This window comes from Rhea pennata, chromosome 13 (assembly GCF_028389875.1).
Source record: "Rhea pennata isolate bPtePen1 chromosome 13, bPtePen1.pri, whole genome shotgun sequence".
In the NCBI taxonomy this organism is placed as follows: Eukaryota; Metazoa; Chordata; class Aves; order Rheiformes; family Rheidae; genus Rhea; species Rhea pennata.
In genome coordinates, this window is record NC_084675.1 from 10,415,383 (window position 1) to 10,703,740 (window position 288,358).

The 288,358-nt window shown below is 40.9% G+C and overlaps 2 protein-coding genes and 1 long non-coding RNA gene across 3 annotated transcripts; 2 read left to right on the top strand and 1 right to left on the bottom strand.

The window, feature by feature from the left end:
• Positions 1-30,047: 30,047 nt before the first annotated feature.
• LOC134146368 (cytochrome b-c1 complex subunit Rieske, mitochondrial) lies at positions 30,048-32,965 on the bottom strand. The gene is made up of 2 exons (XM_062586761.1): positions 32,694-32,965; positions 30,048-30,841 (listed from the first exon to the last, which is right to left on the bottom strand). The coding sequence occupies exons 1-2, from the start codon at positions 32,902-32,904 to the stop codon at positions 30,231-30,233; spliced, it is 822 nt and encodes a 273-aa protein (XP_062442745.1). The 5' UTR covers positions 32,905-32,965; the 3' UTR covers positions 30,048-30,230.
• Positions 32,966-38,913: 5,948 nt separating this feature from the next.
• LOC134146125 (uncharacterized) lies at positions 38,914-173,833 on the top strand. Its single transcript, XR_009959782.1, has 3 exons — positions 38,914-38,999; positions 79,278-79,479; positions 173,602-173,833. It is a non-coding gene; the product is annotated as an uncharacterized LOC134146125 (long non-coding RNA).
• A 68,301-nt stretch (positions 173,834-242,134) lies between these two features.
• On the top strand, positions 242,135-287,729 carry VSTM2B (V-set and transmembrane domain containing 2B). Its single transcript, XM_062586766.1, has 6 exons — positions 242,135-242,208; positions 266,123-266,619; positions 267,479-267,663; positions 269,229-269,258; positions 270,518-270,911; positions 287,243-287,729. Exons 2-6 carry the CDS (start codon positions 266,547-266,549, stop codon positions 287,329-287,331), a joined length of 771 nt encoding a protein of 256 aa, XP_062442750.1. The 5' UTR covers positions 242,135-242,208; positions 266,123-266,546; the 3' UTR covers positions 287,332-287,729.
• Positions 287,730-288,358: the final 629 nt, after the last annotated feature.

Here is a 288,358-nt window from a genome sequence, read left to right on the forward strand (position 1 = left end):
AATTCACTCTGTAAAGACAGAAAACCTATTTGTGATTAAATTCTCAAGTATGTAGATCATTATACCTAGCTCTCTGTACAGAACTGTACTTCAGCGTGTGTTGTAATTTTGACTCATATTTGTCATTTGCTTAGCTTTAATCTATCTGTGTTTTACTTTTGAATTTAGTGACTGATTCCTAAACATAAGGTATTTTGTTCTCTCTATATGATTTTCACCATTCTAGGAAATTCCAGGCAGTATTCTGGGAGGACTTCCTGCATTTCTCAAAATCTCATTATAAAACTTTCTGATTTGGGCAATGCTTTCTTATATTACCCAGGCCAGTATGTGTTTTGGATCTAACAACATCCAGTAGCATAGTTACTCTATATTTCCCTACTATGATCTTATCAACTTGGTATATTCCCTAGGACCTAGCATGGAATAGCTTCCAGTCAGCTTTAGATCTTACAGCACTTATATATACATTTGTGTGTGTATGTATAGAAAGGAAATACAAATATGAGTGTAGATATTGCAAACACGCATGTGCAAAATTCCATGCAGCTTCAGTATGTTCACTGGGATTAATTATATGCAGCCCTAGGGCTCCATACCTGATCACATAGTGTTTATGCCCATAAAGCACATTGCTCCTGCCAGTCGTCTCATTTGCTTCATTGATGCTAAATCATCCCAGGTTAGCTATTAGAAAAACAAGAGTTTATTCTTGTTTTCCCTACACACAAAAAAACCTTTGTAGAAATGGCTTTTTCCTTTACTTTTAGAGGGAAAGCAGAACTTGCCTCATAAAGCTGGGCACACACTAGATAATCTTAGCCTGATAGTTTTTTCAGTGGGTTAGAGTTGGAAACAATAGCTGTTGCAGTAAAGAACAATCCCCCGCTTCGTTCAGTTTGAGGTGATATTCAGCTCCATAAAAGCTATGGCATTGGTCACACCTAGTTGTTTAATAGCAAAGTGTCTTGCAAATCACTGCTGTTCTGCTTCCAAACTCCAGTGCTGTATTGCAGCAGTTCCCTCTGCAGCATCCTCTCTGCCGTAACCAGTGGCAAACAGCGGGTGATGCTGGGGATGGTGCTGCGTTGTAGTTACTTTCGTAGTCAGTGGCGATTTGCTGGCATTGCCAAATAGTCTCAGCAGGTTAGATTGCACAGTGAGGGGGCATCTCAGAGATGAAAGTCTGAGGGAAAACTTGAAACTGTCAGGTCATATCCCGCTGGGGTATGTTGAAAAATTTATCTGGTTTATCTAGGATTAACCTGAATAAATCATTTTTCTCATTTTGTTTTACCACAGAGATTTTGCCTGTTATTTCACGTACATTATGATATGCTCTTGCACAGCCTTGTGTTTAATTCATTAGCATAGTTTGAGTATAACTGCTGGCTATATCCTAAAATATCTGTCGATCACTGAAAACTTGATGGATGTGATGATCAGAAGTGTTTACGTGTGCCCTGAGTTGTGCCCTACACCACAAATACAGAACTTTGGTCTCCTCTTTAGAAATAGAAACAATCCTCCTCTTGGCAACTGTGTTGTGATTTATTATTCAGTTATGGAAGCAAGTAATAGATTCCAGTTAAACCTAGCTTACTTTAAACAACAAACAAAATTACATTGAAAAGCCTGTTTCACACAAAAGGACTACCTCTGTCAGGGCTTCCAGAGGTCTTTCTATACTGAGAAATTCTGATCTGATTTATTCCCAGACAAATGTACATGAAACTTGGAGAGTTAGATGACTTAAGTCTATCACTTCAGCTCAAAACTTGAAAATTCTGATTTCTTCCCCTCTTTTTGACTTTGAGCAAATTAAAATGAAATTGTGAAACTGCTCCTGAATTTTAACTTTCTTCATCCAGCCACGTCATTTATGGTTCCTGCATCAGAGCAGCCACAATTCCTACTTGTTGTATTGTAATACAAAACACAAAGAACTTAAATGGAAACAATTGCAGGTGGTTTTATTAGTTTAATCAACTAAAGCAAAATTTGAGATTATGATGCCGTAGTAAGGAGTGAGAGGGTGAGACGCAGCATTACAGCCAGCAGGAAAATGCCTGGCACTGTCGTCTCGCCTCCTGGCTTGCTACCTACAGAGGCAAAGATGTACATATTTTTAAACTGAATTACTAGGTCAGTAGAATTAGGAACTGCTGTTTTAAAGAATAAGATAAAAATAAAATTTAAAAGTGAAAGAAATATGACATTTTGAAAATGTGAAAATAAACATCCTACAGGCTCCAGATATGAAGTTGTCAAGAGCAGTTTAGGAAAGCAGCTTTGTCACTGAAAAAGTAAAGCTTAATAATTTTTAATAGGCCTGTAAATCTCTCTTATGATATGCAGCTGCTGTAAATGCTTCTTCTGTGTTTTTCCAAGTATTTATGCCGTGCTGCTAAGTGTTATTAAAGAGACATGATTTCCACTGAAAATTCTTTCCCTCTGCAGGAGTTGCCAGCTTACCAGGGTGGCTGCAGGGAGCAGAGTGCAGACAGGGCAGAGAAGGAAAAATAAACAGCCAAAGGCATGTAGCCTCTGGAGATTTTCATGAAATCTATAGGTAGTCCCTCAGGCACGTGTGCTAGTTGATGCCTCCATGGGCAAAGCTGGGAACATGCGGGCAGCAGGAGCAGATGCTGCCAGCAGCTGCTTGCCAGAGAGGTTCTGGAGCCAGCGGGTCTGCGAGCAGGTCTGGCCGGACCTGCCAAAGGGTCCAGTAGAGCTAAGCAGACAAGAACTAGATGTAGGTGGAAAAGCTCAGTTCCATGGGCCAGGGGCCCATGAGTAAAAGGTAAAGGTTTCTGGGAAAAGAAAATGGTTCTGCTAGTACCCCTCCAAAAGGAGAGGCGTGCTGACGATGGAGAGCTGCCTTCGGTCCCGGCAAGACCATAACATTCTTCCCATGCAAGAGTGAAGGAAAAAGAGAAGGTCCTATGGCGTTAGGGTTAACCGGCCTCACGCGAATTCAGAGGCAGGGCTCACCTACAAAGATGCAAATCGAGGCGGTGCCTAGATTAAAAGGATTGGTATGCCCAGACTTGGCTTTATTACTTATGCTGATAAAGATCCATCTGCTAAATAAGAAAAATATATCTGGGAATTAACGTAACAGAATTGGAAGAGGACCCAAACATACAAAAATTATTAGAGATGGGACAATGCCAGTCTCTGCTGCATTTTGTGATGGAAAATGATTCAAAATTACATTTTAAATGTAAGCTTATGAAAAATAATTTGCCCAGGATGCCATATTGCTTTGTATACAACATACATAAAGGAGTTTCTTCAACTATTGTTGAAATATAGCTGTTCCTTTTGTGAAGTACAAAAGCAAGATAGAAAATTGGCCTACAAATATAATGTGGTTGGAGATGGGTTTTGAAAGAACTGCATTAAGCAATGATAGACATCTGAGATTGCATATTGATGTACTATCTTGGGAAAAGGGCTTGATGCAAGTACGCGGACTTGGTACCATTTTGGACGTGAGAGTTTCAGCTCAGATCCTCAGCATCAGGCTGGATTTCATTCTCGAGTTCAGGGGCATTGGGATGCTGGGATTATTTGTAGAACAGCCATTATTTTAATGCTCATCTGAAAGACGGTCTGGACAGAAAACTAGGAGTATATATCGTTGTCTGAATATCTGTAAGCAGTCTCATGATTTATATTAAGATAAAGTTATAGACTAGCACTGCAGTGTACGGTGTGTGTTTCTTTCTGGTAGCGTGCTTGCCAAACCTGTTAATCAGATCTACTGGACAAGACCCAGCTGTGAAAGGTGAAGATTTGCTTTGTTCTCTCCAAGTGTGGTTTGTTTTCCTTGCCAGCTGCATGTTGTAGGGAGAACTGTGAACTGATCATACAATAGAATCAGTAAGGTTGGAGGGGACCTCTGGAGATCATCTAGTCCAACCCCCCTGCTCAGCAGGGAAACAACTGGCCCATATGGGGATTGAACCCACGACCTTGGCATTATTAGCACCATGCTCTAACCAACTGAGCTAAACTGTTAACTGATGGTGATGACGGTGTTGTCCAACATGCTGGTAAGAGCTGTAGAGTCACACTGGAGAAAAATAACATAAACTATACAAAAATTATTTTACATGCTTTCCAACCAACACATAATACTGGTGGTCTTGGAACAGTACACAAGTAATGCAAAGTGGGTCCTAGGTACCTGAAATGTTAACAAATCGTAGATAAAGCCTTGGATGTATTATTGTTGTTATTATATAGAATATATATTATATATTTCATATACACACGCTACCTACTGTGTGTGTGCTTTGCTGAAGCCTTTGGTTGGAGACCTGCCTGCTTCGGCTCTTGTCCAATTCTCCTGGGACTTGAGAAAACAGTTATGGATTGGGAATACCTGCTTTCTCCCTCAAAAATGGTTGAAGGTTGTGCTGTTCTATAGTGTCAAGTAGCTAATGCTTGCCATGCTCAGCCTAAACGCTGGCACCCGTCCCCTTTCAGACAAAGGCGCTGGTAAAGTACGTGTGGAGCGTGAGGATTTCACTGGCTTTTACTCGGTTGAGGTGTGCTGGAGAAGAAGGTGAGGAGGAGCAGCGGGAGGCTGGGCAAGCACAGGCAGAGCCCACCTGAGGGACTGTGCTGGGCTGGGCACCAGTGGGCTGCAGAGCCGGGGCAGGGCAGCTATCTGCTTGATGGATAAACGGGATTCAATTATAGAAGCATTTGGCAGCATCACAGTTCCTCTTCCAAATGGAAACAATACCTGAGTTTCTTTTTCTTCGGTGGCCCAGAAGGCACAACACAAGTAAAACCTGCTTCAGGCACTTAGGCTAAGATCATGATTGCCAGACTTCTGCATTATAATAATTTATGCTGAAATTTAATTCCTAAAGTAATGAAAATAATAATTCAGACAGTGGCAGACGTAATTACAGTCACTGTAGAGGACTTTGAGCCATATCATTCTTCCCTTCTATTGCAGCAGGGAGCTATTTTTGATGAGATAAAGTTAAAATGAGCTAGTGAGAGCGACGAGGGCTGAGCACCCTGCATATCTCCCAGGATGCTCAGATGCACAGAGCTAACTGAGAAAACAGCAAGCATTTCTATTATGTTGTAGCCTTGAATTTGCCAATTTAAAGAACAGCATGGGGCAGCTAAGTATAAAATTCCACATTAGGGAACTGTCTGATCTACATCTTGGTGGTGTTAACCTCTAGACCAGTGCTGAACCTAGCTACGAAGGAGTATTTAGTGGAAAGGTGAGTTGGCAAGTGCGACAGACTCCAAACAAACCACAATTGGCATCTTATCCAAAGTTAAAATAGAGTTACCAGGACATACCAACTCTAGATTTTCTTATGAAATTCCTGTTTGTCCCGTGTAAACCAGGAACTTAAGCACTCATGTGAACACTTTCAGTCCACTGTGGTGGACTTGTTGCTTTATTTTACTCCAAAATTCTTTTCAGCCACGAGTAAACTGATAAAACAGATGACAAATAATGGCATTAATTCAAGAAAGCTCTAGGGCTATGTAGCAAGTGTAAAAACAAAGGCATGCGAATCTCTTCCTATAGTAGAGTGGATGATCTAATTATTGTCAGCCTTTTTGAGGCATCTGTTTACTTAGAGCTGCTAGGTGTGGTGTCTTCTTGTGGGAAAGATGCGCTTTTATTGACTTTTTAAACTGAGACTTGTAACATAGCACAGAAAGTGTGTTATGTAAGAAAATACACCTTTAATAGTAGGAATCACTTTAAGCTGATGGAAATACTGAATAAAAGAGGTGTTTTCAGGCCTTTGAAAATGTATACTTTGATATTATCTGAGAGTAAACAATAACTTAGTGAAATAAGAATGTCCAGTGTGAATCTTTGCTCAATTCATGATAAAGATGTTCTCATATCAAAACCCATTCTGCTTGCTAGGTTAGTCAACTGAGATCAAATTAATTTTAAAGAAATTGGGAGGAATAATTAACAGGACCTTTTCATCCCTGCATTTTCCCTTCTTTAGGAAGTGTTTCAATATACACTTTGAACAGGAATCTGGAAGAGCAGAATGTCTTGTGGTGCTGTGTATCCATCAAAGACATTAGTTGTCACCACCCTCAATGTCTTCTTCATGAGCCCCACAGGAAAGATTTTGTCCATCCCTCTGCTATCAGGCATGTGATAGTTGTTAATAATTGCAAAGATAACAGACAGATGTAAAGAAATAATGTCCCTCAATCTTCAAAGATAATCAGTGGGATCATCCTCTGCCTCTCTTGCCCTCTCATGTATTTGTAAGTCCAACTACATGCAGTACAGATTATATCTTCGTGCCCTTTGCAAAGTTATCATGTTTTCCTCAGGTGTTATAACCTGTATTATAATAGAGAGGTAAGTGTAGCTATGTAAGGCTTTTTTTTATAATTTAGAAAGGATATAAAGTAGTTCTAGGTAACTTTTAGCTCACTGATATGCAGACAGGCCAGATTCTTTCTCAAGCTGACATCAAAGCTAACACTAGATCAAAAATATTTAATAAAATACTCATGGATAAGCTATTAAAAATGCAATAAAGTGGTCAGTAAGTGTCTGGCAAAGTTGAAAGATAGATAACATTCATATGCTAATGTGAAGCTGTTTACTTGAGGAAACACAAACCTATCAAATTGTCTGAAGTTGCTATTAAAGTTCTTTTTTTTTTTTTTTTTTTAAGATGAGAAATACTTCTATTTGAATGTAGATAAATATGCATGAGAGGACTTCATTTGGGAAGAAAAATTTGCCATTAATAGCATTATATCTCTTCAAGCTATAACAGTATCTTCCAGTAAAGGTACTTTTCATCATGCAAGGAAGTGAATATTTATAGCTGTCTTTAAAGATTATATTTTTATGGTACATTTTCCATAACACCTAAATAGAGATATATCTCTTTCTTTCTTTTTCTTTTTTCTTTAATCACAGGTGTGCCACAGTTGTTCTTTTGTCTCCTTTGAGCTAAGAGCAAAAGTATTTCATTTTTTTCTCCTATCTGAATGGATTTCATATCTGTTTCTTGACAGTGAAGGAAAGTTATAGCTACACAAAGATACATTTATCTAATATCTCAAGGCTTATGGAGAAGAATTCTGGAAAAGGAAAAATGTGTTGAAAGTTTATGTCCAGAATAAGTCAATAATATTTCATGTGAGAAGGGAGTATAGCAGCAAGAAAAAAAAAAAGAGAGAACACATGAACATATGAATCTGGCAAAAATTTCTGGTTGCTTGATCTTAATTTTCAATGTCTTTTACATACTGCAAAAAATTCTGACAACTGGAAGACTGTGGGAGGATACTGTGTGGGGATTCAAAAAGCACAGGAGAGAAGATTTGAATAAAATCATTAGTCTGAAATCAATCCCAACAAGATTGTGGAAACAAGCTATATGGAATTCTATATGGAATTTTATTTGGTTGACAAAGGTAACTGTATAGCTATTTAACTGTACAATAGACATCTACTAGCTTAGCACTGCCCAGTAGTGTAGTGGTTTTCAGCGGTGTTCAGTCAAGCCAGTGCAACCTGCCTTCCTAGGAATTTGTGTCTTGAGCTTGATCCCTTGTGTGAGTTCTCCAATGGTTATTAGAGTTGGGTTCATCCTGAACCATGTTCTTCCTTAGAAGTGCTTGCTTATTTTCATGAAATTGTAGGTTCTTAATACATTTCTAGTCTATAACACTGTAAAATTTCTGTGAAATTGGTCAATAGCTGCTGAAGGGATTGGCTGACAGATGCCAGACAGTGATGGCTTAAGCTTTGTTTTCTTAGGAGAATGTAGCACTGTGGAGCATTGTTAAAATATGAATCAGTGCTTTAGGAACTGCCAGACCATTAGATCGTGACAGATATTTGTCAATGATGAATCAATGAGTGGGTGTTTTAGTGAGTTAGGTATGGAAACTAATGCCATTCAGCATTTTTGAAGATAATCTAGAGTAAATATAAAATCATTGATGATAAAATTTGCAGATAACCCAAGATCAATACATGTAATGAGGAGGGTACGGTACTTACTGACACAGATTGCTGGCTAGGATACTTCCATTTGGCTTTAACAAAGCTGACTTCAGAATTACATATATAGGAACAAGTGCAGGTTGTATCTGCAAAGTAACGATCATATTCTGGAAAGCTATAGCTCTGAAATAGCGTCTGGGTGTCTCCAAGAGTCACCTTAGCTCCAAGAGTCTGTAACATGTTCAGCTTTTGCGGAGGGGATGTAGGTGACTTGGACTTGGGACAGCTGAAGTTCTGCATGGCTGAACTTGGCTCTCCTCTTTGTGAGGAGAGAGTGAGATGGCTCGGGGGCAGCCGGCGTGCCCAAAGGGAGGATCTGATCCAAGCCCGAGCCAGCAGGCTTACAGGCTTCTCCTTGGCGAGATGCCTCATACCCAAGGATTGTGTTACTCAAAGGGTTTCTAATCAGTTCCTGGATAAATCAAAGTATGGGGAGCACCTGGTTGCTTTCTCAGGTAGGATCTAGTCCCAAGTTTTTATCACGGATGCATAGTCATATATTATGACTGTACCAGTACTATTTCCAAAGAATTAAAAGAAATAAAATCGTACATACCGCAGAAGCAGATAAAAGAGTACTTGTGAGTAGAATTGATTGATCTCCTCTGATCAGATGGAGCAGAAAGCTAGAGTACTGCTCTTGCAGCTGAAAGCAGTTGAATATTGTGCACAGATTTTGTTGGATTTACCCCAGTTTTTTTGATGAGACTGTACCATAGCAACAAACACTGGGATTGCATCCTGAAAGGAGCAATGCAACAGAGTTCACATTTGATGGTTCTGTAACAAATTGACAAACCTCTGGCCACCGATGAGTTAAACGTATTATCTCATTTTCAGAGCCAAAAAACTGGGTGGATGTTACAGATGGTGGTATGTGTGCTTTTGGAAAGCTGATGGATGCTTTCAGCCTTCAGCAAATGGCTTTCTAATTAATTATTGTACAGTGAGTTCTGGGTTATGAAACAGTGGAAATTTACAGAATTAGCTTTGGTGAATGTTTTTATTTCAGAAACAAGGGCTTCAGTGTTCAGTATTTATTCACCGAGGGAAACTCCCCTCTGCCTACACAGCAAGCACAGAGTCTGTGCACCATGTAAGCTGCCATCAAAGCGGCAGGTAAATACTGAGGAGAGACGTAGTAGGCGATGTGATCTTCCGATGGGCTGTTCTGAAATTCACTCTGAAATTCTTGGCTGTCCTTGTGCGTGTGGCTGCAAAACTGCCAGCTGGGCAGGCTGGGCACCAGGCCGCGGGGCTGCACTGGAGACAGCGAAGGAGTGACACTGTTCCGTGGGCCGGAGAAGTAGCCAGAGAGAAAGAGGTCAGAGGAATTGTTTAGGTTCCTTCTTGCTTAACGATATATATACTTAAAAATAAAATAAAATAAAACTTACAACCAAATCATAGGCCCAGGCCGCAAGGTTAGAGTACAAGCTGAGTCAGTATTAACCATGGTTAATGCAAATTAATTATTTGCAAATATGCAAATGCATATTGCTGAATGGTGCTAGAGCAAGGAAACAGAAGATGCCCAGGTTTCTGAAATACCAGCTCTGCTTCCTCCTGAGGAAGAGTTTCTGATTTTTGTGTATCCCTACCGGCACTTGAGGGCTGATTTGCATTTGCTGGAAGTATATTTTATTAATCTGTTTGGTTTTCTTAATAGAAACAAATATTTTGAGGTGATTAATTTACAAGAATAAACATTATTCAGCAGGTTCCTAAACTCCCTGAGGTAAATAATATGGACATAGTGAAGGCCAGCCTTGCTGCATTAATAATGGATGTTTGGCTTCCTCCAAGCTCAACTGTAATCTGCTCATTGTGCTTTGGTAAAAGTCTAATTAGAGCTGAATTATAGTAATCAATAGAGCAGCAGCATTTAGAACCAGAGAACATAAGCAGAGGAAAATTATGCACATAGGAAGTTTTTTGAGGCATATCACATAAAATGACTTAATTGGTTGGAATTTTAAGTGATTGCAGTGGGGATTAAAATATAATTGATCTGAATGTTTTCAGAGATTCTCTTTTAACCAAAACCAGGACCTAACAATTTGACTGGATTTTTTTTCTCTTCTTTTTGCTTCTATCATGTCTCCCAGTGAGCCCATCTATTACTAATATGACTGGGAAAATGCAGCTTTCTTGTGTTTGTGCAAACACCGGCCCTGTCTGTGTGTAGGTGAAAGCGCTGGAGGGGTTGTGTGGGATGCACCTCGTTCACTGGTGAGACGAAGCGGCAGATATGTGAGGCTCTGAAAATGCGCAGGGTTACTGGAAAGAAGAACGCTTGCTTGTGCTGTTGTGTCCCAGCGAAAGCAAATGCAGAGTCTGATAGGAAAGCAGAAAGGTTCTGTAAGAAACTTTTGGTTATACCACCCCAAACAGAGAGAACGTTACAGAGACGACTCGATAGCGTCCAGATTTTGGTGTAGAAAGAAGCAATAGAGAAGGAAAGGTCTTGCAAGCACTGAGTTCCAGATAGTGAAAATAAAGAAGTTACTGCACTGAGATGAAGTCCTGTAAGCCGGTAGTGCTGTCCTGTGCGGTGCGGTGCTTGTGTACATGTTAAAGCCCACCCTGAAATATTTCTTGGAGCATCTCTATGTCTTAGGTGAATGAAGGACTCCCTGGAGCTGATGCATGGCCCAGTTGCGGGGCCTTGCCAAAATCCAGCCTGGGCTGGCGGGACTGAGAGACCTCAGCTCCAGCGGCCCCGGAGAGCCACGCTCCGGCCGCCAGCAAGGACCGAGCTGCGGGACGCGGGGAGCTCGGGCCAGGGCTGCCGGAGCCCCTGGGGGGCTGTCGCCGCTGAAGCACAGCGCCGGCTCACGGATCGCTGGTATTGGTGACCGTCATTGTCATCGCTTTCTCTAGAGCACCGTGAGGTTCAAGGTGAAATTAAGTGCTTTCAGTCTTCTAAGAAGGGTATAATGGCTGAATAATGTATTCCCTTTCATGTCTTTTGGACTTTATGCAATAGCAATAAAAGAATAAAATGTGTTTAATTAAAGGAAGAGGCTGATTTTATTGAACAAGTGTAACAAATGAAAGTAGGAACACTAGCACTTTCATCTGACTTTCCAAGCAAATTTTTCATTTTATTATAGCTGCTTTGTTTTTAAATGTCTTTTCTACTAAATAATGTGATTAATTTTTATTTTCATAGTGGCAATAGAGTATTAATTTGGAGTTACCAGATGAACTAGATAGAGGAAATGTGTTATTTAAACTGATATAGAAGAGGATGCTTTCTTGGCTAGAGCTTTGCACACTTTAACAGGGAAATTAATTAAAGCTCTGTTAAAAATAATATATTTGCCCAGGAAGCATTAGCTGGTCACTGTGTAATGTATGCACCCCTCTGCATGTATGTTTTGCTTTAATAAAGCCCCCAACTTCCTTGTAATATATATTGACTTTTAATGCTGCTCATTCTACTAAGCCTATCTTGATGATTGTCATGAAATACTGATTGCTTTTGGTGAGCAGCATATGCTGTAACTATTTCCCTTTCCTATCGTGGTATAATGTACCCCAGATTCTTCTGCACGTAGCAATGCACCTTCATATAGTGTTTTAATGTAGATTGATTTTTTTATTTTAAATTGGCATAATGAAATGATCCCCTTTCACATCACAGAGTAGCATAATGCTTATTGATTATTACTATGGCTATTTACATTAGCTTATCGGAAAGGTGCTTCCAATGCATTAGCAACCCCTGAGGTGCTTCTGATAATAGCCAAAATTAGCCCTGGTAGCTCTAAATATAGAAAAGAAGGTTTACAGTTTTTTAAAAACTTAAATACCGCAGAAAATTCTGCTTATCCTAAAAACGTAGCCTGCTCAGCCGGGCTGTCTTAGAGCTGCCCGTGCGGCCAGGACGTGGTGCGTGAGCCGGTGCCCGCTGCTGGGCCCCGCGGCCCTGGCCGGGGTTCCTGGAGGCCGGCAGCACCCTCGTCCCCTCGCTGCCCTGCACTCGACCCCTGCGCTTCGGCTGATGGGAGGAGGCAGAAGTTGGCGGAAATTAACCCAGCCCTTCAAAAGGAGAATTAGACCGTAAGCTGAGGCTCAGCGTAAGGACTTTTCCAGAGGCTACGTTACGGTAGGATTAGGAAACGGTCAGTGGCATAGCCCTCCTCCGTGCGTGCGCTGCCGGGGGAGGCAAGGCAGCGTCGCAGCACAGCAGCACGCAGCGGCTCGGAGTAAATCTCTCCGGCCTGAGCCCAGCGCAGTGTGCTGCGGGAGAATGAAGAAACGGATGATAACAACAGAGGCTGTGATGGGCAATAGCAGCAAACAGGCCTTATCCTGCACTACGAAATAGAAACTCGTGGCCAAACAAATCAGTCTAGATTTGCAGCGAGAGTGTTTTCAGCGATTTATGGGCAATGACCCTCAAAATTGTGTATTCAAAAAAAGATTTTTTTTTCAAAAGTGCAGTCTGGGCCCTTAGTGCAGCTCAGAATAAGGTATTTGTGTTGCTCAATTGCACATGCAACCTATCATCAGATTTTCAGCCCTTTGAGAAACGTGGGTGCTCGCAACTGGATGCAGCTCTGGACCTGTTTCCTTCTGAGCATATATACTTCCTTGATCTTCCTTTGACTATCTGCTCTTCCTTCTTCTTCTTTGTTCACATAAATAATGACCTTTTATAATCAAAAGGAGACAATTGTAAACCTCTGAAAATGAATCTTAGTGAAGGGGTGGCCTAAATCCCCTTTAGGGTTTATGCGACTAAACCATACTCCCATAGGTGTACTCAACCATCTGCTTCAGTACGTGGAGGATGGAGAACAAGCTAGTTTTGCAAACCTTATTAGGAGTGCACACATCTTGCTACTAGAAAGAAATATAATTTGGCAAGTACTTGTGTATCTGTGCACAAGTACAGCTATCTGTGTAAAAAACAAAGGTGTCGTCAGTTGGGAGCTCCCCGTATGCATTAATTTAGGCTGAGTCAATGAGGCACTTAAGCAGGTTCTTCATTTTCAGCAATGTTTAGCTTATACTGAGTTGTTCGTTATTGACTGTTTGAATTTGGTCAGCTCTAGTACTCTTGGATTTAGTGAGGCTTAAGTCCATACTTAAAATTAAGCACGTTTTGATTCATTTCTCATGGAGGACTGCAGTCTATTGTAATGCTAACTATATTTGTTCCTGAAAGAGCTTCATAGCTTTTGTGTGCCTATCCTATTAAGAAGTGTAAGATGTCTTTGCTCTGCTCTGTTCCTCTCCTTTAACAAAGTTCACTGAACTTTCACTGATGCAATTTACGTGGAGCAATAATGCAGCTTTGTTATGTTAATGTAGAGCAATTAGTCATGAAACTCATGGCTATTTTTAATACAGCTGAAAATGCCCAGATCTCAGCAGATTGGCGTGTGATGTGGGGGGGCATCTATCCAGTAGGGGTTCCCTGCAGGCGTTAGTGAGATGAGCATCCATGCAGCACCATGAATGTCACCCAGAAAAGCAAAGTGAAATGAACAATTTTAGTAATATATCAGCTATTAAGAGGCCATTAGACTATGGGAGAACAAAGAATAAATAAATAAAGAACAAGAGAATAAATAAATTAAAAAAGAAAGGAAAAATAAATAAAGAATAAATAAGTCCTCAGAGGATCTGATTCAGGCTCCCCTTCCTCCTTATGCTGCTGGTGATATGCTGGCATCCTCCTATCCCCAGCCAGGCTGAAGCTGGTGGGACTGGCAGACTAGACTCTGGTAGGCTCAGCTGCAGGAGGACAGATAGGAGAGGAAGGGGAGCTTTCCTACACCCTCTATCTACTAAGACCCAATCTAGCATTTTGTTCCAGAGCCAGAAAAATAATTCCACAAGTATAGGCAAATATCACTCTTGCTTTCTGTAGAGATGTCACTGGAAACATTTCAGCTACAACCCTATGAAATAATTCATTTTTAGTTGAAAACATGACTATCCACATCAGAGTTCAGCTTAGATTTTCCTTCCCCAGTTTGTACTACATGCTGAAAAACTGAAGAAATAATTTATTCTAGTCTAGTAGGACTCTGTTTTGTTTTTTTTTTTTTTTTTGAAGAAGATATATATAAAAAAAAAAGATTGAAGTAAGCCCCAAGAATGTTTTACAACCTTATCAGAAGAATACATCAAAGAGCACTAATTCCAACATTACCCTTGCATAAATTGGCATGAAATATTAGTCCTTTAATGCATTTTTGTATCCTTTAAATATAATATCAAATATTATTACCAAGGAATGAAGAAAAACTTGCATCCAACCATCTTGTTACAGTAATAATAACAATTTGTGATGGCTGTCAGAGGTACTTGGTGGTTCTCAAATCTCAAGTCAAATCTTTCTTCTCGCAAAGAGCCTTAGTAAGTAACCAGTGCTGAACCGTCAGCTTATTTTGAACAAATGAAGCCCATTGAAATTTCCCTGTTATTAAAGCTGCTGCTGCGTTAGTTGCTGTTTCTAACTGCAGATCAGGTGAGGGTTGCTTCTGTTTACCCGTGGGCCACCCCGAAAGGAGGAGGTGTGCGGTCCGCGGGGAGCGACTTGGAGCGCTCGGGACGGGGAAGTGGCAGTGGCAATACGCTTTGATTTGAGTTCGTGCACTTACAGCTGACCGTTTTCTGAAACTCAGGCTGAGAAGTTAGTTGAGCTGTTTTCCATCCTCCTGTATTTTAGGTGAGGCAGTTTCGGAGCAGCCTATACGTTTAATTAAGTGGGAGGAGGGGAGGAGGAAATCGGGGTTCTGCTCTGGCTGGTGCTGGCTGTTCTGCTCTTGCGCAGTGGCATTTTGTGCCTTTAGTTCCCATTTGTGAAAACTGATGATTATCCTTCCGTTTTTCCCATTAATTTGTTTAGAACTGACTTCTAAGAAGAGGATGCAAACATACAAACTAATGAGCAGCATGAAGAGAAAGTTGTTTCTGATGTGATACGGAGGTATTGATGTATAAATTGTATCCGTTGTGTGTTCATGCTAAATATATAGAAATGTACCTCTCTGGAGACGCACAGAAATATTCAGAGACTTAAAATGTAAAGCTACGTGATGAAATTAAGCAGTGCATATTTATCACAAAAGAGTTCTGTATCTTGGTTTGTTTATTTCAAAATTAACTTGATACATTAATTTAACATGAAAAGGGTGATTTAATGAAATCTTCAGAGAATTACTATCCGCCCTTTGAATATGTTATCTAAAATGCCATTTATTATGCAAAGCTATGTAAAATAAATTGCATTCAAGCAGTGGTTCAGAAAGCAGCTTATCATAATCTGATATTCACAAAGAAATAACGTAAAAGATCTGAGGATCAGTGCTTTGCTTTCAAGATGGGGAAAATTAAGCAACAACGGTCTTTCATTTGAAAATAGCTAATCTGACATGGAGATAATTATCTTGGTGCTTTGAAATGTGATTAACTCTAATTATAGCCCCCCCCCAAAAGCTACAAGAAACGATAAAAACAAAATCTAAGTGTGGAAGTGTGAGTGCAGACGGTCACGTGTGCAATTCCGTGACAGAGCTGCTCTGAGTTTTCAAGAGATTAGAAATCCTCCTGTAGAAATACACAACCATATCCACAAATTAAGACAGCGGATAAGATTTGTAAGATTTGTACCTAGGATTTGTATCCATATTTATACAGCCATGCTTGTGTTTAGTGACTCCGCTAACTATAGGTATGTGTGTGCATGAACACACGCAGACATAATAACTGTATGTAATTAGGCACCCAGCTTAATGGAAACCCAAGATTTTCACGTGTCGACTGTAAATGACGGCGGCGTACTTCTGGCGAGGTCGGGGTGCCGGTAAGGGGTGCAGTAAGGCTGCCTGAGCAGCTGCGTCCTGCAGTAGGAAATGTTAAAGTTACTTGGGGGAATTTTTTTCTTTTACCAAGTAAAGAAAAACACTGTTCTCCCAAATTCATTTGGTAATTGTTTGATCCCTGAAATATGGTGATTGATAGTGTTAAATATCTAAGATGATTCTACACAGGTAGACGTTTTATTCAGTGTTTAACTTCCTTTTATCTAAACTTAATAAACTGCTGCCTTCACTACTATTTTCTGACAGTAAAATCCATATTGCATTGTATTATTTTGCTTTTGTTTAATTTTTTTAAGCATTTCACGCTATTTGCCATAAATCATAGATTTAAACTAGGGATCGTTCTCTCCAGATGCAGTGACAGACGCAAAACGACGTGCAGAGAAGGGAAAGCAGTATGGATTATTTAGTTGTGTTCACATCGAAGGCAGCTCCCCAGCACGGGCAATATGGCGCAATAAATGAATTATTAGTCTTTTGTGTTACTGCCGTTTTGCATTCCCGCCGGACCGGCGTGGGGGCTTCCCGGTGCGCGTTCAGCCCACGGTCCTAGACTGCACACCGAGGCTGGCAGTGCTGGATAACTGCGTTCTTTAAGTTACTCTTTCCGATTTTTAGAAGTGGAGTTGGTTATTGCTCGCTTTTGGTGTTTCGTTCTCACACCTATCTCCTGGTCGACATGTTTGCACGCGAGGATGCAGCGCACGGCTTCGGGCCCCGGGCGGCTTTGCCGGTGGCGGTTTCGGCTCTCGGCCCCGTGCAACCAGCGGGAGCTGGCGTGCCGGCGCCGGGCTGCCGCGGGGCCGGCGGGAGCAGCCCGCGGGGCGCAGGGCCCCCCCGCCCGCGGCGCCCGTGCCGGCCGGCTGCGCCCCGACTGCTTTGCGTTCTCCTCGGCAGGGCTCGTATTTGCGGAAATGTTCAATTAGTGATAAATCTGTTTTAATTCCGCTGGGTTTCTTTGTAACGGTGTTAATCACAACGAATTCCTTGCGTTTAAAAAGATCAATTGTCAATTAGCTTTTATGTGGAATTATACATTGTGGTTAGTTCTCAGCTGGGCGTTACGGCTTTAATTGACAACTGCATTATTAAAATGTACAAACTTTGCTTTTATTCTAATCTATCCAAAAGCCAACACAAATTTCAAAAATATGAGTTTTGGATTTATGATTAGAGCATATTTTATTACGAATTGCTTCGGAATGCAGCATTACTGTTCTAAATTAATTATTTTGGGTGAAGAAAATTTAATTAATATATTATTTACAGGAACCAGATAACTTACCTATTTTTTTTCACGATTGCTTGAAGAATAATAGCTGTATTCACAAGATTTAAATAAATAGCTAATCATTCTAAGGTAAATAGCCTTGATTAAATAACAAATGGCTTAAAAAAAACATTTTACTTCCAAACAGTGGGCCAATCCCTGCAAATCTCTATTATCAGATGTAATCTTGCTCCCACTGAGTCTGGAGGTTGGTGCTGTTTGCAGGATTGGCCCAAAACTTATTCAGTGGTTTTCATAAGCAAAGTATAATACGTTGACCTAGCTGAGCTGGCTCTGTAGCGAAATGGTCCCTCAGGAGGTACCATAAGCAAGAAGCAGCGTTGCACCAACACGCGCAATATTGTCCGGGCCCTTTGATCGCAGGGCGGGTGATGGCTGTGGCTGGGCCAGCCGCTTTTTGAAAAGAAACAGTTTGAAGTGGTGGAACTAAGGTACGATGGCTACGAACTGATCTCGTTACTGCAGAGTAGTAATTTAGAAAATCCCAGGGAAGTTTTGGTATCTTTGATACTGTTAGTGCTGGTACTTGGGGTGAAAGAGGTCAAAAGGTTACCCAGGGAGCACAGTAAAAATGAGAAAAACGATGCAAACGTGAACAGTATCCTGTGCTGTGCTGCGTTCCTTCTAGCTGGTGGGAATGTGGGAGATCGCCCTTCTCTTGCGCAGAGATATTTGTTGACCACAGCTTTCGTTACAGAGCAGGCAGGTACCAATAACCTGACACACGCAGCAGGTGTAGAAGCCTCTGTTCAAGTCCAAAACCGTTTTGCTCGTGAGCATGTTCTCATGGGCCTTTTCCTGTCTCCTTCGGGAGACGAAGGCAGCCAGGTATTTGCAGCGCAGCGGGCTCCGCTCTGCGGGGCCCGTCAGAGTCGCTGTTCAAACCTTGGATCCAGCGTCTCTGATTCCTGCAGTCTGCTGCTCAGCGGAGTATGTTCGTGTAGGTGGTGCAATGGGAGATCTCTCTGTGTAAACCTTGGCTGTATTAAGGCAGGCTCTTTTTTATTTATTTTATTGAATACTTTTACGCTGAAATTTCCGTGGCAATAGTAACAACAGTAGCCTCACTGGTAACTGTTACCCAGTACGTACAGGGTCCTTAATTCAAAGAGCCCTACGTAAATCTGTAGAAGTCTGTTGCTTCATCACAGATCTCATAAAACGAAAGGCAGAAACAGCGACTAGAGTCATCTTTCCTGTGAGTTTCCCCTCCTGGCTTCTCGCACTCATCTAGCTTCAGGCTCAGCCCGGAGCACTGGGTCCCAGAGGCCCTGGGGCACCTTCCCCTACGAATTTCCTAATCCCCTGTTAAGCTGCCTGTATTCCCCTGGCTTGCACGCGTTCCAAAGCAATGATACCTTGTGTAAACAAGCATTTCCTTACTTTCGTTTTAAATTTGTTGTTTGATAAGTTGTTTGTTGTTAATTTTGGAGGTAATCCAAATGGTGCACTTGGAAAGGGAAGTACCCTAGTGTCAGCATCACAGATTTGGCAGGCAGCTGAGCAGAGCCTGTGTTACAGCAGGCTTTATCCTGAATCTGGCAAGTTGTCCTCTGCTCCTTCAAATGAGTCTCTAAAAGAGCAATAATGCTTTGAGCAGAGTTGGTAAGTTTGTGTGCGTCCCCAGCCCGGTAAAGCACCTCCCGAGCGTCTCCGCTGGCGCTGCTCCTCGGGGTTCATCCGAACGGCGTTCACCAGCTGGGAGAGCCGAGGGGCTAAATCCTGCACGAGCAGATCACATAGCCTGCTTCTAACAAATGCCCTTTAGGTTTCTGTTCATTACTTTTCTTGCTATGCTGTTCTAATCTGATTTCTACTGCATGATACATCAGTTAAAAATAATTTGAATTCTGGTCGGTCACTGATCAAATGTGTTGGTGCAGTTAGAGGGAGGTGCGAGTCTGTAAGAGACTATGAACGTGTATGTTGTACTGTCTGGTACTGGGTTACATGACCTTAATCACTTCAGTTTTTCAAGTTATCCATGCTGTTCTGCAAGTAATTGCATTATGCATATTGCTGTTCCTTCTTCAGACAGTGTCGCCATGCTGAGGTTAAAATGGTCACGGGGGAAAGGACAGTATCTCCTCTACAGTGAAAAAATCTTAGTAGACGTGTCGTACCTAAACTATCTCTTACAGCAGAAAGAAAATGTGTATTTTAACCAGCACAGCTGGAAAATATCATGTACAAGTGTAAGAATGAGTTGGATATGTTTGCAATGAAGTAAATATCAAAAGATTTGTATATAAATGAAGCAGAAAAAAAGTTATGCTGTTTGTGGGGGAGTTTCCGTAGTCAAACTGAAGGACATTAGCAGGGGAGTCAGAAGTGGAGATGAGCGAGTGACAAGCTCATCTTGCCCTAAATAAAATATGAACCAAGAATAATAGAAACACAGAGACTTGTGCTCTCCCAGAGTGACTTAGAAGAGTTTTAGCAAAACAACAATTATTTGTCAAAAACATCCCTAAGCCATGACTTTGTGGTGCAGTTTCCTGACTTCAAAGCAGTCTGTCATTCAGGATATACACTGCTGTGCATCTGGGATGCAGCTTAGGAGATAACAGTTATAGCAGTGTTTAAGATCCTTAGATGAAAGTATTTTATAAACATTAGTTAAAACATCAGTTAATTGCATTGCTAAAGATAATTCTAGGCAAGGACTTTGGTCTTATTTAGCTGTTGTAATTTATTTCAAAATAGCAACATGAACGGATAAATGAGGATATTTCCAAAAGCTACAGAGGAAACCAGAATGGCTTTGCAACGAGGTCTAAAGATTATAATATAGAGACCAAATATTTGCAATGTTTGGCTATCTTTTTCTCAAAAAGATCAAACTGATACCGATGAAACAAATTATAGAAGAAAACGGAGAAAACTGTTTTGTATTGGCCAAACAAAACACAAATCAGCTAAAAAAAGATTCCCTTAAAGCTCCTTCAGGTAAAGACAGCAAAAAAGCAGCACATAAAAAGTTGCCAAAATTATTAATAGATTGTATCTTGCCTGGGAGAGACACACGGAAGATAGATTGCTGATGAGTGAATGACAGCTGAAAACCACAGTACGAAGCGGTTTTTGTTGTGGCAGAGCTTTGTGGAAGGTAGATGGAAGGGAAATGGCTCAAGTACCGTGAACACGAGGGGAAGAAGTGCAGTCCCGGATTCAAGAGACTTTCCTTTGTAGATTGCTAAATCCTTCCTAGCGAAGGAGCTGAGGCTGCGATTCTGGTCGTGCTGTCCTCAGATAGGATTTTGGCACTGATAAAACTGCCGTTCATTAATGCTCATGACACGTTCATTTTGCCAGTTAGGGTTGAAGCACCGTAGAAGCACGACTTCAACCCTAGAGTTGAAGTGAGCTTGATTTAGGCCACCCTTGTAGCTGAGGGATACACACCTGTACCTGAAGGATGACACATCTGCTCCTGTGCTGTATGCTTTGATTGTAAGAGTCTGTTTCATACTGATTTATGTGTCTTTGATACTATTATACTTCTGTTATAGAAAAATATTGGATTAAGACAATATTTTATTTATTGACTGATGGGTTTGGGATGTAAAGCCTGTCTCACTGTGTAATGGGAACATTTAAAATGGCTATGGAAGAGGACACACTAAAGCAGCAATGTACTGTCTTTCTGTAGGATCTTAGGCTGAATTAAATCTATTTACAGGCAAACAGCTAAAACAAAGACAGTTGAAAGACAGTCAGACTTTGAGAATCACACTTTTCTGATCTTTTGTAGGATTACTCTTTCCTTATCACTAGGTAGCTTCACTATTTTAACTTTTACTCATGTCATATCTCTGCTGACCTCATTACTACTTACAAAGCCTTTAACTTGTCCTAAGTGAAGAGAGGTGATTGCTTTTGCTTGTATCAGCTGAGGCTGTTTATGCTTCCTGTCAATGTTTACTAGGTTGTAAGATCTCATTTTCTTCAATCCCGCTCCCTTGCTCACCGTTTCTAGAACTTGACTGACTCTTGTCATCCCCTCCTGGAGTCCCTACATGATACTATGTCTTCCCTGAAATATATTGCTCCATCTGAGACTCACGGGCACTAATATGGAAGGATTGTCTGGCAGAAATCGGAATTTGATATTCCTATTTTTGCATCCCAGTTGGACATTTGCCTTTTTTACAGCCATATGACATTGTTGATCTGGTTTTAGTTTGTGAACAGCTACAATCCCAAGATCCTTTTCCAAGGAATTACGCTACACACACAGTTGTTTCTCATCTGCATTTGCACAGTAGCTTTTTCTAACGAGAACTTTGCACATGTTCTTACCAAATTTCATCCGATGTTTTTGAATCACCATTTTTTCTAAATCATTGAGAATGTTTTGAGTTTTAAGCCTGTCTTTTAAGATGTTGGTGTCCTTTGCTAGTTCGATTACATCTTCATATCTAGGAAGCCTGATTTTGATTCTGCTACTCAAGTCACTGTTGAATGTACTGAATATTAACATAGCCCAGACTTGTAACTCCCACGTGCTTCTTTCTAGCATCCTGTGAAGGTTGTTTATGGCTAGCAGTAATCACTAACTACCCTTTAAGGGCAGTCTTTCAGTGAGCTCACCATGCTTCATCTGGGCTTTGTTTTCCTGACTTGCTGATGAGAAGTCCATAGCGTCAAAATTTTCACTAAAACTAAATAAAACCTTCTTTATTACTTCCCCTAACCCATAACCATGAGTTACTTCCTTGCAAACAAAAAACTGGACCATGACTCCATGATGTTACCACTCATCTTCCGTACATTGCAGTCTTCTCTGCTGCTCAATCCGTATGGTTTGCACTGGGATTTGGAGAACAACCGAAGTGAAGGGCATGCAGTTGGTTAGTGCCATCGCAAAGCACAACCTGGGGGGGCATTCCTGGCCACACGAAAGTCTAATGGACTTGGTTATGGATATGGAACAAATAACCTGCTGGAATAAGAAGAAGGATGTTTGCCTGGGGAAAACAAAAAAGGAACCGAAAAGGTGGAGGGGAGAACAAACTTGGAAGATAAATAACGCTGGCAGTGGCAACCTTTACTGACCTCAGTGGAGCAGTCTAGTTATTGCAAGAAATTCAGGCAGAGACAGGTTGATGATTTATAGACTGTGTCAGAATTGCCCAAATCTATTGATATGAGTTATAAGTAAGGACAGATAATCTGTCAAAAGATGAATGTGTCTTCAAAAACAATTGTTACTAAAATATGATTGACACAAGGTGAGATCTTTGTCAAATGAAATTAAATAAGCAAGAATAACTCTTCCGGTAGGTGAAATAAGAGAAGTGAGCAGGACAAGTGCTAGGAGTGGCACTGCGATTGCAGTTTAAAAAAATGGCAGAGGACAAATGTCCAGTTTACTAAACGCTGCTATGGAAAATACCCTAGGAAAGATAAAATGAGTGCGTTTTATGTCTGACATATACATAGTTTTGTGTATATGTGTATATGAGTAGATATTTTTCTTTTCTGAATACCATAATGCAGGCATTTGTCTACTGTCAAATACACAGTGTTGATGTGCTTTAAGAACTAATAGCTATGTTTTATTTAATCTAAAGTAACATGAATGTGGTCAAGTATAGTTGTTAAGAGAGAGATGGCTTTATTTTGTACTGCCATTTGAATAAGATGTATTAAAGGAGTTGGAGAGAACAGTAAATAGTGATTTCTGTTCCTCAAAACATTAACCTCAAATAAAAACATGTAAATCTAAGCATCTTACGAGTGTATAGAGAAAATCATATCGATATATATATGCAGACCTTTCATCAGGCAGTCAGAATAGATGTCATTGTAGAAAAAGAACAGTAGCAATGCATGATAGTACCAGGTACTTCAGTGGAAAATACACGAGACAAATCTTGTTGTGTTCTTTTAATCTAATTTAAACAAACCCCAGTTGGCATTAGACTTTTAGGATACTTTTAGTTCTATGCAAACTTCAAGAAAAGCTACTGAAACTGCTGATATGTTAGTATTTATTTCAAAATCACAGCTTTTGTGCGTTGGAAATGAAAATAGAAGGAAAGCTGCCTGTGGCTTCCCCAGCTGAGAGGTGGTGCTGCGCCTAGGGGTGGTGGGTTCTGCAGGTGGGACGGCAAACTGGCCGTGTCGTGCCGCTTTGCAGCCAGACGGAGAGCTCCGTTTCTTCAAATACCAAAGCTGCCTAAACGGCGCTGTTGTCCGTGCTCTGCTCTATGTGGGGTACGCGCAGCGGCCGCGGCTGCAAGGTTAACAGCCGTGCTGTTTGCTCTGCCCCGTCTCCCGCTCCAGCCACGACGGACTCACCAAAAGCCCCAGCGCCCCTTAGCCCGCGAGATTACACTGATCTCATTTAGCTGCCTCTTGCCATCCTTTAATCCCTGCAAACGTGGGCATGGGAGGATGACTGCTGTGTGCACAAAGCCTCTCCACTCACCTGAAGGCACAGTGTGCTCTACAGTGTGCTTTCGAGTGCCTGTTTGAACCGTAGAATCTGCGTAAGTGTATAAACAAACTGCCTGCGCCTGTAAAGGAAATTGTGCATTTATCAGTGGCTCTGTTGATTATCCTAGAAGCATGGCCCGGCACATCAGTAGATCGCTGCAGGAAGCTGGCTTTTTTTTTTTTTTTTTTTTTTTTTTTTTTTTTTTTTGTGCTAGAAATTAGAGGCTGGCATATACTGCACTTATTTGCAAATGATGTGACAGCTCCCAGAGGACTCTTCTGAGTTGTGTTAGCCTCTGACGCAGTGGGAGTCAACCACTTCTTGCCGACATATAGCTCTTACAGTGCTTGCAGGAGCTTATCTGCCAGGCCTCGGTGTCGTCGTCCCTCCATCAACAAATCAGTGCAATACAGCTGGAAAGCGTGAGAATGAGCAAACTGCACCTGTTTGCCCCATTTCTACACCAACCAAGGGTCTGATAACGTGCACCTCAGGGCAGCGGGGTTACCAGGGGATTGAGGCCCGCAGGATGAAGTTGACCAAACTAACTTTTGAAACCACATTGCTTTTCATGTCACTTGTGTGATTTTCTTTCTCATTAAGAAAACTGCCAGTGTTTCTGACTTTCTGTATTACAGCTGATTGCTTTGATAAACTGATAGATACGTGGAAAGTAAAATTCTCCTCCCTTTAAATTACAAATATTTAAGGTTGAGTTATGTTAAAAATAGCTGCTGGTTAACATTTCTCAGTTATGTCCCTAAATTTTCATAGCATGGTCTTTCCTGGAACCCACCACAGAAACTCTCAGCATCTTTTTGTGATGCTGGGGCAGAGTGAGGGAGCGAAGCTGATGGCATTGCTGCACGATCAGCTTTGGGAATCTGCCCGAACCCCACCCCCAGGCAGGTCCCCCCTGGCTTCCTCTCTAGGCAGTGAAAAACTCCTCTTGTGGGTGCTTTAAAGTATCCAGGTCAGGTTCAAAATCTCAGTGTCTTTTTGTAGGATTAGACTTTTACTTCATTTGGCAGAATTAGGTGCCTGGCTACACTGGGCAGTATAAGCCTGCCAAGGTGCTGAGCCTGAGGTAAAACAGGCAACACAGCAGGTTTTCTGCTTGCCCGCTTGCTTCGACTACAGGCTGTGTTGTCTGTGTCCGTTTGAAAAGGAGAGGGAGGAAGCAATCGGATAGCTCTCCAGGCCTGTGTGCAGGAGGTGGGCGTAGCGGGTTTGGGTCTTCTCTGGCCGCCGTTCCAGCAGCACAGCGCTGCGTGGAGGTTTAGCACTGAGTCATACTTCAACACGCGGGAGTTTGGGTCTTCTGGAGTTTCTAGTCCTGGAGGCGACTGGATATTATTCCTTGCAAAATGTGGAGTGGTTTGGGAGATCAGAGCCTGTTAACGCTTTACCTTACTACTCAAATTCTGGTAAATCCTGATCGTTGTGTAAAGCGCACGTGGCGCGTGATGAGTGACGTTTTGCCATCGTAAAGAAAACAAAGCCTTTAACTGCGGAGAGGACGGAGACTCTCGCACGTGCGCTGCCGAGGGGCCGCTGCTTACACCGCTGCCTGCCACCGGGCTGGTGGAAAAGGTACCGCTGGCATCTCGTGCTTATGGCAAAAGCTGCTGGTTTGTTCACGTGTGTGTTCGGCGTCGTGGTGCTGTGTTAGTTCTAGATTGAGAAGATTTTGTCGTTAAGTCAATTTGATGTAATTTAAGCTGCAGCTTATTAGCATCTAGACTACTGTTTGTTGGTTCTAGTGAGTTAGAAATCAGGACATACAAGCTAATTCTTTTTCCTTGAAAACTATCCCAAAAACTTTTGCAAAATCATGTATTGCCTAAGCCTTGATATCCCAAGAACAAAATGGATGTAAAGCAAGTGTCATTTAAGTTACATATTAGGAACATTAGCTAATGCAAGGCCTTACAGTAAACAATTGATATTATATACCAGGAAAAAATGTGCTTTTAAATTAGAAAAAGATATAAGAAAAACATATAACTATATAAAAACCTTGTATTTTTCTACTTCGTTTGATAAATTTCAAGTGTTTTGAAATTTACTGAAATATTTTTATTTATAAATCTACTATATTATCTGAAATTTGAGAAGACTGAATCACATTCACCTTTTCATTTTATTCTTTCAAAGAAAGGAGAAGCAAATGACATCCTGATTTAGAGAAATGTTCTTAATAGAACAGTTCTTTTTTCATTTATGTGTTTAATTCTTACATTGACTTATTGTAGGAAAAGTGTATGCTACAGCACAGCAGCGCCTGTCTCCATTAGCAAGATTGGCAGATGAAGAATATCTTTGCTGTGTAACAGGGAACTGAAATATCAAAATATAAGCATTAATGTAGTAAGCCAGTAAAATTAACATTGGGATTAATGGGCTTAAATCACAACATTGGTAAAAAACCTGCTATCAGTGGTATCCATGGCTTGCGGCAATGGCGATTGAGAAGAGTTTTCTTTCTGTGTTAGAAAACTTAGGCTATGTGTGAGAATATTACTTTGGGATTTTTTGCAGTTCTGGTGCAGTATGTACTGCAATAGCTGTTTTCAAAGAGCAATAACTGTAGTTCACGGCATAATTGGAAAATGGGGGAACGCACCTGAACAGCAAGGAGAGAAGGGATGCTCTGCTCCTCACTTAGTATGGGCAGTGGCTTTGGGTTCAGAGGCGGCATCTCCGCAGGACATGGGATCGTCCTGTTGGCCAATACATACACAGGGTCCTAGCAGGATTTTTCTCTCTTCGTGCAGATTTCTGCTTGTACCCTTCTTCTATACCTCCTCTTTCCCCCGCGCTGGTTAAAGGCCGTTATTACTGGCAACTTTATGCACTACAATTGCAAACCCTTGTCCTGCTGCTTCCTCCCTCCCCCCGTAAGACGTGTGAATGTGTCCTAGCACGTGGGCTAATCGCAGTTTGCCTGGCACTGGCACGTGGCCCGGGTTTGTAAGAAAGACAGCCCGTTTTTCACGCCACGAGCTTGTCCGCTCTGCAGCTGCTGTCCTTCTGGGGGTTGTGGTGCAAGAGCAAGTGGAAGGCTTGGCCTTCCTACCTGTGTGGTCAGCAACTGGAACATTACTTTTAGGAAATTTTACTTTCCTTTATTATTGCATTTCTTTACAGTTTCTTCTGACCTTTGACTTTAACTGGAAGTTGTATATTGAGCCCTTTAATACTATAAAATTCATGGTGAAGGTGCCACAGAGCTTGTAGAAGGACAGCTACACTCACATTGTTAATTCTGTGGTACTGTAGAGTTCAATCCTTAAATCTTCCTGAATTTCAACACTTGGAAAAATAAAATAGACAAATCTTTGAATTACTTTATAATAAAATTTTTTGCTTTACTTGAAAGAGAAGTAATTGTTAGTAGCTTTGATTCATTTGTGTCTGCAACATCTGGGCAGTAAAACAAGATTCTGTGTCAGTTAAACAACTGCTGAAACTCATGGTGTAAAGAACGGTATTACGGTGACTCCAGCAGCGGGGATCTGCTGGCTGTGCTTTCTCAGGCTGTCCAGGCCCTCAGCCCTATCTCTAGGCGAAGGGCTTGCATTAGCAATTAACTGAGTGAGCTCCTCGGCAGCACCAGTGAGTCTCACCTGGCGCATGCCCAGGTCTTGCTCTACAGCTCACAGTTAGTTTTGTGCGCTGGAATGACTTGATGCAGATGCATTTATTTTTGTTGTAGGTTTATTGCCTCAAAATGTATGTTTTCAGCATGGAAAGGCAGATTCTGTTGTTCAGTGTAATATTAAAATTCTGGACTCACTAGCTTTTGAGTGTCCCTTGACATTTTAGGCCCACTTTTGCAAGGACACAGGCACGAATGAACACATGCATGCCCCTTTTTTAGGATCGGGGCTTCGATTCAATTTTATTCTTACAGGGATGCTGAAAACAAATCTAACTGTTTAGGACACTTTTTATAAACAGATACAGTCCATGTGAGTACCTCAAAGTACAATGGTATAGATACTGAAATAGAAAGTAACATTAAGTATGTTTACAATGGTGACTTTCAGAGTTTTGATTCACCGGAATATTTTAAGGTGTTTGCAAATGATTACAATTTCAAACTGATTACAATTGTTTTTAACTAAAAAAATAAATAAAAAAGGATCAAACTTTGACCAGACATTTCTGAGCCAAACTACCACGATGTCAGCCCTTAACTAAGTACTTGTTAAATATGAGAATATTCACTGCTTGTAGTAGATCCCCTTTCTTGACATCAAACTTAAAAGGGAGAAAACTGGAGGGTTCTATCTGGGAGAACTGTGGATCTCTTGAACCTATTCTCAGAAATTGATTTCCAGACACCTGGCAAATAGATGTAACTTACAGCATCTTAACAAACTGTGGTAGGGACAGCAAAAATGGCTTAAAATTTCCATTAGTATCATGGTGATTTTTATCAGACCCATTTATACTTTTTTGAAATGGCTTATATTGAGTGACAGCCGTAGCACATCAGTGCAATTACCAGTGCAGCACAGGTACAAGAAATGCACTTTTGCATCTCTATTTAGAAAGCAATGCAGCCCCTGTTCAATCCATGGACTCTTAAGTGATTGTCAAAGATGTCAGGAAGCATCCAAAACTAAACCTGGTTGTGATTTAGTCCAGCAGTGGTCTGTAAACGAAGGATGTGGTATCTCCTTGCACACAATGGGCCACTTCCATCTTTTCAGCTGCGTGCTTTGTGCGCTAAGGAGTAGTATTATGTTGTTTGTACAGATCCTTAGGATTGTGTTAAAAATCTGAGCACTGAGCCTCAAGGTTGTTATTTTGCCTACGTGGCTTTTTTCTGCAGCATCCTCTGCAACTAGTCCTATGCATGTAACTAGGGCCTCTGAAGGCCAGATGGGGCATAACTATTCTGGATTTCGTTGTGTTCACTTCTGAACTCAGAAACTTAGCTGGCCCCTCCTTGCTTTACAGGAGGCTTATTTACTGTCAGAGCAATTACTTAGTGATAATGTAAGCAGAGGTTTTAAGTAATGACCTGTGAGCTAACAAGACATTTTTAGGATGAGGTAAGACTAGCCATATGAGAGCTAAAGAGCAACAAATGATTTCTATTTAAGGGGCTAGTAGGCTTCTTTGGTTGAAATGCAGAATTTGAGGACAGATTCATCCTCTACATGAATACCAGGTATGTGTTTGGGAACTTCTCCTTCAGTACCAGTTTAGCATGATGCATTGTACACTCCCTCACCTCCAAGAATGTTTTTGTGGATGTAGTGGACTAAAGTAAAGGCTGAATTTATGAGATGTGAGATGGATACCTAAGAACTTCTGTGATAGCCATTTATGATCTTTTTTCTACCACTTGAATTGGCTGACAATAGGAAAGCAAGTCATCAATATTCTGCTTAATCTAATTTAAACTTCAGCTTTAACCTAGCTGTCATCACAGCTTTATACTGGGTATAAGGCAAAACATCCCAGCCCCAGGTAATTCTGAAGATCATGTTTTCTGTTTTGCAACTGACAGAGTACATCATGCAATAGAAGAGCAGTAAAAGACAGGTGAACAAGAACAGAGTAAGTTTGAGGATTTTTTTTCTGAAAACAACAAATCTTATTTCTCATGTTCTGCAGGTGGTTAACTGCTAGCTTTGCTTTGTACTGTCAGGACAAATGCTGGTTAAAGACTTACTGGTTTCAGGCTGCGTTTGTCCTCCTTGCCTTCAGACAGCATCAAGATAAAATAGGTTTCAAAGTTTCAGCCTTTATTGAGCTTCGTCTATAGGCAACATGAAAGAATCATTTTCACACAAGTGGTTTGATTCTTAAAATCCTAAGCATCTTAACCTTTGCTATGTTTAACATTACAGATTAGTTCAGACTGAGCGTATTTTTCTACAGTGAAAACCTAGACTTTATTTTTTTATTTCCTTCTTAGCCTATTTCTTCTGGAAAAGCATCACAACTTTTCCATGGTATCCTAAGAACCTAATGTAATGATTAGATAGGTATAAAAGATCAAGCCTTACCTAGAATTACAAAATAATTCTTTTGGTTCTAACATGACACATTTATTCTTTGTCCACATCATTGTAAAATTACATTGCCAACCTGGCAGCTAAACAATTATAAGCTACCTTTAAACAATGTAAAAGAAAGTTCTTTTCCCAGTAGCTTTTCCTTTACAACTCTCTTCCCCATGTTTTTGGAAATACAAAAAGACTGGAAGAAAAATGATTACATCTACTAGGACTCTAGGTTGAAACTGACTGACTCCAACCACTGCTAGAAGCTCTCAGCAACATCTTTTAAAAGATGTTTCTTCCCATAGTGCAGTAAGCATTAAAAATAATGAAAAGATATGGTACAAAAGAAACTATGGTTCTTCACTTCTTCATAAGTCAGGAACAAGTGTTCACTCACTTGAAGTTTTTATTAAAATTGAACACAAACAAATATTTAAACATACTTTTGGTTGAGAATCCAGACACCTAACACAGTTTTAGAATTATCTGGTTTTACAGCATTCCAGAATCTCAGTCACCCCATTGCCGTGTACATTCACTGGAACACAAAAGTGAACAAGCATCTTGTTATTCAGCCAACAACCACTAAATCATCACTGACAAACTCGTAAGTCGGAACCTCAAGGTTGTATGGAGCAGGGCCTTTCCTGATTCTGCCAGATGCATCATAATGTGACCCATGGCAAGGGCAGTAATAACCACCAAAATCTCCAGAATTAGCAATGGGAACACAACCAAGATGAGTGCAGACACCTACTAATATAACCCATTCTGGTTTCTTTACTCTGTCTAAATCATGCTGTGGATCCCTCAGTTTAGACAAATCAACTTCAGCTTCCTGATTAATCTCTGCCTGGGTTCTGTGACGCACAAAAAGGGGTTTCCCTCTCCACTTGAAAGCCATGTTCTTGCCTTCTGGAATGTCAGATAACTTGATCTCAATCTTTGACAATGCTAGCACATCAGCAGAAGCACTGAGGCTGGAAATAAACTCAGTGACAGCATTCTTAGCAGCATATGCAGAAGCTACACATGTTGTTGCAGTCAGCAGGTAGGAAAACCCTTTTCTAGCTTCACTGCTGCTTTGAGAAGACTTGGTGGCATCTAAAACATCTTGACGACGATAGGCAGAGAAGTCAGGTACTACGACATCATTATGGATGCAACGAACACTGGCAGGTGCTGCAAGAAAAAATATGAAATGAAAACACTTCCAGTTAAAATACATAATAAGGTATTTTGTTACAATTACTAATTCCATTTTTAGGATAATAGGAAAGTTTATTCCAAAGTTTTAGTAGCATTTCTCTAATTCCATTTCAAATTTACGTTGTACAAAAAAATAGTTTCAGGATGGTATTTTTTGTAGCTGAACAGATGATCTGCGAATGGTTTCACCTTTCCTTTGAAAATTGTATGAGGCCTGATAAGAGTGCAGAAGTATTTGTAAGAAGTTCTGGGTTTAAAGTTCTTCCTGTAAAGCAGGAAGAACTGCTGCAGAATATTGTGCTAGCTGAGAATAGAAATCTACTAGCTGAGAATAGACAAACATGTTTTCTCTTCAAAAGTTTCCCTGGCAAATTGCAACAAAGAAATTTAGTAAGTTTGAAGATCCACAGCGTAACACTAATTTTGTGCTTTATTTCTGACTGAAGTAACTTGTATGTTTTCATAATCTTAAGTGTGTGGTTAAGCATTTTAAATTTAAAAATGGAAGATCAGATATCTCCCTCTGTAGGGGATAAAACTGTTTTCAAAGTTGATTGTCCTGGTAAATAATTTTTAAACCTCTCAAACTCTACATTCTCTTATTTGCTAGGCTCACTTCACATAAAAGGATTTAAGTTTTCATTATTTTGTTAATTGAGTAAATGGTACCATTTTAAAATTTATATTAACAGGCACAAAAGATTCTTAATTTTGGGCAGTCAAGTAGTCCTCATGAAGTATTTCTAGTATCTCATACTAAGTCTGTTGCAAACTGCAGATCCCTTGTTCCTCCAAGAAGAGGGGTTTTTTGGCCTAGTATGTATCATCTTGCTCAGGCTGAGTGGTTCAGATTTGACATTCTATTATACAGTTTGGGTTTTGGAAGACTGAAAGACTTTTCATTTACAAGGGCAAGGTTATATCCCTTAACAAGGTACAAACAGCGTTAGGCACAATCTTGAGGTCTTGTATTAACTGGTAACTGTTAAATACATCTCGAGGCAGCATAGACAAGGGCTTGGGCTTATCCCATTCATTGGTAAGTACTTGTTACATGGTCCACCTCCATTTTACATGAGCAAGTGAAAAGATGCAATTCCAAGTGACAAAAAGCCATACATAGGAAACAACACATCTAACAGCACAGTAAGAGTAAGGGCTAAAGCGTATCTGTGCTTCATGGAGACCAACTGCCCTTCCTTGGCTGGAAATTAGGTTCTGTAAATGCAAGAACAAACATCAACAAGAACAAGTAACTTCACCTGGCTTATGCATTTCAGAACATTGCATGAACCAGAGCGAAAAAAATACAGAAACTGCAGAACAGCAATGCTTTTAACATAAAGTCACAATGAAGAACTACTTTTCCTGTGCCAATCTATCACCCCATTGCTTTTCACTGCAAACCTTCGATTTGCATCAGTGAAATCAACCTTCGATTAACCTTCAATGAATTAATCCTAAATTAACCACTTAAGCTAGCCTTACTGAACTATATGGTGCCTTCTTGTGCCTTCCCTTCCCTGACTGCAAGGCAGCGCTCCCCCCAAGAGCGGTTAAAAAGCAGCAGGCTCCCCAGCGCGCTCAGCTCCCCGGGCGTCAAAGCGCGCTGCCGTAAAGGTGACAGCCGGGAGCCGGAGCGCGCAGCACCGCGGCGGCGGCACAGCCTCTCCCTCCGGTCAGCCGCGCCCCCGGCCTCCCGCGCCGCCGCCGAGCCAGGCCCGGCTCCTCTCCGCCCCGCCGCCGCTCGCCCCGCGGAGCCCCCTCCCGGCCCGGGCCGCGCTCGGGCCTCCCCCCGCCCCCGGGCCACGGGCCCGGCCCGCACCGTTGAGGCTGGCGCTGGCGACGAGGCCCCCCCGGGCCGACCGGCCGCTCAAGGACTCCCGGCACAGCACAGGCCGCTTCGGGTCCAGCGACACCCTCTGGGCCTGCAGCGCCACGGCCGGCGCCAGCGGCTTGAGCGGGCCGGGCACGGCGTGCGCCGCGGCCGACAGGTAGGGCGCGAAGGGCCCGGAGCGCGCGGCGACCGACAACATGGCGGCGGCGGCGGCAGCGGCTCCCGCTCCTCGCCGGTCACCGCGGCGACCTTCCCGGCGGTGCAGGGGCGGCGCTGCGGCTGCGCGTGACGCGGCGCGGCGCGCGGCGACGTCACGGCGCGCGCCGGCCGCCGTGTCGTCACGTGGGGGCGCGGGGAAGGGGGCGCGCGTGGGGGAGGGGCGCGGCGCCGCGCCTCAGCGGCGGTTCCAGGGTGCCGTGTGCGAGCGCAGCGTTTTCGTTCCCCTCCCGGCTACACCGAGTCTATCGTGTCGTATACGTATCGTCTATACGTATACGTATACGTATCGTGTCTATACGTATCGTGTGTGCATTCGCTCAGAGGGGCAGTTTTGTTCACAACGCCTTTGTTTCCCCGTTTTCTGCGAGCAGAGGCCTGTCGGCGGTGTGGCAGGCGCAGAGCGCCGTGGCTCGGCTCACAGCCGAGGCCCGGCGGCCGTTACCGGCCCGGGGGCAGCTGCGGCGCGGGCTGCCCTGTGCCGCCGCCGGGCTGCGCGGGCCGGGCGGAGCCCCCTCCCAGCCCTCGGGGAGCCTCGCCGCATGCGGCCTTCCCACTTCCCTGCGAGCAGGAAAACGGCAGGATCCTCAGGACAGCATCGAGCCGTCGGCGAGCTCCTGCCGAGCCATCGCTTGGCTGTTCGGACAGGCGGGAAACGCCTGAGAGCAGGAGGCTGACACGAGCGCTGCTCAGCCGCTCCGCTCGCGGGAGGGATGTGATCCCAAAGTAGAGATTAAGAAAGAAGGGGAAAAAAAATTGGAGCCCGGTTAACTGACAACGATTGTGGAAATCGTGGAGTTTAATGTCAGAATGGATAGTTCTGATAAAGTTTGTGGAAAATGGGGTAGAACAGCATAGGTAGACCTAGCCACAAGTATCAAGCTCTTTATGGCTTTCACATGCTGAGGTGGCAAGATACGAAAAGTTGAAAAAAACAGTTACAGCCTTTTCCTCTTGACAAGGTACTATTTATTGCCTATCACTATGTTAGGAACTGGGAGAGTTGGCTTTCCTAGCTCTGTTCTTGATCTTTGATCTGATCCCAAACATGGGCTTTTGAGATCTCAGCATACCTCTGTTTTTTTTCTCCAAGAGCTTAGCTATATTACGTGTTTTATTATTAGAGCATGAAGAGGACTTTCAGTAACTGTGCAATCTCAGCTACAAATCGGCCTGGATGTTTGCAGAGTTCTAGGCATTGTCAGAAAATAAATTATATGACGCAGGTATTTATCACCTACGAGGTATGCTGGCAGTATACTAGATGTAAATGTTGTATTGCTTATATATTTAATTTATTTGGGTAATATGTGTGATCTCACCATTTTGAGTGTACTGAAAAATAATTCAAAATAATGCTGCTGTTAGCCCCTTTGTCCTTGCCACAAGCAGCAAGTGACATCCTCCAGACAAAACCAAATCTACTTCCAAAGGCTGTTTTGGAACTGGTAGTTCAGTTTCTAAAACTAATCTTGGCAGGTACAAGGCAGCACTGTTTAGAGATGAAAAGGAAGAAGGAAGAATGCCACACCGTTTCTTCGTACTTTCACAACAGGGAAGCTGTTACTCGGCTGCCTCCAAAGAGCCTTGACTCATAGACAGGCTCATGGCCAGGCAGCTGCGTTGTAAACCAGTATGAGTGGCTCGGACTTTGTGGAAGCACTAACTTAACTCTAATGAATGCTTTCCTCAAGGCAAGGTTCCAGTGTTTAGTAACCACTTTATAATTCTCACCCAAAACTTGATTTGGGTTAGTTGCAAAGGTAGGAAGGGAATAGATATATCACATGTAAAATTCAGGGCTAAAGGAAAGATCCATTATTCCACTAATAATGGGGGAAAGTAAGTAAATACTTGAAATTTAATTTTTATTTATTTTAGTTTATTGCATCACTTTCATATTTGTTACAGCTTCTAATGGTAACGTTTAGTTCAGAATACTAAGTGGATACACTTATGAGTGCAATCTCCATTCCTGTCAAGCCTCCTCACTACTTCAGGCTTCTAAAAATTTCCCCAAATGCAAGGTAAACTTTGCACAGTTATACTATGAACACATTTGAGCTAAAATGCTTTCTAAAACTCTTGGCTACATTTTCTCAGCTAGTCAACCCATCCATTCATTCATGCAAGGCAGTGAACATTTGGTGCTTCATATTGACTATGTCAGGAACTATTGTTTTGAAATTCAGCTGTTGCTAATGTTGCTGCTGCTGTATTATTTTATGATTGTGCATTGAAAAAAACTGCCTCTGTAGAGTGGTAGTGTAGGGACTGATTCTGTTAAGATTTATTTAAGAAGTTGACTTTTTTTTATAAGTAGTTCAGTGAGCCTTTCAGTCGTCGTCTGAAACGTACTGAAATGTAAATGGTATGGATTATTCCAATTTTAGTAGTATTGATCTGTAATTTATTTATTTCCTGGCAAGTTTATTTGTCACATCTAAACTTGGGTAGATAATGATTTACCCAGTTAAGCTCACTGGACTATTGGTAACTGTAATTAGTAGTGATGTAGTAAGTATAGGACACCATAGTCTTATTCTAGAGGGAGGATAATTCATAGAAACTGCTGGGGCTATGAATCAACATACAGATTGAAACAATATTCAAATAGGGAAAACACTAGAAGGACCCATATGTCTGTAGTTTCGATAGCACAAGTTTTACAAACAGATTGTTTCACTTTAAAGAGCAACAGGAACCTGATCTTATTTTGCTGTTCTCTAACAGATTACAGAATTATTGCGATCTTGGTGAAGATTCAATTGGAACAAAACAAGTTAAAACAGGGCAAGAGGAAGTTCTGTTAAGGCCACCAGATAGCATTTCACCGTGAACTGAGGATCTGAGCTAGGACTTGTAGTAGGATTTGTTCTTTTTTTTTTCCCCCTAATAGATTTTAAGTTGTGATAGTGACGTAAGTTTTGAATTCAAAAATCTAGCTCAGTTACTTGGTATGGGGCAGAGGTGGCTTTACAATATACTTACCTGATTCTAGAGTTTCCTGGGAATGATGCTGAATATTTTTATGAGTTTCTGACTGCTGATGTGATACTGCTCTGTGCAACTCCCAGAAATTTTTGGCAAAATGAAGTGACTGTGATTTATTTGGAAAATATGGTTTTATATGGCTTAGAGACATAAGACTGATTTTAAAATAACTATGGTTCAGAAGCTGATTAAAATGTTTAAGTATTTTATCAAAAGGCACTCTCTTCTATTGAAGTCTAAAAGAGTAATCTTAATTTTAAAATGACTGAGCAGATTCCAGTATGCAGGTCTTTCTTTGAAAAGTAATCTTAAGCGTATGTGATAGTTCCTAAACATCAATATAGAGCAAACATTTTCCAGCCAAATGTGAAAATTAAATGCCAATATGATATTGTGTAAAACACCTAACCAGACCTCTGTGATTTGCTTCTGTGCATTCCTGAGGAGCGTTAGCATTATGAAAATTTATACTGCTGAATGTCTCTGTCATTTTAAAGTAAGTTTAAAGTTAAGTAAGTTAAGTTCAACATTAATGGAAATGCTGCGAGATGTCAAGACTGCAGCATAAAATAGCTGCAGTGGATTGTCGTAATGAGTTGGGCACGTGCAGAGGTGCTTTGGTATACAGCTTTATACACTATTTTATTCTTACACTTATGTTTTTTCAAATAGTAGCTGCAGAACTTGTTTGGCTTTCTGCTAAAATATTGGTAACCCTAGGCTGATGTTATCAGAAGGCTGTGTTTCCTTGAGTTCCTGCCATCTTGCATTATTTTTATGCTCTGAAAAGTCGGTGCTACTGAGCTTGAGACTGCAGGGTTTACATTTGCTTTTCTTTTTTGCATTGATGCTCTTTGTGTTTTTCTCTGAATAAGTTTACCCAGAAAAAAACTAAGTTCACTTGTGAATCTCTAGTAAAGCAGTGGGTATGTCCTGCTTCGTCACACAGGAAGATGTACTGAGGCAGGGGAAAGGGTGATTGCGAACAAGTGCTGTGTGACCAAGGTGACTTTTTTCCCTCTCGTGTCATCTTACAGACGTGAGATCCTGTAAGATGGAGAGTTTAGGTGCTGTAGCACAGTCTGGCTCTATCCAGGAACATTCAAACATTCATGCCAATGTGCTCATTACTGTGAGGGAAAACTGCTTGCTTAGAAGCTTTTAGACATTCTTGTGCGAGACGTTGTCCAAACATTGCTGTCCTGCCCTGTAGAGAGGTGCTCCTGGCAGCACCCGCCTCAGGGCCCTGTGTGGGGTAGTTACTGATCCTGCGTGTGAGAACTTGGGAGTACGTTAAGCAAGGAGAATAGTTTCTGGAAGCTGTGATGGAAGTTACCTGCTTTTTGTCCAGTGTATAACCTTTTCCTTAAAAGCTATTTCTAACAAGAGTACTTCAAACAGTTTTTTTTTTAAAAATTCCAGTAATCTTTCTTTGAATAACTGTGTTTTAATTCTCCTGTGTAAACAGTTTGAAACAGGCTACGTTTTTAATGTGTATGTTGGGGTTTTCAGCCTTTAGGCATTTGATGTAGCTCTCCCACTCATTCACTGCTTAAATATGAGCACCTACTGCTAGAGTGTCTCCAAATACCTGCAGTTAATTCATTTACAGAATTAACATTCATTATAATGAATTATGCTTTGTGTTGTGGAACTAAGGAAGCTGTTAAATAAATCTGAAGATAAATTTGTGTACAACTGTATGCAATAGTTCATTTAAAGGTAAACTCCTAGAGACCGTTTGATATTTAAATATGATTGTTTTTGAGGTGTAGCAGCATTTGGCCTATCACTTTGAAAAGCTGTAAGATGTGCCCAAAAAGAAAAGTGTGTGAAAAGTGAGGATTAAAAATGGACAGTAATGCGAGAAAATTGCCAGCATTCAGCTGTTCAGGCATTCCTTCTCCCTACACTGCTCAAATTAGTTGAAATGATGACACCTCCCTGCTACAACCAAAATGTGAATTCAGGTTTTTCCTAATCAAGGGAAAAATAAATAAGTTAAAGCATCAAGAGCAAAGAAGAAGCCTGATGACAGCTTTTTAGCACTCTTTCTATTAATGTAGGAGTAACAGGCAGGAGTATGCAGCTTTAGCTCTTGTCTTATTTAAAATCTCTTACATCCCTGTTTGATAAGGCCAAGATATTTTGTCTTGAGAGAAAGGTCATGGAATATCAGTCTCTGGCAGAGATGCATTAGTATTTTTGAGTATAAAGCAAAATAAATAGAAAGACAGCATATTCTGCCCCCCCCCAAAAAAGAAAAAGAACAGAAAAATCGAAGTAGATGAGGCATTCTACAAGAAGAAAGGGATTTTATGATTCTGTTATAGAGAACATTTTGTATACAAAATATACAGATGCATTATGTATTTGTGGTTAAATGTGTCTGAGAGGGTTAAATTAACAGGACAGCTCCTAGGACAATAAAGGTTGAGATGATCATCTTGTTTATCACACGTTTCTGTGGACTACTTTGTTCAGTTACACAATCTGCTAATCACCGTCAAGAACAAATACATGATTTCGGTTACTGAAATAAATAACCTCTTAAATATAACAAAGGATGTTAATGTGAATAAAAATGTAGATTCTGACTGAAAACTCATTCAAAGGAATTGGAAAATTCTGAAAACGCTTTTTTCTTGTTTTCTAGCTAGGGATATAAATTAGTTTAAAGATGTCAGGTCTGAGGACGTCTATGAAGAGAGGTGAAAAAGTGGGAAGTTTTCAGAGTTTACTTAAATGCATATATATATAGTTTTATCCTGTTGTATCAAAGTCTGCATTATTGTCACTGGTAACACTGTGTGTGTCTTACTGAGATATGCATTGTAAAAATTAAAAACTAATTGTACTAACGAGACCAGAGAGGCCTAGTACTGACTTTCTATACATGTCAGTTCTCTTTTCTTTATAATTCTGTAATAATTCTATTTTTCTCTCTTTTGAAATAGATTTAGATATTCTACTTACTCTGAACAGTGGAAAATTGTGTCATGGCATTGTGATGAGGACAAATGCTTTGAGGAGACAAGAAATCTGAAATTTTCCTTTGTGTACTGAACTCTGAAGATACAAAAGGTAACACATTAAGTGGATGTAGTATCCTAAAGTGGACCTCGTGTCGTGAAGTGTTCCTCACTGAGAGATATCGCTAATTCTGTGTTACGGCCTTACCCAGCAAAATATTTCTAGCTTTTTAAAAATAAGACAATGCACCTTGAAGCTGATTCGCTGAGTAAAATGGATAATATAGTCTACGAGAAATGCTAGTAATTGATCATGAACCTATTTTTCATGAGCTTTATATAAGGTAAGGAGAGGAGCTTCCTACTGTTGCGAGGATCTTTCAAAAAGCAAATGGAACAAGCTGAGGCATTTCCAATAATACTGCCTATCCTGAAAATTAGGATTATTAAGAGGTGCTGAAGGAGCAGGCAAAATGTTGGCAGACAGTTTACAGTCAAGAGTGAAATCAGTGTACTGTTAAAGCTATAAATTCTGCTAATCCCAAATGTATAGGTCGCTTTTGCCATTATTAATTTATGTGGGGCACCTTCATCCCAAATCTCATATAAAATATTCAAAAATAATAGCACTCTTTTAATATCAGAAGTAGGATGAAAATACAGCGTGCGCATCATGTAACAGGAGTAGCAATAATTGTTTTCTTATCTAAATTTAAAACTACAATACTTTTGAACATAAAAATCTTCTTGTATTATATGTAGGCTCACTTTCGTATTTAGATACTGGTTCATATTCAGCAATTTGGTTTGTACAGCAGTGAAGGTTCATGAGAGATGTTCTTTAAGGAGGTGATTCCACTATTAATACACAGACAGCAGCAGAGAAAGGCTGGATCTGGCAGCAGTTAAAACAGGCAAAAATAAAGTCTGAGGGGGGCCAGAGAAAGGAAATACAGAGAAAATTACTGATTGCACTGTTAAAATGAGTTATCCTGATTTCATTACTAGATTGTGGTGGGTTTTAAAAAATAGATGAGAACTGGCAAATCATAAGATCCTGGGATCCAATGTGAAGTGTATCTTACACAAATGGAAATCACTGGAAAGCATTGATGTTCAATAGCATATCCCAGGACTGTATGTGAGGCTATATTAGATTTAATGTTGTACTTCAAAGTGAAAGATGCCATGTATCCAGAAAAGCTTCAGCATTGTTTGCACATGCTTTTCTGGGGCATCGCAGCATCTGCTCTCAGGGACAGGCTGTTAGATTGACTCTTAGCCTGGTCTGAAGCCGTCTGACTATTCCAGGGTGCATGGCTGTGCACACAGAGCTGGGAACGTGATTTTGTTGCAAGCACCAAATGGGGGACTCCTTGCAGGATCCACACATGGGGCCATGGCCACTGTTACCTGCTAAGAGTCTGCTGATGTTACTCAGCATGTCTGGTTTTGAAAATTTGTCAGGCAAAGTTAGAATGGAGACTGTTAAGAGAGTTTGCTTTCCAATTAAGATTTATTTTACTGTTTTTTTCTTCTATCTTTGTAGAAATGAGTGAACTCTTATCTGTACACTGACTTCATTCTCAGTTAGTAAGTTCCACAGTATTGTGATAGTTACATTATTACATCTGAATTTTCTTTCACAAGTACAGAAAAAAAGATAAAAGTAATATTATTAGAGTTAAAAGCTAGTTTTATACTTTACATAAAACACAGCAAATGCAGGATCACTGAATTGCATTTGCAAAGCATTTCTGTGCTGGCTTTTTTTCAATACACTGCTTCATAGTAGAAGAGACTATAAATCGGTTTATGGATGTTTACGAGCTCTTTGCTATGATCCATGTAATGAATATATAGGATTGAGAAGCTTCTTTCAGGGTTTTCATATCTACATATCTACTTTTTTCTTATTGTTTAAATAGAACTGTGGGAAATAAGAAAGCATATATTTACCTTAAGCTATACATTTCATCTGCTGCAGTCTGTATATGATACTGTGTGTTTTACTGAATTCTGAATCCCATACTTTTGTGAATAGACTGAGTAATGCACTTTGATGGACAGCTAGATTTGGAGTATCTGGCATTTAATATTTGGAAGATCTGGCTGTGGTCTCTATTTTCATGTAGACCTTTCTGAGTGAAGTCAGTTGGTTCTTCACTTCTTTGTTATATTTATTCAGGTGAGTTTTTTTCTTGAAATCAAAATAAAGGACCTCAGTGTCTTTAAAGACTTAAGCCTCCATGTTAACTTTGGGTTACTGCTGATTAATAATTGATCTCTCTGTCTACTGTGGCTTCCTTTTCCAGAAGAAAAAAAAAAGATTTGCTGTACTACTTTTTTAAAAAAGCTTAAATTAGTCAACACAGTAAACATAGGCATACTGGTGAGCAGCATCCTGGCCTAAAGAAGCAATTAAAAATAAATCACCCATCTCCAAGAAAGATAAAAATAATATTCAGCAAGAATTGTTTCCGCAGCTTGAAAAAGAGAATAAATAAAGAAAAATGAACATTACAAGCACTCATCGTTGTGGAAGGAAGAAAGAGGAGCCTAAAAATACTCCAAGCACTAAAAAAATAAGAGTGAAAAGGCTGAAATAGCATAATCTTTTCCTCTTCAAAAAATAGAAACAGGAAGGAATAGGGTAGGGAAACAGACATTTAAATGTTGAAATTAGTATTATCTTGAAAGAATTACTCTGAAACAGGACATTGATAGTATTAATGCTTGCAGAAGAGCTTAAAATGAAAATTTTCTGAATAAATCATGGAGGTCGCTACTCCACACAGAGCTCTCATCAGATTTACACAGAAGTCCATGAAGAGTAGTGTGGTTGTCCTCATACCCTTCAGGATAGTCACCTACCCTAACTCACATGAGTCTGAGTTGAAATCCATATTCCCTCCATACAATAACCACCGTGTGATTGTGCTGCATGATTTTACAGCTACCACTGAAGACTGCTTTTTCTTCTAATGACAAGTGAATTTAGGCCAACTATTGCTCCTTGTGTTTTCTGTCAAAAAACGTATCCATTTCAGTGACTAGTGATATCATTTGAGTTTGTCAAATGATTTGGCACTGTAGTGGAGCCTGTAAATACTAGATTGAATTGCCTTGGCAAAAGGAGAAATGATTTCTTTTTATCCCTGAAAGAATGGGGTCAGCCTCAGGACTATAGCTTGCTTCGAAATGAAGTGGCACCTGAGCTGGTCAGGGAGAAGAGAACAACTGCTTATTTGAAGTGCTATAGGATGGAATTCAGGGCAGCAGGTCAGGACTGAAATACTGGCGCTATTGAGCTCATCAGGCTTTATATTAACTTAATTGGAGGCAGAATTTCACTTGAGGTTTTCCTGAATAAGGGAAATCCTGCGAACAGTTGACATGTCCTCTCCCTCTTGTCATCTTTTTGTCATTCTTTCCGCTTTCATTTCAAGATTAGAAGTTACTGGATAATTAATTAGATCTTTCTGAGGCATGAGAACTTGGTAGAGTGAAAAATAGGAAGTGGTTCATTCTGTGATAATTTCAGATCTAATGCTACTCCTTAATTTTGAGTAAAGATGATTTTCTTTCAACTACTTACCGGAAGTGTATGTTTCCATGTGACTGTCAGGGCTTCGTGGATGTGATAAGCAGACTAGAAGCCCTTGTAGAAAAGAATATCATCACTGCAAGTTGTACAGTTGTGCAGGGGAATTTGGTGTTTTCTTTATTCAGATCTTTTACAAGAACTTGGTAATTTTGTTTGCCTGATTGCAAGGCCATCTGTGAAAGTATGGACTCTGAGGAAAGTTATTTCTTGATCTAACAGGCCACATTCATTGTGATAGCAAAAAGAAATTTTACAAGTAGTGAAGAATAATGTATGACTTGGAGTAATTATTTTCATTTTCCAGTGCACATAGCTTGAACTGTTAGAGAGTTGTAGACTGGAGTTTAGGCAAAGGCAACTGTCAGTTACATTTCCTCAATAGTCATATTGAGGTTTTTATTTTAAGAGGTTCACAAAATGTTCTTTACATTTTAAAATTGCTTCATGAGATGGATCAATCACCAAAATACATAGCAATAAGGAGTTCCTTTTGATAAGAAAGAATTTACTAATTGTCATGCTGATTGTATGAAACAAGTTTTTATCTAACAGAAAGGCTCCTGCAGGCAGTGTCCTTCCACCTGCTGGGGGTTGGTAATTTTAATTAAAATAGTAAAAAAAATTTTTTTTAAATCTGTTTTGAAACCTGGAAAAAAAATGTTCATTAACTTTCTATGAGTAACATAATCTGAAATAGCAGAGATGCTTCTACAGTACTTTGAAGAGACTATCACCACCATAATTTAAGAAGTAGCTTACCACGAACATTGTCAAGTTTCCCAGACCTGAGGTTTAATGAGGGACCTACCAGTTTGCCATTGATTTCATTTTGGCCAGGCTGTATTTCATGATTTCCTTCACTGCATCAGGACCTGTTTGGCAGCAGGATGTTGGCTGCCATGTGGCCTATGACCAGCATGGACTCCCTGCTTTTCCTTTATGTCGGTGAGTGCTTGAGAACTTCTGTCACCTGAGGTCACTTAGCAGAAGGTCCCTGCACCCTCATGAAAGATGAGTGTTCTTCGAGGTGGTGTTAACTATGCTAAAATGAAACTTAAAATGAACATTTGAAAAACAGACTGGGTCCTCAGCTACTGGAAAGTCAGTGGATGGCCAATTGGTTGTGGTATTAGGTCAGCTTTTGAGAAGCCCGTTGTGTTGCAGGCAGCTTGTAAGTGTGAGCAAATTTCTAGGCCTCTTTGTGCGTTTGTGTCTGTGAATATTAAAAAGGGCTAATGTATGAAAAATTATGAGGTGCTTAGAGGCTGGGTTTAAACAGGATAATTATGTAGACTTTGGACAGAAAGAAGCAAAGGAAGGGAGGAATAATTTTCCTTATCTTTGTTTGTTAATCCTTATTTTTCAAAAGAAAAATAAGTTCTAGGAGACGCATAAACCTCATTCCTCATACGTATTAGCAGGAATAAAGAGGAGGAAGTAGAGCATCCCATGGGATTACTGACTAATCTAGACCCAGTGGGTCTATGCTATTCCTGGCACCAGTGCAACCTTAATACTTCCTGAAGTAACTAATTGCTGTTGGATGTTATTTCTGTGACTAGCATGCAGATTAGATTGTTGATACTATAGAAATAGCAGTTGTAAAAAAGCTCATTTTCACCATTTATTTAACTGACTAAAGAGTTTCTAATGCAGTTTGACCTTTATTTATTACACTGTGGTAAGCTGGGAAAGGTCCATAATACATAGTTCAGAAACTGTAAAGTGATGCTAAATAAGGACTGATGCAAATTCCTATTTTATCTAGAATAATAGGAGATGACAATGTTATTGAATGCTCTGTGTCTCATTTTGTGTGTATATGTGTGCTCAGTATTGCTTCTTGGGTAGCTTTGTTTATCAGAAATCCAAATTCTAACTCATGTTTCAAGCAGAGTCCTAAGATATACTTTCTTGCTCCTGAAAATGCCAAGTTAATAATGGAGACATATTTGTGAAGCAATATAGACCAGTTTTTATACAGTTGTTGGTTTTATTTGTTCTATAACTAAAGAAAGAAGTTCCATTTTCAGTGCTAGAAAACCAGTATTTTTCATAAATACTGCAATTCTTTAAAAGAGATACCTGTGTCTTTCTTTTCTCTGCAAGAAATAATTACCTCCTCTGTTTTAATACTGTAAGTGAAAATATCTTAATATTTAGTAATTAAAGAAAAAAATAAGAATATGGATTTTTATCTTAGTGAGATAAAATTGCTTATTTGAATATCAGACACAGAATATTAATTTCCTTTGTACAGAGGGGAATAGTAAGAATAGAGTACATTATATTTAGTTTATTCTTCCTGCAGGTATTAATTTAATTCATTTTCATTGGCTGAATGAATGTGTTTAAGCTAAAATATTATGCTTAAAGGCATCAGCAAGAGATATAATAGAACTGCACCTGTGGTTCAGAATGAAAAGATAAAAGAGAAAAGAAACTGTTACCCCTGACAAGACTTAAAAAGGAGGGGAGGAAAGCCCTTTTTAATAATGATTTGTTTTTTTCCCTTTTTAGTACAGAGCAATAAAAGAAGATAAATTCATGTTCTAAGCTGCAGACATAGTATAGGGTCATTTATGAGGATGTGATCTTCAGGAAGGAGGAAAAGTTTGTCAGAAGTTGTTAATGTTGAAATTATGGAAAGTGGGTTAAAATTTCACAAGGGAAAACCTATTGTCAAGATGACAGAATAAACCTGTATACCTGTTTTCTAATTTTCATCTCAACATGAAACCACAGCATGATACTAAGTTTCAGTGAAAAGAAACAGAATATATTGGTCAGAAGCATGGTACTCCTAGAAATCAGATCCAGGTACTCCTGGAATCAGGTTTTCGTAAAGCAGATACTGAGTTTGATAAAACCGAAATACATTGCTAAATTAGCAGTCATGTTTTCTCTTGCAGAAACTGTTCTTAGACAATGTCTAATTTTTATTCAGGCCAGTATATGTAAAAGTTTTCGCAAATATGTAAAAGTTTTGGCAAATACAAAAATTTGTATTTGAAATACAAATATATTTCAGGTAAGTTTTAAGAAAGACCATTATGCTGTTTCTGTTAGGAAAGTAGCTTATTTATCTATAGGGGCCAGATAGCAGCAAATGAAAAGTGGATGGCTGTATAAACAGTAAAAAAAGAAACACATTTTCCAGTTTACAGTATAACTTGAAGAGCAGGGTATGAAAGAAGTTTAACAGGTTCCATTGCATTTTATATACATGGAAGCAATGAAAATGATGAGATACCAGCAGAGTAAGGAGAGCATGATTTGAAGAAGACCAGATGTAAACAAAGTTCAGATTTTATGTGCAGAATGAATGCTACTGATCCAGATATGTGGGCATATTGGCAAGGATGACAGTGAGGTAATACACCTATAGGTACCTGTCTTTATTTTGAAAGAGAACACTTTACTTGAAGAAATGAAGAGGAAAAAGGTGGAATCTCATGATTTAGAAGTGCTTGCAGGAACAAAATGGCATTTTAAAAGAAGTACATTTCTCAAGAGTGTCATATAAATTTGAATCTGAATCTTCAGCTCCAGATGATACTTTAATTATCCCTCTGAGTTAAGGAGACCTCTCCCTTTCAGATGTTACTAAAAAGTGATACACTTTTTCAGCATGATCTTTCTTCTGTTGCTCTCATCTAGCACTGACTGTAGGTATTTTGCCATTTGACTTGTGCATCATTTCACTGTTCAGTTAGCAAACAATTACAGTCGCTTTCTCCACCAAGTGGAGGAGTGTCTTAAACATCAGTCCAGTTTCCCAAGTATTGCCTTGAGCTCTATAAGCCCTGACTCCTAAGTCAGTGCCAGTTCTGGAAATTGTCTGGTGAATAGCATGAAGCTTTAAGGCATACTTAAAGCAACTCCCCTCTCCCCACAAAGCTCAACTCTTGCTTTTACTGATAAAGCTTTACACCTACAACATAAGAATTTCATTATCATGGACAAATTTATACCATTTCTTACCATATCATTATTGTCTGGATAACTGTACATTTTTCCATTTGACTTTCGGAATATACTTCTCGGCAAGTCTGTCCGAAATCATGGCATGGTACTTCAGTTACATGATGATATAAATCTGTCCAAATCTCTGAAGCTGTCTTGGCTTGAAGCATGACTTTTTCCTACTTGTTGCAGGTTCGTGTTCCATTTGATTTGCTTTCTTTGCCTTCCCTCACTGCTTATAAGCCGTTTGCCTCTTTCATTCAGGAAATACATGAGAAATGTAAAATTTAGGATAAAAGAATATTATTGGGTGCATAAGACAGTTTAAATGGATTTGAATTACTGTTTTTTTTATCTTTTGTCACTAGTAGTGCTTAATACCAAAATCCCCAGAGCCATATGATTAATACTGTTTTCATTCCTATGAGAAAAAAGTATTTTCCTCTACAGATCTTTCTTTTTCATTTGCATAATTGTCTGCCTTCAGTGTAACTATAAGAGAAAAACCTGCTGAAGGCATCATCCTTCCATTCATGCATGGCCCTTACTGCCTATATTCAGCATCGTTAGGAATTTCTTTGCATTTGCAGCAATTTTTTGTAAGATTTTTTTTTGATGAAATATATATTAGTCTGGTAAAATAATAAAAATATTAGTGTGGTAAAATAATAAAAATAAATACGTCTCCCATTTTCAGCTCCCTCTCTCTTTTTCTTTTTCTTTTTTTTTTTGGTATCTGATTCATTTCTTTTACTACATTCATTTATTTACTACACTACATTACTTGGCTTTGGTATCTTTAGGGATGAAAAGAGTTGGTTAAATAGTGATATATTTTGTCTGTGTAAATTTTGTTAATTGTTCTGTATTGGCAAGTCAAGCAATTCATTTCAAAATACTTTTTATAAAGGGCTTATTTTACACTTTCTTTTCTCCATAGAGCATCTATGCAAGGTTCTTATGGGTTCTCCTGAGCTAACAGACATCCTTAGGGAAGGAGTTGGGATCTCCTTGATGGAGGAGGGAGGCAGCACTGGCCAAACCCACCATCATCTAGCCTTCTGACTCAGGAATTCTCCTGTCTGTTCCCTTGGTCAAAGACGACCAGAGTAAAAACTTCTCAGAAACACGTTCTGGATAGTGTGAAGAAAGCTAGAGTCTAATGGGATGCTTTGTGACATGCTTTGGTAGGTAGTATTTCTATGTGTGGAGGTGCTTTGGATTTTATAGTAAGTTTTAATTGTATTGTTAATGGCTGTTGTAGTCTAGAATGCGTAGGCTAAAAGTGTGTTTGCTTGTCTTCAAGTAAATAACAAAATAACATTTTTTGTCTGTCCTAAGAACTATATATAGAATGCATCATTCTTCTCCTTTCAAGAATTCAGGAATTGCTTTAAGCAAAAAAATATTGGGAAGAAATAAAACATCATAGTTCCACTAGCTTGAAAACCATGGATATGTATTTATTTTAATTGGGTTTCCTGGTTTCCTCCTGTGCTCATTGGCATTGATGGGAGCTTTATAGTATATACTTCAGTCAGCTTTATTTCAGTTTTAATGATGGTACTTGGCATGTAGCTGCTATGCTAATGAGGTAGTTTTTGAGGTACATTGAAAGACTTTAGTGAATCAGACTAGCTGTTTTAGTTCTGTATTTCAGTTTCAGAATGTTTTTCTCTGTGGTTCCCTTGAGGAATGTCCTCATAGTTGTATGGTGGAAACTTTCTATTGCTTGTGAAAAATGCCAGGTTTTTGTTGTGCTTTATAATAATTTTCTGTTTGTTTGTGATAGCACAAATGTCTGCAAAGACCCACTTTGACAGATAATAACTGATTTAAATAGCGAACATCAAATACAAAAGGTTTATGAATACTAAGCAAAACAAATCTTGACAAAAGGTGAGCAGAGTTTACTTGTGTGAGATAGTCTGCATGTTTCAATGTCTCTTTCAGTGGAATCACATCTTTACTTTCAATTTCCTCTTTAATGTAACATACATTCTGTAAATATTGTTGCTACTGACAAGAACATCAATTCATGTTATTCATAAAGAGACTTTCAGTATTCGAGCAATGAATAGCAAGCAGGAGGAACAATTGCCTGCATTTTTTATTTCTTAACATACATCCCTCTCTTACAAAATGGAAGCAGAGTCAATTTATGTTTATCAAACACAATGCTTTTGGGAAAATGACTGATTTTTTGAAGAAAAACCGTATGCAAGTGAACAGAGATAATTTACTGAAGTATATTTATTTCCATTTTGTATTATAAGTGATTTACCAAATAAAAAATGATTGGAGGAATGAAATATTTTTGCAAGAGTTTTAAAAGCAGTGGTTGTGAGGGAGTCATTCTGAATTTTAACAGACACTGTATGGAATAGTTTTGTTTAGAGTAATTGCTCTGATAGTTGTGGATGTGGACATTCTGGTGGTCCAAAAACTAGTATATCACAGTAAGTAAAGCAGCAATAAGTAAGGTTGTGTAGTACTATCCAGTAACAGTACTTCGTGTTCAGTCTTAGTCCTTGTTCCACTTGTTCCATATGCTTGACTTCACTGAAGTCAGTTGAACCATGTGCATATGTCAAATCAAGCGGGTGCACAAGTGTTTGCTGAATCGCAGTCTTATTCAACATAGCCATCAATGTCAGTAAATAGCAATTTAAATGAAATTTGCAGGCTGTTGTGGAGGGGTATTGAAACTATTATTAATAAAGAACAGCAAATCCAAAAAGAAGGGTTTGGAATGGGGATAGAAAATAGAATGGCATCTTCTTGGTGTATGCTTAATTTGTGTGGGAGGAGCCCTATGGAAAGAAAATGCAGAGTACAAATGCATGTTTCCAATTTCCAAATCCATTGTTCCCCTGCCTTTTTGTGCTGTTTGCTCAGGCCCAGCCAGACGATAACAATAGGAAATCTGCAGGTCACCTGCATCTCTCTACAATGGAAAACACTTTGTTAAAAGGCTGATGCATGAAAGCTAAGGAAAGGCTATTAAAGCCTTTAGAATATGAGCAAGTTATTAACTCAGGGCTGGAATGTGAGAGCTACTGATTACCTCCCATTTTCTAATAGTTAAGAATTGCAGGTGCTTGTCATGTCTGAAGATTTAAGTTAAAATCAGGAAAAAATTTTGAGGCATTCTGACAGTGCAAATTGCTGAGGACATCTAGGTAAGAGTTACAGTTGCCTTAAACAGCTTAGTGTTGTCTTGTCTTTTGCCTTTTCCAGTTGGAGCAGTTGCTTTGCCATGGCAAAGCAGAGACCACCAGAGGAGGAAGTCTTTAGGAGTTGTGTGTATACGCCAAGAGACACTGGAGGGGAGACGGATGGGTTGTGAGGAGAACTCTGCTGCTACCGTGGTAGCTCTGGAATATGCAGAAATACAGCCTCTATGTATTTTGTCTTTTACTTGGGTGGGTTTTTTGTGGTGGTGGTGTTGTTTGGAGGTTTTTTTGGTTTTCTTCTGTTCCCTTCAAGTGCCCAGTGTGCCTTAATGCCTTCCGTGAAAGGGATAAAATTTGCATTCATTTCTGTATCTGCCTCTGTGTGTGTGTGTATTTACACACATGCACATGTAGTTTTCATGAGTAAAATTGAAGTAAAAAGTGGTATTCTACATCAAGTTCAGTGTAACTACAGAGCATATCTATACGGACAGTTATAAGAAGTAAATCATGCTTTTGAAAAGTGTTCCAGAGGCTACATAGCCATCCAACCAATTAGGTGAATATGAGTCTATAAATAGCAACATTTGGAATATCAAAAATGGCCAGAAGGCACAGTTTAAGTACATTTGGTACATGTTATTTGATGAATAATAGCTACTAGTATTGACAGCAATACGTAAATACTCTGTGGCATAACTGCAGCAGTGACATTGTATTTTTGTTATTCCCTATTGTGGCTTTAAAAGACTAGTAGTAGAGATACAATGGGAGTGGGTCCCTTGTTCTTATAAAATATTCTCTACCAACCAGTACTGCTGTTGTAATATGTGTGCAAATCCCTAATGATTAGTTTACTCTGATGTTTGTCTTTTAAATAACAACAAACATTTAATAATATATTTATGCTATTCAGAATAGATTTTCTAGTTGTTTGGACTATGCATCATGAATCACAGGATTGAATATCTGAGGAGATGCTTACAATTCATCAGTTTCTTGACTGATACTTGGATTTATTCTGCTTATCAGAGAGATAATTGAAATGTGATTAGATCTGCTCATTAGCAGAATAAAAATGATATTCTGGCACTCCCACTACAATATGCCTCTAACTGTGACTTTTCTGAAATGCATAGTGATACAGTTAAACAAGATGCAGAAGGGAAAACAAATATATCCTTCTTGGTAAACAAACATTCCTGAATGTAAGTATTGTTTCTTTTTTTTTTTTAAGATGAGATGCTATGGATTGGAGGGGACAAATGATATTTAAACATTTTCCTTTTTACTTTCCACTCAACTCCATGGTAAAAATATATTTTCCAGCATTACGGATGTTTATGGGTGAAAAGGCCTGTCTAAAGTAAGTATAGATGACTGAAGCTTTATCAGGGGGTCTGTGTCACTGACGAGAAAAGTTGTTCTCTCTCTCTTATTTTTGTGTGAGTGTATAAGGTACTGGTGCTGGTCAGCTTTAAGTCTTTCTAAATATGCATTTCCTTTAATTCATTAAAACTCCCTCATGTTCCAACATATCCATTACAATGACAAACTGACACTGTAAAATTAAAAAGCCTGCAATTACTCACTTAGCTTGTATTTTAATCAAAGCTATTGTAATATGGCTCTGGGGAGCCATACATGGGAAAACAGGACTTGGGATTTATGTGGGACCTCTGTATATAGAATGTCTAAGTGGAAGGAACTGGGGAAGAATGAAAATGCTGGATTTCTTCCTTGGATAAAGAGGTAATAGTTTCAAGGACCCAACACCAAACAAAAAAGAGTTAGGTTTTTGAACTCTCCAACCCAGTCCTCCTCAACCAAGGGAAAGTTTTCCATTCTACAGACTTTCTCTCTTGTCTCCAGGCTCTGGGAGTCCAGAGGAGCGGTCCTAGCAGGAAAGATTGAAGCAAAGAAGGCATTCTGTAACTCTGCCTTGGCTATGTCCTGGGGTGCATTAGGAAAAGTGTGGTCAGCAAGTTGAGGGAGGTGAAGCTGCCCCTCTACTCAGCCCTGGTGATGCCTCATCTGGAGTACTGTGTCCAGTTCTGGGCTCCCCAGTACAAGAGAGACATGGAGCTACTGGAGAGAGTCCAGCTCAGGGCTACAAAGACGATTAGAGGACTGGCTGAGGAAAGGCTGCATGAACTGAGCCTGTTTAATCTGGAGAAGAGCAGATTGAGAGGGGATTTTACCAATTTCTACAAATACCTGAAGGGAGGGTGTCAAGAGAATGAGGCCAGACTCTTTCCAGTAGTGCCCAGTGATAGAACAAGAGGCAACGGACACAAACTAAAACACAGGGAGTTCCTTCTGAACGCAATAAAAACTTCCTTTACTGTGAGAGTGATGGAGCAGTGGGACAGGTTGCCCAGAGAGGTTGTGGAATCTCCTTCTGTGGAGATATTCAAAACCCACTGAATGCAATCCTGGGCAATGTGCTCTAGGTGACCATGCTTGAGCGGGGAGGTTGGACTAGATGATCTCCAGAGATCCCTTCCAATCTCAACCATTCTGTGATTCTGTGAATAGAGAATTTTAAAGTAAGAGCTACTCCAGGAAGGTTGGCTTCATTTCATGGAGTTAGTGTCTACATCTGATTGAGATGCACCCATGCTCACCTGTGTGAGCACAGTAACAAATCCTTTGAAGGATTTGTACATGCTGCTCAAAGTTTGGAAAACACATCTGGTATAGAGATTCACTTTAGAATGTAACAAGTGCAACGTTCACAGCTATTAACTTTCTTTTTTGTTCTTCTCAGCTTTGACTGCCCCTGTCAATATTTGAAGTATCATGAGAGAACGGGCTTCTTAGATCTGTGAGCAATCATAGCTGCTTCTCAAAAAGCTGTGGCAAGGAAAAAGTTTACCAAAGCCCAAGAACCAGTCTGTACGTATTAGGAATTGTTGCAAGTATTTTGCTGATTATTATTTGTTAACTGATCTTAGCTTTTATTCATTCAGACAAATCAGGGTTTGCTCATATTTGGAGCATTTTCTATTTGTCAGCACAAAGCTTTTCTCGGTTGTGTTACCAAGGGAAGAACAAGTGACTATGATGGAGAAAGATAGCCCAGTGTGTAATCTAGATGCTTAAAAATGGTAAAGATGTGAAGCTGATGCTCAGAACTACAATTCACCCAAATGCAAGAGTGGAAGTATTTTCTACTTGCCTTCTAAGCCCACTCTGCTCACTGCAAACGCGAAGCAGGGTGGCTTCTCTAGCTCCCCGGGCTCCAGTGAGGAAGCCCTCCCATCCCCTGAACTGGCAATGGTGGCTGTGCCCACAGCAGATACCATCTGTGGTGGTCCTCCTTCAGAAGCGTCATCTGCACTAGATGGCAGTATAATAACACTTGTTACATCACCCTATCTATTAAAAAATAAAATAGCGGACTTACTATGGGGTGCAATAAAGCTAGTGTTTTTATTTGTATGTTCCTTTTAAATACTGCAGCTTTACTAACATTAAGAAAATCCTGTTACATATATGCATACAGTGTTACTAAGTTGCCTGCTGCTGCTGCCCAGGTCAGTTCATCTAGAAGCGTTCTGAACATGCGATCGTATTGCTGGTGTGTGTGCTCTGATGGGCTTGCAGATTACTCTTTCGGTCATCATTTGGTAATTCAGAGCTTTTATTAAGTTCTTTAATTTCATCACTTCTATTGTAATTGCTAGCTGACAATGTTGATAGAGCTTCAGTGTTTAAATATTTTTCATTGTATAAAACATTCTCTGCTGGAATCTCTTCCTGCCTTAATTTATATATTCTTATAGTCAGCAGAGCACATCCATGGCATCTGAATATCCTTTAAACTACTCAGCTCAAGTCCATTTTGCAGAACTTTCTTCTTGCCACTTGAGCCAAAAAAAATCTTGACACTCTTAGGTTAAAAGTCTTATAATAAAACTTTTCAATTTTGTCTGCTTTCTCTGCCACACCTTCTCATTTCTAAATGAGTTTTACATCTCTCTGGCATTAGCAGCTGTTTTTGGTCTGATTAAGTCTTGCATTGCTGTGATGATTCTCGTCCAGATGTATCCCTTAGTGCTTTATAAACTTTATTAACAGGTGCAACATGTTGCACATGCCCTTGATTAATAAACCCTTAGAGTGAAAGACAGTAAATTATATTGCAGAAGGTGGCAATGGAAAGGATGTGGAATCCTGTGCAAGCCACTGCAGGCTTCAGGGTTCCTCCAACTGAATGGAGCAAGAGAAATACCTTATCAGTGTTATATCAGTGTCTTATCAGTGCTGCAGCAGCATCAAAATGATTGTCTGAACTAATTCAGGTTCTGTGTCTTTTTTTTAAGCTCTAAAGCAGAGATCATGCAGCCTCCTAAAAGAGCACATCAGCTGGAAGGAAGCTGCCCTAGACCTTATTTGCTATGAACAGTGATACTGTATTTTTGGCTTTTTGCCACAAAGAGATACAGCCTCCAAAATACCCTCTATGAATGCTTACCAAGGAGTACAGTCTAGCAAGAATGGTGTGGGAGCTTAACAGTCATTTATTTAGAGGCTTTGACTGAAATATTGTAAATGCATGCATATTCAGTATAACTGTTCATCAGCGTCCCTGAATGAAGCAATTACAGAAGTAATACTGGACACTCCTGGTATGGGAAGTGGCATGTGGAGAGATGAAGTTATCCTTCACTCACAACTATGATAGGACACTTATAAGGAGGTTCGTGCTTTCAGAGTCCCAGATTTTTTCAGAGCTCTTAATGAGCAGGAACTACAATTGCATGTGAAAGAAAACAGCAAAATATTTACCTGTACAAACCTTGGGCACTACTGCACAATGCAAGGGAGATTTGCCAACTGCTCAAGTGTAGTTTTTACTTACTGTGTCATCTAGGTGTTTTGTGTAATGAAGCTGTAGCTACAGTCAAACCATAAAACTTTTCTCAGTAGATGGTTTTTCATTGACTTTATTGGGGATAGTAGATTAAGGTACTCTTATGCATTAATTTAATAAGCTTCATTGCATGTAGTTTGCAAAATGTAACCAAATTTTTCATTGTAGTCACTGTTGTGGAGTATTTTAATTTTGGGATCTCAAAAAATGGCAGAGTTGCAAAAGCATTTTATGTTCAATAAAAAACATTTATTCTGCCTTTGGCCCCAAATCTGCCACACTGTGGTAGTTATATGTTGTTATCCATGGGCATTTTGCATTAAACTCCATAGTAGGATATGGGTTTTTATCTCTTTCAATTTGTCTCTTTTTAGCTTTTCTTAAATGCTTTCCAGCAGTGTGTTTTGTTGTAATACATCCTATATAATTCAGAGATATTGCAATAAGCATTTCCCTTACTCTTGTTTGTAAGGTTTAGTTGTCTTTAGCACAGTGCTGACCCAATGAATTGCTGATTTCAGTGCAGATGAAATCCAGCTTTCATTTAGGCGATAAAAATTCTGTTTTCATTTGAGTAATAAAATCAAATTACTTCATTTCTCTTGCTGTTGCATGCAATGCCCTGATAAGATGAGAGAAAATCAGAACAATGGTTCTTTGCTTGCAGTATCCTCTCTGCGACAGCGACAAGCACCAGCTACTTCCCAAAGCGCACGAGACGCATAGTGACAGACAACAGGAGTGACTTGACAGTGCAGATTTTTTGTTTTTAAGTTTCACTCTGGCAGCTGGATGGTTTATACCATAATACAAACCACTGGGGAAGTGTGCTTATCTATTCTTGTTTCTCACCCAATGTAACAAGGAAATTCTTATTAAAAGCATCAATATTTAATCTTTCTAATCTAAATCCTGATCTGATAGATAAAAGAAGAAGCAAGGTTGTATCCCCTAAACAGATTATGTTGTATTTGAGGTATAAGATTCCATGTTGTTTAAAATTCTATTTTTAGCATGGCTGGTGAAAAGGCAGATTTGGTTATTGCGGTGATGTTTTCATTTTAAAAAAAGTAACATAGCTATATAATGGGCAAGTGAATTTGAGTGAGAGAAATGTGATCCTCAGTCAGAGCTAGATGTGGGCTTGGAAGATTGCTATTCTCTGATATTGTAGGTATTACAAGTCACAGATGATGATGTATCTCTAGTTTAAAACTGAAATTCTGAATTTTGTTGTTTGTGTGGCACAACAAGTTTGATTTGGAATGTTAGCAAGAGCATTATTTCTTCACTGCTTCTCAGATTGATTTGTAAGCCATAATTTAAAATCTAATAACATTATTTTGTTGAATTGCTAAGCAGATTTAAATCATGGCATGTTTTAAAAATAAACAAGAAAACTGTTTATATTCCATAGGAGTGTAAACAGCATTTGATTTATGACTATTCTGTTCTTCTTATTATTTAATCCTATTCCGTTTGCTTTATTTGTTCAAGTTGAGATTGGCTATCTGTACATCTTGGTTTGCAATGTAAACCAGAGCCATGTTCAAATATAAGTGAAGAACATGACATTAAGTAATGCAGTAATTCATTCTATATGGGATGTATTCAACTTGAATCAATAATTAGTAAAAATAATTAAATTATTTTGTGCATGTGGCAAATTCAGCAAATATTGCTGTCAATTTTCATCAACTGTGCACTGTCTAGTTTATTTTTCCTGTGAAATGAATCACTAAGTCTAGAATATGTATAACAAAAAATGTAGCATTTAAGGACTTGGAAAGCTCTTAAACCTATCAATATACTATCTGAATTTACTTGAAAAGTTATGCTATGTTTTCTGACATTTTAAAAATATATTGATCTTAAATGTTATTTCCTATCAAGAGGAATAAACATTATGTATTTAACCATAACATATTCTAGTGTTTAACACTCTCACTGAGCTACCGTTTCAATGTATTTTAATCATTTTTGTTTGCAAGGATTAGGAAGATTTAATCTATAATAATTACATGGACTTCCAGAAACCCCACTGATAGAAGTATTAATGCATGATTTTATGGGCCTGCAGTGTACAGTCTACAGCATAATGGCAAACAAGTGATTTAGATCTGAACAGTGGACACTGAAGGACCCAAGCTAATTAATAGGCTTGTGAATAAAGCTAAGAACTGATGGGCCACCTTATAGCTTTACTCATAGCATAGTGATCATATATTGAGCTGCTCTGTAAATCAATTAAATGTTCTGGCTAGCACCACATTATTAACTTAATGTGGTCTGACTATTTTCTTTTAGTTTAGTATCCATCCTGTTGACAGTTCTATGTAACTTAAAAGTCACATTCTTTTAAAAATGCATGGACTGGCCTTGAAATAAGCATGGGTCAAGCAGTTCCAATAGAACTTTACAAAAAGTTGAATTTGAGTCTACTAGAACATCTTATCAAGATGTATTAGACAAATATTAACTGTCCTGAATCAAAATATTCAGGGCAGCTCTGGACTTCAGAGACATCCAAAACCAAACTTCACATCCGGAACTGTTCTAGTCTAGGGACACATCATGGGGAGGTGGAGGAGTGGAAGATTAAGTGAAGATGATTCAGTTGTGGATACAATTTCGTTGTATCAGCTATCACACCCACAACCCAACAGCCATCCAGGAAGAGCTGTGAGAGTGTCCCTGATAAACCAACCCCCCATATGTTTCTGTTAGAAATCATTGTATTAAATAAGGAGAAGAAATTGAGGCTGAAGGCAGTTTTGCCACCCCAGTAACACCAAAGAATACTAACTGCATGACATTCACACATTTAGGCATTTTCCTGGTGACTATCTACTTTGGGGTTCAGTGACCTTAGAGCAGCTCAGGAGGAAAATTCTGTTGTGCACAACTTTCCTTGGGAGCCTGGTACAAATTTGGATTTTTTTTGCAACCTCCCATTCCACCTATTTTCCTGTGGTAATTATGCTATATAACTACCTTCTCTATCTTCAGATCCTCCTAGTAACCATTCTACTCTCTCTGGACTCCAAATTCCTAATAATAGTCTATGTAGATGGGAACTTTATCATTCCCCATGCAGTTCTATGTAGATTTAAGGTATTTCCTGTGTCAGTGCTGCGTATAGGCCAGTATGCTTATTATTATTATGCCTTTATTCATTTCATTATCACTTCTTTTCTTGTATGATTTTTTAAAATTTCATCTTATATCTATACCCCTTCATCCAATTTTTTCCTTGAAGTGAAATATATTCGTGTTTGACAGCTTGAGTTTAATTTTAATGTAGTAGATTTATGAATTTATTCAATAAGGTGGATTGGTTTCTTTCTTCTTTGTCTTCCATACAGTTAAATGGTAATGAATACTACTAGTAATGAGAAATCTATAACAACATTGCAAAATTCTTAATGTATTTGGAACTATCTTTTGCATGAAAGAAAAATCAGCGAATATTTCATCTGTGGTAATGATGCATAATATCAATTGTCATCTTTAATGAAAAAATAAAGTTACTGTATGCACAGTAAAATGGTGCCATAAAATGTAAAAGATATGAATAATAGTGTATAACTAAGTCTTAGGTATAGTTTACTAAATATTATATCAACCAATAAGCAAATGAAAGTAAAAGATTACTTTCTGAGTGTTTGCATCCATCTGACTAGCACCCAAGCAGTTCAGAGCTGTGCAATAATTCTGGCTCAGTAAATCTGCTGAAAATGTTTGATTAGCTGAATTATTTATTTAGTAGTGGTAGCAGGCACTAAAACAGAATTATTGAATCTGGATTCTGCCATTTTTGCTTAATGCAGGGCTGTGATTTATGGTGTAATACAGTACTCAGTGTGCTTAAGAGTGATAAAATTTGGTTGGAATTTGGTTGGATACACTGCTTTTTCTTTCCCTAGGCATATATTGTTAGTTATTAAATTGTTTGGTGGGGATTGTAAATTAAGATATGCTCATTTGTTTGCTTCTTAGATGGGTTATTTTTAAAAAGATGTGAAAATTGAATTGAAGAATGTGAAAATCTGGGGAACTTACCATACGAGATACAAGTTAGAAGCATTAATAGTGATGCAATTTGCTGTCTGTGTTCCAGATTTCATGTTTAAGTCTTGGTGGTTGCTGATGATGTACTCAAGAGTGAGGTGTCTTATTAAACGTTTTGGAATCAACCTATGATAATGTGTTTCAGCTAGGATGGCAAGAGAGCTTTTATTGTAAAATGAGATGGTCTTTTGGTCTTTCTCTTGCTGATAAATTCATATACATATTGGGAAGGAAAACGCAGTGTAATCTGCTGGAAGTCATGGCAGCTTCATGTCCCTTTCTGCTGCATGACTCTTTCTGCTGGTCTTCCAGGAAAGATGCAAGGGATTTATTTTGTACAAATAGCTTGGTGAATATTGGAAAGAACACAGTCTGCCTTCAAACCTTAGCCGACTGTTCTGTGTGGATTATATTGCGATGCTGGTGTGGGCTCCTGCTGCCATAGACGTCTTATGGGAGGGAGCCCATAAGGGGCTCCTCGGCATCAGGTGGGGCATGAGCTTTGGCAGAGAGCTTCCTCTGGGAGGGGGACAGTCCTTCTGCTGGATGATTCTTTGGCTCTGTGATGTTTTCACTTCTGTGGAATCAGCAGTGATACTTTTCTGTTTTCTTCATCTGTTTATTTCTACAAAAATTGAAGGTGCTTACTATTTCTTTAGTCTCCCCTGAAACTACTTAAATTTTGGGTTAAGTGAGCCAGCAGTTGCTGCAAGGTGGGAAAGATAGTAGAGTACAGGAGACAGATGGCAGGATTAAATAAGCCCTGTTACCTTAGGAAAGCAGGTTCAAAAAGAAAGTTGAAGGATATTTAAGTATTTTTAAAATATTTAAAAGTGTTTTAAATAGTTTAATGAAATGTATTTGAAAACGTGGTTTCTCCATTCCGGCTTCTTCATTTGACTTATCATGTGGACACGAGGAGAAAGTCTGAAAAAATATGGTGGGCAGCTATAAATAAATTTTATGAAAAGTGGTTGTTGCAGATCCTTGAAAATCAGGCAAAGGAAGGGGAGAGTATTATCTGCTGTTTAGCCACTTATTCTGCAAGTTTGATTAGTTTGTTTGATTGAAGTTAGTTTGATTATACTGAAATCATTTCACCACCCTGAATCATTAATAATTTTTTGCATTGACTTTTGGTTCAATGCAAGCATTTTGCAGTAAGCAAAAATAAATTTTATTTACTTTTTCATTACAATAGAAGTCCAGCACATTTGCAGTGATGAAAATCCGTCCATCAGTCCCTTCCACTTTTTTTTGGCAGTAGTGTTGCTTCAGGTTGCAGCTTTCCCTGCCGGTGGACTTTCTGCCTTGTGATTCTTTGGCCTGGTTTTGAGCCTGTAAAAGTCAGTGTAAGCCTGAGTTAGATCAGGACCTATTTTGTGAATTTACATAGTGCTAAAATACAGTATTCACCAAGTCAGCATTGAGTTGCTGCACTGGTTTGATGTGCCTTGAATTTCTAAACTGATCTCCTGTTGTATACAGCTGTCGTTATGAAGGAGATGCTTTTTACAGGGAAATATGGACAGGTGAAGAAGTGCTTGGGGAGATGCCACAAATGACATGCTTGCCTCAGGCAAAAGTCATTCTCCTGTCAGTGTTTATAGAGATTTTTCCCGAAGATTGCTCTGCGTTAACCTACTTTAGTTACTCCCTGTACCCAGATATAGATGGAAAAGGCCTTATCTCAATCTCAGAAATGGACTATGCTTTTTGATGTAGTAAACTGGAGCTGCCAGTGTTCTTGCTGATGGGAGGAAGGGAGAAAGGTGCTGGCTTGGTAGCATGTTTGCAAGGTCTTTGTTTATAACTCCAGCTCACCAGGTTATAGAATTTACAAGACTTCTGTAGCTTAATTTTCAGGGGAAGCCGTTTTCTGTAGCCTGGTGCTAGTATGAGATACGGTTTGCCCATGTAACCCTGGACATATCACTTGAATCTCCTCTTCTGTAAAACTGGGTTGTTGGCAGTTCCCTGCAGTGCAGGTAAGTCACATAAACAGTCAATTGTACCTTAGTTTTGTGAAACAATTATATTAGTAGTGAAGGACACTTTAGTATCATAGAATTGTTATAACTTATTATAGAATGCGTTATAGTGAATTTAATGCAAGTATATGTGGTTTTTAGTTTGCAAGATGCTTTTTTTTTAATGAGATATTATTGCCTGATAACAGTAGCACAGGCAAAACCCTTAAGAGTGGATTTTTCCTGGTTGCCTGGAGGTAGGGCAGTGTGTATGTAATGTGTGTGGTTTTTGGAAAGCAAGTGGAAAGCTTCCCTCCATTCAGCAGGTTTTTCTGTTATCACAGTGCCTAAATACATCTGTGGTGGTTTTAGCTAATTGACAGCATCTGTAGAGAGAAGAATGGGTAAATGCACAGACCAGTGGAAAAAGAACTGTAGAAAATAGTGCAGGGATCTCATTTTCCCTTTTGCAGGCAATGATTAACTAACACACCTGGACTTTCAAGGGATCCCAGGTTGTGGTAGGTGTGTGAAACAATAAATTTGGACTAGCTGTAGCAGAGTTGGCCATGTGTGAACACCAATTAGTGTGGTACAAGGCAACATACTTAGGCGAATCAAGCTGAAATTAAGAAAAAGTGAAGCGTAAGCGGAAAATCAGGTACTTAGTTAGTATCTGGGACTTTAAAAACTAAACTGAAGAAGCAGTGGATAAAGGCTGTGTAGGAAGCTATTTTATTCTGAAATGGCCTGGGCTGGCTCATTTTTATCTGCAAATTCTAGGGTTTGTGCCCAATGAGGCATTCTGCAGATATCCAGCTCACACCAGCTGTCAGTGGCTATGTTGACTTCCCTTGTAATGATCCAAAACAAACAAAATAAATATTGGTTATTGTGTCCTGCCCCACAGAAGCTGTCTGTGCTTCTCGTCGGCAGCAGCAAGAAAGGTTGCCTGTGTCCAGTGTGTGCTGTGGCCTGGTGATATCCCAGCCTCTCACCTCATTCTTGCCCAGTACCAGCCAGATTCATACAGATTACGTTGGTATCCACAGACAAGAACATGAGTCTTCAAAATTCTTACGTGCGGAGTGTAATGATGCTTCATTTACTGAGTAACATGTAACTGGCAAGCCATGAACTTAAAGCAGACAATAGTCTGTATTTTTCCTCCCTCATTCCCCTCTGACCCTGCCTAGTAATACTATAATATTAGTGAAGGAGGAAAGAGATGTCAGGATAGCGTGTTATTGCAGAGAGAGAAGGAATGTATATGCCCCACATAAGCCATGTGATGTGGCAGGCCTGGTTGCAATGCATTCTTGTAAGCTATGAAATCCTTTTTCCAGCTGATTTGCTTTTGCAAAGGGTTTAAGTCTCGAAGAATTGGGGGCCAGTGATGAAATGGCAAAAATACGAGCTTTCAAAATCAAAGTTGTATGTTGAATTTTGCGAAACAACTTTAATGCAAGCAGAATTCTCTTCCAGGTAAAACTCTAATGCACAGAAATAACTTTAGCCTATTATGAATAGAGAGACCACTTGTGTATATAGGAACTCGGGGATATGTACAAATCTCTTGATTTCCAGATCAAATAAATGCAAGCTATCACACTTTATATTCTACCCAAGTACTAGTTTCAAACTGTCTGAATTTTTGTTACCAGGAATTAGGACATAGAAATACTTGCCAGTGCTTAATTGCTGCCCCTAGACAATACATCAGTACATTCTTGTAATAAAATTCACAACTCCCTTTACATCACTCTTAATCTCAGTGATGCACAACTTCAACAGCATTTGGAGCCAACACAAGAAAAATGTTTCTTAGATTGGCAGGGCAGAAGGTTTCTATAAGAAATTTTTTTAAAAAAATGCTGATTTGGAAATCACTGAAAATGAAACTAGTGTTTTGAATCTTTTAAACTACATTTTCATTTTAAAGTTCTGTCATGTCTACCTCCTGAAGGTATTAGATACCTGAGTACAATTAAAGTAATTATAAAAATAGCAGAATTACCATTATTGGTCAAATTATCCTCATTTGGACTCGAGTGATTCTACAAAATCTCTCTAAGTATTGTTATTATAGCTGAATAGTTTTTGCTAAAAGTGTAAATTATATCTTTTATAGCCGAAATCTGTCATAGCTTATATCCAGTAGGCTCATCAGAATGCTATGCAATGAGGAGGGTTTATGTCCTACCTTAATACGCTTGTCTGAAGAAGAGTGTCATTAGCTGTGATTTGGGTGTTTTACCTCTTGTTCTATAATTTAATTAGCTGTGCATGTTGTGTCTTAGGCATTTGAATTCCTTTGTGACTGCGGCATCACAAATGGGCTTCTTCTTGCAGATTTTCAAGTCACTGTGAATATAACAAGTGGTCAAATGAAAATGCCAACCATATGAAATTTTTGGTTTACATATAAGCAGTTCTACTATACTTCTACTGTTGGTATCTTTGGGAAAAAAAAAGAGGGTATAGTCAGTAGAAAGACATTCTAACAAGTTATGAAGCATGAACAAGGAATGACAGATTAGTAATATATCTATTTAATATCTCTGTTTGAATAGATGAGCCAAGACCCCTTTGATCCATTGTACTTTCAAGGCAGCAAGAGAGTTATGCAAAGGCAAAGTCATTCCCTTCTTGTCACACAGAATATACTTCATATTCGCATTGGTGAAAGGGTAGCAGGAGATGTTATACAGATGAATCCAACCATGATGTGCAGTCCTGGGATGCTGTTTTGGAACCCATTGAAATGTTCACAAAGATATCAGTTACTCACAGTAATAACATTAATGATGATGCTTGGCTGCTATATCTAAGAACACCATCTTATAGAGGTGGGTGGGAGCTATCTCCTTCCTCTCTTCCTCTCTTCCTCTTTTTTTTTGAATCAGCAGAAGCGGTCTTCTATCAAAGAATTTTAATAATGGTTTTGAAAACAATCTGTAAGGGGAAAAAATCTTACTTGAGGAAATCAAAATGTCTCATTTTGGTAATTTTGAAACAATATAATCCTTCATAAAAACAAATATATTGTAAATGAACTTATATCTCAAAATGTAAATTGCTTTTGCTGAATGCTAGAGATGTAACTTTTCTTCTCTGTGACTACAGCTAGAGTTTTCCTCCAAGCAGCTGAGAAGAGACAGGGAACTGTGTGAACCCACTTCAGAATCTTTCTGCTGAGATTTTATGGTAAAACAGATACCATTACTTAGTGGCATATGTGAGTCTGGAGAGGTATTGATGTAGTACTCAATAAATAATTGTCAGCGGACAGGTGGAATTGGAAGGGACGCAGATAACACAGCGAGCTTCTCGCCCTCAGTGATAGCCCTGGCTGGTGTGGGATGCACCGAAGGGCAGCCTGAGGAAGGCTGCAATGCTACAGCCACTCTCTTAGGAACCTGAATTTCAGAGATTAAATTGTCCCACCACAGGACTTGCAGCACTTTGATTATTATCCATGTGGTGTGGTGGGGAGTAGAAAGGCCTTGAGACCTGAAGTGAGTTAACAAGAGAGAGGTGAAAAGCCCCAGTAAAGAAATTGAGCCTTGAATTGTAACAGAAGAGGAAGACACCAACAGATCTCTATAAAATTGTAACTTCATTTTTCTGGCCAATATTGCACTTTCTTTCTGATCTTTCCTTCATTGCATAATCGGTTGATATTTCTGTTACAATGTCAGTATTTTTTCTGACAGTGCTATAAACTTCAGGCTTCTCCTGATAGTGAGTTCTGCAGTGCAAAGACAAACCCACTTGAATATGAAAGTCAGCAAAATTAACCTTCCCGTCCTAATGTCCAAATTTACTACAGCACATTCTTTGATACCATGATTGCTTAAAGCAAATTTCCAGCATCTTCAACTATAACTACATAGGAATTGCATAGAGTGTTTCTGTATTAAGTATTAGTTGAAAGCAATGGTGGTATTAAGATGTCAGGGATTATTTTTGCTCCTCAGTTAGTAACAATCAACACATTGTCACAGATGTCAATAAATTACCAGCGATGCTTTTTTCAGGTTTATTACTATGTTGTTGGAAGTGATTTCAGACTGCAGATTTTCAGAGGAGAAGACTAGCATATTATGGGGGATAAGGAAATAAGGGCTTTTTTTGATTGATGAAGTTTAGCTTGCCGTGCCTATACAACTAGAAAGCAGGAAGTTGTTACTGACATGAAATAATGTATTTGTCCTTAAGTCTTATTGTGCAGTGACTTGTACATTGAAAGTTATCTCAAGGTTTATCTTGAGATCTTAATCAAATACAAGTCTTATCCAAATAAATGAACTTCTGGATGAGTAAGGAAGTTCCATATTATTTAATTAGACCTTTTTTACATTAGATAGGTTCCTCCATCAGGGTTTGACAGCTCATATTGGACTTTCCGTTGTGTTCATGTATTTTGTCATTGTTGTGCTGGCATAATTGAGGTTTGAAGTGGTGTTAACTCCAGCAAGGATCACACTGAAACTGGTGAGTGTCCTGTCATGGGCCTGACAGCACAGCACTATTTCTGCTCTATGGCAGGAACTGCTTGATTAGGATGTAAGTACTCTTAAAAGTAAGTTGATTAACAGTTTACAGTATTTGCTAGTGATGTCCACTGGAAACTGCCCTAATACATCCAACTTCTGAAGTTAGTATTTGCTCTGAATGAGTAACAAATGCAACACACAACCCACTACAGTACCAGTACAGTCTTTGGCAATGCCTGGGCCCTTGTTCTGAGGACCTTACAAAAGGCAGGTAAGGAGGGAGACAGATAATTATAAAATTGAATTATTCACTATGGCCAAATAAGTAAGAAGCTATTACACAAACGAGGATTGTTATTCTGAAAATCATTTATTTCTGTTGGGGAACACAGCAGCAGAGACATCATGAATAGTTTTCTTGAGGGACTAAAGTCTGAGAATATGCAAGTGAGGAATGAGTAGATCAGAGAATGACAGAATGGTCGAGGTTGGAAGGGATCTCTGGAGATCATCTAATCCAAGCCCCCTGCTCAAGCACGGTCACCTAGAGCACATTGCACAGGATCGTGTCCAGGCAGGTTTTGAATATCTCCAGAGAAGGAGACTCTACAGCCTCTTTGGGCAACCTGTTCCACTGCTTCGTCACCCTCACAGTAAAGAAGTTTTTCCTCATGTTCAGATGGAGCTCCCTGTGTTTCAGTTTGTGCCCACTGCCTCTAGTCCTATTACTGGGCACCACTGAGAAGAGTCTAACCTCATCCTCGTATGGCCAGAGGGATCTAAGAGCAGAGCTCCAGCTTGCCAAGGGACGAGGGGATGTGCTCTTTGCTGTGACCTTGGTTAGTGTTGGTTAAGACCAGGCATCTGCACTGGAAAGGAAGATGGAAATTCTGTAGCGCATAAAATACTTGGTATGTATTTGCTCTCTTCTTTTCTGTAGAACCTCTTTAAGAATACTTTTCTAGCTGATATCTCCTGGAGGAAGATATAAATAGGGAAATAAAATGTAAATCGATAGGAGATTGCATCACTAAGCAAAGAGAGGTTTTTACTGTTGTCTCTTGCTACATCCTTACCTACTTGCCTTCTATGCTGATGATGAACAACCCACTTGGGTAGGACTTTTCTTCCTCTTGAAGAATGGAATGCCATTTTTAATATGTCCTTGATACTTGACCTTTTTTAAAAAAAGTTTGTGCTTCACAAATATATTGGTTTGTCTGGTGCTCAGCCTACAAAACTATGTTTGTAAAGGAATAGTACAAATTAAGTACCTTTTCACTAACTGTTTAATATATAGAAATATACTAACCCTCCTAAGAAAGTTTTCTGGTTTTGCGATAAATGCCTTGTTTATAATGGTGTGACATAAACTAAAAAGATAGCTATATATAATTTTTATATGTAAAGACATTATGAAGGTACATAAACCAAACATTACTCTAAAAGATGCCTGTACTGTATTAAATTATACAGTAGGCCTTTCACATCTATAAAAGATAGTTATCTTTTGTGAGTATCACCTTTTGCTATAATGCTCTGTTTCATGGAAATAAAAACAGTGCTACTCCATTTGAGTATCTTTCCTATTAATATATTCATCAGTCTTTTAAAGTTACTTAACAGCTTTAGTAATTTTGCAAGCATCTTGGTCTTTCAGGATATTTTTGAGTGTGAACTTTTCTTAACTTCAGTTGAGGATCCAGCTGTATTTTTGCTGGCAGAATAGTTTGAAATAGTATTAAGATTTCTCTGTTTGCCATTTTCTCTGGGGTACATATATTGTCAAAATCTCTCAGACTGGATCTAGGTTGATCCACGTTTGTTGCATCACATCCAGGGATCTGGGGGCCTGGTTGCATTAACAGCACATACGTTAGTCTTGTCCTAATACAGTGTCAAGGGGCACATACAGCAACTTGGGATCTTGAAGCCCTCTAGGGTACACCCTTATGGGAAGGATCTAAAATTTATTTTAGTTAATACAAAATCTCCTATGTAATCCTTAAGAAATTCTGCTTTACCTGGTTGGTCGAATTTTCAGAAATGTCAACTATTTGCCACTTTTTTTTTTTTTTTTTTTTTTTTTTGCTTTTTTAATTGGTATTGTATATTGAGGAGATCTGTGTTTTTTTCTTCCATGATTACAGATTCTAAAAAGACCTGAAATTACCTAAATTGAGTCCACTTTTCCCGTGCATGGTACAACTCTGTTAGCATGGGTTTTCACTACATAACTGCTTTCACTATTCACTTTTCTGAGTTCTGCTTGAGGATTTTTACGATTTGTTACTGCTAAAGAAGTTAGTTTTGTGTTTAACTGCCATTGGCACCTTCATTTAACACTTGAATGATTGCTCCATTTCTGAGATAAGTGATAGTTTTAGAAGATAAAGAAAATTCTATAACAATGTTTTTTCACCACACTATTGAAAGCTCATTCCTATCTTTTGTTTTTACTATCTCTTAATCTATTTTTACTCCCGGTAGAGTCTCTTTTCAAGTTCTGGCTACCTGCTTTCCATACGCTACACCTAGTAGTATTATCTTACCTAGACCTTTGTTTCCTTGGAGGTTTTTCTTCGGAGTAAATCAAAGGCATGAACGTATTGATGGCAGTTAGCTAGTATAGATAATAGAAGTGATAAAAATGGGATAACAAAGGGTCAAGTACAGATGAAGCAGCAAAATGTGTGCCCAGCTTTTCCACAGCCTGGTATAAGTCTTGGGGGATCAATTCCCCCTTTGTATGTCTTCACTACTACTTTTACCTGAAGTGATTAGCTGAGGCTAATCAACTGACTTCTCCAGCAGATGCAACGTCGTCGCGTATCGGTGGCTCTGCAGATGTGCTCTAAACGATGTGTAGTCTTTGTTAGCTGAAGAAAATCTACTGAGGAAAGTTACATACTAAACATCTGTATAATCAAGACTGAGGCAAAGAAACCATTTAATTCTCCACAGGCTACTCATTTTCTATCGTTGCTCTTTGTCATTGATACTCTCTCAGTCTGTAACTTGAGAGATTTCACAGAAATAATAAATCAACCAAGTAATTCTTTCTGTTATTTTAGATACATCAAATATTTGTATTACGATAATGTTACTAAATCCTGGAGCAAAACTGAGCAGGATTAAACTCATCAGTTTCTTGGCTGCCATTGCATATGAAGATTCAATTGTCTTCAGATTCAGAAAGAGATTTGGACTTGATGACTTGATTTTTTTTTTTTTTTTTTTTTTTTTTTTTTTTTGTCCTACCTGGAACAAGCATCTAAAGTGCCGTTAATAGTGTCAGGAAGGTGTAACATTGTTGCTGGATTTTGTAGGACTAAAGAAGACTTACTGCTGAGTGCAGAAACATGGCATCCTCAACCAGCAATTCATGTAAATTCTTAATTCTTCTTTGAAGCCTAGAATTTGCTTTAGAAATTGTATAAAAAGTTCCTATAGCAAAGCAAGCTTGAATTGGGTTCTCATTACATCTGCATGATCAAGATAGTCCATTAGACTTTAATCTTTGTCTGTGACTAATAGTGAACCAACAAATACTAAATTTTTTATTTTATATTCAGTTTGATGTATAGCTTCATATCAGTAGAAAGACTGATATGACATTCTTTTTTATCAACGATACTGGTACAGCATGGCAATGCAGGAATAGCTTGAAGCTGTTAAAACCCTTTATTTTCCAAGTTTTCTAGATCTCTGTCTGATATTACCTCATGAATTTTATGCTACCTGTGAAGCATGACAGATGAATACTAAGCTGTCATTTAGACAACTGCAGCACCTGGTGAGCTGAATGCTTAAATTTTTATATATATATATATAATTCCATTAACAGTTTCATCCAAAGGAGGAGTAAGTGTAAGAATTATAAAACCTTCAAGACCTCATTATGAGTGTCACTTAACTGCCGTCTTTCAGCCTAGCTACAGTCCCTATGCTGGACACTTACATAAAAAGGATGTTTTAAAATCTATGCACGAGGCCATGTAGCTGAAGAAATGGCTTAGATTTATTACAGAATGTAAAATCTGAATTGACACTTGAAAATGCAAAACTTAAGGCTTCATAGATGAACAATGATGTTTTATAATTTAAAAACATATCCCTCACTTTTCAATAGCAGTGTTCAGTTTGATCCCTGTTGTATCGTCCTGTATGTCATGAAATAATAACCTTTTTAAATTCTTCTGTTAACTGGACAGATGGCTCAATTATCTTTGTCTTTTGAATACGTGATGTATATAGCTCTGAGTTTTTCTTACAGGCCAGTTCCAGTAATGGCAGTAAATACTTTACATAGTATCATTGTAAAGGATGCCCATCTTGACTTGACAAACTTGTTTTGAATTTAGTTATATATGACAAGAGGCCGATGATTGCTCTTGCTTCAGAATTGGTGGCTCTGGCTAGAATGGGACTTCCAGAATTTGACACTTACTTGTCCTTCCCTGTTACCTTAAAAAAAGTGAGTTTCTATTTTAGCCTTGCTTCTGAATACACAAATATACATATTGAAAAACTGTTTTGCTGGTTATGTAAAGCATGCACTCATTATTAATCTTTCTTTTGCAGAGAAGGAGGAGCCGTACATTCTAAAAGTTGTTCTAACTCTTGCCAGATGCCAGTGTGTCATGCAGTAACATATTAGTAAAGCAGTTCACCATTGCGGGGATACTGTCAGATCCATACCATGACCCCATAAGCAGGCAGGAATGAGGACTGGGACTTAGCCTTAGAAAGTTATTCTAAAAAACAGCTATTTATTCTGCTTTACCAACAAGAACTTTGTCAAAGTAGCACTGAGATCGGCTCAGGACCAAGAAACAGTTGGTTTTTTTGAGGACTGGCTACTGCTATGGTCTGTTCCCTCTGACTTAGGTTATACACACACAAGATTGATTCAAAGAGCAGTCCAGGGCTCTTGTCTGTCTGCTCATTGCACTGCTTTCAGCAGTTTCATTGACTGTGTGCCTAGAGGGAAGTTTCTGGTATCTTGGTACTCAATGGTGCAATTTTTAATTTGCTGTTCACTGAGAGTCAAACGGATAAATGGCAAAAGGCTTGTAAGTATAGAGGCACTAGTTCAATATAAAAGAGCTGGTGGCAGCACTAAGTATGCCATTAATATGAATATGATCATCCCTTATGCTCTCTGTGGCATGATTTAAAAGGTGGGACTCAATGACTCCGCAAAGAAATATGATCTAAAAATATTGCTAGGGCTGTGACCTCCTTCTCTTGAGCCGTGCTGGGTGGGACCGTGCAGCTTAGCTCAGCAAAGTCCTGAGGAGCAAGTTGCAAACCTCCCTTGGGGGACAAACACTTTCAGCACTCACTTTCTGCTGTCAGTCATGATGTTCATGGCAGTCACCTTGTCATTCACCAGCTATCAGATGCCCAGTTCTTACGCGCAGTTACCAGGTACAGGGCTTGAACGTTTTAATGGGCTGTGCCATTGTTAGAGGGCAAGCCACTTGCTTGTCTTTTCTCTGGTATCCTGCCCTATATCTGTTTTTGCGTGCTATGTCATCTTTTTTGCCTAGAGTGGGACTCAGTGGTTCGCCTGTCAGTGTCCCAATGGGCAGTTTTCCTTTTTTTTTTTTTTTTTTTTTTTTTTTTGGTAGTGGCTTTCACTCACTTTTAAGGTGTCTAGCTGGAGTATAAATGCAGCTATTGAGTTTGTGCCCTCTGTGACTCTTTGCAGATAGTATTACCCCTCAGGCCTGAATGGACCAACTAATGAGTGAAAGTGTTTGAAAACAGTTCGAAACTGTTTTCAGCCCTCTCACTATAGGCCCTGATTTGATGTGTGTGGAAACACTCCTCCTATGGGGCTTCACTCACACCTATCTTAGCTCAGGTAGCAAGTAGCAGTACAAACGCAAATATCCTCCAGAGCCCAAGGTTATCTAACTGTGACTCGCACAGGGAACAGCTGAAGGTGATTGCAACTAGCAGACTTTTCTTTGTCAATATATTTTCTTCATCAGTGTTTTAGGTGCTAGTTTTTTCTGCGTATGTGTTCCATCATGTATTTCATGTGTATTTGTCCACCTCTCCTTATGAGACCATTACGAAAAAAATCCCGCTAGAGGAAGGGCAGGCGGGTTAAGTGGCTGCTGCCTGCTGCCCTGGTGACTTCGTAACACACTTCCTGGTGCGCAGTCCCATGCCATGGCAGGGGTCAAGTCCGGTCATGTGCAGCATGTTTGTGTGCAGACTCTGCATGCAAGTTCTGCCTCACTCAGTTGCTTGTTATCACGTACCTCTGACTGGATACCTGCTATTCTGCTCTTTAGAAGTCTGAGGCCAGCAGGAGTTAGTGATGAAGAGCCTACTTTGGAAGTTTGGGGACTTCTTTTTCAGAATTACAATCTGACAGATTGTGCAGGCAGGGGCTAAAAATAATTGTAGTTCTTAGCAACAAGATTACTACTAATAATTACAATAAGATTACTTAAAATTGCTAACTATATCAAAGCCCCTACTTGGATGTGTTTATTGAAATCAAAGAGAAAAAGTTTATACTGTTTCATTTCAAAACAGCAAGGAATCAATAGCTCTGAGTGATTTTGTTCTGCATTTTAATAGGAAAAGTAAGGAAAGTTTAATAAGAAATTCTTTACTAAGTTTGATTTAATTTTATTATAAAGGAAAAACAGATAAAATATGTTGTTTGGGGTTAGAAGAGGAGAAAAAATTAATTGTTCTTTGTGCACATAAGCTTTTAGTGGTTAGAAGCAGTGAGTGCAGGCAATACATTTTATTCTTGTCACTTGGAAGCAAAAAGCAAACACTGAATTACTGAGATTTTTCATCAGCTCTGGTAGGGAAACTGAATATCATAGATGCAGCTGCTGCCTCACTCTGTTGTGATAAACTCAGTGTAGCATAAATGGAAAAAATCAGTATCCACATGAATGAGGTAGAAGTTGCTTCTTGGTTGTGCAGTCCATTTTAATGAATGCTGTACTTTCCATTTGCTCCCCTTTTGCACTTGCAACATTTGCATTTGCATTTGCAAACAATGGAATGCCCCTGGAGCACCTGCAAAGTAGTAAATACTCTCCTTCCACAAATAACAGAGTTCACCTGTAGTCTGGAACATTTCTGTCAATAAATTCACAAAGATTTGCATGAAGAATATCACAAGTTAGGCAAATGGTTGTGGGGAGGGGAGAATGAAGGAAAGAGGGTGGTTGGGGTTTAATAGAGGGAGATACTTGCTCTCAAAACTTAATGACCCAAAGCGCTGGAATATGAAAGTTTCTATCAGAACAAGTGCAGGCGTATATAACACAGCTTTCTACATGTTTATGCAGATTAATGTTCATAACCTTCATAGACAAATGAGCGATCTTTTCTTCAAATACAAAATAGTTAACCCTGTACTGTATCTAAGAGCTCAAGCTTCTACTTTTTTGGGGAAAGTTACACTATATTGATCTCCAAAACAAACTTCTTCAAGTGGGTATTTGGAAAGAAATCCATTTATTTATAAAATCGGTCTCTCCTATCAGATATAAATATGGGAATTACTTGAATGCATAAAATGGCTAAAAGATACAACTTGCCAATATTTTTTAGTAATAATATTAAATATTGATTATTTTACGGCATGATTGCCAAAATGAGTATTTTCATACTGGCACACACTTGTAGCAGCTACTAAATTACATTTATGCTGAAGCTTTTTTTACGTATAGGGTTTCATATTTCAGCATTTGTCAATAGCAAATCAGTTCAGTCCTTGGCAGATTGTAGACACTGTGACTCTCAGTAAAAGAATAGAGGAGAAAAGACTAGTAGATTTTTTAGAGCTAGAATAAAATTTCAGACCCACATGCAGTATTTTACACTACTAGCTAGAACATGCAAGGGATTTGAAAACTGATATTTTCAATTAGTAAATGTAATAATCTAAGGTGTTTAGTAGATGAAAAAATAATAAGACCAACTGGAATAATACTGAATATGGGCAGAGGCTCTGGAAGAGTTTACCCGAATGCACCTTCTTGCTGTGCTGGTGGAGGGCAGCAGTCGGAGACTGCAGATGCCCTGTGCACTGTCATCCTTTATGTAGTGCTGTTAAATGTCCACTAGGGCTAGATGGAGACAAGCCAATTACCTTCACTTAAGATTTAGTTGTGTTTTAAAGTAGGCTTGCAGAAGTGTTTGGCTAGGACTAAATTCCACTTACAAACCTCTCTTTCTTTCCTTGTCATTAGGATAAAACCATATGGCAGCAGTTTGGAGTATACCTGTGTGCTCTTACATACTTTATCACAGGAACACCTTGTACTCTTAGCTCCTTGTGCAATGTATCTTGGAGGTTTCTATGAGAATAAAACAAAAGCACTTTCACAAATGATGCAGAAATCGGGGGTCGTCTCAAGGGTTGTTAAGTGGTCAAACTAGGTTTAGATTCAGACCTGGATTAGGGGGATCCTTGGGCTTGCAGAAGCTGTTTCTGTCATGCCTGCCAGACAAAGCTGATTTTGCCAGATAACCTCACAATAGGTTTTTTTCTGTTATAATGTGAAATCTAAGAGAAGTGATAATTGTTACCAGAAAAGGCTATATTTCAGTTTCTAAATGATGTAGAGTCCAAACTTCATAGAATGATCTAGGATGGAGAATTTAAGTCTACATGCATTCTCAGCTTCTGCAAATCAAAGATACTAGTTCAGGCTTCTAGTTTGTACTCATGGTGTTCAGGAATATAACCAGTCAAGTGCCAGCTTATAATAGTGCTTAGTGTTTACCTGCAGTGACACGAGTGCTTGATAGCTCTTCCTCCCTCTGGTGATTAGCAGCGCTGAGCTGTGAGTCTGCTACAGGGTTTGAGTAACAAGATCTGGATAATTGAGCTCAATTCTTGTGTTCAGTCCTTGCTGCCATCAAGTTCCTCCAGAAACAATGTTCTTTCCATATGCATTATGTGTGCTTAGAAATATCTTCCGGTCATAAAGCTGACCTGGCTTACCAGTAGCACAGCTGTATCCAGCAGCTTTTGCCCAAGTTTATCATCTCATGCAGTGGATGAATGCCAGTGAAATGGTTAGAAAATTTCACTCCTTGTTGGCGTGGCCACTGCTGTTCCCTTGCTGGACCTGCGCACTCGTCCAGCTCCGGCTTTTTGGCTGTGACGTGCAAGGCGGATGGAAGAGGTTCAAGGGTTTCAGGCATCTGCTGTCCCCTGCCTGCTTTATGAATTTGTTACGCCGTCTGAAACTGATTTTTGCCCCTGTCATTGCCTCATATCACAGTGCACAAGAGGTTAAGGCACTGAATAATTCTTCCTTGTCCCAGTGCAGATGGCATGTAATTCTGTGGACCTGTTCCCTGCTTACGGTTAATCATGCCAATGTAACATGGAGGAAATCCTGAGAGAGAGAGAGATTGATAGCATAAAGAATTAAATCTAAGGTCTTTCAGGATTAGGAGTTTCACTGACCATAATTATGTCTCAGATTTCAGCAGATAACTGTCTTGGCAGAATGATTGTTCTCATGGCTTGCTACGAATCCAAAATATTTCAGGGCTGTGAAGCATTTGCATGGTCATAATTAGAAGGGTTGACAGCAATTCTTTCTTAGTAATATCCTCTCCCTTTTATTAATGATTCACAAGCAATTCTTTTCCTTGTCAAATGCTGATTTTTCTTGGAAGTATTTTCTTGATTGCAGTTATTATCTGAAGAAAATATTAGAGGAAATAATTCTGTGTATTCTATGTGTAGTTCTGTATTAGTCTTTAGATAAGTACTTGTAAAGCTTGTTGCACAAACAAAGATTTTAAAGTAGCCAAGCGGTTAGCAGATGAACATAAAAATACACTGCATTTCAAATCCTGTGCCTCCTCGTAGTCTTGGCAGACCTAGTAAACAGAGTAAATTGAAATTCTGAGCAATTACTTATGAACTGCCTTTGATGGTAAGCTGGATTTAAATAGTGCCTGAACGAGATTTATGCTTGGATGAAGGCTGGCTGAGCGAGGGAGCTGACGGAATGCTAGTAGCAGCTCGACTAAATGGCAGTGAGGGTTTGCAGTCTCCTGAGTGGAGAAAACCTGCCAGAGACCAGCAAGCTATGAGTGGCCTCATTCAGTGCTCAAGGGGTGGCTGCAGAATGTGTCCATTTTCCTCCATTTGGTATTGCTTGTAAGACCTTTGAGTGTGGGATGTAGAGGTTGCTGCAGTGTTCCAGGTCAGGGGGCTGAACTGCTGCAGTATGCTCCACAGGGGACTGTGCCTACAGCCAAAACCACAGGAGAAGTCAGCTAGGGCAGCCGTGATAACCTTTTTATTAGGCAGCAGGTCTTGCAAGAAATCTGCTTTATGCCTGCTTCGTGACTTGAATTTCTATTTCCTCCCGTTATTTCCCAGGCACAACATAAAGTGTTTGGTTTTGATTAATTTTTTAATTGCTATGGATTTTGGTCCTAGTTACTTTTTTCTTTTTTGAGAGGCCTTTTCTTCACTATATACGACAGTGGGTATGACATGATTGATTAGGCGTGCTCTTGACTTACATTGGTGTTCCTATTACAGAGGGCAGATGGTTAGTTTTTTTCAGTGAAAGAATGCTGATGTGTCTTCATGCTGATGGGACAACCAAGTCTGGTAGCAGGTAGGTTATATTTGTTAGCTTTGGAGTTGGTTTGCAAGGCTATTTTTTTGAGGCAATCGATACAAGATGCATCTGGGGAAGAAGTGGATCAGAAGGGAGGTTTTTGTCCTTGATTTTGTTTGGGGATTTTCTGAGGGCTGCTTTGAATTGTGTTTGAGGTTGGTGTAATAGAATGGTGTAATGGGCAATAAACAGTAGACAGTAGGGGTGAAAGTAGCTCTTGAAGTGTAATAGAAAAGAAGTCTTTATTTTCCTGAAGCTTTTTGAACAGTTTGTTTAACTAATTAAAGAGAAGACTCCCATGCCACCACTTGGCTTTTGCCTTTCTGTTTTCCTTCTGAGAGCCATTGCAAGTGCTTTCTTGCAAGTAACTTTCTGCCTCATACTTCTGCAGCAAGCACTGTAGTACACCAGTATTTGCTGCTTGCACTGGCCTGGGAGAAACCCAGAGGTGCAGCTGTCTGCAAAGGTGCAGCTGACTGCAAAGTTTTCTGTATTAAGTTGTGGGATTTGAAGTTCTGCTCAGTGAAATTGCTGGTTTGGGGCTGGATCAAACTGAATGCCCCTTTCCCTAATTTCACATGTGAGGTGCAAGGAAGACTACAAGCCTCCACTGCAGCTGCTCATGAGAGCGCTGCCCACACTTCCCACAGATATCTCCTCCAGAGGCACAGTTAGTCTGAGCAGGTGAGGTTGGAAGGTGGTATAGATGGTCAAGTGCTCTCCTTCTGGTTTGGAATAGTGGGGTCCCATATGCTTCTAGGTGTCTTCAGTCCTCCACAATGTGTGTGGGCCTTCAAAAGTCAATGTAAAATGGCTTTATCCTCTGTAATCCCCTTTGGCTATACAAAGATGTGTCACAAAGCCACAGGTGAAATCTTGCCTGGCATTGATATCAAATGGTTTTCTGGGATAGCAACAGTTTTTGCTTTATTGCTCTGTCTGCAAGAGCACAAATCACGTGCCTGCCAGCCGTACCAGCCCTCTGAGCCTGCCTCACTGGGCTGCGTGCTGTGCGGTCAATACCACAGCTACCCAGCGCAGCAGCTGGCGTTGCTAAGCCGAGTGAGCTCCGTAGGCTCCTGAGAACAGGAGAAGAAAGCACCTGGACTTTGCTTTTCCCTGCTGGGCTGTCCCCTCCAGCTTGCATGCTGCGCTGTATCTTTACCCTGCACTCTAAATGCTATCTGTACCTCAGGAAATGCGAAGTTTCCTAAGGATGTTTGCGGGGATGTTATTTATTACCTTCCTCCCCAGCTAGTTAAACAAATATATGATACTTTTACTTACAGTGCAGATGTTTTCAGGAGAAAACTGCCAATTCTTCCAAAATCTTTCGTGATGTAACTGCTTTCTCTAATGCACATACACACATTCCTTACACTAATAAAAAGGGCTTTTCAGACATACATCTCTGGAACAACAGTCACATCCAGTTGCTAATTAGGTAAGTGACAGATGGTTGTTCCCTTCTCATCTTCTATAAAACGCACATCTCATTGCTTTTTCCTTTGCATATACCCATTCTTGGAATTCATACAGAGCAGGAATTCTAACAAAGAAGCACAAACAGTTTCCTGTGCTGATCTGTGTGCTTCGTGCTCTCACTAGAGTGTCAGACTCATCCTGTGCAAGAAGACAGAATGACACTTTTAATTACAACCTGCAGGAAGGGCCACAAACTTAGCTCTCGTGCATTCTTGCCGACGTTGAAGGTTAGTGGTCTAGTGTGGCCCTGCAGAGATACCTCAGTGCTTGGAACCAAAACGTTCCTACCTCTACTACTGTCACGCAAGACAGAGTTTTGTTAGAGCTAGTGGGCCTGGACCCAGGGGAGATGGCAAGGCAGTGGCAGGGGCAAAGACTAGGTGAAATTGTCAGTCCATCCTCTTAAATGTCAACAGGGTGTGTAAGGGGAAGAAAACATACAGTACTTGCAGTCATCCCAGACATGAACAGTACTCCTTGGAGTCTAGATTCTTCCTGAGCTGCATCTCAGGCTCTTGGCCTTTCAATAGGAAAGAGGTTTACACAAGGGAGCAAAGGTTCATAAATACAGGGTTGATTGATACAAACTGTTGTGCATATTCTTTGCTTATCTGTTTTGCGTATTCTTTGCTTATTTGGCTGTTTGCATATTTAGTAGCACAATCTGCCTATGCAGTTGGAGTAATTTTTTTGCATAAATGGATGAAAAGTGGAATGGATGTTTTTTCTACATGCATCTGTGTGCCGAAAGCATTTAGAGGCTGACTCTTAGCAAGGCATCATTGCACCCAGATTTAACTTCCTATTGAGATGAATAGGGTAACTGACATATCTAAGATACTAAAGCAGTAGCTCAGCCAGGAGCAACATCTCTTGTGTTCAGAAAGTTTATTCTAGCAGGTATCAAGATTGAAAATTAACTGCTCTGTTTTTTAAAGACAAAGTATTATTGTTCAGAATTGGCCTTGGTGAAGAAAGGAAAAAGTGTATCAAATGAGTATAGTCTAATGACTCTCCTTTGGCTCTCTTCCATATCCAAAGTTAAGTTAGGAAGCAAAACAATATGATGAAATTGCTTCTTATTTCTATTTGCTGCGGCAAAATTTTAAGCAGTATATTTTTTATTGTTCATTATTAGCATTAAATAATTCTGGTGTTTTCCAGCTTCCCTGCCACATCATTATAGGCAAATGACTCAACAAAAGTCAGTATATATAAGTGCCGTCATAGGCGCTCTGTTGTCGTGACCATAGATTTTTGTACAGTGGAAGGCTTAAGCTATTTATTTACACCCACACTCAGAAAGTCAGGTGTAATGATAGCCAACAGCTCCATTAGCATTCTTTAGCTAGAGCAATCTTTATCTTTGCGATAGCAGCACGGCCGTGCCCTCCGGGAGATGCAGCCACAGCCCTTGGCTCCTTCCCTCTGCGCTGGCCTCTCCGAGGGATGCTGCTGCCGTATGTGCGTAGCGGTGCTGTGTGCACTGTTTCGCCATTGGCAGGCAGAAGCTGGATTCTGGCGTGCCTGCAGAGCAGGGGAAGGACCCTAGTTGGTGGTGGTTTGGCATCTCCTCTTTGTAGACGCAGCTGATTTTGGAGGGATTAAGCCAAGAGGGAGAATCATACCTGCTGCTGGGTTTGTTTATTCTTTGCTGTAGTTGTTTCCACCTGCCATCATAAACTTCTTTCTCTGTGAAAGCATGTGGCTTGTTAGCAGATATTAGCAGTTGGCTTTGAGAATTTAGCTCTTTTTCTACTTTTTTAATACTTTGGGGGATCTCATAGCAAATTAACAGGCGGTGAAGGGAGGAAAGGCAGGGCAAGTTTTCACTGGGCTAAAACGTACTGTGTTGTATATCTTTTCGCTCCATTAATGGTGAATTCCTTCGATGTCAGGTGGGTCAGACTGCCTGGCTACCTGGGGAAGTGCCTACCACCTCATGGGCATTTTCCCTGTGGGCATCAGTAATCCCTGTAGTTACAGTCATGCTCACTGTGGTCGTTTGACTGAAACCTTGCTGTATGGGAGTTGGGCTTTTCTTTCACTTATACTCATTGGGTGTTTTTTTTCTTTTCCATTCTATTGTAGCCATCAAATTGGAAGTGTTTTTCTCTGTGGTTTTCCACATGGAGAGCAACTGTCGCACTTATTTTGAGGCTGACTTGGATGCAGATGAAGCAGCATGAGGGAGTACTGATCAGAGCCAATTACAACTTGACTGACCAGCTTTGGCAATCAGACCGGTCTGGCAACTTCAAATACCTAGCAGAACTCGCTCTGTCCTCGCAAGGTATGATTTTTGCTTAAGTGCACATACTTGAATTGTAAGCCCACTCTTTTATGGATCTGCATCTCCTGTGATAAATTGGATGTAATTAACAGCAGGGGATTGCCTAGATTAATTCTTTTACTACAACCAAATTATACTGTGTCAGATTTTCTGCTTTAGGGAATGTTTAAGTCTTCTATGTAGTAGGCCAAAGAAAGTTGGCACATCCTGTGCTTAGATATAAATATGTGCAGATTATGCAGATTCATGCAGATTCATGCAGATTCAATACCTGTTGTATTGTGTTTAAACTTATGGCTCATTTATCCTATGATAAGTTACTCCAGTGTGACTGTATTTTCTCACCTTGATTCCAAATGTGTGGTCCTACAGAACAGCAATATTTCACACTTACCTAATACCAAGTTTTACTTTGACTGTAACCCAATACATAAGGGGCTTTTCAGTGTGGCTAATTCTGGAATGAAATACAAGAACCAGCTAGAAATACAGTTAGGTTACATTGTCCTGTGAAATGGGATGCAGAGTGCTGTCCAGTGAGGGAGCAGTGGAGAGAATGTCTGGCAATCAAAACATAATTAACCAGAACAAAATTTGGTCCTGATATGATAACACTACATGCCAAGTACTGCAGAAGGAGTAACACCCATGCTCGGTTTCTCATCCAAAGGTTATCAATTCTGTGTGCTGCTGAAGAGTGTTCTGCTACTGGAAACACTTAATTTAGACAGAGCTCTTACAAACACAAAAGCTGGAGAATGTGCCTGGTATAGTTAGTATGCTCCACTTGATGATTAAAATAAGTTCAAATGTGTTCACCCTTATGTCTCACAGGGGCAAAAATGAAATCGTGAAACCGCCAGTATCTGAGCAGTGTGCTTCTGATGCAAACTGTTCTTCCAAGGTCTTCCAAAAGTGCAAACTTTACCACATGCTGCTGACTTGCCATATCTAACAGGATTGTAGCACACAATAAATTGGCTGTAACTTAAGGTGGCATTTAGTTCTTATATTTTATTACATTTGTATTATAATTCATCACATCAAGAAACTCATTGGGAACCCCAAGCTGGTGTTTTTGAAGATCTACGATGAGATTCTGTTTTATTTGTGTACTGAAGTGCATTTACAATAACAAGTTCAGCATTGAGAGCCCCTTCTATTACCAAGTGTTGGCACAATGGCTTAGGCTAAAGCTCGAGCATCTGAAATGCCAAGACCTAATGAAAGCTTGTAGTGTAATGATGATTGGCAGAATAAATCACTCCAATTCTGCAGAAAGAATCAAATTCTAGCATCACTCAAAGTAATGGTGAAGATTTTGACAGTAGTTTGCGTTCCAAATCACCACTTGTACGTTCTTGTGCAAATGAACATTTTCTTATTTAGTCACAAGAAAAAAAAAAGTAGGAGTGTTAAGAAACTAAGCTGAATTAAGTTGAATTGTAGAAATTTTAAGTTTTATTTAAAATATGTACATAAAGCGTATGCCTGTGTGAGTCTGTAAAGATGTGTATGTATATCTATGTGCACACATGCTGATAAATTTTTTCAGTCTTTCTTAAGAATAACCAATTTCTCTTTTTTTTTTTCCCTTGATGAGATTGATTATATAGGTAACACACTCCAAGACTTTTCTAGACTGATAGTCTGCTCTAGAAGGTGCTTTTTGTAAGGCTGTATCTCAAAAGGTCACCACCCCGGTATACGGGAGAAAAATAATACAGAACGATTGCAAAGTCAGAGAGAAATAGTTTTCTGCCTTCGTATATGTCTCTAAAAGTATACTGCAGCAAGGAAATCCATTTACAGTTTTTCTTTTACACAACAGTTGCAATGCCCTTAAAAGCTCTCAATTGTTTCGATATTCTCTTCTCCAGTGGTACTACCGTACAGCTGCAATGAAAAGCTTGTTTACTGAGAACGGGTACTGTTCTGTGAAGTGCTTCTCAGCAAGCGTTACAGGTCAAGAGCCTGTGTTTTGACAGCTTTGGAAGTGTTCTTAAGTAATAACATGGAGGTTCCCACTTCTTTTGTTACAAGAGTTCTTTACCTAAGAGCAGGTACATTTTACAATGTTGTCTTTTATCAGTCCTATTGTAAACATACTTAGGAAGGCAAAAAGCAAATGAGAGTGGCTGGCCTAATCATTGCCATAGGCTTGCTTCTGCCTAGGCTTGCTCCTGTCTTGGGTGGCTGTTTCCACCTGTGTAAAACTTCCTCAATGCTTTAGAGGGAAAAATTCTGGTTGACACTGCCTATACCCTCTGCAGAGGTATAATTGGATATTGGGCTGTTTTCCTGTGTATTTGCTCAGTTCCCAGTGCTCCTTCACCTTTGATTCCTCTTTCTCTTCTACCTACATATCCAACTATGCAGTTTTTTGCTTAAACCAAGAATCTCACTTCCTCTGCTGTGATTAGGAGGACTTACCTATGTTCAATTCTGACATTTTTCTTGTCAAAATCTTGCCCTTTTTGGTCAGTTCTGTAAATACAGTCCCCACTGTTTAGCTGGATTGAGGAACTCTATAAGTCTTTTCCATTATTCTGCTTCCTCCATACATCAAAGAAAAGCTTGTTTAATATCCTCTGCATCTTGATCTGTGTCCTCCTAACACCTGTGCTCATGCAGCTTATCAGACGCCCTTGTCTCCTCCATCCTGCTAATGTTGCTACCTTCATCAGCTGTTTGCTTCTTTCTAAGCATCTTCAGGTGTTGTTCTCTCCACTGACATTTTATTGGATCACCTTCCCCAAGTGGAACCATAAAAGCTATGAAATTGGTAACTGGTGACTTACTTTGCTTAGACCAAGCATCTCACTTCCTTTCCTGTAGTTAGGAGGACTTACCTGTGTTCAGTTCTGAACTTTTTAGTTCAGTTCTGACATTTTTATTCAATTCTGACGTGAAATGATCAGTCACTGGTAATTTTATCTATACCGTTGTAGTAACTTCAAACCAATATATCCTTGTCATTATAGTCCTCAGCCTTCACTTGATATTTTCCTGGTTTGTATTGGTTTTAGGATTGGGGAGAAGACATCACTCTGCACTGTTCTAGTGCAGCACTTAGCACAAGGAGCCAGTGCCCTGCCAGGAGGAACAGTGGTTTTCCCCCCCCATCCTTCACTGCAATACTAAAGCAACAGCCAAACTTGTAAAGAAAATCTTGACTGTCTTAGTCCAGCTGTTCAACAATACATAGATATTTTTTCCTTGATTTGTCCATATAGCTTTAAAAGTTTGGAAATACATAGTTAAGAGCTTAAAACAATGTTACATAAAAATATGTCTATACATTAAATTAATTTCAGTTTTGACATAGAAAAGAATAAAATATATTCACTATATTCCTAATATCAGCTGCTGCACAGAATAAATATATTTAAAGGTTAATTCTTTCTCTAATGATTACTGACACCAGTGCTATTCCCCATGTTGCATTTAGTGGAAAACCTCTGAAGTTTCTTTTCTTTTTGAGAGAGGAATAAATTTAGGATGTGCACTCTCTCTCTCTCCTGGTATCCGAGTATAGCATTTTTGCTAAACTCTGTCAATAGGGGATCTGCTGTGTGAGGAACAGCAATGAACAATTTACCTCAGTTTTTCTTTTGCAGTAGATCTGTTAAATGAATATAGCATAGTATAGTTGCTTTGCTATCCCATTTTTAAAGAACAGATGAAAGAATAAAACTTGATTGGATGTGTTATCACAAGCACTGTATCCCAACCCGTCCGTGTGTAATTCACAGGGCTACATAATAACGAAAAGTTTGCAGTCATAGTGCAAGAGCCTTTTCGAAGGTGTGATGCAGGGATGGCAAAGCAATACTCAGTTTTCCGCTTGTCCCTTAGAATGGCCTGTGGATCCATGCTCTGGAGTCAGAAACAGAAAATTTCTGTTTAGAGCTTTGTCATTAACCAAGTGTGCTTTGTCTTTAGCCATATGGTTGGTAATGAGAATAACAGATGAAGTACAATAAATGTGTTCCTATTGAAATGGACCAGTTTGTAGCTCTTGTGCAGGTAAAATTACTCCCGTAGTTCAGCACTTAAGTAAACAATCTCTTAATTATGTTTGGGCTAACACTGTCAGCAGTCTCACTTTGATAGCTATGCAGAGTTCTGTAGGTTATTCCAGTTAGTTAGGAAAAAAATTATGGTGAAGTTGGTCATCACTAGTAACATCTGTGAATTTATAATGCCCAAGAGAAGGAATTACACACAATTTCACAATACTGAAAGACACAAATGGGAAAAATATGAAAGGAAAAAACAGAAATGAGAAGAATTTCAGAAAATGCAGCCTTTGAGGAAAGCTTGAGGAAATTACATTCTTTTGAGCTAGAAATATGAAGGCCAAAGCAGACCAAGCAAAGGAGCTGCGACAATGTCTTAAGCCAACAACAGTGAAAGTATATTATGTCATTGAAAGTGAACCTAATTAATATCTACATGATAGCATACATCTGTGGCTTGGGTGTGCTTAATCGTCTCTTTTGTTATCCATACAGAGACCTTTTTTTTACGCAAAAGAATTCTGTTTAACTAGACTGTGAGAAGTGGGTAGTTTGGGAGTTGACCGTAGCCATGCAGCTCTCCATGCAGATTAGCAGTCTTTTAACATTTTTAAACAGTAAAAGAGATTTAAACTGGAAGGTTCTTTGGCAGCAGATATAAAATGAGGGTAGAAGTTCAGTCAGGCTCTTCAAAAGCAGAAGAGGGTATCCTGCTTGGCAGCCTTTACATAAGACGCGAGAGTGAAGAGGAGGCTAACGGAGACCCCGGGAGCCAAAGTAACCTCTGATGAGATCATAGAATCATAGAATCAGTAAGGTTGGCAGGGACTTCTGGAGATCATCTAGTCCAACCTCCCTGCTCAGCAGGGTCACCTACTGCATGGTAGACAGGGTTGCATCCAGGCAGGCCTTGAAGATCTCCAGAGAAGGAGACTCCACCACCTCTCTGGGCAACCCAGTCCAGTGCTCAGTCACTCTCACAGGGAAGAAATTCCCCCTCGCGTTCAGGCAGAACTTCCTGTGGTTCAGTTTCTGCCCTTTCCCTCTTGTCCTGTCACATGGGACAATTGAAAAGAGTTTAGCCCCCATCCCCCTGACACCCTCCCTTCAGGTACTTACACACATTGATAAGATCCCCCCTCAGTCTTCTCTTCCCCAGGCTGAAGAGGCCCAGCTCTTGCAGCCGTTCCTCAGAGGGCAGGTGCTCCAGCCCTCTGATCATCTTTGTAGCCCTATGCTGGACTCTCTCCAGTAGCTCCATGTCTCTCTTGTCCTGAGGAGCCCAGAACTGGACGCAGTACTCGAGATGAGGCCTCACCAGGGCTGAGTAGAGGGCCAGGATCACCTCCCTCGACCTGCTGGCAACGCTGTTCCTAAGGCACCCCAGGATGCCATTGGCCTTCTTGGCCACAAGGCCACATTGCTGGCTCATGGTCAGCTTGTCACCCACCAGCACTCCCAGGTCCTTCTCTGCAGAGCTGCTCTCCAGCAGGTCAGCCCCCAGCTTGTACTGGTGCCTGGGGTTATTTTTCCCTAGTGCAGGACTCTGCACTTGCCTTTGTTGAACCTCAGGAGGTTCCTCTCTGCCCACCACTCCAGCCTGTCCAGGTGTCTCTGAATGGCAGCAGAGCCCTCAGGTGCGTCAACCACTCCTCCCAGCTGGGTATCACCAGCAAACTTGCTGAGGATGCACTCTGTCCCCTCACCCAGGTCATTGATGAAGAAGTTGAACAGGATGGGACCCAGTACTGAGCCCTGGGAGACACCACTAGCCACAGGCCTCCAACTAGACTCCATGCCACTGATGACGACCCTGTGAGCTCTGCCTTTCAGCCAGTTCTCAATCCACCTCACTGCCCACTCGTCTAACCCACACTTCCTGAGCTTATCTAGGAGGATGTTATGGGAGACAGTGTCAAAAGCCTTGCTGAAGTCAAGGTACACAACATCCACTGCTCTCCCCTCATCTACCCAGCCACTCATTTCATCGTAGAAGGCTATCAGATTGGTTAAGCAGGATTTTCCCTTGGTGAATCCATGCTGGCTACTCCTGATCACCTTCTTTTCATCCATATGTCTGGAGATGACATCCAGAATGAGCTGTTCCATAACCTTTCCGGGGGTGGAGGTGAGGCTGACCAGCCTATAGTTGCCTGGGTCCTCCTTCTTGCCCTTCTTGAAGACTGGAGTGACACTGGCTTTCTTCCAGTCCTCAGGCACCTCTCCAGTTCTCCATGACTTTTCAAAGATGATGGAGAGTGGCCTGGCAACAACATCCACCAGCTCCCTCAATACATGTGGGTGCATCCCATCTGGGCCCGTGGATTTGTGGATGTCTAGTTCCTGTGCATTCCTTTTGCAGATAAACAGGATCCAGGTTCAGGGGGTGTCAGTCCAGTGCTTTCAGTGGCTTAAATTAACTTTAAAAATGTGTTTGGGTTTCAAAGGGCAATATACTGTGCTGCACAGAAACCAGAGGTCATTCTAGTGTAAACGAGGGGAGAATAACCAGTCTGTAAATTGTTAAGTTTGGTGATATGTGCTTTTTTAAAAATTCACACTATGCTAACAAAACTGCTTGGAATAGCTATACAGAGTAGGCCAGTCTTTGCCCTTACACTTGTAACTCCCACAGGAATCAGTACATTTCAGAAGAGGTTGTTTGTTTTTGTAGCAGCAGTTCTCCTGAGTGGCTACAAAATTAGTGAAAAGAAAAGAGCACCAACATGAAACCAATCAAGACGAATTCTGAGGTTAAGTTTAATTTTTACGTGTTTTGGAAGTGGGGAGTAGAAGAGTTTCCTGGCTGTTAAGAAGAGCAGGTCCATGGCAGACTTTCAGGTGGCCCCCATCACGGCTCTGAGGACTTTTGCAATTTGCATCACCTGTGTGTCTGCTCCTGCTGCTCTAAGCAAGAAAAAGCAGCAGCTGAGTAGTCAGTTCCTCTGATAACTAGTGGACTTAGCTTCTTACTCAACAGGCAGAATTAAGGATTTTCTATGTAAGGGGGAAGGGAAAGTATAGCAAAATTTTTGGTGTTGCTCCTCAGTTGTTCAAAGTCTCTCAGGCTTATCTCTGTCAGAGTCTCCTGAGCTTTGCCTTGCTGTTATGTTACTTCAGTGTACACTTTGTTGATAGAGCTGAATAGCCATAAAAATAGAGGGTCATAGTGGGCTGGGATGGGATGCTGTCTCTCAGAGATTTTGGAAGCTAAAATCAAAGTTCAAAGTGATCTCAAAATGGAGAAGCGGGCTCAAGCATCAAACATAGGTAAGTGCAAAGAAAGAAGGTAACCCACAAATAATTAATAGAGAATATTTGGCCTGGCAGCTGGTCAGCAAGACCAGATCTAGTGGTTGTAGCATACCATAAATGAATATGTGGAATATGTGGCAGCAGTACAATGCTGTTATGAAAAAAGAAAAGGAAAAAAAAAGAAAAGAAAAGCTAATTTCAATTTGGAATGTCTTTTTTTTCCTCTCTCTCTCTCTCTCTTCTTGGGATTGTTGATACATCAGCTAGAATGTGGGTGAAGTCCTGAGATTAAGGGGGAGTTACTCAGTGATAGAAATACGAAAGGAAAAGCAGTAGAAATTAGAATAAGTTCAGAAAATGCGACCTCTGAGGGAAGCTTGAGGAAATTAAATTCTTTTGCTTTAGAAAAAATAAGGCTACAGGAGACCACAATAACAAATACCTAATCTTTAAAGTATGTTATGAAAACAATTGTGGTTTTGGGGTTTTTTTTTCTATATCTCCTAAGGGTAGGATAAGAAGTAATCAGCTTTAATTGTAGGAAGGAAGATTTAATGAAAACTTTTAAAATACGTGTTTTCCACTGTAGAAATAGTGGAACGGTAGAAGCTACAGCTAGGTATATGGTAAAAGGTCCTTAAGAGAGTCTTTTCTTGGGGGGAGTTTAAATAAGTATCTGTCAGGAGTTGCCTATTTATTCTTGAACTCCCCTTTCCCCCGTTGCACTGGCGATGGAGTAGATGACTTACTGAGAAGTCATCTTCAGAAGGTTTTTATGTTTCCTATCATAGACTATAGCCACATGCTTTTACTGTATTTTAATTGTTATGATAAAATATTAAAATAGTGACAGATCTATTCTTAGGGCTATAATAAGATATCACCATGAAAACTGTGGTGGATATTACAGGAAATTCTGGTTATGTGCTGTCAAGCACATGTAGTAACAGAGCAAGGTGTTCCTTGAAACGATGGAGTTAAGAGTTAGTAAGTTCTCAGGCAGTGGCCTTTGCGAGACTTGCTAGCTTGTCGGACTGCTGCTTCTGTAGGGCGCATCACCCAGGCTACGGGGCAGCTGCTCTGCAGGCTGATGCTATGCTGCCGTTTGACGAGCTGGCCTGAATATACCTCTGTACTTGCAAGGTAGGCGTGCTTGTGCTGCTTCGGCTTACTCTGTCTGCTCCGCAAAGAGAGAAGCAGAACAGACAAACCAGAGATTCACCTCAAATCATCTTTACATAAGAAAACTTGGCATTTTTAGCTTTATTTATTTATTTATTAAGGTCAAAAGGGCCATCTGGTCTGACCTTGACTTGCTTTGATTTATTAACAATGTCAATGCTAGTGATAAAATAGGTTCTGATGATGGCATAGAAACAGTCATGTTCTACAGCTACTACAGCTATGCGTGCTATCTGAAACTAGTATGTACAAACACGTTATTGGCACATTCACTTGCATTGGTGAAATATCGAGCCTTCTATATCATTAACAATAAATTAATTCTGTTTGCACAATTCTCTCATCCTTTCTGAGAATGTTTTGACTATTTAGAGGAGTGCTGGTTTCTGGCAGGCAAACCTTCCAGATTGTGTTAAGAGATGTATGGTTGATTTTTACAAATATTGCAGTCCCATAATTGTTGTAGTGTAGGTTGTCGTGTTGTTTTCTTTTGTTTAATTAAATAAAAAACCTTGGCTTAGATTTTTGCCTTAAAATATCTTTTCATACGATTTTAACTTTAGGAATCTAGAACTCCTATATGCAGTTCATATTTAACATTTATTTCACTTGTGCATAAATAATAATTTTAGTCCTGTTGATGATGTATTTCTAATTAATCATCTGATTGATTAATCAGACTGTTTTAAGATGAGACAAGTGCTTATTAAACTCTTTATTTTCTTGCACTTCCTTTTTTTTATCATTTGTTGTTTCTCTTACTGTATTTGGGAACTGGGAGTACCTACCTTTTTGTTCTGCCAATGTGTAAGCATAGTGGCACAGTGCATCCTGCCTGAGACTCCTGGATGACTTCTACTGTAAGTAAGAATCATTCCTAGTCGTTCTGAGTTAGCAGGGTACTTAAGCACGTGCTTATCTTAAGTATCGTAATTTTAAGTACTTTCTAACTTTTAAACCAAATTTAGGTGCTGAGCATAGTGGAACAGGGGCAAATTCTTCAGGTGGGCTTAGGTGCATGGTTTTTTTGTTGTTCTTGTTGCTAACCTAATGTGCATCAGTCCAAAGGCATTTCTCCTGGAAGTTCCTAATTCGTGTTCTGTTCACTGTCAAAATACTTGGAACAGAGGTTCCAGTCCCGAGTCTCACTGTGGAAATTGCCTGGATTTCATTGTAGGCTGTCAGCCTAAATCATGGCACTGTTACAGAGCAAAGAAGCGTGTTAGTTTTTCTCAGCTCTTTGGTTGTTTTCAAAGATTAAAAGTGTTTGATTTGTTACAGAGAAAATAGATGAGACCATAGGTGCGTTGCAGGAATTCTGCCTTTACTCCGTGAGCCGTTCTAGCACATGTAACGTTTTTCAGAATTTGTGTGTTATGTTATAATGTTTTATGCTTTAATGTTTATTACATATATAACCATAATGTACCTTACTGTTAGGACTGGAACATTTGGAGCAGAGAGCTCTTAAGGAGGCTTGAAGTGACGTGCTGTATGAGCAGAGGTTGATCAGAAAGGCACGTGGTAGTGAAATCCACCTAGCAACGAACTGTGGGTCACACTATTATAATCAAGAGAACCAGAATTAGTATAGCCTAGAAGAAAAATGAGTGTGCTGTATGACAATAGCCTGGGGCATATTTGAGGGGAAATAGTAAAATTAGATTATTTGCAGTAGACAATATAGACCCAATAAACCATAATGGGCTAAACCAGAAGAATAGAAACAGGTGTAAAGAGCAGGAAGCATTCTGTAAAAATGCCAGTTAGGCACTTTAATAACTGCTTTTCATCACACATGACATCCATGCTGAGTTCCCATGGCATGATTAGGCAAAAAAAATTAACAGAGATTCTGTGAAGATGAGTGAACACCATCCTAAGCCCTACAGACAGTCTCTATCGTTCTTTGCTGCTGTGTGGAGCAGGTGATGAGATGGTCTCAGTCTTTCAGAGTAAGGTTATTTTGACTAGTAAAAACCGAAACAAAAAGGATAGTTGTTTGTCTTTTTGAGCTTTAGAGTTAAAACACAGTGGTACGTGATGGTGTTGAGCCAAGTCCAAGGGCAGGACTGCTCAGTGAAGAGGGGCCCGTTACTGTGTTGCATCACTCAGTGCGGTGCTCTTGCCACGCACAGGCTGCCCCGATAGGGGCGGGGGCACCCCCAGACCACTCGCGTGAGATCGCACTGCAAGAACGCTCTTGTTGCTGTTTGGGGGAACTTGCACGCCCGTATGACTGTGTGCCCTCCGCGACGGCCGCCTCTGCCTCCTCGCTCGCGTCTGAGCCAAGGTCCATCCGGGCGGAGTTCGCTCCGTCTCGCAGAGCTGCGGCTTTCTGCAGTGGAGAAGATGCAGCAGCGTGTATCTCGTTATACCTGCTACTCATTGTTGCCAGCTCAAGTGTTTCTCTGCTGATAAACTTTCAACTTGGAAGTGATGGCTGCCTAAGGCACACTTTATACTGTTGTTATGGGAATAGGAAGAAAAGCTGTTTGCGTGAAGGATCCAAGAGATTTTAAAGGTTGAAGTAGAAAGATGAAAGAGGAGAGCAGTTACATTTGCTGCTGCTAATCTGTAGAGAATTGGAGGAAGGAAATCTTCCTTTTTTTTTTTTAAAAAAAAAAAAAAAAAAGGGACAGGTTTGACCACCTTCCTGAAAATTCCTTTATATTGTTTTTGTATGTATCTCATTGAGTTCAGTAGAAATTTCATACAAATAGAAATGTATTTATGTGGCAAGAACGGCATATTCTCTACCAGAACAACTCTGCTCACATTACTCTTACAGCATTACTTTACTTAAATTACTTTGCCTTCGGGTCTATAAGTTTTCTAGCAGAGTTAAAAATCCTCTGTAGTCATTGCACTTTGGTTTCCATTGTTGCAGATGTGGTGTTCCAAGTTCAGCATGTTGTAAACTCAGTCATTTCAAGGACTTGTTAGACACTATAGGTAGGAACAGTTTAAGTTTGAAGTTTGTGTATTTGAGTTAGTCATTCTCAAAGCAAATTCAGATTTTTCTATTGGCTTATTTTTGAACTGAGTAGGACCTGATATTTTCCCTTAGTTACCTATTCAAATTTATTTCAGCATTTTTTTCTAGTAGTGTTACTTCTAGCTTTATTTGGATAAAGAATGTTTTTAATATTTTTCATTTTAATTATTTAATATTTTTAATTTTAGTATTTTAATATTTCTTGCATCTCAATAGGAATTCTGGGAAAAAAAGTGACTGTTTCTGTAGTTCTTCCTGTTTCTGCCTTAGCTTGACTGTAGGGCAGTTCCATATTCTGTTGCTTTTGTAATTCAGAAGAGAAACCCAGCACTGGGAATTAGTTATACCCAAGGAGAAGATTGTTCGGGCCGCTTGCCCAGGTCGGAGTGGTGATGCGTGTGTTAAATGAGTGTGTGAGGATGCCGATGCTCAGGGACACTTGGTGGTAGTGGTCTGTGGTGCTGATGTGAGAAGAAACTTGTCAAGTGCATTGGCAAACTTCTTAGCGTGAGAAGGGGACTGCTGGAAACTTTGCAGGATTTAGTCCTTTTCCATTTGGGGCAGTTCCCAAATTCGCACCCTTCAGTGCATTCACTGACTTTTCTTTAATACTGAGCTCTGTTCCTCTTGCTTTCCACAAAATGTAGAGAGGTCTTTGGATGCTTTCCACAATAAACTTAAGCAACTGCCAAAGAGAAAAGACCTTCATAATTTTCTAGTTCATGCACCACTCTGTTACTATACACGCCATGAGTTGTTATGCAGAGGTAAGCTTTGGTATGGTGGCTAACTCCAAGTACTATCACCATCTAACAAGTGACTCGTTTACATCATATGGCATCGTATCTAGCACTTAAAGCTTTTCCCTAAAGCTTCTTCTAGCTCTTGTTATATCTTTGCTTTTCTGTTCTTAATGTGGAAATAAGATGTGGCTTATGAGTATGTGCTTTATTTCTCGTTTTCTGGTGCTCTTTACTTGGGAAGCTCTTTAAGATAACTGGACATCACTGCAGGTAGCATGTGCAATGATTTCTCCAGCCCTGAGTTTCTTTCATTCAAACTTTTTGTCCATGTGCATCCTAATTTTACTGGGCTAAAATTGTTTAACAATCAGTCCAAATCAGAGAGAGAGATGATTTAGTTATTTTAAAGCCAGTAAACGTGATTAACGGATAATGATAACCCAGAACTTTTATCTGCAGTCACTACTACTGAATTATTCTACCCTTCTAGCCAAAGCTTTTCGAGATGGAGCAGAAGAGCAGAGTATAATTTATATGTTGTCCTGAGGTAAGATTTGATGCTTCTGTCAATTCTTGCTCCTCAGATTTTACAAGGTCTGTAAATTAAGTGCTATAGATGCTGTTGTTGCCTGCCTGCCTGCTTTTGACAAGGAAGTCAGAGTTGATGGACATTGATTTGCCACTGGGAACCAAAACCATTAATTCAAGCTGTGGTGACTAATCCATTACTTTGCCCCGCTTCATGGATCCTGGCTTCACAGTTGTGCTACAATCAAAAATTGATTCATGTAAATTCACCTATTGTGATCAAAGTAATCAATTTTTTTCTAGTTTGTAGTCTACAGGTTCAGGATTATAGAAACCTGTGCACATATCATTGAACTGCCAATACAAGCTGATTGCCTGTGTGTGTGGATATGACAACATGACACCAAAGCAAAACATGAGCATAAAGTATTGTTAATGCTACCAGCACGAATAGTGGTGTGAAACAAGACACTTCTATAGATCTTTGAAATGAATATGTAGGGTTTTGTATTTTTTTTTCCTTCGTCCCTTGGATTTATCTAGTTTATAATCACTGTAAACTAAGTGTACAAGAGGCTGCAGTGCAAATAGAAGAATGCTCTATTGAGAGGTTTTGTCCTTGCAAACTTGGGCTCTGGAAATTTCATCTGAGTTTTTTCCATCTATAACCTTACCTAGTGATGGAGAAAAAGAAAGTATTTACTCAGAGAAGTTTTTAGAAGAGGCTTTTATGTGAATCTAATTCATATAAAATATATTGAAACATTAATAATAGAAGCCTTGTGAGTATATGTACCTCTATTGGCTAATAATTGGATGATGTGAGCATCCTGAGAGTAAACTGCTTTATCACTGGTGATAGTGCTTGCATTAATGTAAAATCATAAGCAAATACATGGTTAGGTCTACAGAGGCCTAACTGGGATTAGCCAATAGCCTTTTCCCATCTCTGTAGTTTTGGTGTGTGAACAAATATACAACTCTGATGCTATGTTGACTGGCAAAAACATGAGATTCCTTAGGTTTTGTTGCTGCCTTTTCTTAGTTTCAGTCTCCTGGTGTATCTTGAAGGCTTGTTTTGCTTTGGGATTTTGGAAGCTGTGGGTTTTTGATGACTTTAAGATCCTTATGTGTCATTTTTTTTAAAACACAAAGGTTAAATATTAAGAGGATTTTATTTAGGGAGGCAGAATGACGGGTGTGCTTTGATATATTTTATATTTTTTTAAAAAGAAAAGATTTTGTCTAGAGGAAAAAATACACTTATTAATATCTTCAGTGGAAATAGTATGTTGTGATGATTATACCCAGCTTGTGACATTTGACTGTATTTTGTAGCACATCTTCGTAATATAAAAAAGTTTGGATTGGCATTTTAATGGACTTTATGGGAAAATACATCTGTATTCATCTAAGGAGAATGCTGTGTTTGTTAAAGTTTTGCCTGTTTTCTGCCTCATATTTCTAAGGCTGGGTTGTTTAGAGACTCCTCAACATTTGGAATACGGCTTCTATGGGTTTGGAGGTGTTTTTAATGGCTTCTGGTTCGTTATTTTTTAATATTACTGTTATTTTAAAAAAAAAAAATCAAGGCTGTTTTCTGTCTTCATTACAGAGCGAATTCAGACCAGCAGGCTTTGAAAGATATTGTGGTAGGAATGTTTATTCTTAATCCTCTTTGCAAGTCAACAAGTTGAGTGAAAATATCCCATGGATTTTTGAAAGCCCCAGTCAAGCTGTTATCAGGGTTTAAAGCATCATTAGTTTGGGTGTAAAGGTTTTGCTTATGGATGGGGGAGAATTAGAGGAGAAAAGCTCTAGTGCTTATTTTATAAGACACCTCTGCAGTGAATACATACCCTAAACACTTAGTAATTAGCAAAATTTCTCAGTTTCTCCTCGTTAGTGGATAATCTATTCACCTTCATCCTGATATATTTTCTCAAACTAATTCTAGATAATTGAAGTTAAAGTACCATAAAATATCTAAGCTGGTATAAGCATCCTATTTATGATACAGGCTACCCTGCATATGGGGAAGAATCTTGACCAAATCGAATCAACCAAAAAATATGAGATAAACCTGCAGGTTGATTTTTTTTTTTTTTTAAACTTAATAATAAATAACATAAAGTCAATTTGCAGATCCTTGATTAAGACTAGTAAGTGTTAAACACCATAATGACAACTGCATGCGCTTAATTTCTCAGCGTTCCATTCAGAAGAAATCTCTAATCCTTTTGTGCTGTTAAATAGCAAAGCAGCATTACTCTGATGAAGTGAAGCCGTGATTCTCATTTAATAGTCTGTGCTATAAGGTCTTCATAATTGCTTATTGTTGCTCATCTATACATGTGCCTATGCAGTTAAAGTAACACCAGCTGAAGGAGATGAAAAGATAACCCTGTGTGCAAGGTAGTTCAGTGAGTCATGTTAGACCACAGTGGGAATAACTCTCATTTTCATGACTTTTGCACATGTAGCTCTGAACCATGAAACTGTGTTAAGAGAGATTTGTCTGGTTTTATACACCAGAAGAGTTGGTGGGCTATTCAAGATTAACTACTGGTCAGATTTTTTTTTTTTCTCCCCTCGCTAAGACTCATCTTTTGAATCATTGAGTGAGAATAGGGAAAGACAGGCCTCATCAAGTGATCAAGTGTGTGCTTTTTTTTTTTTTTTTCTTCCCCCTGGCTAATGTATCATTTAAAAGAAAAATACAAGTTTAGGTGGAGGGCACTTGTGGTAGGGGCTTATCCTTGCAATTCTTTATTTCCTTAACATGCCTTTATAAGAAAAGGGCTTGGGGTCACTGTCCTAAGGATTGTGCCACTGGAATCAAGAACTGTTCTTCCTTGTCAGGGTTGCTATTCTTGTGTGCCCAGAAGGGATTGTATAGTGTGTGTATATATATAAAAAAGCAACAGCAATGCACTAAACTTCTACAGTGTAACTGTAGAAGGTGGGGTTCCCTAGGGATCATTTTGAAAAGTGAAGTTCCTACAGCAGTCCATTTCTTCTCTGTCCACTGTGTATAATAATTAAGGAGATTTTGAATTCCCAATGAAACTATGGAAATTTTCGTAAAACCCTTGTAATCCTTGTATGAAATGAATTTCAAAGGGAAGTTCCATAAATGATGTCTGACTTCTCTCCTTATTTAATATTTATATGGCGTGTGTAATAAAAACTATTCTACACTTTCCAGGAACTTCAGGATCTGGCCAACTTCCAGCATGCTTTTCCTAGCCAGTGTTCTGGAATAGGTGGAGATTATGTATCTGTGCTGTGTAAGTGATTAAGCACATGTCGTTACAAGTGGAGCTTAACTGGGGTTTTCCTTATGGCCTAGGACAATGAGTTCCTCATCAATGTTCTTTAATAACTTATCTATTCTCCTTCTCTTCCATTTCATTTCCTTTCAGGACATTTTCTGACTCTGCTGGCCATGTTAATCTTCAATAGTGCCTGAGGGATTTTACTTGTCTGCTTCTTTGGCATAGTCCTAAATTAGCTCCGTTCACATTTGTTCAGTATATAGCACTGTATTTAATAAGACAATCTTTGTTCTTCTGTTGGATAATTAGTATTCCAAGATAGTCTTTTCTGAGCCTGGTAATTTCAAGTCAGAACATTTGCTGGCATGATATTAGTTTTTACTTCCTTGCTACTAAAACACAGAACGTTTTGTCAGCAATGTCAGTAGTTTGCCTCTGCTCTTCCTGTGCTGACAGATCGCCTGGTAGATACAGAGGAACGTTAGATTCCATTTTCTTCAGTACAGCTCAAACAAAACAAATCGTTCCATTCCCATATCGATGCAGGGCCCCTTCCACATTTGATCCAGGCTTGGCACATGTCACTTTTTAAAGATAGCTCAGTGGGGTTTTTCCTTCACAGTGAACTCTTTGAATATTTCATTTGGGAGATCATCATGGCTACTTATTATCACATTTAAAATAAAACGCCCCAACAGTAGCTGTTTTTCCTTTGCCTCAAGCTCGTTCAGACTCTCATGTTTTTGTGCTTGTTAAGTTGCCAACCATGCTAACTACCATTCCTCAGCTCCTGGAAACACTGCAAACTTGCTCACTCACAGATTGCTTGTTGATCTGCTGTCCTACCTGTCTCTTTGTGATCAGAAATTGGATTTAATGTTATTTCATCCATAGCTTGCTTTCCCCCACTGGTCCCATTCTTCTCTCCCATGCCACAATGACTTTGCGATGGGAGGAATACCAAGAAAACTCTGCAGTATTGGAGGGGAGAAAAAACAAAAACAAGTAAGCCCCCAGCATAGTTGTCCTCCTATAAGAAATGAATGCATCAGTGGCTGTGGTATCTGCCTGCAGTGTGATGGCTCCGGCATGCAGCATTATCAGAAATTCCAAAGCATCCTAGGTGTCTTCAGGGTGTGAATGGCCTAGATGAAGAACAAGGAAAACTTACTGGATTTCAGCTAGAAATGGAAAGACCGAAAGAAGAGTTTGGAAGCCTCTTACAGCTAGCTGAGGCAGCTGATTGGGAGAGCTAGCAGTTACAAATACTTCTGTAGTTGTCTTGTATCAATGAACTTGCCCCATAAAGCTCCCATTAACCCATTCCATTAGCAATGGACCTGCTCACTTAGATTGTGGCTGAACACCTGTCATCCTGGTGGCTTCTACCAGTCATCCCAGTGCAACTTAAACCAGTCACCCCCTTGAATGGAGCTTTTTTTTTTTTTTTTTTCGGTGAGAAGGAAGTGATTATATTGTGCCCGGCAAGGTATCAGCCAGAGCAGGGAAAGATGGAAGCAGGACAGTAGGAAGGCTCGTGGCGCCACAGGTGTGAAGTTATCCTTGGCTACCTGGGGCTTCCTAGGCCTTTCTCTTCAGCCTTTGTAATTCTTTATAAAACTTCTGCTTCTCTGCATAGCACTGGCCTTACTACACTGCTTTGCAGTTGGACATTGCCATGGTTGGCAATGTATAATTTTTTTTCTGATTTGTGGTCTCTTCTACTTCTGATTACCCTAGCGCCGTGTACAATCCCAAGTCTCTCGTTCTTTTTCAAATGCTTTTATCTTCCTGTTGCATCATTAGTTTCCCTGACTACTTCTCTTCACCCAAGGCAACATGTTTTCATGTGTTCTAAAGAAAAAAAAAGAATTATACTTCAAAATAAGAACTCTTTATCCTCATCAGCTGCCAAATGATTACGAATGGTTGTAAATGTTTAAAAAGTGGAGATTTTTCAGTTCCACTCAAATCGGTCAATCTGCGTGCACACGCACGCAGCAGCGAGTTGCTTTAATTTTCCAGACCGTGGAACATTTTGGCAGGGTAGCTAGTTTTTGTGCATTTACTGCATTTCTTTTTCTTAGTCAGAGAGAATGAGGACTGAAAGTATCAACATTTTAGTCTGTCAGAAAAGAATGCCCTGTAGTCTGGATAAAACGGACCACAGATTGACTGCAGAGCAGCTAGAATCCATTTCTAGCTGTTTCAGAAAGCCACTTGCAGTGATGTACACTTAAATTCTTTAGCCTTCTTTTTTTCTGTAAGTTAACTTAACCTTTATGGAATGTAACCTCACTGTTCAGAGCAGTACTTGAGTGTCAGATATGGCTATATAAATGATAAAAAAAATTAAAGTTAAAGCATTGATCTTGTAATAGAAATTCTGAGCAACAGGCTCTTGTAGTATGTATGTATATTTAAGTATTGTAGTTAAGAGTTAAGGTAAAGAACTGTTGTCCAGTTGGTTGAAATAATCCACAATGGAAAGGGTAGAAGCTTTTAAAGCTTGGGAGATGTTGAAAGAAATGCGAAATGAAATTCTCTTACGTAAAGCTTTTATTTATTGTGTAGGATCTAAGAACAAAAAAGTTGCAATAAAACAAGGAAGAAAAATGTCCACATGCATCTTTCATGTGTCTACATTTGTCTCTGCACAGCCAGCAGTTCCACATCTCATCAGTGTTGACATATGCTCCTCTCAGGTTTGGCTGGCTCTGTGTCTGAGTGAGGGCACTCTTGTCCAGCTCTTGGTGGAGGAACTAATGCTTCTGCTCATGGTAGGAAATTAAAAAAAAAAAAAAAAAAGCCAAACAACTAAACATGGTTTGTTCATAGCAAAAGTCTGTTTTGCTAGCCATCTGCATAAGGAAGGTTTGCATAATGAGATAATTGGGTAAAAAATTCAGTACCAGTTCATGCAGCAAGCTGTAATGTCCATCAGAGCAGTCTGACACTGCAGGAAATCTGTCACGTGTGCTGGTAGGAGCAGTCTTCAACACTACCTTTGCTGCATTCATGCCTTTATACATGAGTGGGACTTCTCTCCGTAAGTTACTTAGCTGGACTGCTGTTGAGAATAAGGGCCTTATGCCATTTCCCCATTGACCAGCTCAGATGGGTCTGTCTGATCATGCCAATTCTTTTACTTCCATGAACACCCTCTTAACCATTTCTCCTGCTACCCCTCAAACATGCTCAGACCCTCTGGACTTCTGTTTTTATTTGCCCTGTCAATAGAATTTGCTCAAATTCAAATGCTGTCAAAGTATTGTTTAAAAGTGATATTCTGTAGAGCCAAAGATTTTTTTCCTTTATTTCTTAAATGTGCTGGAGCACAAAGATATCGCTGGGGAGGACTCATACTGACCTCAAGCAGATGTGGTTAATGACCCTCCCCTTGTCACCTCTTGAGTATGCACTGTAGTGATCCAGAGTTCTGCTAGTAGGTCCCGTTGTTACATTGCCAACCAGGAACAGAAAGAAGTTTGTTTTCAGCTGTTTAGAACTTTGCTTAAATTTTAATTTTTCAATAGGAAAATACCTATATGTTTCAGGATGATGTTTATTTAAGGGAAGTTTCAGAAAAGATAATGTAGCTTGCTTTGAGATTGCAGGAATATGCTATTTTTTCACTGTATTAAAACCTTACTTTACTTCTGAAAATCTGGCACATCTGTATTTTGGAGCAGACACTTGAAATTTGGTATCAAGGTCTCAGTAATGTTGGGCCCATGTCTTTCATTGAAAAACTGGTCCTAGGCTGACCATGCTGCAAGCCAGTAAAGGTTTCAGATTGCATATGTTCAGTAGAGAGTTATTAGAGGTTAGGAAGTACATTCAAATAAAAACAACATCTTCCAGGAAGAATTGGTAGGTGGCGTCTCCTGGGAGGCCAGTCTAACTGAAAAGGGCATCGAAGAGTTGCTTGTTCCCTGAAGAAATTATATAAAGGCCAGTAGTGCAAAAAAACTTGCAAAGGAAAGATAGAAAGTGTTGTCAGAGTCCAAGCTAAATCATGAGCTCTTCTGGGATCTCAGACAACTGGAATTGAATGTACAAGCAGTGGAGACTAGGTTAGGCCATTAAGGGCAAGCTCAAAGATAGAGGGAGGTAATCCGGGAACAAAATCGGAAAGTCCGAAGGGAAAATAATCTGAATTGAATGTGGAGTTAAAAGTGAGCCAGGCTAAGGAGAGATGAGGAGATAAAAAGCAATTCTGGGCACCCCAGAGCTGGTCGGGAGAAGTAGCCTGGGACTGTCGAGGCGAAGAGACTGAGAGTTTCTGTGTGGCTGGAAGTGTCCCAGAGCAGTGTGTGTTTCTTTGCTTTGCCCTACTTCCGAAAATGTCGTCATGCTTAAATGTGGGGGACGGATTTAGAATGCTCTGACTAAAGGCCAACCTTAACTGCTGTAACAATTTCATACACTGGTTTTTGGGGAGCATAACATAGGTGTATACCTAAAATGCTTGTGGTATGAATCTTCCAGTTTCCTTTCAGAACATGCAAATGAGGATTTTTTTGAGACACTGGTTTCCAGTATCAATTTTTATGTAAGGGTCTTCTGGAAAATAGTGCAGAGAATGTGGGAGACCTTGTACGCTTTTTTCCTGTTTTCTTTTTTCTCTTATCTGTCATTTTTTTTCCCTTCCTCTTTCACCTTCCACCCCCAGTTGGACGCAAGCCGCAGAATAATAAAGTAGACTCGCAAAAAAATTGTGTTGATTTTTACATGGAGACATGTTTTGAAGAGAGGAATAACTGTCTTTTGCTTCTGTGATGGGACTAGTACATACATATAAGCAGAATATATACAGATTCTAGATTAATAACTTCCAGAAAGACTCGATATCTGGTAACCGTTAGCAGTAGCTGATGTTAATATCAGAAAGCCACTGTTGGAAGAGAGAAAAACTGTTTCTGAGAATACTTGCATTTTCTCATCAGCTGCGGTTTTATGGTGCTGGTGACGTTCTGTACGCTGATGCTGGGATATTCTGTGGTTTGCTTACATTCCATTTCCCCAGGTGTTAAGAGGCAACCACACAGGCAAGCTGTGTCTAGTTTAAATGCAGGTTTCTCTCAGTATGGTCTCCTTTTCTATATGGAAAATTGTAATGGTCGGAAGAGGAGGAATTTGTATCAAATTTGGAAGTCTTGGACCAAGTCATCCTCATATGCAAGTATTTACATTTGTAGTAGACTGCGTAGTGCAGGGATAGGGAATTCCGTGAGCCCAGGACACTTTGGACACTTTGGGTGCTGTGTATATCCATGTTTTCTCGTGTGGAATTTCATGGGCAGAGATGTAGTCTTAAAGGAAAATACAGTAACTATTCCAAATTGCTTAATCATGTTCTCCAGAAACTTTTGTAAAGTCCCATTGACTTCAGTATGATTCCTTGCAAGAACAAATAGCTTTTTAATGAAACAACGTGTACTTGTATATTTAGTGTTACTTTAAACTCGATTCTCCTATTCATAGAGTAAAAGAGAATACTTTTAGAAAACAAAATCTAATTATATGTTTTGGGATGTCTGTTAAAATTCACCTGTCCTAGAATGTCCATTTATCACGATTTATGACTGAACAACCAAACTGAGAAGGGTGCTGCTTTTTCACTTAATACAGAATGATGATTTATTACCCTGTTTTTTAGTAATGGCTTAATCTAATGGATGTTTCTGCATGACAAATCATTCATCCCCAGAGTAAAATTAGACATGTTATCCTTTCATGTAGGACATTGCACAGCAATTCACAGACTACAGAAACCTTGTATCATTAAATAATTGCCACAGCATTTGCTGCATGTATTAATTTAAAGAACACATGTACTTATATGTACACACATTTTAATACCTTAATATGATGCAGGCCACTTTTTATAAAATTATGTAAATATTTTAATTTGACCTAATTAGCTTGCAAACTGTGTTTTCCTTCACAATGACAAATTCCCTGTTGTGGATCTGAAAAATGCTTATGATGATGAATAATTATATTTTTCCATCCATTGTAGATACATGTAGAAGTACCATAAATGTTAACAAGGTACAGTCACACCATCCGTAAAAGAGCACAAGGCAAGTCCTCTAGGGAGTGTGCCCCACTATTGGGGTACATGACTTTTATACATGTGTTCTATCTTTAATTAGTTGATTCAATAATTACTATTAGTACTCCCCAACTGAGGAAGTCCATGGAGTAAGGTTCAGTCCATTAACTCAGTGTTTTATGTATGTTGGGTAATTTGGAGTGCAGTGAAATGAAGATTTGCAAGGCATATTCTTTGACATCTATAATAAAATACTTCAAAGTAGAGATATTTTAGTGTTACTATTCATCATGTGCTTCTAGGCAGCTCTTTACAATAGTCCTCCTGAGTAATCTCTTAGAGTAATGAGCCACCAGGTTAAGGTCTTGATGTCTGATGTCCTGTTTAGGACAACAGCAGTTCTGTGGATTTCATAATGACAAATCAGTCCTCAGATGCTCTGACTCCAGCAGCAACTGAATAATGTTGCTTCTTCCATAAATTTCAGTGGGAGTTTGGATACTTTATTATCCTAACATAGTAGCAGCAGCATATGTTTTTAAGGCTCTTTAGTCATTAGAAGAACTTCAGGCAGACGGTGTTCTAATTAAACCATTTGCAATAAACTGAGACAAGTAGGCCTTTGGTTGTAGGATTAGGCATTCATGTTAGAATTGGAGTTTACAGAAGACCTTATGCTCCAAGTGTTTGTACTCAGGGCTGTCACCTCCTTGTGCACAAAGTGATTTACTGTTAGAAGCATCACTAAACAGTTACGTTATGGTAGTATCAGAAGGCCAGCCTCAGGACCTGCTTTATTGAGTGCAGTGGTGCAAAAGGGTTTTCACAGCAAGATGTACATCAAAAAACAAGAATACAACAAATCAGAAGACTAATCCAGTGGAAAGCTGGTTTGGCATCTCATATCTCTTTTGTTGTTTTGGATAGTGCTGTATATAGTAATCAGCACAAGCTCTGAATGAGGCAAAGGGCAGAGATTTGGAGGATGACCTGTCTGGCTGTCCTAGAAAGAACTAGCGTCCTGGCAAAGGTGATGCTGGATATAAGCAGTGCAAGTGTTGAACCAAGAGAAATGGAGGATAAGGAAAAGCTCTTCAGAGAATGGAAAAGGGAAAATGTGCAAGCTAGACAGGAGTTGTGGAGGCAGCTGTGAGTAGACAATAAAGTTGAGTTGAAGGGTTAGTGAAAGACAAGGTGTGCATAGTGACTAGCTTGTAAGTATATGCTCCTCTGCGTGTGAGGCGGATTATTAGCAGCAGCACTGTGCTGTGATAATCTCCAGTGGCCCAGGGCTTCCCTGTGTTGCGTATCTTGGAAGAAATGTGTGTGCATAAACCTACTGCCTGAGGCTGTGGTGAAAGCAAATCCTTGACATCCTCTACCATCCCCAAAATAATTGCAAGAGAAACCAACTGTGGACAGTCCTTTGTGGAGCAAAAGGAAGATGAATAGAAAGTAGGAAGTCTGAAATATGTCTGGTTTGTGTGTGCTGCAGTACTAGGTTAAGGCCTTTTGGATAAAAGGCATTGATACATGAAGTGGCAGATACAGCAGTATTTGGAAGTCCAGACCAGCTGTGTGTGAAGGTGCTCAAAATGACAGTGACCCTAATGTAATGCACTGTTTTCCAGCTCTGGGGCACAAAGGTAAGAGCATGGGGGGAAAAAAGGGGGGGGGGGGGAGGGGGACAGGAGACTTTTGTAAGGTGTTTAAGCTGGAGGACGGTACTGACCCTCTTCCAAGAGCTGCAATAATACAAACCATTAACAGAGCTGCAGGGGCCAGCTATCAGACTGGTGTGCAGCTTGAGATATGGTTAGCCCTCATGCTGTTTTTCACCATCATCTGAAGGAGAAGGCACCAGGAGCAAGTCACAGAACCAGACAGCTCCACTGAAATCAGGTCTCTCATCCAGCAACACTCAGTCTCAGAGGGTGAGTGAATACTGCTGCAGGATGGCGTAAGGCAGCCCGCGAGCCTAGCAGCAGTCTCCCAGGGAAGAAAGCTGAAACTGTTGCACTTTAGGAATTAGTTACTGACATCTTTTCATTTACCTTGCTAATATTGCAGGAAGGCTGTAAGATACAACCGAACAAGGACAAAAGATAGGACTGTGCTATGCAAACAAATGAGTGGAGCTTGAACTCTGTGAGCATAAGAACCAAAGCAGGACTTGCTACTGCTTTTGGATGTGAAAAATCCCTTTATATCTGTTAGGCATAGGAGACTTTTTTTTGTAGGCTTTCTACAGAGGGTTAAGCACCAGCACCCTCCTTCTGTGGATTATGGTTGTGCAGAGATAAATGACTGACTGTAAATGTTGCAAACGTGTTTTTGTGTGTGTGTGTGTGTGTTGGGTGTTTATGTAAATTGTGTGACAACGGGAGAGCAACAGATTTTTGTGGCGATGATTCTGGTGTGGAATTTCATTTGCATCCTGGGAAGGGAGCTCCATCAGCATCCAGTATTTTAACTTTAAGGTTTATGTGCAAAAATATTGACAGAGAACATGTTTAAAACAAACATTTTAATTAGCTATCCTACTCTGTCTTACCATAGCTAACAAAATAAAACACATCTGGTTGCTGAGCTGGTTTCATTTTGTTTCACAGAAAATACCAGGATGAACACCGTTCACATGGTGAATGTTATTAAAAGTATGTAGAAGATTTCTTTGTGTATAGTGCAGTTCTGCAATTGTTTTGTTAGGTTTGTAGTAAACTAAGGTGTTGTAGCTGGAGAAATTCAAGGCTGCCTGAATGAAAAGAGCTAGTGATTATATTCTGTAAGACCCCCGGGTGGCACAGTAACAGATCTGCCCACCTGGGCATTTACGCTGGGCCTGTTACCATGGTATTGAGTGTGCCTCATAATTTTGAGAGCAATGTGCTAAGAAGTAAATTAGGGCAAGTAGGCAAAAAGCTCTTTTTAAGCTGTGTCTATAAAGTTTAGGGTTTTGTGGTGTATAAAGCAACCTGGTGTTTTTAAAGGTCAGGGTTTTTTCACATATAAAACTGTGGTTCTTTGGCATCAGTGAAGCAGTGTGAAGAATAGTAACTTCAGCCAAACTGAGAAAAACAGTTTTGGTTTTATTATGTGCATCATGTAATTGTTTTCCCAGTAAGAAACCAGATAAATCTCACATCAGTGATTTCGTTGTTACACAATGCCTGGCTCAACTCTCCTTCTCTTATCGGATCAGAGCAGCTGGAACTGGGTGCCTTTTCCCCTCTCGGTCGGCTGGTCTCCCGCCCTAGCTCCCTTCACCTCTGGCTGCTCCTTACTGGATTCTTCGCCTTTGAACCGCGGGCCGTCGTTCATCAGTGCCGCAGTCGGTGGCCGCGCCGTGCGATCAGACAGCGGGTCGCCGGACACTTTCTTGCTCCTGTGACCATCCGTAGGCTGCAGGGGCAACACGTGTGCAAGTGGAGATGGGTTTTTTACTCTGTTACAGTGGCACCAGCACCTTTGTTCCAAGGACGAAGCTGTATCTATGCAATGATACATCTAAATTGATTCTATGTTTTCAGTATTTTTGTCATGTTTTAATATTCAGTATGATTTCAGTGTAAATGTTCAGTGAATCAATACAATTATTTTGTACAGTCCCATTAATCTAAGCTCAAGAGCTTAGAAATCCAGTGAAGTTCCATTATTGCTTTTTTTTTTTTGTTCTTTGAAGCTATTAGATTCATTGGGATCGCACATTTACGTCTTTGGAGCCAACAATGTAATTATTTTAAATGGAAGTTGAGACTCTTATGTTGCTCTTTCATTGTTGATGTTTGGTGGAAAGTCCCAATTTTGGCAAGAATCATAATAGAGCTTGGAAAGATAACAAAATAGCAGTTCTAGTAAGAAGCTAGAAAGAAAGGTGAAAAGTAGATGAAATAATTCTCTCTCTGAGAGTGGCTCTGGCAAGAGTGCACCTCAGGATGACAAATAATGTATTGCTGAAAACAATTCTTTATGTGCAAGGAAAGTTAATAGCTATTGAAGAGCAGTTGTTACAGAACTGCTCACCATTTGGGCATGCTCCTTATATTTTGTGTTTGCAACTAAGAGTGTTCTTGGTTATAACTGTTCCCTGGAAGGCAATCCTGCCTCTCCTGATCCTTGCATGTCGTCAGGCCTTTTCTCCTGTTCCTCTGCTATGGGCGTTCTCCTTAGGGGAATGTCTTTGGAGATGCTGGGGAACATGCTAAGGTGCTGGCAGTCTGGTATGCAGCCCAGATCGAAGGTTTGCTGTAGCACTTGTTGAGAAAAGCTTTTGCTTATATTTAGTTACAATTATGCTTTTTACAAGTCAGGTTAAAGTAAAATGGAAATAAAGTAAAATACTATGGTTAATAATGTTTATAAAATGCAAAATGATGAAACAGGAAAAGGTGCTTTTTCTTCTTCTGGATGACTTACTGTCAACTGTCTTAGCATATATTTGTGTGAGGATTGTATCCTATTAGCTTAGCTTTCTTGCCTCCAGTTGCCTCTGTTACGGAGGGATCTGTCTCTTCCTGGTGGCACACACTAGCTTTACAGCCAGTCTCATTTTGAATTCCTCATAGCTTTTTAAACAAACTTTTTGAACAAAGCTATTTCTTCCCAAATCTATTTTTTCTTATCTGGGGCATAGTCTGATGCTTTATCTTAATTAAACTAAGCATTCTTTCATTTCCTTGGAGATACAAATGTCTCTTCTTTAGATCAGGTGCCATCTCCTGTTTTAGCCTATTTTACAATTTTGTGCTTCAGCAAAAAAATTGTCCTCCTTTCCTTCCCCTTTGATTACGTACTGGGCATGTTTTAGCATGAATTACTTCCTTTATTTCCTCTGCTGAACCTTTATATTTTATATCGCCACACGCACTGATACAGGGACAGAATATTTGACCTTGCCCTTGTGCAGAAAGTGGGGCAGGGAAACATAGTGCTTCCCCCACTTCCTTCCTTTTAGGAGAGTGAAAATGTCCGGGATGAATTAAGTGTTGATATACTCCGCATCACCTGAGAGAGTTCACAATTTTGCTGTGTGCCGCTAGCCTCCGAGGAGGGCTGAAGGAAGGGAGAGAGCAGCCAGCGCCTCCTTGCTCTTCCTTGCTGGCTGCAAAACCAAACACAAAGTTCCCCATTTGGTCCCATCCCAGGCTTTTGGGGAAGGCAGAATCATGTGAAGATCACAAGGTTAAGTTTAAATTGAAAGCTAATGAGCTCTTGGAGGTGGGTTATTAGAGTCAGTAGCTGAATATTAGGAGTCTGAATTTCAGAAGGATATTTGGTCTTAACTTTGCGAATTGTGCAGTGACAGAAATCTGTCTGACTTGGGTTATCATCATGAGAGAGTTTTTCAGCACCTCTGGACGCTCTGTGATCTAACTTTCCAGTAAACACCATATTGCATGCGTTGAGACCAGGATTGTGGTGTTCTTGGATGAGCTATTGTATTTTAAAGCAATTGAATTTTTTTCCAGATCGAAAAAAAAAAAATGCCATTTACTTGTTCTTAATGTTTTTTCTCTAATTGAACAGTACTTGAGAGAGATCTTGCTGCCCTCAGCAGAGATGTTACCTGTGGCATCTTATTGAATTTACAGACAAGATATTAAAGACAGTATTGTATAAGAAAGGATCTATACCTTGTGACTAAACAAACATGGTGCTCAGAAGAGATTTGAAAGCTTCTATACAATCCCTATGGCAAGGATCAAGTGTATGTACTTGTTTTTTGGTCTTTGGATGAGTGATTGAAGGATTCATTTTGCTTTGCTTCTGAGTCTCCGTGGGCACTCTTGTGATCACATATTTTAAGAGGTGCACTTCAGTGGCTCTTTGCCAGTAGTGATGAGAGTGTGCACATCAGTACAGGTCTCTCTTTGCATTAGAGAAGGTAATTTTTCCTTTTTAACTAGCAACAGTTTTTTTGTTTACATCCATAACATTTGCATAGTTGTACCTACCTGCACTGGAAAGGTGTTCCAGCGCTTGATGCATTTCCAGCCCTGAGTCAGGTCTGGCTCTTTTCTGTTCATAAAGAAGCAAGTGATACTTCACCATGTAACAGTAGTTAACTTTGAAATTCCTGGTGTTCTGACATGCAGCAAAGCTCTCCAGGGCAGCATAGGACCACTTTCTGACTGCTTCTGTCAGCCTACCTGTTAGAGAAGCATCTTGGTTTTGTGTCAGACAGCTACGTGGAGTCCTCTTTACAGAAAATTTGTGTTTTCTGAGCAAAAATGGACCAATATGGAAAAATATATTTTATAGACATTCATAGTGGGAAACTGTGCTCATGTATGCCTACATTTTGTATTTTCAAAATATTTTTGAAGGTGAACACTCCTTTGAATCACACATGGGAGAAGAATTTTTGTTTTTCTTATAAAAGTTACACAGACACCAGATTCAGTTATGAACTCAGGAGAAGGAAGCTGTGCGTTTGTCACAGAAACAGGAACAGACACAGTAAAGCACAAGGTTCCTGTCTGTTGCATCAGCAGGAATAAAATGTTATATATGTGTGTGTGTGTGTATATATATATATATATATGTATGTATGTATACATATATATGTGTATCTTACAGGATTTGACCATTAAATTATCACCTCTTAACAACTTCCCTGTTTTTAACTGAATTATTTATCAGCATTTATAGAAAACTTCAGGCCAGTAAAGGTCTCTTGCTTGTCTGTAAAATGCTTTATTATGTAAGTGGTTCTGAGAACTGCTAGCCTGCCTCTTTGTGCTTTTTTCTTTCCACTTCTACTGGAGCAACGAGGACCTGGAGTTCCTGACTGATTCCGAAGTGGTGGTGGTCTGAACTGACAGATCCTTTGTCTTACCATCTCCCTTCAAACAGGAATAGGAGAAGGTTATTTATTTTCCATGCTTATATGGACTTTCAGATTTTAATTTGAATATCATGGCATTCTTTTATGCAACAGATGTTATTTGGAACAGAAACTAAAACATCCCTGTTAGTGCATAAGGGGACTTCTCAAGCAGAAATAGTCCCTGAAGTATACAACGGATAATTAGTCAGAAATTTCTCCAAAACAGAGTATTTCTCCAGAATCCTTTTTGTTCTTTAACAGCCCATTGTACTAACTTAACAAAATGTTCCCTTTGTTAGGCAAGGGGTTATTTCTCTGTCTGCAGGAGTTTCAACGCTCTTCCTTCTTCCTTCATGCCCTTTGGGCTTTGACTAATGCTTGCCAACTTTGAAGGAGACACTGTGACGTTTTGTAGAGTCTTGACAGGAAGTCTTGCTGGTTGGTCAGTAGAGTGATGTTTTAAAGGCATGTCTCAAACCCCCAAATTTTGACATGCATTCCCATGGAACCGACTGAAGAAAGTAAACTAAATATACTGGGTATGTTCTGATGTACCTACGCATGTGAATGAAGAAACTTTTCTGAAACCAGTGGTGCATCACAGTGGGGAAAAAATGGGATAATGGGGAAAAAAATAGCCTAAGCTGTATTTAAAAACTGACATAAGGATCTTGATACATGTCAGAAACTGGGCTTAACCTGTATGTGGCATTTTATCAGAACTCTTGAATTTGGTATTCACATTATGTCATAGAGCTCTCTAACTTGTAGAGGAATTTATCTAAGAGGATTAGTGAGTTACTATTCATGCCTAAAGCTACGCTTGTCCATCAACAGGCTGCGGGTATCTTTGTGGTTATAATTCTACAGTTAATTAGTTGTAGTTTTTTATAGGTTCAGGAGCTCTTGTGCTATTTTCATTGCTCTTATCACTTAGAAGTAATAAAATATTCTAACAAAACTTTAGAAGTAGCAATGTTTTGATAGTTGGATGACATTAGTTTTTGAAATAGCAATCAGATTAAATCTTTGTCTCATAGTCATTTAATATGCTGAATTTAGATGTTCACAGCTTGTTTCTCCTCTACCACCCAAGGCTGCCAGTATTAGAATTTTGCCAAGTCAAGTTCTGTGGGTTTCTAGTTTAATGGCATTGTTTCTTGACCTCTGATCTGATTCAGTTTTATAGATCCCATTTACTGATACTCTGTAAAACAGTATTTATTGATTTGTGTTGATGCTGCATGCTTCACTGTCATAGATTCTTCTTTTTCTGGGAAGCTGTAAAATTGGACTTGTTTTCATTCAAGCTGTCAGAAAGGAAGTAGAGAAAAAGATTACTGACAGGGTGCAAGAGAAAATGTGGCAGAAAGACAGATTCCCTCCTTTCCTCTTCTGTAAGTCTCTTTTCAGAAATATGGCTATATTCAGTTACATTCAAGTGGTATCCCACACTGGTGATGTCATTTACACTCTCCTCTGTAGATCTCTCCCTTAAAATAAAGGAATATAAACAAGTGCTGGTTAAGAAGAACGCCCGAAGTGCAAACAGCTCTACTGTGGTATATGTACTGTCTACTGGCATTCTTGTTTCTTCCCTCCACAGGCTGGGAGGCCGAACTGCAAATCAAAACTTACACTTATTTTAGCTAGACAGCACACCATTAGTGAGCATCATAGGGCCAGTGTTACTCCACGTGTTCCTTCAGAGCTTGACAGCTGAGATTTTGAAACTCCTAATCTGACCCATCAATCTGGAACTTTTACTGTGTTTAAAATCTGGGTCTGAACAACTGCAGACAGCTCATTGAAACAATATTTATGATGCTTGTATCATTTGGGAATAACAGGTCCTTTCTCTCTATCCTATTTTTTTAACATTTGATCTGGCAACATTATTAAAGGACTACTTCAAATTTGATTACTCTTCTATCTGACTGCTCACCTAATTCATGAATGCATCATGCCTGGGGAAACTATATGCAGTAGTTTGAAAACTTTGTCTCTGTCTGAAAATATTATTTTGTGGGGAGCATAATTACTCAAATATAAAACTAAAAGCATTTAAACAAGTCTGTGCTATCTTTCCTGGTTAATTACATAGCTCTTTTTTTTTTTTTTTTTTTTTTTTTTACTGATTTATTTTGCCCAAGCCCAGCTGGTGCTTTTCAGGATTTATCTGTTGCAAAAAAATTCTAAATCAGAAGAGCTGATGATGCAAAATTTTGAAAATACTACATTATCTTTTTCACCTGAATTACTAGCCAGACATTCATTGAATCTCTGACAGGAGTGACCTCGGAGGGTACAGACGACTGAACTGCACAGCTGAGTGCTTCAGTGTGATGTAGAAATTTAATCTCTGTTGGTGGACTTCTGCTTCGTCAAAGTCTGCTGTAAAAGTATGTACTTCATGTGATCGAATCCTCTCTGCTTCAGCAAAGAGCTTAGGACAAATAGCCTTCTACTCAAGCTAAAATGACATTATTTCTAACCTTTCAGGTTGTAAAAGGGCCCTGCTGGTCAGAATGCCCCAAACATGGTTGTGGAGTGTTGAATTTGGCATTGCTGTAGGCTTGTGAATGTTCAAACCTAACTCCTTTTGGAAGGGAGAAAGGATATCAGGGATGGCTTACAGAGACTGGCTTTCTTCCACTCCTCCTCATCCTTGTTACCAACAGCTTGACTTGCCACTAGCTATTCATGGATGCATTCAAATACATTATCCAACCTGATATGTACCTGTCAAAAATAAGAGTGAAACAAACTCCCTTGTAACTCTGTGTAGTAAGTGAGCAAACCGTCTAATTAAAAATGCACACACACAATGACTGATTCACCAGTCAGCCTTAAACATTGTGATGTTGTAGAGCTTTTTGTTACTAAACTGAGTTGTTTTGAGTATCGCTGCTCCATTTTGCTGAATTCTTCCTTGTGAAAAAGGATAATGAAATGCCCAGTGACTGGGCTGTAGATAGAAGTGTGCGTAGCGGTGGCAGACATGGGAAATGAACAGCAATATGCTGCAAAGAAAGCAATGTGTGAATGCTGGATGAATGTGTGAAACAGTGCTGTTGAAAGAAGCTGCCTCTCATCTGACCATCGGTTCTGACAGTCTGTTTCTCTTACTTTCTGACTCTTGCTCAAATGACAAAATCTTATTCTGAATTTTTTCAGGGCTTGTTTTGGTGAAGAAAAAAAACTGTTCAGTCTTAACTAGGTTGTTGCTGATGTTTCTTTTTGGTCCATTTGAAGTAAGTTTATTCACACTATCTTATGCATAATGATTTGAAATAACATACTGAGTAGCTGCCAGTGGTGATGAATTGTGTTTACAAGCTTCAATTCAACATGATGTGCATAAGCACCTTTCTGAGGAATAATCCTATTCCTCAGTTGGACTACTGTGGTGCTGAAGTTCCTTGCTGAATAGAGGCTGCCACTGTTTAACCATTCCACCTGGAAAACTTTTGTGAAGTGAAAATTTTCTTTTCTTAGTGGTATTTTCCAGAAAATATAAGGCTGCAATATATGCATCATCCTTCAACTGTTTGGCTCAGTAGAACTCAATGGTAAGTTCAGATTCTCAAATTTGACAAATAATTAATGGCCAAATGAGGGCAGCATTGATGCAAAGCAGAAAACAATGTCTTGTGCACCTCAGAATAACTTGCTGTCTAAAAGCAATCTTCCATATGAGGAGGAAAAAGCAGGCATTAGTAGTCTGAAATAGGAAGTTTAAAAGTAGTAACCTTATTCATTAGGAAACCTGAGACCATAAAACTATAGAGAACCTCAAAGGTTGCCTTTCCTTAGCTGTTTAGCCTCAATCCTGTTGACCCTGGAGGAGCTTCGAGGTTGTGTTTTCCGCATGCGGAAAACGTTCTTGACCAATTTTTCTGTTATATCAGGCCTGAGCAAGTTTTCCGTTAATTTCAGGCAATCATCATTTCCAGCTTGCTGTTCCTCTTCCTTCAGAGCATGCCTATTTAGATATAGCCTTTAAAACAAAAACTTAAGATCTGCGATTTCCTGTATATGTTTTATGATTGATTTGAGCATTGATGTAGTGTATATGGAGCTGATGCTTCCTCATGCCTCTTCATAGTAGTTGCAAATAGCATATCTCCAGTTTCTGTTTCTATTTTTCTAGCTCTCTGATAAGACTGCTATCTTGTTCATACTGATCTCTTTGGATATTTTGAGAGAGAGGAGAAATAGGACAGGAAATAATAAGGAAGCAAGGAAGCTGTCACCAAGTAATTAACATTAGTATCCACAACATTACGATGGTAAAAACAAATAAACAAAAAACTAAGTCATTGCTTCAGTATAAGTGCAGCTATACTATGTGATATAATATTTGTTCTTCCTGTGGTCGTTTTTAAATGCGAATCTTAATTTTTGTTTTTGCATCCTATATGTGCTAAGGTAAAGCAACAACAGCAATACTGGCCGTGCTTCAGCAGTTTACATGTATTTTTTGATTTGCTTCTGAAATATGTAATTATATTGATAGTAATGGTTAAAAGACCATTGCAGGAGTTATCTCAGTGTAAAACTGACTTCTACTAATATGATTATTTTTAGCAAGGCAGTATCTCTTGTGCTGGTACAGCCATGCTTTGTAAGTAGACAATACCCTTCTGTCTACTAGGGGATGAATAGATACATTTTTCTAGCAGGGACAGGACCTCCTCTTGGCAAGTTGTAGCTTGGGAGAGCTTGATCCCTAAATGTAGGGAGAGGAGGGTAGATATGAAAGTGAAACTTGGTAAGCCTCAAAAAGGAATTAAAAGAAGGACAAATGTCTGGTTGTAAAGCTGCCATAGGTCTATATTTGCGTGGTAGTTTAAGTTTCTCTTGGCTTCTCTTAGCGAGTATTTCTTATAGCAGAGGAGAAATGACTAGATGCAACTTGATTAAAATGCCAGTCTGGGTGGATTTCTCCATCCTGGTAATATGAGATTTGGGAAATCTGCTGGTTTAAACTGAACTAATGCAAGCTTTTTGAAGATTTCATGGTGAAGGAAAGTTTTGTGGAAAAGTTGTCTTCCCAGACAGACTAATTGTAGGCTCAGGGTTGAGCGCACTCGGGTGGAAGTGAAAAGCACAATTTTAAGTCATTATGCCAAATCAGGGAGGCAGCCACATGGGAGTCTCCAATTTCCTGATGACCGGATACTACACAAGCAGTTCTCCTGGAAAGAGTGTCTCAATCCTTCCTACTATTTGATGTCTGATGTATTAGTTATTTAAAGAAAAAGATGCTCATAAGAGCATATGTTAAACCTGGATTTTTTTGTATTGCTGGTCTGTTTCCAGCAACTGACCAGTTTGAGGGTGGATTTCTCTTCTACTGTCAAAGTTTTACCTTGAATTTTTCCTGATGTAAAATCACTGAAAGTACCTGGTGGGCAGACACGTGTGCACACCAACACATGTGCACACTGACCCACACACTTTCAATGAACCACCAGATGAGTCTGAGGCAAATTTATCTCACTGGAAAGCTCTGTGATCTCCATCAAATAGAGCAAATAAACATGAAAAAATCCCTCTGATCTTTGTAGTAATGTTTTTATCTTTGGTGGCTCCCTTCACACAAAACAGTGATTTCAGGTTGATATGCCCGTAATTTATAATGCATTAATACTATTACTGAACAATAGTGACTGAAACAGGTATTTGATACTGGAATATTGCTGTTAGATTATCCTTGTGCATCCTTCTGTAATAGCTGTGCTGCACTGATACTTCTCTGATTAAACAGAAGGCTGAATTTGAATCTCAGAGTTGAGACCCAGTGAGTTTGCACGTGCTCCAAAATCATTTAAGTTAGTTTGGATTTTTTTTTTGGGGGGGGGGCAGCATTAAGGTATGTGACTGTGGAATTTTGTTTTTATTTACATTAAAATGCACCCAAATAGCTACAGACAGCCACTGAAATTGCTTGGATTGCATGAGAACTGATCATTACTCTTCTAGTCTAGTCTTCTACTGTTGTAGTCCTCATATATTTTGATAAATGATTTGTGTGAGCAAGGGAAATACTTTAAGGCAGTGTGGAAAACAAAACCCAAATAAATAGTGTAGAAAGTATGCAAGTAAGTACACCACCTGTGGTGCTACAGACTAAGAAATCCACCTGGTCTGTGACCGGTAGTATTTTAGACTACATAGTTTGCGGCTGGGGAAGGAGCTAGGGTTCCCCCTCTTAACGTGCCATTACTTTTACAAAACTGGACAAATGCATTTTCTATTTCTAGTTGTTGAGGTATGGGGCACAAGGCTTGTGAAGAGCAGAACCTCTGGTGCCCTAGTCTCAATAATACTCTGCAGTGATGCAAACAAGTCGCGCTTACGAGTGCTTTCCTACCGTTTCAGGTATGCCAAATGTGTGTGCAGGCCCTCTCTATGATATATGAAGATGCTCCTTTATTTTCTATTCTTACTGGGGCTTTTTGAGCTCTTTGCCGCATATTAAACATGAAGATTTATTTTAAGAGAAACACTTTTGTAGCTGATAGATGCACGAAATGAGGAGGACAGATGTGAATTAACATTCACATGATGTGCATTTTAATAATTAACTGCTTCTGGTGACTGCTGTCAATGCCAAAAGATACACCTCTTCACACCCTGTTTCCTCGTCTGAGAAATGGGTAAAATGCACTGAGCTAGAAAATGGCCAAACTTCCGTCTTAGCAGAAGGTTGTGAGGTTCATGAATGCAAAGCTGTGTAGCATATGTATTTCTTGTTTTAGTTTTTGAACTTTAAATAGGTACTTGAGCAGCTTTTCTAAAAATCATTGAGGTGTTCATTTTTTGTGGTATTCATCAAAATGAGTTCATTACTTTTTCTTGGGGAATCTGATTGTTCTGGTCAATATATTTACACTTTTTGACATTCATTTCCTTCATGGGTTTATATCAATATAACTATATACTGCTGAATATAGCAGTATATAATGCTATATAATATAGCAGTATATAATGCAGAAGAAAGTGTCAGTGGAGTAAGACTTTCCTGGCAAGAGCATGGCAATGTTTACTTACAGAAATGAATCTATTGACACTGCTAACGATGTTTCAAGTGGATAGGTAGAGATGCCACTGTTCGTGCATAAATGTTTTATCATTAATCGGGAGTACAGTTGAAGAAAGCTAAGCTGATAGGATCATAACCATAAGGCTGGTTTGTTCTGTGATAGGCATATTGTGTCTCTAATTGCTTGCTGATCTGGCATGGCTCACACATGCATTTAATGATTCCCACTTGGGTTGCCTTGGTTTGCATTAATCTTCCCAGACACATGGGAAGATGAGGTGTGAAGGACATGGTTTAATTAGGCTGCTGCTCATCTGGTAGCTGTTCAGAAGTAAGTCATAAAGTACAGGTCATGATTCCTTGAGTTGTTGCGATCTCGTAGAAGCTATCTGTAGGACACCCACTGCATCACCGTCATGTGAGAATAAAGTTTTGGGGTTCCTTATTATTGCTGCAAGTGCTAGAATATGACCTTATTCCCCAGTTTCTGATTCTTTCTCAACTTGAAACCAGATTTCTCTTGAAAGAGTAACTGGCACTGTGTAACTGCTGCAAGAGTACCTGCTATTAATTAGCTTGTCTGGCCCACAGTTCCTAGGTTGCTAATAATTAATAGCTTTTACAAGAAGTATCTGTTCCCTGAGTGGAGAGGATACCTCTGTTCCTCTAAAATGACTCATACTAGACATGCTTATGGTAAGTAGCTATTGATTTTTATTGTTGCTTCTGCTGTCTATGATTTATACATCTTCTGGTTTTGTAACCCTGTAAAGGGCTGACATAATTTTTCCACTGCAGTATTTCAGATCAGTTTATAGTTAGTATTGCAGAAAGGGCCTGTGTCTGTCACAAATATTTGTGACGTTCTTAAAAGATCTCGTATAGTATTTTCACCCAGCTATCTAAATAATCCCTGCATCTGGCTGCTTCTCGCTGCTGGAAAAAAATTAAAAACACTGAATTTGTCACAGCACAAGCCTCTTATCATTCCCTGCAGCAAACACCCAAGTGGAATTGGACTTGTGGGTCATGTGTATCCAGTTATAACCACTTACCAGTTGTGCTATCTTATAAGGAGTCCCTGAAGTTCAGAAAGAAAAGATAAGCAGGAACAGGCATATTCAGACTGCCCGGTACTTAATTTCTGTAAAGGCTTGGAAAAGGTCCTCCTTCCAGCCAAGCAGACCCACCAGGCTTAAGGGTTCAGATGGAGTTTAGGCTAGTAAATGAGACCCAAAATGCATACTGCATCTTACTACTGAACTGCCTCCCAGCAGAACTACAAGTTTTGGATTGCATTTAGATTTTTGTCAGTAATGAATGTAAGTGTTTTGGGTTCCTAGGCACAACTGTGTTGTGCCTCTGCCCACCTCCGTCTTAAGTTCCTGCTTTACCCTCAGAGCTTTTAACACTGCAGCGTACATGCATATCCTTTTTTGCAGTTATTCTTTGCACTTTGAAGAAGGAATGAACCAAATGCTAAAGAAGTTAAGTGTGATTCTTGACTTGATTTCCTACCTCCCCCCCCCCCCCCCCCCCCCCGCCGCCGTTTCTGTGTGACACATCTGCCATTGCTCAGAACAGTCCTGATGTATGGGCAGCAGATCTCTGCTGCACCTTCCCTGCTGTGCGCAATTGTATTGCAAAGCCTTTCTGATCCTCTTCACACAGGTTTCTGTTAAGCTTGATGGATCTGACAACCCCCTGCCCAGGGCATCACCAATTACTTCCTGTGGCTGATGGCATTTGTATTGTTGATCTAGGCATGAGGGAATGGCTCAAGCTGAAGGTGAGAAGGTCTGTGTAAGCACTGCATGGTGCCCTGCCTGCCTGCCTCCAAGCCAACATCCCCTGCAGCCATTTTTGTGATCCCAGCAAAGGGAATAATTAAATCCAACCTTGTTTTTCCTGCTAATCTAGATAGCTCAAAAGCAGAGCTGCAGGCTGTATAGGGAGTGTATTTTAGGAAGTACATAAATATTTGCAACAGCATCCTATTTTTCTGGATGCAGAACAGCATGCACATAATTAGATCTACCTAAAGGATATGTGTAACTTCAGGGGTATGTCATATTTTTCACATGCAGCTTTTAATTATTACATACTTTGACTAACTAGCAATTCCTATGTGTTCCTGTCCTCCTGGAAGGACTGCAGTTAGTGAGTGCCTGGACTTCCTCCATGCTTTTAGTCCTCCCCCTGGGTAGCATTAGGAGTCTTGAGAACCACTTCCAGATCTGAGGCACAAGGTACAGCCTTGGGCATCCCAAGGAATATCCCTGGGCCTTTGGCACCCAGGGTGGCCTTGGGGGTCCCAAGAAACACTGCTAGAGCTTTGGTGCCAGGGCAGCTTCAGGGATCCTGAGAGCCACTACCGGGGCTTTTGCAGCTGGAGCAGCCTTGGGGGTCCCAGAAGCCATTGCCAGGGCTTTGGTAGCCTTGAGGGCCAAATGCTGGAGGTATTAATGCCTTGACTGGACAAGACTCTGACCACGCTGATCTGATTTCAAAGCCAGCCCTACTTTAAGTGGCAGGTTAGACCAGATGATATCTAGAGGTCCCTTCCTGGCGAAATTATTCTAAGATTCGTAAGTAAGGCAGAAGAAGCAAACTTACCTGTGTCGTATTGTGAGGATAAATCATATACACAGATAATCCATTTGTAATGTGTGAAGTTTAAGGCAGCTCCATCTGTGCTGCTTTTCAGTAATAGTCCTTGGGATCAGAGTGATAGACTACTGAGATGCTGTTCTTGGGCAAGTGATGATGGTCAAGGGAGAGGATGCAGGGCTACCTTGATATGGGAGGTGAAGAAACTAAGTCAGGAAACAGAAGCATGTCACTGTTAAGTTCCTTTCTTTGGAAGTGTTGGTCCTAGAGTCCTCCCTTTTATACCTGTTAGATGTGCTCAATCAAAAGCATAAAGAGCGCTCTCACTAGAATAGGAGAGCAGAATTGTTGTTAAAGTTTCCTAGCACTGGAGAGAAAATCCAAGACCTGAACTTCTAAGGGGAAATCTTAATTGTGACAAAAAAAACCTCAAAAACAAAACAAAAAAACATACTTGCAGCATTCTCATCCGTTGCCTTAGTGTTGCTGTCCAAGACCTCAGGGGGAAAGGATTTGGTGACAACTGTTTTCTTTTGAATCACAAAGATTACACCTGTCTCTTTGCCAATGAGTACTTTGGGCAAACTACTGCTACTGCATAACAGTGATGTCCACACTCAGCCTCTCTCCCCTCTCCTTAACTGATGCTTCAGAGCTATTAATAGACTTTCCAGCTCATTTTGCATTCAGTAAGTTAAGCTAGAAGAGAATTGTAAAATAAAAATTAAAAAAACCTCATGACTGACCTGCCTTGTTCTGTATTGCAGACATCTGGCTGTAATAAAGAACAGCTCACTTCAGTTTTTGTAAAGAAAAATGAGACTTACAAATGAATTTTCAACTATAAGCACTGATGTCCTGTCTAGAGCCTTGAATTACCATGAAGAAAAATAAATATTTTTTTTCTTAGCAATTTTTTTATTGAAATGGAAATTATGTTGTCAGAAAGCCTGAAGCGTGTGAATTCTCAAGTCTTATTCCTAATAAGTGTATCTACATAGTGAGGAATATTTTTGAATAGTGGGATTTTTTTTTCAAAGGTACATGAAGAAGCATTTTAAATATTTTATCTTTTAAGTTTCTAGAATACACTGTTTAAAGAGCACTAAAAATACCTTTGTGTGTCTGCATTAAATTCCTGGCATGTCTGTGCTTTTATTGATGACTTTCTGATGTAAAAATAGTCTTGGAAACTAGCAAATATAAATGAATGGAAAATATACTGTGCCTGATAGTCCATAAGCGCATTGATGTATTTAATGTATGTATGGGAATGTTTCTTTTGAAATGAGGAGCTTTTATAGATTGTCTTGGTGCTGAAAAAAGCATTTATGGTGCACCACACATATTAAACATGCTCCTATGCTGGAGCATAGTATTTTAATAACACATAGATGCTGTTTTTTTTTTTGTTTTTTTTTTTTGTAATCGGATGCACATATGTAGAAACTCGCTCTTACTGAGACCCTATCAAACAGCGGTGGGGCTCAGCACAGGCACGTTAGCCTGCCTGAATCAGATGACAGAATAGAGACCAGGTTTTCAGCTGCCTGGAGCGCGATGACAAAAGTCATTGCTACCTTAAATCAAAAGAGGTATCGCAACCAGAACGAAGCGGTCCAGGAGGCAGAGGGGGCGTCTGCCCCTCCGCGGGAAGGAGGGGAGGGAATTTCGGAAGGGGCTGTGAGAGCACGCCTAGGACAAGCTTGGGAGACGCGAGCAGGCGTTACCGGCTCTGCGGCCGTTCACGCTACGGGACTAAGCGGAGGCTTCCTGCCGCCGTCCTACCGTTCGCTACCGTTCACGGACTCGTACGGCGCTGGTGTAAAGCAGGATACGTTTCTGTCCAAAAAGCCGTAAGACGGTTGGCAGTAGCAGAAGACTGAGTGTATATGTGGAAGCATATTTTGGGCAAACTGTTATTTTTCAGAAAATGGAAGCAATTGTTTGTGTCTTAGCATAGCTTAGCTTTTAGCATGCTTAAATACTTTCTGTTTACATGCCTTGGAATACACCTAACCCTAAGCCCAGGCTAAAAAGGTTAAAACCAATACAGGAGCATTATTTGTTGTGTTGTATAAAAATATCCTCTGATAGGAGGATATCCTTTAGTATCCTCTAACTTAGTCTTGTCTTGACTGTGCTGAAAATTTAGGCTTGATTTTTTTTTTTTTTTTTTTGATTTTTTTTTTTTAACCTACAAGACCATTCCCTTTCTTAGAGTTTCAGCTAGTTTGAAGTCTCAGTGCTGTCAGTGAGGCTTTATATTAAATTCAAAACTCCATTCTCTACTGGAAGTCAAACTCTGATCTTTAAAGATGGGAATGGTAAGAGCTGGTGTTTTCATGCAAGTCTAACTCCACCAAAAACAGTCAAATTTCTCCAGAACTGTGTGCCTACTGCAGGACAACTGTCCTGACAGACAAGATAGGCAACAGAAAGATGGCCCAGAAATATGAATAATAAATAAACCTAAGATGTCACAGAGTTACAGTTATGTTTTACAGTTATAATTTGTGCTTCCATGTTGCAGAGCTCAAACCCACACAGTTATATTAAACAATATGAGTTTCCTGCTTTGGAAGGATTTGTAGGAGGAAATTCTGCAATTATTAAAATCGGCTCAGAGGATTTATTCTAAGATTTATTTAGTAATTAAATGTGGCAACTTGGATTCAAACTTCAGATCTCATCTGTAGTAGGTTTTGATGAGTTGCAATAAAAAGTTCTTGAAAATTTGTAGTTAGATGTGATTTTTTTGCCATCCATACAGAATCCCACAACAGCACTGTCCTTTCAGGGTGTAATTCATAGTACGGTCTCTGAATGGTAGATATTCTGGTGTAATTCTCTTGCATACACACTAGTATAAGACCCTATTATGATACTGAGTTTTAACTTTTTATTTCGTCCATGTATGAAATCTGATTGGAAGAAGACTCATTCAGGTCCAAGCATTCTCAAGATGCTTTTCTTTATACTTTTAAAGAATCTTAGGAAAATCGATACATCCCTTCAAAAAAAGTTTCAGTTTTGGTGTGTGACATTTCATTTCTTGGTGAGAAATCTTGTGCCTTGGCATGCGAGAGTGCTGTGTCATCTGTGCAGGAGACGTTCGTGGGGCTGGCAGCCAGCTCGAGCTGCAGCTCTGCCCTGCCACGCTGCGAGGAGGTAGAAAGGAAAGAGCGGGCCTGAGCCTCGGCTCCCATTGCCTTTGAACCGAGACTTTAGTGAAGCAGGGCTTTGAGAAGGTGGGTGACGGCACGTGGGAGCTCTTCATTTGCGTGTGTCGTGATGGCTCCGTGGTTCGGCTTGTGCGCTCTGAATCCTAGTGCACGGAGGGGAGGGAGCTTGGCTAATCTCCCTTGAATTAAATAGCACAAGTTACCAGTGAGGAGGTGGTTCCCAAAGGGCTCTTAGGGCCTTTCGCGCCTGAATGTTTCCAAGCCAAAGTGTCTTGGCTCCTGCCTGGAGGTTGAGTTTCCTTGTGCTGTTGATCTGTTTTCCCTTGTCTGACAGAGCTGTCGCAATCCTGCCCAGCTGCTGAGGCAGCCCCTGGGCTGGGAGCGGGGTGGTAACGGGACAGGCTCACCTCCCAGCAGCTCAGCGGTGGCAGCAGCTGGCCATGTAGACAGTTGCCACCTTGACTTCTGTGCCTGTTTCCTGCTTTTAAAAGAGAGATGAATCATGCATGTAGAGAGGAGATAAATTGACTTACTGTTTTCCATAAAATTTGAGGTCCTTGCAGAGAGCTGCTGTAGATCTCTTGAGAAATATTTTATTGAGAAGATTTAAATACAAAACAGCTTTAAGGAAGTAAGTGATAATTTTGTTGTTAAATTAGTTTTATTCATTTAAAATTCAATATTTACAACAATGACTTTAAAATTGCTGAAGTGATTTGAGGCCTTTGAGATTTAAGTCTCTCTAAATGTTCATCTGTTGGAATGATGTATTATCCTGAGACTTTTTTCCAAAGTAAAGAGATGAAGTACTTTATTTGCAGTAGGCTAAACTAGATGTGTATGCTCTATATATTTGCTGTAACAGTACACTTATATCGTTACCTTAAACTTTGTTCCTCCTTTGCCAGTGCATTTTAAGAACATAGCCTACTCTATTTTATTAGTTCTTTATTGGAATGCAATCAGATATTCAGTTGTTTAGGGTTTAGTGAGTGCTAGCAGCAGGTGTATGTAACTTAATGACAGATTAAGCATCATCTTTCACGTAACTAGTTTGTATGTAAGTGAATACAGAGGAGACAAATGATGCCATTTAATGTTAGTCTTTTTGTGTTTACCTAAGCCACCAAAAGGCAAGAAAACTTGCTTCCAGAAAAAGAAAATGCCCGGACAGTAACATGGGCTGCAGTGAGATTAAAAGCAGTGATTGCTGAGAGGTGTGCAGCCGTGGCCTCTGGGGTGCAGGCGGCTGCTCTGTGGAGGGGCTTTCTCAGCATCTGGAAGGGACAGCGCTGGTGGCTGCTCCGCCTTGGGTATTCAGCTTGCTTCAGTGCTTTTGTTTGTTCTCGCTCAAAATACGCTCACGCGGGTGGTTCTGCCATCACACAGAGAGACAAAACTTGGCTTGTGAGATTCTAGTGAAGCAGAGGGCAGCATAAGTAAATCGAACTGCGTGCATAATTCCTTAACACAGAGAAGGTGGATTCAAGCCCACTTTAGAGTTTCTGCCTAGACTGCTATATTTCTAAATGATTCTGTCATGCAGACAAGATGATACAGGTTGAAGCTATTTTTAAATAAGTGTTTTTTGTTTTTTGTTTTTTTTTTTTTCTAATGCTGTAGTGAACCCAGCAGGAAGCAATACTGTACTATTAGCCTAAGACTTCCTAGCGAAACTATTTTATAGTACCCTAGCAGCTTGGACAGTAATTTTAAAACAAAAATAAAAATCTTTTGTATTGTATCCTTTAAATTATAGGCTTTAATACTGTCTGAGTTAGGGTGAAACTGTTTGTTGTAAATACATAAATGTGGAAGAAATTGTAAGTGTCTGGTCTTGCTAGTTTTACAAGGCTTTAATTTGGTTGACTTGACTAATACCCACTGGGGATTTATAGCGTCTCTGTACCCAACTGCTGTTTCAGAGAAGCTGGAGAAATTTTACATCCTATTTCAGATTTAATCCTGTGTTTCATGTGTGTTAGCCTTCCACTTTCCACTGAGTTTCTGTTACATTGGACAAGAAATTCTGATCATGTCTGACAATTTCCCTCGGAATGAAAAGATAAGAAAATGTTTGAAAACTTGCTACTCTTCGGTAGCAATCTTTCGTTCTTGTGGTATGTTTCATTAGAATTTGAGCTCTCTTTGTTAGAGGCAATCAGCTTTATGTTCTACATTTCTAATACCATTCTCCATCCCATTGTTTGATAAATTAATGTTGGATATTATAATGAGTGGTAAACCACAAAATAAGACAAAACAAAATTATTAGTGAAAAGCTACCATAGGAGGACACAGTTAGCTTTTGAATGGGGAAACTGATTTGACAGAATAGAGATGAGGATGCTTAGAAACTGGATTTGGAATGGATTTTACTAGTTGGAGAAGGATTAGAAGAGTTGTAGTGCTGGAATGCTAGAAATGCATTGAAATTTGATGGTAGAAAGTGTACTGCTTAAAAACTAATAGCAAGCGTGATGTAATGCTCTAAGAAATTCCAAGTCCAAGTGGCCAGAATCAAATATTGAAAGAGCTACAGTTCTATCTCCTCATTTCTCTTTTTCTAAACTGGCTTCATAAGCTATTATAAATATGTAAAAGTGATTGCACAGAGAAGGATTAAATTTCCCTCTCCTTTCTTACCTCCTTACACTGCGGTAATAAAGCTTAACAGTGTTGCACTAGAACAGATTTCCAGACTTAGAAGGTAATCTGCCTGTTTGGAAATTTTTAAGACCAAGTCAGACAAGCATCTAACATCTTACCATTCTTAGAGAGGGATGTTCTGGACTACTGTGGCCAGTGCTTCCTGGACTGGGAACATTTATGAACCGGAGCCGTTCCAGCTCTTTGCGCTAACCATAGGTGCGCGGGTGGATTTGCCTGCTGCTCCTCTGTTCACCCCGTTATGCTCAAGATCTTGTTTATGGACAAAGAGGAAACACACCACGTAATGTACTTGCATACAGAAAACATCGCAGTGATAGTCGCAATATAGGTGAAATTGTTGAATGTCCTGGACTTACCTCCACCTTGCGCCTCCTCGGGCAGAAGGTGCAGGGGAGAAATCCCCAAAGAGCCCTCGCTAGGCTGAGGGCAGCTTTGGGCCCATACGGAAATTGGGGAGAGAGGCAGTGATTTTAACAGTATCTGAGTTTTCAATTCAAGATTACTGCTTGGTCTCACTCTTTAAATAGTATTGCAGTATTACCCCACTTTTTTATATGCAAGCAGAAATTCCTCAATTTTCAACTTGATTTTTTGTTTGCTTGGGTTTTTTTTGTTTAAGTACAGCAAAATGTGGGACTTAAACTCGGTGCAAACATTATTGCGTTGGCAACAGTGAAACACCAAAGTTTCTCCGACGTGTCGTTAACTGGGGTCAAGTTTTAAAATCTAGGCCTGCTTTTTCTGGCTGCACAATGCAGGCCACTTAGTGGGCTATTTAATGCTCTCTTTTTCTTTATAAATGTTTTGATTTGTTTTGTTTCTTGCACAGTTATCACAGGTAGTAAATTGGTGGTGGTGCCTCATACGTTGAAATGCATGAAAGCCATGGGGGGTTAGAAATCCTGATTGATTAAAGTGTATGAGAATATAGTACCTGTGAAAGAGGTTGTCAGCAATAAAAGCTGGTATTTGCATCAGCAACAGTAGCACAGATGTACTTTATTGTGTACTAACTTCTATTCTTTCTTTCTGCATGTGTTGCAAAATCATGAAAGAACTCATCCACTTGCTTTCCCTTGGCTTGAGTCATCGTTTCAGACCAGAGCAGTGTGGCTGGGATTTTAGAGCTCAAATTACAGTGTCAAAGGCTGCAGGCTCAACAGTAAGAGATATTTGTTGAAGTGCCTTAGCAAAGCATTGCGTTTTGTTCATACGCTTGAAGTGTTTGAAACTTGCATAACTCAGAGCTGTTGTTTATTTTCTCTGGTTAAAGTCCACAACATGCATATTTTTATTTGTTGGTTACCTTTAAGCGTGAAAACAAACCCACCACTAACCTTTCCTTTTTAAAGTGTAGTTTTGAAGTGTATGTGAGTGTGGTTAAGTGCATTGTAGAGTAGGTTTTGAATATATAGATGTAAACACAGGATTTGAGGCCACATTTGCCTCATTCTGTCTATTCTCATGTGCTTTGTATTATGAGAAAAATGAGGAAAAACTCAATTAAAATGCTCATGAGTGTACTGCAGAAGTGCCAGAGATGTGCTTAATTATTGCAATCTGTCTTCATACCAAGTTTTTAAATTGAGACTATCAAGTGTCTTTTGGTAATGCCAGTGTCTTTTTTTTTTTTTTTTTTTTTTTTTTCCATAAAGCAATCATGGTGCTTCAAAGTTATTTCAGGCTAGTAGGAAGTAGCAATTGATTATATGTGAACTTATGGAGGAAAAAAAGCAAGCTTTCTGTATTGATAGCTTGTGTGCATTGATTGTTATGACAATATTAATATGTATTGAGTAGTTTTTTTGTTTACTACCTTTGTCATATGAATGTGATTTGCCTGTTCAGTAATTCTCTAAAGCAAATGAAGCAAGTTGATGGTAAATGTATGAGGTTCCATTAGGCCATTTATCATCGGGAGACAGAGAGGAACATGCTTTCAGGGAATAAATAGCAACAAATTCATGGTGGTATGCAGACAGCTGCTGCTGTGCTTTTGGTCTTTGCCACATGTGAGCGAATACCGCAAGCCAGCACTCTTCTTGTTCATAATTATTCATGTAAGTACAAATTAGTTACAATTACTAGCTGTTGTAAAACCTACCATAATTACTGCCATAAACAGAAAACAAATGTTTCAGAAAGCAAAGCTCTGAGCTGCTACCGAAGCTAACCTAAATTCTTTGGCCAGATTTTTTCTTTTGCTTACATCAGAGTGAGCAACTCCTGTGTAGCTGAGGAAGTTGATATGAGGTTGAACAGTACAGAGAACTTCTCATAGAGATACAACCAATGATTTGTTATAATTTTATTCTTAATTTTAAGCCAGTCATTGTGGAATAATAGTAGAGAATAAGGCAGGGATTGCAGGCGGAAAACTGTGTTCTTCTGGGGAGCATAAATCTGATTAGTTTCCTTGGGTCATCCATTTTCATGTTCTGCAACAGTGTTTCTTGCGGAGCCTCCTTGTTAGCAGAGGTGACACCTCTGCTAGAGCAGGACGCCTGGCATGGGCCTGTCTGGCTTTCCATCTCCTGCGGGAAAAGGGAGGTCTCTGCTCTCAGTGCAGCTTTCTAAACACACTGTCATAAAACTACCCCCATCTAGGGGGCCGCTGGACCCTGCCTGGTGATGACCGAGCAATTGCAGTTTGTGCAGTCTGGGCAACAACCTCTTGCTGACGTCTGTCATGGTTTTCCTGTAGTTCGTGATTGTAATGTCACAGGTTTCCACAGTCTCTGTGTGGGGACTAGACAGTTTTTATGCTGCCATCTGGCTCTGAATGAAAAAACCCAGCCCGAGGCTTAAGTGCAAATACATTACTTGATTCTTAAGTTTCCTCCACTCTCTAGTAACAGCACAGAAAATACAGACAATCTCAAAGCTTAATTTTGGACTTTTTTTTTCTTTTTTCTTTCAGGCCTTCTACTGATTGTTCCGTGTTTCTCTGCCAAGTGCTACTGTTGCCTTATCCTGGAGCTCCCTAGTCAGAAACCGCCAGAGCTTTAGAGGCTCCCCATTTCTGCTGCTAATACGCTTGTTTCTCTTTTTTTGTTTTTTACCCCCAGTGTGAAAAACAGCTTGGGCAGGGGTGAACATTAACTTTCTCCTCTTGTTTCAGCATACCACTGTCCTGCATTTTAGGAGGAGAAGATAATTTAGTCATGCTGTACAGTTGGAGTTGCAGTTGCTTCTAAAAATACTGTGAAAATGGTGGTTGTCATAAGGGATTTAACCTAGTCTGAAGTGTTTCTTTTCATGCTGCTAGTAGGATTTATTTTATGCAAGGTATAAACACCATACTGTTTGATATGGAAATGGGTGAGATTTGCTTGAAATCTTTTAAGCAAATCACTTGCAAGCAAAAATGAAAACTTGCAATGAATTCTCTAAGGAAGTCCATGGCCTTCCTGAGGTTTTGGAGACTATGATGGAATATTTCAGTTAACCAGAATGACTATTTTTAACTGTCCATGCTTTTTGCTTCTAAGTCTTTTCAACTTGACTTTCTGTACTGTTGTGCCAGTCTGTTCTTCACAGAGCTGTAAACTGGGTGTCACAGTGGAGTCAAGTTTTCTTGTTGTTAAGCAGAAATCATTGGATATCAAATATGTATTTCATGGGGAAGTGAAGGGACTAAACTCAGCCTCCTTGTATGTGTGTGGTTTAAAACAAAAGAAACAAAAAGTGGCTTTCTATTACAGGTCCAAATATAACTTTCTATTGCTGTTGCTACCCGTGGAATTCTCTGCTCACATCAAGGGTGATCGATTCCTTGGAAGACTACTTAGGCAAGAATAGCACAAACAGTTTTCAAGAAATCCTATTTTTTGGTGTGTGTGTGTTTTTTTTTTTTTTTTTTTTAATCCTGTCACAGCAAGGCATAATGATCTGGGATAAAGTCAGAATTTCCTCTTATGTTTTTTTCTTGAGTATATTCTGCCCATTTGCATGCATACACGGTTATATGTTCTCATGACAAATACCTGTCCTGTTCTAAAGACTTAAAAAATCATTAGGAACATTCTCATGTTGCAAATGTTCAGTGCTAATGAAAAAAAGAGTCAGTAAGGGTTGAACATTTTTGTGTTCAAGGTGAGAAGAAATGACTACTTAAAATGGTACCAGCTAGACAGAATAATGATGGGTTTGGTCCTTGTGAAGTTTGAATGACTGCGCATAGCTGGGAAAGCAAGGATGCACGGTGTCAGAGTGGAAATAGGAAAGCTAATCATGAATGACTTGGCTGAAAGCCATCTCTGCATGATACAGAGAGCCCGGGTTGAAATGCAGTGTGTAGCGCTCCTCCTGTCTGCCAGCTCAGGCTAATTTCTGTCGTACACTTGATCTCTCTGAGTTACTATTAGAGGTGTAAGGTTAGGTTTCTCTGTGAGGAAGATTTTTTGGTTTTACTCTTCTAGGTTCCTCACTAATAGAGTCTCATTCTAAAATGAAATGTCTGGGGCTGGTGCTCAAGATAGTTTTGGTTTTATTTTGTACGTTTTCCAGTTTCTCTCTCTTGCCTTCTTAATCATAGAAGAAGAATCATAGAGTGGTAGGGACCTCTGGAGATCATCTAATCCAACCCTCAGCATAGCCCCTGCAGGGACTGAACCCACGACCTTGGCATTAGCAGCACCACACTCTAACCAACTGAGCTAAACCTAACCCCAATGCTTGCATTGCAGATATTCCTAGAAAACCTGCTGCAGTTTTCATGATTAACCAGGTTATTGCATTGACAAGGCTGGTGGTGATTAGCTGTTACGGAGTCCTGACTGAGTTCTTTTTTCATGAAACTCATGACATACTCTAAGTTTGGGCTCCCTGCATCAAGAATATCCACCTCCTCAGGGCTGGTCTCACCTCAGCTTCTCCTGCAAAAGGCAGATGAACAGAGGCTTAGGACAGCCAGCAGGAAGCCTTTGCATCGTGGCAGCCATACCACCTGCAGACTGGCTTTAGCTGAGCACTGACTTGCTTACTGACATGATTTTACAATAATCCTGTAATATGGGCATGGAAGAGGCCTCAAGTGCTTATCTTGCCTGAAGTCGGGCACAATCACCCAATGTCATTTTTAACAGACGCTTACTTAATCTCGTCTTAAACCTCCAATTCAAAAATCTCTGAATCTGTCTATTCCAGTGCTTCACTGTCCTTAAGGTTTCCTTATGCAAAGCTTAAGTCTTTCGTGCAGCCATTTAACTTGTCCCTACCAGTAGTGGTCATAGAAAACAGTTCCTTCCTTTTTGTCTGCAGCAACTCTTTATGTACCTGAAGAGCTATACTCATCTCCTCTGTTTGTTATTCTCTTGCATATTCAGCTTGTGGTTGTGATTCCTGTTTCCAGCCTGTTCCTTATCCTCACTGCTCTCCTCTGGATTTTTTTCCAGCTAGTCTCCATCTTTTTTTGACTTTTCTCCAGAAACTAAACTTGGAGTTGACTGGCTTCTGCCAATGTTAGAGATTGTTGCTATGGGTAGGTGGAAGGCTGCAGGACGGTGATGTTTCTGACCAATGAGTTGCTTGTATTGTGAACTTTATTACTGTTCATGTTAGAAGGGATTCATTAGTTTCTAATTTGAGATTCCTCTCAATTTGAGACTCCTCTAATTTGAGATTTTCCAGACTGGATTTTTTATTTTATTTTATTATTTAATAAATAAATAAATAAAATGCAAGTATGTATCAAAGCCTGGTCAAATAATGTAGTAAACCCAAAGACTAATGTTGTGGAATGATAGTCCTTTTGCAAATTATTTGGTCTTTTTAAACCACAGTGGGAGACTGTATGATAAAACTTCACCAAGAAACTCCATGACATGGGAAGTCAAATTATTTTGAAGTTGTAACTAAAAACTGCATTTTCTAAAATGCCTCGAATAGCATTTTTGTTATGGTGCTAAGGAACTTACAGAGCCAAAGAGCAAAGGAAATACTTCTCAAATATGCACTCGTTCTCACAGGTCTGATGAGCACAGTGTATTTGCAGAGCCAAATTCCTTTTTCAGTGCAGACTGAGGCTGAATTTTGTGGGTGCATTATGCAGTACATAGTGATGGAAACATAGGAAATTACTGCTTTCCATTAACAGCGTTGCATTTATTGAGCGCCATTAAACTGCTACCTTTATTTTGTATAATGCTGCCTCTACTTCCTCTCAGAGAGGTACTGTATGAAGAAACCAGCATGGAGTTAGTTGGATTACAAAAAGAAATATGTTGGCTGATGTCATTGCTGTGCACCGTTACTTTCTAGAAACCAAAGACTGCATAAATGTTCCTTGAAGTGGTGTACGTGGGAAAGGGCCAGTCTTCCGGCAGCCATGCAGGGAGATACTGAGTGTGAGAATTTATGGCATCCTTTTGTACAGGCAATCTCCATGTTAACTGAGAACTCTACCAGCCTCCCTTTTGAATACCTCCAAGCCTAACAATAACTATTTTTCTTCATTTTTGCAATTTTAGTCACTTTGGTTTTTGATGAAATACTTTAAGTGTGAAGTTCCAAACTATCCTGTTACAGAAGAGACTTTTAAAATGTGAAAGCAATGAACGTGCCAAACCATCCACAATCCCTGTGCAAGCACACAGTGTACTATTATCCTCTATTCATAATATCCAAGAATAGCCCATATGTCCAAGTTCCCAGGTGCACTTGCTCATTTTAAGTCCCAAACTAAGTGCTGTGTGTCTGGAACCTTTTGGACTTTTTTCCCTCTTCATTTCTTTCAAACTGCCTCTTCAGAAAGTAGCTGTCACCATACAAATGTGGTGTAGCCACTGAGCCTCTCCTGTTCTAGAGCCCACGGCTGGGTCTAGGCCAGCAGACAGAGTGGGGGGTTGACTATCTGCATGATGGTGCAGAGAGAGCCCAGGAGGCCTGTGGTGCTGCAGCATTGCATTTCAGGGGATGGCAGGGAAATAGATGAATGGTGGTGAAGAACTGGGCAAGGATATTAAGGATAGTCAATCAGTTATGTGTAAAAAATGTTTTAAGGGCTGCTTCCCTCCCCCCCCCCCCCCAAAAAAAAACCCATACTAAAAGTTGGGTGAGATTGCATTTCTTAGAGAGTAGGGTGCTACAGTAATTGAGATACAAAATTGCAGTATCACAAACATTTTCTTTATGAAGAAAGAAGAGAAGAGACTATTTCAGAGGTGCAGTTATAGAAGACAGCCACAGTGCAGATGTGAGGGTTTAGAAAGGTGCTTGCGTCAGAGGTTTCCCAGGTGCTCTCCTGGAAAAGCAAAGAGACGATAATGCTGTTGGGAAGCACGAGAAGGATTTGGTGAATGAGGAAGAGAGGAAAAGATTAGAAACGCTAACCATGCTGAGGCTTAGTAATACCTTATACGGGGGTGAAAACGAAGATGTGCTACTTAGATTTGGGCTAAGGAGAGCCCAAGGTTTGGGAGGGACTGTAGTACCGGGAATAGTAGCCAGCACTGGAGAGCTCCAGTGAACTAGAGGCAAGGCCAGTTAAATTCTTTTTTCCCAACTATCTTAGCAAGAGGAGGATCTTCTTTCAACTGCAAAACTATTACCCCCTCCCCCCCATAAGTGTCATTCTCGAGTTGCTAACCAGCCTCCCAGTGGTGACTGGTGACCTGGCAGCTCGGCTCTGCCCTTGCTGTTTGCTCCTTGGGGGCATCTGGATTTGTGGTCACAGCAGTACTCGAATCTCTCAGTATTATGGAAACTGAAGCCGTGGTTGTGTAGCTCTGCACGCCGGCAACCTCTCTCTGTCCCTGTGCGGCATGTCGCTGTACCGGTGCTGCTGCGTAGGTGCAGCGGTGGTTTCCCCAGGACCCGAGGCACGTGTGTGCTGGGCCATGGTGCTGTTACTGCCCTGCCCGAGGAAAGGGGATTTCCTGGTTGAGCTATCAGCAGCAGGAAAATATCCCAAAAACCCTGGATTTCAGATTGAGCTGCTGATGTCTAGTGTTAAAATATAGGAAATACGCTTTCTGCTTATCTGTAGCTGCTAGATAGGAGGAGAGTGCCAAACTGCTGCAAGAGGCTTTCCTATGTGGAACTTCTCTTTTCTGCTTTAGTAACAAGGGGAAAGGAGCTCTGGCTGTGTGCTTATCACTCCATTCTTTTTCCTTGCCTTTCTTACCTTTTGTTAGCATGTGAGCTGTAGTGCAGCTCCCCTAGCTCCCTGGCCTCCCGAGGCTGTGCTGAAACGGCTTATGAGGCAATGAGTGTCAATTGGTATTCTGGAAAAAAAGTGGAATCATAAAATCAGCTGAATTAATGTTTGTCTTGTGTAAAATTGCATGTTTAGTTGAAAATGTTTACATGTCTGCTAACTATGCGTCCTCACATTGCTTTAGGTTTGCAAGGTACTAGAAGTCATTTTTAGTGATTGAACATCTTTGAATGAGGAGAAGCGGCAGTAAGAAAATGTTAGGATGTGTTTACATTTTGCTGCCTCTTTTTCTTTTCATTTGAAGTTACCCATCCTAGCATGTGTCCTCTAGAAATACTGAAGAAAAAAGTTTCTCCCTCTTCCTTTTTCTTTTCTTATCTTTTCCCCCTCAAGTTTAAGCCCTGCTGAGCTCTGCATAAACAAGGTGTGCAGCTGCACATTTTAAGGATAACGGTATTTCCTTGAGTGTCTAATTCAGTAACCACTTTTGTGTACAGGATGGCTAAACAGCCAGAGGAGGCTCGGGCTTGGCCAGAATCTGCTGTGTTTAATTTCATGTCACTGGAACTAGCGGAACCATGGAGCAGGCTCTGAAGCAGCATTATTTGGGCCAAATTTCCGTGTGAATCTAGACGGAACAAAAGCTGCTGCAAAGGAGGGCCACAAAGTCCTGTTTGGGTCATCGGTTACTGGAATTCTTGAAACTTGTCATTGGCAAAAGCTCTTTTCATAAGTGTCATCTCTTTCCAGTTTGCTTTGTGAAAAGTCCCACTGAGAGTTTCCAAAACTAACTCAGTGGGAGATTTTCCCCGATTTGGACCGCGGCGCTTGTAAAGGTGCAGTCCCCTCTGAGGAGAAAAGTCTGTCCCAGGGCCACTGAGGACTCTGTTGCCCTTGGTGCATTTTGGATTAAGGTGAAGAGAAGTGGAGGAGCAGCTTTGCAGCTTTTCACATGAACTCTTATCCTAGACCTGAGAAATGCAGTTACAGGTTCTGACAAGTCACTATTTTCTAAAGAAAATATTTTGGAAAATTCAAGATCTATTTGGTATAAGGTCATATACCGTGATGTGTTCAAGGTAAAATTACTACATAACAGAAGTTCTATGACCTCTTGGACTTTTTCTTACCTCAGTCCTAGTCAAATTTGCATGATTACAGGATCTTTGTTTCTTGAGATTTGAGTTAATCCTCCGCATAATATTTATACTATTTGTGAGTCTAAATGATTGCTGAGGAAATTAGCATAATGTTGTATAAGGTGGTAACTTTAGAAGTATGAACTCCAGAAAAAACCTCAAAAGGGTCCTCTTTTGCATATGATATTTGTATTAATAAATAAGAAATGAAAAAGGAAAATGAGGAGTTTTTTTTTTTTTCTCTCTCTCTCTCTCAAAATAGAAGTGCTTCCATCGGGGTTTCTTCTGTTTTGTTATGCTGTGAATGGGACTTCACATAGCCTATCTTCCCATCATGTACAAAGGCATGAGTTTTGTTTTTCCTTTCTACTTGCTTAAATCAAATTTTCTTATTTTCTATTGTTATGCAAATAGAAAGGGGAAAAGCATTTAGCATGCAATACACTGCATGTGAGTGTCTTGACTTCAGTCTGAGAACATTCTTTATAGAGAGAATTTATGAAATTAGGGATAGGATTGCATACTGGGTTGTATCAGAGTGAGTCAAACAATAATGCTTTAAATTGAATTAAATTACTGATTACTTTATATCAAATAATGTCTTTATGATTACCTAGGCCAGTAACTTTGTTCAGTTCCCCATCTCTTCTTTTTGCATGATATTTTGTAAATAAAACTGTAGGGATCCAATTATATAGCAGTTATACTACAAATACCACTCTCCAAACACATACTGTTTTTTCTCTCCACTGTATTCAGTAGTTTCTCATTAAAAAGTATTGAATACCTTAGTATGGGAAATTCTTCCAAGCATGAGGTACTCCCATGAGCTCTTGAGCTATGGTGTCAGTAATGCATCTGTTTGGAAGTTGTCTATCAGAAGTTTTTAATAGAAACTGGTATTTTTATTAAATCAATTGTCTGCAGATGTTGTTTAATAGAACTTTTTAATACTTTTTAATAAATAATTTTAATTGCAAAATTATTTTTAATAGTGAAGAAGTTGAGATTGTTTTAAAAGATATGCATAAGATTAAATTTTAAACATTATTTTGAAAAATGTGTTTATTTCATAGTGAACAAGAAAATGAGTTATCCTTTCAATAGAAGGCCCTTTGAGAAAGTAAGACACTTCATCAGTGCTAACCAATACCAATCTCAGCAACTGAAAATCACTGGTATTTCAGCTTGAGCGCATGACTGGGTACAACAGGTTATACGGTCCTGTGTGCTCTCACCAACAAGTCATGAAATAACATAAACAGAGATGAGGAAACTAAAAGCAGATAAATTTGAAAGTGAATGCACTTTTGCAATGAGGTCACATTCTTCAAAACCAATTATCAATATTCAGACATAGAGTTTTCATCAACTAGAAAGTTTGTGAGCTGTTCTAGTTCAGATTAGCATTGAAAACATATGTTGAACTTTAAAGAAATAAATTCTAAGGTTCCATAAGTTTCTTAAGCTTCCAGCATTTAGTTACTGCTTAATGTGGGTAACAACTGCTTGCTCTAAAATGACGAGGGAATACTGGGATCTAAATGTCCCACATAAAGCAATAGCATAACAAAAAACTGTTTGCAGCTCTGTTCACCTATAAGCTGGACAGGTGGAAGAGACGTGAGCTTGAGGGGGGGAAAAGACTTTTCCCAATAATAAAAAAAAAAAAAAAAAAAAGTTTCACAGAAACAATTAAACCTTTCACTTTGTGCACATGCTGAGTTCATCCCTTTAAATAAAGGGAAATGATTTAGTGTTCAGAGGCATGAGAATATATATGTGCAGCAGCTTGTGTGTGTTCTCTCCGCTCTTCTCTGGGAGCACGTGTCCCTCTGTGCAGACCCGAGATTATTTGAAGGAACCATGCAAAAGGGCAGGTTTATAAAACTGAAGCTTTTGAGGGTGCAAATGGCAGTAGGTAGAACCAACCTGAAAGATGCACTTATGCAGTATTAACAGTTTTGATTAGGTTTTTGTTTAGGGTGTTGTTTAACTAGGTTATTAAGCATGGCTGTTGCGGCAGCCTGTCAAACTCCACAAACTCCACGGTGGCTCATAGTTCTGCACTTCTCACTTCGGCTATACTTGACCCTCAGCTCCAGGCTACAGTATGGTTTCTTCCTGGCCTCACGTAATGTGCTTTGCTACTATTTTTGTGTCATTTTAAGGTAGATCAGCAGTCTTCTAAAGTCTTGCTTCTCTCTGTCTTTATTGCAACGCATATTTTTACCATATAATTTTGTTATCAATTTTTCTACCTGTTGAATTTAATTTTCATGTGTATCCAGGCGTTGCACAGTTATTTTTTCTTCATACCCTTAGAAATAAAAGGAGTGCTATTCCACCTACTCAATATGAAACACTACTTCAAGAAGAATAATTATGTATTAAAATCATGCATCTGATTTGTATATGCAAATATGAATGCCTTCTGTTTATCTTCAGTTTACCTTCAGAATAGGCTGCTGTTTTTAAAAACCCATGCCTGTTTTCTTCTGGTGTTGAAAGTTTTAAATCTGTCACATAAATACAACCATCATTTTATAGCTGCTGGTGCTTCATTATGGTTAGTCACGTACATGTTCATAGGTTCCAAAAAGTTTAACGCCAAAATGTCAAAACTGAATCTTTTGAGAAATTTAGAACTGTTATGGGAAGTTTATGCAGAGTAATCATTTGTTGTGTACAATCCCTAAATATTTAACTGTCTGTGCAGTATCATAGCATGCTGTGGGATGGCTTTATGTGATCTTGAAAGAATTTTCTTGTGGTTGACTCTGTCCTTCAGGTAGATTTGAGGAGCTGGGGAAAGTCAAAGTACTCTTCTGACAGTATCTGCAGACACTGATGTTTCGTGCCATTAGCCACTCTTGTCCCTGGGCCTCCTTGGAGCTGAGGAGGGGGTGAGGGTTATGGAGTGTCTCCAAAACAATTTAAGCTATTTTTTTTTCCAGGGCACTTTAAGAAAGCACAGAAGTGATACCATCTTAAGCTGCAGGATTTTTTAATCTGCTTTTCATTGTTGCTTAGTTTTGCTGCTTAGGACATGAACCTTTTAATATTGTCAGAGGAACTTGTTCAAGGACTCTTAGTGCCTACTTCTTTCTGAAGTTTGCCTTGTTTCTGAAACACCTGCCCAGAGCATTGTATAGGGACATAGCTGTAGCTGTTGTTTTGGATTTGTTTTTGTTTTTTTTTTTTTTTTTTTTTTTAAAGGGGAGGGGGGAATATCCATAAAGGTCTCGTAGAGAAGGAGGTGGAGAGAAAGAAGTACTTAAAAATGATTCCATGATGCAGAGATTGCTTTTTTTTTTTTTTTTTTTTTTTTCATTTTTTTTTGGAGGGGGTGGATGGGAAATGTAAGAGAAGTGATTCTTCTGTAAGTTGTAAAGTTGCATAGAAGTCAACTTTTGAGAAAATACATTTGACCTGGACCAGAAGACCAGAAGTGATGGTGCTTGCGCAGGCCAGCGAATGCCGGGGTAATCTCTGTGGTGGGTTTGGGGGCTCTGCCCGGCGTGGGTCAGCGAGGCAGCTCTGCGGCATCTGCAGGGGTCCGGGGGTCCCTACGTGAGAGGGGGCGAAGCAGCGTCTGAAAGTACCGAAGCACAGGCATATTGTCAAGCTGCCACAGAACCTGTCATTTCGGTTGAGAGCCCTCCTTACTTTAAAGAGGAGGGAAGAAAGGCAGTCGCTGCTTTGAGCTTTAGCCTTGTGCAATCTCAAATGGCAAAGTTGGCCTCTAGAAATCTGCTGTTTGTAACAGTAGTACCAACAGACCTTAAACTATAGTGGCACTGCTGGGCGGTGCAGTAACAACATTACAGCATTTAGGGCTATCAGGCTTAATGTCACTAACCTGTATCTAAAAGGAAAAAGGCAATGATGAATGAAAGTTGTGGCTAGCAGTAACAGGTCTGCTCCGTCCAAAAGACTGTGAGCCCCTAAAATTACTGTAGGCAGATTAATGGGAACATTCAACGAGCTGCAGCACGGGGCTCTGCTCTGAGGGCAACTAGCAGTTTGTCAAAACTAAAGGCAATTACAGAAATATAATACTGAAATACAAAATAGCTGAGATACCTGGCTCCCTATTGCAGCAAGCCAAAGCAGCAGGGTTCAGGCATGCAGCAGTCGGCTGGGGGAGGCTCCAGGTAACGAACTACTTGACTGTCAGCAGCAGCCTTGGCAAGGGCCACTTCTTCAAGGGACAAAACTAGTGAATGTCCCCCCGACCTTGCTCCTGTGCATTTTAAACAGCAGAATTTATAAGAACATTTGTAATAGCAATGCTACTGAATAATGTTAATATCTCATTCACCTTTTGTTTTCTCAGTTTCTCTGCATCTTATTTGGAAAAGTTAAAGTTGTTAAAGAAAGTTGTTAAAACTTTCATTGCTGTTTCATCTTTTAATGTTACTAAAAGGCAGGATTACCCACTGTTGATACAGTCGAGGAAAATATACATGTCCATGAAAAGTATTTTATATACAAGTGAAATATTTCATTGCCTTCCTTTGCATCCCTTGTATTCCCATATGCATACTCATTCACATCATTAAAATCAAAATCAATCATTAAAAAAAAAGATGGACTGGATTTTATGGTCATACTGGTGCCTTTAAAGACAAATTTACAAATCTTTTCTTACACAAGCCATGTACCTGACCTTTATTATGCTTCTAAATGCAGTAAGAAATGCAAGAAGAAAGAAAAAAAATACATTTCTTTCATCTGCTACCTGGAACTGGTGGCCTGGATAACCATATTCATCGTGTGGGAGAAGTCATCTTCACAGAGATGGTTGTATTTGTTCTTCACATACGTAAATTAGAAATACATACCTGTGATGGTTGCTCATCACTCCATATTTGCAATGTATATTCAGCTCCAAAGTCCTCTTAAAAATACCCTTTGGGAATCCAGCACCCCCATGGGGCAATTTGCTCCGAGCCATTCCCTTTTCAAAAGTCTGTGTGCGTCCTGTAGGGGTTTGCAGCCCTGCAGAGAATCGGTTAATGCTGATCTGTATACAAACCATGATCCCAGCATTTAGCTGTGCTCATTGTACCCTTTTTAGAATTTGTTCTCACCCTAAAATTACTAATGAACACAAACTCATCTAGTAACTGACCCTACTGACATCATTTAGCTACAGAGAGACCCATATTGTATGTTTTGCAGGCATAGACGTTTCATCTACTGTCAGCCTATGCATGTGGCTGGTTACTCTATGCCTTAATAGGGATAATTCTTTTTGGCATAATGAACACTTGGCTTTTTTGTTTGTATTTTAGCAGTTGGGCACTATGTGGTTTATGTTAATGACATTATTAAACTCACTGCAGTCTTACCTGCCTCTGTCAGTTCCTGTTGCTGTTATGTATTAGGAAAATTTTCTAAATCTCTAATTCAGTGTTAGTAGTGTTTTTAACATTCTCTGTCCTGTGTGCTGGATAGTAATATAAAACAACTGTCAAATGGCTTTTTGTTTATAGAGTTATATACCGGGCTGCCACAGCGAGTATCCTGCGGCTGCAGAACGGCTCGTGCTCCGGCTCCCTGAGTTCCTCTCCCACCGGGCCCGGGCCCGGCGCTGTTATGCCGACAATCCTCCCTTGCTCTTTTCTAACGCGGGAGTCCCACAGGCATCTAGCAGTACAGGATTTTCCTTTAGTAGTAAACGAATATCTAGCACAGTCAAAAGTAGTCTACCAACATATTTTAGGTAAAAAAAAGAGTCCTGATAATCCTAACAGGTGTAAGGGAAGAAGAAGAGGAGAAAGTAACAGTTTTAAAATTTTGGCTGTGTGGATAAAGAAAAGTAGATAAAATACACTAAACACAGATCATAAATTTCTTTCTGAATCTGTCTACACTGTGTGTAAGGAGAAGGAAGGTCCATATAACCTCTGAAACGTTACATTTCTTGAAACTGGCCTTTCTGGAGAAGCCTTGGGTAATTTCTGGTTTGCAGTTTTCTGTGGTGAATAAACTTCCCACAGATGTTTCGTGGGTATGGCTTCCTATAGATTGAACAGATTCAGTAGTCTCAGACTGCTCAGTGCCTATTTCTTCTGTTTCATAAGCTGTGTATTCAAAGGGTTTAATCTTCACAACAGGTGAATGTACTGTTTTTCTGCATTAATTAGTATATTGTCAGATGCAAGTTCACTGACACCTTTTTTGCATTCCATATGCTGGTTATTCTATTTAACTTTGACACACTGGAGTGATATGGAGGTTGGATTAGAGGCCACCTCTTTTCCAGCTGCCCCCAAAATAAGGTAAGAGTGTAATTCTTGAATATGTTGCAGTGTTTGGAGTTGCAGTTTTGTCCCATATCTAGCCTGTAATTTCCTCTTAATTATGCACTGCTCACGATACTTGGATATGTTTAAACTGAAGAACCTCCTATAAGAATTCCCTCCAAATCTGAGCACTTGAGTTTTGCCAGAAAGCCTCAGGACTGTGGCCAGAGCCATCCACGGCTCTGCTAACGCGCTGTGAAAACGAAGCGGGCCGCCCTGAATGGGGCGCAGATGCGCGTGCCGAGGGTGTCGGGCTCGCTTACTGAGGGATGAGGGGCTCCCCAACGGCACTGACAGTGGCACAGGGAACGTGTTTCCTGTTTTAAATACAGACAACGTATAAAGCTGCTTGCCTGTAAATCAATTAAGCTAGCTGCTGTGGTTGAGATTTTCCAAGGCCAAAGTCCACCGATGCAATAACTGTCATGTCTTTGTTAATAAATATTGAATGCTTTGTATACAACCCTGGAAAATGGTTCAATTCACAAACGGCAATTTGCGTTTCTATTGAATGTAACCAGAGTGAACCATGATTAATCCACTAAAACGGAGGACATGATTTTGCAGCCTGAGTTCCTCATATACTGCGTAAGGATCTTTAATCGGACATAAATGCAGGAACAGGCTGGGGGTAAGGAAAAAGAATGATCAGGTACAATGCATAAACATCTCATAATAAACCATACGGATGACAGCAGTAGAACAAGATCAATTATTAATGCTGTAGGCCAGACAACAGTGTAAGCATATTTACAACACGCGCAAAAGATGCCCAATAAGAAGCCAAAAACGCCTATAAAGCTTTGCCTACAGTCCGTAATGAACACTGTGGATGTGGTCGGCCATTCAGTGATAAGTTAATTCCTCAGTATATGGTATCTCTTTGCTTTCTGGACAAACCTCTTATGAGCAGCCTCATCGAGGTCTTTTTTTTAAGACCATGGCCACCTCAGAGAGGGGGATAACATCGGGATACTACTCCTTCTTTTTTTCCCCCCATAGAACTTGAAGGATGTGAAATTTTTGTGAGGCATAATGCACTGTTCATGCATTTCAGCTCAAAATATACCAGTAATTTCATCTTTGCAGGTGTCAAATTCCCTCTTTCTGAAATTATTTTAGAGACAATTTAAAAGAAATGACATACACCAAAGCCTTACAGATCTTCAGCTCATACCTTAGGCATTTTAAATGGCAGAAAGATGACTAAAATGTAGGAAAAAATTTTCTTTGTGGCTTGCAGTGAATGTTATGTCTAATATTGACTCAGTGAAAATTAATATAACATCTATTGGTAACTGTGAAAGAAATTGCATAAGTTAGAAATGGCAAACATTGACCATTCAGAAACTATTGTGTTTTGTAGTGTATGGCTCACTACATATAAGTGGAATTGCTGCTGTTATTCTGTGTATTCAAAGGACTTTAATGATTATCTGTAAAAAATAATTTGGAGTGGAGAGGATCCTCTCCTTTTGCCTTTGGAGTTGAGCAAGACATTAAACACCAGCTGGTCAGCACAAGGACTTCAGAGATGGTCAAAACTACTGCGATCACTGACTGTTTTCTTTGGTCGCAGGGGGGAAATCTCATGCCAGTGAAGTAAATTCCTGTATTTCCCTGAGCTGTATTTTCCTGCTCTTATTTGAGGTTACTTGAAGTTGGATGTGATTAAGAATGCTTCAGAGTTAATTATGGAGAATGCTTATGGTTCGTAGAAGTGCGGTTAACGTTCAATTATCATTCAAGCAACAAAACTGCCAGCTTAGTTTGCCACATGGCTGCTGCCTCGTTTTTGAAGAGCTAGTCTCCTCTCGCCTGTCTCCCCGTTACACCCTAGTGGGGTGAATTTCTCTGCAGTACTGTGTTTTGATGACTCTAGCAGACTCTTACAATGCTGCTAAAATTAGTTTGTCTGTCATCAGCTAATGGGGAAAGTAGAAAAGTGATTCAAATTCAAATTTTACAAGAAATAATTTTTTTTTATTTTTCAGAAAGTGGATTTTATTCTTTTATGTAAGAAGTGTTTCATACATACACAACAGAATAGTTGCTGATAAAAATGAAAATAAAAGTTGATTTATTAAGATAATATCTCAAGGTATAAAAATTGGCAATATAAGCGCAAATACTTACAGGTGTTGCAGAATAATTAAAAAGCAAAAGCTATACAAAAAACCTAGGTAGTAAGTGGAAATTTTTGAAACAGATTATTTATTTCTTTTATTATGCAACTTTGGATTGTTTAATGAGCCTTTTGCTGGGATAAAATGACCATCTGATATGCTAGAATTTAAGCCTGTGGATCCCACATTTTAAAATCTCTCTTTTTACAATAGTTCTGCTCATGGGAAAGAAATTGCATTAAGTTTTCTCTGGAAGTAAGAAAGGCCGTGCCTCCGCGTGGGCGCCCGTGCGCTCCCGGCTCCCAGTGGATCAGCTGGCCAGCGTGGTGATGCTCGCTGTGTCTCGGGGCCAGGCACATGCTTCCGTGCTGCACTGGGAAGGTCTTTTAATTTATGGTCTGCTTTCTAGATTTAAGCATTTTTCCATGCACTATATATCTTTTTATGGCGTAGGATACCTGAGAGGAGTCTGTGTGGCTCCTCAGTTCACTTCTGGATGTTTAATAACAGCAAACCGTAAAATTTATTTAGTGATACTGAAACAGAGGAACATAAATTCCTGAGAGGGGCAATTTTTGATGCATTTACTTAGCTGAAGTTCCATGAAGTGTGAAAAATGTGAGTAAAAATACTCTGGCTACACAGAAGGACAAATCTTCGCTCTAACTTTTTTCCAGGGGTGTTAGCTAGCTTTAAATCCTCAGAAACATAGATTTGGGACAAAAACGGGTTAGCGAACAGCCATCGTTACGGTGTCAATACTAAAGCGAAGAAGAGGCACCGTCTGCCGGTCGTTCCTCCGGCAGACCTTCGCGCCCGCTCCTCGTGCCGCGGGCCGGCCCTGGCGGGAGGCGTCCGCGCGGGCACGGCGCGGCGCGGCGGCCGGCCGGCAGCCTCCGGCCCCCCGCGGGACGCGGCCCTCGCTGGGCGCCCGCCGGCCCCCTTCGGCCACGCAAATACCCCTAAAATACTTTCTCCTTGTGTTATAGTCAGTCCTCGTTTCTTAGTAGACCTCCCACGCGCCTGGAGGAACTGACGTGATTTTGGAGCCGCTCCGCGTGGCGGCGACGGAGCGGGTTCCCGTGGGGACGCGCCCCGAGGCAGGCCGGGCGCCTGGGCCGCGTCGGCCGGGGCGGAGACCCGCGCCGCGGGGCGACCGTCGGCGTTCGGGATCCGCGCGCGGGGGCGAGCTGGGCCTCTGCGAGGGGGCGTGGAAGAGCGCGGAGCGGGTGGTAACGGAGGCCGTGGCCGTGCGCGCCGTGGGGCTCGAGGCGGATGGCACGGTGCCGCGTTAGTGGTCAGGACGCTCAGCCGGGCGTTCCTTCTGCGTCGAAAATTCAGAGCTTAATGCTTTTTTTCCTCTGGAAATGTTTTGGAAAGCAAAGATAGTGCTTAGCTATTGCTGAGAATGTTTGTCAGATGTTTTAAAGATGAAGCTTGCAGAAAAAATAAGAGGAATATTCAGTATTTACTTATTTAACGATTATCATGCCTTATTTCTAGGCACCATTTTGTAGAGATACTGTCCCCTCACTCTCGTTTAAGCCCTCTGTGTGTGTATCTACACGTTTGCTGTTACCACAGTGCGTGGCTTGTGCTTTGACCTATAAAAAAGCAGCAGTCCTTGTACAAGAAGCAAAACTATTTAATGAATTTTAACTGTACAATTAACTGTTAGGCTAAAATAGGCTATATTGCACTTCTGAAATAACAAATTTCCCACAATGATCCCAAGCTGGCCGAGCCATGTTGTGCGGGAGTGTAAGTTCAATATCATCATTAATTAGCTGTTGTATTTGTAGCTTTTAGTAGCTGCTCATAGTTAAATTTCTGAAATAATCGCTCGGCAAGTGTCTTTCCCGTCTACCTTGTGGAGAAGGCACATTTTGGCAACACATTTGACTCCAATTTATAATTCTCCCATACAGTTCTATGAACAAAACCTGAGTTTTTGATGCGTTTCCCTCAGCCAGGTGTAAGCTGTCGCACCGCAGCGTGGGCGCTCTGGAGCTCTCAGGAGCCCAGCGGCGCGGCGGCTTGCCTCCGGCGAGCGTCTGGGGAGCCCTCCCGAGCCGGGGGGCCTGTTCCCGACCCGTGGTACGGCAGGGCAGCATTCGGAAGTCCTCTAGAAACAGGCTCGCTCACTGCAGCCTTTGGGAATTTCCTGTGTTGGCCAGTGCGGCGCGTTTCACTGCCCTGTCGCTGGCGTTCCCGATCGCGATCGGAGGAGCCGCCGCCGCCTGCACGCGGCCGGCTGCTCGTCGTCGCTGCCATCGCAGCCGAGCAGCAGCCTTGCCTTGCCTTGCCTGCTCTTCCTGCTTGCTCTTGGATTTCTGGTAACAGCTGCCATTTCATCTTAACTCTCCATATTACGGCAAAATGGTATCTTGCTGGAAAATTAGGTGCAGGTGGTATGGAAAAAACAATCCCCCAAAATACACACAGTTCTGTTTCTCAGCAACTTGTTTTTTCCATAAACGTCTACGTTTGTATTCCTTATCTCATATATCTGGGGGCTTTTTCTTTTTTCTTTTCTTTTTTCTTTTTAACCTACTTGCTCTTAGATGGACAAAACTGGCATCGAAATTAAATTTTTAATTCATTTCTTCTTGCTTCTTAAAAACTTCCCTCTAATTTCCTTAAAACTATTATGCATTTGTGAATGTGTGTGTCTGAATTAATGCTGAAATTAATTTTCTCATCTAGTTTTCTCTTCCCTCTTCCCCATCCCTGAATGCTATTGAGGTATAAAGCCTAATGTATACAAGAGGCACTAGATGGGATCGCCTCTTCGTTTCACATCTGGTTCGTATAGACTTTTCCTGTGCAGAAAAATAACATTAACTGTTGCTTAATCTAGTTGAAATGCATCTTACAGTGTGTTAAAAATGACTTCTACTTATCTTTTCTAGTGGTATAATTTGTAAAAGCATATTTACAAAACTGAAATAACCTAAAAGTAACCTAGTTCGTTATTTTTGCCTGCTTAATATGGCAAGGGTGAACATTTCAAAGGTCTTTGGGCAGGCAGGTGATGATTAAAATAGGCACTTGTGAAATTATCAGGCCTTGTAGGCACCCAAATATTTGTATATATCTGGCCTAAAGGGCTTATAGTGGTGCTAGATAATGTCAATTAATAGAAATAGAAAAGAACCATTTTGCTTCATTTCAAGGGAATCTCTGATTCTGGAAACCATTAAGTGCTCAGACTGAGGACCCATTCTTTATGCATTAATGTGGCACAGAAGAGTAATTAAATTTGGTAATTTCATTAAAGCTTTTAATGAAACTTTCATTATTTCATGATAACTTTCAAAGAGTTACCAGGATTTCTTAACAAGGGGGTTGCTATTGGATTGTTACCACTATTTTGCAGTTCCAGTTTGTTTTTGGCTAGCATACAAGTTTGTGCTTCCATAATCTTGGTTTGTTTCTGTTGAGGATGGGCCAAATGAGAAATTCCCCTAGGAGAGACGAGAAGCCCGGCTTTAGTATTTTCCTCCAGATTGTGTTAGCCAGGAGATTTGGATTTTTTTTTTCTAAAGCTGGTTAGAGATTTAGATTACGTTTCTTTAGAAAATGCTTATTTATTAAAACAAAATTGACTGCATTTTAGTTACATGCAAGTTAATTGTAGTAATGTTGTTCAAAATCAAAACCAAAAATCTATCTGAATGAAAAAAGTTACTCAAATCCAAACTGACAACTCCCCCTTACTGATTTCTTTCTGCATGACAGTCATTCTGGACCTCTGAGTAACTTTATCTGCCAAGTGATGTCTGCTGTCAAGATATCTTTTTGAGATGTGAGAGGCAAGGTATTCAAGCTGGCCACATACAGAGAATTTATCTAGTGGCAGATACTTGGGGGAGGATTGTCTTGTGAGGAATTCTGAATGTTCCCTTTGCCTTTTCTGTCCATCTACAAATTTGTTCCCAGGTCAGTCTGTGGAGGCACCAAAGTCTTTCTTAGATGGGAACAGATGCTGAGTCCATCGCTGTGTGATTATAGTCAGGGTGGATTTTTTCCCTGTAGATGCTATTTTTTATTTAGCCACACTGAATAGCAACTTCTCTTTTCCCATCTGGTCACTGAGTACCATGCAACTCCGTGCAGTCTATTTTACTTTTGGCTATTGTGGACAATTTTATCATTGGTAAGCTCTGTCACCTCCTCACTGCCAAAAGTTCCAGTATTTGCCCAGTGGCTCCAGTCTGGGACAGGTATCCGTGGGTGGCTTCTTATTGCTAAATATGTGTTTGTTGCCACTTTTTCCTACTTTTTGACTATGGTTGCTCCTGGAGAAGATTTTCAGGTTTGGATATAGAGGTTTGGGTGTGTTTTTTTTGGGGGGGGTGGGTTTTTTTTTGTTGTTGTTTGGTTTTTTTTTCCTGTATATCAGCATACTGGATATCATGATTGTTTTCCCTTAATTATTTGTCGGCGCACTCCAGGATGGATTGGATAAGGGTCTTGTAACACTGAGCAGACTGCTTGCCTTGGCCCTTCTGTAAGGAGTAGGGCTGATCCAGCAGACTGCAAACATGGAGGAGTCTCAGCTGCATGTCCCCCCGTGAGCGCTTCCACAGGGGAAGCTGCTCCAGGAGCAGAGAGTTCATTAGTTGGTATTGCTGTAAATTACCTGCAGAAGCACTTTGATTTATATGGCATGTGACACTGTCATCTGTCAAGGACTAAAGACCACCACCTGGACACTTTCTTTTTTGCTTGTCCCAAGCCTAAAAGGAGGCAGAGGACTGGTGTGTACCTGTCACTGGAGCCGCTGAAGGTGAATTGAGCTGAAAAATGATGTTTGCAGATCTCTGGCTTCTCTAAAATCAGGGCTCAGTTTTCACGTTGCATTCAGAAAGGGTTGCATGCTTGTTTTGTTGCAGAGGTTCTGCTAACTACTTTTTTATTATTATTATTAAAACGGACAGTAGTGGTAAACTTAAAGGCAGCAAGAATACAGGTTAAATCATTGCTTTGCTAGTTGGAAATAAGACGCGAGGGCACTTCTCGCGGCGTTGCGTGGGTTGCTGCTTGGTGTGCAGGGCCAAAGCACAGCGCGCGGCCCGATTTCTCTGTGCGCCAGCAGGCTCCGGCCGCGCAGCGGGGAGCTGCCGCGCGCCTGCGCACGGGGAGGCGCCGGGGCCGCCGCTGATGCTGATGTGGTGCTCAGGCGCTTCAAGCAGCTGCCGCGGTGAGTTCTCAGGGCTTCGTAGACATGCTGATTTTAATGTAAATTAAGGAGTCCTTCGCCTGCTTGTACTAGACGAATCAAACAAAAGATCAATTCCTTTTAAATCGGAATGTTTTTGCAATTTCATCCCTCCTGCTGTTACTTTCTGCTCTAATTTACACCAAACTCTTGTTCCTATTTTTATGCAAGTGCATTTCGTGCACTGAAATTAGAATTGGTTGAAATACTCAATCTTTTTAAATAAAAGGCTTATTTTTCATCAAAAAACCCCAACTTTTTTGCAGTGCAGACTCAGTTTCATTTCAAATTATTTTTTTCCAAGGATAAGTTAATGTTGAGTAAGTGCATAGAAAAGGTGTCAAAATGGGGGCCTACAGTTCCTCATGGCCGTCTCCCGCTGTGACAGGCTCTTACTGTTTTCCCTTCTCGAATGTCCAACTTTTCATGACAAACTTCACTTCCTTCCTCATATGTTTGCCTCTTGTCATCAGCCAGAGCACAAAATCTTCAGGCCCACGGGGTGCACGAGAGGTGTGGTATAATTTGACTTTTCTGTGCAGCCTGTGTCATTGGGCAGCGTGCGTGGACGGGAGCGAGGAGGCTGATGTGTAAAACGTGGCTTGCTTTTGGTTCTCTTCTTACAGAGCTTTCGTAAGTTATACCCAGCTGTGGGATTTGACGTGTTTGCCGGATAATCCTGTGTGACATCTGGCAGCTACCACCTATTTTAAGTTTGTGGCTCAGGTGGGTTGTTTTCTTGCTGCTAATTTATTAAGGTTCATGATCCATATAAATATGAACAGATGATATCAAAGTAACATCCTTAGTGTTACTTGTGTTCCTACAGATTCAGGTTTATCATTAACATAGCTATTTTTTATAAATACAAAATTACCTATGTCTGCGCCTAAATTTGATGAGCAAGATATTTTCTTCTTGGTAAGTTTACTAGAATTCAGTGTTTTCAACTCATTAAGAAATACCAAGCAATGTGCTAATGAGTAAGAATTTTTTAATTTAAGGAATGTATTTAAACTGGCCTAAAGACTAAGGACAGGACTTATATCAGCATAGAAAGTGCCCTGAAAATGCCAAGATAATATACTGAACACTTAAATATGAAGTGAAATGTTCATTAAACACTGTGCATTTAAAATGTGGTGCTCGTCTTCAGTGACCAGAACCAGGGGTTTAATTGGCAGATACAATTACCGTGATTGTGCTTGTAAACTTATTCTCATTTATCTAAGCTGTCATTACCGCTATTACTGTAGCTAAAGCTACGCAGAGACTACAGTTTTTACAGATCTTTAGTACCAAAGATCCAAACTCATTCCTAGTAGTTTGTCTGGTTCCTTCTGTGTTTCTGCATTATACTGAGTCCAGTGTCAAGCTCTTCAGGTTTATGCACAATCATTTTCTTTCTGATCCACATGTGATAACTTGGTGGGTGCTGAAGGTACACCTGCAATTAAAAAAAAAAAAAAAAAAAAAAAAAAAAAGTCTCCAGGGGCTAGAACAAAGTGGCAGCCACTTCTTGACCCTCAGTATGCTCAAGGAATGAGATTTCTATATGCTTACAAAACTAAAGGACAGCCAAAAGGAAATACATGATTCCCACCACGGTTTCTTTTAATAAAAAAAACTAAACAAACTTGGTTTTAAGTAAAAATTACTTTGAAATTTCTGACTGCCTGTGTGCAGCTTTTTGGTATAAAGAATTTATAAGTTTATAAGAGATTTTTCTAAATTTTAAACAGTGTTCCAAAAATGACTTTACAGTGCACTAATAAAGAACTGTGTCTCGGTATGGAAGGCTGATCACTGTCCAGCCGTGCAAGTGAGAAGGCCACGTGCTTTGGAAACCAGCTGGTGAGCTTCCCTCAGGTTTTCCGAGAGGGCCAAAAAAAAAGTCTTGCGTGCAGCACACCTACCTTCTCGTATGGACCAGGCGCTGTGCAGCGTGCGATGGGGCTGGGCATGGAGGGACGGGGCTAAGTGCAGGGTTGCTGTGAATTTTGCTGCTACACAGGAGAAGGATAGAGCTGCTTTAGTGCTAGTGTAACACGCTGCCTGTAGCTACAGAAGATGCAAGGTTAAGCATCAGTACCTTAACTGTTTTGCTGCTGTTGTGATGAATTATGTGCGTCCCATTTCCCACGTGAATTTGCCTGGCGGAGGCTTTGCAGATGTCTGCACCAGAAGAGCAACCGTAGATGTGGTCTGATTCCCTACACACGAAGGCGCAATGTCATCGTTTGCAATTATTCAGGGAGTAAGTTTGTGTCTGCAAAAGCAGTTTGGTGTGCTGGGAGCAGCCTTTGTATTACTGCTGGTAGCTCTGTGCATTGCTTTTTTAATGACAGTCTTGGTGCATAGCTGATTTCAGGTCTGTTTTTTCTAGACCTGAAACACTCCTCAGGAACATAAATTAACAATCAGAATAGTAATGCTTGGCAATCGCTCTGTCAGTATGCTTCAGAGGCTTCAAATACACACACAAGTCTTGGGCAGTAGGCGCAGACTCAAGGGATTTTGCACTGGTGGCATTTATCTGTTATTGCAGGGCCTCAGCTAATTTCATTAGCTTTAGTATAAGCTATTTTCGGATACTTTTACACATGGTTTGTAATGTATCCTACTGCATACATGAGCACATAATTTGACTGAAATCTTTTCCAGAGGAGTTTAATTTGCCTACACAGAGTTTAGCTGGAATTCCCTAGGCTTGGAATGGTTGACCATGGAGCCCAAGCATCTTTTTTCTATTATGATTATTAAAAAAAAAAAAAGTCTAATTTTTAAGGTACTTGATAAATTGAATGTGTTCCTTCTGGAGGGCACAAGTTTCTAAGTGCTGTAGTTCTAAAGGTGAGGGGGAGAGCGTGGGGGAAGGATTACACCTGTATAAGCAATTACATTTTAATGAGGGTTATTTGCTCTGCTTCTTCTGGCCTTATAGTATAACCAGCAAATTTATGGGATCTTGTTGACAACATTTTATCAGAAGGGAGACTAATGATTTCCTTATAAACTGTTCTAAAATTTGCAGTAGGCTAAGTGTTGGCTTAATGTTTCCAGGCATTTCAAAACCAAACTCAATTAAAACCTCAACTTCTATGACCGGTAGCCCATCAGGTTGTAATATGTTGGCATTCTGAGAAAATTAGCAACTTAAAAAGGTCTCAGTTTGTCTTGTGGAAACCATCTAAGCAATGTTTATTTCTTGTCAACTTTAATAAACATGTCCTCATGTAAACCACAGTTGATTTAATTGGCAACTCTAAAATAAGTCACATTTTTCTTTTTTTGTGCATGTCCTCTTAAATCATATTCATCTATATTTTTTTCTTTCTTTTGATTTATGATAAACAGTGTTTTAAAAAAAATCGGTAGCTGAAATTTTCAGAGGTTAACAGTAGGGATTGAATGCATTTGCCAACCTGGAAGTAGTATTTCGTAGGACACTGGTGAGTCTAACCAAGAACTCCTCAAGCTCAGGTTCATGTTGGCTCTTGTACAGCAGAGTCTCCATTAGTTTACATGTACAGGGCAACACAGAGCTTTTGAGGGGAGCAAATCCTATATGGGACTGAAGAAAGATAGCCGTTGTGCTAGCCCGATGGCCTGGGCTGAATTTTGGCAAAAAGGAAGCATTGTTCTTGTTGCTCGAGTGTGTTGTGTGTCATTCTCTGCTGACCAAGCTTTCTCCTCATGGAAGTTAACACTAGAAATGTTTAAAGGCAATGGGAACTAGGTGAGCCTTTCTTAACATTTAACTGCACAGAGAGGATTTTTCCAGCATCAAAGTGAGCCTGCCCTCTCTGCTGGGGAGCGTGTGTGTTCGTAGAGCCGGGCTCAGCTACCTTTCCTGAATCTCACCATGGTGGCTGTGCTCTGAGAAGAGACCTGCTGAGCCTGAGTGAGGGGATTACTCTGGGGGATTATGACACTCGCATGCTTTTCAGAAGAAATTGGACTTCGTTGTAACTAATAGCTTTTTATGTACGTTTTGATTGAACTGCTTTATGCCAAAATCTCTGTCCATGTAGCTTAAATATGAGATGGAAGCTTGACATAGTTACTTTAACAGTGCTAAAATGAACATATCTGGTAAGTTAGAAGAAAAAAGCACATGTGGCTTACTGTTTATGGGGAAAATCATTTTTCACTGAAAAATGTGGAAGTGCAATTAAATTGGGAATGTTAATTTGTACTCACTTGTGCTTGTAAACTTTTCAGTTTCAGATGGTTAGCACATGTGATTGCGTAAGCTTCTGCTATGATCAAAATGCCAGTCCTGCTTGGCCCACTAATAATTATTAGCGAGAGTTTATACAGCCACAACCCTGTGCAGATGCTAGAAACCACTCTAAAGCAGATGTAACATTGGCTTGCAAGAGGTGGCTCTGGATCTCTGTTTTTCTGAAATACTCATAGTTAAAGGATTTTCTCTCTGAGCTAGCTACGCTAGGAGTATTTTCTAACAGTCAAAAGCAGTCATATTCCTTGCATTAATATTAAAATACTAGTTTTTCACTAGTGGCCCTGGTGTAGTGTAGCACAATATGTACCCAGCAATCATTAATTCATTTTGTGAAGGTATTCCTAAAAACCACTGTGCAAGATAGACTTTATCCGTATGCAGATAATTTTCCCAACAATTTGATCTTATGATACTGGAAGCAAAACTAATAATTCATACTGCATTGCTGTCCTATCTCTTGCTCTCTGTACCTTGATGCTGAATGCTTCCTGGGGTTTGTGTTTTCTTTACTTTTGAGAGAAATTTGAAATAGCATTTATACAGCAGGACTGTGGAGAGACTGAAGACAAATTCTGCCCCACTTATAGTATAACTTGGATGAGGAGAATCTGTGCCTGTTCCTCTGCTGTTGTATAGGCTGCTGAACGCTATGCTACCTCTGGCAGATGTTCTGGTGCCAAGAGACTCTGAATCCTGAATCATCATTCTCCCATGCTCCGAGTTATTAACCTCTCTGACCTTGGTAGAAAGAACGAACAAATTTCCCTTGTGTCGGGAGGTGAACTCTACGGTTGTAATGTTAACTCTTCACTCTGAGGAACAGGTCTGGTTGTTGCATTTTGTGGGATTTCCTCAGCCCTTAGCCAATGACGAGTGTTACCATCTAGGAGCTAGCATGTTCCTTCAAAAGATGCTCTCTCTTTTCTTTCTCAAACCCAACTGGATTTGTAGATGTCTCATCTCATTTCCCAAAAGCCATATAGGTTAATAGCGACTTTTAGTTATTGCCATTGCTGCTTTGAGCCAGCATTCAATGGTTCAATGCCTTACCATGGGTTGCTCTGCTGGGTCACCTCCTGCCCAAACCCACAGTTAATGAACGTTCATGAAGCCAGTAGTACTGCCTATAGTGCTTAAGTGAAAAGTAAGACAAAAGGAGCAAATCTCTGAGCCAGAAAGTACTTTATGTTCTCACAGATGAAAACCATGGAGCTCAGGCCATGGTTTTGTCTGAAACTAAGGGAAAGAAATAAATCTTCAGAGAAGCTGTTAAGGATGAATTTTCAGAAAGGTCAGCTCCTCAACATTTTCTGGGTTCCAGAAATACTTGCTCATTCAGTTGCAGTGCTGTTGGCAGTTTAAAATATGGGCTTGGACTTGTTGGGGGGGAGTAATCTATTAATCAGCACTTTATCATCTACAACTGCTTATCTTCTCTTTTCTGTAATTCCTCTTTTTAGTTGGACATCGGCATTGTCTACATACTTCATATCATCCATCAGCAGGAATGAGTGAAGTACACAGCAATATATCAGTTTGACTGGGCTCAATAAAGCCACAAAGAAGCAGAAAATTATTGCAATAATCTTAAATCTTTAATGATAGTGGACTTAAATATATCACTTTCTTTACTCATTACTGTAGTGATAAAGCCCTGTGCTGGTACATAGTTCTCATTTGATGTAGAAAGTATCTTATTATTCTGTAAGTAAAGATTCTGTTTTTCCTCTGGAAACTTTTAGAATAAATACTGTCTAAACTGCTTAATACTGAATACCAGAGTTTTGGTAGATATTGGAGAATAGTTCTTCCAAATTCTATTTAAAAAAAAATTAATCAAGCTTTTGCAGAAATTAACTTCATCCCAACTTTGCCTCTCTTCTCAGTGTTTTGCAACAAATTGTATTGGTGTGTGCAGTTATGGAAAGAGTATGGAAAAGAGTGGACATGCATCCAAGCCAAGAAGCATATCTGAAATTTTCCTGTTAGTTTAAAAACATGCAGTGTGACTATTTCCATGGCATCATCTTCCATGCTTTTAGGTTTATGTTATGAACTGAGATGGTTGTATATTATTTTTGAGTATTTATCATGGTGAAAGATGGGATTGGGCTAAAATATGATACAACTTATAAGATTTGGCATTGTTCAGATTTGAATTGCAAGTCTTTAGCCTTACACTGTGAGAAACTTTGCCCACTTTGAGAAACGAAAAGGGCAAAAAGAAGAAAACTTTAATTTTTTAAAAAATCTGAGCCACACCCCTGATGTGTAGTGTCTCTATATAAATCCACATTCATCCAGGAAATTGGCACAGTTTTGAAAGAAAAATAAAGGTTAAATTACTGTTTTAATTTTCAGCTGTGCAATCCGTTCATATCTTCCTCTGCTGCTGCTTCTGTGCTGTCCTTAACACAAGCAGCAAACCTCTGTGCTTGTGCTGTTAATATGCATGAGTCCATGCTGCAGCTTCTGTACAGAGCAGCAGTGCTACCTGCAGTTGAGGTAGCTTAGTTTTGTGCCCCTTGAGAGTATGATTTTCAGTTGTTTGACCACCACACTGTAGTCATTTGGATTTTTTTTGATGTTGTTTTTGTCAGGGTTTTCTTTTTTTTGTTGTTGGTTGGGGAATTTTTTTTTTTTTGTTGTTTCAGCTTTGGATGAAAGAGATTCAGCTGTTCCAAAGCATGAATGGTATTTTTGTCCTGGTTGAAAATCACTGCAGATACTTCATTAATAAACCCTAATGTCCTCCTATGAGAAGAGGTTAAAATTTGATGGGCACATAGGAAGTGTTTCTGTTGCCATTTATATGAATGTTTTTCCCAGCTTTGCAGAGCTACATTGTGAAAAAGGTTTTTTAGAATTGGCTGTCAGGTTTTTGGAGGATATACAGCTGTGAGCAGGTGCTGAATGTTTGCCCTGGGATTAAGGGTTTGGGTCAGCTGGGGCCAGGCAATGACAGCAGAGATGCTCTTGTGTCCTTGGTGGCATGAGGCTGGATGAAAGCAGAGAAGACAAGAGTCAAATGAAAGGAGACGACCAAAAGAAGTGAACTGAGGAAGGGAATTGGTGATGCTGATCAAGGCAGGAGTTGCCAAGGTAGGAGCAGCAGCAGGAGCTTTGAACCAACATCGACAGGAGGGAGAGGAGGACCCAGATGGGGAATGCAGAGACAAAAACGGAGAGCAGTGTGGGGCGCTGGAGGGATGGTGGCTGGGTGGGAAGGGGCAGGGGGCCAAGGCTAGTGTGCCCCAGGCAGGATGGGCAGTCAGAGGGGAAGTAGGACAGGCCCGTGGCCAAGAGTCCACGTGCCCCACCACAAATGGGGCAAAACACAACTCCTGAGTGACAGCTTTCTCTGCTGTTAGTGGTAATGAGTTGTCAATCAGTTTGTGCATGTTTTCTTCAGTTTAAATCTCTTACCTTACTTTACCTACTTCTGTGCTGTGTATTCAACTCTGCTTGTTGAGCTCTGCGGGGAAGGTTAACATAGTGCTGCGTTATGGAATTTTAGTGGAAGCAGAGATAACAGGTTCAGATTAATGTATTTTTTTCTTCTCATTTCTTTTAACCTGGGACATCCATGCACAGCAGTTATGCCAACAGTTAAGCTTTTGCAACTTGACTGTACAAGTTCCGAAGTGTTAGGATTAGCTGCATGATGATGGATTGGGTTATGCAGCTGGGACCGGGAGAAGACAAGAGGGTTTTGGCAACCCATTTGCCAACACTTGCAGATCAGCATCGTTGTCAACCCTACCCACATGCTACTTGAGGAAGGAGGAAAGATGGTTTCAGTAGCACTAAATCAAAGTTCTGATTTAAATTCAACCTAATAAACTGTATGTGATAACAACTTTTCCTTTCTGTACCCGGTAAATTATTTTGTCTGTTCTGTATGAATGGATCTCATCAAGAGTGAAAAATATCCTGGATATAGGGCTGTAAAGCTTCAGATCTTTTTTTGGTAGAATCTAGATTTATTGACCTTGTGCTGTGCAATTTCTGTCCCTCTCTCCATTTGGAGGCGTTTGAGAATGTGTGGGGATTTAGAACACTTCTGTGTAATAAGGAGTCCTTAATAATGTATTGCATATTTTAACTTAGTGTGTGATGCCCAATGTGTGGAAAAGGCATCCTTTGAAGTTTTTGTGGTGGTGGTGGTCGTGTTTTTTTTCCTAAAGAAATCCATCCAGGACTTCCAAATCTGTTCTCCTTTCAGGCAGGGATGTTGCTCCTTGCTTCAGGAAACTCAATGAAATGATTATTTTTAAAGCACAAGTTTAAACATAATTATGACAGGATGTATTACTCAGATTACAACACTGAGTTTTTGGACTGCAACTGCAAAGATAATGTTCCCCAGGGAAACGTCCCAGCGAATCTAAGAGGACAAATAGTAATCTAGTAGCCCAGACCACAAGCATGAAGGTGCATAGAAGATGGATAGTAGAATGGCAGAAGCAATGAGATATAAATTTCAGAAGCAATAAAATCTGTCTGTGCTCCTGGAGAAGCTTCAGGGAAAACTGGGAGATATTCTTTTAAGAGTTTAAGGTATCTGCTGACAACACCTGTCTTCTAGAAAAAAAGATAAGTGTTGGATTATGAGCTATGTTTATGTATCATTTATTTCAGCTGTAGAACCCTATTCCTTAAATATGCAAACTATTCTCAAGCATAGTTGATTTTTATTCAGAGCATTTATGATACATTGCAAATATTTGGACCTGTGAGCTAGATTTGCTCAGGGAATGACAAATGCATAAATATAGATCCTAAAAACTCTAATAGACTCTGCTACTTTAGATGTTGTGGAAATATGAACATCTTGGTCAAAAATTTGCAATTTCAACCAAAGCAACATTTGTAAGTTAACTTGATTTGCATGAATAAGAACATATCTTTCCTCCCTGACTGTTCTTTTGAGTGAACTCTACCAAACTACTTTCGTTTCGCTTGAAAGCTGTAGCTTGCACTAATTTAGCAAAATGTAAGGAAGAGTATTTTATCTAGCTATTTATGTGTATGATGATGACTGATTGATGGGAATATATATCCATTTGCTATGCGTATAATTAGGGTAATTTTTGATCACTTCATGGTCTTTTCTGTGAATTAGAGGCAATATTAATATTTTCACTTTTTTTTCTGGAGAATTATTTCAGTTGTATATTACCTTTACCTACCACCCCTATGCATCTACGCAGATAAACTTCAACAAACTTTGGAAGTACTTCAGTTAAGTTCAGATATCTTATAGGACCGCATGGTTATACTTTTGAACTTAGACTCTTTCTACAATTAGGGCCCCCCCCCTCAGCTAAGGAAGAATGAGTGCACTGAGAGCTCTCCCAGGCTTTTCCCTTAATTTCAGTGCAAAGGAAGACAAGAGTTCCTGCAAATGAATGTCTTCACCACTTTTGCATTTGTCCAATTGCATCTATGGCAAATCCAGTCGCCACATGCACCAAAATACTCTGGAAGATGAAGTAGTATGTAGAGGGCTCTGCTATGGGGATGGCGGTATGAAGATTTATGTGATCCAGGTGCTTGTTTCTGGTTAACTAAGCTACGAAGCCTGAGCTTCAGTGACTTGCCTGATCCTTGCCTTGCCTAAAAATTCCGTTGTGGAGCAGTGGGTCAGTACTTTAACTCTTCATGAGTGCAACAGGCGCTCTGTTTTGAGTGTGACCACTTGCAGCATGGTGCCTCTTGCCAGGCAATTTTCAGTTCGGGTGTGATGCGAAGGGAAAACGTGTTCCCTGAACGCTGCAGCTGTGCTCCTTCCAGCAAGCCCCCAGCCGAGCGCTTAGCTCTCAGGCTGCCAGCTTTCATGGGCAGAAGGTAGTGACTGGTGGGGTGTTTCTTCCTCTTGATGGTTCCCCATTGCCTTTTCTGTATATGGAAAAGTAGTAATTTATGTAAAATAAATAATAATAAACCCTACCTTATCTTAGCAAAAGGTAACTCTATGATACTTTTTTCCTCTCTAATTTTGTTCTTTTAGTGCTCTTTGTGATAATACTGTCTTACCTTTATATTAAGAAAATTATTTAGCCTTACCACAGGTTCTGTGCCCAGTTCAACTCCATCTGTTTTTTAAATGCCTTTCTTTCATTTCTGTTGCTGTTGCTAATTTACTTTTGTTAAGCAAACTATAGCAATATTTAATGTAAAACAGCCCATTCTAAGCTGTGATCTTATAAGTAAAATTCACCCTGTGCATGTCTGCATGTCTTCTGTCAGCTGAAATTTGCTTTCCTCTACCAACTGTCTTTTTTTTTTTTTTTTTTTTTTAACAATCCGAATAATCTTAATTCAAATCTGCCTGGTTCTCAATTGACACAAGCAGGTTTATTAAGGTTTCTAATTTTTCTGTCTGCCAGAGCTCATATTCTATAATGTATTTTACTTCTGCCATGTTTACCTTTGACTTTATTGATCAAGAAATCCATTTTCACTGTTCATCTTTTTCTTCCAGCTTTCAGAGCTTGCTGCTCAAGAGATTTAATAGTTCATTTTATGTTACAATATTTGCAACCATAACCTCTTAAGTTCTCATTTATTTGTTAAAGATACCTCAGAATTCCCTTCCTGGCAATTAGTATTTGCTATGTAGTTAAGTACATCTGTCAGTATTGTTCTTCAAGAATCTTCTCCCTCCTGAAGGTCTTTGGGACTCCACTGCAGCTTTCTACTTACTATCCCCTTTTAATATACAAGTGTGTTAGGTTGACAGCTTCCCAGTTCACATCAAGTATTTTGAAAGGTAGTTACCTTGTTGTATAATATCTATTGCCATATAATATCTATTGCCTTGTATAACATCTCTCTCTTGTTGTATAATAATTGTTGTATAATATCTAAAGTAACTGCAACATCTGTACTTTAAACAGCAATGCTGACCTGAAAAAGCCAGAGAGGGACCTAACTGATAAATTAGGGATTCTGCATGACTTCTAAACTATGCCTACGCCTTCCCCATTTCCAGAGAAGGTTTATTCTGCTTATTGTACTCATCTATATATTTATGTGTGCATATATTGGTAAAACTGGCAGAATGTGTATATTTGTGGATATAATTTTATATATATATATATATGTATGTCGTGTACATATATGTATATATATTTGTGCACTTTTTTTATGCAGTTAGGTATATGTGCTTTTCTGTACTGCAGGACGTAAACAATGACAGAAGAGGAGAGAAACTTTCCTGTAGAAGCCAGCAAAGAATTTGTGGGGTTTTTGCCATGAGTTAGGCCATTGTGCCCTCAAAACAGCCTGTAGTCATGAGGTATGACTTCCTTGCTGTTACCCTATGAGAGTTTCAACAAGAAACTTTGTGGGTCTAATACCTATGTAATTCTGGGGCTATGCTGTAACTTCACTGATCTAAAACTGTTTTTTCAGCTGTAGCTCCACTGCTGTGGTAAGGAACTGGTAAAAGTACAAAAAGGAAATGCCCACAAGCATTTGGCGTTCTTGTAAAATGCTCAGCTTTTCTGAAGAGTTAGGGTTGGACAGCCTGGTGCAGCATAACTCCTACTTGAGAGCTGGAGCGTTTGGGAACCAACCTTTTGGTTGGGGACACTGCCTTTTATCCCAGTCCACTTTGTGGTCAGCATCAAATGCAGCAAGATGTTTGGAGAGCACCCAGGGACAAGGGGCCTCCTGGTGCTGGTGCTCTGTTGCCTCTCTGTCCTCCACCTCCATTCCTAGAGAGGTGAATGTGGCCTAGGGGTTTTCTCTAAAATGCGTTTCCCTTTCCCTCTAGATGCCATGACTGGGTATTTGCCTATTTATGAATGTGTGGGACTAACAGAAGTCTCTCTCATACCTGCTGGCATGGCAAGGGACCTGGAGAAACACACTTTCTACTTAAAATTTTGTAGCAATGAACTATTTCCACCTTTTACAACTACCATTTTCAGCATCAGCAGGCTTCAGCAGACTCCACTGCGCTCACGTGCCTGCTGTCAGACATTCCTGGTGATTTGTGTTTTCTTTCGCGCATCGTCAATGGATGTAAATTGGTGTGGCAAGTAAAACACCAATAGATCAGGATGACTTACTCCAAAAGAGCCTAAAGCTGAGCACTGTAATGTGGCGTGGAGTTCCCTGGCCTCTGGAAAGACTCTTTGTAAATTAACAAAGCTTGTTTAGTACTTAAGCAGTTATGTGGATATATACAATACGTTATAAGCTAATGCAATAGTAGGATGGCAGAGGTTATGATTGCTCTCTATAAATGGACTAAATGGAAGGTAGAAATGTTACTTAAGCTAAAGGGCAGCATTGGCACCTCGGATAAACTGTCCATGAATAAATTTAATTTGGTACAGAGAAGGTTTCTAACCACTGGAGCGGTGAGGTTTTGGAGCAACTTTCCAATTAGAGTAGAGGGGACAAGAAACTAAATTACTTCTAAGATGAATCTTGGTCATTTATGAAGAGGTTATATTATGTGGTTGCCCATGATAGCAGGGAATTGCATTTGATGACCCAGGAGGTCCCTTCTAGTCTTACTTCCTATGAATATACAATCATTAGGAAAGTAAATAAAGCTTATTGTGTGCTTCACTGGGTGCAAAATCTTTTCTGTAATAATTCTAGGAACCCAATTGGAAATAATTAGTAGAATTATCGGTTATAACCTGAAGAAAGAGAGCGTTGAAGTGAACTAAAAGGTAAAGTGGAGAGGGTCTTTTCCTCTCTGGATCTGGGCAGCAAGACTGTGCAGGATACGTTTCCTTGAAAGGGTGTGTGCCCACATATTGATAAATCACACTCCTTTGCTCATGTTTATAATAGAACTTATGTTGTCCCATACTCCATCTTTACCGTAGCTGTGTGCATTTTTGGCTATCCATCCCCATGCACTGACAGCCTGTGACATGCATTTAAATGAATAAAATGAGTAACAATAGAAACTGCTGGTATTTAGTGAATATCCAATGTAGAGTTCTCCAAGATGCCTTTCTCTTCCAAGAAAGCACATGCTCCTTGCTGTTGCCAAGATGAGTAATCAGGAATTCCCAGGTGGCAATTTGGTTCTGGTTTTCCACCAGGTCTTTGAGATGGTTGCCTGACTTGTGTTTGTGCTGACAGAACATGTGATCCTGAAGTTACTGAGGCTGCTGGCTGTATTTCTGAGCACATCTGACCAAAGTAACGGGGCTGAAAACCCAAGTACTGTTCTGTAAAGTATCATCAAAATATTAACAATATATCACAGGACTTTATGCTGGGCTACAAATCCTGTGATTCAGTGTGTCAGAAATGAACTAATATGCTTCCAACTTGATATAAAATAATCAGAGGAAAATAGGTGGATCTGTCAAGTTGTTAAAAGATAATGCTGAAATATGCAGCAATCTACTCAGCAGTGAGGCTGTCAAAGATGGTAAATATTAGTCTAGAAAATGAGAAAATAGACAATTTTTTTTACATTAGTGCTTTGAAAATAACTTGTATTTGACTTTGCATTTTAATATTTGCATCTTTAACACACAATGGAAAGTTAGAGTGGAAAAAATGTTATGAAGAAGAAGCTATTATGTTAAACTGCTTTATGACTTTGTAGAACAGAAATACAAAGAAATGTTTTGTATTTAAAAAAAAGGGGGGGAAGTAAAGTATTACTCAGGCAAATCCAGTTTTAGTTTAACCAAATCTTTAAGGTTCACTTACAATACAAAATCCTAATGACTCTGGAGATCTGAGAAGAAGGAACAAAGTTTCAGCTTCTTCCTGCAAAATTACAAAGTCATTTTTTCCATTATCAGTTGCCATAAATCTCCCCAGTGCACTTAGCAATCTAAGAGATAGTTAAAGTATATTGACTTAAAATGACAAAAGGATCACTGAGCACACCAGACTTGCACAACCCAAAAGTCAAAGTGTCTACAACGTGCAAATACAAAGCATATATTTTTAGTTTTTTTGCTTCATGTTTAGCAATGTGAGAGCAAATCTGCTTGAAAGACATGTCATTGCTCTTGGGATTGCTGGTATTTGATCAGTCTCACAGATACATGTGAATAGTTAGGGTGCAGAATCATTTGCATCCAAGTTATAACTTGCCTATTAGAAGGTTGTGAAGAATTCAGCATATGCTGCAGAAGGCAAGAAGAGACAGTCAAGTCAATCCATTGTGACCATTTTGAGCCCTCACCATGTCAGACATACAGCTCAGATAGGAACAAATTGATTGTCGTCTTTAACTTCTCAAAGGTCATTAAAAAGTAATGTACTTAGCTATACAGTGCTTTACTGTTGTTGTTCAGTGCTGAAGAATGCAAGTCTATGAGATATGGGGTAGGTATTGCTGGTTGTGCTTCCTAGAGTTAAGTTGTCTGCTGAGTTGAGCCTTCTCAACTCAGGTGTACTTGGCTGCTGCAGTGAGATGAACTTGAGAATTTGTCAGCAGAAATAATGGACCTATTTCTTAGAAGAAGACTAAATTCTTAGTTGTTGGCTGAAAAACTCCAACACTTCCGTATTTCAGACCAGAAGCTTTGTGCAGAGGGTTGCTGTGTTCTTCCCATAAGAATCCAGCTAAATCTAGTCGTGTTACTTCAACAGACTTTAATTGCATATGATTCAATAAAGGCTGAGGGGGCTTCTCGATGTGAGGATGTTGCCTGTCCTGGACATGCCCAGCTGAGGAGCACCTTCAGAGCAGCAGCTGCTTTGTGGGTGGTGGTACCAGGTACCCTGACGTAGGGTAAGCCAGTGCTTCAGTGCTCCCACCTGGGCACTGAGACAGGATACACCCTGAACACTAAAGTGAGACAGAGGCTGGAGTTCAAGGGAGATGCTTTTTCCTGGGCAAAGGTCACTGAAATAAGGACTAGTCAGGTAAGGTGAAGTGACGTGGAATTTCTGGAGGAAGGCTGTAGGCACAGGAGGAGCTACAAGCTCTCCTAGCTAGATGGACAAGTTCCTGAAGGGCAAGCAGGGGACTTTGAGCAGGTAACATTAACTGAATGTGTAGTAAATCAAATTTGCAGCTGCATCCTGAAGAACAGGGCCATGACATTGTTATGATAATTGTTGTCTGTGAGTGTTGTCCATGAGATGTTCCTGGGAGGAGATAAGAGAATGTAATCATATAATTAGACAGTGTCATAATACATCCCTTCAAAGGAAGGGAATTAAGCTTGACTGAACTTGATTTTTGAAGCCAGAATGGTCTTTTACCCCAGCAGCTTGCGTGGAAGAGATGCAGAAGCATAGTCTGCACTGGGTTTCCAGGTGGCTTGGGAGAAAGAGTTAAAGAGGGATCACTCATCTCCCTTAGCCCAGCATTTACTGTGCTCCTCCAGCAGCAGCTCCCTCAAGCCCAGGCAAGGCAGGCTGTGCTTCCGCATCCTGCCAGCGGCATGACATCCAAGCCATCGTTTAACTCTACTTTACGTGGAAGATGCTTAGCTGTAATTCCAGCCGTTGAATCTCTCTGGTGTGCGTGTGGCACGCAGCTTTGCTGGCATGTGACATTCGTAGGCGAGTATCTGCTGCAGCCTCTGCATGCCCTCTACACATGCTGCCAACAGCTTAATGACTGACATAGTCCAGAGATAATTAAATACTGAATCTGGAATATGCTGTAGTATCCTAGCCCTAGTTGAACTGTGATGTGTTTGCCTGTGTTTATCACTGTGTGCTAAGCCAGCTGCATTTCATCACTTTCATCCTTCTCGTGCAACTTTATTCATATAATGCAGTTTCATGTGTAAGCAGTGACCTTCAGTAACAGCTGTATGTGCATTTCCATTCGCCTCTAGTATAAGAACAAGCTACGTGCAATAAATGCAACCATTTCTTAAAAACAGCTCAGAGAGGTTGCAGACATTCTGATGTCAGCAGTTGGAAAGAATTTGCCTGGGATATTTGAGTTTTTCTGATGACTACTGATTTTCTAGGTTTTTGGGAGGTTCTTTTCCCTTGCTTCCTATATGTAACTTGATATATTGTTACAGGATCGGATAATCTCACAGGCTTTCCTGCTCTATACAAAAAGCTGTGACTTTGGTTTTGCCACAACTATATAGACTTTGCAAATGGATTGACATTAGGGGCCCATTTAAGCTGCTTCTAAGCCTGGGTGGAAAAAAAGGAACAAGGTGAAGGCATTGTTGCTTTTGAAATTTGTAGCACTGCCTGTTGATCTGTGGACAGCATAGGTTTGTACCTCTGGATTTGCCTCTTGTCCTTGGGTAGAAGTAATGGTAGTGGCAGCACCATCAGCCTCTATTAACTGTCTACCGTTAGCCAGTGTCAGGAAGACAGATACTGGAAGTATCTCAGGCTTTGCAGGGCATCATCTTGGTGGACTCCATAGCACTAAGACACAAGATGTGAAGTGTTGTATTTAAGGTTACATAGCACACCAATAATTAGGCAAAGAGTTATTTGTAATTTGTTTGCTCTGTGCCCCTCCTCCTCTTTTTTTTTTTTTTTTTCCTTTTTTTTCTCTTTTTTTTTTTGGGGGGGGGGGTTGCTACTGGGGGCAGAACCCAGATTTGCTGGTTCTTTGTCCAGTCCCTGGGGCAGCAGTCCCAATGTTGTGTTTTTGTTATTCACTATAAATTGAAAGGATATTCTAATTAGACAGCACTATAATATCCTGCTGATTTGGATCAAATGTCTTTCAGTGTAAACAAAACCCCATCAGGCTTTAAGAAGTGTGTCAGATCAAGAGATGTTGCATCACATGATAGCCTAATCCAGTGCAATTTGCTCTAAAATCAGACTTCTCTGTGGGGGAAGGGAACATTGGACTGCAGCCTACACTTTAAGAAGATCACTTTATGGGAAGGGTATAAAAATACAGTGTTTGTCAATACCACATGTTTTTTATTTCAGGGCATTTTATAGGTGATGCGCTTACACAAGAAAACCAATATAGTGTGTCTTTCACGAGCATTGCTTGTCAGTGTTACAAAAGTTTAAGTGAAATACAGTTTCCAAAGTCCATATGCAGTGCAATGAAATGAAACCATCTTAATCTAACAATATGTAGAAGCATATAAATTTGGCAGTGAGCAATGGATGTGTAATTGTACAGCTTATGTGCTGCATTAACAATGTATAAAACTTGTCTCAAAAATGCTGCCCTGCAGTGACTTTCATTCCACAAATCCGTCAGAAGCACATACCTGCACTGACATGCTCTTTCCACAGTGCCTGGAAGACATTTAAGTGTAATGCTAATTGTCATGCAGTTTGTGCAGCTGATGTCATGCAGTTGTCACGCAAAGCCCAAGAGGTGTGAATTTGCCCCCCTTGGACTTGCCCTCATTGGACTATTAACTGTTTCGATTTTAATATTACTGTGTTTTGATTTAATATTACTGTGCATTGTCAGGCTCTGGGCTGCAAGGACCGTAGTGGCTGTGGGGCTGTTCTGAGTCCGCTTTGGCATCCCTGTGCCTGCATTTTGGCAGGAATTTGCAAGGGGCTTTGGAAGAGGCAAATGGTGCGTAACTGCAGGCTAGCAGAAGCTGAAGTACCAAAAGGGCAGATGAAAGCTTAAAGGGCTGCTTGAGATGAGGATTCTGGGGAAAGAGACTTGTATGAAGGTTTTCTGTTTTTCTTAAAGATCTCTATAGCTCCAGACCTTTTTCATGACCTCTCTTCATTCAGTCAACATTGTGAATATATATTCCTTTATTAGATCTAAGTAAGAAAAACGAGGAGTAAATCTTATTCTAGGAACCATATAAGGGTCTCAGAGCATATTTGCTGTGTGTGTTTGCCAAAATCTAGAACAAATATGACTTCCTGTGCGAGACAGACTATTTTATATGGGCAATTCCAAAAACCAAGCACAGTTTGGAAAGCAGATTTTCTTGAATGTTGGTTATAATTAGAACCCGTTAGCTTTATTCTAAGAAAACATATGATGGCAATCTTTTAAATTCTCATAGCTCGAATAAGGAGGGTGAAACATGATGAGCTGATATTCAGGATTTGAATAATATAGTCCAAGATGTCCTTATAATCCAAGAAATCTCTAAAATTCTCTGTTCTCCCCAGAGGCCAAATGGGAAAGAGGTAGGTCCATCATAATCATGGAAAACAGATACTTCAGTCTGAGACAAGCTGTAGTGATCCTCAACCCTTCCTCACCTGAGGAAAAAGAAAAAAGTCATTTAGGTTTCTTTGAAAAGTTGATGCGTACTGATTAAAATAAGAATGTATTGTAAAGCAAAATGCTCCGATAGTTGTGTTTCCTAATATATGTGCTATAGCAGTATGAGCCTGAGGGCACTGTAGGTAGAAGAGACCTTTACAATCCACTCTCCTTAAGCTGAAATGGTCCTTGTTGCTCCCTACCTCAGTGTTTGCATTACATTTGTGAGCTCGGGGTGAGGAACTGCTGATACTGAAATTTGGGAGACAAAGTAGAGAGGCAAAGTTGAGCTCAGCATCTGAATTGGTAAGAATGAAACCTGTATTCGATCCCAAAATGAAAAACATTCTCTCTTTTGGGAGACTGATGACTAGTTTCAAAGAAATGGAAAGCAGAGTAGCAAATATCCCAGTGTTTTAAACACTGAGGTAGTTGATAGTGTTGACACTGATGCAGTGGCAAGAGGATGTGGAAGATCTCAGATCTGACATGGTTCTGGGATGCTTAGGAGCACACATCATACTTACCAGCCTAGATAATTCCAGGATAATACCAAATCTTGGATGATGATTTTTACATAAGATTTTTATTGGTTTACCTATGGGCAAGGGAATGCCTTTCCAAAGTTGGTGAATGTTCCATTTCTGCAGTTGATCAGCATGAAGTATGTAATCTGAGCATTGTTTTTTTTTAATCTGTGTTGAAAGGAGATCTGTTAATTAGACCCCTCTCAATACAGGTTTAATTTCTTTTAGTGTGCACGTGAAAGCAATGACTCTTCTAACAAAGTGAGCAACCAAGTAAGTCTGCATTAAGTGCTGTGTCGCAGCACTGGCTTTGCAGACGCAGAATGCAAACCTGTTGCTTTTGGTGTTTGGGATGAAGGCTCCATCCCCTCTGTTCTCTCTGAATGAGAGAACTGATGAGAAGAAAGAACGGTTTAATTCCAGATTCTTAGCCAAATCTCAAGTCCTGTATGAAAGCAATAAAGCAAACATCTGCTTCTCCCAAGAGAGTTGATGAGAGTGTGGATTGAAGAGGTTCTGTTAGCCCAGGATACCACTATGATTAAACATGTGGTATATGAGCTTTGATATTGACTTTTTGGCTTCCAAGTATGAGTAATCAGAGAATTAAGAAGTGATGTGAGTAACCACATTTTCAAGTGGGTCCTAAGTAGACTTTTAGTTCAAATACAGTCATTTGTGATCCTATTTTCTGTGCTGTACTAGTTGTATATGAAATCATGTTTGCACTTTCTCTTTCCACAATATATTTATAAAGAAGGGTATGGGCTTAAGTTAGTGTATTCTAGTATGTAGAAATACAGGCTGTGCTCTGAAAACTGTGGGTGGTATTAGATGTGTCACAAATAAGAAAGAAGACAGGGAGGAATTTAAAATCAGTGGTATATATACAAATCTTTGGTGTTCATAGATAATGTATATTGGCATAATTTAGTATTTAATGCTTAATGTGTCTGCTATGTTCTCAAGGGTACATAAGAGGAATAAGAAGTTTGTTACCTATTTGTGTAAAGTTTCAGTGATTTAAAAAGCAAAAATTATTTCAAGAGCATTCATCAGGAACATCTATATCATGGGACACATTCTTATATAAACATAAATCAGCAAGGAGAAAGTTTGTAGAATTAAACTGGTTATAGTCTGGCAAAGCATACCAATCAGTGTTAATGAAGGAAATGCCAGCAGAGGCAGAAACTGTGGTAAGTCAGATCAACAAACTGAGAAAGTAAAAATAGTGCATATACCAAATGAGATCCTTGTACTGAAGAAGAACGACTGCTCTTTAAGGAGAGTTATGGAAGAGGACAGTGCACATTCAGAACCTCAGGTAATTAAAATATGTACAGATGACATACACATTAAATTGAGGACAGAGAAGCACCTGTGCCAGTAAATATAACATGGAAATTGTGAGAAGCGATTAATATATAAAAGTGAAGAGTGAAAAGAGTATATGGGAGACTTTAGGAGAGGAATAGTTCCTGTGTAAGTGTTTGGTTTCACCCAGGGATAAACACCAGCTCTGGGCCTATGTGCCTTGAGTAATTGGTCTCTATAAGACAATATGCATTAAAGACAGTGTGAAAAGTATCTAGATCAGATTTAATTGTAGTGCCATGTGAAAATATAAAGAGATGAAGAGCAGCTTTTTTCAGCAAACTGGATATATATGCAGGTCATGAATAGATTTTCTTGGCTTGAAAAATTTCAAATAGGTGCTTTCAGCGTATCAGCTGGCAGCCTCTGACTCGCGACGTTGTTCTTTGGAATACAGGCATCTTGGGAACTAGCTCGCTGTGTGGGAAGCTACGTGTTAAGCCTAGAAGGTATCAGTGTACATTACTAACCTGAGTAATCTGAGGTCAGCTACAGCCACTGACATACAGTGATGGTTTAAAAAAAACGCCAGGAGATTGTGAGAGCAAGTAACCTTCAATTTAATTGAGGGAAATGTCTGCTTTAGACTGTAGCAGTGACACAGAGGCTGACGTCAAAAGGGACTCTGGTGCAATGAATCAGTCGTTGAGAAAGTAATGGGTTGAAACGTGAAAGTAAAAAGCATTAAACGCATGGGCTGACCAACTCTTCAGGTCGTGTGGTTCACCTAAGACATCTCTTAATGGGTAGGGATGCTGTAACTTGGAAGAGTTGAGTCCTTTAAAGCACAATTGATATCAGCTCCTGGCAACAATTTTTTGACCTACCAAAAGCTTTTCAACAGATACTTCAAAAGGAAGGCCACTAGCATTACTGCTCGGAGTTAATGTGTTGTCTGTCTTCGAAGTATGTAATGACTATCAAAGTAGAGAGATGATGTACAGACTTGCCAAAAAAAAAAAATAAAGAGGAACAAAATGGAAAATGTGAATATTCCTGTCTTTAAAAAATATTAATCTGACCGATAGTTGGACATTGGCTAGTGAAGACAGGAGAAACCAGAGGTCAGCCTTTTCACAGAAAAAAATATACTGAGGAATTGTAAACTTCTGCTTGAGATAATTGAAGACCTGGAAAGGAGACTAAAGTGGTGGACAAGCAGGTAGGCAGTAAATGCATAGCTGATTCTGCAAATGCCCATAGCTGTAACAGCTTGTCACCAGGAGGAACTTTTCTGTAGCAGATTGACAAAAAGCAAGTTGAGAACCTTGTTAATACAACTTGAGGAAATTATTAAAGCGGAGTAAAAATGTGCTAAAGCAGCACAGAAATTAAATCAGTGAGGTCTCTGTTCTGTGGCTTCTCTCTGTTCGATTTGTGCTTTTCTTGTGAGACTGCAGAGAAACATGCCCCCAGGCTATGACCAGAGAAGAGGAGGAAGTTTCTTACACATCTCTGCCAGCTGTTCGTAAGAGTTTATCTTGGAAAAACTTGCGATGTTTTGATGTTGTGATATATCAGAAAGCCCCCAAAGCCACTTTTGCCTTGAGACCCCAGAAGCACGTGCTCGTGCTGTCGAATGGTGTGGGGACTCCCAGGAGACCCAGGTCTGGGCAGTGTTGCTGCCGAGCTGCAGCCGCACGCCACAGCTCTGCGCCCGTAGCCACGTGGGGAGCGGTTACCTGCATCGCGGCCCGTCCGCCTCTTGCTCCCTTCTGCAGCCCCAGCTCGGTTCAGCCTGAGGCTGTGCTGTGGCTGATGCTTTGTGAGCCATCAGCTTTTCGCCAGCTGGTGAAACAAATTGCACAAGTGGAGGCACAGCAAGAGTGACAGAGCAGGACAATTTTCCCAGTGGGCCTTGGACCTATGTTAATTTTCTTTATTAACAAAAAAACACAGTATTGTTATGGTACTGCATATAAATGGCAGTATGTTTCCTGGCAGTACAGGTTCCTTGGGCATTGATATTCCCCTATATGTTCCTTGTTTTATTGTATTATAATTTTGCCCTTTTGCAGTCTTGCCTGAAATCTTTTATGACGACTGTCTGGCTGTCTTTTATTAATTTTTAAATTTCAGGAAGATGATTCCACTGTTTATATGAAGGACATTAAAGGAAATTTTGTTCTTTTATTCAAGTTTTCTCAATGATCCAAATATAAGGAAAAATTTTTCATGTTTAAGCACTTAAATTTGCATGGAGCTTTCTCAGACATCACTGCCATGTCTTTTTTCCTTGAAAATTCAAATTTAACTAAGTTTTAAGTCTCTGAAAAAATCAAGTCCATGTAGACCGTGTCAAATTTAGCACTGAGAAAGGCAGAGGTCCAATGTAAGTGGACATTTGGGCATATAAGTGAAGACTATATCGAATGCATAGGTACTTCAGAAATGAATTAAGGTTGCATTCTTTTTACACAGTTGGATCATGGCAACCTAGCAAAGGTATTTAGTTCTTGGTAGCTTAAAAGTTATTGTATATTACGTTTTATGTTGAAGAAAATAAAAGATACATGCACATAAGAGAGATCTTCTTTAAGAGTAATTGAGCCCTGGAATAGGTTGCCCAGAGAGGTCATGGAGCCCCCGTCCTTGGAGACATGCAAACCCAACGGGAAGCAGCCCTGAGCAACCAGCTCCAGATGACCCTGCCTGAGCAGGGGGTTGGACCAGATGATCTCCAGCGGCTCCTTCCAGCCTCAACCATTTTGTGATTCTGTATTTGCAACACATTTCTGTATCTTTTGTTCGTAGACTGAGGCTTTCCATGCCAGTTTTCAGCCTGAAGTATATTTTTATGACCAAGCTTAAACTCCTGGTAAGAGGTTTATAATGGAAGTGCTGACGAAACCTTTACTACAATAGCATAAATGTGCAACTATTATATAAAGAGAGCATGGAATAATGTCTGGAGTTAGGGACTGACCTGTAACTCATGCAAGACAAAGCAATAGGAGAATTACAAGTAGCAATCCCTTATGATTTTCTGCGTCATGTAGCCCTTTTATATTTCGTTTTCAATTTCCTCTTAAATTAGTAGAATATCTATTTCATAGTGTATTTGATCCATTTTTCTTGATGTGCTTTCAAAAGTCATTATCAGAAGAACCAGCTGAGCCTACTTTTATTTGTTTGAGAGTTGGTTTTTTTTCATTTGTTTTGAAACTCATCATGTTTCTTATCTATCTGATTTGTGTTGTTCTAGGATTGCTTTGTATCATTTCTATAATGATACATTTTCTCATTGGTGAGACTGTCATATAAGTGCAGCATCTGCTATTTTAAAATATGGGCTGCTTAATTTTTGAACTTAAATGCAAAGATTGTGGGTCTGTATTTTTTTAGTGTCATTCATGGGTGGGGTTTGGAAGCAGGATGCTGCTTCAGACATGTATGTGCCTACTTGGCAGACATTCCCCCTCCCATCTGGGGTCTGCTGCTTCTGTTTGAAGTACAAAGAATAAGATGAAGAAAAGGATGTTGGTCTTCTCAGTCTTGGAGGTTGTTTCGTTTCTGTACTGAAAACAGTGATCTAATGTTGCCGGACTATTACTATCTGGCTCTAATTCTGCAAGGTGCAGGGCACTCTTATCTTCCATTAATTTGTGGCAGTTGGGAGTTCTCAGCACTGTAAAGCCAAATTATGCAAAGCCTGTTGGGAATCGTTATGGAGGAGGGTAGAGACTGTAATAAATCTGAACTATTTACTCTTTTAGCTCAGTGTGAGGGATCATGGTCAGGACAGGGAGTTGGAAGACAAGTGAAAGGAAGAGGAGAGACTGATTGATCTATAATTGTAAAAAGATGTGTGTCCTCCTGGTAGTGCCTTGAGAACTTTCTCTTCAAAGGAAGGACAAAAGTCCTCTGCTAAGAATAAGGTGAACTTGTGTGTTGCAATTTCTTTTTTAAGTAGAAGACTAACATGATACAGGAGCCTAGGAAAGTCAAAGAGGAGGGTGGTTAGGAAGATGTGTTGATAGAGAAGACATTCTCCTTCTGCTTCATCCTTAAGAGAAGAGAGGGCTCTGCCTTGTGCCGCGGCCCTGGCGTTAGCTGGGAGCACCGTTCCCTGCGCCCGCCCTGTGTCAGTGTGAAGATCTTATTTAAAAGAACAACTCTCCTGCTCTTCAGGCTCGTCTCTTACCAGGAAAGGAAGATGATAAAATCTGTGTCCATTGATAGAATAATAATTTTCTGGGTAGGACTTCTGAGAAGTATAGACCTTGACATTAGGCTGTCATTAACGGTCCACCTCCCATTTCACAGGAGGAAGCTATTACCCCAGTTTCCTGAGTAACATGTTTCTTTCCAATTATTCATACTTAGAGCTAGCAGTGTTTTAATTTTGCTACTCAGGCTCGTTTAAGAAGTGCTCTGGTAAGGAAGCAGATATACACCGTGCAGTATTTCATGTCTGTACTCTTCTCACTGTGAAATATATTTTTAAAATGATAAAGAAAACATGCACTTGTTTTGCAGCATTTTTGTGAAGCATCTGTATATTTGCAATCTATATTTAAATACTCTGCATTGAACTCCCCTTGGTCCTATCAGTGTTTAATAATTTCTTTTATCATAAGATCAGTGTGTATGGGTTGACTTTTAAAAATCATGTATCCTTCCAGCAATTTTTGAAAAGTAACTCACTACATGGAATGTCCTTCTGTTTTTAATGGCGGACTAGAAAACGGAAAAATAATATTATATCCGTATTATGTTTTAATTGTATGTGACTTGACAAATATGCTATATTGAAAAGTAAAACAGCTTCAGGAGACACGTTATGGATAGGGTTCTGGTGGCAAATGCTCAGTTAATCTCAAAACGCATCTGCTTTATTGGTAAAGTTTGTAAGCAGCAGTAATATTACTGCTACTAACTCATGTTTTGTTGGCCGAGAGAGTAACTGGGGGAATTCTGGTGAGAGGAAAAAGGATTTTTCTTTCCTGCCCGTTGGTAGGGCAGAAGTTTAGTTCCTATTTGCTTTGCGTCAATCTATTCCTAAATTTTAGAACCAGGGATTATAATGATCTGTGATGTTCACTCAGAAATACTTATCAGTAGATTAAACTGAACTGCGCCTCCTAGACGAGGTTTCCGGCGGAGTCCGCGAGCGGCAGGAGGGCCGGAGCCGTGGGCGCCCTCCCACCGCAGCTTGGCTGAATACCCAGAAGGGCGCCTGATAAATTCCTCAGCCCGTTAGCGCGCGGAGCTTTGCAGCTCTCCTCTGCGCTGGAGCCCTTCGCTGACAAGAGCAGCAGGGATGATTTTAGTGCGCGCGCCTGTTGGCTGGGCCCGAAGCCGGCGCGATCCGGGAGCCAGCGTGGGTTCCCGTCCCTGACAGTGAAACGCGTCTTTAAACCTCATCAGGCTTCCGGGGGGGGGGAGGTTTCCTCGTCTGTAAGTGAGGGAGCGGTTGTGCTTTGTCAAACCTCCTTGCTGAACGCTCCGCGAGCTGCGCCGGTCCGCTGCCACGCCGCTTCCGTCCGCGCGAGCGCGCGAGGTGGGCTGGCCCTGCAAGGGCTCCTGGATGCTCAGGCGCACGAGCCGTGGGGGGGGGCTGATCACGCCAGCGACCCCGGGTACCTGGGGAGCGACCGCGACCGCTCCTGCCGCAGCCTCGGCACGTTCGTGGGCTCCTCGGGAGCAGAAGGACGCAGGAGAACACAGGGAATGTTTATTTGTCCGCTTTTTGTCGGAGATTAATAGTTTCCTTTTGATTAACTGACACAATTAAAAAAAAATCATTGATGAATTTAGTCTTTATAAAAAGAAATTGAGTTCTGTGCAGGGCAGTGAGAGAACATAGTGAGAGTTTGGATGCCTCCAAATGACCTCTGTCCTTTAAAGTCCAGCAAAACTTCTTTGTTGCACTCTGGGGCTGTGTAAGCCCCGAAGAGGAGCGTTGTCCTTCAGGAGTCAGTTGTGCTAAGCCGTTAGGAAAGCCCATTCGCGCCAGTGGTTCTACAGCGAGTCAGTAACAAAGACCTACAGGAAAAGATCTCTGTTGCATGGTTCACTGATCTGGCAATTTGATCAATATTATTTTAGATTAGTCTTTTTTGATTTCACCGGTGACCTCTCTTTTAACAGGCGGACTGAATGCACACCGTAAAACTCTACTCCAGACAACATTAACAGGACTACCTATGTCCTTTACAGAGTCCATTGCAGAGTCTCATCTTCATTCACCCACAGTTTTGTTTTAGTTTTCTGATGAGCTCTGGTAATTCTGCGGCACACTGAGGGAGTTGTAACCATGACCTTTGTGCTGACTCCCTTTGCGATGTTGTCGTTCTGGCTGGCAGAATTGCTCCACACGCACTGCAAGCTTTGGGTACATTTCTCCCAAAATATTACAGAAGCTTTTGGGCCCTTTACATATTGTTGTGCTCATGAGGTCTTGAGAATACAAGAATGACGGATTCTACTTTTTATCTGTTGCAGGTGAGCTGCGCCTCTGGTTTTGAGGTCCTCAACCTGTGGTCCCAGAGTCAGACCATAGCCAGTGCTCCCTGTGGTGCCTGAGCCGTCTGTGCAAAGAATGGCTTGATCCCCCCCCCCCCCCGCCAACCTCCCACAGGATGAAGAGGGCAGTTGGCTGGTAGGCATCGATGGGATCTGCATGGATGTGACTGTTGCTCCTGATAATGCTACATGAAAGTGAAGAAGAGCTGCTGCCGGAGTTTCATTTCCACTCTGCTTTTCACTACTGCAGCTGAATGCATGCCAGATCTCCAAGGAGAAGGTAAGAATCTTAAATGAGGAATATCTATTCTTGCGAGCCAAATGCAATTCTAGCCAGAGAGGGAAAAGTGTGTAATAGAGAGAGCACAATGGAGATCAGAGGCTTGTAGCAGAGCAATTTGTTATTTTTTTTCAGCCAATCTAGTATTTCATAGAACCCTTACTTCCTTTAAGTTATGTATTACCAAGCCACAAAAACATCTGTGCACAAAGTATGAAACCAGTGGATGGTGTTCACAGAACAAGATGGCTACAGGTGAACAGAGCTTCACAGGTGACCCTGTAACCTGGTGGTTTTGATTTTATTCCTCTGCCGTAATGAGATGGCTTGTAAGGTGTTTAACATCTGCCTGTATCAAGCACATTAGAGAGGAAACCATGATGTGTAGAAGGTGCCATGAAACTATATGGAAAGCAGTTGGCCGTTCAGTGCTTTAGGTAACTCAGAAAGAGGCACAAAGGAGGAAGTGGGAGAAGATAAGTGGTGTAGCAGAGGGGTTGCAGAGACCACAGAAAACATGACTGGGTGTGGGCATGGGCAGCTTTGTGAGACTCCTAAAGGAAAGAGGAATTATGTGATTGGGTTATTAGGATTAAGAGTATGTCCACAAGTTACATATTCTGAATGTAGAGAGGAGAATTGCTTTTAGTTGTAAGTAACAGATCAAAAGGAAGCAATCACTGGAAAAAGGAGTTAATATAGTTACAAGAAGAAAAGATAGTGAAACTTCTGCAGGGTAAGGGACAAGAGAAAGGCACAGTCATCAAGTAGGATGGGCACTTGGCTGGAACATGAGTTTTCCATTGACCTGCTCTGTGGTTTTTCCATCTGTAAAACAGGGATAATGACACCGTCTATCTTCTGAAGTGTTGTAGCATCTTAACTTAGCAAATCAATTAGATTCATGTGCTTAACAGTAAATATGTAAGTAACTTCTCAGAGAGGGCCAGTGTTTATTACTTTCTAAAGTATCTCTGTTCTTTCCTGGGGTCAAGAGCAAAATGCTTCTTGCTGATTCAGCCATAGCAGAATTAGCATGTAAATTCAGGTATGAGTGACAGAATTACAGAAAAACAGCAGTGGAATGCTGAAAGAATTAAAACCATCATTGTAATACTTTTTGGGACTACCTTATATCACTACAAAATGTGTTCAGCAGGAGAATTTTTATTCAAAACGGGTTGGGATATCTCTGCATTTTAGAAAAGTGTTACTGATAGATTTTCACTAGAACTGTCCTGAAACTTTTTGTTTTCTCAATCTCCTAGTAATAAAATTCTATTATAAAATGTAATTATTCCAAATTTAAAGTGACTTCTTTGAAGAGAATTTAATAAAATAAATGGTAGAAATACACTTATAGTTTACGTAACTGCTACCATCTAAGAATAGCTACAGCCAAAAGTGCCATTTTACTAATGTATAAAATGTATTTTACTTTGTAATCCATTTGAAAGATTTTTATTGGCATTTAAAACAGACACTGTGTTGGACATCAGTTAATATAATTGTTTAAATATAGATTATTGATTTTTTTTTAATAACCTAGCAAGGACAGTGAAAGCAAACTTTGCAAAACCACAGACTACGTGGTCAGTTGACTGTTTGTGAACTTGCAGAGTTTGCAAAACTCAAGTGTAAGTCTGTGAATGTTTTGGCCTGTAGTTTGAAGAGAGAAGGGAGGGAATGAGTCCGACCCATGAACATTATGGACCCTGCGGATGGCAAGAGAGGGAGGAAGGATGGGTCGGTGCTCTGAGGTGGCTGCGCAGGAGCCTGCCTCTGTGTACTGATTCTATAAGATCCTAGTGTAGATGTTGAAATTAAACATTGCATATATTCAATACATTGAATTATGTAAATACCGTATTTTCACTTGTAGTATTTATTTTCTTTTATTTTCTAATTTTTTTCTAACCTGACTCCCCTAACTGGTGTTTGTATAGTAGCTTTTCCTTTCCCTTCCTTTGGAAAGTTGTGTTCTGACTTCAGAATGCTGGAGAACGTGACCATTAAGGGTTCAAAATGAGAAAGTATATTCTAAAAGAACTCCAATAATTATAATTTTAAGCCAAGAAAAGGTTGAGAAAATTGCTCAATAAACTTTTAATACTAGTACCAGCAATGCAGAATTCAAACTGTTATGGTAATTTTAGGCGTTTCTGTATGTCATGCTGAGACCTAAGATACATCTCTAATGGGGAGTTTTCAGTCCCCTCCATTCCACTTTATTATGTGTTATGTATAATGTAAGACTGAAAGAAATTTCCCTAACTTCTGCAAGCTCCTTATAGTGACCTTTTTTTAAGCACTTTTTTCTCTCATTGTATGCTCCAGTGTTCGTTTTTTACTCTTTCTTCAGTGAATTTTTCTTTCATGGTCTTATACTTACCAAAGTGAAACTCAGTTTTGCCCTGGTCAGCTCTCAAAGCCACTTGTAAATTCTAGGCTTGAAATTAACCTAACTTTTCTTTTGTTGTTATTGTTATACATACTGGTAATTAGTAGCTACATACATGTAATGAGATGCACAAGACATTTGAGTTATCTGAGACAAATATGCAGCAACTGCTTTGTAGGACTTCACCGTCCTACAGCAAAAGAAGTGGCAAAGAGGCAAAGAATAATACAGAATTGGAGTCAAATCAGGAAGTTTGTATTTCAGAGAGATGTTGGCTGTCAAATTTTGTCCAACTTTAGTCCCAAGTGACCCAAAATAGACTTAGAAATAATAACAGAGTCTCCGTGTGCTGTTTTAGGAGCTGCTGATCAGCTTGCACTAGCGTTTCTGCAAGTCTCGCAAGCCTGACATCTGCCAGTGAGTTTTCCTGACTGTTCCCCTGGGTGAGTGTGGCCAGACTTCCCAGCTAGTCGAGAAAGCTGATTTCCAAATCAGATCAGAGCAACCCAGTCTTGTACATGTGCTCATTGAGTCTGTATCTGGTGCACGGCAGTTGCAAGACATGCAAGATTAATATTAGATAATTTTAACTTAATTGGACTGTCAGCACATGCTCTTTTACAGTCAATTGATGCTTGCCTCTTAGATATAAAAACAGAGGCTTGGTATTTTTCCCCCTCTGTACTTTTGCTGTTCTGCACAGCTGAATGCATGTATTAATACAGTAATATCTGATTAAAATAAATGATAGCCTGATATTTAAAAGGAAACTAATTGTATTTAAAATGTCAACTAAAATTAAATAGCATCTTTCCTACTCCAGCCTTTATGAAGCTCAGGATTTCCTGTGTGCTTACTGCAGCTCTTTTAATGGGCTTTGAGTTCATGTTATTGCACTGAAGATGATCTCCATATGGTGCAGGTGCTCTCAGGTCTACTGTAAGAGCACTGCTATTTCTTAGTAGCTTGGAGATTTTGAACAGAGTAATAGCCAGTGATTTTAAGAATCACATATATGATTAAATCCCGTTTTTCCAAATAACGAACCTTTTCACAACTAACAATATTGCTTGCAATGTATCATAATTTTTGAAGCAATTGTCAGGGCACGTGTTCTCTCTCAAAATGAATTCTCTTCAGGATGGCGCATTAAATGAGGGTGAAAATAGATACCTTCAGTGTGAGTGCATTGGAATTACTTTCATAACACATTGCCATGATTCTAAAGAGATCACCAAAGAAGTTTTTATCATGTTGTATTTGTGGAGCATTTAAAAAAGTATAATTGAACCAACAACCGTGGCATGATTTTAGGAATGTGTGATCATCAAAAATGTGATTCCGTTTATCTGAAAGGATTCTACCCAAATCCCTGAAGGCCTAATGAATTAATGTCTGCCCAAATCATGTTATAATGATCCATAATTTATTCATAATGTATTCTGGAAAGGGAAATCTCTTTGAACTCAGCTTTTTATACTAATAGAAATGTTCTTTTTTATTGCTACGTGGAATAGCTATGTGCTTCCCCTGGTTACCTTCTGTTTCATTCATTTGCTCAGTAGTGTCAGTCTGTTGATTAATGAGAGTTGAAACGCTATTTATATTCTGAATATTAAATATATGTAGCTTGTTTCTAAATTGTTGCTGTCCTGTGACAACACTTTGCCTGGTCCAAAGCTTTTCTGAAATCACTTGGAGAGCTCCCATCGCCTTTAGGGGGAACGGGCTCATCCGCGTGGTGTCTACGTCGCCATTTAATCCAAACCGAGCTCATCCCTTAATCAGGAGGACAGAAGGAAAAGACTGGCGGCCTGGCTGGCACCGGGCGCCCAAACGCGGCAGGGGTCCGTCCCAGCAGGTTCCCTCCTGGGGACGGGACCGCGTTCCGGGTCCGGGCTGAGGGACCTGGAGCCTTGCTGGCTGGGTGCGGAGGAGGAGACACCATGTATTGAAACACCACCTGCAGTGCAAAGATTTCAGATTAACTTTGCTTTTTTTATTCCCTTGCTGCTCTGCACACACACACATCGTGTGTTTAACTTTACATTAATAAGCAACCCCATGCCAGGGTAAGGGCTGAAACTGGTTAAAAAAAGGAAGAAAACCTCTGCCTGGAAAATGTTGTATGCCAAAAGTATGATATTACTATGATTTGTAATGCGTCATTCTTAGTTCATTAATAATTATAATCTGACTCTTTTTGGCTGTATATTTTGAAGCAAACCACATAATTGTGTTGAGGAAGTATTCCTTGTTTCTGATTTCTCAGGATAAACCCTAACATTTTAAAGTTTTACTGTGGTTTCATGCTATTTATGTTTATCAGTAAAAGTGACCAGTATTATGATCCTCTACAGATAAACTTCTTTTTAGTATGTAGAAGGGTTTTTTTTTAATCCCTCCCTGTAATGATGTTACTTGAAAACCTGATTCTTTAGCAGGCAGTGGAAATCAGCTCTAAAAAAAAAGTACTTCAAAACACCTGTCAAGTAGTCATAAATCTCTGTTAGACTGCTTTTTTTTTTTTAAGAGCTATAATTTTATGATGTATGATATTAAAATGAAATTTAGAAAGCATTTAAGTTGGCATTGCTGTGTGGAGCTGAGAATGCTAAAAAGCTGGGACCATGTTTGGATCCAACTAAATCCATCAAGGTAAGTGACAGGTGATTTACACTAACAAGGACTTGTCTGAGAGGAGAAGAGAACTGAAAGAGAATTGAATTGGGATAGACGCGAGCGAGGAGGATGAGACACTCAAGTTTCTCAGACGTGCCTAAGCATGTAATTGTATAGCCGGCACGTGAGGGAGCTGGGAGAAATCGGTGATCCAGCACCGAGGCAGCCAGCAGGCCGCGGCGGGGACGAACTGTGGAGAAACCCTTTCAAATGTTCCGGGCAGAGCTAGACGTGAGAGCGTGCCGTAGCGCCGGCTTGCTTCTCTCGCTGCCTTAAATGTCACTTGTTGCATGTTTACGAGAAGCATCGTTGTCGTGCCTTTAAATCACAGCGAGTCAGAAACCCGAAGCGCCCTGGTCGCGGGAGGAGCGCTGGCCCGCAGCAGCGTCCCGGCGCCCGGCGGTGTGGCGCGGCCCCGGCTCGGCGGCCCCGGCTCGGCGGCCCCGGTGGCTGCGCCGGGCGGTCAGCGCTTCCGTCCCTTCTGCCTGCCGCCCGCCCTTGCCGGCGCTGATGCTGCTCGCGGCTTGGGCCGAAACGAGCTGCTTGGAGGAAGAGGCCGGGAAGGTAACGTGCCCGAGTCGTTAGCTCCTGCTCTCGGAGGAGAGGCCCTTCCTGGAAGCGGCCCGCTGAGCAAACGGCGCGCGGCTTTCTGGGGCGGCCTCGCGTGAGGCGAGGCGAGGCGAGGCAGGGAGTCCCGCGTGAGGCGGGAGCTGGAGGTGGCCGGCGCGAGCGCACCCGCGCCGCGGCGGGACAGCCGCTCGCCGCCCGCCCCTCCGCGCCCGCGGCCTTCCCCCTCGCGCTGCGGGGCACGTGCGTGTGCCCGGGCGTCACCCTGAAGCGCGCTAGAACGGGGCATTTGCTTCGGTTTTCACGCCTGCTTCCCATCGAAAGCACTGAGCAGTCTGTGTGTTGAGAGGTTGTGTCAAAGCTCGTCTCTGGTGCGGACGGGATTCGTGCTGTTGGAAAGTATCTTTCTTTCTTGTGATTTTTGATACGAAAACGCATTGTATTTCAAACCAACTGCTTCTTTTTCCCTCTTTCATCATTTTTTTTAATAATCTTTGAAATTCTGGAATAAAAAGCTGGAAAGAGGTGCCAGAGCTGAAAAGATCCCGTTCAGCTGCTTTGGTTCCAGCATTGCATAATTAGATCTTCTGCAGACTTAATTGAATTTTCTTTTAGAGCTGTTCAGACCTGCCTACAGCTCTCCAATTAGTTATATAATAAACCTGTATTGTGTTGTTTAATTGCATCAACTGGTTTTGAGGTTAATATCTTTTGAGGCTCATAGTTAAGCAGGGCGACTGTCTCCCACATAGCTGTCCTGCAGGTGGGGCATCATCCTGCTGCTGTGCTGCAGTTCCTGGCGCAGGGCCGGGTGGCCGCGACCTCTGACAGTCCCAGTGCCTGTCCCCAGCGGTGCCCAGTGACAGATGCTGCGGGAGAGGAGCATGGTATGCTTCTCTTAGCTCCTGGCTGTCAAGAATATCACAATTTCTTGCACTGAATTTTGCCTTTAGCATCACTTGTGAAAGTTACCAGTGGACCTTTCCTCTGCAAATTTATCTTCCTTGACCTTCACTGTATCTTGAGGCAGTGACTGCCTTAATTGTGCATCATATAGAAGAAAAGCCCTGCCTCTTATCTTTTTTAAACCTGTTACACATCTTATATTGAGAAATACTAACAAATCATTCCTTGCAGTCCGTTTTGCACACGAGCTGTGCCTGTCTGGCCTTCTATGATATTCCCATTTGTTTTCTCTTTTCAAATCAAATTCGCTCATGCCTGCAGTTAGGGAATGGAGGGCTGGGTGCCAGGGCACTCCCCCGGGAGACCTAACTCATCGTCCTATCGACCATGTCCTCTTCATGGTGCATCTCCCGCTCCTCTCCTGCAGGCTGCTTTGCTTGGAGCCGGCAGCAGGTGGTCTATGCGTGGAGTTGCTTTCTCCACATGGCCAGAGGCAGAACTTAGGCTACAAGGGCAAAGGAGCAGAGAAGTAGCTGGGGCGCCATGGTCGTGGGGAAACACAGATGCTGGACTCTGGGATGACAAGGAGATAGGGAAAGTATAGAGTTTCCTTATATTGTTTTTCTACCCTTTAAAATTGATGTCTCTGAACAAAGGGGTACTATATGTTCACAGCCGTTCTATATTTGGATCCCCATGGTCATTCCTATAAAAGCTTTATTTTCTGAGAGATCTTTCTTAATGCCACTTGATAATCCAGGCATCTATTAATTAGTGATGATCTTTTTCCATCCTCTCCTTCACAGGTGTCCTTCACAGGGCACTGATTGAGTTAAAACACATGGTTTTCCTTTTATAAAATCAGTGTGGGCTTGGCTACTCCCCGTTCATCCAGGACAGAGCAAACAGGGTGCCGGCCCAGCTCACCTGCGAAGCCATCATGTCCCCAGCCTGTGTCATGGTTGCTATCATGCTTTCTCAGTGTGCTTCTGTTTCCATCAAGAGCCAAACAATGGGCACATTGGAGAATGACATGATCAAATGTGTCCATCTGGGACAGCTTTGACAGATTTTGCACTAAACATGGACAAAGAAACAAGGAGTTTTAAAGGTAAACATAGAAATGTCTGTAATAGACAGTTTTGGTGCCCGTGACCATAATATTGCTCCCTAGAAGACAGCCTATCATATTATCCTTGATATTCTTTTTTCTCCCTCCTCTTTCATCCTACTTTCAACTGCAAATATAATCCACTTTGCACTAAGAACAAGTTGCCATCCATTTCCATCTTGTTTTCTGATCTTATTGTAATCTCCAGCAGCTTCTCGATGCACCCCTTAAAGACTCAACTATGGACTAAGCTGCTTTAGGCTATTAAAATTTTGTAACTTACTATAGTGATGTACATCCTACACAGTACTGCTAAATATATAGAGGCATGGGCTGATTCGTGAGCTGTCATTCGGTCCTGGGAGGTTGTGCAGGTTGCCAAGCCATGGGCACCTCTGTGCGCAGAAGTTAGGGACTGCTGTGTGCTGTCCTCTCCCCCTCAGGTGGGACCTACTGGTGCAAAACCTGAAGTACCTTAGAAAAAAAGTAAAGACAACTTTCTGCTTCTTATTTCAATAGATGTCTATCTAGGAAAAATTAGAAGATGAAAAAATATTCAATATGAAATTATTTTTTATCAGTAAAACTTTTCCAAGCAAAGGGTAATAGCAGGGCCAGCTCAGAGCACAGATGAAAGCTAGGCTATTTAGAAATGGCAAACAAAGTGATTTAACCAGGAACTCCCTAAATTTAGCATTTGAGTCTCTTAGGTTAGTAGAGGTCATCTGTGGATGCTGGAAATTATCAAGAGTTATGGGGGTTTTTTCTTTTTTTTTTCTTTTTTCTTTTTTTCCTTTTTTTTTTTTTGATAAGAGTCTGTCACCTGAAAATGCTATTTCATCAAAATCCATTTTTTTAAAAAAACATTAGTTTCAACAAAATTTCTCTTGGAAAGATCCCTCAAGCCCAACTTACCACTCAGAAGGGAAAGGGAGAAATAGGGACTGGAAACTGAGAAAGGGACAGAGATCCCTTCCTTGTGCATCACGAAGGTTCATGTTCTTCTTGGATTTAAATATATGAAGCAGCACCCTATTATATGACCATTTACACAGTACCTTATCCACTGCTTTGCAAATTTTTTTCTTTGTCCCCCGTTTAAAGAAACATGCTGTTTTCAAGCAAGTAAGAGTGCTCCCTGGCCCTCTTGTGTAAAACCCTTAAGATCTGGGCACTCTACCTTTGTGCACAAGGTCACCTTTAGAAGGACTTTTTCCAGTCAGAGCTAGCAGCATTGCTTTGTAAGTACGCACGAGCATGAATAATTCAAAGATGTTTGAATTTTCCTTCATGTGACTACCCAAGAGATTTGCAGCCCCTTATATAAAAAGTTTAAAAGCTATAGTCCAAAATAATCTGCGGAGTCCAGAAGGGATGTCCCTACAACACTACGTATTGCTGGTAGTGAAGCAAAAAGACTTTGAATCATCTTGTTGTTTTAATTTCTAGACTTGTCTGATATGATCTGCTGGAGAAAAGAGTACTAGAAAGCCCTGATAACACACACACATATTTTGAGCAGAGATCAAGGTAACTATCTAGTATTTAGCTGGTAATTATTCAAGCCTTAGGGCACCATTTTCTTGGAAGCACACACAAGGGAAAAATTAAAAATAACCATAATAAATTATTCATTTCAAGGAAATTAACGTGCTAGCTACAAATATAATCACTCTGAAATGCAAATATAGCTTTAATGGTTTAGCTGGCTTGATATGCTATATTGATAATTAATATTTATAGAAGTATAAGTTGTCAGAAGGGATAGTTTCAGATACACAGTGCCCTCATTTCTTCCACTTAAAAATTAATTCTACAGGAATTTGATAAATATAAATTTTGCTATTTCCTACAATTATTTCCAGACTCTAATTTTATTTTTATTTTGACCTAAATGCTTGTTCTGTTTGTATTTCTAATTCTCCAAAGTATAACCAATTTTCATCTGATACACAAGTAGGTAATTTGCTTATTTCTGAGCAGGAAGCCTTTAAATAGTTAACAAAATCCTGTCATGATTTCCAAAATAGAACAAGAAAGATTTTGAAAATAAAAATGCTGACTAAATAAAACTAGTGTTTTTTAGGGAATATGTGATGAATGAAAACTGCTAGCAACTATGTGCTTTGACCAGATGTATATGTTTTGAGTAACTGGCTTTAAAAACCTCTTAGGAGTTTTTTAGAGTTTTTTTTTAAGTAAAGAAATACTTCCTTTAGAAAAAAGTTATCAACATTTACATTTATTTAGAATTGACTGTAATAGTTAATATTAGAAATCCAGTATTAGAAATCTGATATTAGGTTTGGGTTGGATTGACCTCAGATGAAGCAGCAGTTCAGTTCCTCAAGAAGAAACCGTTCTGTACGTAGGCATGTCCAATTTTACTTCCCTCACAAGAGTAGTTTTATTTGTGCAAACATACTGCTCACCTGTTTTGTTATGCAGCACTCATGACGTTGTGGCTGTAGATAAAAATACACGTTGCAGTGCAAGTCCTGATCCTTCCTGGGGGCGTTTGTTGCCTCCAAGTACAAACCTCTCTGTAACAGAGCTGCTCCATCCAACGTGCCACAGTGTGATCCCTGCCTGTGCAGCAGCTAGGACTCTTTTTTTTTTTTTTTTTTTTTTTAAGAGTGGGAACAGATCTTCCCTAATATCAACTGGGATTATCCTTTGTATTATCTCTTTTTCCTAAATATTTTATTTATTTATTTGAATCTAAATTTAAATCCCCTGTAAAAGGAAGGAGCTTTAAGCAACAGAGGTTGGGCCGAGCACACAGGTTTTTCTGCTCAAGTTTGTGGACTCAAAGAAACTCATGTTTCCAGATCTCCTATTGAGCAAATACTCAGATGAATGAAGTTTTCTACCTCCTTTATTAGAATCACTTTTCTGCTTTATCCTGACTTTGATATGTATTTGTTCTACAGCAACAGGAAGTCACTGACAAACACTGTGAGACCTCAGTTCAGAATAAAAAAGATCAGGTGCATGTTCCTTACTGCCTTACTTATGGCTGCACAAACCATACAAAATAGCATGGCTTCTTATCCAGTATAAGAATCTCAATACTGTGGCTCTTAAGATTTTCCCTTGAAATCTATTACTGTTGAGAATAGTATTGATATTTGCTAAAGCAGAACATAAATATTGTTTTTAAGTCCCTAAATATTTAAATGTGATCATACAATCATATAAGATAAACAATATATTCCAAGACCTGAAGTATCCTAAATCACTTCATTGATAGTGGAGGAACCTACTGTTGGCTAGTAGTTTACAGATGGTTATATTACACATCCCAGACTAGCTGATAATATTTGATTTAGTCAGTGTTCTTTGGGAAAATAGTGTTCACTAAGCTTTGTTTGAATTCTGGCTATTAGGAATAACAATAGTGTTAAAATGTTTTTCAAGTTTTTGTGCTCCTCAGTTCCAACCACATCAAGAAAAAAAAATGCAATTTTTTACTTTGGGTCTCTAGGGTAAAGCTGAATTAAATTATGAATTGCTGTATAGTAGTTTTCCTCAGAAAACTTCTTTTCTCATCAGTAAATATTTAGTGACACTTGCAATAAGGAAATATAGGAGATATTTTAGTCTGTTGGTACCCTGATTTCAGTTTTCCCAATCCTTGCATTCAGTCTTCTCTCTTAATTTCACAGATGCATCTGTCTAGAGTGGCAGAAAATTTCTTTTTCCCCCTGGAGTGTAAAAAATAAAGGCAGAACAGGGCAGGTGTTCACAGCGGTGCCTGCAGAACTTGGTCTCTTTCTGGGTCACCTGGAGATCAGTGTGTTCCCTGGCTCTGGACTTCCTAAGGAGACTTGGAGTGAAGTTTCAGTCGTTGTTATAGGAATTCTCCTCACCCCAAGAGCATTACAGAGTTGGATGTGTCAGCAATTAATTGACTTGAAAGCTAAATAAAAATTCTACTTACTGTGTGAAGAGTACTATTTGTTCATAAAGCTTCAGCTTAGTGCAAGGATCCTTGTTCAGTAATTCCTGCATTAAACCCACATACGCTTTGATGATGATAGTCATCCGAGGCAGGGTTTTTCAAGCTGGGATGCCACCCCACCTCTTGAAGACTTCAAAAGGATGTCAAGGAAGTGTAAAGTAGGAAAAGCTTTAGAAGTGTTTGAGATACTCTATCAAATATCTCAGACTTTGCAAGCAGATAGAAACAGATGAGCCAAAACTGGGTTTTACTTTCAGTAAATCTGAGAAATATTGATGGAAGGAATTCTTAAGCAGCTCCATCCCTCTTTATATTCAGATTGTAAAACAAGGGTAGTTGAACTTCTTTTCTGTGCATGGAAAACCACAGAGGATGTCTGGTGGATATTTCTCATCTCATTTGAAAGAGTATAGTATACTAGGGGGAAATGCAGGAAAGCAGTATTAGGAAAGTGTCTAATCTATTTTTAGCTAACTTTTAATATATTGTAGTATGTGAAAAAGAGTAGAAAAGTAATAGCAATGCTCTAAACTGCTGTAGTATCAACACTGACTGGCATGCTCTAAAATTGCTTTCACTCATCCACATTCTGCCTCTCTCCTTATTTGTAGCTGTAATGGATGTCTGATACAGCCACTGATGCCAATGATAGTACTGCCACCTTTTCCTTTCCCTAATGTTCCCTTTCAGCTTGCAGGTTTTTGCCAGTTCTTTGATTTGTCAAAATTCATTCCTCTGGAAGGCTCAGTGACTGATCAAATCTGCCTAGGTTGGTGAGTTTGCTTCTGGCTCCTTTGGTACCTTCGGTGTCTCTTGCATTGGGAAAAGAGGACAAAGAATGAGAACTGCCTCTGGTATTTGAGCAGACAGAAAACTGCAGTTCAGTACAGTTAGCTTTTTATTAAAAAAAAAAAAAAAAAAAAAGGAGGAGGAGGGCAAGGAGAAGCAAGAGATTACTCTGGAAAGCCTCCCAGATTATACATCTGCCCCAGTAATTCAAACCCCGGAGGCTGGGACCTAACAGTAGTGAAGTTGATTGAGTAACTTCATAATGGCAGAATAATCGACGTTTTACAGTGACATGTTTCTTTGAAACCCTCCCTCGCTTGCCATCCTCTAGCCCTCAAATGTTTGAATGCTGTTTGGTGTGGTTGCCAGATATAAAATTAAACACCTGCATGGTTGTTATGCACAGCTGTACCCATCTGCTGAGCATGCCACTTGGCATTTGCTTTGATTAAGAGTAGGTTAAGAGAGGGTTTAATTGAAGAAAGTCCGTAACACAGTTAAGCATTCACCTCTTCAGCCTCTTTCCTTGATTATACATTTTCTGCCTTTCTATTTGCAGAAGACAAGGTATTGGCTCCAGAAGGAGTGCAATTTAATAACAATAGATAATCATTTTCCAGCTTAAATATAGAGTATCCAGACAGCATTCTCAGACTGACACTTCAGCTGTGATTTTGTGAAGCAGTGGTTATCCCTCAAAATGTGGTATGGGGATAACAAACTGCTCTTTGACAAGCAGACAGTTTGTGGCTTATAGTGCCTTCAGGTTTTAGCAATATTGTGCTGTCCTTGTGTATAAAAATCATAGTTTTCTTGGAGCTGTATTGTATGTAATTGAGATAGTTGAGATAGGAGATATTTTAAGAATGCTTGGATGGTGTTTTTCTGTTATTCAGGGCAGCAAACAGGTTTGGAAAGCTGTCCATTGGGCCTTGCTGCTTTAGACTTCAGACTTTGAATCTGTAATAGAAATAATCCCATTTGAGCTGGAATAGAAATATCTAGACCTGCCCAGTCTACAAGTCTGAATCCAGCTTTCCTGGCCACTCTGCCATAGTGCTTGTCCAGCTCTGAAGTACACTCAGGAAGTCTCAGCAGTCGGCCTCCAGTCGTGAGTCATTTGGGATGTTTCAATCCCAAACAAGAGTACCATTTTATTACTCTCCTCTTCTCAATCAGTGATTTTTTTGATGAGCCATGCCAGCAGACTATCACTGAAAGGCATGTGAGCAGAGGTTACGTAGAAGTTTAAAATGGGGAGGGGAGGTTCAGCCTGCCACCACCGCTCATCATTGATGGTGCACTTGAGTGTGAAAAATTCTGCATTGATTGGAATGAATGCAGGGTGAGATAATTCCCCACCAGAATAAAGCTCAAACATTGAACAGTGTTCATAGTTATGAGCAAGCTTTCTAGCATACTGATTAGAGATTTTCATTCATTCCAATACTTGCAGTGCAATTCCTATAATTCCTCTTTTTTCTTTTCCCCTTTCCATCCCACTACAGAGAGAATAATTCAAAAAATGTCTTGCAGTACAAATGCTGTGGGGTATTTGTGAGTAAATGAATAGAGATTATTTTCTGGGTGTGTTTTTCTGCAGGTAGAGGACCTAGATTTGCCTACTGTATCCACGGTGGAAATGGGCACCATCTGTTTTTGCCCCAGGTTTCTCCAGTGGCACAACTGAAGATGGACCTGTGGTCTCTCCTGTAGTATCCCTTTGGGGAGCTGGAGCCAACAGTGGCGCTGTGCTTAGTGCCATGGTTGCTGGCTGCCTTGCTGCGCCAGCAGGCCCATCTGCTGAAGGCCTGGGCATGCAGCAAAGCTCCTTCTGGTTGGCTATGGGGTGGGCCCAAGAGGAAGGATGTACAGTTGATGCAAAGACCTCTCTGCATACACTGCTTTAAAAGGTCGAAAAAATAGCTGTGCTTCTAGCGTGATTTGTCCGCCTGGAAGATGGATAGTAACCTTGCTGACTGAACCCATCTTCTGAGCATTTTGTCGTGAGGTATGCAACACAGGATTGGCTGAACATGATGAGCTTTAATTAACACCTACTGTTTTGCTGGTGTTAATCAGGCCACGTAACAGATAGTGGGAACTGGATAGAAAGAGAAAAGCAGTTTTTAATAAGGTTAAAAGAATAGATCTAAACTTGTTGTGAGTCCATATATCCTAAATGTGAATCAAACCTAGACTTGCAGAAGTACAGTAGCCAAGAAGAGGTTTCATATGATAATTGTGTAATAACAGGGACATTTCACAGTCAGTGCAAGACAGCACAACAGCACTGTAGAATTATACCTGGAAATACTACATTGATACCTAAGCAAATTACCTGTCAAATCCCAAAGGAACCTTAGAGCCAACACCATCTAATCAACAGGTGACACTTGAGTCCTGAATGTTCTTCCTTCAAGCACCTATAACTCAGTTAATTTGCATCTTAATGAGAATTAGCTATTTTGAAGTAAATAGTGATGAAATGTGATTTCTACATACAGTTAATATACACATGCTTTCTCTAGTGCGCTTTCCCTGTTTGCAGTTGCTACTCATGGTCTTTAGCTTATAGTAAGAGGGGTAGTCAATGATACATTTAAACAAAGATTAAATATATATATATGTATATATATGTACTGATTAGGAACTTGGTGAAGTGTGTAGTTTCTGGATATGTGGTCTAGCTTGGTGTCAACATCTTTAACATTTAAAAACAAAGGAAAAAACAATGATACATAACTGGTTTCATTAATCTTTAAGTGATTCTGATCAGTTCTTGGTGATCGTTCTTCATGAAGGGAAGTAAGGAAAGGAGAGTAGCAAATACATTGCTGAAATAACTTCTACATGCAAATGGAGTTTATAGTGCATGTATGTTGGTGGAAATCAAGGTTTTATCATACACTGTGATTTTATACCTTAAACACAGGTAAGAGCTATTTTTAAGTATGCTACAATACGTTTCTCTCATCTAAATCAGATTTGCTAGATAAATAGCTGCTTAAATGGTTTTATAACCCCCAAGTTGACTTTGTATGTTATTCTGCTGCTTCCTAGGGAAATGTAAGACAGAAGGTCTTAGTTCTGTATTTCAGTGATATTCCAGAATTCAGTGATAACCATTTGTGAGCATAGGAAAAGTCTGTCTGTATTTCCAGCAAGAAGGTTTAACTGAGCACAGCTCTCCCATACATCATAGTACGTGTCATTGTTGGCCCAAATTAGCCAAAATTGTTCTCCTGTATAGCTTTGAATGTGTCCAGCTGCTGGACGCAGTATAAACGTGTATACAGAGAGCTCCTCTCCCGCTGAGAAGTAGCATAAATTGGTGGCTGGAGTGTATCACTTCAGTAAGACAGCTCATTTGGACTTTTTTCAGTAGCACTTCATGAAAAAACCTTTGTTCTGTAGTTATATATTCTGAGAAACATCATGCTTTTTGAGTAAACCTATGGAAAACCGTAGGTAGCGGGCACTTGCCAAATGCAAGGAGAGGTTTGTAAGGTGTGCTTAAGTGAATAGGGTAAGCAAGAGTTGCAGAATACCAGGAAACTTCATTACTAAAGCAAGGAAAATGTGTGCTCATACAATACCAGGCTTTTCAGACCTCAACAAACAACTTCTAGGAGATTGTCAAAAGACATGTCTACAGCAGTGTATTTGATCGCACATCACTAAAGTCAGCAGGTCTTTTTTGAGATGGAAAAGCTGTCATCTTACCACGATTCTTGTCCACTAGCAAACTGCTAGAAATAGAAGAACAGAAGTTTAAATGGTAATTTTTTATACCATCCTTATTCTTGAAAGCAGCTGACCTGTATTTCATTCAAAATGTCCAAAGAAATTTATGTCTGGTCTAAGAACAGATCTGATAAATTTGTTCTGCTGGAGAAAGGGGAGAGATGAATTACAGCAAACCCAGAGGAATGCTTTGGAACGAAGCTGCAACGTCTAGGCACTGCTGTGTGCTTCTCTGGTAGGCACAGAAGTGTGTAGCACAGGTAGCTGGATTGCACTAGAAAATTGCTGATAAATAGTTGTGGATGAAATTAAACTTCCCTTGTTGTTTTGCTCGTTTGGGCAAATATTAGGGGACATCTGCAGTTAGAAGGTAGTAAAGAAATAAACAGTATATACATCCAGAGTAATTTCCAAAGGCAGTGGTATAAAGGACTCCAGGAAGGCACTTAAGGCTAAAGCTTTGCGCTGACGCAGTGCTCAGAAAAAAAGGTACAATGTATTAATATAACAAACCTTACACAGATTAGAGAGAAAAAAGGAAGACAAGTAGACTTACTTTTCACTTGAATGCCAGCCAATTTTTTATTAATGTCATGTTAAAAGAATATGTAGCTTTACATTTCAAATATATTGATTTTTACCTCTTTGTCTTTTGACATTTGTTTCCCATCTTATCTTGAGTATGTTGTGAATTGTGTCTTTTTTTTTTTTTTTTTTTTTTTTTTTTTGCCTTTTCCTAGGAAATTTTCATATATAGGCCTAGAAGATGAAAACTAGGAAAGCAAGTAGGAAAGAAAAGGCTTTGAAAAAAATCTTTTTGTGTAAAACTTGGGTAATATGTTGAGTCCTCTGGTATTTATTCATTAAAATTTTATTTAGCTACTTCTTGTCTAGAAGTTTTAGATTTATTTTGGATGCCGGGGAGACTGCTTTTTTCAAATCTTGGAAGCATTATAGAGAATGTTATAAAGAATGTTAAAATGGTGTGTATATGTTATCTGTCTGAGTGGTAAATGACTCTTTCCCCAGTAAATCTTGAGATTTCCCTAGAATTTCAAATTGAGTTAGTACTGTAATAAATACTGTCCTTTTGACCTTCTCAGTCTATTGAAATAGCACTTTTTGAATATATAATGTTTTTATTAACATTGCTTGGCATTTGGGAATGTGTTTCTTTGTCAAGACTTGAGAAAAATCTTACTCCACATCATGATGGAACAAAATCTTTTTCTTTTCTTTCTTTTTCTTTTTTCTTTTTCTTTTTTCTTTCTCTCTCTCTCTCTTTTTTTTGATTTATCACTATTCATTTAGCTCTGCTCTGGGAACTTGTTAAGACATGGATTAGACAGTTTCAAGTGTCCATGCTGAACAAAACAAGGCAGGGTTTTGATCTTAAGTGTTTCTTGTCTGGCTGAGCCAGGGGAAGAGGGGCAAGTGCCCTGGGCTCTCATTCTGACCAATAATTTCATCTCGAACATGAGACTATTCCTATGTAGGATCCTGCAGAAGAGTCTGCCTCTGCCAGTTAAAAGGACTGGTGCTGCCCAGAGCCTCCTGCCTCCTCTAAACTGCTCCGGGAGCCTGGAGAAAAAATTCCTGGATCTCGTGAGGCTGTGGTTCGTTTCTGGGGGACAGTAGATCCCCCCTGTCAAGGCAAATGTTGGCAGTCTTCAGCACTGTTAGTGCTCGTTGCAGATTTCAGCAGTGCGGAGATAAACATCTACTGCAACTACAAATGGTTACATTTATCAGCACACTAATTTATAAAAATTTGACATTAGAATATGGATCAAAATGACAAGTTTTACGAAACTGACCTTTGTAAGCAAGAGAGAGCAGAGTGAGAGTCACTTTGCCGTCTGCATAGTCCCGGCAAGCGCAGGGCAGAGGGCTCTGCCAGTTTGGCAGAGTGGGCCCAAGGGGATGCGGGGAGATTTGAGATGGTAACGAGAAAAGTTGGTCTGTTCTTTCTATCTCTCCTGAAAGGTCTGTCTACTGACCTCAAAACTGAAGTTAAAAATGAATCTCTGATGTTAGCACCTAATAATTTTGCAATGTTACTCTATTCTCTGAAATCACATTTCAGGTTTATGGCTTCTGGTAATGATTTCATATTGATTTAGAACAAGAGTTTATCAAAATAGAATTTTAAGAAAAAAACAAAGGTTAGGTCATTCCAGCAAGACAGAGATTGAATTTGCTTTTTATATTACAGAAGAAAAATCCACATCCAGAAGCAAAAGTCTGCCCTGGATTTTTGCTGTCTTAAATGTTTAGAGCACTTTGGAAAAAAAGCTTGGTGAAATGATCTGCATTAGGGAAGAAATCACTGTAGAATTAATAGTAAGGTGGGAATAGGAAACTGCCTAGCTAGGATCAGCAAAGGCAAGTTAATTGGACTGTGCCTAAAGCTAGTAAAACTAATGTGGTGAAACTACAAGCTGCAGTTTGAGTTTCTGCAGTTCATCTTCGGTTAATGCAATCACTGTGTGCCCCAGACAAAATCCCTGGGGGCTCCGGAGCTGGGCTTCGCTGGCTGAGTTGGGCATGGCTGCGTGGCTCCTTGAAGGAGCACTTCAGCGAAGGCGAGCTCCCGAAGGAAACGCTCCAGGGCTTAGCCCGGTCCTTGTACCTCCTACCCTAGATTTCCCTATTGATGTTCTCTAGCTCAGAACAACTTTTTTGATTGATAATTTACTGTCCAAAAAATGAATTATAAACAATCTCATTCCCTAGTTCACCGCATTTTGCTGTGACTTGTCAAAATTATTTTGAAATTAGATTTGTACTGGAAAGTCTAGACAAAGCACACAGACTTAACAGCGTGTATATCCTCTAGCAAAATAGACTAATATGTTTCTAGTACAGGAGGAGGGAAAAATAAAAAGATCAAAGGAACAACAATAGGACCAAGACTTTTATTCTAAATGCATTATGACTTAATACTGTGGTGTAGCAAACCATCCAAGCTCCTGTAGATGTTCTTCTGTTTTTTCCTGAGATCTATAGGTCAGTGATTGTCCACAGTCTTCACCCGTCTTCATGTGAGTAGCCTTGATTTTGTTTAAAGTGTTTCCTATCTCTGATAATTAGTTATCGTACAGGCCATGAAAGAATTAATGTTTCTGGTGAAAAGGATACAACATCCACTGTGTCCTGGCTAGGAGAGAAGCAGAAAATTCAGTGATTTATTCTTCCAGCACCTTCACTGCCTTCAGTGTATAAGGCTTTTGTCCTTCCTGCTCTGCCTGGGTAGATGTAGTCCATTAACTCTAAGCCAAACTGGTGATGTTTTGCTTCTATCAGCCATACCTATATCCCTTGCAGCTTTTCTTTTCCATGTTTTTTTTTTTTTTTTTTTTTTTTTTTTTTTTTTTTTTTTTTTAGTGGCATGTTGTAGATGAGTATATGGACTGGATGATTTGTGGTTTTTTTTCTGGTTTATAGTACTTTACCTCAAAAAGAACTTGTCCATGTTTATTGAAGGAACATGTTGTAAGGAAAGAATAAGTTGACCAGTTAGTAAGACGAGAAATATTTCTATAACATCTAGGATATTCAGGAGTAGCAACAGGACAGGTGCAAAAATTGTCCCTGTGCTCGTACAATCTAAATTGCAGAGGAATGAAATTTTCATTATTTGTGTAAGATTTTGAGTCCAAGTGTCCATTGCATAATGTAATCCAGGTATTCATATCCACATTACTTTCACTTGAGATTTCTTTGCAAGCATTTGTTATGCTAAATGAGGCCGTATGGTACTCTGCTAAAATGATGTGCAATTTTACACCATTCACTAAAAACAGCTTTTCATTAAGTTTTGTTTTGATGAAATACCTGTGATACTGCATTAGACTTCATATATTTGAGTAGAGATCTGGCAGAGGAAGGGATTACATATATGCTATGAATTTGGCTGTATAGGTCCATCTAAATAAAAAAGAAATAAAGGGAAAACATGTTGTCTTCTGAAGTAAAGTGAAAACAAAGAAAAAGGCTTCATTCAAGTCTTAACAGCAAATATATAGCAATGCAAGGGTCACAAGAAGGGAAACATGGTCTTTAACGAAATTTGTTGGTTAGCTGCCCACTCTTTTGGGAGTTATTTTGGGGAAAGAGGTAAATGAGAATCTGTATGCTGAAGGATGAAAATTCAGTGGTCAATGACTAGCTTGTAGGCTGTTTCTAGCCTGCTATGATCCGCTTGCAGAAGGATGGCGTTATTTCTACAGAAGCACAGCCTTGTTGACAGCCAGAGTTTGCTGTGATTGATAGACTTTTCTTCCTCATATGGGAGGCACTAAGTGAAGATTGACTAGAAGAAGCACAGACCCTGTTTTGGGGGAGTCACTTGCTCTTTTTTTTGCGGCCTGCATGTCATTCATTCAAGATTTGATTCAGAAGGTATTTGGAGCTGATACAAATAGAGATGCAAATTTAAACTGTATTTTAATGTATAAAATGAAATGTGATGTTATGCTGAGAAAAGTGCCAAAAGTTTTTTAATAGACATTTAGTGTCTGTTCCTGTGCCCAGTACAAAGTCACACAGTGCCAATAGAAACAATTATTTTGTTCTAATTTAATTTGAAAAACTACTTGAGACAAACAAGCTAGCAGAGTTTAACAAGACTGATATAAAAGGTGGTTTAATTAGGATAGATATGGATCCAGTCTGAAACAGGAGACTTTTTTAGTGCATCTGGGTCCTAGGTATATGTTGAGCAAGACTTGAATTAAAGAAAGACAAAAGACTCAAAAATACTTATCTAAAACTTACAGTTAAGGTGAAATAGGACCTGGATCCAAGAATAGTCATATTAATTTTTTTCTAAAACTCAGTGTAGACTCTGAAATTTTTTAATACCAATTTTCCCCATCAGGCTTTGCCTTTAACTTTCCTCTGGGATTTCTAATGTCAGAACTCAGATTTAATCACATGTAACAAATTGTAACAAATTAATCAATTTTAACAAAATAGTTACTTCTTGAAATCAGGATAACCCAATTTTGCCTAGAGTTTGTATAATAATGTATCTTTTTATTCCATCCAAAATGAGCACAGCAAATTGTTTTAAATAACTTGCCTTGAGGCAAACATACAGAGGTGAAATATATTCCAAATCCTATAGTGGCTTTCCCATTGTTATTCTTTCATCTAATAAGGTTTGATTAAGCTGCAGCTGCAATATGTAGGTGATACACTATCAGTTGGTCAATGAATCAAAAAGATTAGTTCTGAACCTTACAGTGCATCAAGCTTTATAGTTCATCATGCAACCTGCCTGGCAATATTTTTTATTCTTCCTCCCACGAATCTAACTATTAAAACAATATTTTTAAAAGGAAGCAGTTATGCAGATAAACCAAATGCAAACTGAAAGAGCCGCGAGTGCGCCGTCCTCTCCTGAACCTGCAGGTTAGTGCTGGACGCTGAGCATTTCACCTAACGCCTGCTCCTGCAATACCTGGCCGTTACGTATGTGGGTATTCGTGTTGATGTTGAAGCTGATTTGACACGGATCCTTCTGGGTGCACTGGCTTCAGAGGGACTGGAATTTCTGCAAATTTATCCTCTGGTATGTTGAAGCTTGGGAAACAGGGGCCGTCTGCAGGGCATAGATTAAGGTGAGCATGAAGGTACAGTAGACAGGCACTGTTTCAAAGCTGCTTTTTTCTGCAATATCTCAGTTTCCCTTTTAAAATGGAGTATAAAGTCTTTCCTGTGTGAGGAAATCGGAGTGAAGTGAGATGCACTGCAAATTGATAGCACGCTGTCTTTTCTGCTTTGCATGCTCCTCCTTGCAGATGAGCCCAAAATCTCTACAGTCATGGTTTAAAGACCTTCCCTTTCCCCACCTCTCCCCAATGAAGTTACTGGTTACAAATGATGGCAAGATTTCAGCTAGCCCTGAAGGAAACCTGCAGCGATAGTTTTGGAGAGCTGCAAACTGCCTTATTTATCTTGGCACAATGCTAATCCACTGTCCAGTGCAATCATTTACATGTCACCTTTGCTAGCAATTTAATTCCTCCTGTGAAAAAGGGAGGGAGAGGATGACAGCTCTTTATAGTTCACTCTGTGACCTTTCATTTAGTGCAACAGAGAGAAGGGTTAGGTCCTTCAGTGTAAGCAGCATCCCGGGTGCCCAGTGTACGCGCTGAGCCGGGCAGGCTGATAGGTGGCTGACATGGATTCAGAAACCTTCCTGCAACTTGCACGCAGAGCTTCTTTTCGGTTAGCAGGGATACCATTGCTTTCATAATAGTATATAAAACAAATGTACAAGTGTATAAATGTCGATAGTTATACAAATACCTGCATTTCTCCCTGCTCTCTGCTTCCTGCTTAATGGGTATTTAGTTGTGCGGTGGGAAAAGTGAGCAATACTTTCTGAACCACAACCGCAGGTTCAGCTGAAGGAGAGCTCTTAAGAAGTGTTGGTGTTACGGACTGGTTCTCAACTGATTTGAACAAAACTATGCCTGCTTTCAAAACAAATAATGCAGTTTGAGGGTTAAAGACTTAGGACTGGGGCTAGGCAGAAGAGAAGCAGGAATGAATGAGTTCAGATAAATGCAAAGGTGGTGGCAGAAAGCAGGCAAAATGGAAATATCTAAAGAAATAAGCAGAAAATGGTAGATATTCATAAAAAGGCAGATTTGAAGCCATATACAGGAAGAGCTTGATGACTGTAATAACAAGAGCAGCGGTATCTGAGGTAGAAATGAGAGAAATGGTAGTAGATAAGACAGGAGCAGATGCCAAAGTAGCAATAGCAGTAATATCTCCTTTCACTCTGCACCTAATCCACTCATTTAGGGGCAGCCAAATAGACCGTTACAAAGTAAACGGATCATTATGGTCTGTTGTACAAATGTGTATTTGGATAAATGTTGATGCGTGCTGGCGTGGTAAAGCAGAAGTAGCTGTGCGTGTGCCGCAGCCTTGGAGCCCTGCTGTTCAGGAGCAGCAGTCTGCAGCAGCACTTTTCCCCCTTGCATAGCAGGGAGGAATTAGACCACTCCAGCATTTCCCCATATACTTGCCTTTTTTTTTTTTTTTTTTAAGGGAGAATACTTTGCAAAGTATCCCAAATCTCTTAAAGGTTGAATGGATTCCGTAATACATTTCCTGATCTACAGGACGGCTTTCACAGCCACTGTTGAAATAGTGCCTTTTCCCTTCTAAAGGGCTGCAGTGACCTGTAACGCCTTGTTCTCCCCTTGAGCTCCCTCGAGCTGCAGTGACTTCTAGCAACTGTGAAGCTAGCCTCGTGGCTTCTAGGCCTGCGCCGTCCATTGGAAGGAAAAGTACGCAGAGTCGTTACGAAGAATCGAATGCTGGCCTTGCAGTGCGTTTGGTTGGGAGGTGTACGTGCGCATTTGCAAAATCATTAGATTTCCTGTCCAGTTCTCATAGCAGGTGTTCCCACAATTTGGAATCTCAGATCATTGCCTGTATTGGGGGGGGAGGGGGAGGAATTAAACACAAAAACTTTGCCTTTCAGAATAATGACACTAGATAGTATATCTGAACCAGAAATTGCTTTAAAGGAAATTTTTTAGAGGAGCAAGACTTTGATTCAGCAAAAACTTAAGCAATGCTTAGCTCTAAATTTAAGAGTAGCCAGAGTGCGCTGCGACAGCAAAGCGCTGGCTTCAGAGCCTCAACGGTGCAAGTGTCCTGTTAATCAAAACTACATATCCCTGCTGTAGGCATCTACAAGCAATTCCTTCTGCTGGCCCAGCTGTGACCTTGCAGGCGCATGCACAGCTTCCCCTGGCATCATAGAATGGGTCCACAGGCTTCTAACCAAAGGAATAACCTAAAAACATCTAATCCTATAATAATAATAAAGAAATTTTCCCTCATGCAAAGATATCTGATGGTGACTTTAACCTCTGAGTTGTGATTTTACATCTAAATTCTAATTTGTAGTAAACTCGGGATTAAAATGGAAATGATGACACAGCAGAGGTGCTGCCATAAAGAGAGCAAGTCACATGCTTTATTGTAACAGCTTCTGATTACCTAGCAAAGAAATGCAAAATGAATAAACATTATTTTAAAAGGCTTGATAGCACAATGAATTTTTCAGTGGGAAAAACAGAAGAGAAAGTATTTAAAAATACATGAGTTTCATATTTGATTATAAATCAAGAAGAAGCAGAAAGGACCAAAAAAAATTGATAGCAATGGCAGCAGGCACCAAGCTTTCAGTCTTGAATTAATGAGGTTATTCATAACAGGGAGGGAGTGCCGTAGTGATTAGTTAATTACTGTGCAGAAACATACAATTAATGCACAACTGGAATTAGTGTACAATGAATTAAGCTGCCAGATAATGCAAGCAACAAAAATTGAGAAGGAAACCTTGATTGCTGATTGAGGTTATTATTCCAGCAAATTATCTATTGAAATCACAAAGGTTTAGCTATCAGGACTGCGTGTTCAGCTTGTGTGATCTGATTCCCACCTGCTGATGCCGCTCTGCTGGGGCGGAGGTTGGCGCGTACGCTGCCTGCGAGCTCGTACGCCGCGGGGGCGAGCGAGGCCTGGCCTCCCGGAGGGGATAAGGAACGGGGGTGGTGATAGGAAACTTGCAAGGACTGTAACGGAAATTTTCCGGGATTTTCCACAAAGCTTAGAGCTGCCGTGTCGGCTGCGCCCCGGGGCCGTGCAGCGCGGTGCGGCCGCGCAGGGAGCAGCCCCGGCCGTCGGCGGCCAGCTCGCGGGGCGCCGCGGCTCCCGCGGGAGCGCGGAGGTGAGGGCGCTTTTGCGGACGGGGTGCAGGGCTTCGTCCAGCTGTCCTGGCGCGCAGGGGCAGCTGCCAGGTCAGGAGCGCAGGGTGTTTACCAAGCCATTTCGCTTTCTGTTTTGGAGATGAGGGGGGAGCCGAGCTTTATTGCTCCAAGTGCGCCAGGCCATAACTTTGGGCTGCCTTGGGTCTGCTTTAAACTCTGTGGAGGGAAAGAGCCTCTTCACCTCCCGCGATGCGCTGGGGCATCCTGCAAACCAGCAGCGTCCTGGGGCCGCGGGGCTGCGGCAGCAGCGGGAACCTCTGCCTGTGCCCGGGGCCCTTGGCTCCGTTGACTGGCCGTTCTGGGGGTGGTTCAGAGAAGTTTACAAATGCGTGTGTTTAACTTAGACGACAGAAAATTGAGCTGATAATCCTAAAAGATCATGCTATCCTCAAATTTGTTATCTCTATTTCCATTTGGCCAGCGCTGTAAATAAGGGTGATATTTTGGATATAAAATAAGATTTGGGTTCTGCCCTAAGGAAGTTAGAATCTAAAGTAGAAAAGTAGCTTAAAATAGTGTGAATAAAGATAAGCTCGAGAGAATTAGGTGAAACAAAAATTAGAACAGGAGCACTTTGCAGAAGGTGCTTTGCACATGGAAACACTTGAGTTATGATCACTGATTTATATTACAGCATGTTTGTTATGGAGTTGCATTTATTACGCTGCACGGCTAGTACTTTATTTCAGCTGTATTTTAAAATGGGTGGTAATGGCTTTTGTTGGGGGGTAGTACTTTACTATACTTTACTATCCTTTACTTCAGGCTGGAGTTATGAAGAATAAGCTGGAAAAACAGTAAAAAAGAAGAAGGCATAATGAAGTGTTACTATCACTTTTAAGTCAGTGCCAAAGTATCAGCAGCTGTATATTGCTGTAGGAATCTGAAAAGAAACAGGAACCTGCGTTGTTAATTGTGATGATTTTAAATCTCTGATGCAAAGGAAGTTTTAACCTTAAGGAGTGGCCAGGAGAGCCGCAAAATTTTCCTAGCACCCTTCTTTCCTGCCGTAGGCCCCAGTTCAGCAGAGGGCTCCAGCGTGCTTAATTTGGTCGCTCCTAAAGCATCTGCCAGACAAGTGAGGTTCCCTGAAAGCTTTTCATTATGTTGCTACAAGCTGTAACGAAGTCACTAATTTTTTCCAGGTCATTTCTGAAGAAGACTCTTTTCCATAATACTATGTGGGAAGGTCTGTCTTTAGTAAGTACGTCAAGTCTGGCCCTGTTGAGTTGAGGGCAAAAGTCTCATTAACTGCAATTGCGCAGGATGGGCATTGCTGGGAGTTAAAGGAGCGGGGAGGCTTCTGGCTCGTCTCCAGGTCCAGCTGCTCAGGTGCCGAATTCTCCTCCCTGCTTCTGACTTTTCCGCAACAGACCACAGAGACTGGCTGCGGTGAGCCAGGGCTGAGCAAAACCAGACCTGTGGAAATATCCGCCAGCGCAAAGCAGCAAATTTGCCAGCTTTGTCACCTGTAAAAGACTTTCAGAAGAGACTTAACTTGGACTTTTTCATTGCTTGCTGAAGTAATTTTCATATCAGAGGTCTCTTCTTTACCAAGACCTGGTTAAAATTCATACCATGTCAGTCAGTTTGGCTTTACCAAATCAGAAAAAAATGGGTTTTATTGAGTCTTATCTTGGATTTTCTTTTTCTCTTTCCCTTGTCCCTCTCTTCTATTGCTGTTCCACTGAGAAATTAATTCAGCCTTTCAGTCTTTGTGTGATCCAGGTTGGGAATAACAGGAAAATCTCAATTACTAGGAAAGGTATTAGTTTACAATAAAGTGGTGATCCTCTAAATGTCATTTTCATGTTTGAAGACAGTAAAATAAACAGCAACAGAAAATCACATACTCTGTTAATTTAAATGATTTGCTCATTAATATTTGGAGTATTCTAAGCAGGGAAAATAGCTGTCTCTGCCTGCGGAAGTTCAGCCGACGGTATATGCTGAGGACAGTTGTGGCTGTTGCATGCTGTTACGCGCGCGTGGGGCTTCTGGGGCTGCGTGCAGTAGCCGAGGAGGGTCGGGTCCTAGCGACGTGTCTGGCAGTTACTCCCCAAGACGTTTGTGTTGACGTGGGGGAAGCAGGGCAGCCTGCTGATAACCTCCACAGGAGCTCTCTGCCTCGCCCTGTCTTGTTGCTCTTGGTATACATCGCTTTACACTTACGGAGACTATGGATAACCTTACGTTACCTTACGTGTCCTTACGTAGCACGGGGAGAGCTCTCTCTCCAGAAGAGGTAAGATTTCGGGTAGAAGCTGGCCTGAGTCAGGTTTTGCATTCAGAGAAGTGGTAAAATCTGGATCCGTTAAACGTACCTATGCAATAATGCTGATTAATATATAGGGTCTGAAACTCTTCTTTAAGATTGGATCATTTTGAATTATATTGCTCTTGACCATTGGCTTCTTGAGCAGTGATGCAGTATATAAACTTTAAAATCTGCTACATCAAATCAGATATTAACAACAACATACCCCCAAAGTTCTTTTCTTTTCTTTGCCATTTCCATGGTTATGTTTCAGCTCAGGTCAAAACTCAGAAGAAAGATAATGGCTAATTTCAGAGATCTTGGATCCAGAATTTGCCAGCACTCTCACAACAGGCACAGTATTTCAGGCTGTAAAGGAAACTGTGCCTTTCAAAACATGCAACAAACCTTTTTATTTTGGTATAATCATTCTGCATCACTTTGGAGAATTTCCTATGCTCTACTGTAAGAAAATAGCAAAATACTCTAATAGCAAAATAAGAGAAGTGGTTACCTGCTGGAGAGCAAGGGAAGGCTTCTGCTGTAGTCTAGCAAGAAAGGGATTATTTTACATCAGTTCAAACGCTTTTTTTCTACTGCAAAGAAGACCTGCATCATCAACCACACGGTGGGCTTAAGGCTTTGGAGCTTGGACCTCTGTATAATGCATTAGGCAGTTTGGTCAGGCACGAGCAGAGGTTGGAGGTTGTGGCTCTCTCCCTGCTGCCCAGGTAGCAGAGGCAGCTGGAGTTTATCTCCGTTAGTCTGCAGAGCACAGCTGGGGCCTCAAGGAACATTTTCCTCTCTCTGATGAGAAGCTTTAGCTCCTTCCTCTGCAAACGGCAAATCTGGAGGCACAGTTGGAAAGATTCAATCTTCTTAATTTTCTTAAGCCACCAAGCACTGAATGTGTATCTGGCTGGGTGGGTGCTGCAACATTAGGTACCTAGGCAGTGAATATGTGGTTTAGATTGAGGGCCGGAAGATCGACATGATCTATAACCATGATCCATGTCAGAAAACGAAGCCCCTTGCCTGTATTCCCCATTGCTGGTATTTTAATCACAAGTATGAGATTACACTCATAGAGCACCAGTGGTGTTAACATTTGGGTGCAAGGCCTGACAGCAACCAGCTGTCACTACTGTGCCATTTGCTTTCCTACACGTTAGGTTTTATTTTACAGGGTTTTTTTAAATCTATTATCACTTCAGTTTTCAGTCTGCTAGTTCCATCCTTGCTTCTGCATTCTGAAAATAAAAAAAAAAAATAAATAAATTAAAAAAAAAACAGCTCCCTAGTTTGTTCCAGAAAATAAAACACAAAGAAACACTGTCACTCCATCCCAGCAACACTGCTGTGTAAGCTTAGGTAGAGAAATGTTGCCAAAGCTTCACGTAGACTGCAGAAAACCCAGCTTGCTGTTTTTCCTGTAGTCTGCCATTCGAGTCTGAAAATATTTTATTCAATTGCCTGAGTTCTGGAATTACCTCATGTCGTAAATAGGTGTCTGGCAATGCGCAGCTTTGCTAGACAGAGGGGCAGAACAGCAAGTCAAGCCGAGCCCTGGTGCGTCTGCCCTGACGACCCTGTGCCAGGGGCGAACCTGACGCAGACCCGCAGGGAGGAAGAGCCTCGTCCCTGGGTCGACACAGATCCCAGTTCACCTGGATTATCTACTATCAAACAAGGAACTGCGCAACCAAATCATGCCTGTGACAGTGCAGTTTGGCAACGGTTTAGTTGTGCATCGAGTGATGGCTCAGATAACATTTAAATGTAGAAAGGCCTCAACAGAGATCTATGGTTTGAAATGAACTTACTTGTAAAAATACCACTTCAGGGTTACAGCAGACAGGTATTCGTAAGTGGGTATTTTAATGGTGTACGTATGTTCGCTTCAGCCTTTCATTTCTGGGAGAATTGAGTGAAATAGAAAGGAAATATTCACCTCTTAAGGGCTAATGTGAAAGTACAGCCACAGCCCGGCTCTGCAGGGCCCTGCTAGAGTAACGGGGAAGATATTTTAAAAGCACAAATTTGTTTAATGTACAAGAGAAGATGGAAAAATGTTAAGAAGCACTAAGTGGCATTTGCACAGGTTTATCCTCTAAGGCTCCTATACCATTTTTGAAAATGTACTTCAATGGGTTTTCTTTTTTTTCCTCCTTTTTTCTCCATTGCATTCTCCAGACATCTCTTGCTTCTGATCTGTTTTTAGAGCACCAGTGACGTTAACATTTGGGTGCAAGGCCTGACAGCAACCAGCTGTCACTACTGTGCCATTTGCTTTCCTACATGTTAGGTTTTATTTTACAGTGTTGGAGGAATATGGAGTAACTTGTAAATTGGCTTCAATTTTTCCTTCCCTCTCCCTTGCCCTGTGAGGGTAGTATATCCTTCACGCTGCCTTTTGAAATAATTCTGGCATTTTTTTCTGGGTAATTGCATTTCTGAATGCCCGCTCACGTTCTTCCCACATGTTTCTGTTAATATCTGCTATTTTTCAAGGATTCAGGGCAACGCTATGCAGTAGAAACAGCCGGCAGATTTTGGACTCCCCCGCTGCGCTCTGCCTCTCTCGGGAGAGGAGGGCGCGCTGGTCGCCCCGGGCGGAGCGGCTGCTTGCAGAGCCGCAGGGTGGGATGGCCATGCTCACGCTGCTTCAGGTACCGTTTTTATAGGTCTTTCACTTAATTTGTCTGTGGCAGAGCCCAAGTTACCCTCCGCCTGTGCACGGGGCACCACGGCGGCGCTGGCGATTCGCTGCTCGTTTGGGGGCTGCTCATGAAACCTGTGCACGCGGTGAACAGGGGCTCGGCCTTCCCGCTGACTTGCTTACTGAACTGAAAACGTTTAAGGGCGTCAGTTCTAACCTGGATGATCTTTCGAAAAGGTTACGCTTGTCTTCGGTGAGAATAATTTCCCTAACATCTCCGGCTTTCACACTGATAGTGGTTACTCAGCTGTGTTTGTATCTGCTCCTGGCAGAGCTGAAGCTTCATCTCCTGCAGTCTCACTCGAGCAAGATTTTGGGGGGTTTTAATCATTTTGATTTTGATTCTAATTTTCTTTCAACACTCCAGGCCATTTGGGTGCTGAGGCATGACTGTGTAGTAAGAACTGGATTCCAGTGCAACGCTCTTCTCTTCTTTGTGACATTTTTCCTACCTTTTCCCTTCTTTGTTCCTGTCTTTTCCAGATTGCCAGACAACAAGGCTGTGTGGTGATTTCTTGAGCAGTGCCAGACTTTTCAATACTTCACAGGGTAGTATAGGTCTGGTTTCTGCATCTTTTTCTCTCATCAAATAGTGCTTTGCTTTACAAGCTGTTTCGGGGGTTTCAGTGCAATTAAATTATAAAATAAGTTATGTTTTGACATGATAGGGATACTGTGATCTGGCAGATACTGTTTTCATATGATTCTTAAAATACAGAAGCATTCCCTTACTCTAATATTTTCTAAATGTCTTGCAATTTGAAACTTTCTATTTTTCTAAACCACATCTGACAGATGAGAAGTTCTGTGGAACTGACTTCCTTGGTGTTATCATGAAAATGCAGAGTTTTGAAGTGAGCAGCAAGGAAAGCGGCATTCATTTAGGAATTTCTTAATAGTGAAAGCATTGCCCTAGGCTGGTGTTTTAGATGATCACACTGATTCTGTTTTCTTTTTCTTTTCTTTTCTTTTCTTTTTCTTTTCTTTTTCTTTTCTTTTCTTTTCTTTTCTTTTCTTTTCTTTTCTTTTCTTTTCTTTTCTTTTCTTTTCTTTTCTTTTCTTTATTACATCATATTTTTGTTTCTTTTTTTAAACCCTCCTTCTACCTTTTTTCCCACAAAGAATTTTGCGTTGTAGAGGAATTGACAAGAATAGAAGAAAAGCCTATACAGTAAGTTACTCGTATTTTTTAAAAAATGAAAAAGCAATACAAGAAAGGCGTTTTTTTCCACTTCAGTTTTTGAGATTCCAAAAATTTTACTGCTAAGCCTTTCTAACCCATAGCTTGTTATGCACCAGAGTCTCTTGCTGGTACAGTGAGGTGGTTCTCACCCACTTGCCCAGTGTGAGTTCGTATCCCTCCAGAGAGCATCGTGAGCGGTGAGTTGCCCACTGTCTTGTAGGCCTGACCTTGGATTGTCAAGTAGCATTATAACAGAAAGGTGTAATTCTGTGATTGAGATGAAAACAGGAAATGAAATTAAAATGAAATTCAAAGAATGAATTACTGACTGCTTCCACTAGGAGAAGCATCTTACCTTCTCTCTGCTGTACAGTTGGTTCGCAGTGTGCTGGCCAGATTCACCATCCGTTAGTCTCTCTTACGAGAATTGGCTTGTGATTGCTCATGTTCTTGTCACAGCTTTGCTTTCCCGTTCTCTTCTCCTCTCTTTCTGTCACAACATCACGTTGTACAAAATTGAGCAGTCGTTCCAGTTACTTGTTTGGGTGGATCAGGACCAACTATCACATTAGATCCTCCTGTTTCCTTTTATAATATTCTCTTCCTTCTTTATTGGTTCTTTCATTCATTTCTGTAGCTGAGTGATTGCTTTCTTAAGTGTGGATAGCGCAGACATGCTGGTTTTTCTCTGTTTGGAGGGGTTCTGAAAGGAGAAGCAGTGAAAGAGAGTTTCTGATGAGCTTTACCTTCTCCATATCCCACTGGGCGAAGCAGGGGTGCTGTGAAATGTAAGTGTTTGTGGAAGTCTGTGAGAAATGGCCATCTATGACAGACTCCACAGCAATAAGAAATAAAAGGTTATGGTGATAAGCCACAAAGGTGAAAGGCCTAGCAACTGTTGGCCAGTTTCCAAGGCAGAACATGATGCAGAAATGCCATCAGTTCAAGCTCTTGTTCTAGAGATTAGAAGATCTAACACATGAAGAGGTTTCTGCTAGTCTTAGATAATTTGATAGGAAGGAGAATTGTCTTCAGGTCCAGAAGCTGCACTCAGGATCCCTCCGCTATTCATCAAGCACCTGCACAGCCCCTTGGATAGGCTGCTCTGGCAGCTTGAAGGTCTCCTTCAGATAGCAAATCTTGCAGGTAGGCTCTTCTCTCCTGCCATTTTGCCACAGACTGTTTTTCCTTTGGCCTTATGGTAGATATTTTTTTCTTCAAGCTACTCAGAACAGAGAAAAGAATGAATGCAAGAAGCAGCAGGTGGTGCTTTCAGTAGTTTCCAGATATGTACTTATCTGCCCGAGTGAATATTCTGTCTCTCTCGCTCCTGAAACTCACTGAGCCCTACAGGCTAAAAATGCAGTGAAGAAAATGTATGGTCAAATAAAGCAATCAGTGTTACCTAAAGACTACTGAGTCTTTATCCAAAACTGTCACTGTACCACTAGCCTCAAATGACTGGTGACTGCTAAAATATCTATAATCTTTGCAGACTGGAGACACAGTGTGGTTTCCTGACTTGTCCGCATAATCCAGCATCTCTGCAGTATATAAAAAGCCTCTGTGAAAGCTCACAAAGGGCCAGTGCCTCAGCTGAGGCCCATTGACTTGCTGGAGCTTTGCCAGCCTCCACCAGCCGAGAACCTTTTTTCTTCTATTTTCTAAAGATGCTATTGGGAAAACACTTTTGAAATCCTATGAACAAAGTCCAGTCAATAAAAAGCGAGAAGCAAATAGCATGTGCAGCAATGGAACGAAGGAAATCAAATTCAGAGGTGAATGAGTGGTGCTGGTTGCTGCATTTTTCTATGTGATAATACTGATCTGGCAAAATGGAAGCATTTCACAGAAGCACATCCAGTTTTATCAGAATTCTTTGGGAAATTATTGGAGTCTTTCATGTTGAAGTTAGAACATAGCATTTTGCTTTGAGTATTATGTAATGAAGGTTGAAGTGTCCTTCTGAAATCGAAGAGGTTTGATCTTCCCAAAGCAAAATATTTCTGAAATCTCATTTTCTGTAAATTATGACATTGCAACCTTTTACTCAGATCTGACATGAAAAGAAAGGTTGAAATTCCTCCTGGAAGACTGTTTTAACCTAACTTGAATAACAAGCTGTTTTAATAGCAGTTGTTACCTTGGAGAATTGTTAGTGAAATAGAAGGCACCCTTTTTCAGCAAAGGCATGCATTACAAGTGAAATTCTGGCAGTCTTTCTATGACAGAAAATAATATAATATTAAGTACTAACACAACATTTCAAGATAATGCCTCGTTTTCCTCTGCGCGTGTTTAAGCATCACAAGTTTCACAAGCTCACAGTCAAACTGCAGAATCCAGCAGGTGCTGGACTGCAGAACAGAGCATGGGCATAAGCATATCTGACTTTCTGTTAACGAATTTCTAGGTGAAATGTAAGAATGCAGTAGGCAGTATAGAGTCGCAGGCAGGGCTGTGTCCAAGGCTGACAAGTTCCACCAAGCCAGAAGTTCCATGTAAGCAACCTCTAATGACAAAATCAGTGGGGACTGATATTTAGAGCATTCAGTATTTTAATTTATGGTATTTTTATGCTTTTTCCCCACAGATTATTTTTCTGTTGGTAAACTGTTGTGGGAGGAGATAATACATCACCCCTGCAAAGTTATTGATGCTAGAAATCTGATCCAGTCTCTGAGACAGGATATGCTGGCAAGGCAGGTATATTTAGAGGTTCTATATTGGGCAGGATGGTCCTTTTTTTGCTTTGAATAATGTAAACCATTTATCTTTTTTTCTGCCTCTGGAAAGAATATTTTCTGTAACTTGAAAAAAGCCAGTAAAAATAGTTATCTGAAAAGCACACTACACCTTGAAGGTGCATAATAATTCTCCTTGTAGCAGGGCTCCCTTAGAGTGGTTCCACTGGGAGATTTCCCTAAAAACTGCAGGAATGGGCTCTACATTAAGAATAAAGATAAAGCTGAAGTGCGCTTTCATGGTCTTGAATTTTGAGAGCCTCTGCTCACCTAATTCTGGGATTTGTTCCTATCTTCTGTATTGATAAAAAGCCTCTTTTCATTTAGGTGAAATGTATTTGTGTTCATGGTACAGTCTCACAGTTCTCTACTCTCAAGGAAATTTGCATACTGAGTTGAAGCTGATTTTGTTTTAATTCCACTCATTTTGTTTCACACACCTTTTTTAGTTGTAAGGATGAAAATACTTCTTTATATCAGAGGTTCACTATGGAAAGAAAGAGGCTTAATATTTCCTTTCTGCTTCCTACCTGTAGCGTGGTGGGAAGATGGAAGTTAATCTTTAGCCACTCCGCTTCCTTGCAATCAGTGAAGAGTCACGAAAGCAGCATTTGCACTTGTGAGCATGTCTGAAAAAGTAGGTGGGACATCACATTCCTTCGCTTAGTGAAATTCTCCTGATTATTTTTGGACCTATTTAATAGGTAGCATCTAAATGTCTCTGTCTTGGCATGGGAAATGCAAAGATTTAGAAAAGCTACAGCCAAATCCGTATGACTTGACAACCAGTAATGACAGAGTATTCAAAAATTATGCAGGAAATCAAGCCACACAATACTTTTTTGGTTGAAACCTATCATAACCTAACAGAGCCTAGGAGAGGTGCTGCTTTTATGAGTAGTCAATTTTATCTGTATATATCTGTAATGAGTATGCAAGCAGAGAACTTTATTATTATTTTTTATTTTTGCAAAAGCCAGGCCTCCTTCCAGATTTAAATTTCTGTTATTTCCAGAAATCAAATGTAGGCCGTGAAATCGTTATCCTAAATTTCAAAACATTTGAGGAATATGAAAGAACTGAAGCTTTGCTTTGCTACTTCTTCCTAAGCCTAAATATTGTGATACCAGATTTAAAAATAGTTGAGTGACCATGTTTGCCCCCAAAGCCTGCACATAGTCCAGTGGTGCCCACCTTGACTTAGTTAACAAACTCGTTAGGGATTATGCAAAAATTAAACTTTACGGTCCTCTGCCTCTGACCCCTGACGCTCATCCTAATCCCAATTTAGCCACTTTTACCAAAACAGTGCAAGATCGAAAGACGATGGGATCTCTCTGATATCAGGCCTCATCCTAACTCTTCAAGGCTCTTCCACCCTCCAAGAGAAAGCAAATTCTTTTGTTGTGCTTTTCGCTTGAGCCCACCGCTAAGCTAGTTTTCCAAGCAGTATTTGGATTTTTCTTTTTTCTTTTTTGCAAAATTGTGTGCTATTCTTTCAGATACCCCAGCAGGCCCACAGGGTGTTTTGTCCTTCGGGGCAGAGATGGGCCCTTCTAGCGATTTAGCCCGTTGAGTTCAAGGAAGCTGACCTACAAGTGCCTTTGCAGGGCTGTCTTCCCTTGTGGTTTTTTCAGCAAGCCACAGGTCGTTTGGGGTTCTGGGTGCTGGCCGTGCAAGGAGGAGGTGCTTCCCCCCAGAGCGCCCGCTGCCAGCCCCCGCTGCCCCTGGTGCTCGCGGGGGATCTAGCAACCCGCAGTGAAGAGGAAAGCTCCTGTGTCACTTGAGGAACGAACAGTTAAAGATTACGCTTGTAACTTTTGGAAAATGGAGAGAAACACTGGACCAGAGCCCTTCGCAGATACTAAGCAAATTTGCAAGCTTCACATTCACTACTGCTCTTAAAAAATGGTATATGTATTAATGCAAAAGCATTTCCTATAATATGTGGGAGAGAAGATTAGCCACTAAAACACACTATTGAATTGTAATCCAAAGAAATTTTGCGTAATTAAATATTGAATTTCCTTTTTTTAATTATTATTCCCTGAATCTATTGTTTATGCCTCTAAAACAAAAACCTCATTAGCCTTTGATTATTACTGACATTTCTAATTATTTTTCTCTGTGCAGTTTAGTGGGTTTTGCCTTGGGTTTTTGCACTGTCTAGTTTTTACTGTTTCTTTATTTGATTTTGCATCTCTCTTGTAATTTAGTATCTGTGAGTTACCTTTGTCATTTAATTGGTATATAAAACTTTAAGGAGAGAAGTGCTGTAATACAAGAAAGTGAATACAGGCAGAGATTCTCCTTATCATAAGAAAAGGGTAGGGTGAGAGCAGGGTTGTCTCTCTGGCTTTAAATAAGACCTCTGTGTTGCTGTAAAATTGTAATGTGGGCAGAATAAATACTAGTTTTATAACTGACTGAGGAGAAGATTGGGCTTTGCACGATGTTTTGGCTCAAGCAGCAGCAGCCATGTGAAATTCCCAGGGTGGTCAACTTGTTCTGTCTGACAGCGGGCTTTTTGAGAGAGCTCTCCTGTGCAAAGTGTGCCTTTTCACAAGGTCCTTTTCCACAGCAAATCTGAACCGTTCAGGACTGGGCTTTTGGAGGGTTTTGTGCTAAAGCAGATCAGCGGCAGCACTTTGGCAGCAGCTATTGCATGGAGATTCCTGGGCTGATTAGTTCTATAGGTCATCGTTTGTGAGAAGCTGTTGGTTGGGATTTTACTTTGGCTTTCTGCATTTTTTAAAAACTCATACCTGCATACCTTTAAAAAGTGAATGCTTTTTGTATCAAGATAGTTATCGGAGTCTCTTCTATTGGGAGCTGTTTTTTCTTCCATCTTTGTCCTTGTCTCTTCCTTTGGCTCAGATTCTGTCACTGGATTTTGGGATAAAATCTGCATTTTGTATCCAGTGAGGCTCCATCTATATTTGCCTCATTTTCTACTTGGAAATGCCCTTTTTCTGATTGCTTTTGTGATTAAGCAAAAACTCCTAACAAAGCAGCTCTAGTGTTAGCATACAGATTTTCATTAGTCCTACAAACCTTAACTAGTATGTGTTTCAAAAAAACAAGCTGGGGTGCCTCTGTGACACTATTTGCATAGATACTTCTGGCACTTAGCTGAAATCATGAAAAAAGTTCTCCCCAAAGCTTTTCTGGATGTTGTAGCTTTACGGTGGTGTATTGTCCTGGCGTGGAGAGACAAGAGGGCAGACGTGGAAGCTGCTGTAAAATGACACTTGCACCGGGCTGGTGTAGCCTCGGCTAATTGTCTGGGGTCTGTTGGTTGCATTGCAACTTCCAGCGTTCACCAGGGTTCTCCAACGATGTTATTCAAGGAGCAGCAGATTGGAGTTCCTGTATCTCTAGGCAAAGAGCTACTGGAGAGAGTCCAGCGTAGGGCTACAAGGATGATCAGAGGGCTGGAGCGCCTGCCCTGTGAGGAACGGCTGCGAGAGCTGGGCCTCTTCAGCCTGGGGAAGAGAAGACTGAGGGGGGATCTTATCAATGTCTACAAGTCCCTGAAGGGAGGGTGTCAAGGGGACAGGGCCAAACTCTTTTCAGCTGTCCCATGTGACAGGACAAGAGGGAAAGGGCAGAAACTGAACCACAGGAAGTTCTGCCTGACCGTGAGGGGGAATTTCTTCCCTGTGAGAGTGACAGAGCACTGGACCAGGTTGCCCAGAGTGGTGGTGGGGTCTCCTTCTCTGGAGATCTTCGAGGCCTGCCTGGATGCAACCCTGTCTACCATGCTCTAGGTGACCCTGCTGAGCAGGGAGGTTGGACTAGATGATTTCCAGAGGTCCCTTCCAACCTTACTGATTCTATGATTCTAATTCCTGTGACTTTTGTCAGATAATCTCATGCTAAGTATGAAACTTGTTTATCTACCTGTACTTCAGTCTACATTAAATTGTTTGACTTCAGATGAATCCAAGGGATTTTCACTTCACCACTCTTCAGGAAGTAACCCATTCTTTTTGTTCCTTCTGAGGCTGTGTGTTGTGTGTCAAAAATCACTGAACAGTCTGGTCGTACAGATCAACATCGCGTGAACTGGTTTAAAAACAAGGGATTATCAGAAATTACTTTGTTGACTTAAGAGATTTCCATAGGAATTCACAGGGCAGCTCTCACTAGAAAGAAATATGTCTTCATGAGCAAGCAAATAAGTTTAGACAGTTGAATTAAAACGATTGCAATCTTTGTTCTGTTTATGAAAAAGACTAAAATAAAAAAAAAGTGGACATTTTTGTCTTACTTCACTTTTAAGCAGACTGTTTGACCTCTGGCTGACAGAAAAAAGATGCAATTTCACTGTGAAAGAGCTTATTTCATTCAAAGGTGATGAAATGTCATTGCTGGAAAAATGCAGGGAAGATTGCATAGGACAGCTTGTGGATGGCTTGTGCAAGGTAGTGATCCCAGATGGCCCTATCCATTTTACACCATTAAGAAAGCATTCACAGAGGGGAGCAGGGATCTTGACGTCCGTGTCAGCAGCAGATACGACAACTGCATCTGACAGAGGGGTCATTTGCGACATTGCGACTCCTGAAGTAGGTCTTTCCCATTTTAAAACTCGTGGGGTGGTTGGGAATTGCTTAGCAGCCACTGCTTGGTGGACTGGCCAGTCATTAAGTTAAGCTGCAGAGAAGCTTTGATTGAAATATGTCAGCACTGAACAGTGAACTGCCAAAGTCCTTGGATGAGATGGACCATCTCATACTAATCTGTTTTCTGGCCTTGGTGCTGGCTCCCTGCTTTTTGATTGCCTAGGGGGGAGCAAGCCCCAGGGCACAGCTCTCCCCACCACTGCAGGGTCCTTTTGGCCATGTGCAAGAAGGGAGCCCTTGCAAACGTTTTGGCTGCAGCCTAGTTGAAGCAGCAAAATGAAATAACTGCCTTTCACCTTTTGTTTTTCTGTGTGGATGGTGATCTAGCTGGCTTTTCTGGTTTTGCACGTAATGAATTGCAGCAGCTATCCTGCTGCACCAGTGCAGTGCTGTCAGGCCCTGGACGCAGCAGTGCTGCTTAGGCTTTTACAGACGCTGCGCTGGGCTGCCCGTGCTGTATTCCAGCTCTGTTTGCAATCTGATTATTTGTGTCAGAGCTGAATCGCCTCCTCATGCCACGTGTCCAGGATGTCCGTCTCCCCTAAAGGCCCATGCTGTGGATTTAGGTTGCTCTGGGCTCAGTTCCTGGGCCAAAATCCTGACCAGGGCAGAGTGTGCTACCAGCCTGCGGGGCCTTGATTCCCTTGGCTGACAAATGGGTCTGGATGTTAGGAAGGGCTGAGAGCTAACGATCAAACACAAAGTGCAACTGCAATCCTAGTCTCTTAGCTGCATTTTTTTTAATCACTGAGGTGTCTAAAGAAGAAATACGTAGGCCCTCCAAGTAGATTTAGTAGTAATTTTTATTACTTTTTTATTTCAAAACATATTTAATGTAGTCATAAAAACCAGTAAGAGTTCTTGACCTATGAAATAACTCTGTTATTGAATAAACCAATGGGATTATTTCTGCTAGTGTCAAAATACAACATCTGCAAATGCTGTGCACGTTCGAGCAAATTAGAATGGAAATGAAGCTTATTTTCTTTCCTCTTCAGGATCAGAATTGCACATTTATCATTCACACTGACGGTATGAATGATTTATCACAACCACTGACTGTGGTTGGCTTGGATGTCTCTCAATAAATTTCCTGTGATTGACCAGTTTTCTTCTTTTCCATGCTCATCACCTTACCATCACGTGTGGTTACCACTGCATTCATTCGCTAGTTTGAGAGAGCAGAGACTGCACTGTTGTCCAAGGATGTTTCAGCATTACTACAAAACGTGAGAAAAAACATCCACCAGCAGAGTAATAGATCCTTTTTCCTTCTGCTGCACAGTGAGAATTTGGAAGGTGAGAGCACTTCTGCTGTTTGCTCTGGCTGGTTGGCTTGGGTCATTGTTTTCTAAGCAGGAAGAGATACTGTGTGCGTGTGTGTGTGTGTGCACACGCGTGTGCTGGCAAAGAGCTAGAGGAGCAGCCAGCACTTGAAAGCACCTCAAAGTGTTATGTCCTTAATGCACCACATGCTGAACTTGTCTTGCTCTGAAGTGCTGATCTGGCAGTCTTGTGTTGGTTTTCTAGTGGATGTAGGACTTGAGTCTATTCACACCTATAAAAGTTGGCAGGAGACAGCAGAATAACATCCAGGGAAGGGAACTCTGAGGCAGTTCTCGAATGGACAAAAACTGTTTTGCAGTAGTTAAGAAGTGAAATCCTTCATTTATTTTTTAATTCAGCTGTGCTATATTAAGGAAAAGATTGCTGAGATCTAACTAGTAAAATAAACATCCATTTTTCATGACGGTCATGGATTGATGCCCCATGAAGTCATCTAACAATCCAGATCTAGGAGCACACAAGCATCAGTTGTTCTATTGACACTACTGGGAGTGGTTTTACAAATGCACTTAACCTGCATCAGATAGATGTTTAATTGCCTGATTTTCTTGGAAATTATAGACACAGATCTGGACATCTAAATCTGCAGTATGGTATCTGGGAAAAAGGACTTGCACTTTATTCAGTAACATTGAGAGTACTGTGAATTTGAGCGCTATGCAAGTTGCTAAGTCAACAAAATTACATACCATTGACATTCTTAGGAATGAAGGTTAGGGAGCCTGGGGAAATGACTTCTGAAGTAGAGCAGGGAAGGGACCACAGGGTGAGCTTCCTTGATTTGCTTCTAGCCCTAGCTGAATGGCTCAGCACCCGTGGCCATGGTTTAGGACAGTAGTAATGCATGTCTCCTGCCTCAGCTGAACAGAGATAGAGGCAACCTCCTTCTCCCAGGGGGATCACTTCTAGAAACTATTGCCAGCTGAAATCCATTTCCCTGGTATTTGAGAGGTTTTTACAAAGCAATTATTCTAGTGACTTGTGTCATAGTGATTTCCAATAATTCACAGTTCATTATACATGAAAATCAACTGCTTGACTTCAGGCAATTAATTAGGGTGAAAACAAACTTTCACCCTTTTAGATGGCTTAGTTTTCCCCTTTTCTCCTCATTCTCCCTGGTGCCTCCTGTTCATCTACACTAGCACATTCGGGTGGACTTACTAAGTTTAGCAGCTTGGATGCAGACCACATGAATGGGGCTCCTCTAAACCCAGCACAGACGCTCAAAGGTCATGTCAGGAATGCTTTTCTCAGTGCTTAGACTGAAATGTTTTCATTTTCGAGGGCATCCTCTAGAACAGTTTTCCCTTGGAGGAGTCTCTAGTTATTTGGGCTTGAAGCAAAAGTTAGTTATATGTCTATTGACCCTTTAAGGCACCAATATTCAGCTATTTGCTTGTGGTTCTTTACTTGATAAATTACTAATTTAGGGTGAAATCATACTCTTTAGTGGCTCCCTGTTCATAAATCACAATCTGACACTTTTTCTCTGGGGGAAAATTGCTGTTTGCAGTATGCTCTGCTACCAGAACAGATGACAATATTAGTTTATCAGGAGAAACCTATATTTTAAAAACAAATCCTGATGCAATAAATTCCCAGCTGTCTGTATTGCTGCTTGAATGTTTTTACTGCCAAATTGTGTCTGTGATCTTGAGCACAGAAGCCTTTGCAGAGGAAGCAAAGATTCTGAAAATGGATTCTGTGATCAAATGGACAAAAAAGGGGAAAATATTTCAATTTGATGATGATTTGACAACCCATACAGGTATTATAGCAGATTATTTACGATGATGAGAAATCACCCACCACTTTCAGTTATGCAGCATTTAATCAAGAATAAGATTTTACTACAGCTAGAATCAGCGTTTTCTGGACACTTAGAGGAGTTTTAAGCCCCTGATTTTCACAGATCTAGAACTTTATATATTGATATTTTGCCTTTCTAACTTTCTGAGAAACAAAGCACACTGAACTGGTGTAAGGTCCCTGCATGTATGATTTGTTTAATGAAGGAAATTAGATTTGGCCCGTATCTTTTAGATGGCAGAAAAGGAAATCTCAGCTGGATGTCCTTTGCGTTTAACTGAGAGATGCTCTACCTACCTGCCATGGTGCTGCCAGGACATGGCACCCCACCGCGGGCTGCACTTGCTGCCCTGCAGCCCGAAGGTTCGTTCCCTTCCATTACAAACAGCACTGGGGGTGGGTTGCTTTGGGATGGCATCTTCTGCATCAAGTTTGCAGGCACCTCGGTGAGGAGGGCTTGCTGCCTTCCCCAGGTGCTCAGCCCAAGAGTGACAGGGCACCACGAGCTCTTCAGCAGCAGCCGCAGTGAAGGCTCTGCTGCCATATTCAATGCATTTTGAAAAAGCTTTTGATGGATTCCAAGGGACTAAGAATATTGTTGGGATAAGAATGTAGTTCCCATGGATCTTAGAGGTGCTTTACGTCTGGAATACCTTTACTTCAAAAAAAAGAAAGGCATGTGTAATTAATTCTTGTATTTATGCAACTTGAGCATATTTGTAAACTTGCGTGTGTATGTGTCATTAATTTCCCTTCTTGAGAAGTAAGGGAGTGAGTGCATTTTTTTCTTCTTTGGTATTTGAGAGGACTTGGGACTGACTGTCTGAAATGCTGCAGTGTGGCCATGGCAGGACAAAGATAAAACTCGGTATATTTTTCCTCCCAATTCTGTGCTACTGCTTCCATGTCATGCAACTTGGGAAAGTATAGTCCTGATATGGAGGAGCTTCTAAACATTAAAAAGTGAATGATTGAGACAGACGTAATTTCATGGTTGTCAGGATGCAGCACAAATCCAGGAAAATCGAACAGCGATTTCTGACTTAGTCTTAATGAATTTAAGATAATTCCCTTATTTCTGAGAGAGAGCTTCTGAGAGTGCCTTCTGAAGGACACTGTCATGATAAGAGCAATAAGAAATAGTTAACTATTGAAACTCAGACTTGCCTTCCAGTGGAGGTTGCCTCCAGGAGCTAGTTTGCAGTGTGGTTAGCGTACACTAGGTTTGATTTTCTGTATGATTGTCTGTTTATGATGTCCCTCAGTATAAGAAATTAAGCTTTAGGGTTTGCGAACTTTATTTAGTAGCTAGAAACCTCTTCAGTTTTCAAGTAGGCAGGGATTTCACCATTGCCAGAGGGAAAAATAAGCAAAGGAGGAGAAGGAAGGCAAAGCAATAGACTATTCTTTGTGAGTATCTTCTTTACTTTCAGAAAATCATTTTAGCTCCTCAGAAACAAGGTTAATGCACCCAGGAAGTTTGATACGGTTGCTGTTCTTTCCACTCATGAAGTAACTTGTAAAAATGTTGTGCACCATTTATGCAGAGTCTGTTGTACATGGCGTAAAAAGGTGGAAGGAAGTTGTTTCATAGAGATTGTAATATGTTCCTCTGGGAGTCATGAAACTCAATTTTCCCTGAACATAATTAATATCTTCCCCATTATGAACTCAGGGAAGGTCTACGTAGCCCAAAATGGAAGCAGACTAATCGTCAGAAGAGACACAGGGCTGAGAGAGCCGTAAGCTGGGTATTCATTTAGAAAATGAACTTCAGGAAACATCAGACAGAGGTAATAACTTCAGGGTTTATGGCTGTGCTGTAACACCTATACAAACAAAAGATGCCACTTCCACTGACCTACTGTGATCGTTATGCAGTGTGGTGGGTTGTTATTTCAGCAGCGCTGCTGTCATATTATGATTACACACAAGGGGCCAAAAGCATTCCCTGGTGTTTTCACGTTGCTAAAGGAACACAACAGCCAAATTCAGCTCATGCTTTCCATGAGCCTTTTGCCAAAGATGCAGTTATTAAGAGAGGTCAGCAAAGCCTTCCCCCTCACCTATATTTTTGCTCAGTAATTATGGACCATGACATTCGTCACCAGGAGGCTGTGCCCTTTTCACAGATGTAAGCCTGGCTGTCCAAAGTGCGGGTGAGCACGGAGCTCAGTAGGGAGAGATTCAGGAGAAGAATGACCTGGAGCCAGCTGAGAAACCCAGGACTGAGTTTCACAGAAGAAGAAGCTTTAATCTGGTGACTGTGAGTGAAAAAAGAAGAAATGACTGAATGGACCAGACATTGTTTGCATCCTCTTCGTGGGGAGATGACAAAACTGTATGTGGTCTTTCTGCCAAGCCGTGATAAGCAGCCTCAAATGACAGTCTAATTCGAGGGAGAATACAGTGCCGGATCATCTACCCAGAAACCCGAGGAGGCTAACAGCATCTTTTATTGTTAACCACTCAAACATGGCCACAACAGCATGGAGCCCAAATGAAGGGCAGCAAAAGGGTACCCTGAACCAAGAGATTCTGCCAGGATGCAGTGAATCTCTGGGGATTTTTCTTGCGTCTCCAGGAGGTCTTTCACCCAGACAACTTAGGTATCACATTTACCTTCCCCAAAGTCAATACGGGGCTGGATATTCTGCACAAAATTTGAGAGCAGTGGAATAGAGAGTCAGTCTGGGATGCATCTACTGTCTCTTGAACATGACCTGCTTATCACTCCATTTTCTGATTAGGGACATAGAGTAAAACATTCTTTAATGTTCCACCAAAATAAGTGCCCCTAAAGGAGCGTCAAAGTTGTGCAACTGTTATACTTAATATTTTTGATTTTACAAGAGAAGTTTTTCCCTGCATCGTTCTAGATGAACAGTCCAGACTTCTGAAGGAGCTCATCCTGCTGCCAGCATCTCTGGGCAAGCCCCTGGGAGCGAGGTGTGAGCCAGAGGTTGCTAACTCCAGTGGAAAATCCCCCAACACTGAGAGTCAGTTCTACAATTCAGAATGTATTTTCCAATGAAGTGTGAAATCAGGGTTTTTTACTGCACTTAACTGACCAAGCCCCTGCAATGCTTTTATTCTGTGAAGGAGACTAACCTGTGACTAATCGTGCTCTGAGGCAATGGCCTGAAACAGCCTGCGGCATGACACTGGCTCTTCCCTGAGAGTCAGGAGCCCATTCGTGCACAAGGACAGCTTTGGAAAGGGAATAAATTGGGAGGGGTAAACAAAGCTAGAGCCTCAAATGAAAGTATAATGTTTCACTTATTATAGCCATGTTTCTTTCTTAGGAGATTTTTTTCTAGTTGCTATTGGCAATGAACTTGGACGATGTCAAACCTTTCATAGGCTGTAGCATCTCAGCATGGCACAGGATGGATGCTGAGCATTCACACTTTCCATTGAAGCCCGGGAGAGTGCAGCAGGTTTTAATTCTGACCAGCTTAACAAATTTGGATGAAGTCCTTCATTTACCAGTTATCCGCGCTTATCTGCTGGTGATCAAATCTATAGATGTTATCTTGTTTGTATAGGTCAACAGCTTTAATTGATTTTCGTGCGTCTTGAATATCGAGCGTGCAAAACATGGACTGTCTTGTCAAGAATGGAAGCAGAGGCAAATTGAAGAGTGCTTATGTTGGGGTAATTGTAAGATACTACCAGGTAATTTAAATAAATTAGATGTTCAGGTCACTCAGAGAGCACTAAATTAATATGTCCAGGGCAATATGCTGTATTTTCTATCAGTCTTTTTTTTTCTTAATTATATTTCCCCTGCTTTATCTATTGCCTTCTAGCTGTGGAACTGTTACAGCTACAGTACTACTTTAGCTGCAGTAGGTATGAAAATTAGAACACAAACAGTGCATTTAAGCTCTCAGCAAGGGACTGAGTTTAAAAATGGTTCAATAAGTGACTGCACAACAATGTTAAACGTGGAGCATACTACAAATCAGGAGTGGTCTGAAAATCTCAGCCAGATGCATCAGGAACAGTTTCAGGGTTGAGGAAGCATACAGAGGTACCAGAAAAGACAGCCTTTGATACCTTGTGGGCTACCTCTGTGTGGATACTGGAGGCCACTTGGCTTTTTGCTAATCAGAACTGAATATTTTTAATAAGATAGATTATTTCAAACTCATTGGAGATTTCTCTTTTCTGCATAGTGGTATTATCAGAAATTATTGCAGGTAAAGAAGCCATGGGAAATGCCACCTAAATGTTCAAAGCCATTTTTTCCTTTCACTGCCACTGATATAAGTCAAGAGCAAATCTAGTGAAGTGCAACCAATTAGAACTGGCTCGAGAACCAGTCCAAATTATCACTCCAGAGTATTAACTAAAGCCCCCATCCTAGAAATATATTCTACCTCACAGAGAGCTGCTGAGGCTGTGCGTGGACTCACAGGTTACCTGCACTGTATCATTGTTATTATTTGCGTGGAGATCCTTAACCCTGGAGAATGTCTAGTATTTCAGGCTAGTGAAATAGGGGGTCCAACCAAGAGTGGTGAAGCCTATTGAACTTACTGGCTTTAGTAACTGTGTATTACTTATGGAGACAATGACTTTGCCGAGATTTGGAAAAAAAATGGAAAAGGAATGCAGAATCCAATCGATCACCCAGCCCTGCATCTGGAGCACGTTTTCCTTGGGCATACTCCAAAGGGAGGGCAATGATTGATGTACTCAGGAGGACAGAGGTGTAAAAACGCACAGCACAAAAACTGGCACTAAAAGTCCTAAAGATAAGAGTGAGCAAATCATTTACAATGGCAAGTGCAGAGTCCTACACCTAGGGAGAAATAACCCCAGGCACCAGTACAGGCTGGGGCTGACCTGCTGGAGAGCAGCTCTGCAGAGAAGGACCTGGGAGTGCTGGTGGATGACAAGTTGACCATGAGCCAGCAATGTGGCCAAGAAAGCCAATGGCATCCTGGGGTGCATTGGGAAGTCTGTTGCCAGCAGGTCGAGGGAGGTGATCTTGCCGCTCTGCTCAGCCCTAGTGAGGCCTCATCTCGAGTACTGTGTCCAGTTCTGGGCTCCTCAGGACAAGAGAGACATGGAGCTACTGGAGAGAGTCCAGCATAGGGCTATGAGGATGATCAGAGGGCTGGAGCACCTGCCCTGTGAGGAACGGCTGCAAGAGCTGGGCCTCTTCAGCCTGCGGCAGAGAAGACTGATCTTCAGAGGTCCCTTCCAACCTTACTGATTCTATGATTCTTAACTGGAGTCAGTAAAATCTCTATGACAGAAAAGCTGTAGTTAGCTTTGTTCCTACAGTGTTTTCTGTTTCTTGCACTTTTTAAATCTGTGAAATTCTTCTTTTTTATTGAGAACAATGTTAACATTAGACTGATGCATCCATTAAAACAAAACCTGCATGTTGACTGAGCCACAACAAGCATCCTATTTTTTATTGTTTATGCATAGTATTAGCTACAGTGTTGTATGAGTATAAGGTCCAACACTACAGTCTGCATTAACTGCCTGCCTTTGCTGGTTCATTGTGTATGTACGTATATTTTGCTGGGTAGTTTGCATCTAGTGAAATTGGCTCACTGTTTGTATATTTAATAATTTGGCTAAAAATCAGGTAAATAATCAAACAGTAGCAGTTCAAGTTCTTTAGAAAGTCCTTTTTCACAGTGTTTCACTTGCCTCTCTTTAATTCAAGTATTATGTTTCCAGTCATGATGGACATGATGGACATTTGGGGAAATACAACCTGGCTCCTGCCAAAGTGTATCTTGAGCTTGGGTTTACTTTCCTGTTTTTTTTTTTTTTTAATCTTGCAATGTATCTTTTTTTCCAGTGTATCACTCTGAAATATGTATGAATGCTTCTAATCATGACTTTTGGCCATCTTTGTAGTCTAGTGGGGATTTCATAGGCTATTTCTATTAAGATTTTTAATTTCTTGCACATTTTCTGGAGAACTGAATTTGTAGAGGAGATACTAGAGGAATGCCCCTGTGGTTCTGAAGCACTAAAAAGAAAAGCATGTGGAGAGCAATGTGACAAAAAAGCTGTCAGTGCTGAGGGGTTCTCCATAAGTAGCTGATAAAGCTGAATATACCTTTCTATAATCTAAGTGAGACAATGTGTGTCTAGTATTAAAATGAGCTAAACAACTGAAAATGAACATACAAGTTATCAAGACAAATATTTTAAAAGCAAGATCTGTTTTATTGAGAAGGGCTCTCAAGAGAAAGAGTGGGAGATCCTTTGCACAATTCTCTGTAAAATGAGATTGGTCAAAAGTAATCAGTACAGACTCAGTACCACGCTACATAGGTAATGGAAGAGAGCCTCAGGTCCGTGTCTCATCATTATGCTTCAGTGAGTATTCTCCAAATTCAAGTCACTCTAATCATTGGTTGCTGATCACAGAAGATGAGCATTTCCTAGTCTATTTGCATTTTGCTTGCAGTCTGTGCTCAAAGGTTTAGTAATTGTGTATGCAAATTAAGAAGACTTGTAGAAGAGCTGAGCTAATTTTGTATTGAAGATCTAAGGCCAGAGGTTGTCCAATGCACCTGCAAGTCCTAATTCTCCCATAAATGTATAGCAGATGCTTAATTTTGAAACAGTGGTTCCAATCTTCTAATTTTAAGGCTTCTAAAATGTCTGTTTATGAGTTGTCCTAGCGTTTCTCGTGCTTAGCAAGAATAAACAAAGTATTCCCATAGACAGAGTACTTACAGCTCAGCATACTGGTTGTTTTGTGAGTAGTGATGAAACTAATAGGTCTGCTTTTAATTTAACCCTATCTGATAAAAAAAAGGAGAAGTTTCAAAAGTCAACAGACTGGTCTTTGCAGCTAGAAGTTTCTAAGATCCTGGATACTAATATAGTTTTGCATGTGGTAAAGTCTCATTTCAAGAAACACTTTGCTTCTCAAGGGTGGAGTTAGGCATTTATGTGATATCTGTGGAACATTTTTGTCTTCTAGGAGACAGTAGTGAAAAATTTTCCTTTGTGTGCTCTTTGTCCAGTTCCAGGCTAGAGGCAATTCTGGTAATTTGATGGCAGATAGCAAAATACATACATTATCCCACAGTAGTTTAGTTGCCATTTCTTGTCATTGTAGTAAGCACACAAAACAATTTTTGTACCCATTTGCTACAGTAGTTCATTTTTATTATCTTCCTGGCTGGTTTTTGCTGTAAGAACAAACGGCACCACAAGAAAAAAACTATTTGGTTGTTTTTCTGGTCTAGCCAAAACTATCTTTCATTTCAAATTTGTGCTGCGAGCACAACCCCAAAGGCTCTTGAAGTTTGCAATGAGGCCCTTATATATGCAGCATAAAGGCAGCTTATATCAAATATGGAGTATCTAGGGAGGGCTTTGGATATGTTTTGAAGGATCTGAAAGTTGTAGTTTTACTGTTGATCTTTGAGGTCTATAGTAATGCACTGAGTATGAAGAAAGCCTGTTTGCTGTAGTGATTCGGGGTGATATGGTTGTGTACCAGAGTGGGAAGATACTACAGAAAGAGTATTTACACTGCAGCACTCGTTGGAGATGGGCTGCGGTTTCTGGCACCTGAACATGCATTTCTCCAAAATTCAGGAAGGCCAGATTCAAGGTTCTGGGCAAGCCCCTGGACAAGGGAAGGCTGTGGAGAAAGCACAGCTCAGATGCTGCGCATCACCAAAGGATGACCTGAGGATTTTGGTGCTGAATCTCCATTGATAAGGTAGAGACGGGGTCCTCAACTGGGAGAGGCTTAAAAGACTCTTGGTTAATAAAAGCAAGAGCGCAGTAGGCTAATGGCGTCCTGAAGGCCTGTTGTGACGTGGAATCGCTCACCTCTCCCTCCTCTTTAAATACAAATGTGCCAGCCATTGCTTCCTGCTTTGAATAATAATTTGTGAAATACCATAGGTATTGTATCCAGCTGCTTTACTGGATCTGGCTATCCTGTCTATAACCACTCCAATAGCTCACAGTCTGCCAAAGCTTTTGTTTCCCTGTTTTGTGACAGGAGCCGGTTATGGCTCCATTTAAGCCACACAAGACCCCCCCAGGACTGCCTGACACCCCGCACAAAGGTCTGAAAGAAGCAGAGGGGGCACCACAGCTTGCTGAAGCACAGCCAGAACATCTGGCAATCGCAAAGTCACGTTGTGCAGCAATTCTCCCCTTGCATAGCCAGGTGATGTCATGCGCTAAGTTGCTGCTACAAATTGAAAGGACACTTTGGAAAATGAGGCTCTGTGGAAGTGGGTCCTGACAGTGCCTTGGGATTACGAAAGCTCACATTCCTCTTTCAGATCAAGTGATGAGAAATTGCATGGTATGTTGAAAGATGATCTGAGCTTTAAAAACTAATACAAAACTCATACAGGGTCCATTTTTTAAAACTACTTGAAACATCATGTATCAAAGTAACTGGAAGCTAAGCTGAGAAGAAAACCTTTTGTTTTTTGCTAAGCAAATCGCAGCCTAACTGGGAAGAGTTCACAGGAACATTTTTCAGTCTGAGAGTGTTGCGTAATTTTGTCATATTTCCTGAATGTACTGTCAGGATGAAAAATGCAACCAACAAGTCAGCTACAAAAATTTAGGAACATGGGAATTGTTTAGGCTTTTTTTTTTTTAATGGGAGAAGGAGCCCAGCTTTTACTGCTTCTCAGGTTTTTCTTGGCTTCTTTGTGGTTTGAATTAGGACTAGCAGTAGGATGCCAAGACAAGCCTAGAGTCAGACCAGGTAGGTGTCATTCTGACTCTGCTGAACTCGGAGGAAGTTTTATTTCAGTAGATACAACACAACTGTCTAATCTGTCTGTGCATGTCATCGAATATTGTTGTTAAGAATTCCCAACAGCATCTGGGGGTGGTGAATACTAGTTATGATGTGTTTCCATGTTTTGGTACTTACCTGTGTTTGGCGTTTGTCTTTAGTTACTTGGTAATTTTACCAGGTATTGGAAAGTCACTCATGAAATCAAAGGAGTTTTCATGCTGACCCTTGGTGAGAGGAGGGTCCGTATGGGTCTACCATAGCATATAAAGTGTTGAAATTACCAGTGATCATGACAAATAAGAAGTTACCCTGCAAGGCTTATTAATTTGCTCAGCCCTCTGAGAAGAAGTGGGTCCCAGGAGAATAAGCACATTCAGAACGGGGATGACGGATGTTATCTTTGATGGCTGGAAGCAGGAAATAAGAAGATACTAATACCAGCTTACGAATTTGCTTTCAGCCCAGAACTACTTGATTCACTTGGGCTATTTGGAGTTTCCAAATGCAAAATGTAATCTTTTAGAAAAATATTTTGAGATCGTGAAGAGAATGTTGTAGGTGCAGAATCAGGGAAACTGATACAGTTCCGCCTTCTTCCGTCTGAATCTGTTAAGTGCACGCTTCCTTAATCTAATTGCATATTGTGTGTCTTAGCTCTGAGGCATAATGGTGATTCCTTACTTGCTATCATTTGGCTGTATTTGAGTTAATTGCTTTACCAAATAGAATGAGAAAACAGTGAAATCCACAATAAATTTAGCAGATGCTGAAAAGAGAGGGAAGAAGTGAAGAGCAATGTAAGGACAGGGAAGATAGCTAAAAACATCTGATGGAAAAACAGAGAAAACACAAAATAACTGTCATCACCAAGCTGAGCTCGGTGGAGTCAGGTGCGCTATTAACAGGTAGCTGCCCTGACGTGTTTGTTGCGGGAAGGGGCACGTTCCCGTGCTGGATCTCTCCCGGCACCACGAGAGGCAGAGCACTCCTGGGCTGGGGGGAGCCGAGAGCCCTCAGCCGAAGGGCAGATCATAGCACAAACGGAAATCTGGCCAGTTTAACAGGGACTTGGAGCTAAGCAGGGCTGGAGACAGGTTTGTTCTGTAATTTGACTCTAAAACAGCCAGAAGAATATTATTCACTGAGTATGAATTTCTTCTATTGCAATAGCTGTAGTTTGTTTCTTTGACATAAAACTGTGCGAGAGTCGTGTTATGAAGTTCAAATATCCTATTTATATTAATATTTGTTTCCTCTACTCTTCTGATTAAAATGTGTCGTCATTGTGATAGAGGTGCACTGCTGGAGCTTCTGCTTTCCTAGGAAGGTACCGATAATGTCAGGAAAACAAATGGAAGAGAAAAGCTGTCTGATTGAAAGTAAATACTTCAAGCAGTTTCAGTGGTCCTTGGGGTGGGAGCTAATATAAAGTTGCTTAGTAAATCAGTAAACAAGTTAAAATGTGCACAAAAAAGATAAAGTAGAATACCATCTGAAATGAAGGGCTCCCAGGAAATAAATCAAACAACCAAATAGGTGAAGAGCTGGGCAGAATCTCAATCAACTGTGCTGCAGAAGGCACTTCCCTCTGGCACAGCTCGGCACTGAGGCTTGCTGGCGTTGATTGTAAATATTTTGTAGCTCTGTCAAGACCCACTTAACCATTGTGGCCAATATGCCTTGATTACGGTCTTTTCACTGGGAGATTGGAGAGAATGCCATCATCATTGTTAGCATTGCTATATCAGTAACTGCTACGGAGCTAGCACCTACATTTGAGTATTTGTAAATCTGCAATAGATGGAGCTGATTATAATTATTTTAAGATCTCCAAAGCTCAACTTCTTAAACTTTATAAGACTTACTTATTTCCAGTAAGCAACTAAAGCTGCAATAAAATCATGTCTCTAATAGGACTTAGACTAACAGAAGGCAAGAAATCCATAGAGCAGTTTCCACAGAAACTGAGCCCTCAGAAGCCCGCTGGAGCACCTTTGAGAAATAGGTACTAATGCTTAAGCTACTACTGCTCCATTTTTTTGGTGTCTCTGGCAGAATCTCATAGTTTGGAACAGTCTTGTATAGCTAAGGATACCAGGAGGTGGGCAGTGAGTCTTATTTTAAGTGTTTGATGCTAGAAGCTATTTTTCGTATTTATCTTTCTAGAATATCCTCTCACTAATAGTCAGAGCATTATAATGGAAAAATGCTTCTCACTCATGTGGCTATGATGTGTTTGCATGCAGGATGATTTTTACTTTGAGGAAACACATCTTTGCTAGCACAGCTCAATTTTATCTGGCTCCTGGGGATCCAGCACCGTGGAAAAAACAAGTTCAAGTTTTAAATAAATCACCTGGTTGTCCTGTGCTTGAAGTTCCATTGCTTCCTTGTCATGGAGGCTACAAGCTCTGCTGCAGCACACAAGGAATATATTTTGGATATGACCTATTAAAAACCCTTCTATGTAAAGTCAGACAACTTAGGTATTCGTTTCCTACTTTGTGCATTGCCTAAACCAGAATGATGTTTTGCTTTTCTTTGCTGTTAGTGTGCTTCAAATATCTTTCAAACCGCAATTCAAAGTAAAAGTTGTTAGGCAGCTTATCAAAAAACATTTCTTTTTTCTCTCTCCTCGGTATTCTGACCAGCCCAAAGGGTAAAGTGCCAGTCCCAGTGCATGCTGTTCTCGCATCAGCTCTGGATTCGGGCTTAACAGTGATTAGTGACCCCTGCGCTCATCGTATGCATCAGAAACTTCTTCTAAACCATGGAATTAAACTTCTGTCAAGCACTATGTGAATCAATCAGTTTGGCTGAACAATTCTGGCTAGTTAAACCCAAAGTGTAGGCAAGAATAAATAATGATTCAGGGCCTCTCTGTCAGCCTTAGCCACCATCCATTGGGGACTCACAAGATCAGGGACTGTGGCCAAAGCTTTCAACTGCTATCCAAGACCAATTTCCACTTTTTTCCTCAAATATCTAATGAGTCAAAAGCTTTTTGATTAAGGGATACAATTTTACAAGAAGTGCCCTTTCCAGATCACTTCAGCACTCTTGCAGTATGTAAAATAGGCGATACAGTCACGTTTTCTAAGTCAGTATGGCTTTGTGCATAAAATTGAGTAAGAGGTGTAAATCTTCCTGGTTTGAACTGCACTTGAAAATATTTTCATTACAAATGGTCTTTTAGATCCGGAAATGGGGAAGGGAATTCCATACCACATCCCTTTTTTTCTTGTTATGTTTCAAGTGGCAGCAAGGGTATTGATAATATGTCAAAATTATATAGGCTATGTGCAGGGATTTAGGCTATACAGGTGAACTGTGTGTTCAATGCATTGTACATTTGCTGGAGCAGGACTGTCTCTGTTTCTTCTGTGATTATCCCTAGATCATGGAATGGCATGTCCAGGGCCTTGAAAATTTATTCTGAGCATCTCTGTATTTCTTTAATATTGAATACACAGACCTGACCATTGCAGTTTATCTTTTGTTTTTTTCATGTCCTATTTATATTTGCTGGACATAACGGTCATTGAGCCATGTAATTTTCTGTTTCCTTTTCTTTCCATTCTCCATTCCTCAAAATAAAATGAACTTGAAACATCTCTACTTACTACAAGGCAAATCTTGCTTCCTAATATTGTACAGTTCCCAATTATGTTAATGGACTTTAATGAGCTGAAAGTATTCAAGATATGAATTTAGTTCTGTGATTAAGGAGAAAATAATTTTGTCACAGAACAGCTAATTTGTAGAGGATATTGATCATCTTTATAAATTTTAACCTTTTGGGGATTAATTAAGTTTTTGTGAACCGTATCTGTGGTTTCCTAATCTATTCAACCTTCAGAAATATTAAATAAGTACTACCATCAAAAAGATGACAAGGTAGGAATTGATTGTGAAGCATAAAGTTTTGAAATGTAGTTTTCAGACTTTTCATATTTACTCATGAAAACTAGGGTTTTTTTTTTTTTTTTTTTTTTTGAAGTAGTCAAACAGATCAGTCGCACTTTGCCTTCTAAGCATAATGAATACTTAATCAAAGATCACATAATGAGAGAAAAGATGCTCGGTCAGAGAAATCCACTTGTGCCTGCTGTTGCTTCTGTCTGGAGCTCTAGGCAAGGTTGATAGCACAGCATTATTTCAGTACCACCTGAGCACTGAATGTTCTCTGCATTTTCATCAGATGGTAGCTGAAAAGATTGCTAAAATCTTGCCAGAATTTGGCAAATATAAATGTAAGAGGAAAACAAATCTTTAATTAAAGTGTTGAAATATTTAAATAGGCAACAGGTTTTAGACCATCAGATCTTTGAGAGCAAAAATGATTCTTGGAATAGGACTTATTTTCCTATAAATACATACTGTTTTATGAATCTTCATCTCTCTTTCTTTGCAGCTCTTTTTTGTACTGCCATAAAACCTGTGAGCACAATCTCGATTTATTACTGTGTCCCTCCCACGAAGGGAAAGGCAGTTCCATTTGTTAGTTATTTCTCTGTTTTAATCCCATCTGTTTCAGAATTAATCCCAGTTGCCATAGACCCAGGTGCTACGCTCTGACGTGCCACCTGGGGAATCAGCGTTCCCAGATAATCCTCCTTGCTCTGGGCCGTCCGTTCAGCAGCGCGCAGCGGGCTGGCACGGGGAGCTGGGTGGTTTTGCCACTGGCCCTTTCCGATGATGCACTTAACCCTCCCGTTATTTTAATGAGGTTTTAATCGCGTATCCCGTTTTGCCGCCGCCGGGCCGGCTGTTCCGGTTTCCCTCGCCCCCTTAGCGTGGTGTCGCGGAGGCGGCCGGGCTCGGCTGGAAGTAGGGCAGCGCTTCTCCCCTCCGCGCCAGCCCGCGCCGCCTGCGCTGCTTGGCCTGCTGCACATTGGGCTTTTTGTCTGCGTGTCACTATAGCTCAGCTTCATGCTTTAGGTCTTTAGAAATGGCAGCGTGTTTAGAGCCGATCAGATTAACGTGACAAAATTAATAAAGTGCTTTAATATGCAGGGAGAAGAGACTGAAGGGAATTGAAATTAGGGAGACAGAAGAACAAAGGCAGTTCTTAAATGAACATTTTTAGCAGTAGCTTAACATTATAAAGATTAATAGGAATTAATTTACATATGTAATACAATGTACAGAACACAATTCAAACTGACTACAGATTCTGCAAACACTATTAGAGTGTAAGAACGCCACAAAATACCCATTTTCTTTCCCTGGCCTGGTAACCATGCTTGACTGAAGAACCTACAACAGACATCAATCCTTCTCAGATGATCTCGTATCACGTACCTTCACCATGGCCTGAACATGAACAGGCGTTCTGCAGGTTGATTCTAGTGTGAGTATCCTTACTTTCAGATAAGCATACACATTCATAAGTAATGACTACCAGTAACCAACATGTATGATAATGTTCAGCTAAAAAAAGGTATTAGATTATCTACTGCTCGGTTGCGCAGGGGAGTAAAAATAAATAAGCCTAAAGAAGAACCAAGCAGTCATGGAGTAGGAATATGAGTTGTTTTATGCAAGCTAGCTTATTGAAGCAGTCTCCCAGCACAGGCATGTGTAAGCTTCAACCCAAAATGTGTAGGTCACACTCAGTAGGTTTGGCCTGTGTTTTCCTCTGTTCCTGTAAGCACTCCCTGCTCATGGTGTCAGTGTGGGGTACCATAGTGATGTACCTGTTCTCTGCCCAGCTGCAGTATTTATCTGTCATGCCACTGGAAGGCACGGGTTTAGGGAGCACAGGATGTAAGTCCAGATCGAAAGTTCTCCTAAAACCCATCAGCTAGTGCTACGATTACCAAATCTAATATGGAATTTCCTGCATTGTCTGATTGAATTCCATGTATCCAAAATCATAATAGTAAGTAAGTATTTCTTGTATTTCTGCAACAGCTACTGTTTTCTGATGTGCAGACAAATACCCCAGTCCTCAAGTTCCAAACCTCCCTGAGCTATATATGTATATAAACATATATATATATATATATATATATATATATATATATATATGATGAGAAATGTTTCTTCACACCTTGCCTAATTTTGGATGGTCACTGGGAAAGAGGAGAGAGAAATGCCTGAGCATCAAATATAAGAATAAGGGTCTTCAGAAAGGAGCATTTGCACAAGATCAAGTAGTGGCACCTTCCCTCATCCCCATGCAAACTCCAAGCAGTAGGACACGTACGCTGGCTCCATCGGCCCAATGTAGCACGTAGTTCAGCTCGCTGGGTCGCCCTGTTTTGCAATAACTGCAAGCTGCTGACACTGTAGGAAGCGGAGGCTGGGATGCGGTGCCTCTGTGGTGGTGTTCACACAGCAAAGCGGGAGTTGCCAGGATGGGCGCCCACGGTGCGCTGGTAGCAGGCACACTGGGAGCAAACGGCAGAGCTGCCTTTCCGTGCAGCCCTCCCTCCGTGATCGTGCTCGCCAGCAGTTCCCCGCTTACAGCTTGCCGTTTCCACCTGGTTGCAGCCTGCTTCAAATGCTGTCTCATAATACAGCACAGGAAATTTTTCTTTAAAATTCACCAAATTTCCCTTGAAAACAGTATTCTAGGCAACACTGGCACACTGAAGCGCGTGACCAGTGGAAAGCCAGAGCAATACAGACGTCAAGTTTGATGAGAGCAGAGGGAGGGGTATTTTAAAAAGAGAGCAAGGAATTGCATTTAAAAGTTCTCAGAGCTCCCTGTTTCTTTTCCTGTCCTGAAACAGTTGCTCTTCAGGCACCTCTCCTGAGCAGAAAACAGCTTAGCCAGCGTGCTTCACTGCAGGTGTGGTGGCGGGAGCTGTAGCGTTTCTCGGAGCTCATTTTGAAGCCCTGCTTTAACTCTGCGTCGTGGGGACGGTGTGGGCCTGTGTCAGGAGCTGCTCCCGCTTCCAGTCCCTGCAGGGAATGTACCTTTTCCGAAGGAAATGCAAAGGAGTTTGCATTACAAACCAAATCAGTTGGGAATTTTTTGCATTATTTATCATCACAGAAAATGTGTGGAGGTCCTGCAGGTAACGTGCTGCCCTCAACCGCGTTTCTACTTTTGAATGGGAAATCCCCCAAATCCAGCCAAAAATGGAGCTCTGTCAAGGGGTCCACGCGAGTTTGATCGCACCGTTAAGGGTGCCCTGTCGTTTGCAGCAAGGGCTGAGATTGGTTCGTTTCCTGCGATTGGAAACCTTCATTTCATTACGCAAATTATTTCTCTGAAAGCTGCTAAGAAGGATTGTAATCTATAATTAGAATAATACCCCACAGGATTACGTTCACAAATGTAATTATATAATCCTTCGGACCTGAACTGCGCTGTGAAACCGCAGGCTTTTCCGAAGCGGCGCTGCCGTTCCCGGGGGCTGTTTTTAAGATTTCCCCGTGTAAAGCAGTTGCCGCAGGTCGGTTGCAGAGATTCCCAGTTCAGCGCAGACCCCCGCCTTTCCCTCCCAGCGCTCGGAGACAGCCGAGAGCTCTTCTGCCGTTCAGCTGTCTGCTGTAATTCAGAACCAGGCGGTGCCAGCAGCGTCCGATGCCGGTGTTCGAGCGCCAGCGCTTGCGGCGCGCCCCGGAGGGGTGCGAGCCGGGGCGCGAGCTGGGGCGCGAGCCGGGGCACGAGCTGGGGCGCGAGCTGGGGCGTGAGCCGGGGCGCGCCTGCCGAGAGCCGGCGGTGGTTTGCCCCTTTCCGCCGGCGCTTTGCTCCTCGCTGCCGGCCCCGACGGAGCGCTGCGGCGGCGGGTCCCGGGCAGCCGGCGCGCCGCGGCCCCGCCGCCTTGCCGCGGTGCTCCTGCTGGCGAGCTCGCGGCGAAGGGGGAGCGCTGAGGCCCCTCCTGGCGCCCGGACCTGCCCAAGTGGGTCGGTGCGGGGCACAACAGAAGGTCGATACACAACGATTTCACAACAAACTCATTTCACCGCTCTTCTGACGGAAATTAAGAAACATAGAAGTAGGAAATAGAGCTGTTTTAATTGATGCTTTTCTTTTTAAGGTTTGCAAAGCCTTTGTTGGTATTTTTACATTTTTGATGCGATACAAAGCCACATCATTTTTGGCATGGTTTCCTTGCTTACAGAGCCCTGTATCTCACACACATAAAACAGTACTGGAAAGTTTGCTTAACCTCGCACATTGTACTGAAATCCAGAAATGAAAAGCAGTGCGTTGCCCTGTTTTATTAGGAATTCATCCGCTGTCCTTTTAGGTTGCAAAACTCTGATTAGTTAGCCAATGGGCGATAGCAAGGCAAACTAATGAGGAACTGCAATATTTGCAACCCGAAAAAGGCAAATATTTCACTGAGCTTTCCAATTATCTCTGGTAGACTTGTACAGCTGTAATGAGTGCAAGGTAATCAGGGTATCTCTGTCAGTGTATTAACAAGAGCCGTTTAAAATTCTCCAAGCTTCCTGCGGTGAACCTAGCTGGATGAATGAAGAGGTTGTGCAGTTGCTACTTCAAGGACTTCAAGGAGTGCCATATTCTTCCCACTGCTGGTTTTCTCTCTGCCTATGGTATTTTTTGTTGATGCGTTTTTGAGTACAAACTGAAGAGACATAATTTTGGAATGGGAAACATGCCTGAGCAGCAGTGTGATCTGGCTGCTAGTAGACTGCAAAATCGTTTTCCTCCGGGACGGCGTCTCCTATCACGGAGTTGCTTGTGTTCAGGCGCCAGTTCACATCTCAAGCAGTACCACTGGGTGAAAAACGGGGTGTTAGAAAAACCACAGCAGTTAAATGACCAACCTGCAAACACCAGCAGTTAATGTCTGGGCTTCTACAGTACCATCCCACATGGAGTAGCACAGCAGGATATTGGGAAGGCAGGGAGTATGACGTGGTGGCCTTCTGTCTGGAAAGGCAGGATCCTTGGGGGTAACTCCACATGTGGAGGAGTCTCAGGCCGTGACCTGAAGCTACAGAAATAGCAAGCGCGAGTGCACAGACTGGTAGGAAGAGCTAGAGCTGTTCTACTTTACAATTTACCTTAACAACTAGAGGACTAAAAGCTGAATAAGAATACAAATAAGAGTTTGTTTCTGATCAGTAACAGTAAATTTATTTATTCAAGGTTTTGTAAGAGAGGATCAGGATAAATTGCTATTAAAATGGATTTTGCCAATGAGGCTGGAACATACACAGGCTTGTTAACGTCCAACAGAAACTCGGAAAGGAAATAGGGTTTGAGAATTGCCTCCACTCCAAAAGTCTGTGCCATAATGGAATCCATTTGCAAGCAAATGTATATAGGAAAAAAATACCAGTCATATAAAAAAATGTGAACTAATAGCCAGTGTCCTTCCACACTCCCTGCTCTGCAGCTGGGCTGAGGTCAAACGTGCACTTTTGGATGTTTGGGATGTTGGTACAGAGATCCATTCTTCCCCGTGTAGTATCTCTTGGCCTTGAAGTTACAACATGTGGTTGTACCTGTACAACCTGCACAGCCCATATTACACACTTCCGTAGCATAGATCAGTGCAGTATTTTTGTAGTCACGCTGAAACACACACAGCTGAACTGTGAGTTCAGTTTAGAAACAAAACAGGGACAGTCTGCTTTTGCTGCAGGAGACCTCAAATTGCATAGCTGAGTTTTTAACTAGCTGCTTTGTCTTGCCTGCAATGAACACAGAGATGGGCTAGAACAACTGCCTTGAGCCACAAGATGGACCTGAAACATCATCCCTGTGCTACAGGTACGTGGCAGCTGGTATGAAGGCTGCACTGGCATTTTGGCCGCAGCGGGCAGGCGCCCACGCAGCCAAGCAGGTCCTCGTCCGGGCTGTCGCCACGCACCTGGCAAAGTCACGAGGTGGTGGTTGGCCCCTGTGCCGTGTCCAAGCCTTTAGTAAAGTGATGTGAGCAAGGTTATTTTGCAATTATCGATCCAGGGTAGTTTTGATGTCCCAGATGTGCAGGGATAGGAGTCCCTCGTGGCGGTTTGCACAGTGGCTCTCGCAGCATGCTCGGGATGAAGGAGCTGCTGTTACCCAGTTCACAGATGGGAGCGGAGGTAAATGTCGTGCCTGCCTATAAAACCCTAGTTGCAATCTTGTGATACCTTCCCTCATGGTTTATGGTGGCATTAGGCTCTCTAAAGGTTTATTATATGCAGCTGGATGTACATTAGCTATTTATTAGTCATCACAAGATTGTTGACATTATTTCCACAGTGCTTTTACATTGAGAGCTTACTGAATGGGTAGATTTATGTTGGGGTACCAAAGTAATTTCCTCATATCAAGACAGCTTAGAAATACAGAGACCTAAGCTGTTGCTGTAATGAATTTTCTACCTCTCGCAGGATATTAATTCAATCTGTTCTGTAAACAGAAATTAGTTCAGACTTGTGCAAATGCTTTAATTACACCTAACTGGATTAATGGCTGAACTCAGATGAAATGGTATTTCTTCAGACAAAACAGTTTGACCAGGTCATCAGAGTACCTTGGAATTTGGCCCGGTGACTCTGGACAAAGAGGGCCTGTGCTGCGTCGGCCAGACTTTTGGTGGGACAGCAGGATGCAGGATGCCATGCAGCTCGCAGGGACCTCGCTGCAAACACAGGCACCTCGATTTAGCGTTCATGCATGCAGCCCCTCTCTACAAGCCTGCTCTTTTGCACAGAAGTTATTCCTTGGAAACAGTTCCCAACTGTGGGAGTTTCACAGGCTCCTTTTTCCCAAGCAGGTGAATTATTGGCTCTAAAGCCTTTATGGTGAATATTTACTAGTTGATTTCTGTGCTTTCCACAGATAGGGAAAATGTCACTACTGTCACCCCTGTTATTTCCACCTGCTCTCAAATTTACTACGCAAATGATGACACCCAGCTTTCCTTTCTCCTTCCCCATCTCTGGTAATATATGCCACCACAGGTCACCCTCTTCTTTTCCAGCCATTTAGAGGTAATAGCTTGGCCTCCGCTCTTAATTGCCACTGTCTGAATCAGAAATAACGGTGAGCTAAGGAATTTCACTGCTTTGCTGGCACTCCTGAAACCAGACTGCTTCCTAAACTACAACTGTAACCTGAAGGTTTTCATGGAATTTTTCAACAATGTTCCTAAAATTTATTCCAGTTAACTCTTTCTGATAAAAAAAAAATGTCTGTTATAAATATTATATACTGCAAATACAATTCAGGCATACGAAATAGAAGTTGTGTGACAGAGGACTGGTAAAATGTGCACATACTCTGTGCAGACCTACTTCATATTGAACCTGAGCCTTTTTCTTTACGATTATTTCTATTCTTCCGTCTCTGCTTCTCTGTGTTTTAGGATCAGCTGTGGAAAAATGGTCTGTAGAAAGAGAGATGTTTTAGCTAGTTTTGCAGCTGAGGCTTGCTCAAGCATAGTCCTTAAGACTATCCCAAGTTGATTTATTATGCCCTTGACTTTGGGGACTTGGTTGCTAACATCAGGAATAGCCCCTAGGATCTGGAGCGTCCACAGGCAGCAGCTCCAGAGAGGAGAGGCAGCAAGGCATCGCCCCGGGACCCTGCTGTGTTGTAAGCAGTGGTGGCTGCCTGGACTGACCCTGGGCGTTGGGCTTGGGTTCAACCCTCCATGAAGTTGGGGCTCGAGTCTACAGCAGGACCCTGAGTTTCATCGCAGTTTTACTAAATTTGCAAGACTTCTTCTGTACACAGGTTTCAACTAAAATGTCTGGGAGAGATGAGGAAATTCATCTACTCTCCTGACTATTGGGGGACAAAACCTTCAAAACCTCCCAGGCTGTCTTTGAGATGAAAACCTGTTCTATATGCCAGTGAGAGCATTTTAAAAAAATCTATACCAATAGTATTTCAAGCTGTTCTTTTTTCTCTGCTGCCTGTGTTCATGTTTGTAGTGTGTGTCCCTGCATGCAGTTTGTGAGCAGCTCTAGTCAGAAAGGACATACGATTTTAGCAGATCCACGTCCCCACTTTGGTACAAAGATGTGTGTTAACTTGGACCACTAAAAAAGAACTTGAACTTTTATTTTTCTCATTATTGTAACAATACAGTTGCTACGTGGACAGCTGTGAGCTCTATTCTGTTTAAGGTTTTAAATAGCTCCGTGCACAAAACAGGAAAATGAGAGGCTGCCCAAAAAGAAATAGAGGAGGATCAAATGGTGACGTGGCATGAAATATCTCAGCCCCCCTGCAGATGATGCAATAATCCATAAATTCAGCCTGTATCAGCTCTGTGCAATCTAGCATTCACTGCAGGTTGGCCCTGGGTCTCCTTTGATTTAAAATATTTGCCATTTGCACTGATTCACCTCAGCAGAGGGAATTTTCCTCAGCTTTTTAATATTAACAGAGAGTGCAAATGCCATCGCCATTTATCATTCAGACTTTGCTGAGTGCGTTGCACTGCAGATTTTGTTGTTCGTTCTTCACAAAGGGGGAGGAAGACTGTTGTGTTGAAGGCTTCCACGGCGGTGTGGAAGCTCCCGCAGCAGCACAGCGTGGAGCGGGCCGAGGGGAGCCCAGCCCCAGCCGGACCCTCAGCTGGGCCGAGGCAGGTCCAGGGAGCCCTGGCCTCCAAGCTGCGGGGCCGGTCCGGGCCGTCGGGAGCTGCCACAAGGTTTTCCCTGGCAGCAGGGACGTGATGGCAGGACACCTGCTCATGCTTCTCGCTGATGATCCTGTGCTGTGAACAGAAACGAGCATTAATTGACCCAATGCTGCCAAACCAAAGAGCGTATCAGCCCTCTGCTCCTGTTGTGGGCTACTTTCTGTTCGTCCCTCTTGGGGTTTTTCTTTAGTCTTCGGATTCTGGATTTCTGCAGCTGAATCGCCACAAGCTTCCTGGCGTTTAAGGCCAGAAGGTATTTTTCCTGATCTCCCACATATCACAGACGAATATACTTCTGCTGTGACCTCTGCAGAGAGACGAGCGGTTTGCTGTAACGTGCACCTTCCAGAAAAGGGCTCGCTCCTGCCCCGAGGCTGGTAGGAAGCAGCACGCTGCCACGTTGGTTGTCAGGCGTGGTGGGAGTGATGCTGCCACATCACTTGGTAGCTTGCTCATTCATTTAATCTCCGGCAACGTTTCAAAGGTCATGCCTCGTCCTGAGTCCTGAGTGGACTTCGTCTGGCTTCAGCTCCCACGTTTTGGCTCCTTTCAATGTCTTATTACATTAATAATCTGTAAGCATATGGTGCTTTTTCACCTCGAAGGTGACAGGATAATTGCGCTCTGGGATTGCACATAACATTAAACTGCAGCTGATGGTTTCGTTACAGGGAAGACCAGGATCTCACTTTGTGTTCGAATTCTTTATTTTCCTCGCGGTACTGCGGCAGCCTGGCACGGAGAAAGGGGGCAGCCCTGTGGGCTGGCTAAGGCCTTTCGGGGCACTGCGTTAGCAGGACGTTCTTGGTGTTCCCCAGTTTGACAGAAAGGTCTCTCTAGGAGGAGCAGAGGCAGTTCTGAGTCACAGCTCCTGACTGTCATCCTCTCTATATACAATTAGTAGAGAGGAGGGTTCTACTCTCTTTTCTTTTATTTCAACAGAAACAGGAGTAGTTTAACACAAGCCAAAGGAATTGTATTGTACTGATTGGTCAAAATAGAGAACTAATTTTTCTGTCTTTTTATTAAAACGTCTGAAGAAGACCGTGTGCATTTATTTTTCTTTAGGTTCTATGTTCTACTAAAAACCACTGTCACTTCAGGAAATACTGTTCTGAAAACTGCAGTCTTTGAGATAAGCCTAACATTTAGGTATTGCATTTGAATACCTAGTGCAGGTTTGGTCTGTGCCCTTAATTTCTAGTTAATTTTCTGCAAAGTTTTAAAGTCATAATTTGATGTTTGAAAATTACCTGCATTGCTTCATGTTGTGGAATTGGTGATGGGGAGAAGGCTCACAAGTCAGAACTCTTCAGACAGGTAGAAGGACATTTCTCAGCACTTGTTATTTGCATTTAGAAAGTGTTATCACTTGTGTTATTACGATAAGACAAATAGCAGTAAGCCCTCACCAGTTTTTTAATGAACTACTGAAAACTACATCAGAAGAATGGTGTCAGTGAGAAAATATTCCACAAAGCAATCACTGATGTCCATTTTTACAGAGATAGTGTCAGAAAGATATAAATATCAGTTTTCATGGCAAAATTGTAATTTGTTGATGAACCAGTTTTATGCATAGAAAGAGTGTTTTGGGATTTTGCTCAAATGCATGTTTATTTATGAAATGGAAAACGGGCAGAAATTTTGAATAGTCCCACTGGTATAGCCCAGAACTGAAATGTAAAAGATATAATAGAAGAGCCAGTAACCCTACTAATAGCAAAGCAAGTTCTCTGAAGGTGAGCGTGACTGGTGGGGAAGGCCAGTGCTGTTGTAGTCAGGGAAGAAAAATTCTTCTGCTTTGCTTTTTTCCCCAAACTTCAGACAAGTTTTTCGCTTGGTTTTAAATTAGTGCTTCCCGTAGTCTGATGGCGGTCGCGACCCGGAGTAGCAGCGCAGAAATCAGCTGTGAGCCCGGCAGAGCCGAGCGGTCGGAGGCGGAAGGAGCAGCCTCAGCCCGTGACTTCCTGACACCGAGGGGCAGCCGCCAAATTCAGCGTCTGCCGGTTGGCTCTTGCTGAGCTGTCCTACCCCAGGCAGAGCCGTAGCTCCTGGTACCTCCAGGACAGAAAACAGGTTCTTCTCCTAACTGGTAACATGATTAATGAACAGATCTGCTGACCCAGAGCAACCTGTGTATCAGCAGCAAATGGGCACATGCCCAGAGGGTTGTGTTCTTCCCACCCACCTGGTCCCGTGCCTTTGGCTGAGACCCCTGGTCGTATTTATTTCAATTTCCAGCAAGTTGGTGCACTGTTGTATCCTTCAGCTTTGTCACTAGTATTGCATCTGTCTTATTTGTCTCTCTGGCAGTGTTATAACACCTCTTTTCATCTTAGCTTTCTCTTCGTTCGCCTCTGTTTCTGCTGGGACTACAACCAGCCTGCCGTGCCTCTTCTGCAAAGCAGCCTAAGTGCGTTAGCGGGTGAAGCCTGCGTGGAAGGGCGCTCCTGCTTCCCGAGCAGAGGCGGAGGTGGCAGCGCCCCTCTTCCCAATCCTATTACCTCCTCCTATTTGTCCTGTAAAAAGTGAGGACGGGGGGTGAGTTGGCCAGGAGCAGCGGTGTGCAGGCCGTCATGATTTAACACTATCATTCAGCAGATGTAAGCCAGCAAAGCTTTCAGCAAAGCTGTAAGGCTTAACCCAAAGCACTCTGAAACAAGATAAAAGCTTAAGCATTTCCTCATCTCACATTTGCACCTGAAGATATGTGTGTACTGACCTTTCATATTGCTAGAAGCAGTGTGTAGTGAAAATCCCTCTGTAATTTAGCGCTACAAGGAGTTCAGTCTGACTCATTGTTGCAAGAACATTTTGTCTGCCGCTCAGGGCCTGGAGTGGCTAAATGTATTATTTGTCTATAAATAAAAACACCTAATGAAAATTGTGTTTGAGATGGGGAAAGCAGGCATGCTTGTTCTGCATGATTATTTTGTCCACAAAATACGAAAACTGGGGAAACGTGAAGCTGCTAGGTCTCCTCCCCACCAGCCCCTGTTGTTACCCCGCTCACAGTGACGTGAGGAGGAGGTAGCCTTGCTGTCCCAAGGATATTTCCCACTGGTTATTTCACTTCCGTGTGCAGCTCCAGAGGGGATCTAAGCTCACCTTGTTGGGGCTGTTGGCAGACGCCAGGCTGTCATTCCACTATGTCCCAGGCTCTACAAAGGCACCCGTCTCTCTTTTGCCAAGGTTGTAGCTGTATCCCTGCCCAGAGAGAGGATCACCATCTTCCACAAAGCATAGTGTTTCACAGAACTAGTATAAGTCTTGGCCAAAGAAGGGCTAGCAAAGCAGTCTGAAATCCTTCTAAATATTTTCAAGGGTCTTGACGACATGTATCTTCATGCAGTTGCTGAAGTTCAGCCTCACTGAGAGTCAGAAGAGCTCTTTGAAATTAGTCAGTATCCTTTTAGAGGGGGATGGAATGACCGATTTTCTTCTGTCCTTGCTGTCAGGGTATGAACATTGGCCAGGTGGTGCTATCTTCTGTACTGTCACTCACAGTAAGTATGCTGCATCCAAACCTAGTGTGGCTCCTGTACAGTGTTCCTGGGGTTAGACAGTCTGCAAGGGTCTTAAGAAGAGCAGAGTAGAAAAACTAGGATGATGGATCATTGTGTCAGCAAGCCCAAGCAACAGCTCCACAACCAGCTCTGCTGTCATTTACTCTCTATAGCCACAACTTTTATTTAGTCCCTAAGTTAAATAACTTCTGGGAGCAACTTCCATGATAATCTGTTCCCTGCAAGTCCTTGGCTTTTCTGGCAGGGGAAATATATTGGACTAGTCAGGTTGTCTTCTGTGATACCTGTCAGTTTGAATTGTATGACCTTTTAGCAAGCTCTGAACCTCACCTGTCTAAGTCAATTTACTCATGTTTCTTTGTAAGGCTTTGCATTTTCGGAGTTCTTTCAGCTGAGAAACTAATTGAAAAAAGTTGGCAAATACTTCACTTAAGTAAGTAAACCTGGAGAAGAAATGTATCAGCTTTTGCAAGGATTTTCCTGTATTGTTCAATTATATTTTCTTTAGATGCCTTTTGCTGAAAATATTCATGCCTACAGCAGCCCTTTATCTTTTCTGTCTTTGCATTCTACTGGTTCTCAGAGGCTAAGATGTGTGGAAAGTAACTAAATTAAATCTTTTTTCCTAATTGAACTGAGTCTCTGCACTCATTGTCCATTTCCTTCAGGCTTTGCAAAGTAGAACCCACTATTTCCTCTTGGATTTTGAGTCCTTTGTTTCCAATTGCAGCACCAACGCGCAATATTTCACCTCCTTGCTCAGGCAATTCCTGTTTGTTTTCTCCCAACCGCATGGGGTATCGGTGTCCTCTCGGTGTCTCTGCAGTGTCCTGCAGAGAGATGTTCCCTCCGTGTGTTGCCCTTTGTATTAGAACCACAAGAACCTCCTTTTGATCTTCTTTCACTTAGTACAACCATATTTTATTCTCCTTTGGGTCCTTCAGCTTACTGCTAGCCATAGCAGTAGCACAGGAGAGAGCACCTGCCCCAAAAATATCAGGATGGCAGAGGGCAAGGAGGAGCATGCGGTTTCCTATGATCTAGGAGCAGGTAGCGGTGTTGGTGAGAGCCTAGACAGCTGCAACATTTTTTACTCCCTTTTACCTGCCAGTTTTCCCACAAAAACCTCCTGCCCCAGTCCTTCTCTGTAGTGAGAGTCTCCAGGCCCAGTGCAGATCTCTCTGAGTCAGTGCAGATTTATTAGAGTTAAATGATGATATAACGTGAATGATCACAAGAAAGGGTTTGGCTCAAGTGGCTATTGATATTACCAGGCCAACCAGAGCCCCTGGCTACTCATTTTGTTGCAAAGTGGAAAAGCCTACCAAATCATTTCCAACCTCAGGGGCCAGAAAAATCCTGGCTCTAAACATTAAAAATTTCTATTAACAGTGACACTATGTTAATTCTCAGGAACGCGTGATGCCTAATGCTCTGTCCCTGTTACAGACTAGACAGACTCCACTGGGAAGAAAAAATGTTCAGAGAACCCATATTCCCATAACAGAGGAAAGTCTGTTTTGACCAACCTTTGCAGCCAACCCGTTGATATCCTCCAGTGTCAATGCTTGGTTTGCTTTCTAGCATTGCTAGTAAATGGTCATTTTTCCTAGCTTTTGTATCTTTTTTTTCTGTTGCAGAATAGCAATGAGCTCAGTATTTCCAAGAACTGTGCTCAGAAATACAGCGGAGGAAGGCAGCGATACACTGCCTGACGAGGAGCTCTTCTTCCAGCAAAGATCCAGCCATGAAAGTTGAGTAAATGTAAGTAATATAACTTTCATTTTTTGCCTCGTCTGTGTGTGGAAGAAAGGGCTCAGGTATGTAAACCCACTGATAGTGTAATCCAAATGGTAGAGTTCTTGTTTCATAATTTATCAGATCACAGTTTGATTTGTATGAACTGTTGAGCTGAGTAGCATGAGAAGAGCTGTGGCTGAAGCCTGTAATGGCATGCAGCGCTCGCGACTTCACTCCATCACGGATCACTTTGGTAACAGCTCAGCAAAGCGAATGAGAAAAGGTCTCGTGTAATTGACAGTAAAAGGCCTCTGAATTGAGTTACTCTTGCTTTTCCTTTTAAAGTGTCTGATTAGAGTGTAATTGCTACTCAATGGCGGTCTTCGACAAAGCTGCCATTTTTTCTCATCCCTGTATTTTTTGCTTTCTGATGTCAACTTTTGTCAGAAGCAGCTCGGAAGTTCTGTGCTTCTGGGCTCAGTGCTACATGGGCCCCTCCTGTTTGCTGCTTTGCAGCTCCTTACATTTTGTCTGCTTTGGCTTTAGCAGAAAGTATGGCCATTGACTTAGAATCCACTGGTAACAACAAATAGAGCAAGATTATAATTTGTCAAGTGTATTCGCTGGGCGCAGGTTTTGTTTCTACTGGCCAATAAATCACACGCACAATTCAGGAGACAAATGCACTGTGGGCAGTGCCCCAGGCAGTCAGCACAGTGCTGTGCAAGTGTCCGAGCAAAAAGACTGCATGTAATTAAGAGCAAGCGGCAGCGTGGCAAGACAGCAGCAGACGAATGAGGAAAATCAGGCTTGGAGAAAGACTCTCGGAAGCTCTGGTGGTTCACACGCACTTACAGTATGAATTGTATGAATTTCAAATAGAGCACATTAAAGATTTCTTTCTGTACTGAGGCAACCAGGTAGAATGAATACAGAAAAGAAATTGTCTTTTAGAAAGATAGGAGGATTTCCAGTATGCCTAACAACCATTAGGATTTTATGTCAAGCAGTAGAGGCAGAAAAAAAGAGTTCTCTCTAGAAGATCTTTTCTTAAAGGATGTGATGGATGATTAAGGCACATGGAAAGCTACAGTATTATATACGTGCAGGCTCTCCCACTGTAAAACAAATATGCTGCTTTAAGGCAGATGGCATGGTATTATTTATGTAGACAGCTCCAGCAGTTCCCAAAGAGGAGTAAATGCTATAATTATACCCATAAAGGCCTGCCTGCTTGCTTGCACGTTATTTGGCATTAATTTTAGTACAGAATAATTATGAAAGGAACATTTGGATTTATTATCTGTAAAGGCAATTTTAAATGAAGTTTGAATTCAATACAGTAAATGTTCTTCTCTGAGCAGTGTGAACCCAAAATAGAGTAGTTGGCTTTCACTAATTGGTCAAGCTGTACCTGGGCATACGGGGATTTTTGTAATATACACTATTCAAGAATTAGAAAACAGTAAATATTTGCAATAGCGGTAATCAGCAACTGCTTCTGATGGCACCAACAATGTGCTGTAAGATGCAGAAATGATTTCCTGCAGTTAGTGATGCCAGTCCTGTCAGCTGAAGCCTCAGGTTTGAAGGTCTTTTTGCAGGGGGATGAGGCAGGAGAGCAAGGTGTTAAAAAATAAGAGTATGGTTTAAGATGAGATCCTGAGTTAACATTGCTCAGCACGATGTTCACCTAGAGTGAAATGTTCACCTAAAATTCCTGTGCTGCCATTTTTCAGCTTCTGAAAGTGAATGGCTCAGGAGATGGTATGAGCCATCTGTATTGCTGCAGACTTTAGGTTTTATTGGACTATTTTGATCTCACTGGACTAAACTCTGCTCCTGGTGCACTAGATAGCAGTTAGAAGAAGTGTCCTTTTCCAGCTGCCCAAGCCGAGTAATTTATTTTACTCTTCAGAATCGAATGGGCTTTATGCCCTCGTCACCTCGAGGCCTGACAGTGCTGTAATGTGCATTATACAGTGATAACCAGCAAAGCCGCGCTCAACAATCAATTCCGGTCGCCCCACTTTCTGATTAGAGTGAACCAGCAAAAGCTTAAAATACTTTTGCTTCGTATGTTAGTGTTTGCTGGCAGTTGCAAGTGAAACCCATGTCACTAACAAAATACTGTCACAAACAAAACCCCTATCACAGAGGCATCTTCTCCTTTCAGCGCCATCAATCTCGCTGCTCCCCGGCAGTGCCCAGGGCCGGGGTGGGCTCCTGGCACGTTCTCCTCCACGGCAGTCGGGAGAGCCAGCAGAGCCACTTTGGCCTTTTCCCTGCCACTGTCAGGCCAGTCGTGAATCTGCCTGGGTTTGAGTGAGATCAAATATCCTTCAGTCTGTCCCAGCTGCTTTATTTACTTAGTTATTCATCTGTTCGTTTGATAGACGTGGTGGGTACCCTGAGCCCGGCACTGAGCCCCATCTGGCAGATGTTGGCCCGCAGTGCGGAAGGGACCTGCACACATGTGTAAACTTTAAAAAAAAAGTATTGAGCAAATCAAAACCAGCAAGTGCTTTGGACTCCAGCTCTGTTTGGGACTTTTTATAGTAATAAAATTAACTTTAAAGCCCCACAGGGCATTATAACTTTCTAAGCAGAAGGAAAGCAGTGATCACTTGCAGTGTTAATGAGAAACACTGCCAGCTGCATACTGTAGTTTGTGGAGTTCCTCCTGGATATGGAAATACAGGCAACAAAAAATAGTGACCTACCCAAACAATTTCTTTTTTGTTGCATATTTTGAAGTAACTGGACAGACCATAAACTTTGAAAAGTAAGAAGAATTACAGTGCTAACAGTACTAAAAGTAGACATAGCAAGTAATTGATAGAGAGTCAGTTATTTAATCTGTTTATTTAATCCTTTTCTCTGTTCATATTTTGTTTATAAATTGCTAAGCATTTCCCCAGTGATGGACCCCAACCTGTACTCCAAGAACTGCTTGTGGAGCTGCAGATAAATGTCTGCTCACTTGGCACTCGTTTTTGTTCTCAGTGACCTCCAGGAGGTTCTGGAAGTAGCTAAAACGAGGAAAGGCCAGCAGAGACCCTTCTGTGGGTCATGCTATTGTCACTGAGATATTGGCTTCTGTCCCAAAAAAGCAGAGCCAACCTGTGGGCTTGGTCAAGGCTGTCACCGGCGTGAGTATAACCAGGGAAGGGCCTGGTGGGCAGCTTACTGATAGGATAGCTAGGCAACCGATAGTTAGGCTACTTGCTGGGATGAGAAGAGAGCTTAGCAAAAGGAAAGCCTGGAGAGGAGGATCAGGGAAAGAAAGGGAGAGATGCCACCACATAGCACAGAAGCACGCTAGCAAGGGGGGAAGACCAGCACTGGCGTCAGTGACAAGAACAGCATTCATGGCACCCTCAAAGTAGCTGATTGATTTGCATGTGGTGTAACTCAGTGCTGTTTTGCTGGAACCAGGCTGATTTTCACAAGCTGAGGATCTGTCCTGCCCGTCTAAAATGGGCAGGTGGTCCCATCTATCTGCAAAATGTGCTCCTGCTTTGTCAGCAGTGGTGGACCTGACACAGAAGGTACAGGGTGGCGTCCAGGCACCAGCACAGTGCTGGAGGTCAGAATTAGATGATCAAATTTTCCCCTCTGGCTTTAAAAGCTATTAACAGCTATTTTATGATGCTGATCGTTCATCAGTGCACCACAAGCTGCAAGACCAGGACCACCATGATATACTTCATAGTTAATTTATTTCCATTAGCTCACAGCTAAACTTAATTTAAAAGAAACTCTAAAAATTGAATTAGAAAGGAGCAAGCCTGGAGACTTTCCAAAGCATGACTATGTTTAAAAACATGGAGTGCTAGCTCTTTGGGTTGGTGTAGGGTCTTGGAGGCAGATGTTAGACATTTGACTGTGGCACTAATAGCAGCCTGTTGCAGGAATGTCCCGTATTTCCTGCCACATGATGAGGAAGGTTAACATCTGTAACCAGAGACGTTGCTCAAGGGTCAAAGAGGTTTTACTGGTGGAAATGAGAAAGGTGTCGTGTCTGTAACCAGTGTAGAAAGGGAATGGAGGCATGCCTGGTGGCGGAGGAAAGTTGTAACTTGTTACTGGGTTGTTTTTGTTCTGTGTCTTACAGAATTGCTCTTTTTTGTCTCTTTCCTCTCTTTACCCTTCCTCTTGTCATAACCTTGCTGCTAGGTGAGGAAAAGTGATCTTTGAGGAAGTACTGTGGTCACATCTCTATAAGTTCCTCTTCAAGCATTAATTTAAGAATACATACTTCCAGCAACCAGTTAGCTATAGTTCCAAGTTAAACCTCACGGCGCACCCCCGGGTTTTCTCAAAGGGGATGTGGAAGTTACTCTGATGCTGTAGCAAAAGGTTAACATTTTCTTTTCAATTGCCTATGTTACAGTGATTTTTTTTTCCTAAGAACTTGATTTTGTATATTAAGTTAAGTCAAGTAATCCTCTTGTCACTATAAAAATAATTATCATAGCTTTTTGAAAAGAACAAAAAAAGCCCAAAGCTTTTCTTTCTAGCATTATTTAATAAGCAACAGTGTTGCGTTTAAAATTGCAGATAAGATAAGAGTACAAAAATGACCAGCTTTATTTTTTGACTATATCTGCTGTTATTAATGCTGCTAATAGCTTGCACCGCCACTAGTATTAATTGTCCTAACATCAGATAAAAAGAGATATTTTTTTTTTAGGCAAAGATTAAAAAAAAAGGAGCGAGAAATATAAGGACAGCAAAAGCTTCCTGTTCAAGTGTAGGAACTCCACAGAAAAGAAGTCCGTTCCTCCAGGTCTCGTCTCCCTCTCAAAAGTTGTCCCCAGGTTACTGTCATTGGGCCAAACTCTGCCTCGCTGCCCCCAGCTGAGCCTGGGACGGCCGCGGCGACCCTGCATCGAAACTAGCCCTTTGCCTCTGGCAGAAGAAGTAGCACTATTTTTAGTGACTAGTTCTCCGTGTAAGAATTATTTATGTTCCTGTGCGTTTTGGCACGGATCCGCTAGCCAAATGTGCTTTGAAGTCAGCTGCGTGACCGAGGCGGGACACGAGCTCGGTGGGCAGGTTACGGCTGGCTGCGGGGCGCCGCTCTGCTCCCGCGCTGGGGAGCTGCCTGCCCTGCCGGGGCCGCGCCGCCCCCGCGGGGAGCAGGCAGCGCTGGCAGAGCCCCACGCCGGGCACGGCTGCTCGGCAGGGTCACTACGGCCTGAACGTTTGCGCAAACAGGGGCGTCAGGAACGGACCTGGTAGTGGTAGAGCGCGTCTGAATTGCAAACCTCGTTCTCCCCTGTAAATTCTGTTGTTTTCCACTGTTGGATTACCAGGGTTTCACTGCGCCAATACTAACCATAGCAGCAGTTTTAAGACAGCCCTTGGAAGTGCCCTAACTGAGATCAGCTGGCGTTGTTTAACCCATCTTCATCTGCTTGCTTTTCGAAAGGCTGAAGCGACCAGCTTTGAGCGGTTACTCGGCCCAGCACTGCTTTGCAGTGTCGAGACGTCCAGGTTTGCCCCCGGCAGGGATGACCAGTGGCTCGGCGCTGTCTGCACAGCTCAGGATTTGCTTCTTTGCATTTGTCGGTGAGAGCGGTCTCGGCAGGAGCCGCGTGAGCACGAAGCGTGGTGCTGCTGACGGGAGGAGAGCAAGAGGCTTTTGTCACTCCTGGTAGCTCTTCCCAAATACATCCGTGCGGTTGCCAGCGAGGCTGTTTGGGTCTTGGAACCAAACACGCCAACGAAGAGCCCAGTGCTGATGCCTTTACTTAGTCAGTCAGAAAGGACTTGCAGGTTTCCTTATAGATATTTGAACCTAACCTCATCCTGCAAAAGCGAAGGATGAGTGACAATATTCACATTGCTTTTGTGGAGAAAACTCTCTAAGTGTAGAGGCAAATTTCCCTGCCTTTCATGCTGTCTAGCGTGCCACGTGATGCTCTGTCCATGTGCTATCACCAGCTTACTGATCTGATGCCCTTTTGTATCATTCCAGTCCATCGCAAACTCTAAATGTTCCCTTGTATGAATGTGTTACTCCTTCATTTTTTTAATTCAGGCTGAACACCTGATTTACACACATGCAAATGGATTATTATGCCTTTAATTTGCAAGCATGCATAGTATGAGTAGAGCTATTTGCACTTTTTAGACACCCAGTTGCATATGGGTTTTTAAAAAGAATGATACTCTTGAAGAATTTTTCCTCTCTAATAAACATAACAATTGAACATCAGGTATAGAGCCACTCCGTGGGCAAGACAGCGATGTTCTTGTAAAATGAGGCCTCTCATTTGTGTTGATAGCTACATGGTCTCAATACAGCCCAGCTGCTGAACAGGCCTGGGGTTTGCTGACAGTTCTGACAAACGGTCTTTTCTTTTGAGTGATGGAGGGAAACATAGCAAAAGGACAAAGGTAAAATAGTCCACAGGTATAAGATGTCCATTTTTAAGTGATCTTTCCTATTGCCAAAAACTCTCCTAAAAATACTTCTGATATCATATAATCTATTCCACCTTCCTTGTAACAACAGAGCTTAAGAATTTATATAATTTTTTGTAAAATATTCCTGAGCAAGTAATTTGTATGCTGGGTTTTCTCTGAATACAATATGAAATAGCTGAGATATACCTTATCACACTCTGAAAGCTGACGTTATAAGGCACTGCTGAAAATATTGCATACCCTTTGCCTAGCAAAGAACACTCAGCTAAGTAGCTAGTGAATATCCTGAGTTTCTAAAGGCAGACACATTTGCTATTCAGTATTATTACAAGTTTGAGAGACATAAATCTAGCCCATGCTACTCATATCATTTTAAAATGTCATAGAAAAAAATGAAAAATAAAAAGGGGGAAAGAGCAATCTAGCTTGGAAAGCTTCAGGGCTCCAGTTCTTGAATACAGACATTTTTAGTATGGTCAGACTTAATGCAGGGGGCTTACTTCATACCATATCCGTGGCTGGCACAAGCTCTGTCAAAAAACACAGTAGTAAAAGTGAGGCTCCCTCTTTACAAACAGCTACCTTTGATACATGAAGCCAGCTGGATTTGAGTTTTTATCTTTCTGCTTCATGTAAAACTTGTATTTTAATTAAGGGAGACTGTGCTTTCAGATATCTCATGTTTTCAAACAGAGTCTCAAGCTTCCCTTCCATGTTTTCCTGGAGCCTTTGTCTGCAACTGGAGCTGAATTTCATAAGGAATCAGAAATAGTGTTTATGTAGATTAAAAAAAAAAAAAAAAGTTTTAAATATCTCCCCGTGTCTAAATCCTTTGCTTGCCAGTGATAAGGAAACATTTGGGCTTGGGAGGGTGAGGATGTAGTGGTTTAATGCTGTTTTTCATGACTTTGTAAATTTAAGCTTTAATATTTCTTCCCATTTATGCTCACATCCAAAGAGGTTAAAATTGAGCTGTTGTAAAATGAATTGCTTGGAGAAACACTGCATTATTTTTCTCCCATCCCTCGTGTTTGTATTGCCACCAAGGAAAGGAGGGAGAGCGAAGGAAGGGGAGGTTTCTAAGTGCTGTGGCAGGCAAGCTGCTTGTTTCCTTCGCAGATAAAGACAGTGATTCCTTCAAAGGGGAGTAGAAAGGTAGCGTGGGACTTTGGCTGTGGGTAACAGCACACAGCAGTGCGCTAGCAGCGGGTTCAGCGGCGTGCTTTGTGGACCTCGGCGTGTCTGAAAATGAGAGCCCTATGATCGCATTTAGAGGAGTCTGAACCAAACCTAAACCAACGGAAGAACTTCATACCCTGCAGACTCAGACCTCTGGAGAATGTCTTACTTATTCTGTACTAATAAGAGGTGTTGTAAAAATGACCCTGAAGATATACGCAGGCATAAACACATGGAGAGGCAAATTTGTGTGTTTGTGTAAAAGGCAATGGAAGAGGGGAGGTAGCTTTCGATGTGAATGCAAGAAGGAAGGGGAGGCGAAACACAGCTGGACTATTGTAGCCAGAAAATGAATTAGTACTGCGTTTTTCTGCCAACCCAGAACATGCATCACGTTTTTAATTGTCCCCTGAACGGTGGATATACAACTAAATAGATGTGATAAAAGGTTAGGGGCTTGCAGCTCCACGCTGAAACACTAAAAGTGTCGGAACTAATTGTCCTAAGACTGCTGCATCCCGATCACACGAGAAGGACAAATAAGGCAATTTTAGTGTGGTAATTTAGACTGGATCCTGTCTCGTGTTGCTCAGGGACATGTTGCCCTTTCCCTGTCCTGCAGAGGACCAGATTTCTTCCTCACCTAAACAGTCACGATCTCTGTGTTCAAAAACCTCACAGCAAGGCAGGAGGTTACGGTAAGCCAGGGCTAAATACAATTCTGGTGAAATTCAAACAATTTTTAAATTTATCAATCTTTATTATCAGCGACTTCAAGCTCCTGTTTCTCTTCTGAGGCCTGCTGTTTTCCCAAAATCTGAATCCAGTAAGTACTGCTCTCCTGCCCATAGTAACAAAAATGCAAAGGATACAAGAAAGATTTTTTTTAAAAAAAGGAAAGAAAACAGTGTTGAGAAAAAGATAAAGAATCAAAACTCACATAAGTACCTGAGATTATGAGTATTTACCCTATGTGCAGAGAATCCAGATGTCATCTATGTAAAAACCACCGATTCCTCCAGTTCTCCTTGGAGGGCTTTTCACCCTCCTTCTCTCCTACTATATTTGGTGACCACCTTTCCCTAGCCACAGGTGCCTGCTTCTGTCATTTTTTTGTTGCTTTTCCACTCTCTGAGGTACAATCTGGGACAAGCAAGCTCGAGTCTGGTGGAATTAGCTGCTTTCTGAGCTGCTTTCCAAGCTGGACCCAAGCGAGTAGGAACCCCTTGGAGGCAAGGCAATCTGAGCCCGGCACTCTGCTGACCTTGTCCGAGGCGATGATGCCTGGCGAGGCAGCCACGCCGGGAGCTTTCCGTGTTTTCTTCCATCAGCAGCCCCACTCTGCAATAGGAGGATTTCTCTGTCCACAACCATCTCTTCATGTTTTTCCCATTGGCGGTAGTCATGAGGGCAAATATCTTTCTCTGTTTCACTTTCCTGGCACTGCAGGTAGCTAATCCGTGTCCTGCTGGGCTATAACTCATTGCACTATGGTGCCAAGAAGAGTAAGTTTTGGTAGACTTTGTGTCAGCTACATGACAGCACTCGGGCTTTCTTCTGCTCCAGATTGTTTCCAATAGAAATTTTCAATAGGAAGAGGATTTACTGAGGAGCATCTTTTCTCAAGATGGTTTTGATGAAATGACCCCCATATCTCTATCTATATATGTATGTGTGTGTATGGATACACACATATGTAAAAAGCAGTACTGAGATCATTTTTTATAGTAGACATCACTCGGTCAATAAGAACACATTTTCTTTTCTTTTTTTTATTAGTACAGTCAGATTCCCAGGATTAAATTTCAGCAATACTGTGTAGTGTTTCACTTGCCCTTCAGTGCTGGAGTGGTGTAGTACTCAAAGAAACTTGCAGAAATCCAAAAGTTTTTGGTCTGTTCTAAGAGCTGCTGAGAGTCATCCTGGGGGTTAGAAACCATGCAAAAGGTAAATTCTCTGGGTGAAAAAAAAAAGCAAACATTAAACTCATGATTTCTTTATCCTTCTTTGTTTGCTAGATAATCCTCCTTTTTTCACCTTAATAAACAGAAGAATTAATGAAAGCTTTTTTTGGCACCCTGACTATTACTTTTATGTAGCTGTCAAAAAGAAATGTGAACAGGATTGACAATTGCATTTATCTTTGTGATAAAAATGCAAAGTAAAGAATTTGTAGCAAGTTGTATGTGCATCACGAAAAGGGCAGCAAGGCCTTTCCCAGCCAGTGCAATTTATTTACCTCTTTTCAAAATCAGCTTCTCATTGTGTGTCTACAAATCTGCCTGCTCTGAATATGCATTCAGAGGAAAAGAAAGCAGGACAACTCTGAAAGGATATTACATAGGAAATTGCAAAAAGTACTTTATAATTACTTACTTAGAAGTTTTCTCAAATTGGACAGTGTATTTTTGTGTATTTCAGTAGTGTATAAAAATGTACTCAGCTGATGGTCATGGAAAAGAGGAGCTAGCCTGAGATTACAGCGTGGTGCAGAGGTCCACTCTCCACCTGCAAGAACATTAGTGAGCGTGTCACTGTGTGTCCATCTGTAAGGGTCTCATCTACAGAGATTTTCAAAGAACAGAGAAAATGTTCGCCCTGAGCACAAAATTAGTGACGGACACAATCTCCTGTTTCATACATTCTGTGATTAGACATCATTATACGGAAAGGAGTATGAGATGAAGAGGCTGAAACTAAATCCGATGACTCCTTCTCAGGAACTGGTGCTCCTTCTCCAACCCTGGTGCTTCTCCATCACACCTGCAGGGTGGAGAATATTGGCTGTTGAATGTGGATTGCTCCATGGATTCTAAATCTCTGTTGAAGAATATCCAGATTTTGCATAACATTTGGAAGGAATGAATGACCCAAAGGGGCCATGACCTGCTGTTGCTGCCACTCAGAAGGGCTCCATAAGTGCCTGCCACTGCCCAGGCAACCAGGGCTCCAGGTCACCCCACTGCCTGTGCCAGGCACTTCTACCTGGCCTATAGGAGTCGGAACGGGATCCCTGTGGAGTCCACCAATATCATGGGCTCCACGTGCCTTCTCCTGCTAAGATGGTTGGGTAGAAATGATTGACACCATGGATGTCATTGTGGCCTACCAGAACCTGCCAGAAAATTTGAGCTACTTGGGCATGAGAGGTGAACCATGGCAACAAGCAGCTGAACAAAAAGCCACAAGCTTCATGCCACCCCAAGCTGGTATTTTCTTTCCTTTCCATAATGTCATAGCTAGAGGGTCTTACTAACGCTAGTTCCAATTCACCTGTGTTATTGTTCATAGTTTCCCTGGAACAAAGGTTTTCCTGGTCCTCTGTCCTAGAGATTGTAAGATCCAGTCTCTCCCCAAAAGACTATAAAACCAAAGATTCACAAAACCTCTGGTTCAAAGGCAGGGTTAAAACCAAAATCATTGCTGAGTCCAAGATAAAAAGGATTTTGGGCAGCATTAGTATGTAGTATTAGCAGTATCAGGAGAACATTGTTCCCTTCCCTCTCTCTCTCTCAACACCCGCACAAGTCAAATGTTGAAATAACAATAATTCTTTACTAGAAGCAATGTTGCATTTGATGTGCTTTCTCTGCCTGGCATTTCATTGAATTTGCAAAAATCTGACAAATCTAACCAACCATTAAAATGTGTAATAACAATGACAACAAAAAGACATGCTTTGAAGGAGCATGTGTAAATGCAGATGATGAAGAAACGTAAGTAGGATTTCTGACTCATGATGAAGCGATTGAATAATCTGGACCGACAGTTTTAGTAATTTGTCATTTATTCATAAACTTGTACATAGCATCCTCTCTATTTATTTTGAGTGCAATGGCAAAGTACAGATGCACAGAATGCAGGCAGAAAGCTTTTCTAAAATACAGCTTTAGGACAGATGGTATCCTACATTTGTAAGAAGGCCTTTCTATAATTAACAGTGGATTCATGACATCCAAAACATTCGCTCGTGTAATGTGCTTTTGTATATTATCAATGTTGTTCTAAAACCTATCAATTACTTTGCAGAATTCATAAAAATATAGTCATCTAATATATTTGAAGAGTAAAAGGTGAGTGGCTGGCTGCATTTTTAATTTAACAAGTTTAATTTTGTAAATGAGATTATTTTTCCAGGCTATCATTTCTAATTATGCCCCTATATAAATTCATGCTACGGTATTAATGTTTCATAAACTACAAAGGCAGTTTCCTGTCTGTGTGGAATATTGTGAAAATTTTCCATGCAGTACAATCTAATAGCATATAAAGTTACAGCCCAAGCAGTTGTTCAGTGTTTTTGGAAGCAGCTCTGTGACAAAAGCGCAGCTATTTTTTCTACCTGGGTAAGCTGCAAGTTCAAGTGCAATCGGGTGAATGTTTTAGTCTTAGCTTAACCCCTACCATTAGACAAAGAGTCTGAAAAGGTATCAGCTATTGCTCAAGAAAAGGTCAAAAATAACTGGCAAAAAGACTGAGTTCTTTGTTGCTACATACAAAGGTTGATTCAAGTACAGCAAAAACAACAAAAAAAGTTCTTGCAAGAAAAGATAAATAACCATGACAATATCTTAAGAGTATAAGTCATTATTGCAGCTCCCTTGGAGGGGGAAATCCATCTGCTGTCGTAATTGTTTCTGGTATTAGCTTTACCCATGCAAAGACAAGATCTTTTGCAGGCTGTGTTAGACCCATGACCGCAGGGTGCAGTTAGCCTGTGCTCATGGCAGAAACGCTGGGCTCGCGGCCCGCAGCCTCCAGCGTGGCGTCCTGCCACTCGCTGCCTCCCAGGAAAGTGGGGTGCCCAGGGGGGTGCATCCCCAGGCAGCGAGTGTCTGTTGCCCTCCTGCCTTCTCGGGTCTTGCTCTTGCCATATGAGCCCCAGCAATTGCCCAGGCAAACAGAGCTTCGTTTTTGTAGTTTCTGCACAAGCCCTCCTACCGTTCTCTCTCCTTTCAGCACCCTTTAGGTGGTTGATAACTATTTTCTTTGCTTTATTTCTACACATGTAGAAAGCCACAGATTATTCCAACAGATCCCTCTCGCTTCTCTCTTTAGAGCTATGCTAACATGAGAATTATTTTGAAAATGAATTAATATGTTTAATTTTAGCCATGACCAATATCACCAACCTTCTGCCTTTGATTTGCAGACTCTTGCTTTGATCTGGTGATATCATATTGGCAGAGAAACTATAGGCAACAGACGAGCTTCCTAATGCAGAAAAATGTTGCTTGTTATTATCAGGACTTTCAGTAATCATTTGCTAATCCATGATTCACTGTGATGCACTTCACTAGAGTCTCATTAACCAGCCAAGCCTGCCTAATTGACTTGGCATTTCTCATCCACACAACAAGGCCATGAAGTTGGACTTGATAAGAGTCCTTCCCTGATAGCAGAAATTAGTTTTTTACAAAATTGTAACCAGCAGTATGATATGATAGCAGATAATATATTACAATGTTGATAATCGGTGTAAAATGAACTATGCAAAGGTTGTGATGTTTAAAGGCAACTAGGAATGGAGATTTTGTGGTCACCTCTCACAGCTGGCTATTAAATCTTTGGCGCAATGTTAATAGCAAAAGGCCCACCTATCATCCAGAGTGCAAATGTCTCCCCACTTGTTAGAGCAATGGATTTGTTTGGAGGTATAAAGCATGGCTTGGAGGGGCTTTGTTGCTAAGATGCAACAAAAACAGAAAAGCAGAAATATCGTATGTAGAGCTTGCATACACAGAATAATAATGCTGGGAGAACAGACTGAATTTTCATGTGCAGTGGCAGAAGTGAGAAGTATTGGAATAAAACCAAAGTGCACTCACAACTGCAAGAAAAATACTGATTTTGCTGGAATGGAGAAGTGTAATATATACTTTGAGTTTTCCTTGCAGCATCCAGCCACTAACATTATTGTGGCTAAATTAATTCTGGTTATGACTCTTATCATAACTGCTTTCTAATTTTCTCATCAAAACCTAAACTCCACAGTGGCAGGAACTACTGAGTGTTAGCAAGATCACTGCTCTATGTGAAGAGCTCTAAGGGAGAATATGTAGTATAGTCGACTTTGTGCAGGATTATGAGACTCATCTAAAAAAGACCAAAATAAAACCGAGCCTTTTTGCATATTGGAAATAACTATCTCTAACTAGTAGTGTAGACGATTTATTTAAACAAATATCTATTTTACATGGTGGATTAATCTCTGATTAGTAAAGGCCTTAATATTTAAGTAGCTGTAAATGTTTAAATTCTAGCGTTATTTTTATAGAGCCATTAATGCTTGATTCAAATATTTTTCTGCTTAATGATATCATTTATGCTGTGGTTAATCAAAAATGTACTTTTATCCTCTGCCTGTTGGTTGCAGTAGGCTGAGCATGAGTGTTGAGCTGAGCAGCTTGTAGCTGTGTGCAGTTGAGACAGACTATGCGTTGGCAGTGCTGGGTTAGAGCTGAAGTCCCCCACGTCTGACCCCGACACAGCGAGCCTTCCTGCCAGTTACCGTATTAATCATTCTGCATGAAATTCTTTTCCATTGAGCCTTAAGTAAAAGGCTTAAATCAGAGCAAAGTGATGTCTTAGCATCGAGACTGCTGCCCACATAAAAGACAAGGTAGGGAGACACCTATTTATACATCCAAGCATACTTTTCTAGCTCGGTTGCCTGCATTAGCATACCCGCACAGTCGGGAGGGCTTTCGGAGGGCAGCATCTGGAGGCACAGGTAGGCTTACTCCAGTGGGTCCCACTGTGAACAAATAACATATTGCAGTTTTTAAAAAATTGCATATAGACCTATTTGTTCCCGAAACACTTTGTCAGAACTATTTGCTCATCTCCACTAATTCAGTTCCTGAAGATCTTTTGTCTTGGACTCTTTTCCAGGATGTTTTTTCAGATAAATTGCTGGAACTTATGTAGTGCTATGGAGATCATTATCAATATTTTAAACTGGCAAAACCTTGTTTAAAGTTTTGTTAAACTCTCCTGAGTGTTTCACTAAATCCGTCTTCACATATGTTCAATGCCTGCTCTGACTATTGTGCTTTATGTGTAACCAGTATTTTCTGCCCATCATCTTTCCGCTTGACAAATTTCTGCCTGCTAGGAATTGACTATTAGTTACTACTTTGGACTACAGAATTCATAGTGTGCACATACCAAGTTCACTGCTGAGATTAGGTTTTAGTGTTCTCTATTTTTGCCTTTACAAAGAGCTGAAGCAGAGAACACCCATCAGGAGTTAACCAATTCAGATCAGAGAAAAGGGAGGTGAGGAAGGATTATTTTTAATCCTTCATTTCCCTATGAACACTGAGAAAAACCTCAGAAACTGCACATGGAGGATGAGGACTCAAGAGCCACCTGCTTTTCAGTTCTGATCGTTTTTTCTTCATTTGTGGTAGCATCTCCCCAGGTCTTCTCACGCAACACTCTCCTTGACCCCTATTCCTGGGCAATTTGTGACCAAGAAAAGTGACTTAAATCCCATAAATTCTGGGGATGTTGTTGTTCCTTTGGGGCTGAACAATTCTTTATCTTTTGAGAAGAATTACTTTAAACTTGTGGTGTGCAGACAAATTACAGAAGAGAAAACTGGACAAGTCAAAGATCAAGCTCTGACCTTCCCAGCCAGGATCCAGAACCAGAGAGAGAAGCACCACTTGCGGATGCATCTCTCTGTTCCTCAAGTCACTTGCTGGGGCTCCAAAGCTCCCCAGCTTTGGACATAGTCTCCAACAAATCTCTTTTCCAGCGTCTGCCTGATACAGCCTGCTCACTGTTTTCTGATAGGTCTACTCATTTCGGGGAAGAAGCAGTTCAATTTGCAGATGGACTTGTTCTCCATCTCAGTCCCTCCTACCATGGCTATAAGATGTTAATGTTTCAACAGGCTCCCACAGAGCTGCTTCCCCAAGAAGTGCTTATTCCTCTGTGTGTATCAGGCAGCAGCTTTCTAACTACAGTGAGCAGGGAGGAAACCGTAGAAAGTAATTGATCCTGCTTGAAGAAAATAGTCATTTCAATTTTAATTTAGGAGCCACGGTCTCTAGCAGTCTTCCTGAAACAGTGGGTTGCAGGTTGATTCACCAACTGGCTGAAGAGATATATTATTGATAAAAGGGTTATCTGCTAACTGAAAAATTACACATCCTTTCACATTCCCTTCTTTGTCCAATGCATCTGGCCCTTGGAGGTCCAGAAGGTGCTGGGGACCATCAGGCCAGCTGCCTGCGGTTGAGTCAGCATGACGATGGGCATCTTCATCCAGCCTAGTTTCTTACCATAGCCAGGGTAGCTGAGTGGTCCAAAGTTTCTTTTTACCTCATAAAAGAAAAAAGATACAAATAATTAAGTCAGACCATCTAATTCATTTGTACGATGTTAGGTCAGGTGTTTCAGCTGATAAATGAAGACATCGACTTACTAGCCTAGTTTTGGCAGAATTATTAAGAGCATGTTTACATTCAGGCTCATTAAGGGAGACATCTAAAACTTGTAGCATCCAAAATTAATGGATGCTTTCTGAAACTGTTGGCTTCAGTTGTTCTGTTGCATTCTTTTATTAAGTGGATAGGTTTTTGTGGTTTAGGCAGAGAGCAGCTGAATATAGTTCCTTTAAAAAATAATAAACAGTCTTGAGTTTTAAAGGAAAATTAATTAAATACTGAGAAGCCTTTCTGAGTGTCGGCCCAGATTTGCTGTGTTTAATACGAAATGTTTGTGCCAAATATTTCTCCATGTTTGTGTGTTTTATATATAGCATAACATTCTTACTTTACTTTCACTTTTCTTTTCCTTGCACTCTTTCTTTTTTGCTGCAGTATTAATTGGCAAGACGGGGTTTCTGTACATTTTCTGATTGCATTTATTTAACAAAGGCCATGGGTTTTGCTGTATCAGCTATCCAGGTTCACTCCATCTGTCAACACCGTTTCTCTTGCTATCTCACTCATCCGTGATTCAAAGACTTAGTACATTGGCATGCAACGTACTTAAATCCCTAACTAACAGTTGCAGTACCTTATGTCCTTTTGGAGTATATCCCAACATCTGCAGTGCTCAGGTTGCTTTTATAAAGGCATTTAGTATGGAAAATATTACCAGTCATTTAAAGCAGAATAATGCCTAGTCCAGTTTTAACTCTGAAAATTCAAAATCTCATGCAGAAATATATAAATACACATATATATGTATATATATATATGTAGAGAGATATATAAAGGAAAATGTATTTTGTTTTATTTTAAATTGTGATTAACATCATTGGTCCTGGCAAGAGGCCCCCAGGGAAGCACAGGAAGGTCACCACACCTCTCTGGATATCCAGCATGGTGAGGCCATGCCCAGAGGCTGTCCTGCTGCGGAGCACACGTTGCGTCACGGTGTGCCGGCTTTGCATGCTGCCGTTGCTTTCTCACTTCTTCTGCGAGAGCACTATTTTCTCTGCCTTCATCGCTTGCTTGCGGAAGCTACCTAGCAGCCAGATTGGGAAATCTAATACAACAGTGTTTAATCAAATTTTTCTTTCATACTAGCTTTAGTTTCAGCCCTTGACTGCAAAGATGCAAGAGACATCTTCTTAACAGCAACCTTTTTTCTTCAAATAGTTTATCAGGCATTTGTTGTTAACAAAACAAGAGGGAAAAAAATCAATGCATTCTAAACAAATAAAACTCATTTCCCCACCTCCAGTTAATCAGGTTTTATTTGGTTAGTATCTGTGATGTTGCAGTAATTATACTAATTCTCTAGTCATCCATTGAGTCTCCTTTGAAAAAACTGGATAGCTGTGACTTGAATTTCTAATTCTTTCGACTTTTTTAGCTTGTACTTGTACAGAGCCTAGCACGATGAGATCCTGGCAGGGTGAATAATAAAAAAGAGGAATAATTTTAGCTTCTTTTTTAAAAAATAAAGCAGACTGTCCAGTTTTGTACATGGGAACATGTGTTCTTTAAATCTTGTGCAATAGGTCCAGCTGCTCACCCTTTACATTACTAGTTGAAGGATTACTGAGGCACTTGCATTGGAGCTCACACATAAATGTTTGCAGAACCAAGGCCTAAGCTTTTAATAGTTTGCAGCAGATCGTTTCTAATTTGTTGGTTTCTCGTGTGGATCTTTTTCTCCTGAGATGCTGGGAGTTGTTAGAGGTCGAATCCATGTCAATTTTCTACGTGGGAGATGGTACTAGTATCTGTGAGCCCAGGAGAAGTGAGCATTGCCTAACTCGATAGCGTTCTCTCTTGGATTTACCTTTCTTTAGTAAGATATCTATTTTTTTTTTAATATTTTGGCTTTTTGGCTTCAATTCCGCATTATATGACTTTATGAAAGTGATGAATCAGGATGTTGATAAATAGTTGTTAAAAATACTTTTTAGACCTGAATGTGTAGAGTTTGGAGTTTTACCAACCCGTTTGTCTCTTTTAAAGGATGAGTATATTATTTTTCCCCCAGAGGCAGGACAAGTGTTCATTTTTAATTTATAAAATATTCTTTTATAATAATTGTTATAAAAGTGTAAGATACTATAATCTGATGATAGGACAATAATCTTGTGTAATTTATAAAGACTCTGATGTAAGTTAAAACCAAATGTGTTACTCAGAGGGAGTAACTACAGGATCTAGGTAGAGGCCAGTAATACTCTCTTTCCCACACCATCTGGTGTCTCCTGGAGACAAAGCTTCTCGTTGTAATGTTGAAACTTGGCTGCTTCCCTGAATTTAGTATACTTCTGCAAAGCACAGGATTTTTTGCAATTCCCAAAATTCAGTTGAATTGGCTTTTACTCTGCTACGCTGTCTCTAGGTGATCCACTTTATTCAAGCCCTTCCCAGTGAGTTTCCTCGCTCCCTTTCCGTGCGCTGGGGTTGCCTCAGGGAGGGTGTGTGTTTACATCGCAGTCGGTCATGCCAGGTCTGTCCTTACCAAACCTGCTCCCTGCGCTGGGGGATATTGCACGTGTACACGAACGACTGAAGAAAAATTGTCGAGTGACTTGGCTGTGTTTGGGCCCGTTATCGCTAAACCATTTAGTAGAACTGAGGTGACATAAAGGCAATAAAGATGGTCTGGCTGGGGACGCGGCCAGCCAGCGGGAAGCCGCGGGGGCCGGCAGCGGCTGCCGCACGCCAGCGTCGCGCTCAGCAGCGGAGCCAAAGCGGCGCCGAGCTGCTGCAGTCCGAGCTGACGCCCGGTGACCCCACACCTGGACAGACCCGAACGGGGGCAGTTTATACCCGCCGTCTTCTCTTGCCATCGTGCTCTACATTTACACTGTTGGCATCGTGCCTTTTATTAACTTCCACATGAAGTTTACTGCGTGGAGTTTCTGACAGCTTTTGATTCTACTATAAGCCTGGTACCCTAGAAGATGAGTTATTGTTGTATTATTCTGAATATACAATGCCTTCCATTTCTCTGCTCTTGCATGAGTCTCTCATACTGTTAGATCATGTAACAAAGAATATCTGATAATAAAGCTAGGTAAAGTAGAAACGAGAAGCAATTAAAATGCATTTGCTGCATAAAGCAAGAATTGGATCTAGCTAAAATGTGGAAACATGCTTTCTATCTTAGATCAGTTTTATGGCAAGTAACATGAAGTGTTTTGGTGGAAACTTCATTTATCCAAACTAAGAATAAATAAATCTAGCAAAAGAGATAGCATAGTTTGACAGTTTTAACCCTGAATACCTAATATAAGAGTAATCAGTCCTGTCTCAAACATTGTGTGAGGCTTCTGTGTATCATCTAGACTCAGGAAAAACCTCAAGACAGTGTGGCCTACTGTTTGCAGATGGGAAATAAGAAAGTAATCATGTATATTGAAAACAGTGTAGATCCTTTGAATTTGCAGCATTTATGACCTTTTAAAAACTTCTTAGGGGAATACAAATATCCTGTCATTTTGGTTTGGGCCTGATTGGAACTGGAACTCCAGGGGGAGGGGAAGGGGAAGGAAGGGAAAATGCAATTATACCTCCTGATTTGATGTTAAACCAGTGACATTTTAAAAGCAACAGGCTGGCAGTTGCCAGTCTATTGTTACGAGCTACACTGAGGCGGAAACTCCACGGTGAAGGTCACTGTGCTGGAAGCAGACGTGCGCATATTAGCATCTCTCTCTTCCTTGGGTTTTGGTTGTTTACATCCAATACTCACTTGTACCCCTCACTTGTTTTCTAAAGATAATACAGTTTTCAGGAGCCAGTCAGCATCCCATCAGCACACTCAGATTCCCGGGGACACATGCTGGGCTCTAGAGGTTTGTGTGAAAACAGCCCTGCCCTGGGAGCCGCTCTGCAGCACGCTCCATCGCGCTCCTGCCTGCAGTGGCGCGAGCACGCACCACTACAAGCACCGTAAATGTTCACGGACGGGATCTGCAGAAGCATTTGCTTGCCATCACCAGGGGCAAAGCTGGCCCCGTGGCTGTGAAAACACCTCCTTCTAATGAGGAAAACAAGTCTCTTAAAGGCGTCTAAGAATAGTGTTTTTTTTCTACCAGAGGATTTAGGGCAGAGATGATTGTCGCTTAAATATGGTAGAAATGGATAGTCTCAGAGAATACTGTAGAGCTTTTATACCAACTCAAGGTAAACGTCTTACACATCGGCTTTGTACGTGTAAAAGTTGGACGATTTTTGCAGTTTTATCCTTTTTGAAGGTGACCCACACTGTTTTAATTTTTGAATGGATTAACTCCAAACAGCAGGATATGAATTAAAGGCTCCTGAAGCAGCCATTAGGAAGTATTCTGGTTTTTCAAATAATGGAGTTGCTACCCATTTAAAAAAATTACAGGGAGAAATGTTCTTAAATGTCATCAGCTACCAAGTGCTGGAATCACTTATGGGATTTCATGAGTTGCTATAAAACATGGTCCAGCAACAGCAAGAGCGGTTTTGCATTATGAGTTTCATAATTCTCGGTGTCTGCTTAAAGGGCCAGATACTTCTCTGCTGTTAATGGCCATTGCACTCCTGAGGTCCGTCATGCTCCCTCCTTTAGTATCAAATGAGGATTAGGCTGATACCTAAATATGAGATTAGGACTACGTTAAAGAGACAACAAAAGTAACTGTCCTTGGGGAGAAATTCTACTGGTTTCACCCGATGGTCCCTTTCAGATTCCTTTTCCCCAGAAAGGAGCATTATCCAGGACCCAGAAAGCAGCATGGGGGCGTCAGTGGTTCACTCTGTCACCATCCCCTAGAGGACAGCTTAGGGATGGAGTTGCTTGAATAGAGTGCCTAAAGATCCTGCTGCCAAACAAATGCTCCAATGTTTTAACTTATCCAAGAGCAGAGAGAATCTTCTCTACTCAGATTTGCTTTGCAAGTGGAAAGCTATGAAAATGCTGTAGGATGTGTCTGTAAAAGCAACTGATTTCAGCTTGCTCAACTGTAAAATATTAGTACCTATCTGCCACACAGCTGATGCAATATTTGACTGACAGTTAAAGCAAAAAAATAATGTAATCAGCAAAACACAGTCTTCACTTCAAGCAGCTGAATAGTTTCCCTAACTTCACTGAGATCTGCTGGCATGGATGCTGCTGCAGGGCCAGCAGCTGCAGAGGTAGCTTCCCTCTGTGGTATTCCTGGCTTTCAGCAGCTGTTCAGGGCATGAGCATAGGCAGGTGATAGCTTCTGTGCAGTAGAAGTCCCTTTTACTGGCAGGTTCAAATCAATAAATGACTTCAAATGTTGTTACAATCCTAAGAGCAAAATGATTTGTGCAGAACACTTGCAAGTCAGCTTAGAGCATAAAAGCCCCCCATTATAACTTTAGTAGAAGATCAGAACATAAAATGCACTTGTATTCCTAATTCCTTACTTTAATTGCATACGCAGATGTCATTACTTGAATGTTCAGCTGCTATATATATGATCAATTTTGGTGAGTAGTAAATACAGTAGAACCAAAGATTTAATGGTATAAATCAAGGGACATATTCAAGATAAAACTGTCTTCACTTCAGCAATACAATAACTACAGTAACAATCTTAGATTTATTAAAATAGAAATAATTTTAAATGCATTTGCCTTTCCTTTTCATTTTGATTACTTTTTTTATATCTAAAAACAAAACTCACTTAACACGAACTGGGTATTTTTACATACCTAGCCTTTATAAATTTTAATAATGCTGCAATTTCAGAAGACTTTTTTCTCCTATATCAATTTTAATATTAAATTAAGTTAAATTAATCTTAATTTAAGACTAAATTGAGTAAAAGTTTTTCAAATATGATTTATCATTATTTCACATATACTTTCATGTATATTTCAGTATCCATAGTAATTTGATATAAAAAGCCAACTGGTTCTTAAAGGCAATCAGAGAATCCTTTGCAGTTATTAAGAAAGTAGAAGAAAGCAATGCTCAAGTCAAAGCCGTCAGCTACTAAGAGCTTCCATTTATCATTCCTTACGTATTTTTTGCCTTTGAATGCTGATCATCTGACAATGCATTTTGTTTAGCCATTAGGTGTTTTCTAATCACTGCACTGTTCAGCGAGACACAAAGTTGTGGAGCTGCCTTCTTAGGAGAGGAGCCAACTAACCTGTTCTTGAGATTTGACCAGATTAACTATTGCTGAGGTTAGCCGATGCTGGATCTATTATCTCAAGCATCTCTGTCCTGATGGTGTTTCCTTTCCTTAACTTGGCATAGCAAGTAAAACACTACACCAGGACTGTGGCAAGGTGGTAATAAAATTCACTGCAATGCTAGATGACTTAAGGCAGTATATGAAAAAATAATGATGATGCTTACCTCCTGCACAAAGCACACTGAGCTTCTGGGTGAAAAAGCAAAACATAAGGTGATTATTAGACTATTTGACTAAATGGAGTTTAGTAATCATCACATTAAAAGCTTTTTGTGATTGGTTGGGTCAGACTCCACCTGCCTGGCTCTGCTTGCTGGCGGAGTTCAAGCACCAGGTAAAGAGTACAGAGAGGAGCAGGGAGTTGCTCTTTGGGCAAGCTGCCGTAGGCCTTTTGGAGGAATGTTGATAGATACTGATCATGATATGATCAGTAGGAAAGATTGAAAGTGTTCTGAATAAATGATTTCCAACAGGAAATAGGGATCTGATGCAATTTCAGTGTTCTTCAGGATCACGTGAAGTCTGTTGAAACCTCCTGATGGAAAGCAGGCAGGCAGGCAGGCTTCCTTGCAGTGAGCCAGCAGCTGGGGGGCTGCCCAGCCACGTACGCCTCCAGCAGGCTATTTGGCAAGCCAAGTTAGCTGGGAAGCTAGGTACTCGCACACGTTTAAAAACTGGCCAGATTTGGTTATTCCAAAAATGAGTGTTTCTAAATGAGTCGTTCAGTAGAAATCCTCACATATCCAGCTTTGCATCCTGATACAGAATGAAAGCATTAAAAATACAAGGTAAACTTTCTTTGGGCCATACAATCCACTTCTTACGCCATGCCAGTGATTAAATGAAGCTGAATAAAATGGTGACTCTTAATGGAATTTCAGAGGAAAAACACAAAAGATTTTAGAAGGGCACCTCAAATTGATTAAAATGCACTGTTCCCTCATTAGTCAACTGCAGAAAAAAGGAAACCATGGTTTGTGATTGTGACTCACTGTAATGACTTTAAAAACTTGACTTGTGAGCACTTTCATTTTTTAATTGGGAAGCTTTCCTGGGAAACAGCTGATCCACAGAAACATTCTCTCCTTATGATACTGTATTCTAAATCAATAGTGTTGTTTTTTTCCCGTAGTGTATTTTAACAAGTAATAAACATAGCGAGTTTGGAAGTGTGACAGTAACTGAGTAATCAACTCGGGGCACAGACCCCCGAAAGAGACCCCGAACCGGACCAGTACACTAGCAAGAAGTAGTTCTGTGGCTCTTCATTAAAGCACTTTATAGTTACTTTCAGGCTAAAGCCTTTAAAGAGCAGGAGTGGTAATTAAAGAGCGCCAAAGAGACTGAGCAGCGTGAAAGACACCCGCGCCACCTGAATAATCAATTTTCCCCGGCCAAACGAACGACAGCAAGAAGGAGCGCGGCCGCTGCGCGGGGTACCGCGGAGCCCTCGGGCTGCGGGCGGGGCGGGGCGCGCAGCGGCGCGGCGCGGCGCGGCGGGAGGGCGCAGCGAGGCGGCGGCGCGGGGAGCGGCGGGGCCGGGCCGGGCCGGGCCGGGCGCGCCGAGGCGCCTCCTCGCTGGGGCCGTCCGCAGCGCGGGGAGGGAAAGCCCCGGCCGCGAGCGGGGGTATCGATCGCGCCCCGGCTCCGGAGCGCAGGGAGTAATCCGCGCTGCCTCCTTAGAGCTTCCCCGCAGAGCCGAGCCCGGACTTGTCACTGTGATGGGGCTTGGAGAGGAGCCCGGCGCCGCTGCCTCGCTTCGGGACTCCGAGGAAGGCTGTTCGGCGCAGGGAAGTTGAATGGTGCTCGCTGGTGAGCGGAGGCGAGTGGCGGAGAGAAGAGCCGAGCCGAGATTTATTGCTTAATTCTCAGGAACGTCGCTTCCACCTGACAGCGAATTTGAGCAGCTGGCTGTGGATTTTGTGTTTGCTTCCCCACAAACAAAGGTTAGTCGGGTGGCTTTGGCTTTTTTGGAAAGAGTGCTAACCCTGGACCCGTGTCAAAGACACATGTCCGCCGCTTGCCATGGGATTGACGAATTCTTAGCTGTTCTGTGAGCACTCTCGGTTCTCCGCTTGCCCTTCACTCTGAAGTCTACATATATGAAATGGAAAATCGAGGGCTGTTCTGCGCCCTTTGTTACCTGATGTTCAAGGCACCTCTGCTGTTCGTTGTGAACGGTAAGTAGCAAACTTTTGCCTCTCGCCATAGCAAATAGCCACTGCAAGCAGAACTTGCACAAGGGATGTTTATCAAGTTCTGCCAAGTGGGAATTGCCGGGCGGCGGGGGAGTCTGTCGCCCGGGGTTTGACTCGATAAGGTGTTCCCTGTGTCCCCAACATCTGTGCTAGCCGTAGTCTGTGCTGCGGGTTTGGATCTGACCCCTACCAGCTTCGCTTCTATCGAAAATTACTGGTGATGCCTAAATCCCTTTCCCGCTGGCACTTCTTCCTGTGGAAGTGTTTTATGGCTGGGGGCAGGGAGTGCAGCCCAGGGAGGGCTTTTTTGCAAACAAGGTTGCACTGTTGTAGCTGCAGATGTTCGTGGTGGGGTTAGCCGGCCGAACTCGCAGGGTGTGAGCGCCCTGCACCCTGCTGCAGAGCAGGGGCTGCGGGAGCAGCTGGCACCCGGCCTTCGCGCATGCAGGTGCAGGCTGCGCCCAGCCCGACGACTCCGCACGCCGGGGCTTGCGGGAGAAGGGACACTGATGGGGGAGGGGGAACGCTAGTGTCCTTATATGCTGCCAGGGCTTTCTCAGGAGGAGGAGGGTTTTTAAGATCCTCTTCAAACTTTTCCTCTCCGCTGGAGCCGCGGCAGCTGGCTGTAGGGTGGAAGGAGGACCTGGCTCATCCTTGCTCTCCGGAGGTGCACAGTCCTGGATGCTCAGCTTATTCTGTGTCACCGAAAGGCGAGAAAGTCGTGTCGCAGTCAGCATTTAGCCTTTGAGTTAAAGCAGCTCAGATTGCACTGAAAAGGACCGATCTTGTCTTTTAATCTCTCCCATTAACCAGCCCTTGTAATTCTGTCTTCTCCTCTCAGCTACCTTTACTGAAGTTCCCAAAGATGTGACTGTTAGGGAGGGAGATGATATTGAGATGCCTTGTGCTTTTCGAGCCAGCGGATCCACCTCTTACTCCTTGGAAATCCAGTGGTGGTACCTTAAAGAACCAGCCAGAGAACTTGCACACGAATTAGCCATCAGTGTCCCTGGCAGCAGGAGCAAGGTAACGAAGTGCCATGGAAACGTACATATTCATTGCGTGCAACATGCTCGGCGAGTGATTAAAATAAGCCCAGCAATGCCCGCAGAGGAGAGGCGCCTCTCCTGCGAGGCGCCGGTGAGTTGGGTGGACTCGCAAAGCTTCCCGGACCCTCCCTAGAACCGGAGTGAACGGCGGCTAAATCACCCCGGGAAAAAACAACAACGCTTTAAGGGTTGTAAATAGAAAGCGATAAATATCCCCCTGCAAGATGGGCCATGAGGATCCAGAGAGGCGGTCAAAAATAACCATTATAAAGTGGGGATAAGCGAAAACCAGTGAGCTAGGAATCACGGTGAAATGTGGGAGAGACTGCTCACTACTAAAGCCGCTAAAGGAGTAAGGTATACACCCCTCTCCGTTGATACATTACAAATGTATCAGTGTGTAACCCACAGGTTCCTGGAGAGCTGGTGCACACTTGCGTCCATAGCTGGAGCTCTGCAGGACGTTTTAGCACAGTCAGATATAGTAATTAAAATGCATGAAGCTGAGTTAAATCTTGCATGTTCTCTCCCCTCCCCCTAAAAAGCAGCCAGCCTTGAGGGCAGGCGCTATCCTTATTTTTTTCCAGCTGCGTTTCCCTGACTCGCCAGTTTATTCTGCAGCTTCCCCCTCGGTGCAAGACCCCCCCTCGGGGGCCGAGCAGGGCCGTAAAGTGGGAGCTACCGGACGTGTCTTCTTGCAGCCAAGACCATGTCACCTCCAGCCACCCAGCCTGCAGGATGCTCCCGGCAGGAGCCTCTAACGCCTGTGCCAGATCCCATCTCTGTGGCAGGCTTGTTTTCCTGCAGCGCTCAAATAGAGATGCAAAGCATATAGACACTGAGTTAATGCGATGCCGCCTAGCTGGGGAAAGTGTAAGTCAATTGTCAGACAGGGAAATAAATTGCTTGGATTTAAATGTCTTCTTTAACCTTATAAAAAAGCCGTGAGTTGCGTTCAAAATAAACGATGACAGGGCTTGCCTGGGGAATGATGACCGTCTCCCTAGGGGAGGCGCATCAGTGAGATCTGCTGCATCACATAGTTTTACAATAGTTGGCTGTAGACAGAAAAACTAATCAAGTCCGAACCCTGATGAGCAATACCTGCTCCCAGGATGTTTCAGGACCATAGCTTTACCCTGAGCAGTGCAGGATGTGGCCTGCCCAAGCACTTCAGTGCTTTGCTAATGCCACTTTTTAAAGCTTCTTTCCCACTGTTCATCACTGAATACGAGCAACATCCAAGCATTTCTTTGCCTATTGTTTGTATCCTTGGCTAAAGCAACACTTCTTTCTTCTGTTAACGCTGCAGAAGCTCAGTTAAGCTTTGGCAGAGCAATCGCGCCAGTTAAAGAGCAGTTAGCTGCTGTCCCAAAGGGCAAGGAAGCTCCCCCACGGCCCCACGCAGGTGAATGGGACATTGTGCAAGTTGCATCCACCTGTGCCCTGCTCCCTGCACCTGGGGAGGCAGCAGGCAGACGAGCACCAGGCCGCGGTGATTGCAGGGCTGAGTCTGATATCTTTCCTTTTCTGTTCTTTTAGGTAACAAATAAGGATGCAACTAAAATCAGCGTAAGTGCAGCTCAAGCTGGGTGGTGCACACATGTCTTCCCATACACGTTGGATTTACTGTACCCCCCCTGCTTCTCCACGCACGATCTTAGCCAGCCTCGGGGGCAGCCCAGCTCCTGCAGCGCAGTGGGAGCATGGCACATTTCCCCCGCCTTGGTGTGTGGTGGCTCAGTCAAAATGTGACCATCTGGTGCTGATTTAGCAGTCATGTCTCAGTCCTTGCAAATCCAGAGGAGCTGAGGTTTGCCTTGCACTCGCGTTTGCAAAAGATGGTGGTTCAGCTCGGGAGCCGCTTCCCTGCCACCAGGCTGAGCGGAGGCGAGGCAGAGGGCCGTCCCCAAGAGGGGACCCTGGGGCGCTGGGTGTTTCCGAGGCGCCGGCCTGGGAGCAGGCTGGGTGCCAGCAGCGACGCAGGGTCGTGCAGGATGGGGCATGGCGTGTTAGGGAGGTGAGCCAAGGCCAAGGCTGGGAAGAGGTGCTTGGGGCTGCTGAGAGCAGGAGGAGGAGTTGCTTCAGCCGAGCACCCGCCGCAGGAGCTTGGGTGGGGGGCGACGGTGTTGGGGTGTCGGTGACTGGTGTTGATGGGAGATCGTCACTTGAGACCCCGAAGGGGAGCATGAACCTCAGGTTCGGGGTTTGACTGCGCAGGGCACTTAGTTATGGGCGGGAATTAGTTTGGAGTCGGTGTGCCTGCGGCAGGGCTGCGAGGGAGCGGCTGTTAGGGAGCGGGCGTTACGCGGTGGGGAGGAGGAGTGGGGGAATCGGCCGTTAGGGAGCGGCCGTTACGGGGGGGGGAGCGGGGGAGTCGGCCGTTAGGGCGCGGCCGTTACGCGGTGGGGAGGAGGAGTGGGGGAATCGGCCGTTAGGGAGCGGCCGTTACGGGGGGGGGGGGGGGGGGAGTCGGCCGTTACGGGGGGGGGGGGGGGGGGGAGTCGGCCGTTAGGGCGCGGCCGTTACGCGGTGGGGAGGAGGAGTGGGGGAATCGGCCGTTAGGGAGCGGCCGTTACGGGGGGGGAGCGGGGGAGTCGGCCGTTAGGGCGCGGCCGTTACGCGGTGGGGAGGAGGAGTGGGGGAATCGGCCGTTAGGGAGCGGCCGTTACGGGGGGGGTGGGGGGGTCGGCCGTTAGGGAGCGGCCGTTACGGGGGGGGTGGGGGGGTCGGCCGTTAGGGAGCGACCGTTACGGGGGGGGGGGGGGGGAGTCGGCCGTTAGGGCGCGGCCGTTACTGAGGCGGCGCCGGGGCTCTGCCGTTTCTTGCAGACGGTTCGCGTCCAGGGCAACGACATCTCGCACCGGCTGCGGCTGTCGGGGGTGCGGCGGCAGGACGAGGGCGTGTACGAGTGCCGCGTGGCGGACTACAGCGACGACGAGACGCAGGAGCATAAGGCCCAGGCGCTGCTGCGCGTCCTCTCGCGCTTCGCGCCGCCCGACGTGCAGGCGGCCGAGGCGGTGTCGCACATCCAGAGCGGCGCGGCCCCGCGCCGGCACGGCCCCGTCGCCCGGCCCACGCCGCAGCCCGCCGCCAACAAGCGCCCGCCGCCTGCCGAGGCGGGGCCCGCCGCCGCCCCCACCGCCACGGCAAGGACCAGGGCCGCCGCCTCGGCCTCGCCGCCGCCGGGGCAGGCCGCCATCCTCCGTCAGCAGCACGGGTCAGGTAGGGCGGGCGCGGCGCGGCGGGCGCTCGTCGCGGCGATGGGGTGTGCGAACGGAAAACGAGCGCGGACAGCCCGATCTGCCGCGGAGGAAATTACGGCTGCAGTGCTGAAACGAGATAACTGTGCTTAGGCGTGTGAGCAAATACGCCGAAATCATCCAGACAGCTGAAGTGTTAGAGGCTGCCTTGCCTCGCAGCTGGGGGAGGAAGGGGGAAGGGGCGCAGAGAAACCTTCCTGGTGGGGGGATCGGCGCCAGCTTCGTTTCCGTGGGTGGAAGCTACACGGTGCCTCACTTCCAGAGCCCTTTTCGCAGCTTTTCAAACGTGGTATTTTTAAGAGAGTTGCAACCTGAAGTAAGCAAAATGTCATGATTGTTCTGCAGAGAATTTAAATCAGCAAGTGGTTATACAAGCTGATCTCTGTGCACAAGCTGATCTCTGTGCTCCGTACAGAGCAGGATACAGGTTTGGAGAACTCCAAAATGTTAATTGTTGTGTAATGAGCTCCACATTTTTAAGTATTGGCATTACAAAAGTTGGAAATACTACTCTATTTAATAATTTGCAAATGGTAAATATTATACTACTGCTGTCTGAGTTAAATTAATACTGCTTTAAGAAAAAGTTAGTAATGCATCATGACTAAATTATGGATTGCCTATACAAGACCATTGTAAATCTTTATTTTAATCCACAGCAGTGGAATCTAGTGCAAAGAACACAGAGTTCTAAAATTCTACGTTGTAAGAGTATCGAAAGGCATTCAGTGCTGTTGTTGCGGGATTTAGGTCTTCTCTTGGCTGGTGGTACTTAACTAATGTCAAACAAGTGACTGTGCCAAGATTTCTATGGAAGGGAAGCAATCATATGCTGTTGACTGTGCTTAGGGAAAGGCCTTGGCTCACCTCACAGCTGAGAGCCTTCTGAAGCAGGTTCATAATCCTCATGCAGGAATATTCACACTTCTTTCTGATAACCTGTTCTTACACTCAAACAAATGTTTGCAGTTTGGGGTTCACAGTAATGGAAATCAGTTGCATGTAGCTCACTGTGAAACAGTGATGTTCTTCAGATGCTTTATTTTCTCTGGCTACTGCTTGTCACTGTTTTCTGAAGACTTCAGTTCTTTCTCATGTGGAGGCACATGTGAAAACTAAGTTTTACATCATACCATTCTTAGGAGTATAAAATGTGTGTTAATCGTTGTCTAATGAAAGACAAAGTGGTAGTTACTGAGGTATAATTAATTGCAGGTGTCTGTGGGAACATTCAAAAGTTCATTTTTTTTTGACTACTAGAAATTAAACTGAACATTGTGATGCTTATGTCCTGTCCTTTTTCTGATGAAAGGATCTATTGTCCTCTTCGGAGTCTAGAGTTAGTAATTGTTTTCATGCTTTCTTCTGTCCACTCTTCCACAATGAGAAGTTCTGCAATGTTGTTTGTACAGACAACAGAAGTTATATTTAGGATTCATAGTACTATGCAGCCTGTCTACTGAATCCAAAGCTTACACAGTGCGTATGAACTAGAAACAGTACGATGGAATTGTAGTGGGCTCAGTTCCATCGTCACAGATGGATGCAAGTTTGTGCAGCCAGGAGAGCACGGCAGATATGTCTGTTAGGACAAGACCTCCTGCCCAGATCATCTAAACTGCTGTCTATCCTAATTTTTAACGTTTCTGTGGTTTGGTTTGTCACTGCTGCATCATTTTTCAGGCTAGATTAAATTCTGAAAATAAAGTGTAAGCATCGCAGCAAGCTATGAAGATAAGATAACGGAGTGATGTAAATCAGTGAACAAGATACTTGAGTTCAGCAAACTATATTTTGGGGATTTCCAGGTGGAGACTGCTCCTTAGAGGGCTACGAAATGGGCTAAACCAAAATTTCCTGCTGTGACATCTGGCTTGTGCACACTGGTATCAGTAAACACTGCCACTCTGTGGCAGTTACCTTTCAGGCATAAAGTTGCTATATGAAGAGCTTGAGACTCTTGTTCATAATGCTTAATAAGGTATAACACAGCAGCTGCTTTCATATGAATAGAAGGAAGGCAACACATCTTGTATTCTTTCATGCTCTCCTCTGTGAAGATGTCTTTTTACTCTGCTTGAATCAAGACTCCCTGTATAACAGATTTCTTCTTTAGTCCATTGTAGTTTGCAAATATGTGACAGTTTGGAGCTGTCTTTAAGTACTTTATAGTGAAAGGTCAGTGACAGGACTGCTCAGATCAGCAGCCTGTGAAGTCTTGGCCCTCCTAAGTTTTTGATTCAGATGCCTTCTAGACCAAAAGCTGTTACCACAAGATAGCCCTTTGGTAGCTTCTGTGAAGCAGGCAGGTGGTTGCTGTCACAGCCCCAGTGACCAGTGAACTTTAGAGACGCTGTGCCACACGGTTTGAAGCAGAGTAAGGCAGCTTGGTGTAGCAACAAGAAATGAGCTTTATCTCTCCGTAGAAGTATTGTCCCTCCATACATAGAATGAAGGCACATGCGTAAGTACTAATACGGAAGTCTGTGTGACTAGAACATGTAGTGATATTGCCTGCTTTTGCAAAGAAATAGCATACTGTGATCTACAGTGCTGTCATTCTGATATTTTCTTGGACAAGTGCTAAACTTGCTTTAAGATTTCTTAAAAAGTCATCATTTAGCTTCAATATTTTTCAAATGTACTTTAAACTTACGATCTTTATTTTAGGTTCAGTGATTAATTTTCTCTGTAAAGAATGCGATCTCCTTATGAAACATGATTATTCCTCTTTTTCCTGTTTTAAATTAGAAGCCCTGTTCTGTGTCCATCTCTTAATGGCAGTGTCATAGCTGACTTTTTTCACAGAGTGGGGACATCAGATCAAACCAAGTCATTGCCCATATAAGGTGCACAAAACTGCAAGACCCAAACCTGTGTTGGTATATGAATAATATATATGTACAATAACATATGTTTAGTATGCTGAGCTTTGTAAAACACACATAGATAAATACTTTAAAAAGGGGAGGGGGAATAATACATTTACTGTGAAGCATTGAGGATTTGTAAGCTTTTCATTGTACTGGGGAATGTTTCCTTTGTATAAAAGCAGAAATGCACCCAAATGCGGATTCCACTCAAAATGTGCTCAAAAGCTGATTTGCCGTCAGCTATTACAAAATACCCTCCCCTGTTACACTGGAGAACTCTGCCTGAAAGCTGATGGCATGATGCTAGCCACTGTCTTTAATTGAGATCTAATCATATTTTCTTTGCAGTAGAAATCTTCCCAATATGTTCAGCATTGTAAGATAGGGTTTCAGTGTACTGTGTTCCAATAAATGAGATTATAGATCAGCTGCTGCTTTCAGATGTGCCTGCAGGGCTCTTGTTGGAGTCCTAGTCACACATGCAGTGGGAAAATGTGATTCTTTGCATCTTACAGTTGAACTGAAATATGAGCTTACTAAAATAAACGTCTGCCATTCAGATTCTCTAAAGAGCATACGGTTCCATCTGACAAACCAGTTATAAATTGAAAATGCATAGTTAGGGACATGTAATCTGAAATAGTATTTGATACAAATTTATAAGCAACGTCGTAGTACGTAAGTGAACATACACAATATGACAAAATTTGTCTGATGTGTCAGTCATCTATTTTGAATAGCTAATATTTATCTGTAATATCTAAACTGCTGTATTCAATGTTGTGTTTTCATGAGATTCAAAGAGATCATTGCTGCTTGTCTGCCATTAAGGTAAATTACCCAAAGTGAAAATTGAAAACATATTACCTGGACTGCAAAGAGGCCAAGTTTTGTTGCGAAGATCATTAATACAGTTGGAGAAGGAGGAACTGTTGGCAAGGCTCTAAATGAAAATAATATTTGCATTCAATTCAAGGCATTATACTCAAACTGAATTTATTGATGGAGGAAGAAATTCAGTGTGAGCAAGTGAGAGTTCATATAACGCTAACATGATCAGAAGTGTTCCTAGTTTTGATGTGGTAATAGGGGTAGTGGAGAGGGTAATAGGGGCATAGGGGCACCAATGAGCAAGACACAGAAGTTTGAGAATATCTCTGTCCCTAAACGACCATAGTCCAAAAGGACAAAACAGACAGATGGTAGGAGGAACAATGACCAATTTTGTTAAGAATATAACAAGGGGCAGTGAAATAATGTCGAAAATTTAAATCCAAAGCTCTCGCATTTCAATTCAGTGTTGTAGTTGTGAGACTAACTTTATCACCTGATAGATGAAGTAACAAACAAGTATCTTTGTACTGACCTTCTAGGAGACAGTTGAGTGTATTTTATCAAATAGTGTCCAAAATGAGTGTCTGTGTATTGACTTGGGAGCAATTTTAGTTTCTGAAGTTTTAGTTTCTGAAGTGAGTAAGGATCAGACATTGCACCTTCCAGATTCCCTTCTATTTGATCTTTAGCCACAAAACTCTGCAGTGAAAGCTTTAAATGAAATAGAAAGAGCAGTATGAAATGAGAGATTCTGATTCATTATACATAGAGTGCTCTGTGAAGGACAGGAGGAATGCGTGCAGTATGCAGAGATGAAGTGTCTACAGTGAGGAAGAAAATAAGTCTTCACACCTAAACCCCAATTTTTCCCCTGTAAAGCCTTTTATGTTTGCTGTAGAAGGAAGTCCATCTGTGGGCTATAGAGCCTCAGATAATAAAGCATTCTAGTCTTAATTCTGCAGTCCTTGTGCACATGCAGCTCCTTGTGATGCTTGCATAAAGTTGAGCTTTCGCAGCCTGCACTGAGGCAGTAGACTGTGTGGGAGAATATTAGCCCTGCTGCAGGAACTGAGAAGCTGAAAGTATTTTTTTGAGTGTAAGAGGCAGGAAAGCAAGTGAACATGCTCTAATGAGTATAACAAGCTGTGGCATGTTGAAAGGCCTCTGTTTGGACTGGCTATGAGCTGAATTTCAAACTAACAGTAGGTAAGATATAGTTTGGATCTAGGGTTCTCCTGGCTTTGTCAGAATTTGAATAACTTGATGCATGCCAGCCTGAGAAACAGCCAGTGGAACTAATACATATTTGATACACAAACGTTTCAGAAAGTAGAAAAGGAAGATCCCTCTGATGCGTTGTTCAGCTTAGGTTCTCGCCTTTCCATCTGATGTCGGGGTCTATTCCACTCCACCTGTGCTTTTTGTGAGATCATGTATGAACTTATATTTTATTGTTAGTTAAATATGAAATGACCTGGGTCACATCATGTTTTCTTTTACATTAAATACTGTAGCAAGACATACAGGCCATAACTGAATTACCAAGATGACTCCCTAAATGTCACTGGATAATAAACATGCAAAAAGAATTCTCATTAAATACACATCACTAACACTTTAAAATCTAGGCAAATTAGTCTATTTGAGGACAAATGAGGTCAAATATCTTCTTCTGTGTGCATGTAGTATGCATTAAATCTTGAACTGGACAAAAGTACCAACTGCAGTTCCATATCACCTCATTAGCTAGGGCAGAAAAAAGCTGTGCAAGGGTGTCTTTATATTGTGGAAATGCAGTTTATTTGACCAAACTCCATTTAGCTGTTCTTGTTTGTTCCCTGGAGGACAGACAGAACCATACAAACCTATTAAAGCCTGTGCAGTGTCCTTGAAGAAATCTGAGTATTGTTTGAACTTCTTTAATATTGTCATGTTATTAAAAAAAATAATAATAAAAATCATTGAAAGCAATGAAAGAGGTTTTCCAAGTGGAAAGTCATACCTAAACTTAGGCTGGATTTTCATACAAAATAATTAATTCGTGAGTGAAAAATAGAAACTTGTATTTGGGAGGCTGAGTGTCGTCTTGCATGAACAAACACTGTATTTAGTGTGGGAATATAATGTATACTGCTGTTTCTTTGGTACAATTTCAATAGATGCTTTGGAAAATGGGTCCTTAATTGCAGTACTGGCTAACTTACAGTGTGTATATTTTGCAAGAGAGGCAGATAATTGTTATATATTCAGTACATCCAATATACTTACTCAGTGTTCAGATGTATAAACTCGGACTTGAACTATGTTGTAGTAATCTACAATTTCTTAATATTTTATAATTCCTATAATTCTTTAATATTTTAAGTGGTATACTTAGTAGTCTTAGCTCTGTTGTAACAAATGTAAATGAGGTCTTAATGGTAGTTGCTTCAAGAAGGATAGTATAGTTGGGGTCTGTAGTTGAAAAGCAGGGATCTGCTAGGAAGTGAATCTTAAAAGTAATCCTTTGAAAAAGGTGTTTTTTTTCTTTACTTGAGAGTCCGACAGGACTATATTATTATTAAGATGAGTTTGTTTAGGGTTTTAATTTAGCTTTGCTGAAGCAGTAAAAGTACTGTCAGATTCACAATGTCTGTTTACTATGTCTTTTTAAAATTAGATAATAGCACAGCAGTACCATATGTCAATAATAAACAATTCAAGCAGATTTGTATTGGAAAAAATGGGGTTGTCAGCAGAATGGTATTATTTGTTCACAACAGTGGTTAACAACCAAGTATTTTGTATTGCTAAGCTGTTATCAGTTGGGAGGCAATTTTGTTAGCAGGAAAGAGCAGTTTGGCAGAACAGCAGCTGTGCTCTGTGGAGAAGCCAGTGGGGCTGCACTGCATGCAGGTCATTGTGCCACAGCTGGAGAAGGAAGCTGCAGAAGCAAAGCTTAGTTATGATGTCAAGTAGCTGCTGTAATATTGGCTGTATCATATTTTGGGAAGCAGAACATCCTTGTTCTGTGTGCTGTGAATAGCTTCTAACTTCTCACTGAGGCAGAGCACAATTAATAAGTCCTGTAATGGACTTCTTGTCCAAACATCATCTTGTCTGCCATCATATTGGTCATGTATAGAGTTCATGAAGCTGGTGTACAACTAGAACTATTTTGCTACTTTATAAAATGTAAAATCTGATCTGACCTAATTGGTGTTTTAATCTGAGCCCTTCTCATTCAAGGGAGCAGGAGTCCTCTTATATAAAGAGGACACTAAGGAATATCCCATGTCCACAGTTTTCGAATTCCAAAAAGTTTAGCATCACATGGGTGTTGGTTATGGCAGTGTCTTTAGTTAAATAATACCTTGCAGAAATTAGTCACTAGAAAGAGTGGTGGTGGAGTGTATTTTATGTTTGCAAAATGTCCCTGTTTGGTTATAACAAGAAGGTGATCTCTCTTTTTTTTTCTCCTACAAGTCACAGGCTCTACTTTTTTCAAGCACCTGCTCTCAATATGGCATTTTTCTTTGTAGTATCATGTGTTCTGCTAATGCACTTAGACCTGCTCTTTAAGTATAGATAAGATAGGGTTATTTTTCAAGAAATTTGTAGATAATCTATGCTTAGGTCTACTTAACTTCAGTAATTCTGTTTGGAATGATAATTAAAACTATATTTGGAGCTCCCTGCTAATCCTAATGAAGTTGAAAATACTCAAAAAAAACAGTTAAGTGAGAGCTATAGTGTCTTGTTTTTTTTCTGGGTTGCAAATATTTACAAGTTGTATCACATCTACCTATTGTGAAATCTGTGTTTCCACCTAGTTTGAGTTTTATTGCAAGTATATTCTTAAAGTGTCAGCTTCTGGCATTGTGTGATCATGTTAGTATCAAGCTTGCTTGCTTTGTGACATGGCTTTTTAGTTCTCCTGCTTATAATAGAAAATTTGAGAATATGGCCCAGGCTCAGTGGAAAAAGCTCAGCAACTGAAACCCCAATATCTGTATTTTTAATCTGCCTCATGATTTGGATAATTTGAGTTGTGATTTTGGGATTTGTATTTAGCAATATACTGTGGAATTGCTCACAGAGTAGTGCTGAAAAAGGATATGTAGGGCTAGATGCTCATTTAATGCCTTAACTATCACTAATGTAGTTATGTATTTTTCTGTATAAGTTCAAAATTATTTTTTGCCAAATCTCAATACAAAGATTTTTTTGCATCTTCTGTTATTCAACTGTTGAGTAAACTAGTGGTGCTTGATTTTTTTTTTCTTTTTTTGTTAGGTTAGTTCTATATTACAGGATTCCAGAAAATTCTAGAAATGAAACAAATCGAGTAGGATGTTTTGGATCTCTTTAATTAGGTAGCTGAAGTCTTTACTTCCCACTGAGGATAGATCAAATCAGTAATACCAAATCAGAAATTTGTTGATGTCAGTGCGCTACAAAGTAAAGGCCAACTGCAGGCCTCAAAAGAGGGAAGTTATTAGTTTGTTTAAATTCAGACCAATAGGAAAGTATTTTAGCTGTATAATCTATATAGAATAAATGACTGACTTTGTGTATTCAGGACACATGCTCCTCTTCTACCCTGACATTGTCTATCATAGTGTTTCCTATTGGAGCTTATTATAAATTAGTTGCAGATGGTGTTTTCTTATAGCTCTTCCTTAATGTCTCCAAGAGTGGACACATGGAATAGTTGGATGGTTTGACTGACTGTTTCCAGTTGACACCTTTGCAAATGGCAGCTGCTCAGGGGCCAGACTCAGTGCTAACTGGCTCAGCTGCTGTTCTGTAGGGCTTTCTGGATAGAACTCTTGACTCAGTGTGGCAATTTTCAGAGTCAAGTGTGGTGTTGAAAAGAAGTGGGGTTAAGTTTTCTGTAAGACTGCCGGGTAAATCTTTGTCTACCTCAAGGGGAAATGGTTATACTGGGGGGAAATACACCAACTATTCCCTGTGTTCTGTGGTGGTACTTGCAATTTTAGTGAGAGGCAAACTTTTACCAGCCTATTGACAATGAATTTGCATATTTTGGGGGTAACCTGGTAAAGTAAAAATATATCTTGCTCTTTGCCTGATAGCACTTCCATAAATTAACCAAATTCATTAACGTAGCTTTCCTTTAGTTTGTTAGTAGCTGTGTATTAATTAAAAAAAGATGCAAGAGCCATATCAACTGTCAAACTGTATCAGATCAATTGTCCATCTAATCCTGTAGCTTATTTCTAATAATATTCAGATGATGTAGGAGAATAGGGAAAAGCCTCCATAGAGGATAATGGAGCAGCTGACTGATCTGTGTACCGTATGCATGTTTGGAAGGGATTGTCAAGCCTAATATTTTGAGAATAGCTTGGCCTTAATTAAACTCAGTTGAAATGAGCTCTAATGTGATCAGAAATTCACTTTGATAATTGCAAATGCTTTAAGGAACATACACTCAGCTCCACATCTCTACCAGTTCCCACATCTGTCCTGTCCCACAGGCACTCAGATTGACTTCCAGCAAAGCACTGCACTACTTTACAAAGTCAACACTAAAGAAGGGATCTTTTTTTTTATTAGCATATATGAGAAAGTAACTTGTCTTTCCACATCATTTCCTTGCATGACTACCCTTCCCTCTCCTTGCCATCCAGTTCCCTCGTTTTCTAATATGTCCATAACTGTATCATGTACATGACCCGTTTTTCATAGTACATGCTAAAACAGGGCCTGGAAGGTATTCAAGAGAGGTTAGCCATGTTGGTTTTTTTCCCTCTCAAATTGGAGGTTAAACATGTAAGCAGGAATGATCATGGAGCTAGAAGATGCTGCGTGTCTAAATAAAACAAGATTCAGCTGATCACCTTAACAGTAGTACTGTGCCTCTCAAAATGGTACAATTCCCATGCATTCTGTTAGTCTTGCTATGAGTTACCACCAAAGTACCAAAGTCTTTTATCTGAGATGGGATTTTTAGATGTAACATAAAGAATAATTAATATTAAAACCAGGCTGCTACAAAGAATTGCATTTATTTCACAAAGAAATACACTTACTTTTCTACCTGTGCTGGAAATACAGTCTATATAGAATTATCAGGCTTTACTTTCCATGTCACCTCCACGTTCAGTGACTTTAGTGCAGCCCAGCACATACGTAGGTACAGCTGTGAGCAAAGTGTCAGAACATTTTGGTTTTGGAAGTGAGAATACGAGTCTTGTTTGAAATATTAAAATCTTTTGAATTTCCAAAATTAGGATAGGAGTTGCTTTCAGTTACCCTTGTTACAGAGTATTTTTGGCTATTTGTTTTTAACATAGCAATGGATGTCTTAAGAGCAAAAGAAAGCAAAACATGAAACTTAGCCATAATTGAAAGGTCTAAAATGATGACACAGTTTACAAAACTACTAGTGTTTCAAGCCAATAAAACTGGTTTCTGTTTGGTGGAGAGTTTGAGGCTACACGATGGGTAAGAAATAAGAAGTTTGGGTTTTTTTAGATAAGCAGGATGTGGAGGGGAATTCTGATAGTTTTACTTAACTGCAATAAAAGGTTTACTGGTATTCTAAAAGACCTCAGTGACATTCGTGAAAGAAGAGAGGGGGATCATTAGTTTCTACCTGCATGATTTTGTAGCAGTGCATATGCTGACTTACGTGAAATGCTTTTTAAAGATGAGTTATGGAAGGCTGTTCCAAAACTGAAGCCATTCATGCTTAAAACTATGTAGTGGGTAGAAAGCTAATTTTGTTCCTTCTTCGTGCCTTCTAGGCTCAGTCATGAGCAGATCCTTTACAAATATGCAGGAAGTCACCATTACCAAAATTAGCAACAGCGAAAGGAGCTTTGGAGCTGTTTCTAGTTCTGCCGTACTCTTCTGCCTAGGCATGAACACAGGACTGTTCCACAACTAGTCAAAAGCTAGGAGCAATGGAGACAGTATAGTTCAGTATTTTTGCATGGATTTCTATAGTTCCATATCTTTCTTTTTAAAAAGAACATCTCATTTTACATGCTAGGGTTACATACTACGTGTCCTAGGGTTTAGCTGGAGAGCGTGCTAAAGTTAACACAGGCTCTGACACTTTCGTGTGCCATCCTGGAGAAGCAACACTTGATGATGATTAGGAAGGTTAAGGCACCAACTGCAAGTGGTGGATTAAAAATGATGATAGCAAAATGGTTTGTGTGGGGATTGTGGTATGTATTTAAGAATGGAATAAGGATAGATGCAGCTTTTAAAAAACATGTCTTGAACTGTGGAGTAATTCTAACATGGTATAGCTTACTATCTCTTCTAGTAAGTGTATAGTGACTTTAGTAATGGTGTCTTTTTAATTAAAAAACTTCTAAGAAACTCTTAGATCTGAAGTTTGGGAAATGCTATTCAATTCAATGGAAGTGCTCCAAATTTAAGTCAGTGAGAGAGAATTTGTTTTATCTGGGACCTTATTGCCTGAAATGATCCCTGACCAACTGCCCATATAAAAATCTATTTTTCCACGGATATAAAATAGCAGGTGTAGTTTTTCCAAGCACAGCCTAATGTTTCTGGTTCAGTCCCTGACCTCTTGATGAAATGCGAGGTTTGAGAGCTTTAATTGGATGTTGGTCTGTAAGGAAGCAGATGGAGATTAACAGTGTCGCAGCATAAAAGGCAATACACAGAAATGTCTTGTGTTGTTGCCAGCCAGTGTTGCAATTCCATTGTGAATTGGAGGTCAAATTTTAGATGTTACTTCATCATGGAAAAGAGACTTAATGTCTTTCAACTTTGTATTATTAGTATTGCTGTGTTCTGTCACCATCTTAGGGAGAGCAAAGGACTTGGGAGATTCTTTCTAGGAAAAAGAACAGGAAACTGCTGGAAACTGTATTTATGGTTACTAGTTAAATATGGCTGGTAGAAGAATCTCATTTTTTCCATGTGTAACAAGTCAGTTGGTTAGTTAATGATTGTTTTCAATTGGATAAACTGTTATACGTCAAGCTTTGAATACAGTGCAAAACAAATTATTAAGTAGACAACTACGGTAAAACATTATGTTGTAAATTCAAAAGAAAGATGAGTGATGTCAAGCAGCAATTCACTGTATGTGAACAGAGTAATTCGTTACTGTTTTATTTAGTGGTAAATTTTCCCATTAAGCCACATACATAGGGATAATACAGAAACAAAATTTTAAATCTGTGAGTGATAAATAAACTTACAATAACAAACTATCAAATGAATACTCAAAACATAAATGAACTGTTTTCTTCCAAGTGTCTGTATTTTGCAAAAAACTATGTATTCCTGATTTAAACTCTGGATAGTAACTCTCTGTTCTCAAATCTGGGTCAAGTCTCATGTCCAGATCCCAATGATCAAGACCACATTCTGACACTTTAGTCCAGCTTGTTTCTAAACAATATTACACATAATGAAAATGGTTAACTAAGCAGAGAGCAATTAATGGAAGTTATATATATGGTCCACTTATGCTCTGAGGGAAGAGAATTAGGAAATTCTTTGTATTTGCTTCTACTGCCAGAACAGTATTAGACTAGATCATTGAATTGATACGAAAAGAGAAGCTTTCATTTCATGTTCAATATGAATAATTGTTTTAAAATAAATTCTAGAAAGCTGTTTTACCATTATTGCTGAAATTCTTCTAACAGACTCTGATCTCAAGTTCTGCTACAGAATTAAGAAGATAGAGGATATAGTAAAAATATGGCAAATTCATTAAGAGGAAAAGACAAAAACTCCAGACTGTTATTTTAATTCACAATTCTACATTGAGATTTAAACTAAGCTGGTACATAAAATTGCCATAGGAATGATGTTGGGAAGAAGGAACACTGCTGCTGCACGTAGCTGAGACTAACATTGCTTTCCATTAAAAATAGGAACAGAGATCTTCACCTTAGTGATGTGCAGGTGTGGAGCTGGCAGAAATTTGGCACCTGGAAATTCTGTGCAGCTGCCAGGAGCATGGGCTCCTATTGGACTGTGCCTTGCTGTCACAGGGGAATGGAGGGAGGGTGTGATGGGATCTGGAGGCTAACCTGAGGCTGAGTTCACAGCTGTGGCATGTCCTGGAAGTAAGAAGAGCCATCTGACAGCTTGGAAATAGTGATATATTAACTGGAATTACGGATCTTGTCTCAGTGATTGCAGTGTATGAATAAACAGTGTACCTTCAGATATCATACAGCATGTTAGACTCGAAGACAGACATAAAATGGGGTTTTACTGTTGACTTTTCTAGCCTTTCCCGTCAGCAAATTGTTTTCTGTCTCTGGTGCAAGTGAATGTGGTTTAAGAGTGTTATCCTTGCTAATACTATAGAATAGAATATATTTGTGAAATGACTGTGTATGCTTAAGAGAAAAATAAGGAGACTGAACAACATTCACATTCTCTAAACGCCTGATATGTGGAGCAGATCACGTAACTACCTTGTACTCTGGACTACGACCAATCTGAACTGAGCTTGGTGATGGGTGCAGCAGTGGACTTGACTTGCAAGAGACTGAGCATCTTTGATCTAACTCAAAGGGTTCAGAGGGATTGTTGAGCCCAGCAGAGTCCTGTCAGAGGACTGTGCAAATCGGCCCATGCATGCATTGCAAAACATAAATGTCATTGCAGGCAATGTCATTAGGACAGTGCTGTGCCCTGGAGACTTAGTATTACATGGCATGTTTGTTGGGTGCTGTGTTCTGCTTGAGTGATGTCCTGGAATAAAGGAAATTCCTTTGAGTTACAGTATGTAAAACCCATCTGGGTCCATCAGTGCATCAGAATACTTTATCTGGGTGCTCTGCTCTTTTTGTTGCTGAACTAAATTTCATCTTGCCTGCCAAAATTCTTTGATCCTGTTGTCTGTGGCAAGTCTGAAGCCTGATAGGTAGAGGATTTTAAGGTTATAAAACACGGAGAATTATTTAAAAATGAAATTGGAAAGGCTCCTTTTGCGTCATTATCTGCCCTCTTTTCTGGAGAACCCAAAGATCTCCAAAGAGATTTGTTACTCATATCTCAGCTTCCATTGCCTCAGTAAGTGTTTTGTTTACAACAAAGAACAGATGTAAGAAATGTGGGGAAGGAAGAATAAGGTCTTGTGCCTGGTAACAGCAGCGCTGTTGGTGCAGCAGCTATCAGAGCTCAAGAGCTCAAGATCTGCAGGACTTGGAGCAGGTTTGTTTGCTTAGGACAAGTGCATGGCTGGCTCACCACCTGTGTTTCCTGCCAGCCTGCTGGGGGAGATTGTTGCCAAAGGACATCCCTGCCATCCCAGCAGCATTGCAGCAGTTGGGTTCCTTTCCAAGTGCGCGGGATCCACGGAGGGGTGAGCTCACCAAGTCTACGGAATGGCTCTAGCAGCTTCTAGCCCTCTGATGCCGTTACAGGGGTTGGGAAGGCTGGCAGTGTTGCCATCAGCACTAGGCTTCTGCTGTCTTCACACTTTCTCTCAGTGGAAGAGCAGAGATTGCCTGTCCTGCCCGCAGATGTAGAAGGGCAGATGGTCCTCATGTCTCTTAGCTGTGCAAGACTAACTTGCTGCGTTCAGGAGTCCATCTCCCTCTGCGTGCTTGCTCTCTGAGTAATGATGGCAGGCCCAGCTTGTGAGCTGCTGCTTTGTGGCCTCTCTGAGCAGCATGGGGTTTGGGTCTGGTTATCCTCTGTTCCATCTGCTGCCCTGAAACCTGAGCTTCAGCATCTGTTGTGCTCTTTCTTGTACACATCTCTAATACCTTTTTACAAGAATTAAAATAATTACTCCTTTAGCTGCCTGAGTAAACTGTTTGTTAATGTTTTTCTTTTTTTAACTGTATTTCTTTTAACATCCTACTGTTGCTAAATAGGTGGTTAGCCTCGTGCGTGTATGTGTGCATGCAAGGATTTAATTAAAACCTTAACTAAATAATCGCCACACAGGCTAAGGAATCTGAGATAACACACCATGGGGACATTGCTCAGGTTCCCCAGTCACACAGCACATTACTATGAAGTATTTTTGTTATTAGATAATAATACTCCAGCTTTGCTGGTGAGGCATATATGGGTTATGAGGCAGCCTGAACATTGAGAACAGTGATTTACAGAAGAACTTTTCAAAGTATTTCCTCTGATCATGCCATAGCTGAGAGAGATTCCTATCTCCTAAAGACCAAGACTAAAGGATTCACATTAGGGTGCCTGGAGTTAGTTTCCCTAAATAGAAGCGGTCTCTTTTTCAGAGACGCACTAAACTTTTTTAACTTTCCTGAGTTGACTTCCCGTATTTGGGGCATTGATAACCGGGTGGCTCTCAGTATTCTGTCTGTTATTACTCCTGTATGTAGGGTATTCAGTCTACAAACAACACGAGTGAAATCTATCTTCTGGTGCCCCAGTGAACTCCACCTGAAATGTCAGGGTCAGGCTGCTGTCTCACTTTTCTGTTTGCTCCCATGATAAGTATTCCACAGCCAAGTGGAAGAGATGTGCAGTTCTTTGTGCAGTTGTCACCAACACTGTAATGTGAAAACAAACTACTGCATTTGGTAGGTTCGGAAGGGTGTCATCAACTGGTAGTTCAGACTTAGCAGCTGACTGTGCAGACAAATGCAGCCTCATTTGTGTGGGCACAGCAGGGCTTCCGGCGGTGAAGGGCAATTAATTGCTTGCCTTGCAGCTACGCTACATACTGCACAAGGCAGCAGAGCTTTTCAGCAGGAAGGGGGCTATTCCCACCCTTGCCCAGCAGAATAAAAGTGACTTATTAAAGAGAGGAAAGCAGCCCTTGAGCTTTCATGGCACTAGGCGTGTGGTGGGGACAGCCCTGTTGATTGCCATCTGAGTGCTGATGCTGCATTTGACTGTGAACCAGGGCATCAGAATCCGTCCCTGCCCACTGGTGTAACAGGATCTGAGGGAAGCTGCACCGAGACAGCCCTGCTCTGTCTGCTTTCCCAGGTTAGCACATACATAGGTATCTGTGCAGCCCTATGTTCTGCCATTTAACCTTGCTTCGTATGAATGGGAGCAATCTTGCCCTCCTTCCATTTGGATGGTGCGATCAAAACAGATGTGTTTTGCATCTGACTTCTGTTTTCTATAGCTTCTATGTATATATTTAAATTAAAGTTCTACTCTTTCCTATAAAAGGTAAAGATGATGTCAAGGTCTTGCTGTTCCCATTCCAAATGAAATGGGTTCATGTCCTGTTAATCAAGCAGTGCAGCCACAGGATTTGTCATTTCCTTTTAAAGTAATGGGTGGTTGATACCTGTCATTTCTCAAGAAACTATATACCAGATTAAGGTGTATTTATAGAAATCTCAATTGCTGGTAACTTGGTGGAAGATAAGTTTAGGCATACCATTAGTAATGCATATTGAAATGACCTAAGTGGAGTTAGACTTGAGAGGGGGAGGAATGAAGAGAAAGCTGTTTGAGGTGGATAGCTTGAGGATGCTGTTTTACTATTAAAATTAAGCTTTTTGACCACTGGCTCTGGAGTGGTAAAAATAAATCTTCCTATATTTTTCTTCTGCATTTAATCTTCTATATTGGAAAAGATAAAAAAATTAAAATCTTCTTCTCTCCCTGTCTCTTTCTTTTTTAGGTACAGTACCTATTTATGCTACAGACCCACTCCTATATATGTTCCTGTTAATACTGCATAAGCTTGTAGCTTTATTAGTAAACCACTGATGGACTACATCCTCAGCTACTCCTCAGCCAAACAAAAAGGAACCTATTTAAAAACAGAGCAAAACCTTTGACAAAAATACCTACTGTTTTAAAGATGGACAGAGAGACTGACAGAAGCATGAAAAATTCTAAATGGGGGGAAAAACATATTTTTGGGGATGTCACAAAAAGTAAAACACAAAATAATGCATTTAGTTTCCAGACTCTATGATGTAATGCCCTGCTTTGTGCATGGCACTCCTGATTTCTCTATTTTAATGTAATATTTTTTTCTTTTCTAAACCTTTCATCTGACTCTTCATTTTGCACGAACTGTTGAGCAGTTATCTTTATGACAATATGTAAAAATGTTGGGTCAAAGCCCTTCCTAAGAAAGGAAATATTTTTAGTAGGTTATTGTGCTTAGTTTTTTTTGGATTTCCTTTTTCTTTTTTAATTAAATTATTTCTTTTTGAGACATTATAATTAAAAAGGCACATCTTACCATAATTAATATTCACTGTCAATAATATTTATTTTTAAATAAAGATTGGAAATAAGGTAAGACATTTGTTTATAAACTGTATTGTATATTGCTGAATAACAGTTGAATAAAAAGATTTTGAAATAAAGTTTTCAGAGATATGTTTGGATTTCCCTGAGTTCTGATGCACTGAGAGAAGGATTCTTGGCCATGTCCATTACCTGACTCTTCACAGAACAGAGCTTTGAGGCATGGGTACATCACAGACAAAATAAGATGGAAGTTGGTTATTTAATATCCACAGCTATGTACTACCAAACCCAGCACTGGAATGTGCCAATGTGTCTGACAGTGCCAGTCACAAACTATGGATAAATTTTACTGTGGTGATACTGGTTATCTCTGTGCAGTTAATACAGTATCTAGGCAGAGGACCAGTTCAACAGTGTGAAACTTTCAAGGTAAGTTGTTCTATTTTTTTTTTTCTTTTCCAGTTGTCTTTGGGGGGAAAAAAAGATTAATCAGTCTGGGTGAAAATACAAATTAACCTGGAACTTTTTATTA

Coding starts and splice junctions, on each gene's coding strand:
- VSTM2B (XM_062586766.1), top strand. CDS start 266,547: ATGGAAAATCGAGGGCTGTTCTGCGCCCTTTGTTACCTGATGTTCAAG. Junction 266,620..267,478: donor TCTGCTGTTCGTTGTGAACG/GTAAGTAGCAAA, acceptor TTCTCCTCTCAG/CTACCTTTACTGAAGTTCCC. Junction 270,912..287,242: donor CCGTCAGCAGCACGGGTCAG/GTAGGGCGGGCG, acceptor TTTCTTTTTTAG/GTACAGTACCTATTTATGCT.
- LOC134146368 (XM_062586761.1), bottom strand. CDS start 32,904: ATGTTGTCGGTCGCCGCGCGCTCCGGGCCCTTCGCGCCCTACCTGTCG. Junction 30,842..32,693: donor CGCCAGCGCCAGCCTCAACG/GTGCGGGCCGGG, acceptor TTTTTCTTGCAG/CACCTGCCAGTGTTCGTTGC.